The following is a 288,358-nucleotide window of genomic DNA, read 5'->3' as shown; positions in this document are numbered from 1 at the left end:
CTCACACTCGGGTCAACCCAAGACAAAGAACAGACACAAGTCTTTTGAAAACACAAAATTAGGCCCACTGCACTAATCTGTTTATACTCGGTCCTCCTCTTCCTTTACTGTTTAAACTATCTGAAAATGAATAATACTCAGCAGCTCAAGGATAGGAGAGAGACGGCTCTGTAAAGTGGTAACTGTCTTTTTACAGAAAGTTGAAACACTTAAAGGTCACCGGTCTGATGCCAAGTGTTGAGTCCAAACCAGCTGGATTCTGAAGTGTTCTTGAAGGACACCTATTTCAGTTCCATACCTCTGAAGATAAATAAAGCAAGGCACTATTTTGTCAACATTGGAGCAATTAGCAGCTTAAGAGTAAGATATTTTCGGGGCATGTTTTAATTTAAGATGGTTCTCACCTCAACAAACACAACACAGAAATGTCTGCATATCATAGTAGGCTAATGTGTGATGCATAGGTCCTATAGTTAATGCCCCTTTCTTTGACAAAACATTGATTTATTTCACGGACATGCTTAATTTCAGAGCCGCTACTTCTGCATCCTTTTCCCCGATTTATAGCAGATCAAACGAACGTGTTAAGGCGCATATCGCCGCCTACTGTACCGTAGTGTAATCAGAGCTTTCTTATCGCCTGTCCATCTTCAGGTCAATGCGTACACTTAAGGACCATAAAATAAAATCCTAAAATGCAGTCTGGATTAAAATGTCTCCAGATGTCTATCATAAAAGGTCGTCCTAACAAAAACGGATATGCTTTCATAACAATAGCAAGGGTAGTTTTTTTTTTCTTTTTTGTTTTTTTTTAGCTCTACACAACTTATCGTTTTCTTAATATGACTATTGGATAAGAAATATATGACTATAACTGCAGCCTGGTAAAATCATTGAAATAAACAAATCCTTGCATCTTTAGTTACCTGTGGTGACATATTTATTTGATGCAAATTCAACAAAAATTTCACATGTATTGTACAGCCTGTACTCCAAAAGCTCTGTTTCTTTAGTCGGAACACTGTCTACGGGTACCTGCTGAGTTTTGGCTGTTAGCTGCCGGTTCGTCTAGGCTGTTTGTCTGCCCCGCGACTCCCACCAGTAGATCCCGCGGAAACGTCCCGTCGAGAGCAGGAGCTCAGCGACGGCGCAGCCGAACTAGCATCAACATCAACGCTCTAGCTTCATTGAATTTGTCAGATCTGTTAGCTTCACTTGAAATCGGCACTTACTGCTGCTGTGGCTGGGTTGATGACGACAAGGCCCACCCATGTTACCCACGGCTGTATACAGTAGTGTGCAAATTGCATAATTTGTCATTTTTACCATCAAAAGCAATGTTTGTCTTATACAGTGCTGGTTTTCCGGTAAAATAAAAGTGAGAGTAGATAAGAGATTGAATAATAAATTTGCTAGTCTCTGAGTTCAGTGAATCTAAATATTCTGCTTACTTTGAACTTGATACTTGGAACCAAACCAAAATTATCCAGCTGCTAAACCTGACTTAAAAGCAGTGTCTTCATTTCTCAGTTAAAGGGGCTGTACTCAAAATACTGAAAAAAGTGGGCTGTGACTGCCATGGCCCCTCATTATCTTTCTATCCTAAAGACTGTAATTATAGTCACCTCACTGAGATGAACAACTAATGTCTAGCAGCAAACAAGCCCCCAATGACTGGAAATGGATGCCTCTGTTGTCCTTCCACCAGAAGTACTGCATGTACTGCACGCTAAGATATTGAAATACAGATACACACATGCTAAGTTTTCCATTCTGTCTGATAAGGGTAGGGAGGTTAGAGGTGGGGAGTGTGTTATTGGAATATCATGTATCCTCATTTTAACTCTCCCAATTTCTCTAATCTCTTGTTCCATTCAAGCTAAACTCTCGCTCACGTAACCTCGCTTTCACATGGCCACTGTCAGCATGAGGCAGATCCAGACAGCGATGGCAAACACATTTTTTGGGCATGGACCCTGGCTCTGTAGTAAAGGCTCAAGGCTAATCTAACACAAACTGGTTTGCATGCTTTGATGAGAGTTAAGATACATCTAAGACGACAAAGAAACAAATATCTCACACAGGTTTATAGGTAAAAGAGAAAAATGCTTTTAAGTCGGTCTGAATCTGGCTGTGTGTGATATCACTGATCACCCTTCACTAAAGATGGTGAGGGTTGTGTTTGTGTTTCAGATGGAAATAGTTGGGTTTTTTTGCCCAAGCCTAACCTTAAAAAAACCCTCTCTATTAAAAGATTCTCCAACTGAAGACACAAGGTAAAGAGTAGTAATCAAAATTAAATGATAGCAGTATGCTATCATGTTTAAAATAGATAATGAAGAAAGGTAAAGTTAAGTTAAGTTATAAGTTAAGTATTTTTCAAAAAAGAAAAAAATACTTCATTTAAATATTAGACATTACATCTATTATATGAATATCATTTTTTTAGAGATATTATATTGAATAGACATACATAGTATAGAGCAGTAACCCCTCCAACCTTCATTCAAATACATCATAAAAATAAAACTCTCTAACATCTAGGAGTTCTAACTTTGTTCCTGATACTGATTCTTGGGTGAAAGTCAGAAAGTAAACTGATTGATTAATCTGTTGTCCAAGGCAGACATTACACTTCAGCTCATATTAAACTGATACAGAAGCAGTGGTGGTTGCTATAAGTTTCATAAATAAGCGGGTCATCTGCTGAGAATACCATTCTGTCAATTTCTGTATATCAATAATTTAAACTGTGCAAATCAGTTTCTGAATTAATTTGTGTATGTGAAACAATCATCATTCTTTCATTCATTTTACATCTCATATCACTTAAAGTCCCACTCCAAAGTATTTAAAAACTACTCTGCTATGATTAATATTATGACACGGTTTTCCCGCATAGAAAGTAAAAAGCTATCTCAGAGCTGGAGCTGGAAGCACATCTACTGTTTTTACCTCATTGAGAAATTTTGCACCTGGCTTCGTTTACCCACTGCTGCTCATGGTTTTACTCCTTTATATATTCGCGGTAGGTAGAGAATATTCGGTAACTATGTTCTAGCTTCTGTCCGAGGTTGACGAGCAGGCCTGAGGGGAGGAGCGCACAAATGGCTCATCAAGATGACTAAACGCATTGGAGACGATCAGCCATATGTTTGAGCCGGCCTCTGACAGGAGGTGGCGGGGCAGCGGAGCCCCTTGGGAAGATCAATGACTCATGTTATGGCCTAAGAAGCTTAGCTTGGCGATCTGCAACTAAGTTATAGTTTCAGAATCCTGAACCCGGCATCAGTCAGACCCAGACTGAGATGAGGAATATGATGTTAGCTTGTAACTGTCTGAAGGCTATGATGGCAGTGTGTTTTCTCTCAGAACTCACAGTGAATATGCAGCTAGAGATGAACCGATCTGATACCCAGATTGGATATCAGCTCCGATATTGACTAATTAGCTGGATGATGAGGCGGATCCATCATTCCGATCCAGTCATTTCTTTTTTATTAATATCATACACAGCAAGTTAATTAAGCCATTGTTTGTTGGGTTTCAGGAAGCTGCTATTTTTTTTTTTTTATTACATGTTAAAATACCTGTTTGCAGTGCACTTTACATGGAAGTGTTATTTATTTATTCTTGCTGCTAATGTACACAAAAACAATATTAAGTACATTTATATCTGTGTTAATTTGTTACGTTTTTTAACAAGGCTAAATGTTTATGTCAAGCCTGATGCCTTCACTCATCAGGCACTTCACTTGGCAAGGGATATGGTTCATTCATTCAACAGTAGTATCGGATCCGTATCGATATGCTAAGCCCAGGTATCGGCATCAGATTGGATCGGAAAAAGCTGGATTGGAACATCTCTACATGCAGCTGCATTTAAAGAACAGCCAATAAGAAAGCTCTCTTACCGAAATGACATGTGATGAGCCAAAGTCTCCCGTAACAGGCTACATTTTCAAAAAACCTAAAAACAGAGCCAAGAGGTGCAAAAGTCTAGTTTTCTCTCAGAACACTTGAATTACAATATAATAAAAGATTATTGTGGATTCTTGGCCCCAAAATGGTAAAAATAAACCTACCATAGCTTAAAGCAAAGGTATTTCTTATTTGATTACTCGATAAATTGATGGAATAATCAAGTAGAATACTGGATATCTAAAATATGTTTTCTCTGTAATGGATCATTTTGAATTAAGTTTAGGAGTCACATTCTCCCAGTTAAACTTTAATTCATATCAATAGTATAACCGTATAAGCATTATAGTTTTGTACCAGGACCTTCACTATTTGGATAATTTGTAAAATATATGGTGTATCAGACAAGTATCGGCAAATTCCCAATATTAAATTACTGTGATTGAGACAGTGGCCAAAAAACAATCAATTGGGAAATCTCTACTTAACATACTCAAGGAGAGAATGATGACTCGATAAAATATTCTTTTAAACTGAACAGTTTGGTCATATCAGAGGATTTTCTTTGAACTCAATATTCAACTTCATAAAATGCAGCATCAGAATAAAATCTCTTTAGCATGATGAGTATGTTTTTACCTCCTCCGTCAATTTGTTCAAAGAAGACTGTAGTTAACATTATACAGTGGCTGAGAAATTAGTGAGGCTTAGTTCTGTTACAGTGGCTCTCTTCCCATCCACACGCAGATGTTTGCAAAACAAGAACAAAAAAAGGCTTTTCAAAGACCAAATGCTGGAGACGGCTGAACAAAGATTCAAAATGCAGTTCACGACTGCCGTTAAAATGAGTCCTAAACAATGTCATTGGCTGGTGGCCTGAAGAGCACACAGATGGTCCATTTTTCCTGCTGAAAGGGAGTGTGCGGTTGCACGTCTGATGCAGTAAGTGTTCCGAGAACTAAAATCCCTGCGTAGGTGTGTGCTGTTTCACTTAGAGTAGTTAATTGCGTGAGTGTATGCATGTATGCCTGTTTATATGTGTGTGTGTGTGTGAGAGAGAGAGAGAGAGAGAGAGAGAGAGAGAGAGAGAGAGAGAGAGAGAGAGAGAGAGAGAGAGAGAGAGAGAGAGAGAGAGAGAGAGAGAGAGAGAGAGAGAGAGAGAGAGAGAGAGAGAGAGAGAGAGAGAGAGAGAATAATTGTGTGTTTCAGGTTCAGGGGCAGCTCCTGTCTCTGCTCAGTATTCAGCAGCCGTAGTCACTGTGACGAGGATTGAGAGAAGCTCTGTTTAGGTGCTGTAGGGGGGTTGATGCTGGCTGGCTGATGCATCCTTTCAAAACCATTTTCCTTCAAAGGCACAGCACATGGATGACAAGCTTTTCTACACTTCAACAACAACAAAGGTGGTGAAAAAATATCAGAAATATATTCTTTTTGTAACAATATGAGAGGAAGAGCTGTTATACTAAGATAATAAGAAACTATATTAGGATACAAAGGAGAAGCCATCCAAATATACAACAGGAGCACCTTTCAAAGCAACTGAAGGTTGTCTAAAATCAAATTCATTGTTGCTAAAAATGTAATTAATATATTTTAATTTTGTTTTGCTTAATTGATCAGATTTTCAATTGCCAATTACAATTACCAAAAGAAACAATACATATTTCATTTATTTTTCCGAAGTGACGGCATCCCCTACAGTTTGTTTTAGTTTACTCATGAAAATATTGGTAATGCAATTTGATCAATGCAATACAGTACCTATGTGCGTGAGGAGTAAAAACGGTTCATCACTTCACTTCCAGCAGTCTAATAGACTGCAATATGCAATAGACATATGACAAATGACATCACAATGATGCAAGGTTAAGAGTTTATTTCCCCATTACATTCAATGAGCCAATGAGTTGATTTAGAGGAACATACCAAACTCTGTTTTATATATAACTGTTTTATAAATCCATGCAATTCATATTAGTACCTAATGATGTGGACACTTTCATTTATTTGCAGCAGAATTAAGTAGAATCCATTTGTCATTATGGTTGCAAACAAGAAACAGGAATCAGTAATTGGAATGGGGAGTGAAGCCTCTAAATCACCATGGGGAATCAGCATTTCACTGCGTTGTACTTCTCCTCAAAATATGCAGATCTTGGCAAATGAACCAATTACCTCCAGAATAAAATTAGGGTAGAGTGCTTATTGACAGCCTAAGTGCTTATTATGGGTACAATGGGATGTGGACATCTGTGTGTGATGTGAGATTACAGCCTGAGCTGAGCCAAAATCAGCACCTATGTTGTGTGAGGTGAAGTGTTTACACATTGTTGTATGGGAGAGGTACATGTTCCTGAAATCCATGCCCCATAATGCGCTTGGTCATAAAACAAGCCACAATATTGGTGTGACTGTGGACACAGTCAATTACAAGAATCATTATTTCATACTTATACAATATCCAGACCTGCTAAGCATGGAGCTGCCGGACTGAGGAGGAACATTAAATACGACATAGTAAATTAATTCCTCTCTCTGTACCTCATAACAGACCACATTAAAGGGAGAAGATTAATTGATCAAGGGAAACAATGAATCAACCAGAGCCCTAAAAACTGATCAGCTGTACTGTACAAACACAATCATATACTCACAGTGGACTTAATAAACTCCTTTTGAGTTGTATGGTGTTGTAAGCTTGTAATGTTTATCATTTGTGTTGAAAATGAGAACAAAATTGGACACAATCTTGGCTGTGGACTTGTTTATAAAAATACTTGTGCAATATTTATGCAACAGCTACGGGAAACGCAAGGATTCTGGTACCGCTCAAACCATGATTTCAGACCGAATTACCCCATACTTGTGAAGAGTGAAGCTTTTCTGTTCTTGGTGCTAGCGAAGAACGATTTGAGTGGATAGATAGATAGATAGATAGATAGATAGATAGAAAGATAACTTTATTTATCCCCGAGTGGAAATTAGTTCATCGTAGCAGCAGTACAGAGCAATCAGAAGTACTAAAAATAAGATAAAATATAAAATACAAAATATGAACAACAATAAAATAGAATACAATAGAAGTACAGCATTGCAGATAAAACACTATATTAAAATGTGCAATGTGGATTTTAATGTGCAAGTGAGATAAGGTGCATGTCAGTGATCACTTTGAGTAGTGAGAGTTTATTCCCTGAGCGTCGCTCAGCGTTGTTGTGCAAGATTAAAGCAGGTATATGTACATCCTTTGTTTTTGCCAGCTCCGTCTAACTAGGTTACTTAAGTAAATTCAAATCAGAAAGTAATTCCTCCTGTCTATGCAGAGCCAGATAAAAGATCATCCATGTTTGACCCCCAGCTGACAGAGCATCACATAGCTCAAACTCATCCATCCTCTACAGCTGGGTTTGGAAAGCAAATGAAGGTAGTGGAAGATAAGCTCAAAAGTGTGATAAAAGGGAGACTAATCTGAGTTTTGCCAAAGGGGAGATGAAGCATCCGTGTTGGAGGATGCCTTGAAGCTGTTACCAGTCCAGTCTGGAATTTTGCATGGTTGGGATTAGTTTGCTAGCTGTGTATCCAAATATGATTTCTTAACTCAGTAAGCACAGTGAGCCCCCCTTGTGAAGTCAATTATATGGGAAAAGTGGAGTCTTGAAGAAGTGAAATAAGTAGAAGAGCAAGATAAGGTAAGTATGATCATGTCAGTCATTCAACTCACCTGCTGCGTGTATGTGTGTGTTGGTGTCTGCTTGTATCATTCCTTCAACGTCACAAGTGAGAAAAAAATGAGAAAAAAGCAGATGACTTTTGGTGAAATCAGAAAACTGCAGCATCTGAGGGTCATGTCATGGACATTAATCTGAGGTGATATTTCATTGAATTATTTTTGCTTACCCTTTCATTTCCAGGGCTTCTGTGTCTGACTTAATGACACTTCATTTCAGAGGTTCCTCTACTCTCCCTGCTGACTAAACCACCCTCCAGACCAAATTCATAACTAGTAAAAATTGCTTTAAATGTAATTTGTGATTAAAGTCAAGCCTTCACCACCTGGCATATACCACCAGAGTTATAACCAATTATTACACAGGTAAATGAAAAGCAATCAAAAATTGATTAATTATAGAGTGTTTCCCCCACGTCCCCGTCATGGACAAGCGGTTGCAGTTGACGGATGGATGTTTCCCACAGGATTTTGTGAGACTGTTGACTCCTTCAGACCTTCTATGAGAGGTTGGAGAGAAAACCTACATTTTAAAAGTTAAATGCATCAATCTGGTGCATGTTGAGAGCAAAATTAAGAGAATAAATCTATTAAGTATTTATCTATATATACATTGTTAGCATGATATGAATGGTTACATTGGGAGTCTGCAGGAAAGACATCATGGAAAGCACACATCTTAATGAGACATACAGAGACATACATAATTAATATTAATTACTTAAGAGTAACAGAAGAGAGAGCATTTTGTTTGTTTTCCTGCCAATCTACTGCTCCACACCCCAATTACACTAAACACAAAGAAAATATGAATGGTGATATAATGTGTAATATGCATTTAAATTATGCATTTCAAATAATATATTTCCTTAGCTCATCTTTAAATGAAAGTGTAATGCTTTTGTTAAAATGGGATATCAGTTTTAAAAAAGGTTTTTACGTCTCGCCTCAACACCTCCTCAATTGCAGATTTACTCTGAAACAACGTTGTCATTGTGCATAATTCCCATAATTCACCTTAATTTATATCAGTGGGACACGACTCACAGGTGGACCTCAAAGGCACACCAGTGATTAGTCTGGATGAGAGGTCTGGAGGAGGAAGAATTAACATGATTTATGGCCCTTCTCACGATTATTTACTACTTGTGTCAAAAGCAGCCAGATAGAAGGTAACTCGTGAGAGCATCCTGATGAGGGCATGGGTAGCTAAAGTGTAATTATCTGAGGGAGAGAGAGGACAAAGAAGAGGCAGAGGGAGAGGAGGAAAATGGACAGTCATGAAATCCTATCTTTATGTCAATATGAGTTTGTCCACAGACAAACACAAAGGTTCAATGAATAAATAAGTGAGGCAGTACATGTTAGAGAAACACGGTGAAACACACATATTTCAAAAAGTGTCCTCCTTCTAAATTTTGACAGCTAAAAAAGAAACCTGAATAAGACACCAATTGTGTGTATAACACATTTCAGTATTTCCAATAAGGCGGAGGAAAAGATTGGACTCTTCAGGGCTCAGTCGAGTAAATGATCAATATTCAGCGACACTCTTCTGTGATGAGTCACTCAACTAATGACACAGCCTGGATCAATGGTGTGCTGCTGAAAAAATCAAGCTATTATATTTCTAAACTTAATGCACAATCCTCGGCAAACAGAATGAATATTTCATGACAGTGAGACACATTATGACCTCAGAGCTGTGTGTCGTTGCCTTCCTTTTCCATCATTTTTTTTTTTAGGAAAATTGTCAGCATCATTTATAGTGCTGAGGCAGAATCTCATAGTTCAAGATGAATGATAAGGAAAAGGTAAAATTAATAAATAATGTCATGTCAAGAGTATAACTGTCAGTGAGGACAATTCCAGAGCTCCATTGTCAGTATTGATCCTAATATTTGTACTTGTACTGTGTCAAATCACGTCATCCGTCAATCCGATGGGTTTCTACATGTTTTGTTTTGCTGTCTGAGAAATCTTAGCATACTTTGTTGAAAAGTTCAGGCAGGAAATTGATCTGGTTGGGATTAAATTGCATTTGTTGTGTCATGAAAAGCAGTGAGGGTAAATCAATGTTTTGTAATTTAAAGCATAGATCACCTAACAATCTAGAAAAACAGTTACAACTATATAAAACAAAGCCGTGTGTGACGCAGCGAAGACAGCCAGGTTCTTCCATAATTACGCTGCAATTTACAGCATACACTGTGATCAGCTGACCTCTTTCATACAGAGCCACAGCATTGTAAACAAAAATTTGGCAGGAGCTCAGTCTGATAATGAAGCTATTAGACCTTTCCATCAAAATGAATATGAATCAACATCAATCAAAAATGACTGCATTCTTTCACTCTCCTGGATGTAGCTGGTTAATCGACCCTAGCAGCACCGCGCATTGATCATGCTTATTCTACTAGGGTCATCTCCATTTCCTCAAGTTAATTATTACACAAAACATATTAAATTCATCTTGCAGTATTAACTGAAAAATGTCAATCATTTTCCTGCACAAATCACCAGCTCGTCTGACTAGTTTCTCATATAGTATCTGGAATTGAAATAAAGTAAATTACCTCAAGCTTTGAATATCCATATGTAAACCACAGGAGACTGCTAGCTCACCCTTATTTGATAATGAATGGCAATGTCTCACACTGTAACTAAATGTCTGAGGACAGATTTTAAAGTGCTGTCTGTGCAACATTATCCAATCCTCTCCAAGTGAACAACCAACCCCAGTCGATTGTATCATGATTACAAATTACACTAGACATGTCAAGTCTAGAAATAAGGATAACATAAGCAATATGTTAATAGTCATATTTATTTTCAAATCTATACATGTCAGGCGTAGAGACTTTGGAGTTTAATTTGCAACTGCATGCAGATGTGCCAACAAGAATGCCCTCTCCAGAAAAATGACAGCATTGGTCATTCTTCCAAACAGCTTATAACAACCATAGACTGTATATAAAAAGTGAATGTAGCAAATGTCACATCATCCATTGGTTTGTGGATGACTACTTTGAAGCCTTGAGTCTGGCAAGACCATTAAAAAGAGGCTGAGTCACAAAAAAAAAAAAATGTCTGAGCTTTGGGGTATGACAGATGCCAAATGGGACTGGAGCTGTGCTGGTGAAGGGTCATAGCATATGGCGCTAGTAATAAAGGGATGGTTTCCGCTCAGGTGCTCTTTGGTTGCACGTTTTACTCGGTCTGACAGACCTTTTTGGGAACGCTGGATGGCAGATATATACATATCTTCATTTTTCGAATACAATATATTCCGACCCAAGGCTGACTATGGACACCTCAGTGAAAGAAATCCTTCACCTCCATGTTCTGGGATAGTGCGACAGCTATTAAGCCTCTCGGAAAGTGCACACTAGATTCTACTGTGCATGTGTTGTACCCCAAGGATATAATGCAATGTGGCGCTGTGACTTCTCCTCTTTTCACCCTCCTTGGAGACATGTTGGCCATCACCATCTTGTTTTTTTTAAGCCAGAAGTGAGAATATTTGGACCGGAGGGTAGAGCGAAGTTATCTAATATGGTCAATAGTGCTTTCAAGCTAGCTTGGTTAGCAAGGTGCAAAAACCAACAGCCGACTCCGTAAAGTGTTTTTTGGCACAACCTAGCGCTGATCAAGACATTTTTAACTTTGATTAACTCAGGGCTGTAAACTAGCAGTCGCCACTTGCCAATGCGAATAAAATGCTCTTTTAAAGTTTGGAGCAGTGACTTTGATCCGAACGCAGCTATGATAATGTGGCAAGAGAGCTCAGTTAGAAACAAGCAGCCTGAAATGAGTGAGCGGCATACTTCAATCGGTAGGGGAGCGCCTTGCTCCAGTTTTCTGCTCTTTTCACCTGCAGTGGCACACACCCTGTAACGCTAGTGCTAACTACTGTAGCTGCGTTAGTAAAGTGCAACTGAAAGCTGTATTTCCAGCGGCCAAAATGTTCAAGTGAAGTGTGATGAAGTGAAAACACACTGTGAGAGGGTTAAAGTCCTGAGACTTTAACACAGACAACACCCAAAAACAAGTCCACGGTTATTTTAATGTCCACAGTGCTGTGGATACACATACAACATATCTATTTTTACTCTAAATGGGATCATATGTTACTAAATGGATGGCATTCTGTATTGAAGAAGACTTCAATATAGAGATTGAGACCATAAAGTGCAAGAATTGAGGTTTACAGCACACACAGAGACCCAGAAGCACGTCCGTCCACTTATTTTTTAGACCGTCTATGGTTATAACACAGAACATGTCCACTATAAAAATAAGCCTCTGTAATGTGTAAGTCTACTGTAAAAGTCCGACAGACCCTGCTACGGCATTCACGCAGAGCTCAGGTGAAATGCAAGGGGAAACATTGTTATATATATGGTTGGTGCAAAGAGGTTGTCTGCTTAAGATAGTGACGAGGAGTTCTGATTAGAGATGCATACTGGATCAGACCAATCTGTAGTTCTGATGAGTAATTAAGCTAATTAAGTGTTTCCTTTGGCAAAGTTTTGCACTGTTAAAGTTTTCAATTTGCAATATTTTGAAATTCAATTAATATTATTAAAATGTATTTCTAAATAAAACTTTGGCCTCTTTTCTACGCATGTATTGCTATATAATACTGTTATCTCAATGAAAAGTACTGAAATATCCAAGAAAAAGAGGCAATTTATTATTTGGCCATTAAAAATTTTACTTGGCAGGTGAGACAAAAAGTTTGTTTACAGCCCTGGATGAACTGAAAACATACTGCAAAAGCGTCAAACTGCTAAGACGAAAACACAGAGAAGACTCCTACTAACAGTCAACACTGGTTTCCATTAATCCTCCTCTAACAGACACATGGATGTTTTAATCCCAAAAGCCCACAGTACCATTTCTTTTCCTTTTAGTGTGCATGGATGGCCCTAGCATAAAATCAAATACTAGATCAAAGCAAGTGTTTCTATAGTGGAAACCTTACATCACTCATCTTCCGATGGCTTGCTTAAGCAAGACCATGAGTTAAAAGAATTGTACTTTCCCTCCACAGTGAAGGGGAAATATATCTTCTGTCACAGACATTCATATCAGTGAGCGCCATGTGTCTTTCTGTGCCTTTTTTTCTTAGCTATAATTCCACAAACACAATGTGTAAGCATTAGCATGACAGCCATATCCACCGATACTGTCCTCAGCCAAAGAGGCTTTTATGACAGTACATTTACACAAAGAGAGTTACATACTGTACATACACACATATACATACATACATATATATATGTGTATATATATATACACATCTCCATATATATATATATACATATACATATATATATATATGTATATATATATATATATACATACACATATACATACATATATGTATATATATATGAGGAGCTCTTTTCCAAAACGCTATAAATCCATTTTAATCGTTTTCAGGAAAATTACATTTTTTACCCAGACCCACACATTTGGTTAATATTCAATGTATCTTGTCAAAATGGTTTATGGCTCAGTCTGAACATGTTGCACAGACGGATGACACAAAAAACTCTCCCACTTCAGAGCGCCGCCATGTTTGATCGCATATAACGCTCACTGAATTCTGATTGGTCGAGAGGACGTATCGCGTTTAGGTTAAAAATAGGTTTGGCGCTGGTCGTGGTTTGGAAAGGAACTGCATCTTAAGGACCATTTTAAACAAGGAAATATAGCGATTTGGCATGAAACATTGATGAAGCAGTGAAAAGGTTCTGTAAACAGCAAAGTGGCATGACAAACTCATTTTTTTAAAATTTGGCTTTTATCTCGTTTTGGAAAAGAGCTCCTCATATATATATATATATATATGTATGTATATGGAGATCAAAATAAGAGCACAAAGTATTAATGCTTGGTTTATTCTAAAACACTTTTATTTTGTTACTGTTCATAGTTTAATAGAATATCCACTGTGGCTACACCACTGATGTACTGGAATGTTTTTTTTAAACAACCAAGGCACTTCAACAAAAACCTTTATTTTGTGAAAAAAGCAGTGAGCAACAGTAACCATTGTGTCAGACGAGAAAATTTAAATAATGTTTTCTTAGGCCTATAGGATTCAAACATTAATAGTAAGTTTATTGACCCTTGCTTTGAATGACTTCAGCACATCTGTGCCCACATGACATCCAGGATCTGGATCTAAACCCCATTTCGAATCTCTGGAAAACCCTTGGCAACAAAGCAATGGCTATATACAGTACTGTATACAATATGTGTATATACATATATACACAAGTTGGGGTCTATTCACACTGCACATTATTGAACACTGGTACTGTATGTGCACTTATTGAGTATATAAACACAACACATACACTCACATGCATGCTGTACAGTGATTGTAATACAGCCGTAAAGACAGTATCATAATAAACAATAAGATAGAAAGCTGGTTTGATAAGAATTCAGGAAAAGAAATAAATAGGCCAGCATTGTGCCTGATAAATAGATAGGCCAGCAGACCGATAGGCATATCAACATTATAAAGATTGATTTAACAACAGTGATAGACAAAATTGCATACTTGCTTCAGGATATTGCTCTCACTGCTCCGCCCTGATGTTTTGCTGTTACACAGATAGATGCGAGCCATCTGCAGTAGCTTTGAGCATGGCAGCACGTCCCTATCACACAAACCATCTATTAACTGGTGCCAGATAGTCAGATGCTGCACATATTACCTTCATCCAAAAGTGCTCCCCCGGGAGCGACACCCAATCAAACTCACTTGTCTTTTGCCTTCCAAATCATGTTATACTAATAATGTTACACACTCAAACAGGCTTACAGGATTATAACGTTCTCTGGAACCTAGAATCTGCTAAAAACAAACATGAAAAGGATTTGCAAGACGATTATTTCAGTATGTGTATGAGACACTTATCATGTAGTAGTTAACGCATTCCAGCAAACCGCATCTAGCTTTAATTTTAACAGCCAAACTTAAATCCTATCCTCCACATTATTGAGGAATATACATAGATGCAGATTCAGTGAAAGAAATGTGGTGCTTTAGCATTTTGTGAATGTGAATATGCACAGCTGATCTGAATAATATATAGTTATCCAGGGGAGGCAGCTGGATGGTTAATATCAATAACGCAAAGGGAGTTCATTGCTTTGTTTTTGTTTTTTTCATTAATTACGGATGGCGGCAGTGCTTGTTTTGGTGATGCTAAAGCCTCAGGGGAAGAGGACATGATTGTCTGATGAGAAAGTGAGAGTAATTTGTTCTAATTTAGTATTTATCTATTGGAGGAGGCTGAGTTATCAGCAGGAGCTAAATTGAAAGACTCCCAAGCATGCCCAAACTGAGTCAGCAAAAAATACAGAAAACTGCCAGCTCTGATGACCCTCAAAGCTATCATTGGCAATTTTCTGTAAAAAAAATACTTTTTTTTCATATTTGCTGAAACTGTCACTATATCCCAACAGCACACTGAGACAGACGATCTGTGAAAAAGCAATGTTGTTCCACAGCTGTCTGTCTGCTCTGAATGTCATCTGCTAGAGTCCACTGGACCCGAACGATAACCAATCAGAGAAGAGGAGTCTCTGATGCAGTGTCAACGACTGCTCATGAACTACGATTAAACTTTGACACTGGACAGTGCTGATAAAATATGAATCAAGAATATGTTACTGTATAGCATATTCATTGCATAAAGTGTTTTTAAAAAAATCATATTGTAATATGTTTAGCAGTAAAATGAGAATGTTTCTCAGGTGACTCGTTTGGAGGCAGGGCTTGGTTTCAGCTCAACTTGGTCCCTAAACTTTCTCATTAACAGTACATAAAATATGTTTCTGAAAACAGTATGAAAAAAATAAGTACAGTAATAGAATATTTATTCGTATTTGATTAGTGCTGCATAGTTTCACAGTTTGATCAAAGTCAGTCATTAACACAGTCAGAGACTCCTCGACTCGGATTAGTAGTTTTTCTTTGGATGCGGTGGAAACTAGCAGATGCCATTAAGAGCAGACAGAGAGGACATGAAAGCAGTGTTTAGTTTGATTCTCGATGCATCTCAGTGTATCACATCCTCAACTGTCTATATTACTGCACATGGATACTTTTTCATCAAATAATACATGTAGTCAGACAATTCTGAACTCCATTGAAATTTAGAAAATGCAGTCTATAATATAAAGCTGGTTGTACCTGTCCCTCATTACCCAGCATGGGTTTTTAATCTCTAGGTGCATCCATGTTTCCCTCACTTGCATCTTGTCCTTGCATCTTAGTCCCTTCTACCAGGGATGCATGAGTAGATGCAGGAAACCTTTTGAGGAGAGAAACAACAAAGAAATGTTTTTTTTAGAGACAGGAGACATCCTCTCCTCTGAAGGGTCCCGTGAAGCGAAGTCCATTTCTGATGACAGCTGATCACAGCTGGATCGGCTGTCAGAGGGCTTTAACGGCTGTAGAAATTTTGATGGCGTTTGTGTCGTTTGTGCTCTACTAATATTAATAGAGGCTCACAGTTATCACTGTAGAGCAGCAGTGTTTTCTCCTCTGAACCTGTTTAACAAACATCTGCACCTGAATAACTAGATTGCCAAAAGTCCCATAAGGTAATTGTTTTATTTAATCTTGTGCACACAAGATAAATACCTTGTTCCCACAGGATGAACGAATATCACCTTTCAAGACTTTAGGGGCAGAAAGAATTTGCTCTCAGTCTTTTGACTAGTTGGACTAGTTTGGACTAGGTGTAGGATGATGGTTTAGAGAATCATATTATTCCATAATATTTTATCCAATTTGAATCTGTTTGATCGTTCTTTCACGGCTTGTGTATGTGACAATAGCTGATTTGATTAGATTAGATTTCCATACTCCCTATTATGTTCTGTCACTGCAACGATGCAGAACCAGCCACGTCCACATCATGATGCATCTTACAATTGAGAAATTTTCCCCCTCAAATACCATAGCAATAAACACTCCTATATGGATGTTGGATGTTTTTGGCACACATAAACTGAAGCCAGAGCCTGCTTAAACTAGTAAATTCTTCAACTCCACAAAATCCAAGCCAAGTCCCTGTGTCCTTGCATGCTACCTACAGATTAAAGTGAAGGGAGTTAGTCCTGAAGCTTACAACTACTTCAGCTGAGGCTCCCTGGACCGACCTTTATAGTAAACCAGCTATCCTCTGAGTTTTGCTTAGCATCACATTAGTATTTTTCATTGTTTTTTTTTAGAAAACGAACCTCTATGAGTCCTTCGAGTTCTTAAGGTGGACCGTGGGACCAGGCACTCACATTGTAATCTAGCTGCTCCTCCAAGTATATCCTACTAAGGTCTTAGGTTACACTCAAAGCTCACTGAACTGAACTGTATGGTCAGGCATGTGGTAACATCAGAAGCACTTGGCAACAGCCTTCACTAAACTCTTTCAATACAATATGTGAACTCATTGTTCTGCCAAGGGGTTTAGAAATCAATTTAAGCAATGGTGAGTAAGTGTACCTTAATCCAGTCTACTGTCCATATAAGACCTTTTAAAATGCCTCAAAGACATTAAAATGAATTAGATGTGTAAATACAGTGGCACTATGAGCAAAGGAAATGTGCTGTTATCTATTACTCAGGCAGCGCAGTGCTCATCCTGAGTGTGTCAGCTTTGTAGGAAGGCTCAGTAGGCCTCATGGGAAACCGAAACCTAATCCCATTTACTCTGGTATTTAACCACGAGGAGATCTATCCTGTCTACTTTTCTGTAATCATTGCCCAAGATCAAAGATAAGACGGATATCACTCCACGTTAGGTATAATACTGACAAAAAAAGGCAAAAAAGTTCAGAAGAGCTCAGGCCACTTGTTTATTCGGCAACCACTGACCTATTTGAAATGGGCAATTTCTTTCTTCAGCATTTTGCTGTTGCCTTGAGTCTTATTTGTGTGTCATATTTGGGAGGGGAAGGCTTAACAGACTATCATGCCCAAGGGAGAAGCACTCGAACTAGGCTAAATGTTTCTGAGAGTCTGACTATAACTTTGCAAATGTGTTATGGCAAAACAGTTAAGATGAGATATCATAAGCATCTTTTAAGCATTAACCTTAATGTTCTAAGAATGTAACATGTTTCAGAGGTATTTTTTATTTGGTTCCCAAATGGTCTTAAAAGGTAGGATAACATTCTCAGGTCAAGAATGTTTCATAAAAAATATTCAGTCATCTAAGGCCTCAATAACATTAAACTCAAATACACATAAACACTAATAGATTTCAACTTTTTCTTTAAAACATTAGAACTCAAAAGTAACGTTAGCCAATGTTTTGGGAATGTTTCTTGCTAGAAGACTAAACTACAGTGTGTTCCACAAGCTAGAGCTTCATTTTCTTTTTAGGATCAATGGCTGATTTGCCATGAGGATAATACCACCATTCAGTGTACCACCCTTGATCTTGGAGTCTCGCAACTGAGAAGAATGTGCATTAGACATGAGCCGTACAGCGTCTTAGATCTATGTGTGACTGGTTGAGCAGAGTAAGTAGCACATTTAGATTTTCAATAAAGATATACTATGTTTTTGTGTGGGTGCTTGTAATGTGAGGAATGGAGTTCAAATTAAGTACTCCCAATGACAGGATTTTTATTTTTATTTCTTTATGGTTGATATAAGTTAAGATGTTAAGTTACATTTCAAAGTACTCTTCAAAACAACGACATTCACCCAATAATAGGGCTGCCCCAGACCAAGGATTTTCTTGGTGGACCAGTGGACCAGTCTGCCGCCTGTTAATGACACCAGCAAATTATTTCAGATTCTAATTCTGAATGTGTCAGAAAAAAATCAGTAAGGAGACTGTCGGAACATCGGCAGGTAGCTACGTTAGGCTAACATTTCTTTAATGTTTAAGGTGGTCGATCATGTGTCATGGACGAGTGATGGGCAAAGTTTTTCTTGCAAAGTTCGCATGTGACGTAATCTTTGTTCTTTTCAAAGTAATCCCATATTTTAAACGTCTTTCCCAACATGATTGGCTATTAATTATTAACTGTCTAACCGCGATGTAGCAGGAACCTGTACCTGTGTGTTAAAAAAAAAACACTGATAGTGAGTGTCACGACTTCCTGTATCTGGCACTACAAATTAAAAGCCCTCCAGCCTTGTAGGTCCAATACTAGCCGCCAGTCACGTAGATGTTCACTTAATTTTGACAAGAAACAATGAAATTTTGGTCTGCTAATGATTTTTTGATCGACCAGTGCTTGGTGGACCTACCCAATAATAGGGAAAAAAGAATCGTAATTAATTCAAGCCAATTATTCTTTAGTATTCTTATCTCAAGGCTTCCACAAGATCCAATTTTTTTCTCACTTTTTCCACAGCTGCACTACACAGATAAATTGTCAAAAAACTGTTGAAATAGAGAAGGCTGGCATCAATTCATGCTTTAGCACAACATGTTAATGATTCCAAAGATAATACAACCGTTAATTATTTTTTCATTATGATCCACAGAAAAAGTGATTAGCCCAAAACTAAAGGCTGCTGAGCCGTGCATTGTTGTGTTCTATCCCTTTTTATTGATTCCTTTAAACCTTATTCAAGAGAGAATAATACAAAGTGATGAGAGGGCTTTCATGACAGCATCAGTGTTTTTCAAATCATGGATTAGGCCACTATCTATTGTTCTTTTTGTCATCTCCTGCCGACTCTGTTTACTAAAGTGAGAAGTGATATGCGTCCGCAACAACAACAGTCCCCTCCTCACCTTCACCACATATTTCAAAAAGGTTTTATCCTCTTTCAGCATAGTCCATATTTTTTCCCCATCAAGACCGAAATTAAATGAGCAGCTTCAGGCAAAACATAACTTTCTATTGTGTTTAAAATAAAGTGCAGAAACATCTGTTATGACGGTAAAACTACTTGTCCATGAATCCAACATTACATGGGCAACCACAGTAGCAAGTTTGGCAGAAGGAAGAAAAGCACAGTTCATCATAAGCTTATGGATTCTTCTCTGTCTGAGCTGAAATGTGATCTCACACTTTTTCAGCAGCCTCTAGCTGTGAGTGTAAACTATAAATGTTGTGTCTGTCTGTGTTTGTTAGCCTGACAGACTGGTGACCTGTCACCAGTAGGTATTTCTATTTGCACTTGTGGCTGCGCCGATCCAAACCGTCCTGCACTGATTTGCATTTCCAATAACAGTATACTGTATAGTAAGCGTGCAGAGTTCCACTGAGCCATGCCATCGAAAACACACCTTTAGTCAGGTAGCCCTGTTGTAATGAAAATGCAAATCCCTGCCATTATGGCCTGACGTGCAGAGTCAAACCGAGTCGAGCCGAGCCAGCCCATGTTCATGGAAAAACAGCACAGAATTAGGGGTGTAACAATATAGGGTAAGGGGCACATGCGTGCGCAGTAGCAGCCAGAAAGTCAGAGTCGGTGAGAATAGCAGAGCAGCTGAGCAACCAGCAGCAGGAAGGCATAGCCATCGCACAGGACGCCCTGCACCCCTGCAAGCGCGGCTGTGTGGATCGATGGCTAGCGAACAGAGAATGGACTGCGTGCCAAACGACAACATGCAACCGGAGCTTGCAGATGTCCCCCTGTCATTCAAATCCCAAGTGTGGGATAACTTCGGATTTAACTTCGTTAATTATGAACATGCACACACATTTAAAGAGGCACCATTCAGGTGTCACTATCAACGTAGCTGTGAAAAAAGATGTGTAAACCCAGCTCCCAACACTAGTTCAACATCCCCCTACCTGGGAATTCAGAATGGGCAAAGTTAATGCTGCATATTTTTTTTTAGATTTGGTATATTTTATTTACCTTGTCATAATGACAACTAAATCTGTTAAACTGTAGTGTACCATCCTGTACCGTACCGTGACTTTAAAACCGGGGTACGTATCGAACTGTGACTTTAGTGTACTGTTACACCCCTACACAGAATGTATCCTGCCTCTTGCCCAATGGATGTTGGGATAGGTTTCAGGCCCACTGAAGTTTTACCAACTCTTACTTAAAGAAAGCAATAGACAGAGAGTTGTGTATGAGACAAGGACAATGTTTCGCAGTTGCTCCACCACAAACATTCAACAGCGTCACACAATTCCTTGATAAATCAATTATTTTGTTTGTTACATTAAATGCTCTGTTTGTTTACTTGCCAACGGGGCTGGTAAATTACACTCTTAACTTTTGCTACCATTATAATTGTATTTAACGTTCAACAAATGCATTGAAGTGTAAAGTTTGAAGTGCCTATCCTCATTAAAACACTAAAAAATGTGAACATAGCGGTTGCCAGGATTGCTTGCAATCCACTGCAATTGGCTTGTTAAAACAGGGTATTGCAACCCTACAAGACATGTCATATCAGTATATATGTTGGTGTAAAGACATCCATCAAAGTGATTAAAAGTCACCAATAGGCTTCTACATTTGTCACTATAGGTGCTCTAAAAAAATCAATCACTAATTATGTTTTAAAAGCTAGAATAGCTACAAAGTCAATAAGTTGGTAATGCTGGTGACCCTGAAGAAGAAACTAACGATCCAGTCAGTGTCAAGCTAAGAAATTGTATTGATTTTATTTTTATTTACTTTGTTTTGGTTGTTGGGGTTTTTTCCACATCAATGTAACAGAGGTTTTTCAAACTGTGAATTGCAGGAGGGAGAGACATGAGGCAAAGATACTGCATGAGGTGAAAGGGACAGGTGCATTAACCTCATCAGATGGTTTGTTTCACACAACTATTTTAGAAGCCGTCATTGGAAACTGAGTGGAGAAAGGTCAGGCACTTTCAAATCATACCTGGCAGGTGATTGGATGAACCATCGGTCTATCAAACTTTCTCCTACATCAGGAAAAAAGAGAGAACATATTTTCCATCCAAAAAAACCTCCAGTGCTATTATGTTCTTTCAATGAACAAATATTCCTCAGTTCTGATAAATCTGATGCTATTGCAGCATCTAAGGTAACCTCTTTAGGATGTGGCATTATTGTTTAGAACCAAGAGTCAACTGTTGTGGGCCGAAATGTGTAGTTTGTGCCACATTTGTCTCGCTTATCAACACAGTCAGCAGGAGGTGCCGAAGCAGAGATTGACAAACAGTATATGGAGGCAATGAAAATTGCTGCAGGGTGCATCCAAATTCACACTGCTTCTTATAGTCATTACTCAGTCAAATCTTAATGTCAGACATGTACATATTTTTAGATTCAATGTGACTATTCAACTGACACTTCCTGAGGATATCATTATCTGTAATGTACTGGTAAATGTACTTATATAACGCCTTTCTAGTCTTCTGACTACTAAAGGCGCTTTCACACTACTTGTCACATTCACCCATTCACACAGACATTCCCACTGATGACATCTACATACCATCTAATCTAATCTAACAATTCACATACCCATGTGCGGCACAAGAAGTACTGGTCTATCATTATGCTTTTAAGTTCTCTTCAGTTTCAAAGTAATGAGTGATATGGACTACTAATAGATCATTTGGCACTCTTAATGGTGCCAATTTGCAAAGATGTAAATATAGGCCAAAAGAGTCTCAAGTTGTAGCCCAACAGCTAACTGACTGAGTACAAAGACAAGGTAAATGTCCTTACAGTCATCTGTGGAACAGTTTACTTGTTACAGGCTACAGCAATGGAGACAGTGTTGACTTCACATGCATGTTCGCACACAAACATGTGACCAATGCTTAAGCATTTTCACCTAGTTATACCAGGGTCATGACTTTGAATGAATACAGCACACAAACTCTGAAACCCAATTCAAAATTGAGGCCAAAGCCTTTGTTCTAGGGAGACAAGTTGGTTCTGCAAGATAATATTAAGAATACAACACAATGAGGGAAAACACTGAGCAAAAGGGACTAACAAATAAACAAGCTTTGGCTATTACCCCTTCACCTACACAACAAATAATCTTCTGATGGCTTGTTTCCATAGCAACATACTGCCTCATGTGCACACACAAACACACACCTGAGGCAGCAGTCCCATGAACTGTGGTTTCCACTTAGACTGCATCAATAGATGAGCAAGGTAGATAAGGGGAGTGTTGTATCTGATGTGGGCTGGCTTTGCTTAGACAGAAACTATTCTTCACATGAAAAAGGAGAGCACTGAGCCATTGTGACCAACAGGCTACTAACTGAATCATCCTGAAGTTGCCAGCTTCTCTGCGTTTGTGATCTGAGTTTAACCATGACATACTCTAAGTGGGCAGGCAGGCTGGTACATTGCAAAAAACCTTCAAAAACATAAATAAAATCAATATTTAGTGCCAGGACATGTGTGTGCACTCTCACACACACACAAACACACACACACAAAGGATAAAGGTTTCTTTCTACCATGAAAAGTCGGGGAAAACAATGCTGATGGAAAAGAAATTACCAAAACACAGCTTTAACCATGAGCATGGCTGTCTGAGACAGTGCCTGACAGACAAGCCACGTTGCCTACAAACCTAGGTATGTTTGACCAGTTATCCAAATATTTGTATTCAATACCTAAATGTATAAGTTATTCAGTTGACTGAAATTCCTGTCTGTTCTGTATTATGGGTCATTATACACTACAACAAAGGGGTGGACAGTATAAATGATCTAGTGCACGATATTAATGTGCTGACCAGTAGAGCCCTCATGAGTTGGGAACGACTCCAGCCTGTGTTGCCAAAGAGTTGGTATTAAACGTGGCTGTGCATCTTTATTAAATCGCCTAAGAATGACACCAGTCTGCTACAATATAACCACACAGACCTTAATACACATTAGACTGCTTGGGCATGCAGTCTCAGTGTTTACACCATAGACTGTATATAAAGATGGACAATGCTGCTCCGCTTCCTCCCACTGTACAAAAGTAAAGCCAAAATATCCTGGACATGTTGTAAGATTGCCTGCTGAAAAAATGGTGAGTTAATCACAGCTGTCAATCACGACATTTCACCCTGTGTTTATGGCATCAAATTACTCACACTGAGCTGAAATGTAAACACTGCTGCAACATGTGGCTTTCAGTTTAATCAAATTAATCAATTTATAAGAAACCTGTTATTCTGAAGTTTTAAAAAAGCCCTACTCTATATGAAAATACAGACATTCCTGCCATGCAGTTGCCATACCAGTGTTACCTCTTCAGAAGCATTTGTATTGGAATTTTAGGAAAAAAATGATACCGTGAGATAATAATTGCACTTGACAAATTTGTGTGACACTGTGCCCGACTGATCTGAACTTCATTCAGAAAACAAGCATTTTAAAAGTTGTTTGCTTGTGGTCTTACGGACTCACCTGAGAAAGCATGAATTCAGACTTTTTACAAAATGTCAATGTGATGTACTACTTAGATTAGTTAGTTAGCTTTTGATCAGTTTATTGAAATTAAATCATAACAAAATCCGTACCTCTAGTAGCACTGTAAGCGGCAGTCATCAATACGAACTTCCTGAAGACGGCGATGAAATTCAACGAACAGTGTGCACCAATGATGAATCCAGACATGACAGCATTTGGTTTACAAAGCAGCAAAAGAGGTTATTTCTGCCATTGTTGATGACGGAAAGAAAAGTTGTTGGCATACTCTTGTTTTTCTCCCAGTTTCCTCTCAGGGTCACAATTCTCCCGTATTCCTCCCGCTGTATGACAAACATAACTATTTTCCTCCTTTTCATTATCAGAGTCTGTTTCTGGCCCTACTACTAAAAGTCCAGTAGAGAATGTACTAATAGAGTACTAATAGAAAGAAATAGAAATACTCTGTATACTAATACTCTTTTTTTCATCCTTTATAAGTCACCAGAATGTAGGAAACAAAGTCTCTGAAACTCACATTCTCTGGCGAAGGACCCACAAGCCCCCAACTTTGGTTTCAAAATACCTCCTGTTTTTGGGGTCTCAAGGTTGACAAGCATAGTGTTAACAGTTTTACACTGCTTCTGATTAACCTTTATCAAAAGGCAAAGGTTTTCTATGGTATTTTGCCGGTAAATAAGGTCATCTAGAGGGGTTTCCGACACATATGTTGTACGTGACTGTGCGCCCGTAGCGAAACTCAGAGGTTTATGTATCCCCTTTTCAAAAACAAAGCGACGCCTTGTGATGCCATCAATCATGCACGTCGTATTACAACTTGATGACATATAAGCAAGAAGCAATCGTGCCGTGGCCTGGATCTTTTAAGTGGGGTCAGGTCGGGCCATGCCATGGGAGGAGAGAGGGGGGACAATCATGCTTAAAGCGTAATACTGGCATAAAAATGCTTTGTTTTATGTGTAGGGAATCTTACCATGCTACTGCAGAGGTTTTGTGTTATACTGAGCAGTATTAGCACTTAAAAAAGCTGTTTTAATGCGTTCACCATGCTGCCCCGAGCTAATCAATGTTAGCCCCGGCCGGCTGTTAGCAACTCTCAGGAATATCTCCGTTAATCGTTCATACACAAAAATAATTGTCTCGATGGCTTATTTAATGACCGAATTTGCTGAAAAAAGACTATGGGATGATTTTACGCTGGAAATTATCAAATGTGAAACTGGTACACAATATTCATAACCATTTGATGCAGCCAGATCAAGCTGAAGCAGCCTGCTTACTAAATACAAAAATCAAACACAAATGATTTGGGGAACCAATAAAGCCATTTCCCTTGGGGACAAGTGCAGCATTCCAAGCCCAATCTATAATCTGAAAACATTTAGTTCTGGGTTAAATGTCTTTACTTAGCCATTTGCTTAAATCTGACCTCAAGCTATAGTTTCACCTTGAATGATGCACATTCATCTTTCCCTATCCCAGGAGACCAGAAAGGACAGTTCGTCATTGCTCCAGCTGTGTTCAGAGACCGGCTCAGAGGGCAGCTAGTCACAGAATCTTAGGCATTGTATTCTGGATCAATGCAGGCTATTAACCAGGTTGTGGTGCTATTCCCTTAGCTTGTACATGTCTTTGTTAGAGCCAGACCTTGACCTCTGAAAGGGTTAAAGCTTGTTAAGAGTAGGGCTTGGGAAACGTGCAGTGTGGTAAAGGCTTGCACAATCATCAGCTCTCTCCCTTACTCCATTAAGAGCACCTCCAAAATCAATAGACAGTCATTTTCCATTTTCCTTGCAGAGAGCTCACTTGAAACTACCAAATGTTATTATTTATTCCATGTAACAGGACTTTAGATGTAAGTGGAAAGAGTGGAAGATTCCCTGCATGCCAACAGACTTCTGCTGTGGAAAAGTATTCACTGATGTAGGCTTTTCAGGGATGTGCAAACACACTAACAAATACCGAAAACACTACTATACACAGTTAGATGAACAAAGAAAATGTTGTTATCATTCAGAATACTGAATAGCTCTTTTTGAACTTAAGAAAACGCATGAAAGACAAAAGTTGCAATATATTTAACAAATGTCCGCCAGATGGTCATCCAGCAGACTTGGTGACGGGTGAACGAGAAGCTCTGAGCACTGCAACAAGTAATCAAGTTATTAATTACTCACTCGACAAAAAAGTAATCTGCAACTAGTTTGAATTATTATTCATGCAAAATGGAAGAAAATGCAATATTTTTATATCATGTTTAACTGAATATCTTGGGGTTTGGACTGACAAAAGAAGACTTTTAAAGACATCAACTTGGACTTTGAGAAACTGGATTGAGCATTTTACACTTTTTTTCTGACATTTTATAGACCAACCAATTAACTGAGAAAATAATCTGCAGATTAATCGTATTAATTAATCATCTGGTGTGCACCACGTCCAACTGTTCTCTAAATGATGCAGTTATAGCAGCTCAGTCACCCAACATTGGTTCTGAGACTTTTCGAAAGTTTGGTTGTTGTGTCTTTGACTCTTATGAGAGTCTCACTCTAATGTAGGACAGCTGAACTAATTATCATACATGGCAGGTGACAGAAAATAGTGAGGCAGACTAGTAGGATAATTAGTCTTTTATACAAGCCAAGAGCATGTTTTTACTCTCTGCTGTGTGTGAATTATTTTCACTCTGGTGATAGTGTAACATATAAGTGAGGGCTTTCCATCATGCAATATGCTTTTAGAAGTTCATAGTTTCATGCATTGTGTGTCAGGTGTCAGATCAGCAAAACATAAAGGTGTTTGTTGTTTATATTTTCCAAAGTGCAGAACTTGAACCTGGATCAACTTTTGCTACAAAATGAATGTCAAAAATAAATCCCACATTTCTACTCTTTGCCTGGCCATCATTGTGACAGGATAAAATTATTGCTGTGGTAAGTTGTAAAAACCTTCCTCTTTATTATAAACCACTGTGTAGTATTTTGAAATCTGATTATCTAAATTCATGGATCTTACTCATATCAGCTCTCTTAGATTGAAGATTATAAAATTGTATTTCATTGATGCTGTTCTGTGTTCTTAACACATTGTTGTTTGTGGTCTGAACAGCTGGTAACATGAGAAAGCAGATTATGTCTTTGTAATACAGTTTCATATGTTTCCTGCTGTGTAAACTTCAATATTCTATAAATGTCTAATCAACCAACTGCATAACAAAGTATAAAGGTATATTTTTATTTGTTTGTTACACATTAATTGATAATGTGTGACTTCACACATGGATTATCAGAGTTCAAGTAGAAGTAAAGCTACAGTTTCTGACATTATATGATTTCCTACTGACTCATGACAGTTCCCATACCATTACTGTTTCACTATGACAGAGAGCTCTTTTCTCTGCAGGCAACATTCAAAACTGTATTTCCATAATGAAATGGTTTTCAATTTACTCCTTACAAGATAAGCCGTCATTTTCAGTCTGCTCAACAGACAAGTTCACCAGCTAGAATAGTAATATCATCCATCTTGCACTAGGGTTGTCAAAATTGGCCGAAAAGGATGATCTCAAAAACACATACTCAAGGTTTGAATATATTTTAATGTTTTATGCATTATGTCCATAAGAGTGCAAACTAATACAATGGAGACATAACTACTTGTATAGGTATATGTATTTCAACATAAACATGTCTTTTAAAATACCTACATTACAAAATAAACAAATAAATGAATGTCCTTTATGGTAAAATTGAATTTGTCTCTGTCTTTCTCTTTCTCCAGCCAGCCGCTATATTAGAAAAATGCAACAACACTCACAGTGTAGGAAAGCGCATAGCTATCACCAAATGAGTGACAACCGGCCAGCCTGTTTCTGTAAGTGAGTGTTCTGTTCAGTGTAGCATTAAAGCATGATGAAATTAGCATGCTAGTTAACTACCGCTCGTCTGTTGGACTGTGGTCAGGCCGTCTGGTGTCCATGCTCAGGTCAGTTGACGCCGTTAATTAATTTAGCATGAATGTTAGTATGTGGGTTTCCACTCTTTTCTTTAGATCATTTCCCAGGACATGACCTAGTTGATCTTGCTGATGATCAACACACCTGTATGTCTATATGCATGACATTAATGCACATATTTGGGACTATATCTCTGTACATTGCATATTCTATTTATACTTTGTACTGCATCATACAGTAAAAAAGTATCATGAGCTGGTATCTAGCCAGTGCCGGACTCACATACAGTTGGCCTCCCAATCATTGTGTTGACCCCAGGGCACACATGAGAAACTCCTAGCCAGAGTTGAATCACAAACCCAATTGACTGCATAGATGTGGGTGTCAGTGGTTTAACCACTGTGCTGTACGTTGGCTGGTTATAGTGGACTGGTGGCGGATGGTCCCTCTGCATAATTCCCTTCCCCTATAGAGAATTTTAATTTTTAGTCCGCTGATGAAATAAGTTAGCGTTTCTTTGTTTTTGTTTTTTTAAATTGAATATTGATTTTCATATTGGAATGTCTGGATTTCCAAATATATTTCTGAATTTAGAAGATTTGTTATCAGCCCTATTTGCACCAACAAGTACATTTATGTGTGGCCAAAAAAAGATTACAAGTAGCAGATAAAGTGTTAAAGACGTAATCATATGTATTCCTACTGGATACTATGCCCTCAGGGAAAACCCTGAGCGATTCATTAAGTGCAAAACTCTTGACCACAGCAGCGTTAACAATGACAGGGGGTTTACCCTGTCTAACATATACAGAGATCAGGCAATTATAACTTTAAGGAAAGAGAGACAGAAACAGGAATGAACTAATCAAAAATGTAATACACTTCTAAACAAATGACCTTAGGGTGAAGCTTCCTGCCTCTGATATGAATAATAATCATTTTCAACACCACACAATGAAGCAGTGAACCCGGTAGAGATAATTCTTGTATTTTGAAAATACTGCTGGATATTTTGACAGCAGACTGAAACCTGGCTATTTCCAATAGATGATGAAAACAAAACTCTCTTTGAACCAAATTACCCAATTTCACTTCTCATTTGTCACACCCTGGGATTGAGCTGGGCCACAATAAGCCATCACAATAGTAGCACATGGCAGCATATTTGGCTTTCCCTCATTGGAGCAGGGCCTATTAGACAGGCCTGGTGGAGTCAGAGGAAGGGTGGAGAGGGCAGATGGGACTAAGGTGATGTATTATGCATGGGGAAGAACTGTGCTCGGGAGGCCTATCTGAGGCCCCTAGTCAGAGAGGAACAGACTGACCCAGCCAGACTCATCACACACTCGCTCCCTCTACAGCACCTCCCCCTAGTCCTCTGAGACTGTAGGCAGCCTGCGCTCTTCCGTGACCCTGGGCACAGGTTCAGCACTATTGGCTAATATATATGGAAGTCAGTCCTTTGCGTTGAAATATTAATTTGGACACAATTCAATACAACTGACTAAGGTATCCGGTCTACACTTATTGTAGATAGGGGGATTATTACCTTATCATATGATGTAATTTAAGCAATAATAATTGTCTTTTGGTAGCATGGGGGCAGCAGTAAACAAAACATCGACATCTTATCCATTTTAAAGGTTGATATGTGTGATTTACATGTATGGTGTGAATATGTTTGAAAACAATTGCTTATTTACACATCCAGCGCACATGGAGCAACATTAGCTTTGGAAATAACATTGATGAGAGCACTGAGACACTAAAATGCTTCATGGAGTTGGGTACCTACAGAGTTGGGTGACAATCTGAATATGAGTAATATATATATATATATATATATGAAAATGTTGATTAGTGCAGCTCTATGTCAACATTATAATATTACAATACTTATATTGAAATGATGATAATTATTTAAATAATACAGTATCCATGTCACTGAGTTTAAAAAAATACTTTTTAAATCCACAACACTTACTGGCATGGTGTTTGTACACTTTACAGCCATACAACATTGATCTGCTCAGAATAGCAAGCAATGCCAGCAATATTGATTTGCTCTGTGTTCAATGTGCATTACAAAAGGCTCACAATTACTGCCTTTTTGGGAAAATTTCATTCCATGAAATATTGATCCAATATGTTTCTAGCTCTGAAATTCTGTGAAACTTTGCACTAAAACACTCATAAATCTGCTTTGCTTTTTCTGTAAGTGACAGGACGTGTCTGCAGCTCTCCACTGATGATTGGAGCAAAGTGGAGGTCAGAGGAGGTCAGATAGATCGTATTTATCAGTGTCTCCACTCAGTCACTGTCAAAGTCACCTTTAATGGCCTCCAATCTGCTTCCATGTCCCCCATGTGCAAAAACTCTCCATTTCTCTCCCCCTGTTCCCCTCCACTGATGACTGACAGCACAGCTAATTTAGTCACAGCACGGGAAGTGGAGTTAGAGAGAGGGTCGGAGGCAAAAGCTCAGCAGCCAATCTCCTCCCAGCTTGACTGCAGGATACACACCAGATGGGCCCTCGGAGGAAAAAAAAGATCTGCACAGAGCCACCCTGCACTGGGCTGTCTGTTGTAGGACAATAGCAGTGGTTTGGAAAAACTGCCATGTTCTAATAATATGTCATGATAAAGTTGAGAAAGGTGAAACTAGATTTGAGAACCTAAAGTTTGTCAGAGATTTGTGGTCAACTACCTCATTTAGTCAGTGTGTTTCTTGGCTAGTGGGGTGTGCCCCCCAGATCCACTGCAGAAGTGCAAGGGATCTGTCATGGAGGAAGTAAGAAAAAATATAATGGCAACTAGGGAATCTAATTTGGACTCTTTTTCTGACTGATATGCCAACAAGTTCGACTGCAACTTGCAATATCTGCAACCAGAAAGTTGCGAGGGGTAGTGATAAACTTGGTACATTGTTTGGATCTGTTGGACCTATTTTAGTTTTGTATAAATGATAATATTTTCAGAATAGCCAAGCGCGTAAAGCATTGTGGATTAGAGTTCAGGTCTATTTTATTCAGCATCTAGTCAAGGACATTTTCCAACAGGTAAATAATCCTGTGACGACACTGGTGTAACAGTACAGATTACATCGTTCATGCACCACGGCTTTGTCTGGCCTTTCCGCTTGAGCTTCTGTAGGGCTGCATTGCTCATACTGAGAGCCACTGTGTTGAGCCAGGAGGTGGAAGCGCTGCAGAGTACTGCCCGCTTCTCATAGAGTGCATTTATGAAGTTAACCAATTGACCCTTCCCTAAGACCCTCCCTAGGAGGCCACTGTTCAATCCTACATTAGCAACTGTAACTAGGCCAGGAGGCCTGCCAAGTTTTCAGAGCAAATTAAGAGCTGAACTAGTGAAATCACAGCTGCCTCGAGTGACAGTCTGACGGATGATATATACTGTATAAACTGTATAAACAGGTGAGCTTCATTGCTGCTCCCAAATTGGATGAAGTCCTGGTGATTGGCACATGAGGTGATGCTGTCGAATGTGCATTAGCTTGTTGGATGTTTCCATTCACATCTCATACAATAGTGGAATCTTTTATTTGTGCTCGCCATAGTGTGACTCTCTCCCATGCTAGCTTGTTGTGCTATAGCTAACCTTAACACATGTTGCTAATGGTGTACGGAAGAAGTTTCTGACATATATTCAGAATTAAATGTTGGTTTAAAATAAAACAATATACTGACTTACCCTGCTGTACAAGAACATTGTTGTTCTCGTCCTAGGCGTGAATTGTCAAGACGTGGGGTGCCTGACGCTTGCATTGGGACAATAGACTGTATTGGACCGGGATTTTCACTTCCATTTCATTCACAATACTCCGCCAACAAATTAACGTTTTGAATGTAGCTCTCAAATGCATATTGTAGTCCTTTGGGTCAACCTCTCTCTGAGATTTGACAACCATTACTCGAGAAAATTGCTATTTTCTTTGGAATATCTGTCACTGATGTAACTGAAAACGCCATATTGACTTAAGAGCTTGACAGGCCTAGCAACAGTAACCAAGGGAGGTGTTACTTAGATATGGGAAAATAGGGCTGTACAGACCATGGCTCATGCACAGTAGAGCTCTGCGGCAGGCTCACAATCTAGTTTCTGCTTTATTTTCTCTACTTGCAATTATTTCATTAATGATTAATCTGTCAATTAATCGTTTGGTCTATAAAATGTCAGAAAATGGTAAAAATCGATCAGTGTTTTCCCAAAGCCTCTTTTTCTTAAAAGACTCAAAATAATGGATTATAAAAATAGTTTGTATCAATACATCAATAGTTAATGAATTTAATGGTTGACAACTAATCAATTGACTGACTAATCATTTAATAAATATATTATGATATAAACGATCGTATTCTTGACATTTGCTTTTTACTTTGACATCAAATCCTCTGTCACCCTCTTGTTGGTTTTGTCAGGTGTTAGTGAAATCTGAATTCTGCTGATTTGTACAATAATGCTGCTGCAGCTGCCCGGAGAGGAGCTGAGACTTTCAGTGAGCACTCGTACACAAAAAAAACTAAATGTTTTTTTTTTTTGTTTTTTTAATTTAAAGGCAAAATGATGTTGGCCAAGAAATCTGTGTATGCCTCTGTGTACTGCCGGTAACACTGACTACCGCTGCAACCCTGTTAGCAATATCTGTTACATTATAATATACAATATAGTGCATTTTTCAGCATTAATTAATATGCATTTGTGTGAGGGAATACAAATGACACAGTAACAAATTAAGACAACAAGCTTATGCGCATTAAATCGCAAACAGCTCAATCACACACTTGACACTGTCACTTCAGCTAGCTGCATCCTCCCTCCCCTAATTGGAGCTCATAGGAATCCAGCCTCTCATCTCCTCCTCTTCCCTCACAAAGGTTATGTGAAATTATCGGCAAGGACATTAGCAAAACAAGAGGAGAAAAGAGATGTAGGAGAGAGGCTGCCAATAATGTCATGTCCCCATCGTTTCATTTTGACGCAACAATAGCGGTTCAGCAAATTCCTGTATCAACAAAAAAGTGCCACGCAAACATCAATCCTCAAACATTCTCACAGTTGTTTACTTGGGTGATTGAAGCCCCTGAAAATTAATTTTAGGTACACTAGGGTCACCTCTGAATAAGAGAACTCAGAGGAAGATTCAGTCAAGGAGAGGGAGGAGCAAGAGTAATCACATTAACACTTTGTTCTGTTCATTGGATCTGTCATCACACTGAGGGAATTTAAGTGGCTATTGACTCTGATGGAGGAAATGTAACCTTGTTGTTGCACCCCTATTACACAAAGTCAATATTTTCATTTCATCTGAGGCCCTTTCCCAGAGCAGCTCAGAAATACCATTCTACGTCTTCAGAAACAATTTGCACTGGTGCAAAATGAAGCATGAAGTGTACTCCGACACTAAAAGTCTGCAAGGTACTGAGGTGTTCTCAGTTCTGGTTTCACAAATTCAATCGTCTCTTTTGACCTTTGTTCACATTATCTAGCAATTTATAAGGCGGATTACATGTGCCTTGCTTTACAGTTTATCAGTCTGAGATAATATCACAGCATTGCACATTGGTGTGCAAGGGGGTTGGGTGACTGTAAATAACAGCAAAATGCAGTAAAGACTCTCTCACACTGAGCTCAAATGGACTACTGCAACACCTCTTTCAGTTTAGGCTTTTTTTTTTAAGGATTCTGTTATATGGTAACAAAAACAGTAATTAAAATAAAATAAAAATGATTATCTAAATCTCAAATTTCAAAACCAAATACATACCCAACAAACGAATATCCGAATAGAGAAATATTTTGGTACAGCCCTACAATGAATGTTCTGTTTCTAGTACCTGTGCATCCACGAGGAGGTGCCTCATCAGGGTCATGGACTTCTGCAGTGGTTCCTTCTCAGGAGGAGGAAAGACAGGCTGCTCCTGCTCCAGGGGCTTGGGTCCAGTCACCATGAAGCTTGCAATCTGGTCATTCAGGCTATTTAGAGACTGCACAGCTAGAGAGAGACGCAAAAATAAAAGTCAGTTATCATACAGAGCATTTGTTCGATTTGGATTTTGGCAATTCAGATATCAGTTGTTAGTTGTTGTGTTGAATTTACCTGGCATTACAAAAGACAGAAGTACAAAATCAGAGCATTTTATATGTCCTCCCTATCAGAGTGCAGGCGGGCTCAATCGCAAGATAAGATGCTTTCAATACCAGGGCAACATTAAATGGACACAAAAACATATTTTTTCTTCCTTTGTGGATGTACTGTATTGACAGCCTTTTTCTACTGTATGCAGTAACAGAGATAACAGTGGAAGGACACGGTTTCCTACTGTCACACTGTCACTGAGTTTCTCTCTCAACGCCCTTTCTGGTCCAGAATGTTCCATGTCGGCCCTAGAGTCATCCTGTTTTTGTTTCCATGTTCTTGCCCTTGTGTGTCACTGGCAAACCTCTCCTTTCAGGTTTCCTCTCCAGCTAGGCTTCCACATTAATAGCCATACTTCCTCCTTCTCTCTCTTTTTCACACACACACACACACACACACACACACACACACACACACACACACACACACACACACACACACACACACACACACACACACACACACACACACACACACACACACACACACACACACACACACACACACACACACACACACACACACACACACTCACACTCACACTCACACTCACACTCACACTCACACAAACTTCCTCAGCCCTGTTCCATTTACCATTAATCCCCCTTAGTCTTTGAAAGGTCATCACAACTATTTCCGCGGCCACCCACATGGTGGAAATGTTGAATAAATGAAAGGAGGAGGATAAAAAGCCATTTCCATATTTTTGTGCCTTTTTAGCATAAGTGTCTTTTGTATTTTTCATGAGCTGCTACACTAACCCCTAATGTCTCATTATCTATCTTTCCAGCACTTAAACTTTGCTAAAACCTCAATCTCACAGCTCTGTCAGTTGTAAAGGGAGAGGTGCTGTGATCAAGGACTGACCTTCTGTCCAGAGTTCATCTGATACAGACTTTGAACTGGTTAATCTTGTGTTGCTGATATCATGCATTGGCACATTTCTACCAAATTTAGAAATCCAACCTGCTAAATCCATATAGAGTAGGATGATTTTAGGCCAAGAATCTGGATAGGGTCTTTTCAGGATGCAAATATAAAGCCTCTTTTACACACAAAAGCCCACGCAAAAAGAAAAAAGAGTGCGAGCATAGATTAATGTGTTACATAACCAAAAAATTCTTTCACCGTGGCTGACATTTCCAAGCAAACAAGCTTTGAGTAGGAAATTTGACGAATCGGCACTGAAGGCGGCAGAGATAAGAAGTGAAAGAGGGGGCCGCAGAGGAAGACTGTGTCCCCTCAAGGTGAGAGTTGAGCAGACATGTCAATACGTGAGTGGGCTGCTTGTAGCCTGATTCATAGACACTCCAGCCAGTTCACACATAATAGACTACAGTAAGCTGGTGAGTGTTCATCATTTAAAGGCAAAAGGCGACATTTTCTCTTCCTGCTACTTTTGGCATACTGAAGTGGAAACCACACAGACACATTAGCAATTATGTATGAAGCCTCTTCTCTCCTTCAGTGGAGCTGTGATTTCAGCTGCTTACTCATAGTGCCCTCTACTGGCCATTTATTGAACATGCAGGCACCCGTGACACAAAAACAGTGTAAACAAATCATTGTCCTGTTCATATCCTGAGAAAATAAACACTGAATACATTTTGGTTTTGCGAGCCACACGAAGAACACAGAGAATGCAGAAGCAATGTCAGGATGTCAATTTGGCTCTGCCTGTGCAAATATAGGGCACTTTGACAGTAAATAGACAGATTTCCATCCAAGTTAGGCTTGGATGCTTGAAGAAAAAAACAAACTATTAGGTACACCTGTAAAATAATGCAATAGTATACCATAGCTCAGCTATGAATTCGACCTTAAAAAGATAATGTCAACTTTTCATTAACTGTCAGAAGGGTATTCATTTAAATATATGTTAATATCAAGGTTTCACTGCATACGTTTTAGCTAGGTGCACCTAATAAACTGGCTACTGAGTGTAGTTTGTAGTGGTGTTGCACTGGAGTGCATTAAATTGAAATGTGTTTCGAATAAACCCAATAGGTATATTTTTTAACTGTGTTTTGACCATTTCATAGACCAAACAAGTAAATCAATAAATCAAGAAGTGTATAAAAGGATAATGAAAATAATTTAATTGCAGCCACAAGCTCAATAATATTCAGTCCACACCACTGCAAACAAACTCAATAATTAAATATCTCTGACAGTGTCAACAAGAATAACTATTATCTTTGTAAAGTAAAGTTTGTATTGCATTACAGGTATACTAACAGAGTGGCCAATCAGTATATGTCATAAATTGAAATATAACTTATAATGTGATCTGTTATCTATTAATTTACTGCATGGGATATCAGAAAGCATCATTGTAGTATGAATGATGAAAATATTTTAAAAATAACAACAAATTGCCACTGTAGTGTAAACATCATTGATAAAATTAAAATTCATAGTCATTGATCATGAAGGCAACACAATGCACTAAAATCAATATAGATATTTTTGCCACGGCCCACTCACACACAGTAACCTTTACCCTGCATAATTACCATCAAATATTGATTGTCCAGTCGCCAATACTGTGATCATTAAGCCTTTAAAGCAACAAAGTACAACAAAATGGTGTGGAAGCATCACACATCATTTCACAGACAAACTACTAACCAGCACACAATCAATACTTTTCTAAAAAGATGCTTCCTCCATCATGTGTCTCAACAATCTTCATCTGCAATCTGAAACCGATAGAGTACAGAGTCTGGTGTTGTTATATAACTATGTTGTTAGCCTTAATAAAGAAATGAGAAATCCTGTATTTTAGGTTTACTGCAGAATACATTCAGCTGATTTAGCTTGATGCTTTATTGTTACGTTGCATTTTGCACAATACTGTTCGGACAGAGATTTCAGATATAAGGCTTTAAGTTACTATTTAATTTCTTATTTTGTATTTGATTCTTGTGAGACATTATTACACTACATTTAAGTTTTGTTTAATGTGATTCAACCTCTAAAAGGATATTGTCACGCTGTATACCTGCAAGGCATGTAACAACCTGCTGAAATATACATTTATACAGGTACATAGGTATTGTACTCTTTATTTATATTATCTCTGTTCCAAAACCCCACACATCCTCATTTAACTGCAATAAATAATCAAAAGGAAAATCATGTCTGGAGTGCATCCTGACCGATGACCCCTGGTGGCCACAACATTTATGAACCAGTCAAGCTATACAGTCCTGTACCAGTCGACGAAACAGCCTGCCTTCAGCAAATCAGAAAGCCGATGAAAGCGAGGCAGTGGTTATGGGGGTGGTAAAGAAAAATAAGGCTAAAATTGCCGTAGTTATGTCGTTATAGATGCAAAGAAAATAAAACTGTAATTGCAGCTCAGCCCTTGCGCTTTTCCTGTCTCCTGTCTTCTTTCTGTCATCTCTCTTTTTTTTTCTACCATTTTCTCGCAAGCATAGGCAAACCTCAAAGTGCCTTACATGTCCTCCTATAGAGCAGGAACAGCTCAACAAGTGCTGAGGAGAGAGAAGAGTGACACCCCGTCAGGCCTTTATTTGTTCAAGAGGAAGAAATGGGTGCCAGGGGAAATAAGATCACTACAGATGAAAAATGTTTTTGAAAAAGTATGCAGCAAACCTAATAGGATAAGGTACGGCAGTCAGGCTAAAGTCGAGATAAAAGGGACTTATTTCATGGGGATTGTTGGCAGCTCACATGAAATATTGGAGCAATGTTGAGAAATATGAAGAGTGATGAGTGAAAATCAATTTCTGGGGTTTCTGATGTCAGAATTTCCTTTTTTACTTTGCTGTACAAGGTCCTACTCGCCAAAGTGCTTCATTTTGGTGCGGCAATATAACATAATATGTATGTGAAGTAGTGTACAGTTTTATATCTAAATTTAAATTATTATTCATGTCCATTAACTAAATGCCTATTGGAGGAGGCGAAAGAAAGTAGTGTATGTTTCAGTTCAGATTGTTAATAACATTATACATTTCTTTTTCTAATGTATTCTATAGAGCAGAGTTCTGGCACTACTTTAGCTACTTGCAAGGTGCATGGAGAATAACAGTCCTGACGTGTCAAAGCTCCACCGGGCAATAACTTAATGAAGAAACTAATATTTTCATGATAAAGTCAGAGTCAATACTACAGGTGTTGCTGGAGCTTAAATAGTTTTTGTATTCTCTGAAAGTCTAAAGGCAGTGGCGGTGATTCACAGGTGGCTAGGTGATAAATATATGGTTGGGCTCAGCATTGAACCGCAATGCCAACCAAAATGTGTCTGCATAACTGACAATCATCACTGTTAGTCCCAAAAACTTTCCTTGAATGCTTAGTCAGATTCTTACTGTTGTTATGTGATCAAATATTTCCCCATTATAATCATAACTCTGCTTTTTTTAGACTGTTTTTTTAGGTAAAGATTGTTGCCTTAAACAACACCATACACTTGTATTCTGGCTTCTTTGATAAATAGTCAAAAGGATTTTAAAGAAAAGCCCATTTATATTCCTAGTATTGGGACAATACATTGATATGGCAATATATCGTATTACTTCCTCTTGAAACACATTATTGATACACTGGCGCCAAATATTGATATTATATCTCTAAGGTGTTAATTTGTCCTGTGATTGATTGATTAGTGAGTTAGAACAAAGAATGCATTTTCTCTTTCTCTCCTGGGATTTTCTGGTGAAAATTCACTTTAAGTACATTCCCTCAGCAGTCATCAGTGACAGAGTGCATGGATCCCTTTTTGATGTTTCATACGATGTTTCAATTTTAAGTGAACATACTCACTGTTTTCTGCCATTGACACATCTAATTAAAAAAAAGCAGAGTTGTTCAAAAGCCAGTTGATTTTCTAAAATCATACATTCAAGATGGGTTTGCATTGAAGTATACAGTAGTCCCATAATGCGGGAATACTCCTTTTGTGTTCATATTGGTGAAACTTATTCTCCTGGTGCTTAACTATAAGCCTGGCATGTGGTTCAGTGTATGCATAATTAAGCACAGTTAAAAATGATTCACTTCATAAACATCTGGCAAATAGGCTATAAAGATAAAACTAATAGAATTCTATAATTATGTACGTGTGAGCTCATAAATGGCATCATTAACATAAGAAGTAGAAGTATATTTTAGGAAATGGCAAACGTGTTAGGCTCTGAAGCTCTGTAACAGCAGCAGTTGAAAATATTCTTGTAATATGTAGAGGTTGTTTTGATTTCCCATTTTCATGCCACATCTCAAAGGACAAATAAAGAGAGGAAATGAGTGAATGATAATCAAGACCATGACTCTGAAGCTGCTTCTAATGAGTGACTAAAGCAATTGAAGCAAGAAACAACCGCTAGGCAAGGAGTGAAATGGTCAGAGGTAAAAAATGACATCAGGGACATCAGTCCTGATCTAAGTGAAGGGGATTGTAAACATCAGAAGGTGTTTGATTGTTTTTTTAGGGCTTTTAATGAATTTTTATTTGAGCAGCTCAAGAATGTCAGGAAAGGGCTGAGAGAGAGGGGATGACATGCGGCAAAGGGCAACAGATGATTCAAACCCAGACTGCTGCCAAGAACTGAGCCTATATGGGGGGCGCACTCTACACATTGAGGAAGAGGCCGCCCTAGAAGATGTGAGATTTAAAGGAGGGAATGGAGCATGAATAAATGTTCTGGCTTGGTAGGAGAGCTATACGACACTGCCCCCTAATGATAACAATAAAACACCACATAATGGCCTAACGCTTATCTTAATATCTGTAAACTGAAGTAGTCGAATGTTGTTTACAGACCTCCTATTTAATTTAACCACACTATGAAATGAAGGCAAATCAATCAAATCACTGTGGTGAAAAACATTTTCAGGCCTGATTATAAAAAGAGAAAGAGAAAAATGAGCACAACAATCTTTACATTAATGTCAGTTAGAGCGAAAAGTATATGACCTGATAGGAATTTGAAGCTTTCATGCTCAGCTGTGTCTCTTGAGGATACTTTCAGCATATCATACAGTTTACGTAACATTATAACTGTTTGACATCTGACGTGTGATAAGATGTTTGAAGTGTTTTCGGAGGATCTCTTGGGGTTTCGAGTGCCGATGCAGGTGGGAGATATGAAGGGCTTTCAAAAGGATCCAAATACCTTCACTGGAAATGAGGCACAATAAGCATTGACATACAATATGTATGAATGCTTTTGTCCTTTGAAATATTTGAAATATCTCCTGGTTCCAATTTCTCAAGTGTGAGCATTTGCTGCTTTACGGTTTTATATCATCATTGTAAATGTTGTCTAAGGACGTCCCTTTGGGCTTGTGATGGCCATTTTTCACAAACTTCTGAGATTTGTTTGATTAATTGCTTCATCTGAATAATAAAAATGATAATTTGTCAAGTATTTAATTCAAACCGGAGTACAATACAAAAATAGGCTTGGTTATTTCATGTAGACCATTTATGAAGTTACCAGAAAACATGCTATATCATGATATACACTTTTTAGAGAATGTTGTTATTCTTTATTGTTCAGAATGTGATAGAATATCAACTGTGGATATACCACTGCTGCACTAGCATGTTTTTTAAATAACCAGGGCACTTCAACAAAAAATATTATTTTGTGAAACAAAAACAGTGAGCAAAATTAGAGAACACTTTAGATACCTCCCAGTTCTTAGTGTTAATCCGGCACTTGGTGACAATTTACTTAATTGTTGGACAGCCTATTTATCTTGCAGCTCTCCTGGTTACTTTGCTGCTCTAAGGTAACCAGATGTAGGCCAAAGGGATGACCCTCTCAGCTATTGCAAGAGAGGTTGGGTGTTCAAAGTCTGTGATTTCAAGATTATTGAAACTGTAGAAGGAGACAGACTAATTTAAGTCCCTCAAACACTGCAGCTGGAGTTGCTCACCAGTTCAGTGCTGAACAGGGCAGGAATCTTTCTCGGCACACAGTGTCTCATTTAAGACAATTTGGACTGAAAGCACACTCTGCAGTGACCAAACCTCTCATCAGCAGAAAGAATAAAAGGTTAGACTTGCCTTTGCTGAGGAGCATGTTGTGTGGACAGAGGAGAACTGGTCCAGAGTGACTTCAGTGATGAGAGTACGTTCAATTGTTTGGAGGTCTGATGGGAAACATTATGTTAGGCATAGGACTGGGGAAAGACTGAACCCAAACTGTGTAAAGAAGTCAGTTTAATTTGTAGGAGGAAGTGTCATGGTTTGGGGGATGTTTTCTGCAGCAGGAATTGGGCCTCTTGTACAGCTACATGGTAGGGTGCATGTAAATGTTTATGTGAACCTCCATCAGCAACATGCAATACCTCCACTGCAATTGTCTCCCCATCAGCCTGCAATTTTCATGCAAGACAATGCCCCCCGTCACACTGCAAAACAGGTTAAGCAGTTCCTTAAAGCTCAGAATATTGAAACAATGAAATGGCCAGCCCAGAGTCCAGATCTAAACCCCATAGAGAATCTCTGGAAAATACTCAGCGACACAATAATGGCTAAGAAACCCACTACAGTTACTGAATTTTGGAAGAGACTGCAAGATCAATGAACCAAGATCAAACCAGAGCAGTGTGAGAAAATAGTGATGTCCTGTGGGCGCAGATGAGCTGAAGTCATTCAAAGCAAGGGCCTCAACACTTCTCATTTTTTTAATTCCAAACCCCTAAGAAAACAGTGTTTAATATCTTCTCTTCTGACACAATGGTTACTGTTCTCTAATTTTGCGTGTTTTTTTTTTTGACAAAATAAAGGGTTTTTGTAAGTCACTTGGTTATTTAAAAAAACATGCTAGGACAGCGGTGGTATTGCCACAGCAGATATTCTATCAAATTCTGAACAATAAAGAATAACAATATTTCAGAATAAATCCATTATGAATAACTTGTTCTATAATTTTGATCTCCAGTGTATATTTTTAGAGATATGAAATGACAGAAGATTATGTAGAAGATTTTGGGCTCATCGCCCAGGCCTAATTCGTATGCAGAGATATGTTTATAGAGACGTCTCTCAAATCCAACTCCATTCTCACTGTTGCTAATCGGACCCGGCACACGAAAGAGAAAGTCTTGGCCTAGATATCTGATAGCTACACCAGAAATCCTGAAATATTGCCAATTGCCTCCAGAGGCTAAATTGTCCTCTGGCCGATACCCAATGGTTTCTGACATTGTAACATCATAAACAGTTGCACATGTTTACAGGCATGTATACAAATGCACAAAAAGGCAACAGAATTCCCACCTACAGCACAAGATTTACATGTTGACGATAAAGAGGCAGAGATGGCGCATGAGGAACACACATAACTCGTTTGGTGGCGCTGAACCCTGGGGGTTCTGTAGCTGTGAAGCAGAGAGCAGCAAACAGAACTCTCATCTCTGCAGAGCTCATTAAACTCCACTAATCGTATCTGTTACCGCTGTAATGGGCAGAATAAAGGGAGAGAAGCAGAAATGGGATGTGGTTTTCTGGAGGTGGCTAGCTGTGCACTTAAAATGGTTTGTGTATGTGTGTACGTGGGTGTATTTATGTGTGTTTGCCAGTGATAGAAAAATCCGGCGCTGGCTCACCATATCTGTCTATTTCCCCCTCCAGCAGAGAATGTATCCTCCTCAATTTTTCCCCCGTCTTTCCGCTGAGCTTTACACGACTGAAGCTCTCTTCTTCTCTCTGCCCTCATTCTCGTGTTTTTCTGCTGCAGTTGTAACAACACCCTCAATTGTTGAATGGATTACAGAGGAGCTTGAGCTTGTACTTTATTTCAGAGAGAGAGAGAGAATAATGAAAAAAAAACCATATCTGATGTCTGTGCACAGTGGCTGCAACATAATTAGACTAATGTTGTTCGAACATTAACTTCATCTTCTAATTATGTAGCCTCATCAAAACTGTCACTCAGGGCTCTTGAGTTAAAAGAAACCTCATGTTTAATGCTTTGTTGTCTCTGGTCAATTTTGATTTTGGTCACAGCCAACACAAAGCTCTGCACTAACAGGAAGGATTCAACACTGAGACCAGACCGCCAAAGTGTAGATGAGTTTAAAGTGTTATGTCAACTCGAACTGTCTGGCTTTTATGCCATGAAAACATTTGTGGAGTCTTTTCATAGATACTGGGAGGTCTGAGAGTGTGTTGTGTACAGCGCTTCTTTGTAGATACTGTCAAAGTTTGGATCTAGGCCAAGTATCGAGAGGATGAATCTTTGACTGTTTGCTGTGAAAACAGATTTTCATTTGTTTATTGTATCTGCCTGACAATGATGACTAAAATATGGATCCCAGGATAAACACCTCAAGTGATGTTCAAAGTCGAACTTCTGTGCTCTTCACAAACGTCTCACAACCACGAGGCAGGTTTTTTGAATGCAGCAATCTTATTTTCTCTGCAGCTCCGTGTGAATTTTAAAGTCAGAAATGCTGTTGCTGTGAAATGATTTCAAATAGTCTTTAAGGATTTAAGGATTATGCACTTTCTCTGAACTCATGGATGAACAGTTAGTGCATTAGCAAAAACATTACAGTAAATGAAAGCAAAGGCAATTTAGAGTGCGACTAGAAAATGTGGCGTTAACATCCTTATAGTTTTAGATAAAAACAACCTACTCACACACCCGCCACACATCCCCTCCTCTCTTCTCCTCTTGATGTTCACAATTTTAATAGTAATTCAGTGGCAAGGGTTTTGGTCAGTAAAAATGATAATGTAGGAGGTCTGTCTGTAATATGAGTAGACGTATCTGCTGCACCACTGCTTCTCTGACTACACTTGAGAAGTGTGTATACTGGCACCAGGAGAGAGAGACGGGAGGGGGGGGGGGGGGGTATGAATCACACTTGACAAGAGTATTTCCTTTCACTGTCATCCCTGTTGATTTGGCTTTGGGGGCTGGAAGCTGCTGCCAAAACATAAACAAGAGGGATTACATGTATAATGACAGTCCGTTGTCAGGGTTTAATGTTTAAGTTCAAACTGATATGTTGCATTTCATCAGAGAACTTTTACTTAATGAAATGGCTAATTAAATGAGATTGAAACGGTTGCAGAGCACTGCCAACTCAAAGAAATGCTCATTAAATTGCTTTGTTATTATTGCAGTTACCTACAAACACATGATCAAGAAGGCCAAGTGTGTAGATGAGTTAAAGCATTTTCCAACATTAAAGGGTTGGTTCACCCAAATGGCTAAAAGCCTATTTTGGCTTACTTTGTCAAATTTGAAAACAGTAAAGTTTCTAGATTTGGACTACGGAGCCTCAGAGTTGTTGTTTTATAATCCTCATGATTCATGCCTTTATTTGCAGAACCACAGAAAAATTCACATTCTGAAAAGAAATGAATACATAAATGTTGCTTTATCACTGCGTAATGTTTGTGTTCTGTTTGAAAGTTCCCATGACAAAAACAACAGACATGTGAATTAATCACACACAAAAAAAATATGCACCCCCGTGAATAGAGGTCTTAATTCTCGGCAAAAACAAAACAAATAAACTTGTGTCCTAAAATGTTGAATTTATACTTTCAGGACCTTTTAAATTCATTATAATATTGTAAGTATTATAATGAATTTAAAATGATACCTACAAGTACTATCCTGCTGTCCACATGTTGAAGTGCCCTTGGGTAAAAAACAATAAACCCCAAGTTGCCCCTGTGTTGGGCAGCACCCTGCATGGCTTCTTGCTGCCAGTGTGTGTGAGAGAATCGGTGAATGAGAGGCTAAATTCTAAAAGAGACCTATATAAAAATGCAATTCACATTTCATGTTATAATATTTCCTTTTACACATTTAAAGGAACACAGAGGAATAATTTAACAAGTGCAGTTGAGTCAACACTGACTACCTAGCTGTTCAGACCTGATCTTCTTTTGGGGACAGCTCAGTCTAACAGCTCTGTGTGGTTATGTGTCATCCTAACACCTCAGCCAGAGTGAGATTGCTCCCTTAGGCAGCGGAGCCTCCGCTAATTATAGTGGAAGGTGAGATTTTAAACGTCTTCACACATCCTGACAATGAAACATACTCCTCTGACCTTGGTTAGATTACATACTACATGATTTTCTATAACCTGCAACTGGCACATGATTAAATATATACACTTAGCCCAGATTGAGTATTCTGATTTGAATAGGCTAAATGTTCAACATTTGATGAGCATTATTTTTCCATCCACAGCGCTGTTTTCATTGATTAATGAGAACTGGACTACTAGATTCTCTGTCCCTCTCTCTCATTGTTTAAATCAAGCTAAAGTAGGTATGGGGAGTTTCTAGGAGATTGTGTGTGACATTGAGGATCAAAAAAGAGAACATTCTGCACTCCCGAAGTATTGCACGTTATGCTTACTCAATGCACAGCAGGAGGCAAAATCATTCCAGCCACTTTCCTTCATCTGGGTTTCATCATTCTTTCCCCACACACTGAAACAGTAAAAGCCAAGGGTTGCATTACGCTTTGTCTGTCTACCGTGGTGAATAAAATATTTTAACATTTTTGAGTGCTGCATTTCAATTGTTGTGCCTGAAGCTTAGTTATTATGCTCTGGAGATCTCTTAGAATTGTTTGACTGACTGAAATGAACTGGCAAATATTTTTCATACCAAAAGCATGAGAGAAGGAAAGTTACAGTACAGCATGTGCCCAGGAAAAAAAGCTAATTATGGCTATAGACTGTTTTGTTTATGATTATTGTCCAAATGTATTTGACTGTTATTATAGTATATTATATATTATATATTGATAATTATTACCACAAGTGAAGTAAAAAAGTTCCCCCTTGTGTTCTCAAAGTCACAGCAGGCGCTATTGCTTTACTTCAAATGTGAAACACTTATAATCCTGTATGTGTTTGGGATTAAAGTCTAAGCTTTTATCACTCATCAATGATCTCTCGTCTCACGGAGGAAAGCTTGGCGGAGATGGATTGTCTAGATGGGAGAGCACAGATGCCTGAAGTGAGGATTTAGAAGCAGGAAAGTGAAGGATTATGGACTGGGATTGACATGATTGGCAGAAGAATCACATGCTGCTGCTGCTGCTGCTGCTGACGCATCATCCACCTGCCGCTGCAGATAAATGCAGCCGACAGAGAAAAAAAAAACAGGAAAGGAAAGGAGGCACGTGTAATTTGAACACAAAAGACTGCTGCAACAATCACAACTGCAAACATGTTCAAATTTTAGTGATTAGAGAGGATTACAGTTGCCTTGCAGATGAGTCAGGAAAAAAAAAAGTTGTTTTCCCCTAAAACACTGCAAGAATCCCCATGATCACTCAATAAAGTTAAACTGACAGTGTCAGGTTTTAGTCTGAATCCCATAATTTTATTGTCAGCGGGATGGGGAAATCTGATGTAACACTCCCCAGTGTAATCTGTGCCTTCAGGCTTCACCCTTGTACATTCTGGAAAAAACTGCACCAGTCTATTTCAAATGTGTAACCACCTGAGAGCAGAAATAACATTTTTACTTTAGCAGAACTAGAGTCTATTTCCTTATTTATAGTACATCTGCCAAGACGGGAAGGTGAGTCAAAAGATCTACTGTGAAAAAGACTTATAGCTATTTTTTGGTGGTTTGTAACGGTCAGCAAAACATGCATGTACGGGATGGCCGGTGGCTGAGTGGTTAGTGCAGCCGCCGAATGTAAAGAGGCTGAAGGTCATGGAGGAAGTCTGTCCTTGGAAAACTGCCAAAAAGATAATCTTCATGTACCATATTAGCACCTCATTTGTGGAAATTTAAAATAGTCAAACAAAAAAAAGTCAATAGCTGAGGTACATTTATCAACCCGTTATCGCCTTGTCACTCACAGCTGCTTTGTCAGGACCCCTTGGCGTCACTTGTCAATGCACTGGGTAAACCTGCATGTACACATTATTACGGTCAACGTTTTAATCATGGCAACACATGGTTTATGTGAATTGAAACAAAACTACTTGTTTAGGGTTAGGATAAGATCATGGATGGGGTTAAAATTAGTGATGCACAGGATACAAAGGGGACACAAACCTTGGTCTCCTCGTTTTAAGTCCTTTGTTTGATTCATCCACCATCCCCACCTCCTTCCTGCTTTGTCGCTTTGCACTTGCTCTGAGCGTCCAATTTTGCCTTTGATAGGTTTACAGTTCAAGGCCCGGTACAGACAATTCAAGGGTGCCTTGTTCATCAGTATGAATCCCTGAAAATTAGAACGGGCTGATCATATACTGTGTGTTAAATTCAAAAATTATACTGAATGGAGAGCGGTAGTGGTTGGCTGCTGCTGCCTGAACATTGGCTAACATCCAGCCCTGCCAGTTTGTGGCCGTGCTGTGGTGCTGCTGTGCATCACTGCTGGCTGATATGATAATCAACCACAGAGAGCTAAAACAGTTGGCCAACAAAAATGTAGTCACTAAACTGCAGTGAGTTTCAGTTAACGGTTTAGGTCGGATTCTGTTGCACATGTGCCGTTTGATACGATACATTGCAATATATAGCGAAAAAGAGTGTCACTTGTATCAGGAGCAAAATGTAACAGGGTGTGCTGCAGAAATAACACATTCATTCAGTCATTCATTCATTTTTATACTCAAAAGTCACAATATTTAATGATCCTAAAAACCAGACAAAAACACTTCAGAGAACACACTGGGTGTCACTCAGCTCCTTTGAACAGATATCAGTGTATTTCATCAGTCTTATTTAAAGTAGCCTCCGGGGTTCATAAATATCAGTTAATACAATTATTATTTCCTAACTAGATGTAGACCTGCTTAATTTCTTAACTCATTCAGTTATAGCCAGAGGTGCTTCAGCATACAGTAGTAGGAAATGGGAATCACTTCTTTTTCCAGTACTTTAAACTGGAAAAGTCTGTTTTCACACACATACCTATAGACGGTACTGAACACACACATTTAGAGCAATACACAAACTCCACCTTTTTATTTTTATCTCTGCCTTATACAAAGCAAAGTTTCCATCGACCACAGACGAATACACACAGTGGGAACCTACTAACCCATGGCTGTATGAACACCATGCTGTTTGCCAACAAAAACATACATTTGATTTTACATCTGATGTCTAGTGCAAAAACTCATAAAGCACATGTACGCATCAATAGAACATTTCATCTGTGCAATAATCAGCTTGACAAGGCTCTGTTTACAGCCGTCAATCATCCACCATGCACCTGTAGGTGACTCTTATAGATAACCATGTAATCTCCATCTAAAGTCATCACTCTGCCACATCTGTCGGGACCGAATGACACTTACTCTTACCAATTAACATTATTGAGCTCCACCAACTTATGCACTGACAGGTAAACCAACAATAAACATTAGCTAGCATAACTCCGTGTAGCAGTGAACAATGTCCTACCTTAGCGTAGTAACATTATCAACCTGGAAGATGGGCGCTCGGTTTTATAGTCAAAGGTAGCATTTTTCCAGGGCTAGTTAGCATCAAAGTTGCAGTCATTCTCTCGCTGCTTCGCTGTTTTCGTCCTCAAAATATCTGCTTTCACCCTCCTCCCGTGTTATTGTTAGTGTTACTTATTTCTTCACATGTTCCTTTTTGTTTTTTTGTTTCATGTGTCAACCTGTGTCCGCAAACTCAGTATCCGTCTGAAATGTGAGCCACGGAAACTAAAACACGGTCTGCGCTAGCGTCTCCAAGCGCATTAACCCCAACAGTGCCACCCAACAGTGGCGGCGGTAGGCTATGGACTCAAATATTTAAGGTAAAATGAAACAAAAGAAACAATCTGGTGAATTTACAAGTATTTGAAGAGTTTACAGCGCTAGAAAATTAATTTCACAACTACATATTTTCACAAAGACATCTAGGTGAAGATACACAGGAAACGCTGCCCACATTTTTGTAGGGACTATTTCTTAGGTAGAAAGTAGTTCCAATAACAACTGTTCACAGTGATAACTTATGGAATATAACACATACTATTTACTCTTTTTGCTCTATGCAAATATTATTTTTGTCAATAACTTTGAACCCTAACAAAAAGTGGACATTGCACAGTTGTTCTGTAGACTCATGCTATTAGAATTGTATTTATTCGTTTTCCACATTTGGTCTTTATTTGATATAGTAGCCTGATAGCACCATGGTCCTTCACACATTCATCAATTCAATTCAATTCAATTTTATTTTTTTTTTAAACTTTTTTTTTTCATGAATTGTGACTTTTAATGCCAATATCATTCTAAGGTCATCTAAGTTCTCCGCAGTCCCACGTCTTTACAGTGTCAAACATGTTGTCTTTTTTATGGGTTTTATTGCACTGTAGATAAAATGAGTAGGCTGAAGTGTATTTTTATTACCCTGCTATCTGGTCCTATATCTCTTGTAAATGCTCCAGAGAAGACGACAATGTTAAACACGCAATCTGTATTGAGAATGACCCCCGTGTGTGACAGGGTGAGCCAACACATAAAGTTTGTAGAGAGAGGGAGAGAGGGATGAGGCGGTGGAGTTGCAGAGACAGTGCCTGCTGACCCTCACTCTGTTTTCAATCAGGCTCCTCTGGCAGCCTTCTCATTCGTCTGAAGGTTAATGGAAGTTGGAGATGTCCAATTCTAAGCACAGGAACGGGCAGGGAGTGGGGGTGTGCATTGTAAATTTTTGAGTGTGCCAGGTGTCCCATGGTCTGCCGCTTAAACTCCTAAGACTGCCTTGACAGCAGTTTTCCTGTGAGGAGTGTTGAATAATACACACAAAAAATGATTCCCGGAACAACTTGACACAAAGTGTTTTGCTGCCACTGAGGAAACATTTGAGGAGTTTCATCACCTACATTTCCAAAAAGTAATTTCATGCATAGTATATGTTGGCTGGGTGATCACAGTGGCAAGCATGTGATTCTGATGCGAGTTAGCTTCACGGATGGCAATACCATGGTTTCTAACTTGTGAGTCAAAGTAGGTCCACTGGTGCAGACGAATGGCCAGCATTCATCTGTGATTGACCGGTCAATAACAACTCTAGACATACAGTACAATACAGCAGGGCATGTTACATAATAATAACCTCTTTCTTTTCCTCTGGTTTTGATTTTAAGTTATGTTTGGGGTCATACATTTAATATTGCTTTTATGTAATGTTGTCTATTTATTTTTTTATTTATTTTATTATTTTATTTATTGTACTTGCTTGTTTAGTTTTTATTGTATGGTCTTTTTAATGTCCTCTTAACTTGTCATCTATAAATGTCATGTTTTTATTTATCTGTTGTTTTTACTGTTAGTTGAAGCGTCCTACTGTTTAACTCGCCCTGTTGATGTGAATATACTATGGATTGCTATGTGCTTTTGTCTTCGCTCTGATCGTCCAAGCACTTTGTAAACGTCTGTTTTTAAAGGTACAATTTTAAAAAAGCTATTATTATTATTATTATTGTTATTTTCTAGTATGGTGAAACATTTTCTCCCTTACTGAGATTGTGTGGGATCATTTTAAATATGGCTGGTGAGTGATGTGAATGTGAATGTATCTCCCGAGGCTTCATTTCGTCAATTAAGTAACATGAATTGATTTTAAGCCGCATCCAAATTACAGCAGATGTAGTGTGAATGAGAGTATCAATGCACAGGTCTTGTAGTAACACAGTTAGTGTGGCATTTCATTCAACAGTTTCCCTTAGGAGTAGACTAAGTAAATAAACGAGGATTTCGAAAAACATTCCAAATTCGTGACTCACCACGTGAGTGCACACACTGACTGTACCGACAAACCTCTTGCAACGTGACTCCCTTCTACATGATTAGCAACACCAGGAGCATGAAGCTAATCTCTTGCTGCAGGAAAAGTCCACCGGGTAAGGAGGTGTGAGGAATCTGTGAGCGTGCAGTAACCATAATGCAAGTGGAAGCAGGAGAGGAATTAATCACTTCAAAGAAGACCAAAATATGTTTTACACCTGCAGTGGTCACATATTAAAACTTCAAATCACGTTCACCTCTCCTGAGCAGGGATTTACCAATGGTTTATTGAGGTATTAAGAGGATATTCAAGGGTAAAGTGATAGGTAAGAAAGGAAACAGTACCCCTATTTTACTGCTAAACGGAAAATTTATACTCTTTTCGTTCAATTCATTCATCATAGTTTCAAGAAGGTCAGACAATTATTTTCACACATTTGTCAGATGCTCTATTCTTCGCATGAGTTCAAATAATAAGCAATGTTATTAAGTAAATCTTAAGACATTATAGCTATAGGAAGCAATTTATTTAAAGGGGAAATACTATGCTCATTTTCAGGTTCTTGTATTTTTGGTTTAGTACTAGAACATGTTGACATGGTTTGATGTTGTAATGTTGAAAACATAATTTTTTTATTGTAGTGTCTCATTAAATATTCCTGTATCCACCCTCTATCTAAAATGCCTTGAAACCTTGTTCTGCAATACGGAAATGTCACTTCTTATAATACGGAACTTTAAGCGTAATTGCAGCTAAACACAACAACATGCAAAACAGGGAAAAAAAGCATTAAAAGTCATAATTAGTGTTGGACGTTAATCATTTTTACACACTGATTTATTTTCAGACTGACAGGGCCGGATATTTGGAATGTGGGCCAAGAAACAATAGCAGACAAGAGAAAACAGGAAGCTTTTGTTTGAATTGAGTAACAGCCAGGAGGGGAGATTTAAGTGCCAGAAATATCCGGTGGAGAGATCAAGTGATACTATTGATCCACAATCCTATCAACACCCTTTGGATATGTTTCAAATAGTTGTGTGCTATTAAGCAGTAAGCTATTGCTCCTTGACTTTTTAAACAGACATTTACTGCGTTGAGAATACTCTTTGACCCTCCAGAGGAACAAGATCGTATCATTTCAATTACAGGAACATTGTATATGATAGCACAATCATACCCAAGAGATGAATGATAAAATGATGCTCCATCTAGAATGGACTAACTTTGAAAATTCATGGACATAAGACATTCATTAACTTTTTCAAAGCCAGGGAACTAAGTTGTCACACTCTTCCGACAAACGGGAGCATTGGCTGCCTGGGGATTTTTGACAACGCATCACAACACTGAACACAGAACAAATCACACCACCGGTGGGGAGTAAGAGACTTGTAGCAGGATAATGCACCTGGCACTGCCACGTGAATGTGATCCATGAGAAAGAAAAAAGATCTGTCAGGTGTATATTCTGCTAGGGTACCACCAGAAGGTTGTTAATATTCAAGTCTTTGGGCATGTGCAACACTCAAGTAATGGGTTTCTTTCTGTGCAATCCATGCAGGCCTTTGCATATAGCTGAGGGACTTGTGATCCAATGATGGGTGACAGCCAAAGATAACAAAAAATCCCCCCTATAATTACTGTTCAGATATTGCGAGCCAGCGCTACTGTGGATTAGTCTTCCAGCAGCTGTGTAACAGTATGTAAGGTTGTTGCTAAAAATAGAAGAAAAAAACACCCATCTCTTATTCACACAACTTTCAGCTTGCTCACTTTCTTGCCCCCTTCCCCTGCCTCTTCTCTCCTTCCATCTCCCCTTTCCCTTTTCCCTCTCTCTCGCACATCCAAAGCAGCAGACATGCAGCACAAGCTTCAAAGAGCATAGATAACTCAGGGAGCGCGAAACTGACTCTAATTCAACACAACACATGCAACGATAATGTCATTTTCCCAACCACAGAGTGACGTTTAATTCAGCGCTCTCACCTATACTGTGACTGATCAGTAGGCATTGGAGTCGAGTCACTGGGAATGAGCACCACTGTTTGACTTCAAGTTAAGTTTAGTTCGAACAGTGGAAAGTGACAGAGAAGGAACACAATGATTCCCTTGGGCGTATGTAAAAGTTAATGAGCAACAAAGACTGAATATTCCATGTGAGTGTAGTTTCAGTCGTCCGAAAACAAATTAAGCAAATAAAGCTTGATGAGCCCCCAAACATTTATGTATTTTCTGTTGATTACACCGCCTGCTGCGTTCTTCGCTCTCCCTGGATATGAGGTGAGTCATTATTTCAATTGTTCAAGTCAGGAAAAATATCTAATGCATTCTGATTACAGCTAAAAACTCCAGCAAACAGCAACCGTTAACGTCAAGCAGAGCACCTAACAGAGGAGCCGTTCTATGAAAGAAGCCATTCAAAAATGTTCCTGTTGTACAATATGTCATTAAAAGAAAAATTACTTTTCCATTCTGTAGCTTTCCTATTGCAAAACAGCAGCCCAAAATCAAACCATTTGTAATTGATGTATGAGAAAATAAAATCAGAGGATAAGCTCAACTCTGCATAAAGTTCCTGCCTCATATGGCAATTGAACTGAAGAAATAATAATAATAATAATAATAATAATAATAATTCATCACATTTGAATAACGCTGTTTAAAGACCCAAAGAGGGTAACAACGATAGCGGTGTAAAATCAAGAAAGGGGTAGTGAGAGTCAGGGAGGGACAAGCAAAAGACAGCAAAACAGTGAACGAAAGCCATGGTGGAGTGTAAAGATAATAATACGGACAAAACAAGAAGAAAAAACCCACAGGTACAGCGACAGTTACATGTAAGAGCATGGTGGCAAGGATAAATATAAATATATAAAAATCGATTTCTGCACCACAGTGGATGAACATGCCCAACAGATATAAGTTTGTATATACACACATCTAAACCTGCAGCAAACCTGTTAAGAATCACAACTCACAAACTACGCTTTGCACCAGGTCAGCCATGGCCAAGGGGTGCCATTTTATGTTTTAGGAATTACGTGACACCTTGGAACAGAACACCTGCGGGAGATTGTGTCATGCTGTGAGATTTGATTCTGAAAAGAAAAAAAAGCCACAGGGCCTCAAAGCTCCAGCATACAATTCACACTGACTCAAGTCAATTGTGCAAATAATGCATATACGCACCTACATAAGCAGAGTTTGAACAGGGACTGTGCAGACTGCAGAGAAGCCCTTCAAATATTGATGAAAAATTCTATTCAAGTACATAAGCATAATCATGAGCAAACATCAATTATTTGTTGCTTATTCGCATATTTGAACAGATTTAATCAGCAAAACTGAATGTGTAGTGTTGCAGTGCTGCAGCATTGAATGCAGAAGGATTTCTTTAACTTAATGTTAAATTGTGAATAAAATATGCTTCATATTCTCACTATACTTAGAATCAACACTGCATTGTGATATTTTGTTGACGAGGTGAACAGACAAAGGCACTTCTGTATAAAGATTCTCAACAAAAAGCAGACATTATAAACTTTACAAAGGCATATATTGCATTATGTTTGTATTGGATTATGTTATTTGTCATAGTTGCTCATGCTGTTTAGTGAAATTATTGAATGTTAACAGTTATATTAGTCTGCAGATGGCTTTTTGTTGTTTTCTTTTTAGACCTGTGGCATATTTGGTCAGACAGAGATCAAAGGCTCGTACCCATACGCATGACAAGGTGTGCACCTACACGTACACACCCACAGCACATACAGTAGCAGTGGGTTGTGCGTGAAAGGAGCATCACAGTCTATCAGCATTAACACATCACTGTGTCAAACTGCATTACACTCAAAATGGTTCAATATTGATGTAAACATCCCAGTGTATTGTGTAAAACCATGTGTAAAACCCATACATTTTGAAAGCCATGCTGCATATGAAATATGAATTGCATCTTTTTCACAACAGAAAAGACAGACTAAACATATAAACACTCCTTATAAAGGATACAAGGGTAACATGATTCAAAATATTGGGAGAACTGAATGATGAATTGCACCATAAGCTGCTTTAAAAGAAAAGTAATATTTTTTATTTCCCTCTGGTTTTTAGGGAAACTGGGACACGCATCTACAACTGTAGCCTCTTTAAACGTCTTAATTTCACATACTAATATTGCTGGAATTAAATTTCTGTGTCATTATCAGAACTGGTTTTTAAACACACTGTGTTTAACATGAAATACAAAACAGTGGGTGCACCCATTATCAAAATACCACATGCAATCAAGTGAAACTTAAATCAGGACCAAGAGGGGTAAATCAAACTTTAATACTTTGCAGACTTTTGTTAATACTCACTGGCTTGCATGAGCTGACCCTGACGCCCAAACACCTGGGAGAAAGGGCTGCGGCTGCAGGTGAGCATCTCCTCCATGGTTGAACTCCTCCAGAAGGGGAAACGGTCCTTCGTCTTCAGAAAGAGAAAGATCACTGTGGGTCAGCCTCCGAGTGCGGAGAAGGTTTGCTGTTGCGCTGGAGAAATCCTCCTCTCTCACTCTCTCAACTACTGATTTGCCTTTGAGGCCACCTCACGACCTCTGCGACGCCTTTCCCTGGTGCCTCCCTCACTGACTGCAGATCAGCCCTGTCTCGTTGCCTCAGATGCCGTCAGATTTGCTGCTGCTCCTGAGCTGATGGGAGATCTGTGTTGGTGCTGCTCTCAGCCTGCTCATTAGTGCTCCAGTGTGGCGTTGCTTCAGACAGAGAGCACAGCAAACACAGCATGAACAAAGCAAGAGAGAGGGAGAGGGAGGGAGAGAGAGCGATGAGACGGAGAAGCATGCTGCAGAGAGAAGACAGACTCTCCCCTGACGAAAGTGAGAATAGAGACGACTGTCTGTGCATGTGTGTGCATGTGTGTATAGCCAGTTTTAACACTGTACTGTAGCGGCTGCTGGTGCTTGTAGTTTCTGGTTATGGTTTCCTCTTTCTCTTTTATCTCCTCGCTTTTTATCCAGTCCTCTATGGTGAGTTGACAGGCATATGCATATGTTGGGAAACGGACAAGATACACAAAAGATAAGCACAACAACATGTGACAAATTTGATTCTGCTGGTTAGTGCACGCTGCAAGTGAACACCAGCATACTCTCAATGTGGGGGTATGAGGTCTACTCATTCAAAAGCATCTGTATTAGATGAGAGGGAAAACAAGACTTGCGATTTCTCAAAAAGTAAAGCTAAACATAGGTCAACTGAAATTTAACTGGTACATTCAGACATGACTTTGCTGTCTGGCTTGCAACCCTCTCACACTATGAGAGGAAAATGCATGTCCTATAACTGTCTCTGGGTTTTGATTTGTTGTGCACCTCCATCCTTACTTTTTCTTCTCTGTGATCTACTGGCTACACACAAAAATGTCTTCAGGATATTAAAGTTATCCCTCTTTTTCAGCCCCTTACTTCCATACTTCAAGTATTATCTTACAAATATAGACTCATCCTGCATCTCTCTATCTCACACACACACACACACACACACACACACACACACACACACACACACACACACACAAACCCACACACATGCAGTCAGGTGTATGCAGGTCTTATGCAGCACTTTGCTTGTGCAGGCAAAAAAAAAACACATTCCCAAATCCTGCTCAAAGCACAACAAGGATTCTGAACAGAAAACTCAACCGCGGACAGGAAAATCAGTTTCAAACTAAAGGGGCCAGTGAATCATTAAAAATAGATCCCCATCCTTTATTAATGTCCTCATTACCATGTCTGTTCTGCTCCCGAACAGCATGCAGAAAGGAAAGAAGAGACGTGTACTAAAGTACTTTATCCAGTATTCTGTTTGCATTATTGCTTCCACCAAGTAACGCTTGGAGGGTGGTGGTTACCTTTATAATGCCAGACAGGTTTGGCTTTCCTTTGAACTCAGTCTTATATAAGTTCTCAGAGGCCGCAAATCTGTAGGAAATCTGCAAGACTGCTCAAATATTTCAATTCTATTTAACAAGATAACTTTGAACTTTTCAAGGTAGATCTTGCCAAATCTGTTGTGACTGCATAAAAAGAAACATAAACAAGACTAGCTTGAGTACATGGCTGGACAGTGTATGATCAATGTGCTTTTTTGTGGCCAAATTGTTAAACGGATAGTCAGCAGTGGTGTCTATGATGTGAATTCCTGGATATTAATTTTCCATCTGTAGCGGGTCCAGTAATATTTGTTTGTTGTGTACACAAGTAGCATATCACACTGCATGATTAAGCTACGTGAGGACAAATAAATAAGGACTGCTTTTCTTTGATGAATTCAACAATGTAATGTTGTTCTGGATAAGTCATCTTAAGTGTTATTGTGTAATTAATGCTACTTTTGTTAAACAAACCAGACCCGGGTTTCACTGCATGACAATTACGAACATGCACACAACCTCAAACAAAAATCAACTGTGTATGATGGAAATTCCATATCCATAACTGTAAATTCCCAGGTAAGAAACCATGTATCATTTCCTTTAATGAGTTCAAACAATAGCCCCAAAGAAATTGCTCTGGGGATAACGATGACCTGGACAATTGACCTGGTCCAACACTCTCTAAATCAAAACCCAATTAAAACTGTAAAAACGTGTACTATATTAAGGATTTTTCTATATCTTTAACCCCTTAGAGTTACTAACATGTATGTCTATAGAGAGAGAAATCAAGTGAGTGGTACTATATTATTGTAATCTATTATAATCTATAACCTTAGCTGTGCTTGTTTCTACTATTCTGCTGTATTAACTGCCATAACATATAAGTCATATTCACATTACTATAGATATTGCGATAGACTGGCGTCCTGTCCAGGGTGTACCCCGCCTCACGCCCGATGTCAACTGGGATCGGCTCCAGCCCCCCACGACCCCGACAGGGACAAGCGGTTGAAGATGAATGAATGAATGAATGACTGTAAGTGTGTCTGTCTCTGTCTTTGTGTCTGTCTTTGTCTTTCTCTGTCCATCTGTCCGTCTTTTCTCTCTTTCTCTCTCCCTTTCTTCCTCCCCAACCGGTCAAGACAGATGGCCGTCCTCCACAGAGCTGGTTCTGTCTGACGTTCCTGCCTGTTATAGGGAAGGTTTTCGTTGTCACCGTACTCTACGGGGGAATTGTTGGGTCTATGTTTATCATAGAGTGTGGTCTTTACCTAGTTTGTAAAGTGTCCTGAGATAACATCTTTTATGATTTGGCACTATAAATAAAATTGAATTGAATTGAATTGAATTGAATTGGTAAAAGCCCTTGAAAATGTAAGATGTCTTTGTTATAAGAAATAAAGGACAAAAAAGTGTGCTCTGGGTCAAGATGGTGTGAAGTGTAGTGAGCTGGCTCTGTGTTTATCAACATAGATCATACACACAACAGTGCAAACAATTCACAAAAGCTTGATTAAGCATAATCTTGTACAGGATCTCGCTCACGCACACGCATGCACGTGCGTCAGAAAAAGTCATGGAAACAGAAAGGTGACGTTATGCCGAGGTTCTATAAAAGCCGCGGGCCTCTTCAAACTTTCTTTCGCATTTGGACTTGAACACAAGTTGACCTGTGAAACCTGGACAGTTGAAATCTTGGTGACCGCCTGGAAAACAACTTCTGGAGAACAAACTTTTGTGAAACTGAGCTGAGGGGAAACCCATAGAGGAAAACGACAGCAAAACACAAAATACCTGCTGAAAAAATCGCTTGGAGTACCTGCTGACTGGAGTCAGACATTGGATCATGTGCTTTGCAGGTAAGACAAATTTTAATGCCATGCCAAATGTATTTATTAATGTTTCAATTCAGTACAAAACGGGCATTTTAATATCGGTGAATTGTATATAAAGATAAATGATTCAGAGATTTGTAGTTGACCTGTTTGAAAACACACATTTTGGCGACACTCGACGTTTTCTCAGTGTAAAATACTAATTTTATGCGTGAATGAGGTGGCGGGACGTGTGGAATATGAAAACAATTGTGCAGAGATTTGAAAACACTGTTATTTTTGTTTGAGGGTATAAAATATTCCAAATATGTTGTCGAAAATGTAGGAAAAAAGATGGCGACTGGGCCATATTTCGAATGATGCCAAAAATAAGTTTTTCTAGTGCGCCATGGAGACGATGACAAGCGTCACGGCATCAGAACGCGCAGGTGCTAGGGCGCGTTTCCGTTGTGTGGAATGCTATTTAACGTTGTTTAAAATGTATCCGGAGATTCTGCCGTGTCCTTTTAAGTTCGCATTTACCATATTTATGAACCAATATCATGTATTCCTCAAACCCAACCGATGAATATTACTCTGAGCCTGAATGAAGAAGGTGGGGTGATCTAACGTGTCTGACAGATACTGGACTGGACCAAAGCTGTTCAGTCATCACTCAGAACTTACTTTACATGTTAGTATTGCCCTGACATTAAATATAGCTAGTTCATGTGGTACTTTATTATGAAGGGAACCGATGGGAGGGTCTTTTTTTTCCTGCAGTGACTGTGCGTGTCCTGCGTCCACTTTCTCTTCCAACTCACATGATCTGCAATTCATGCATTTGGAGCTTAATTAAAGCAATTAGTTTGCCGTGCCAAGACGCACATATTTTGGCCGAGTAATTTTGGAGAAGCTCTGTTGTTAATTGCGCGTGGTCTAGTGAATTTTAAGCATGCGTAATTGCGCACGCATGTCTATGTGCGCAAATGTTTTGGCTACATCTGTGTTTTTCGAAGCTTATTGCAAACTATAGGGAGATAAATCCTCTAGGAAACACTCTGTTGCCACAGTGTCATGTAAAATCATTTCTCTCTCTTTATATATATACATATATTACTGTAAGTTAAGAGCTGCTGGAGGTTGGTTTACTCCACCAAAATCCTAAATAATCAATTCTACGTGCAGTAATGTGCAGAGAACTGTAAGAAAGACATTCACTCTCAAATCATGTAACACAACAAAACAATATACGTAAAAGCTCAAAGAATATCACTTAAAAAGAAACTCTGATTAATAAGTATCATATAGGCTATTATTTAGTATGTAAGGGTTTTCATGTGCGTTCTATGTGAGATCATGATATTTATCTGGTAGATCAGATTTAGTTGGAGTCAGTGTATTTCCTTTTTGTTTGTGTTATCGAAATGATGTAAACTGTTACCGTTTTACTTACAATATATTGTGCATGTATGTTGAGCAGAGTAGTGTCAATTTCTGTATTGTCACTATGTAAATTGTGTGGAACTTAGGAAGAATAGCTGCTGCGATGCAAAAGCTAATGGGGATCTTGAAAGTAACACAAACAGACAAATTGAATAGAAGAGGACAGAGCCACCTGTTCAACCATTTCTAAATTTACTATGATTGAAATCTGATTCAAAATTACCACAATATTTGCCTATTGTTATATTATACTTGTCTGACCTTTATTGTGGTATTAAGAAACATGATGTTTCGTTTAAACACATTGTCATATAACTAAATCTCAATGAATATTTATCACTTTTGAACATTTGTGTGTGTGTGTGTGTGTGTGTGTGTGTGTGTGTGTGTGTGTGTGTGTGTGTGTGTGTGTGTGTGTGTGTGTGTGTGTGTGTGTGTGTGGATTTAAGACGGTAACATATAGTGGATGGACTGAAAGTAGAGAGGTGAATGTGTTTCAATAAAATGTACAAAACAGCAAAAAAAAAGTCAACACACAAATTACATCTAACTGCCAAAGAGGTCGCTAAAAACAAGGTATCTCAATTCAAGGTATCTCTGAGAGGCCTCCCGACGACCAAGTCCTGCCTGATGACCAGGACAGGGATTTGGATCGACTTCAGGAGGCTGAGCCTCAGGGAGGTAATGCAGAAGGTGAGCAGCAGTTCCCACGACCACAAAATGGGGTGGAGGGGCAACGACAAGGTCCTGCTGTCCCTTTTCCTATTTTCTGCCCTGTTCCCTATGCTGTTCCTTTTGCTGTTCCGCATCATGTTCCTTACGCTTATCCTTACGCTTATCCTTACGCTTATCCTTATACTTATCCTTACGCTTATCCTTACGCTTATCCTTATGCTCCTTATCATTACATGCCTTATCCTTATGCTCCTTATCATCACATGCCTTATCCTTATGCTCCTTATTCTTACGCTCCTTACGCTCCTTATCCTTCTGCTTTCTCACCTGCTGACCCTCATGCTACTCGTGCGTTCCCTCAACCTGACCCTCATGCTGACCCTCATGCTGCTCCTGCCTTCCCTAATGCAGACCCCCATGCATACCCTCACGCTGACCCTGATGTTGACCCTTATTCTGACCCTGATGTTGAGGATGATGCCTTAAATGCTACTTTAGATGCTGCTATTGAGCATTTCATTGCAAGGTACAGGTATGAGCAACCTGAAGAGTAGGACTCTGTTGAGGAGCTCCAAGGCGCAGAGGTTCCTGGCTCCTACACAATAATACGCACAGAAGAGAGCGACAGGGAGGAGGCTGCTGTGAAGAGGCCAAGGTGGTCTGATGAGAGAGACTCTGATTGACTTTGCGATGAATGGGCTGACAATCCTGCTGGAAACATTGCATTAATCATTGAGTCCACACCTGGCCTTCATCACTTCCACATCACAGCAGAACCAATGATTCCCATAGTACCCTTTGCGAATGACAGGGCTGGTGATACCCCAAGTAGCTTCTTGCTCTGGGTGCTGGTGGATTGATCCTTCAACCCTGAGGGCTGGCCTTTACATCTTGCTGGGCATACAAATCCCCAGGTAGCCTTTGAGTCTGGCAAAGCTGTCAACACCCCAAGTAACATCTTGCACTGGGGCTGTTTTGTAGTACCCAGATTTATGCAAGGTGCATTGCTCAACATTTCTTTAATTCTGAGGGCCAGCCTTTGCGTATGGTAAGGCCGGCAATGCCCTAGGAAGCCTTTGTATGTAGTAGGCAGGGATGGCAGGTATGATGAAGACAAACATAGCCTTTGCATCTGGCAGGACCAATGAAGACAAAGGTAGCCTTTGCATCTGGCATGGCAAGGAACCTTCAGCTTGGTTGTGTTTTCAAATGAACACAATGTTCCAACTCTCAGCACCCATGGCTCCTACTGGTTGATTTAGTCTGCACAGCGGGGGCTAGCTTGAATCACCTATGTTTATTGCCCCTCGCAATGACGCTGATAGCAAAGTGTGTCATGAAGGGATCAACACAAAAATTTCATGGAAGCCGGACAAAAGCTGCAAAACCACAGAGAAGAAAAAGCCCTTCTCTTATACCACCTTCACTTGCCAATTATCTGGCAATACTCTGGACACCAACAAAAGCAGAACATCTAGTATCACATAACCAAGAAGGTCTTAAGGTCTGCCTAACTTTGGGGTTCTGATAGGATGCGTCCGTAACACCTTCCTCCACAGGTGAAAAATGCAGTAGTGGCGAGAATGAGAAGTCGCTGATGTTATGCCACTAGTCATATGCTGATCCCTGGAGTGGTATGCCATTTGTGTTACCTAACGTCTGGTCCCACTTTAAATTGGTAGGCTACTGACAGTAAAGTAATTTCATATCCTTTCTGATGTATCCAGAGATAGCCTTAGCTAACATGGCTATTGTTAGCCTAGCCACTGTAGTCAATATATATATATATATATATATATATATATATATATATATATATATATATATATACAGTATATATATATATGATTATGTTAGAAGTCAGGGTGCTTCCTCATTATGATCTATCTTTGGATAGTCTAAAAAGACAGTATGTATTGATTACATCTGATATAGTTTTACTATAAATATTGGGGTATTTATAGTTAAACTATATCAAATCACACCAATGCCAGCTGAAAATGGTTTATGCCATAATGACCGCAACCTGTTACTCATTCAAAGTAGCCCATTTATGGTGAACAATAATATGCCGTTTGCCTGGTGAATGTTCTATAACTTGGAGTTTAAAACAATGTAATGTGTGATCTCGTTCTACCATTAAACATGCCAAAAATAAGACAAGTAGCCTGGCTATGGTCGCTAGTCATGTTAGCTAGAGCCATGTAAGCTAAAGCAATGTTAGCTAAGGTTATTTCTGGGTACATTGGCAAGGGTCGGTGAAATAACTTTACTATCACTGCTATTGGCCCACCACTTTCAACACAAGGGGCACACCACTCTGGGAACCAGTATAAGCTGCTGGACACTAGTGGCGTACCATCAGCCACTTTCTGATCACAGAGTCACTCTAAAAATGCCAAAAAGGCCAAAAAGGTATAGTAAAATATATTACATTCATAACATCCAATAGTTAAAAAATGATTTGTCTTACTAACCAAGTGTGTTACAAAATGCTATACTATAAATACAACTGCATACAAACTGTATACTACATCTAATTGTTCATATAATATCACTTATATAGTAAATCAAAGATAATTTGTCTGTCTTCCTAACCATTATTTATTGTTCTCTCTCCTTTATCCACCACCTGAGCTGCTGCTGTTCACAATGAACAACAAAAAGGAAGGCCAGAGATATATTATTTATTATATATATTATCACACATTCAAGTTTATATTTAGGGCGGACTCACACTGTCCTCCCGGACCGAGACCCGGACTTTAGGGTACTTGTCCCCCCTCCCTCTCCCCCCCGCGCCCCAGCCCCGTTTGTACTCACACTACCTGGGCCTCGATTCAGTCTGTATCAAACCGCATATCAAATCACAGACCAAATTATTACTGGATCAGATTGTGAGTTTACAGTCATTTCTCTATATCTTTAATCTCTATATATTTGAACTTCAACTATATCTCTAATCTTCAATTGCTGGCCCCTGTGTTTTATCCCTGTCAGATTAAAGATGTTAGCTACAGCCAACACAGTACACAATAAGCCATACACAGTCAGATTCACAACTTTATCATCTATTAAGAAATGTAAGTCTGTAAATGTAAGTCTAAATGATGTATTAATGGACACCACTGAATAAAACTTCATTGTGTTAACTTATTGACACCTTTCCCTGCTCTGACTGAGGTTTCTTTTAAAGATAAATGCACACAGTTCGCATATTTAAATGGCGGCGCTGCCTTTTATTTACCCGTTGCGGTGAAACGTAGTATCGGCGCTCCAGCTTATTTGGAACCCGAAAACTCAGATTTTCTATCGCAGGGTTCAAGTCAGAGTTCAGGGTTAGGCTGAGTTTGTTAAACCAGCTTTCTGGAATAGACCCCTGGACGTTTGTTTTCTGTGTGTGTGTTTTAAATAATACATATCATCTTTAGATGTCAACTAGCTAGCTAGTTCACGGCTAACTTCTAACTCACCTCAACCTGGTAAACTTTTTTTTTCATGGATGGCTGGACGCTACCCTTGATTATTCCACCTGGCAAAACAGCTACACTGACGACTCTATTGGAGTTAAAAGAATTTAGACCCTTTTGTACTCTCAATGGTGCCTCGCTAAAAAAGGAAGTTATTGTAAAGAGATTGACTGGTTCCGTCATAGTCGCTTGTTTTTTCCGATCTGAAAGAGCGCTGGACCCGGAAATGGATGTTACGTCACGCGTGACGTCAGACTTAACAAGCGGATGCTTCTTGCTGTCCATACGTCATCACGCCGTAACACGTCACACGCATTGATCGCGTGTGTGTGGCTTTGTTTACAAATCTTTCCAAAGACCTCGGAGTTTTTGTGCGTCTTGTCGACTGTTTTTGAATATTTTCATCCGACCAAATCTGCAGTAAACACTCCACCTCCGCACCACACCAACGTGAACCTTTCACCGCCATTGTTGTTGTTGTTAAATGTCCGCGCATGGTCCGTCCTTCTATTTACATGTCCGAACAGGCGGACATAACGCTACTGCCGTAGGGCTCGTGCTCGTGCTCGTACACGTGCGCACGCTCGTGCTCGTACATGTGCAAACGGCTCCGCTAAAGCCCACCTATTTCAAGCGGGCCGTGGAGGGCCAGCTGGCCCCAGTTGAGCGCGGAGCGGGTGCGCTCACACTACTTAAAGGTACTAGACTTTAGCTGAAAAAACGGTTTTGGCCGCGGCCAAAAGCACAGTGTGATCACGCTCTTATTTATATATATATATAAACTTCTGACTTAAAAAAAGGAAATCGCCTCGCATATGATAAAATATGAAGACTGAGAAAGTAATGTTATTTTGTAAACCTATTTCTCAATGTAGTATCACTGATTTAATAAAGAAAATGTTTTTTTCTTACTCACCATTATTTATATTTGTCTTACTCCACCTCCTGAGTTGCTGCCATACCCTGTGGATGAAAAAAGTAGAGTAGGACAGAACATGTAACATGTTATTGAGTAAAGTAGCTGCATGCTGTGCGCTTCACCCATTCATACATATAACATTACTATTCAATAAGTTCTCAAATGTACTCCATTACCTGAGCTGCTGCCGTTCAATGTGGACTACAAGGAAAGTCTGAGCTTCTGACTTATATAAAGATAAGTTAAGTAATTCCAGTATGTAAACTAGAAACATGTGCACTTGTTTTATATTATTTAACAAATCAAAGATTATCTGTTTTACTCAATCTGTTGTTCTTTCCTCTTACAGGTGTAGAAATCTGCACCAGATGGAAGAATGGCATAATTAATGACATTTGCATGAATTTCGATATGTACTGTACTTCTCAGCCTGCAGGATTATGTGCTCTGCTCCAACGTCCACACAGGAAGCAACAAAGGAACAAGACCCAGACTCAGTCTCCCTGCAGTACATCCAAGGTTACGTTGACGAGAAATAAGAAATACTTACATGCGAGCCATGGGACAAGCTGGAAAGAGGTAACAGTTAATGACAACATTAACAGATGCTCCCTGCAAATCTTAGTATTACTTGTTTAATAATTTAAAGATTATTTTATTGATTTATTTTAGAAAGACTCAACGCTCCTGCAGTACATCCAGGGTTACTGTACCTTGACAAGAGAGCAGGAGAGAAATTGTTGTCCGTGTTTCGGTCAACTATGTAGGTAAGTATTCTAAGCAATAGCGACATAAAGAGTTAACAAATGATGATATGTCTGTTTTGAAATCATTTTATTGCTCCAAATGTTAATGTAATGTAATGTTTTCCAGGCTAAAATAATTCATACTTGTGACAGATTAATGTTGGGTAAATGAGAAATTATTAAATCTGCAGGTCAGTGAGTATAACAGAATTTTGGACACAAACAGAATATTTATTTCTTGTTTTAGTGCAGGACTCCTCTTGTGTCTGCGGAAATCCTGGAGCTCTTGAGAGTAGATGCGAATGAATCCGCACACAGCCATCATCACAGCAACCCACTGAGCACACTCATTTCTCAACTGAGCTGGTTTGTTGTTGTATTCAATAAAACACGACCTCTAAAGTGAACAGCTACACTTTGTATTGTGAGATGTATTTTAACTTTGCCGATGTTGAGTTGATGTGGAGCTTTACAAATAGTAAATCGCTCGCAGGTGACATAAAATGTATAGCAGTTTATAAAGTCCTAAAACACTTCTCTCGACAAGCCGGTACACTGAATAATCTGGATTACGCACAACTCAGAAGAGATCTATTTTAAGTCAGTCCAAATACAGCTAAACCATCAAAGATCATGGAGGTTATAAATACTTTAGAAAAGGAAGAAGGAGCCTACTGAACCCTTCAGTGACTAAAAAATATCAAGAAGTCGGAACACACATCAACACAAATCTATGAAGGAGGGTTAACAGGAAATGTATAAATGTCATTTACACATACTGATATGTTTTTTGATGCATTTAACAGGCTAATTCTGCTACCATGTACTTTATGTACATCCGTGAATCAGTCTTTTGTAATTTAACTATTTCAGCATTACTTTGGGTATTCAAGACAAACAAAAATGATGTTTCCTTCGCACATACAATAACAGTAAAAATCTATAGCTATGCTGGTGGTAAGGATGTGAGGATGTATCGATTACACACAAAACATATTGGAAGGAAGAAAAATGGAGCAATAGTTTTTCATTGTGGGCATCTGAAGTGACAGACTTTTGCTTTTAAAGGGTTGGCGCCCACTTTACTGCAGTCAAGCCAAAAAAAGAAAACATAGAGGAGAAAACATGCAAGAAAAACTTTAATCTTCAGTCAAAAACACATCACTGTCACTTCATCGGGAACTAGCCAGAGGGGGTGTGACTCAGCGCTTTTATCTGCCTCCATCTGTCACACTGTGATCCTGACACTGTGGTCTCTGTCATCACTTCATGCACTATTCACTTCTATATCCAAACTTGATCATCACTTTCATTCAAACTTCACTCGTCCTTTCGCCTTTCCACAAATCAGGTACAGGACAGACCTCCAACTGCAGGAGGGGAAGAACATACAAATCGTCTCACACTATATTGCTTTACAGATTTAAATGTATTTATAAAATTGTTTGTCAAACTTTCAATAAAGCTGATGAAATTAATGAGAAGAAGATCAAAGGTTTCCCCTCAGACTTCTGGGATGGATGTTTTTGTTTTCAATCATCTCTGATCATGTGTCCTCACTCCTCATCAGAACTTCCTGTGAGAATTCAACATGGCCCTGGGCTAAGAGCTGGAGCTGCGTTGAGCATACAAATGCAGCAGCGCAGTTTGAAGTTATTGCTGAGCTTGTGAGCGCTGGGAGATCCAGTACCTCAGGGTTGTGGTTTGTCGCTATAGGTACACTGGAACGACTTCTAACTAAAAATCATCTGGCATGCACTGCTACTCAAAACACCTGAAGGCTGGTCCCTTATTCCCAAAAACTGTGGTTGGACTCTTTTGAAATTTGAATCACCAAAAAGGATGAGGTGTTTGGTTTTACTCAGTTTAACCTTACGTGATCAATTTTAGAAAATATCAAGAGGATCCAAACCACTGATGTTGATTCGTCACCAAAGTAGTAAAAGCTTATGAAGAGTGAAAATATAAGCTTCACCAGGGGAAAAACAAACCCACAAGCCTTTACATAACAACACACGGCAGATTGAAACTCGCATCACCTTCTGCTGCAGAGTCGTGTGAATCTGCATTTTATTACAGTGTTGGCTATAACTATGTCACAAGGGGATGGGGGAGAATTACAGCGATATATCAATGTCACAGGCTGACGTACGGCACAGTTACCATTTCCAACACATTATCATAATACTGAAGAATCCTAATAACAACCTTTCCCCTGGACTCTGATATTATCTGCCTGTAGCAAATAAAGATTCTGCATAACTGCCAAAATTACACTTATGTTCATGCCCACTGCGCTGCATTTTAATGAACAATTAAATGTAGGCAGAAATTACTTTTCATCTGTTAATGTTTGATTGTGAGAGCGTGCCAGGCCAGCACTTGGGTCTGGTCTCTACAGTCAACATTGGTCATTTCTTAGTTTTACTAAATGAAAGTCAGTGTCCATGTTAGATTTAAAGATGTGAAGTGATGTCTTAGAAAAAATACCATACCTTGTATATGAGAATATATGAATGAAACAAACACAGAAGTGCCTTAAACCGCAGTCCCTTGAACGACCACTTGAGGCTGGAACTTCAGCGAAAATGGACCACATGGACTTTTTCAGCATGCATCAAATAAGCCATGGAGACAGTTTCTCTCGTTGATCACCTATTAACAGAGAAATCGCTAGCAGCCAGACATGGCTAACACTGAGTAGCTCAGTGTGAACGCCAAAATAGCACCAAACCTCTGCAGTAGCATGATAAGAGACCTTACACATAAAACGAAGCACCAACAACGTAGTTAGCGAAACTGGACTTCTAGCCTGCTCTGTTCATATAAACAGGCAGACCAAAAAGGTTGATCACCGAATGCACTGGAGTTCAGTTCAAGGAGGAAAGCTCCGTCGAAGCTACTCGGTATTAGCAATGTCTGACTGCTAGCGATTGCTCAGGATTTCTCTGTTAATAGGTGATCAACGAAAAAAACTGTCGATGGCTTATTTGATGTATATAATAATGCCAAAATAGGCGGTGGGGTCCATTTTCGCCAGAGTTACATTTAAAGGCCTCGAGTTATGCATAATTAAGGCATGGTCACTTTGAATGGTAGGGAGGTTAACGTCACAGGTGGCTAGTTCAGCAACCAGGCTTCATTCAGCTCACCTTTACTCACCCATGCTCCACCTTTTTTTAGCCATTTTTGGAACAGGCAGAGTCAGGCGTTGCCAAGATGGAGAGTCAAAGCCACTCACACGGAGCTTCACAGTGGCTCTTCAGAAACCTGATGTCATGAGACTATGTTCATGTTTTAGTCTGTTTCCAGGAAAAGTCCACAATACTTTATGGTTAGGTTAGGTAAGTTAGGTAGGTTAAACGAACAAGAAACATTGTGTAATGTGTAAATATGTGTGCTTTAGAATTGGTTTTTGTGTTTGTTTTTTTCATCTACTTTGGAAATATTAAGCTACTAGGAGTGTTTTTTTCCCCTTAATGCTAAGCTAGGCTCATCACGGATCTAATTCCCTCATCTCTCTCTTTCAAATGGATATACTGAATATTTTTTGGGGAAAAATGCTTGCTAACTTTTTTTCCCAAGAGTAACACCCTACGCATATGGACTTTACAATAAGCCTACATTTTCAGATACCAGAGTGTTAGAGTCCATATTTTGTTAAGATGTTAGCTAACCATTTTTAATATTTGATATAAGTGTGTTGACCTATGTAACATTTTATTTAGTATCACTATTAGCCATGTTATCATTATTATTCAGTAAGAACTGCACAGCCCACTCTTAAAAAAAACAGAAGTGTGGGTTGTTAACCACACTGACTATATGGGCGATTACAGCCAGTGGAAACAGGTGTTTTCGGTTTGGCTGATTGGACAGAATATGGACATCACAGCAGCTCTCAGAGCAGATTGTTGGCACTTTAATTGACAACTTCTCAAGAAGACTTAATTCCTCTATCTTTATTTTTTACCAACAAACTCTGCTTTCACTCAGTTCACTTACATCACTACTCTTTCATCAGCTCTCAGCTACTCCTCCACCCACAGCTAACTTTGCTAATTAAGCTTTTCCTCACAAAATTGGGCGTGCACCAATTCGTTTTATTTCTTTCCTCCTCACAGTGAGTGTTCTTGGTATAATCTCCAGTTAAAACAAGCACACATACATTTTGTTGCATATATTTTGCCATGTCAAGTAATGCCGTATATTTTAACCACTCACATTCATCACGTGTAAATGTCTTGATTTAGCCCCAAAGTGTGATTAACAAACAATACAGCAAACAATTTGACATGTCCCTGTAGCAAAAGCATAGGTGTATTTAATAACAATAATGATGGTTGCGTTCCAACTAGAGGAGATGCTTATTGTGCATGTTGGCTCCGATCATAGGTGCAAATGGCTGACTCACTCAGCCACCTTATTAGTTTCACCTGTGCTTTTCCCAACATGACGGTATAGTGTCTGCTTTGAACAAGGTCTATGGTATATGTTACGTGAAAGGCAAAAACACGATAAAACAAATTGTTACTTACAGATGAGGGTTCTGAGTTGCAAAGGTCAGGGAATTCAATGCAAAAATAAAAAGCTGAAGAGCAATGAAATATCACATTTAAACACAATTAAAATGTTATCTATGGCTCGAAGAGTAAGGAACTGTTATGATTTAAGATACTGTTTATTAGATATAGTACAACACAATATAAAAGTGTCACAAATAATTGTTGCATCTTCTGACTTTTGGTTTGTCTCTTTGATCCCTATTAAATATGAAGGGGAAAATGGGACAATCTAACTTGAACAGTTAATCGCCATGTGCTTAAATGATTCACGGCTTTTTTACAGATTCCAAATGTGGATATTAAAGTGGTGGTGGAGAAATGCTTTTAAAATAGGACAAACACTAGAGTTACAAACCCCCTTCTCTATTGAATCCAGCACTCCAGTAAAGTGTGAAAGTGTGCCACCACCTGGACATTTTAATACTTTCAAGTATGGCATATACTGCAGAAGGCTACATGCAAGTCTGGAGTCTAAATCTGTTAACACTGTAAAATAAATAAATAAATAACTGAGTTCATCGTATTTTGCAACATGAAATTCAAAAAATAATGCGATTAATTTGCGTACGAAATAAGGTTTCACACAAGCTTCACATAACAAGCTCCATTTATTTTTGAACACTCGCTTGAAAAAACTTTAGTGCAAATCATACAGAGGAACTGTTCAGATATTGATAACAGGATTTTAAATTACTAATAAATATACATGACTCAATTTACACTTTGAAATGCTACAAGCACTTTTCACAGTTAAATAACAGTCTTCTAAACCGCCCTGTACATCCAACATATTGCAGTCTGTCTGAATGAAGGAGATATTATCAGCGAGGGTTGAAAAATTTAAAAAAAAAACCTTTACTCTGTCTCGCAGATACAGGCCACTGTCAAGGTTTAGCTTGCCCAAATTATGATAACTCAATTCAATCAGAATGACATAATTACCCTGTATAGCACTGGATGTTCAAACTAGTAGCTTATAACATATTTAAATCAAACAGATACAATTCATTAATTACACTCACTCTTTAGTGACAACTTGCCACAATCATTTCCGTATACAACCCTGTCATTTACTGTTCACGGTTACAGCAAAAATTACCCCATAACTGAGCCTACATTTCCATTTTGTGATTTATACATGTTAGAATTCATTATACACACACGTCACACAAACTGTAGACAACAGATTATAAGCAATGATACAAAGCCTGTACGCTATAGATGACAACGACCTAAACAGACTGTGTTTCTTTTGTGAATCGGAAAAACACACACACACACAAAAATCATATTTCTGACAAGCATTTTGTGAATTGGGCACAAAATACAGCCCACAAGTAAACTGTACTACTGTAACTATTCAGGAATTCAAAATTAATGCAGTGAGGCCAAGCACTGGAGTTAGCTCTGCCAATAATAGAATTGAAAGTGGCAATCATGCATCCAAGCTGTACAGATTATATAGTACTTCTGTTTGGCATTGCAGTGCCAATACATCAAACTGTTCCCTCAAAGTTGGGAATTTATTTGTGGTGACCTATAAACTCCTAAATCCAATATTAGGCTACATTAGCCCTTTGAGAAAATGTGATTGCACATCTACGCATTGTTTAAAGTAATCTGCAGTTTGCACATCTATGCATTGTTTAAAGTAATCTGCAGTTTGCACATCTATGCATTGTTTAAAGTAATCTGCAGTTCCACGCAAACTTCTGAAGAGATGAATTAATCTATTCGGGTGGGCCACCAAAATAAATTCCATGTGGCAAAGAATAAACATAGTTTAATCTTTCCCAAATGGAATATGGGGCCACATTTAGTAATATAACACATTTGATGGCACTTAAGAGCGTTATTCTGAAAACTTTTAAACAAATACATAGCAACTTGGGCAACCAGATTATATACAATTGATTTGATTTGCAAAAACTGTAGCAGTAAATCTACTCTGAATGTTACATTCACTGAAATAATGAAAAGCTTGATTTTCCTAATTACAGCACAGATATCCTCAAAAAGAATTTTGATAGGTAGCTTGAGGCCAGTGTTACATTATACTATAAAGAGTGTGTTACTCTTCTATGATTCTGTAATCTTGCATTCAGAAGTCATCTTGATGGGTCTTCTCCATATAATTAAAGGTTATTTCCAGATTCAGCATTTAAGACCTATTTGCATCAACATAATCCATCCTAAATTAATGTAGCTGTTTGAAATGTGCATCTCCCCCTTATCAGACGATCTGATACTCATCTAGATACATGGCCTAGGATACGATTCAGGGAACAATACTTTTTTAATATATAATGATTCGATTCAATCTGATAGTTCTCAACATTTGTTTAATGAAGACATTCATTTTCAGTAATAAATTAAAATTAGCTAATTTTACAAAAGTGACACTGCTGCTTACCATCAAATAGATTTTTCTTATTTTACATTATGGTATGGGAAGAAAAAGGAAGACAAATGGTCCTGAGCAATAAAACGCTACAGATGCCGTAATTACCTTAGGCCTTGCCAAATTGAGGCTATGTTGTGGCTGGAAAAATCCCCATCTTTGTCTTGGGTGTTAGCAGTAATGTTACTAGCATACACATAATCCTCATCAACCACGTAGCTTTCTTTATGTCGTCTCACAAGGTGAGTTTTAGGATTCGTTGTGCTGCTATACTTCATACAGTAGCAATTCTACAGACCTTATAAATGACCAGACTTTGTCAACTTTTCCTTCTTGTAGAATCCAAATTTCTTCTAAACATTAGATTTTAGATTTGATGGTGCACTGTAAACTGTCAGCCATGTTGTTCTTCCTCACAAGCAACCATAGGAACGCTACCATCTACTACCTTATACTCTCAATGCAAATCTTGACAGTCTGGTGTTTTACCTTTTATGGAAGCGGACTCCACTCAGCAAAGCAAAGTCAACCGGTTCTTAACTTCATAATCCTTTTCATGGTACATTTTGACCGTGTGTCGATGTAGTTACATCTTTAACGTTAAAATCTGTTTCAGATTTGCATCGGCGAATCTTCACAACCCTAGTAGCTGTAGTACAAGCTCACAGCATGCAGTAAGAATTTAAACAAAAAGGCCACAGATAACAGATAAGGAAAAGTGCAAATGCATGCCAAGAATGATTGCCACCTGCCATCCTCTCTAAATAACAAACCAAGTAGGAAATGAGAGCAGCCTTCCAGCTCCAATTTCCGATCCAATTTGTGACATGTAGCAGTTAGATTAACTTCAAAGTGCAAATCCAAGCTGTTGACAGAAAGTTTAGGAAATGAAGGAGAAATATACAAAATTCCAAGCTACTACAAAAGCATTCAGATTATCAGTTTAATGTGTCCACTCACTGCAGCATCCTTAGTTGTATGTATTATCTGTCCTCGATTTCTGTCATTTACTATACAGTAGGATGCAATCTTGGTTTGTGTGGTTTACAGTGTGATTAGGAGTTGTCTCCCTTTAGTATCACTATGACACAAGTATTCACGAGGAGCTCCACTCAGCAGGGTCCTGAAAAGAACAAAACGAGACAGATTGAGAATGATACAGCTGTGAGGTTGCTTACAATCATCTGAATATACCTGTATTCACACTGCGTTTAAGCGCCTGTCTCTTTAAGACCCCCTGCTGAAAAAGCCCAATCTGCTCTGATTGGTTAGTATTTTCAGGGCTTCCATATCTGCACTATTGTTGTCTCCGCACAGTCATTGCAGCCGGGGAGTGATACAGACCATGAACATGCAGTGCACCCTTAATTGGACATTTATACTGTATAATCTCAAGGGGCTTTATTATATAAGCTACTGGTGTATTAATTACACTGTAGTATCTATATCACCTGAACAAATGAGGGGTTACTGTATATATATATTTTCTAAGTTTGGCAATATTTTTTGTAAACATATCACCTGATCATCATAATTTTGCGAATAAACTTAAATGTAATTTAACTACCTGGCGATCCCTGGTAGGTAGTTTAGTAATCTTCAGGCTGTAGGACCCTTTCAGAGCTGCCAATGACAGCTCCGGTTGTTTCCTCTCGGCTCTGTGTGGGAGGCGGCTCATCCTTCTGTGGTGCATCCTGTTGTGGTTTAACTATAGTGATTTTAATGGGGATCCCTTTAACGCTATGCTGCATTCTGCTATACTGTCGCATAGAGGGGTTGAAAGTGCGAACAATGGGAAGTTCATTCGGAACGGGTGTCTCTTGTTTTGGCTGTGTGCTCTCTTTTATAATTATCTTACTTCTTTTGTTTGAAAAGACAGTTTGCACTGGTAGGATGGCGGGCCTTTTAGCAGGACCAGAAGTCTGGAGTCTTGTTTTATGCGGAGGTGAGGCTTGTTGTTTCTCTTTGACCCCTCTAAGCAGGTGTCCATTATTTTCTTTTGTCACATAGATACATCCTTCTTTCCTTTTCTTTACCTCTTTAGGTTTCTTGGGGCAGACTGCCATATGTTTGGTCCTGCTGCGACGCATTGTGAACTCTCTGCTACAGTGTGGGCAGACAAAGATCTCCTGCTGCTCATCTACCTGTGCATGTGACATTTTATTTGATGAAGGGACTGACTTGTTTCTCTGTGGCATGACCCTTTGAACCAACTTTTTCTTCCTTTTGTTCAGCACCTTGAACTTCACATTTACTGGCGATTCTTGGTTAGCTTTGGACCTGTTTGACTGGCTGGGTCTGTTCGAAGCATTAAGTCCGTTCGTAGAATTAGTGGTAGACAGAACTCCATTTTGGGTTTTTGCAAAATGGCGCAGTGGGATGGGATTCCGCTTGGGCGTGTATCGCCTTTTATCACTGGCATTTGCACAAGCCAGGATATGCTTGTGTAACTCGGGCATGTTATCAAAGCTCTTCCCACACTTGGTGCACCGAATAGCTGTACTAAAGGTTTGTGGGATGTTGTGGGTGGTAAAGTTTGTGGCTGAAGCCACCGAGCCAGCGGGTGATCTGTTATGGTAAGGAAATGGAGGGGGCTTGAAGCTGGGATAATGTTGGTTAATACCAAGACGAACATCAGGCCCTTTGATTTTGTCTCCATCTGAAGCCATGATTTTGATTGTTGTAAACAGTTCGGCAGCAGCCACATTGACTTCACCTTCTTCCTTTTTCACCAGATCCTTGGTTTCCTCTGCAGCATCAGGCATTGGGGGCTCCGTTTTGACTTTTGTTGAGTTGTTGTAGTTCTGAGGTCTTAGTTTTCCCTTTTCTTCTTCTGTGTATGTACACTGCTGAGTGGGATGTAATTCTTCCTGATGCTGCTTCAGATTACAAAGGTAGACAAATTCTTTTGTACATGCACTGCAAACATAAGTCTTGCCAACACCGTGGAGGCTTGATCGATGATCAAGCAAAGCTGAGGGTTTGCTAAAAAGCAGCACGCAGAACTCACATTTGTAAGGCCATTCATCAGCATGGTCACCAACATGATGTCCCAGTTCTTTCATGGAATGGAAAAGCTTATCACACACATTGCAGATGAAATTCTTGGTGAAAGTCTGCAGCTGTGTATCGCTTGGTGTGTTGTGTGAGGATTCGTCCTCTTCAGCTTTCTCAGAAGGAGAGGTTTTAGATGAGATTTTGGGTATGGAAACAGTACTGTCAGCAGCATCCTCTTCTTTTACAGTTGGTGGGTCTGCATTAATAACCGGCTCTGGGTCAGGACTTGATTGACCCAGAGGAGGACAACCAGATATCACTGGGGTGGTGCTGGATAGAGTTACTGATTCTGCGATCGAGGAGGACATAAGAATAGTGGGGTCCACAGTTTGATGGTTGGGCACTGATACAATATGTTGCTGTTCTATGTGATTAACAACCATCTGTGTAGGTGCTGGAGGCTCAGCAGTGTTTTCTTGTAGAGTAACTGTAGCAGGGACTATACTCCCTGGGGCCTCAAGAGCTATTGTGCACTCTATCAATACTGTGTTGCTGGTGATGTTGTAAGAGTTGATGAGGGAATCATTTAAAGTAACAGTGGATGTGAATGGAACTTCTGACATAGGAGCAGATTCAACTAAAGGCGGATTGAGAGCTATTTGATCAGAGAGAAACACATGGCCAGGTAAATTTAGAGTCGGGTCAAGAGATTGGGAGAGTGTGACAGGGTTTGCAGAATTTGTAGTGCCAAATGCAGTAGTTAAATCGCACTCTGAAAAATTCAATGCATTTTCTGTGCAGATTACCAGGGGCTCAGGAGATATATTTGGGGCTAACACCTGGATTGGTTGGCTTGAAGGGTTTGACATATGTGGTGGGGCCAAAACTGTGATTAATGAAGGAGCAGTAGTGAGCACTGTGTGTGAGGCTTGGGAAGCAAACGCTATAGTGCACGGTGAAGCTGGCTGCAAAGCAACAGGGGTAAGGGAGGTAGGTGACGATGTCAGAGAACTGGAGGGAAGTGCAAGTCCATAAACAAGTCCTTCTGCCATAGGCTCCAATGGGGTCATCATATCTGGACCTGTAAGTATGGTGAAGTCTGTGACTAAAGGGGTCTCAGGATTCCCTAAGCTTACATTTTGGTCTCCAATATTCATTAAGGCCGTCCCCACCATGCATGTATTTGATTTTCCTTCTTTCAAAACTGCCTGTGAAAATAAATTTAATGTCAGTTCAGATTCACCTAGGGTCTTTTTTTGCAAACTCAAATCCAGTGCGGCATCAGCTAAAGCTAAATCTTCATTGCTTTTGACTGTATTAGAGAGATCCAGTGGTTGCTGGTTACAGGAATTACCACCGGTAGTGGGGGGCCAGCTCTCTGTCAAGACTGGATTCTGTGTTGGCTCCTCCACAGGTGAAGTTGTGTCATCCTTCAAATTGGCCGTTTGGTGTGCAGGTGAACTATGTTGGGTCTCCATCTGCTCTGTACTTAAAGCATCACAATCTCCAGTATCTGATGTTTCTTCTTTTGATGTTGGGTTTTGCGGTGGAGAGTTCGGTGGGGACCCAGTCCTTCTTTTGAACCTCCCTGATCCAGCAGGCAGGACGGAGAGAGAGACAGGTGAACAAGGCTTCTGGCCATCAGCGATGAGGGCAAGTGTGGGTTTAAGGCCATCCTGCTTCTCCAGGAGCTGCTTCAGCTTTGGAGACAGAAACACAGTTCTCTCCTTCTGCACAACTGTAGACTCTGTATTCTGAGGAAGTAGATTCTCTATTAAAGAAGATACAAGTGAAGATGAGGAAGAAGACACAACCACCTCAGATTCCAGTTCAGTTTTAATTTGCGGTAAAAGAGGTGGTGTTGCAGTTCTTCTCTTGGTCAGTGGTTGACCGAGTATCTCTTTGCCTGGAACTGAATCTGTATTCAAAACCTGGCTGATTTGGGCAGGGTCCAGAATGAGGGCTTCAAGCCCAACTAAAGTCGAAGCTCCAGGATGAACCTCAGCTGCTTCACAACTACTGACTGTACTTGTTGACACTATCTTTCCATCAATATAAAAGCTGAGATTCTCTGAAATATTGCTAGAGACATCCAGCATGTATTGTTCTGCTTGTTCCATTTGATTCTCCAGAACAGCTGCAGGTGCTGTATTGTCACTAAGCTCTGTTTCCTGTGTTCGTGTTTCACTGAATATCCTCTGAAGATTTTCCTCTTGGGGCAGCTGGGTTTTTTCCGCATGCATGACTTCAAGGTGCTGCTCGTGGATCCTGTGCTCATGCCGCCGCTTGTTAGTATGTGTAGGAAATATCTTTTCACAGTACTTGCAAGCATAATGCCCCTCTAATACCCCCGGTTTGTCTGGCTGAGCAGTGTGGTCACCAGCTGACAAAATGGAAGTATTAGAACTAGCGGGTGATGAAGTATGACGCTGCATGACTGGGCCTACCACATTCAGAGACTTCATCTTCTCATGCTGTGACTGCCCCAGATTTAAACTAAAAGACATGTTGCTCTTGTTACTTTTGTAGGTGGGTGCCTCTTTGTTCGCCAAAGCATGAATGTGCATGTGTCGTTCTAGGCCTTGTTTGCCGGAAAAATGTCTCTCGCAGTGCTGGCAGGGAAAAGAGTTCTGGTCTCTCTCTGTATCCTGGTTAGGATGTTTGTGAAGATCTGGGTGCAGTGGCTTAATCATGTCCAGTTCAATGTTAGTTTCCTCTTGATAAATGTCCACCTCCTCTATATCCTCATTGTCTCTACATTCAGGGATGTACAAGTGAGCAGAGTCCTCCATCTTTTATGGAGGTTATATCCAGCTCATTGAAGGAAGTCTGCCACAAGGGACTTCTCACAGTTGTCACACCTGTTGAATAGATTAATAAATTATTATCATTTAGCAGACCCACACATAATTAGTGCTGGCATGATTTTCTGAGAGTTGCGAGTTGCAAAACGATGACATCAAATTCATGCATCTACACTACGGGAAACTCGCAACAAGGAGTAGTCACAGTGGAGAGGAAGAAACGGACCAAAGCGTGGCTTTAAAGATGGCAACATTGCAGCTCATAATGTCTATAAAATTAGATTTTCAAGTAAGGGGGAAAACACCAGCATTATGGTAAAATGATTGTAGAGTATACAGTATAATGTTACTATCTACATAATTCAACTACAAAGACCTTCCAATACAAGTGTATATAGAATAAACGAGTAAGTCAACATTATATTAAAGTTGTATGTAGAACTGTTATCACACCATCAGAATCAGAAATACTTTAATAATCCCCGGGGGGAAATTATTTTTGTTACCAAACTCCAGATATACAAACAACAGACTAAACATATAATTAGGAAAAAAAAAAACATCTTACCATTTTAATGGCCAGTGCAGAGTGGATTTTTTTGCTTAACAGCTGAACACACAGGGTTTTCTTTCTGTTGGAAAAAGAAAGAAAAGAGAGCACACATTACTAAAAACTATAAAACCCATAATATAGTGTGACACTTAAACTACTGACTGAAAAGAAGCACAAAAAGAGTGAACAGAGGTGGTGTTGACTTTCTCTTCTTCACTCATTTGGCTGCTGACTATGCCTTGGGTCCCGTCTTGTTAATTTATGCTAATGCCCCTCAAGCATATCAATCTTAAATCCTCTACTAACACAACATGAGCTAATGGGCCCACATTATGTAACACTGTTATATAATTCAACTTCAGTTCAATTTTATACACATAAATAGTTTTCTCAGGACACTTTTCTTATAGAGTAGACCACACAATGATTTATTTATGATTTACAGAGACCCAAAAATTCCCCCATGAGCAACAACAAGTGGCATTGCAGCAATTTTCCACACAGTGGCTACAAAAACCATCCCAACAGCGGGAATGTTGGGAACCACCAGCTCGATGGTTGGTGGTTATCTGACTTGACCGGTTTGGGGGGATTGAAGGAGACCGAGCGATGCACAGCACCATCGAAATTAACATTAACAACTACAGGGATGTTAATAATATTAATAGAAATATGACTAATAATTATGGAAGTGGGTATACAAGAATAATAGTATGTAGTATTAGTAATTAGTAATAGTAGAAATAATAGCAGTAATAATAATACAACTATACATAAGGATTATGGCAGTGGATATGATAGAATGATATATATATATATATATATACACACACTATTATATTTTGTTTTTTATCTAGTAGTTGCCTACAGTGAGTGCCATCCCAAAACACAGCTTTAATCTGTGCCCAGATTGCCCTGGTGGTGGCTTTACAACACCTGCCTTCCACACACACACACACACAAAATGAAATTAACCTTTTACTTCTGCAACATCTGCAAAAACACGAAGCTAGTGCATTTGGATGTTCGTCTAAAGGGACAAAATGGCAGGCCCATCATGTGTGCCAGATCTATCTTGCTCTTCATGCTGCTCCTCACGACCGAACGAGCTCTCATGGCATCAAAATCTGAATTTATATTTTACTCAATTGTTTCTTCAATTAGTCCGTTTATTTGACGGGTTGCTCGTTTTGCGAAGTTATTATTAGTATTACTTAGCCTGAATTCTTCCATCAACAGTATTGAGGCATTGTAGTGCACGGTAGAAAATGTAAACAAATACCTTGTAGCTCATGTTTACACATCGCATTTTTCAATGATTGTATTGTAGTCCTTTGGTTGAGTTCGTGTTGCACATGTATGAAACTGAAATAGTCACGATATCACCACCATTCAAGGGCCTACATACTGAACTATTTGAGCCAATTCCGTAATATTAAACTAATATGTCAAGCCACCTGCGCCGCAACAAGATTATTTGACACGTATAGCACATAAAATAGCCACAAGACAACAGCACAAACAAATATTTAACGTTGACTTTCGGTTGCGTTCACACGCGCATCTGCTTCACCTGGGTTGATGACGCGCCCCCGTCCTTGCACCATTGCTAACTGATCACACAACACGTCGTCACATACTGTTTTGCTACAGAGCTACAGCTAGCTCGTCCACCGAAAGGTCAACTGGCTTCTCTAAAATAGCCGTACCACTGTCCTCCCGATACAAGAGAGCCGCTTACCACACTAAACCCTATAACCGTCAAGGTCCCGAGACAAGGCTTCACTTACCAAGTGAAATAAATCAGCTGTTATCGCCATTAAAGTCTTGATAATACAGTTAGCTCCAATGCTAGCTCTAGAGGCATGGCTACATTTAGAATAGAATGTTAAACGCGACCGTTAAGACGAATCAACCGTTATCACAAACCTGCACGTTACAGCTTCCGAACCAACAAACAAACTGCCGTAGAACGGTTTAAATACTCCTCTCGAGCCAGGTTGTGTACTGTTGTTTTTTTTTCTTCCTCAATGCACCTACAAGATTCTGACGTTCTGATTGGTCAGCGAATATGGAAGTCAAATTTGAGCCAATCGGGAATAGGTTTGTTAAGGCAACTGGGGGAAAAAACATTGCCACTTTAGACGACTACGATGAGAACACGAGCGCATCATTGCCAGCCTTTAACAAGTTGTTTAATTAAAATGTACACATGTCATGCTGTATAGGTTATGCTAAAATACACCGTTACAGAAGTCACTAAGATATTACATATAGTCATGCTGCCTAAAAATAGTTTTTATGGCATGTTGAACTAATCTACAATTGTGAGGGGAAAAACTAACTCCAAATAGTAAAATTAGGCTATATAAATAAAACGCAGGATACCCATGCGGATAGGCTACATGTTGAAACATTTGGGAGTTTTTTTATTTGGATTATTTACAATTGACTTAAAAACAGACCTACACTTCAATTTTCAAAAAAAACAAAATCAAAAACAAATACGCCTACATTTGAAATATTTGTTTTTAACAGTTAAATGCTTTTAAAAAATACGTGTTAAAAATATAGTCCTATATCATTTTATTTTTGAACAAACTCTATCCATGCAGTGTTTGGAAATGGCCAGTAGAGGGCGCAAGATAACAAAGACTCAACCTAGAAGAAGTTGGTCATATCAGTGCGCCTCTATTGATTGGGGATTCGGTATAGTTGAATATGATACAACTTTGTCATTTACATCAAATATGTATTTCATTGTTGTTTGCATGACATGAGCATTTCAAAATGTGTAAAGTAGACTAATGGCTTTATTGTTATCAATTAGCCTGTGAATATTTTCATTTGTCCCGTTATCCCCAAAGAAATTTAAGTCAAAAGCAACTGGACATAGGCCATCAGGCTTCATCAGCCTCTTGGATGAGAGGTGAAACGTCTTGGTAGACAAACAACCAAGTCCTGTTGCTTTTGACTTAAATTTCTTTGGGGATTGTTATTAATTATAATAATTACAGAAGTAGTAGGCCATTGATTTAAAAAAATATATATAAGACAGCAACATGAACACTATAATTTTAGCTTGTAAAAGACAATACTGTTTATTTTAATCTACAAGAAATGCGTGAACCCTCACTTGATGTCATTTCATCTTGCAGAAATACGTACTGATTGGTATTGTCATTTCTGTTGTGCGAACAGAAGCCCAACTGAGCTGGCAAGTTTAAGGTTTATAGTGTGCAGAATTTGTTCTCGTCCCCTGACCAGCTCTCTGTTATCCCCAAACCATTATCAATTGAATCACAAGGCACTAGTTCATATAAAGCTCACACCCTCTGCTTTTACATGGCATTATTTCAACCTCCAGAATCAACATAAATGAACTTCTTTGAGAGGATCTGTAGGAGTTCACCAGGCCCCACATGTACATTTGTTACATTGTGCAGCACATGGGTGGTGTTCTCATGACACATTCATGTATGTGGGCTGAGTGGTGTTTTGCTATCAAACTACATGCCAGACTCCTGCGAGCCATAACAAAAGATCAAAAAACAACAGGCCTGTCTCTACTCAGGCTGCTTTCCTTCTCTGTATTTTCAATTTAACCTCCCAAACTTTGCTGTGATGTCACAGTGTGGTGTGTTGAGCTTGTATTTAACAGTACAGGGTCCTTACACATAGCTAATTTAGTTTCAAGTTGACTATGATCATGTTTATTTATAGCATGTCATAGCACATTACTCTGGGAATGCCCAAGGCACCAGCATGTCTTTCCCAGTTGATGGCAATTGCAGCTGTGGAATTATGATGAGCAGCTCACAGTTGGATCTCCTGGTCAGACACATAGATGCCAAATCATGGTATAAGCACGTGTTGACCACCTGGAAGCCATGTCACACACATGGCTAAGCAGTCAAAGTATGTCATAAAGTAGCTAGAAGTGAAGGCAGTACATTACAGCTTTATCAGAGAACAAATTGTACTTTGTTAAATCATGTCTTTCACAGTTGATGGCAATTGCATCTGTGGAATTATGATGAGCAGCTCACAATTGGATCTACTGGTCAGACACGTAGACGTCAAATCATAAAATGGATACATAGCCAAAGATAAAGGAAGCAAATCTTTGCAAAGGCTGTGCACCACAGACTCCCTATGCTGAGCCGCGGTACAGTGATAATATGTGTGTAAAGTTGCTACCACATGTAAAGGATATGCATCCTTTTCTATGTGACACAAATAGGCAACTCACTGCCGAACTTAAGGTCAACATGTGACGCCTCACCTGGTTTGACTGTAAATAACATTGGTACTGTATGTTTGAACTTTGAAACCAAATGTTATACAGATTGTGAGGACATTTATAAAGGCAGCCATTTTGGGATAAAGTGAGGTCTGGTATATACGTTTTTTAAATTATTTATTTAATTTGGGTAATGCTAAGATTAAAGCCTGCAATGTACAGAGTGAGTACTCCAGAGCACCTCGTCCCCCCCCCCCCCAAGGATTGTGTATATACTTCCATTATTTAATATGTTTTGATATACATTACACTATACTGTATATGTAAGGGATAATGCCCTAATGAAATGGACATTATCGAGAGTTAATCGATAAGATGAAGCACGTTGGAAACTCGGCCACATGATTCATTCATTCCTGATTATGGACACTTCGAGGTCATTATCCTGTATATAACATAGTCACTCACCAAAGACAAGAATAAGTAACACAGTATGCATATTTTTTGGGCTCTTCAAACAATAACTCACTTTCCCTGATTGCACCTGAGGGTTCTGACCTCCTCGCTGTCCATTAGTTCCTGATAATGGACCCCTCATTGGGCATTATCCCTTACTTAATTAAGATTGCTGAAAAACAAATAGGCATGTATGTATATGTTTATGGATGCTTTTTGTTTAAACACATCTAAAAGTCTAAAGTCATTAATATTCTTGAGAACAACTTTGAAAGGAAACAGGAAACTGATTGATTGTGAGAGAAACTGAAACCAAGTGTGTCCCAGATTACATGCATGCACGGTTGCGTATCCTGTGGCAGTGGGCGCCGGTTCGTGACAATGACTTTGTGCACAATGAAACATTCACCATCCAAATGAACATATAGGACAAGAAAGACAAAGAGGGAAAGAGGGAGAGGTGGTCCACAGCGTGTCTGTGTATCAGGCAGATCAGCGAGCAGAGCTTAGGCATGAAACAATAAGGCTCCCTTATAGAAGATGTGTGCCACACAAGGCAGACAAAGCCTTGCCTGTAATCAGACATGTTATGTCACTGGGACAACATAAAATTTTACAGCTTCATGTCGTGGGACGCCAGATGTACAGGGAAGAAAATGTTAATGTGAACATGTCGGAACACAAATACAAATTGTACAGTGCACACGAACACATGATACTGTACATATATGCATACAACTGTAGCCCACTGTACTGTATATTTATGGACTGACATCAAGCACACGCACACACAAACACACACATACACACACACACACACACACACACACACACACACGGACACACACACACACACACACACACACACACACACACACACACAGGGGCACATGCCCATAATCCCCCAAAGTCCAATAAACACACATGTGCCCTCCAGAATCACTGCCCCTTGTCACTTCTGAGCACACACACACACACACACACACACACACACGCACACATACACACACACACACACACACACACACACATACACACGTGCACACACACACACACACCAACACACATTAAGAGATGCACCCTGACCCCAACAGCACACCACATGTACAGGGATATTATACACACACACTTGCATACCACACACACCCCATTAATCCTTCTCTCGTTTCACTGTCTCCAACTGCCACACAGTCACACATAGTAACAAATTCAGCTATTCCTTGCATCATCCATACTGCATCTGACCACAAACACACTATGCCTGTCATCCAATTTTATTCCCCTCCCGCGGCCCTCCACCTCCAGCCCCACCCTCTCAACCCAGCTGTCTGTGGGACTCAAAGCCCACGGGCCTATGGGCTGACATTTATCTCATGACATCACAAACCTCCTGCACTCCACAGGCTTGACATGTGGCGCTCGTCGCACGCACGCAGACCTACACTCATATCCATACTCATTCACATACTGCAGTGAACTAATGATACGTGGTGAAAACTGCTGCTTGTTTACACAAATGTCTTGTTTAGTATTAAATACTCAATATAGGCTTACCTCTTTTGTGTCTGTAATAATAATCAAAACATTAAATCATTTCTTGTAGATTTAACCAAAGCATCAAAGCGCTGAAAACCACAAATACATCCATACACTTCTGAAACATCATGCCCCAGATTGTGGTTTTATAAAGGCACCAATGAATGCATTTGATGCTCTCAAACTATTTCCTGTACGGCCAGCTGCATGCTGCATGACTAACACTGACATGATAGAAGGGCCCATTTGTAGGAATCCACAGTTGTTTTGTCCCTTAGTTTGTGTGTACTTGGTCTTAAGTCACTCAGTCTGCTGATGCCAGGTCATCAATTTGTGGAAAATGTTTGAATTGTTTGAAATTGCTAGTTTATCATAAGTGACAATTATAATCAATTACCCCTCGAAATGGATGGAGATAATGCATTTTGCAAGAATTAGTGGTTAGCACTGTCGCCTTACAGCGAGAAGGTTCCAGGTTCGCATCCCGGCCTGGGCCTTTCTGTGTGGAGTTTGCATGTTCTCCCCGTGTCTGTGTGGGTTTTCTCCAGGTTTTCTCCGGTTTCCTCCCACAATCCAAAGACATGCTGTGTTAAGTTAATTGATGACTCCAAAATTGCCCATAGGTGTGAATGGTTGTCTGTCTCTGTTCGTCTCCATGTGCCCTGTGATAGACTGGCGTCCTGTCCAGGGTGTACCCCGCCTCACGCCCGATGTCAGCTGGGATCGGCTCCAGCACCCCCCGCGACCCCCCGGGATAAGCGGTTGAAGATGAATGAATAAACTTGAAAACCAATCCTGGATATTTAATGTAGAGATGAATTAATTTTTTTATATACAAATTGTTGTGTTTATTTCTGTCTGGATGGGGTGAGGTGCAGTATTTATATTTTCTATGTCTGTATCTGTATTAAGAATGTTTCAGGTACAGTACGACTTGAAGCCTATACGTGTACAGTATACACATTTTATAGTATGTCCTTTCTTTGCTGGTTCCTTACGCTAAAAAAGTAACCCTAAAAATAAAAAGCGACTATGCAAACATCCAATGTGATAAACAGGAAAGATGTAAGATTATATTGGCTTAATAGCTTGTAGGACAGTCAGCCTCACCTGCCAAAAACAAATGTAAGAGAATTAGTCAGATGCCTGGTGTTTATTTTAAGTCCTGCATTTAGGAAAACCTCATTCCTCTTTTGTTATACAATCTGTGCTTTCTTTACACTGTTAGGATTATAATTTGCTGAGTGGGCACCAACAGTTTTCCTGCAAATAAAAAGGATGACCAGTTGAGACCACAGGTTTCTTCTGTGTGGAATATATCACAAACAGGCTGTTCCAGTCTGCTATACGTAAGTGACCTGGTATTTCTGGTTGCCACTGTACAGAGAAAAGTACAAGTAAACACACATTCTTAAATACACCGCTGTGGTTTTATTTAGAGGGAAAGATATTTCCTCATTCATTCGTCTGCTAGAGCTGAGCAGTTTCTTCCTTCCTCTGAGACACTTTTTCAGTCATCTCTGGACAAGAACAGGAAACTTGTGTCTAAATTCTGATGGACCCATTACTCTTTATTTCAGGTATATAGTACAAAACATGTATAACCCAGACAAGCACAAGGTGGCCCGCACAAACATATGAATACGCAGAGCCTCCACACAGTCAGCTCATATGCATGCCTGCAAACCACATAAGCTTTGAGTTTGATAATTAAATATGAGACATAGACCTGAGTGTGTATGTCATGAATCTGAGTGAGACTCTCTCAGTGAATCACACACTTTTATGGTGTGTCCTATAGCTGCCTCTGCTGTTTTGCTGGAACATGGCTGTTATGATAGGTTTAACATGTGTTCATCTGCACAGAGGGCACATAGTTAGTGATTTAGATTGCTATTAGAGTATTTCAAAGTGCCTATGTGTGTGTAAATGCACATGATCGATGCCGGGCCCACCCAGGAAGTGACTCCACCCTGTAGCGATGCACAGAATTCCCCCCTTGCTGAAGGGGCGAGAGGGTGCTGCTGGCGAGCAGCTTCACAGCCACGGCCCATAGCCTCTCCATCTGCCCCTCTAAAAAGACTCCATTGTTCCCAGCAGTCTGAGGCAAGAGAGTGAGCTAAAGAGAGTTATGAAGCTCGCCGGTGGGGCACAGGCCGGGGTGGTGGGCGTTGGGCCGCTGCCTAAAACCACACGGAGGAGAGGGAGCCAGACACAGAGCATCTCTGTGCGACTCACAGTCTACTGTTGGAGCCTTGCCTCAGCTTAACAGCACTGTATGAAAAAGTCCACAACATGACATAAAAAACACACCTAACTGTCAGAGGGTTCAACCGACTCAACGGTCCAGGGCCATATGTTCCTCCATATTTGGTGCTGTTTGTCTGCCTGCTGGAAAAGGTTTTTTTTTTCTTTTTAATTTGAACTTGAACGGACCAATCAGAGTGGGCTGGATGATGCCCCTGTGAAAGCTTCTTACAGAAGAAACAGAAAATAAGTGTCATGAGACTTTAACCGTCACAAGTATTTTGGCCCCACTCAAGACTGGGCAAGAATGCGTTGACTGTTAGGCATTGCCACGGTACCTAAGTAATCTGCTTGATAGGGAATGGCTTGGACAATAAACGGATATTTGAAACATTTTCATGCACACAAAAAAACAAATGAGAGCTTTCAGAGTGTTTTCAGGTTTTTTATTGAAACAGTATGAACAAAAACACTGCAATTAAATAAAAGGGTTCAAACACATCAGATCGCACAAATTAAAGACCTAGAACTGATAATATAAGGCAAAGCAGAGGAGAGGAAACAAAGACATGTCGTTGCAAACATTTGCAGTGTCTAAAGCCTATTCATTAAACAATACATCACTCATTCAGTGCACATATTAAACGAGTTTGTAAAGCAAGCGGAGCTAAGCTGAGACTTCAATATTTGTACACCCATTTAGCACACTTACAATTGCAAAAATAACAAAATAGGGCATTACAGCCTAACACTGTGCACTAAAACTAAGTGCAACTATAAAACGTCATCCTGTGCACGCAATCTTGGGTTAGCTCAATTTAAAGACCGGATGGCTGTTCTGGTAATCTAACTATTAACAGAAGTACTATGAATACAATGCTATCGCTATGTCTAATAACCACTGGAGCCTTTATAAGGAACAAGCCAGAAGTCACTGAAACTGTTCGTTTTTTGGAATGGGTGGCAGTTAAAAAGTACAGTCAATTCACATTAATAATGCACTTCAAAAGTTAAAATCCTCCTAACTACCAAGAGAATACCAGAGACAGTGGCACAAACCCTTCTGCTAAATTTCACAGATATGTATTAGGTTTTTATATGTCAGTGTTAAAAGTGGGCAGAATGTCACGTTACTCTTGCAAATGAGGGTGCCTTTTCTTTTCTGTTAGCCCCATGCTAGCCTTCTGAGCACATGAGCGAGTTATGTCAAAACAACTTCTGCACAGGGTGCTTCATACAGTTGGCCAACATATCAGGGATTCTACATGAGAAAATGTTTGAACTGGTGCTCAGGGGTGCTTTTAAGATCTGTTAGCCACAACAATAGCCTAAGGCTGCCTGTATGTACTGTGTATTCCATAATACCTAACACTAGCCTATGCAACTGCAACATATGAGAAAGTCATTAGCTGTATACTATGTAGTCCCCTTGCATTGTATATACATCCTGTGGAATTTGAAATAGTCTCTCCTGCTTTTTCTCCTGCTCCCACCATCCATGTGTATTTCATTTCCTTTGTTTTGTCAGTATTTTTATGTCCTCTCAAACTTCCATGCAAATCTTTATCATCCTCTCCTTAAAGGAGAGAGATTTTATCCCTAGACGTCAGATAATCCCCTACCCTCTTTCTCTTTTTTTAACAAAATGTATTTGAAAAGGCTTGAAATTCTTTGTGACATCCTGCCAAAACCTTGTTTTGTTCTCTTTCTGAGGGAGTAGAGAAGGACAGAGCCTTTTATATCAGCGGCTCCCGGGGGGGTCAGGGAGGTAGTGGGGCGGAGGTGAGGTGTTAGCTCATGTACCCCTCTTGTCTCACATACATACAGTACATACATAAACACACACAATCCTCGCTCCCCCTCTTTTTTGGCAACAGTCCAGAGTCCTGGTTAGATTAGTTTAGTTCTGGTATGGTTCTTGTTTTAATGATTGCAAATGACGTCACAGTTCAGTAGTTCAGAATTTCCAGAACTTTGGGCGCTCCTGCTGCTTGGCAGACTTTTTCCTCAAGGGCTGTGGGATAAAAGAAAGGAAGAGAGAAAGAAAGTCAGTCAGTCAGTGGTTAAAAAAGGAGGATTATTGTCTCTACATAGTTAGAGTATCTAAGGTTCAATTTATTTTAAAGGTCCCATATGCTCAATTTTAGATTTATACTTGTATACTACATGTTTACATGCTTTAATGTTCAAAAAACCCATTACTTTTATCATATTGTCTCTCTGAATATACATATTCACTCTCTGTCTGAAACGCTCCATTTTAGCACTAGTCTCTTTAAGACCCCTTACCAAAAAAAAGCCCAGTCTGCTTTGATTGGTCAGCATTTCCGGGTCTTCCATATCTGCAATGGCAGCCAGGGAAATGACTGTAGAAGCACTGTAGCAGCACTCTCTACCTATATACAGTATAGTTCTGACATCACAACCGTACAATGTCCTGACAGCTCATATAAAGTTTCTAAATACAGGCAGTGGGCATTTCTCTGTGCATTTTGTGTTTTGATACTTTAACAGAATTTATATAGCACCTCGACCTGCTTTATAATAAAAAGACATGTAAATCGAATTTTTTTTACAACATGGGACCTTTAAAGTTTATTCATCTGTACACTTGTTTCATTTAGTGTTATTTCATGGTCAACAATTAATCTGACATTGAGAACAACATGGGTTGTGAAAACAACTGATTTGTAAATAAAGGATTAAAAGACTTAGGTCATTATATAAAAAAGAAACAATATAAGATTTACATAAAAGGAGTGCTTATCAAGTCGTTAAAAAGGGAGACATTTTGTTTTAAAGCGAGGTTGTTTGGGAGTTGACAAGATTAGTCTTCGGTCTACATGTAGCGTAAGTCAGCAAATATCTGAGGATGATATAGTGGAATAATCATTTTAAAATAGACCGACCATTACAGAAAGACTAATAATTAGTTCCTGAGAAGAAAACCAAACTACAGTTGACAACTTTGTGTTGCTGCCCTACATCTGACAAACACAAGCCCTCTTTTTCTACGGATCAAATTAGGCTGTTGATAGAAAACCAGCCTGCTTGATGACCGCTACAGCCACAGCCACTTAATTTTAAGTCCAAAAAGAGCCAACGTGAATTTTCCTCCTAAACCCGTGGGCCTGTGTGTCAGCAAAAGCAGCAACAAGCATCAAACTTTGTCGGTGGATTTTGAGGAAAATACATCTGTTACACATCAGTGAATTAGTGAATAGTTATGGGTTTGAACGTGTTAAAGTGATTAGCTTAAAGACTCAAAAAGAGAAATTTACAGAAACCATAACACTGTCTTTTTTCGCAGGTTTTTTGTTCTTGGCAGACCTGTGACACAAGAAACATTCATCATTAGCAAGACATGCAGCTCATGACAGTATTCTTCGAGGGGAGGGTATGGTTCGTGGGAACACTGTCAGTTGGATGGGACCTCTATTACTCTCATGAAAGTTGAATATGTTTGACAGCGGAGACTAATTATAGTTGAAATGCTACGCAGTTTGTGTTGGACATGCCAGGTCATCTTATCACACAGAACAACTCTCTCTGCAAGACCCATTACATCACTGCCTGTGTTATTTCATCATGGGATGTGTCAGTGATGACTAAAAGCTCATTCTGTTTCTTTCGCTCCATATTTAGAGGGAAAAAAAGTGATGACTCACTGCACAGCATCAATATCAACTGCCTGCCTTCACATGGATTCAGGTTCTGCGTATGTGGATGGGTGTATCCACCAGTAGAGGCGAGGTACTCACGAGTATTTTCCCATCCTCCTCACTGCAGCGATCACCACGGCGATGAGGATGACCACTGCCAACAGAGCGCCAATCACAATGCCGACTACCTGGCCAGAACTCAGGCCCTCTGTGGGACAGAAAGACAGACTTCAGTTGGATCTTGACGGTACTAGTTTTCATGTGATATGAAGAAGACTTAAAATGAATCAAATAGCATCTTTCTATGAGAAGATCAATAACCTCTGAATAAGAATGAGCAAAAGATGGAAGAGTGTCCAATTTGGAAGAGATTAAGGCCTTTATGTGACTTTTAAACCCATTATGACCCCGCCGGACACACTCCCCTCCATATTAGTCTCACATAGTGTCTGTAGTATCATTTCAGTCAATAATAACAGCTGACTTGGAACTGAGCACCTTAACACTACCCCAACCTCTGTCCCACACATTTCTCACCCTCTGTGCCGTCTTCAACGACCACCTCTTCACCCGTCTCTTCCTTGGCGGCTCCTGTCGCCTCGGGTTGGACGTCGACCTCTGCTGACTCAGTGGGGGCTTCGGTCCCCAGTACAGGAGGGTCAGTGGCAAGGGGTTCTGGCGCTGCAGTAGCAACAGCAGGGGCTTCGCTCTCAACAACGACGGCTGTTTCAGTATTGACAGTAATGGCAGGAGGTGCCGCCTCGGTGAATGCTTCTGTTGCGACCTCTTCGGGGGCCGCTGCAGGTTCAGTTGCAGGAGCACCAGTGATAACAGTAAGGTCCTCTTTTGGAGCCTCAGTGGCATCAGGGATGATGTCTGCTACAGTTCCGGTGATCCCAACATCAAACTCTGTAGGGATCGCTGTGGGGCCTGGGTAGAGAGGTCACAGATGCGTTCATATGCGGGTAATAATACAATCTGTTGCTGTGGAGCTATTTTGTGGATCATTTTTGATATATTGAATATTGTTTGATACTAGAAAAATGAAAAGCCTGTTTTAATAAAGTCAAATTAATGTTTATCCCATTAAGTCAAACTGTTTTTAGTGTTTTCCAAGAAAAACAAATAATATCAAAAATGCATTATGTATTTAACATTTGACACTTTGACAGATTCATTAAAAAAATGTCTTGTTACAGTTCATTCGGACAAGAAGATGGTGATTCTTTATTACTATATCTTGATAATATTTACAACAGTGCAATTAAATAAAGGGTAAATGGATTAATTTATTGAAGCCATTGTTGAATACTTAATCCTGATTGGTAAAATACAGCATTCTGATGTCTATGATTTCTCAATAGCCGTGACTAGCAGACCATTAATGATTATAAACTTTGGAGGGCCATTTTTGAAATCAAGAAAATGATTTCAAAGCTGTGAAATAAGTGTAATAATTTAGAGCGAGTGGGTCTCTATTGCAAATTAAACCTCTTCGGGGTGATTGAAGACCCTGAATTATCTTGGAAAAATTGCTGTTCTGTAAACTCAAACGAAGATCAAACAAGTATTGGGTGCTCTTAAAAATGGGGAATAATGTCAGATAAATAGAGAGACAATGAAATGAGGAAGGGAATTATTTAAAAGCCATTATTATAGTGGCTAAATACTTTTTTAAAAAGACATGTTTGGACTGCTGTAGGTCTCTCTCAGAGTTTCAAACAAACAAGACAACAAGGGTGTGGTCTCTCACCTATATAATAACAGCAGCCAATAGGAGGCAATCACATGACCCAAGCAATAGCAATGGCATATTGCAAATAATGATAAAAATATGAAATGAAAAAGTAAAAACATGAAATGAGATTACACTGCCAAAACATTTGAAACATCATATCTTCTTTGAACATAATACAAAGAATACAGGTACCAAAATTTAGTTTTTGGGATCTGGGATCGAAACAATGTTAAAAAAAACCAAAAAAAAAAACCGTGAAAACTATATCCTCATTGAGACCAGGATACTTTAATGCATCCAGTCGATGAATCCGGAAAGGTCTCCTTTGGTTAACCTTCTGAAATATTTCTCCACCTCTGACCAAAGGATGTGTTCAGTGTCCTCCATGGTCAACGAAGAATCATTACGGTATTCACTAAAATGTTAGGTTATCGTGATAACTTATTCTGATCACATATTCGTGCTCAGCCAGGCAATCCCTCAGGCGTCTTTCAGTCCTGCCTGTAGAAAAAAACTTCCTCAGGTAGTGTTGCAGTTATTGAAACCACTTTATTTATAGCCTAAGTTTTGTTTGTGTTGATCTGAATCACCCTATCGTGGTGTAATTCGCAATGACAACCCACTCGCTCTATATGATCCCTTACATATAGACTAAAGCCCTTTGTCATAGTGACCCAGGACAGTGTGCTTATATTATTGTGCCTCACGGCCATTTATATATCAGTCTGGCAACTGACAAAAAAGGGCTCCTTTCTGTGAGGATGGGTACAAAAAAAAGGTCAGACAGGTCCAAATAAATGTTTGTGGATTCCTCTCTGACATAATGATGCGATGGCATGACCTTTCCTCTTTCTCACACCCTTTCGTAACCCTTCTCCCTTCACCGGAACATGGCAACCGTGACAGCATGACCACCGCACCCCATGACTTCATAAAATGCCACCCCCCCCCCCCCTCCCCCTCCATCCTGTCTTTAAGGCTCTGTGTTTGCTGGCATGCAACATCCTCTGCCTCATTTCCTGTGAAGTGAGCAGTCTGCGAGGAGAGCGCGGGAAGGCTTGTTAACCCTCAGCATTAACACATGAAGGGTGCGGTTGCAGGGACAACGCCTGATCGTGCGAGAGACACACTGGGTGATTCGCAGTTTCAGGAAGACTCAGGCGGTTTGGTGAACTGGTGGGCTGAACACCTTGAGGAAATGTCAGCCGTGGATTTTGCAAACATCTTTTGTTTCTTTTCTCTATCAATAAAGATTGTGGAATCACGGTTCAAATCCAATCTTTAGTGACATTTGTTTAATAATTAATACGTAAAATAAAGTTTTGTCAGAGCTCAAAAGGACTTCTGTGCTTGCAGTAAAATGGAGGCTCCCATTTTGTATTTACCAGCGTCTAAAAGACCTGTATTAAACCTTGTGTCTTTCATCAAGGTCTGAACTACAAAATGGCCTGGTGTTCAACCTAATCATTTCATTCCAATAACCACGTTCACCATCTCCCCACGTTCAGCATCTTCCCAGCCACAACTGAAAGCTTAAGCCTGGACAGCTCTGCTTCAAAATTAAGGAGGTGGATTTCAGTGTGGCACCAAAATTACTTAATAACTTTCCACTGAAAAGATGTTGGCCTGAAATCGCTTCTTCTCTTGACAAAAAAAAGAAAAAAACATTTAAAACTACTTCTCTCTGAAAACATTCTTACTGTAGAGACCGGAGTGGAGCGTTGATGCAAGTCTTCCAAATATAACATCTGATCTCATGCTCCCTCCGTCTCGGTTTTCTCCAATTGTTCTAAATACTTGAAATAATAGAGAATACTTTACAAGGGTAAAAATAACTCTGAATGAACAACCGCTGCAGTTATTCCTAGTCCTGTGTTGGCTAGCCTGAAAAACATTTGTTCCCACTGCGGCAGACTACTAAAGGGGGGGGGGGGGGGGGGGGGGGGGGGGGTTAAAAGACGACTCAGACTGTTTGTTTGGAAAGCCTGTAAGCGATGATAAAATGGTCTGTGAGTATGGCCGTACGCTATGTGTTATCGCCCCCCCCCCCCCCACCCCCCCCCCCCCCCCCCCCCCCCCCCCCCCCCACCCCCCCCCCCCCCCAACCCCCTCTAACAATTGTTTCATTATGTGTACAGTTCCCACAATTAGCTCTGAGTAGTATTTCCTCTCCACTGCAGACTATCCTCGGTTAATACAGCTGCATTAGTGAGTAACACAGTAAGACTGTTGCGGTCGACATCCCCTCTCCTCTTTATTTTCTCTTTTCTAGTCCGCTTTCCTCTCCATGACCCTGCCACTCCCTTAGAATAGGTTTGTTGCTGCTGAAACCTTTGAGAAGGCTGAATCCCTGGAGAGAAATTAAGGGTGGGCAGAAGGGAAAGCAAAAAAGGATGAAGGGGAGCTCTGATGGAGATGCCCCAAGTCCCTTCTGCTGCTTGATTTCATAGTTAACATGACTTTGCTCACAGCAAGATGTGTGCCTGTGCTTGGTGGTTAGCATGTATGTAAGTGACCCACTCTGTTAATCCTAAGCACAGGATCAGATACAGAACAGGGACTCCTGGAGCTGGTGAGGACTTCAACCAATACAGGGAGGTTTAAGTCTGGGTCAACCAGTCAAGGATCTCTTTAGATACGTGAGTAAACTCATTAATAAAACCTCAGAACTCAATGGGCATCCCATGCATTCTCAGCAAATAAAACTACAGAATAACTGGAAGCAGTTAAGGCGTCTTTTTTATTCTTTCAGTCCTAGACTGAGATGTATTTATGTAACCGTGGCGTTGTCCTTATTATTCCAAACGTTTGGTGGTGCACCCAGGTCATCTTACCCACAATTACATCATTTTGACCACACACACTTTGCTTTCATCGCATCCATTTCCATGTGAAGCAGGAAACAGCCTGAAATCATCCTACCAGTTAACAAGCGTTAGATAGTGTTAGTGAGGTTATACTGGCTGTGTGTGTGTGTGTGTGTGTGTGTGTGTGTGTGTGTGTGTGTGTGTGTGTGTGTGTGTGTGTGTGTATGGGAACCTATGGCTGCTTCAAACTCTTACTGGGCATTAAAGGGTTGATTCAACAAAATTACAAACATTTTCTCACTCATGTAAAGTTAAGATGAGGTAAGCACAAGTGGAAAACAACTGGTGATCACCAGGTATTAAAAAATAGGTTTCAGAAATTAATTCAAATGTAGATACACAGGGAGGGTCAGAGAAGTGGGGTGTAAAAGGCAGACGGGCAAAAAAACAAACAGTTTATAAGTGAGAGAGCAGCAAAAAGCTGTGAGAAAGAGATGGAGGCACCCATTTGGGGCTTCACTCCTGCCTGGCATAAATAAAACCCCAAGAGAGAGTGAAAGAGTGAGGGAGGGATACAACGATATACAGTGTGAGACAGGAAAAGAGGGAGTAGCAGCTTCCATCCATCATGATCACAATCAAGTGTCACTGAGGCCTCCCACATGTGTGTACATGTGTGTGCCTGTGTGTGTGTGTGTGTGTGTGTGTGTGTGTGCGAGACAGAGCTACTAATTCACAGTCCTGTGTAGGAGGGATGAAGGTCCGTGCAGATGGTGTGAGGGAGTGTGTCCACCTTTGGAGCCCAGGAATGTTTTTGCAGCGCTGGAGGAGGGAACTGTGAGTGAGATAGGCGCCCTGCCCATCTCAACGCACTTTGACGAGATGCTGCACAGCGTAACCTCCCCCGCTCAACCAGAAGGAGTCAGCTGATACTTGGGGTGTGCCATTCACTGCACACTGGGGACTTTAAGCAGTAGAAAGGCTGGAGTGGAATATTCTCAGACAGTCTTATCACAGATGGAACACAATGAGCGTCCACACTCGGACAGGAGGTGATTTTTTTTTTCTCCCCCTTCTGGTCTAACTTAGATAGTAGACATGCAGTAGGTCCCATCTGTACTCTATCACCAGGGGCAGAAACTGGTTCAGAGCAAGTGTCAAGTGGGCCTTTAATCTTAGGCCTAATAGGTCTGATTAAATTCCTAACATGTAATGATTCAGGATGACATTAAATGCAACCTCTGTAGAAATGACAAACTAAACAGATCATGCTGTGGCATCGCTCTAAGCCTTAAAGCTCTCTTCGTTTCTTTCAAAGAAAACCAAACACCCCAGACTTACCATTTAATCAAGCAAGTCTCCCAACGTATTTTTAATCTAGCTAACCTTCAAATCCAACTCCCACATCATAAAACACCCACCCAGTTGTGTAAGTGTTCCTTAGTCAGCAGCCCTATTTTTTTTTCTTACTTTCCCTTGCACCATGTCTCACCCTGCAGCACACATAGGTGCTAGAGATATGAGACATTTGTGTCAGTACTAACAGAGGCCACACACAAAAAAAAACACTCCACAGGGAGGTTTCGTGCCATACAATGAAGCCCTGCTACAGTCTCGAGTCACCAGAGCTTGGGCTTGGTCCTGGCTAAAACAACCTCAGACTCTTTTCCATAAACAGATGTGTCTTTCTCCTTGCGGAAAATTTTGGAAGTATGACTGAGCTTGTTTTTTCTTCTCAGACTCATTTTACGTGAGAAGCGCTCCTTTCCTCATGGTTGCTTTCTACCAGCATGTGTCTCATATTTGGAGTATGAGCGCAACATTTGAGTCATTTCTAGAAGTGGGCATGGACAAAGGGCATTGACCTCTCCCTTCAGCAGCCAGATGTGATGGGGATGTTATAGGCCCAGAGAGGCAGACAAAACTCATTAAGAAGGAGACCGAAGGGGGTGGGGGTAGGGGGGCAGCAGTGCAAGGGTTTTTACAGGATGCATGGGGTTTGCTAGTTAAGTGAGCAGGCGCAAGGGAGTTAAAAGCCCCCATTTGTGAAGCATAGATGTGGAATGAGATATTTCTTTCTTTCCCCTTGGATGGCTGAGCTAAGAGTCTTTCTCGAAGTTTAAGGACCCCCCCCCCAAAGTAAACCTACATGGAAATGGGGCAGGCACGTCGCCTCCGACCGGTAAAGGTTGTTGTTTAAAAATAGACCCAGCCCCTCTCTGCTCCCCCCTGTGACTACACCAACCCTTCCCCCTGGGGTCCAGACTCATCAAGCTGGAATAGGGGAAGGGGGCAGAGAGTTTAAGGACTGTTAAGAGACGGGGCGAAAAGTGCGAAAGGGTTGGGGGTGGGGGGTTAAGTGGTAAAGCTTGATACCCCAACCAAAGATGGGTAAATGCCAAGGGGTGGCGTGCCGCATGGTCTAACAACATGTGGGCAAACGAGGGTGGGGCGCCTCTTAAAGCTCATCACATACCGGGTGTTCTCTCTTCTCGTCTCTTGCTCCTCTCTCATCCATATGACCCTCTTAAATATAGAGCCTCTCTCTATTAATACATGCACGCAAACCAGCCCTGCCCTGCCCTACAGTTCCCTCAGGCCTGAGCCACACCCCCCGTGTGCCTGCTGCTTTCCCCCCTGGGCAAAGACTGCTGGTCAAGGCTAAGGAAGGAAGCTGAAAGAAAGGAAGACTTAAAAACAGGGAGAGAGACAGGCAGGAGACTAGCAGGAGGAGAAGGACAAAAGTAGTTGCAGCGACAGAGAAATGAGAGAAGTGAGGAGATGGTGGATAAGCTTTCAGATACATGTGTATGGTGTGTGTTACAGTTTACAGCCCCCATCCCTCCGCTGTGTATGAGCACTGTTTTGGGAGCCTTTCCAAAGGATATTCCTTTCTCCTGCCAGTGCCAAGAATTTACAGACACGAGGCAGCAAAGCTCCCACTATTACATCATATTTCCCTTTTTTGCTTCCGCAAACTTTGTGTGAAAATTTGAAAAAAAGGAAAATAGAGAGAGGGAGTTTGAATGTTAAAATCAATACAGACTATCCATTTCAGTTTTCCCCTTTGTTAAATAAACATTCTCAACCATAGGGGTGACCCGGCTAGGTGGAACATTCGAGCCAAACTACTGTACAGCCGGCAGTTGTTGGAAACAGTTTTCAGTGATGATTTAACTGTGAAAAACATGAAGAATATTAAAAGTCGTTAAAATCATGTGTCTATGAGAACTCAGTTAATGTATACACAAATTAAAATTCAGCTTATTTTATATTCTGAAACCGACATCCAGGGTGCTATTGTTCAATCAACAGGGATTAAAACAGACAAAGAGTGGTGTGTGGTGGGCACATGGAGGCAGAGGTAGCGAGGGGACACAGTGTGCTAAAAGCAGAGAGGTTTACTTACTTGCATGCGTGAAGGCACAGAAAGGGCCAACCAGAGCCAACAGGAGCAGCAGCTGAACATTCATCTTGGTGAAAACTTTTCTCCTCCAGTCACAACGTTTAGGGACTCCCTCAGGGGGGAAAGAGCGCGACACCAAAGCTCTTGCACACGCTGATGCACACACGCCAGGCACACACCAACCAGCCTCTCCGGAGGACCCACAAAAAAAAAAGGTCAAGAATGAAAATAAAGTCTTCAGGGGGAAGTATGGGAAAAGTAGAAGCTTGAGATCCGTTTAACTTGCAGAGGTGAAGACAGATGAGAAGAGCCGGGTTGCTCTCACAGCTGGAGGAAGAAAGAGAATGGTGGAAGGATGTAAAGAGGACAAGAGCAAAGAGAGGAGCTGTGGCCACTGAGGAAGTGGAGGGAGAGAGAGAGGGAGAGAAAGAGAGAGAGAGAGAGAGAGAGAGAGAAAAAGAGAGAGAGAGAGAGAGACTGGCACACAGCAGGAGAGAGAAAAGAGAGTGTGTGTGAGTGTCTGAGAGTGGAGGAGGGGTGCTGGGCGGGTAGAGGAGCAAGGGGCAGGTTGGGTTGGGAGGAAGGAGTCCAGATTGGGGCAGTAAGGTGGTTTCAGCCCTCGTGGTCCAGCCCCACGTAGGACGCACTCTCCTCTTAGTGCACAACCAGCCCTTCTGTTTGCAAACCCTGCAATATCAGCAGCACACAGACTCACAAACGCAAACACACACTTGGAAATACCAATAAATAGACCGTGGACTTATTTATCAAGACAAGACAGACACTTTAAACTAGAACGGGCTAGCTTACACAGTTAGAAAGCTAAAGCAACAGGGTTTTTAAGTGCTTTCTGAATGAATGGAGCAAGATGTAAACAGAGCTTTGAGCGGTCTCAAATAATCCTTAATCACAGAGTTAAGAGCCAAGAAAGTGTCTGCAACAGAACAAAGCTTCACTAAATGGTACCTATCAGAATCTTTAACAGTTTCTAAAAGCAAACAGTGAATGAAAGAAGCATCCGTAATGCATCAGTATCGATCTTTTAAAATCATCAATTGTGTTCTCACAAAGATAAGTGGCAGCGAACATCAGTTGCTGACAGACAGTAGCTGCATTTTAAACAGGTTTTCCCAGTGAAAAGGAGCCGTAAATACAGTTAGAACATTGTGTGACTTTTACACAAGCATGGGTGGTCTGCTGAGTTTACATGCAGATGGAGGGCAAACAAACTGTTGCTTGGCACTAGGCTGACACCTGTTGGACAACAAACTACAAGGGACAAAGCAGAACACAGCCAAGGATGAAAAAGTTACCTCAATGACTAAATAGTCAAAGCCTCTTTTTAGATCTGTTTTACCTGAAAAATAAGATATTAATTTTTACACAGTAAAGTGTATTAGCAGAAACTAGTCCAGCATCATTTAAAGGTCCCATATTATGCCCCTTTTCAGGTTTATACTTGTATTTTGGGTCTTTGGAAAACCGACACAGACACAGGGAGAACATGCAAACTCCACACAGAAGGGCCCAGCCGGGATTCGAACCAGGAAACTTCATGCTGTGAGGCGACACCACCATTCTACCATGCCACCCTGTTACTACACTTACAGTGGCAAAATGTCTGAAAGGAAATGTGAAAGTGGAGCACCGAAAAGAAAAACATGACTGAAAGAAGAGCGGAACTAAGATCTACTAAAAAAATTGACAGGTTTTTCAAGTTTGCAGACACTTCTTCTGTTCTGATAAAGTGTGATTAATAATGTGGGGGGCCCAAACAAACAGTAGCCTAGGGGCCCACGACCACCCTAAGGCAGTTTGTTAATACAGGCAATACTGGCATTTCTCTGTGGATTTTGATCCTTTCACGGTATTTATATAGCACCTTGACCTGCTTTAAAATAAAAGAGACATTAAATTCTCACTTTTTACAATATGGGACCTTTAAAGTTTTTTGTAAGACTGTTAATTCAAACATGCCGACAGCTGATGAAATAACGACAGCAGATGTAAGGTTAGCGCAGTAAAAATGGTCAATGACATTTTAATAAACACTGAAACAGATTTTAACTGTTGAACTGCCATACACAGATTATTTATAACACACAAAACGCCAATGCCAATTTTTTTTCATCAGTTATTTACAATATACTGAAGATATGTACATACTGTGTCTCCTGAAAGACAAATAACAAAATACTTTCTCTCCATTTGCTGCTTTCTCTTTTCACGCTGTGTTTTTCAAGGGCAAACATAGGAGTAACATACTGTTATTTACATGGATAACAACACACAAACATACAAGATATATATGCTGGTCACTGTAATACAGCATTTAATGGCAATAATAAAGAGTAATTTTCTATTTTTTTTTCTTTTTTTTTTTTTTTTTACAATGAGACCTTGTTTAGACCATTCGAACAATCACTGAGATCTCCCAAACAAAAGAGCACTTTAAGGTCCCATATTTCACTTTGTACCCACTTAATACAAACAAATGCCTTGTTTCTTATGCTTTTTTTTTTTAGCTGTATGCTAAAGGAAATCAAAGAGGACTATACACACTTCTACACACAGACAAAATTAAACATCACAGTTAGAAAAGCTGAGCATTTGAAACTTTTGTTTAGTTTTTACTTCTTTGCTGATCTATTTTTTTTAAAATGTCTTTTGAAACAAAGAATAAAATGTTCACGGTTTTCTTTTAATTCTCTCATTCACTAGACACTATCAAGTTTGGTGTTGTGCAAAAACTGCCCGCCGTCTCCTCAATGAGGCATCTTGACACCTTCTCTTTCCTGCTCGTAATTGATATGCACTTTCCCAAAAATAATAAAACCTTGAAAAACTGAAACTGAAAATAATACCTCAGAAAACTATGTATTATCGATGACAAAAGTCCAAGTCTAGCCAGCGTCTCATTTTAATTTGAATTAGTGTATGTTGTTTGAGCTACTGAAAAGCTTATTCCACAGTATCAGTTAGCTTATAAGCTGACAAATGAAGATTTTAAACCTTATAACCGTCATGAGGCTCGCTGATCGCCGACAGGAAGTGAACCCCAACAACACGCAGTAACCTCACATACAGAGATGTATATGGCTTTATGTTGGTCTGACATGGTATATGAATATAACACCCTGAGAACATGGCACCATGGACTGTTCCAAACACGCTAAAAATGATGACAAAAAAGTTTACAAATTGGCGTCCAATGTGAAAGATAAAGAAAGAACAGATTGTGGTGCATAGAACGTCTCTAGACAAAGGAAGCTACAATGGTGTCTGTTTTAAACAGCAGGTGGTGCTTCACTCAACCACCGCTGAATCAAGTTAAACAGGTACATCATCATTACTTTCCTCTTCATAAATCCTCCTTCTAACTTTAGTTGTAAAGAGTCAAAGCCACACAGATGCCCAGCATTAGAGTGAACAAAGACATGTTACGAGGGTGAAGAGGTTTGTTGAATGTGTGTGAAAGATGATTTTCTGCAGGGAGTTTGGCGCTGAAACTTTGAAGACATGAGATACAAGGTGTACCAAGAAACACAAAAGATTAAAGAAAACAATTCACAGGAAATTTGACAACAATTTGGCAAGTTGTAACCCTCTTGGCACTGGGGAGACACAACATGAGACAATTCAGAGAGCTTCAGATGTCATTTTGCGAAGGACCATGTGTGTTTACATTTGGGCTTGGTCCAAATCCTGTGCAAGTGTCTTTTTTTTTTTTTTTTAAATGATTGTCTTTAGACTCAAAATCCATTTGTATAGTGGGGGAAAAAAAGGCCTGCAAACTCTTTCCGTTTGTTTTCTGTTGGATTGTCTTCCTTTTTTACACACAGGTGAAAGGAGGTCGGCCAGTACCATACCTCACCTGTCGTCACATGTCTCTCTCTCATCTCCAGTCTCTGTCTCTATCCCTTTGTTCCACCAACGGCTCAGTTTAGACGATCGAGTCCCAGTCAAAGTCGTCCTGGATGTCATCTGCAGCGAGCATGCGTCTCACCTGGAAGTGTCCCAGAGGCAGCCTGTGTTGCTGCTGCTGGCTCAGCTGGCTGAGATGGCCTGAACATGGAAGGAAAGCAGAAGCATTAAAGTTCATGTTCATTTTCACAGCAGTACGCAGGTCCTGACAGCCTTTTTAAACGCAAAGTTTCTGAATACTGGCTTCTCTGAATATTGGTACTTTCGGGGTATTTATATAGCAACTCGACTTGCTTCATAACATAAAGACATGGAAATCTCCCTTTTACTTACTTTTTTTTACGAGACTATTACGACTAAAAGATACTGTCGCACACACACAATGACATTTAAATGCTACTTCTGTGTTCATGTATCCGTATTATGTATTTGTGAGTCGGATGAAGAATAGGAAACAGAGGTTTTAAATAGAAAATTGATCACGTCACGGGCATCAGCAGTTAGTGGAGAAAAATTGTAAAAGTCCAAAACCAATCAAGTCCTGGTAACAGCATCACACAGTTAACCACACCTTAAATTCCCGACGGCCTGGCAAATTTTTTGTGGTGCCACATGTAATTCAGCATAGCATCTTAGTGATTTTAAAAACACACTGTTGTAATTAAACTTTCAAAATACATATCGAGGGTACTCAAAATAGCAAGAACATCTTGTCATAAAATCCAATCCAATCCAATACATCTATTTGAATTTCAGGAAAGTCATGTTTAGACTGTCAGAAAGATGGTGATTCAACTATATGACAAAATGTGTGTGATGTAGTGTAATAAATACACAATTAACTTTAGAAATGTTTGCCTTTTAATTGTAATACTTTCTTTTTTTTAAGCTAACATGTCGTCATCCAATGTGTCATACGTTTTAAGATGTTGTCCTGTTGTTTTTATCATAATTTTTATGTGAAGCAACAGACTGTGCCCAACACAAATTTCCCCTCGGGACAATAAAGTTCACTCTACTCTGTCTCAGCCTCTGTAGCATCATATCTATATCTTGTGAGTCCCTCAGCTTCATGGAAGGGCAATACTAAATCTTGAATTGTACCCTGTTACTTTGTTCATTCTCCAGGTGAGTCTGTGACATGATTTTACTTTTGTGATATCATAACACGACCGCATTATTACTATCATACACTGATATTATACCATCTGCTGGCAAACACACACACTTTCAGACTGGAGATAAACCTGCATACACATGTAAGCTCTGCTGCTCCTCCTGACCTGTTAAGAGAGCGATGGAGGAGTCACCTGTCATGCTGGGAGCCGTGTTGCTCATGGGAGGCATGTGGGGATATCCTGGAGGGCCCATCAGAGAGGAGATGCTCTGTCTTGAGTCTATGTACATGTTTCCTGTGGGAGGAAAGACAAAAGGGTTAATGACTAGCTGTCAGATACGTATCCAGTATTTCACACACGACGATGTGTATTTGCAGAACACAGGCTGCAAAAGCCTTGTATGTGCACACAGTTCTACTGCCATATTATGCTAAGCTTGAGAAATCCGACAGAATATGCTGAATTTCACACTGGTGAAATATCCCCATGTCTTCATATCTTTGCTCCGGTTGCCATGAAACTGACAACGTCCATAATTCCCTTGTAAATCTATAACGGGCAAACAAAAGCACGATGAGGAGAGAGACTGTAGTTCAGGTCCCGTTACAGCAGGCAAGTTGCAGAACAAGACTGAATAGCTAAATACTGTTATAATAATAGTTAAGTATTTGAATGTTCACCTTGTAATCACTTATATTTTTATTATCATTTGTTTTCTCTTCTGTCTTACTGTTAATGTTGTCCTTGCTGCCTTTTAATTGTTTGTGTTGTGTCTTCAATCCCCATAATTATCCTAGACTGTCTTTGTTTTTCATAACTTTTATTTCATGCGATTTGTCCATGCCATGTCATGTTATTTGCTTAATTTTGTTTTCTCTTGAAAAAGAAAAAAAAAATAGGAGATGTTCTACTTTTCTTCCACTCAATTTTTTTTTTACTCTATTACATTTATATGACAGCTGGAGTAACAATGGAACTAAATGCATAAATTATTAAAAATAAATCTTGTATCTTTTACTGTACCTTGCAGTGAAATATGTGGAAAACCCTGCTCTGCATACGGACCTGTGCTGATGTGTTGGTTATGTTGGTTGTGTTGCCCATGCTGATTGTGCTGGCTGGCCTTTGGGTGCATCGCTCCGTGTGGCTGAGCCGGGTGCTGCGGTGCTCCTGATGGCGTCGGGTGTTGGACCTGAGGTTGTGGGTGGGTGGAGCCCTGTGGGGGGATGACCCCCGTGGCCGTGAAGAACTGGTTAATGGAGGAACACAGGTCAGCCATCTGGGCGGCATCCAGCGACCAGTTATTGAGCTCAGCCTGCCGCATGCTCTCCTTCAGACCTGGCAGACAGGCAAAAGAGGCAAAGATGGACTAGAATGTTCCACATATGTAATTTTCACCTTAAATGTCCTCTTTTTTTTTAATTATAAAGCAGGTTGAGGTGCTATATAAATACTGTAAAAGTATCATAACTCTCAATCCACAGAAACTATTAAGAAACTTTGCCTTCAAACGAGCCGTCAGGACTTCTGTACAATTGTGATGTCACAACAATACTAAATACAGTATAGGTAGAAAGGGCTGATACAGTGTCTTTACAGTCATTCCCCGGCTGCAATAAATGAGTGCAGACCAGGACATGCTGACCAATCAGGGCAGACTGAGCTTTTTTGGGAGGGGGGCTTAAAGATAAAGGTGCGACAACGAGTGTTTCAGACCTAGGGTGAATACAGGTATATTAGACAGACAGTATAAGAAAAACAATGTGTTTTTGAACATTAAAGCATGTAAACATGTTCTAGTAGAAACCCAAAATACAATTATGAACCTGAAAATGAGCCTAATATCTTTTCTGTTTCCCCAACACAGGCATTTTATAGCCTATATACAGATATTCAATAGGGCACCTTAGCTGCAGTGACACAGCTAGTGCAATCTTTGAAAGCAGGTAGCAGTTGCCATAACAACAGCAACTGAAAGTATCTAGCACTCCTTAAAAGTATAGCATGTTACTGAAAAAATGGACGGATGGAAAAAAAGAAGAAAAGGCTTTGCTGGCTGGTGCTAAGTGTGCTAAGATACTGGTACTTTAAGCAGCCTGCAGGTGATGATGAGGACACTGGCAAAGTGCTTTGTGTGAATAGTGTCCTGCACATACTCTGTAAAACATTACTGCCCCCTTTAGTCATGTCCACTTACTTCTCCTCTTTAACTCAAATAGCTTTGACAAGTTTTGGATTCTTAACTCAACTGTGCATGTTTTCAAAAGTTAAACTTACAGTCATTCATTGTGTTAATCTGTACGTGTTGATTGGACTTGGATTTGTAAGTTATCAATTGAAAAAAAAAAAAAAAAAGAACAAGGCAGTGGGGGGATGGGAACTAAAGGAAAAAATTGTTCCGGCGACTTTTGAGTTTGAGAGAAATTCCACATTTTGCCTATTAACAGTCCTATCTCAAGGTGATACTTTCCTAGTTTTAAAGCAGCTTTGTGTCATGGCAGAGCTCTGTGCGCTGCGGCCACAGAGGGAAGCCAGGCACCGTTCATCTGCACACACTGCCATGACACAAAGCTGCTTTAAAATCAGTAAAATATCCATTTTTGATGTGTTCGATGTTTACAATGAACACTGAACGTTTCCTATTAATGCTGAGATTGTATAAACCTGCTGTTATGACACACACTTGTCAAGGTGTGTCGGAGATGTGGAGGAAATTGTCTTATTTGAGATTTTGAGTTTGTTTTATTGCTGTTGCAAGTCTGCATGCTTCACAAGCTGTAGTGATAAGAGTTGTCCTGTACGTTTCCACCAAACTGTCATTGACATCAGGAGAAGTGGATAAGCCTGGGCAAGGGTCCCTTATCTTTGCTTGCAGAAGCGCCTTTCGTATGAAACTTATGTATAATGACTCCGATTAGATCTTTGTCAGACTTCTGAATCAGCTTTGGTCGAGAACTCTGCTTTCGGTACACACAGACTTAAGGAGGAGAACCTTAGAAAATTAGTTTCAAAGTTTTACATGTTGCCCTAACAGACAATATAAATTAATAGATTTTTTTAAATTTATGATTCAGTGATTGACAAACATGTGTCAAGGTTGAACGCTTGAATTTGGCGTGAAATTGTGTCAAATTGTGGCGTCTTGAGAGCGAATTCCCGGGCTGATTTTGGTTGCCAGTGCGCCCCTGCATCACACTCATTAAATGTGAAACATTACAGTAATGTAATTTTCCAGATGCCAGTTTCTACGGTTGCATGTTTAAACAAAGTCTTAAATTAAAGATGTCTTGTGCAACATTTGCTCCACATGACATATTTGGTTTGTTACTAAATGATTTTTACTTAACTATGTTCTGTGAGTGTGAACAAGGCTAACCTGATCAAGTTGTGAGTAGAAAATAAAATTCACACTGATGCATGAAGTTCAATCTTGAATCATATCTTGCATTGGCAGTTACATTTCCTTTATGATGCAATAACTCAAGCACCTTAGAGAAAAACTTCATATCAAACTCAGAAAATCCCATGTAATCAACATCCAACAACTGCTAAATAAATTGTATGAACCATATAACATTGTCAAATCACATCCGATATAAAACCCCACTGTAAATTTACAGTCACTGTTGTTCTACCTTAATTGCAAGCTACAGACCATCACTCTCCTGACAACATGCTTGCTCACATTCTCCAATTTAGAACGAGACCCTGAACCTACTGTATAACGTCTCCTTTTCTTTGAACAAAGAAGCGTCTAAGCTTATATTCACAGCCAGCCGTCTGATATTTTCTGAGATCAAGTTCACACGGCTCGAGTTTGGAGACGAAAGGCTCTGTCCCTGCTCCAAGGAGGTGAGACAGAAACGGTGGAGGATGGCATTATTACGGTGTGACGGAGGTCAAGCGCTGCAGGAGGAGAAAGGGAGAGAGCCAGCGGGGCCTGTGTGTTAGAAGACCAGCCGTCGTCATCCATCGTGTGTGGATGTTGCCGTCTTTGTGCACTGACCGTGATAAGAGGCTGTTACTGAGCCGGGGACTAATTGGATTATTCACATCGTACAATTGGAAGGGAGGGAGACAGTGTGTGAGAGAGAGAAACAGCGAGGGCAACCTCTCAGATGCAGGATAATGACTTTTATTAGGCCAGTACTATTACGACACTGGATGTTATAATATTGTGCCTCAAGGGCGAGTGTATATGAAAGCGCAGAGAGGAATAATAATGGTTTAATCAAAGCAACTGATCAGTATAATGAGCATTTCATCAATTCTTACTGTGTCGAAACAGGCAGCAGCAGACAGCTTTATCAATGCTCATTTCAGATGCTGTTCACACAGATGGCATCACGACTCTTAGTGGTGTGTGTGTGTGTGTGTGTGTGTGTGTGTGTGTGTGTGTGTGTGTGTGTACAGTATGTGTGTTACCTTGAAATGGGGAGAGATCAACGTCAGCCCAGTTGTAACTGGTAGCAATGCGGCAGCTCTCCTTCAGCCAGTCCAGATTGGGATACCAATCTGATGACATGCCTGCGAGAGAGCACATGTACATTTAAAAATGATTTTCAAATGGCCAGATAAAAAAAAAACAATTAAGGCTGAAACTAATAATTATCAGTACTATTATTATAATGATGCTCTAGATTTTTTTTGGATCTATCGTTTGAAACCTGTGGATATCACACTTTCCCAAAATTGTGATATCCAGACAATGAAGTGATCAAATTGTTTGTTTTGTCTTAACTCAAAGATATTCAATTGACAATTATATAATTCAGAGAAAAGCAAACGCATTTGGGAAACTGAAAATGGGAATATAATTTGTCAGGTTTCTTGATAAATTAATGAAATGATCAATTAGTTATCACAGTTGTCGATGATTTTTTCTATTAACTAATTGTTTTGACACTAAAATAAACACTAGAATTACAGGTTGATGATCTGTGTGACTGTGTCAAGGGAACAGGTGGAAAGATCCAGATTAAAGCAGGACATTTGTCTCAGTAAAGTTCTACAGTCAACCACCAGGTGGTGTAACTTCACATATTAAAAATACAGCCAAAGATCTGCTTTTTCGAAGAAAAAAAAAGGAAGATGCTTTTCACCGCCACAAACTAAACAACAATACATTCTGAGGCCGCGGATCAAAGACAGAGGTATTACTTCCATTCATCCTCTGCTTGGTTGAGGGGAATACTAACCTAGATAAATAATGTCTGGAGAGTCCTTTTTTTGGCCTGAGAGCTGTGTTGCAAATACACAAAGTGAAAAAATGAAAATAAAAAGGCTGGGAATATGAGCAGGAAAAGCCTTGGTGAAGCTTTGGATATCCAATGCTCTGGGACTCTACAGAGGAAAGACTATAATATAAATGCAATGAGTCTGTGCAGAGACAGGCCTATTCCGGATGTATTAGGTGAATTGTATTTATGTCAATGTGTCTTTGAGAGTCAGGAGACATACAATCACTGTAGGTTCCTTTCACATAGTACGAGTTAGTAAAAGGGGTTTGCAGCAGAGTAGCAATATAGCTACACTGATGGTACATATGTTGATGTTGGATTTTATTTTCCTTAAACTGCCATTGGCTGTAACTTTAGAGCCATTTTGGCACCAGTTTGTGGACACTTCTAAAGTTCTTTCCCTAACAGGGAGATTTTATAGCCATCAGATGTTCCCCATAACTCCTACTTATGATTACACCAACGAGACTGACGTTAACTGCTCTCCCACTCAGCTGCTTGTGTTAATACTTTGTAAAGTATGATATGAATAACAATAGCGATTAAGACCCATGGGTGGTGTAATATAGTCATTTGCCATTCCAAACTCATGGTAACCATGTGATTTCTCAATAACAACGCTTAATATTTCAAATTGATGGCCTAACTATAGCCTAGAGTATTGTTAACTTGGGGGACTCCCTTGTTGCTACAGAAAACTTTAAAAAGCTAATTTAAATTCTTGCATGTAGAATGTTATGTGATTATAGTGTCTTTCAAATGATTGTGACGGCCCAAGTTTTTCTTGACTGTATTTTTTAGATGGTGAACTACCACCTCATAAGAGGCGACCGCAGCTCTGCTCCCACCTGTTGTGGCACAGGTCTGTCCAGTGTGACTCTGGTGGGAAAGAGACGGGTGCTGCTGGGAATGAGCAGGGTGCTGTTGGTGCTGGCCATGCTGACCATGTGCCTGGTGCTGGCTGTGGTGGAGGTGGTGGTGGTGCGACGTCTGACCGTGGTTGTGTTGGTGGTGGTGGCCGACGCCGTTTCCGGCACCAGGAGACTGCTGGTAGGAGCAGGCGGTCCGCGCCTGCTGGCTGGCATCGCCGGGCATACCCATCAAACCTGCTGGGGAGAAAAAGAACACATACACACACAAAAAACAAAATATCACGGGTTAGGACAGTAAACAAGACAACAAAATATACTGTTTTGTATGTACATTCAACCTTAAACTGCTGTCCATCTCACTAAGATTATGGTTTTTCCCCAGCTTTTTTATTCATATATATTTACACACACTCATGTTTCAGTGTCACCAGCCACAGACTCCTCTCCTACTCTCCTGCAACACGTTTAGTTTTGGCAAATGTAGGAATTTAATCAGCTAAATGAGACATTAAAAACACTGTATGACCTGTGTTGCAGCACAGAGAAGCTTTAAGATTGATTTGTTTTATTGTTCAATTGTTGGTGCTTCTGAATCATAACAGCATATTCCTCAAGCCCACCGCCACCCCCCTGCTTGCCATTATGTCTTCTGAGCGCTGAAAAGTAGAGATGCACCGGTTCAGTTTTTTCCGACTCAATCCAATACCTTGGCTGAGCGTATTGATAAATGTACTTAATATTATTTATTAATAAATGACAAAGTGTACATTAGCACTTAAAATAAAGAAATAACATTTCCATGTAAAGTGAACTGCAAACAGATATTTTAAAATGTGATATAAAACCCTAACCGGTGTTGTAAACATAGAACTGAAGTGACTAGATCGCTGTAACTGTAACTGGAATGCTGGATCGGCCCCAGGCTGTACACCTTCGTCCAAAACTTAATTCCTTTCCTCAAGAACATTTGTTATATTTTTTTGAGACTTTTGACCTCTTCTTTTACCTTCTGATTCATTACTTATGAATCAGAAGGCAGACTGCCTGAGACCGTTAAGATCTCTTGAAAGATCGGTGGAGTGAAACAGAGAGACTTACGTTTTTCTTTTCCTTATGAACGAATTATACCAAGTCTATCTGAGCACATCCTGGGAAGTGGATTTTTATTCCTGCTATCTGGGATTCGTTACGCTTTTCCCTTCTTGTAAAAGTATCTTTTATTACAATTGTGTCATTCCCACTGCCATGTGTAGGCTCAACACTTTGAAAAATGTTTCATAGCCATTGTTTTATTTGTTTATTTATTTACGATTCAATTAAGTATATGGACATTTATTAAACGGTCTTGTTTGTGTATTGTATTGCCATTGTCACAGTCTTTTGCATGTTGCTCTAACCGATGATTTCAATCCCTATGTTGTCATTATTTTGTTAATGTTCATTCTTTATTGTTTGCCATGTAATTTATGAGGGGGAAGATCTGTCAGGAAATTATTCTGACTACACCTGAGTCACTTGCAGTTTGGTGTGTGGTCTTGGACTCATTGTGGTTTTTCAAAGGTGATGATGAGCTCCGCTCTCTCTGTGACTCAAATTCTCAAATACAATGGCTGCTGTCACTGATTCCTGCTTAGACTCAACCTTAAGGGGCCCTTTAAAGTATCTACTAAATCTACTTTCTTCTTCACTTTCTTTCCAAAGGTGTCTGTATTACTTCTAACTAGTATTCACATTGTCTAATCTTTCCTGTGAGTTCACCCCTGACCACAAATTGAAGAGGACCTTGTCAGAAGGTGAATGCCGGCAGCAGTTGCAGAGCTCAACGGAGCGCATCAATCTCCTCGGTTACAGAACGTACACTCATGTGTGCGGGGAGGAGAAACAGGAGAGGGAAGTTGATAGGAGGATGGCGGAGGGGGGGTCGAGGTGGAAGGAGGCCTGGTGACCTGAAAGCTTCAGGACGCAATTAGCAAGATGCTTCACAAACTTTATAACCAATCTAATTAGCTGTTATCAAAGCTGCAGAACCCTTTGCTCTGCTCGACTGCAGATGTGTTTGAGTTTTTTTTTTCTCCTTCTGTTGAATTCTTCCTCTTAATTGCCTTTACTCATTTGACTGAGCAAGCCGTAAAATGCAGATATGTGGAACAACAGATTGTTTGTTTATTAAAATACAATAGCGAAGGAGTAGCGTGTCTGGAGGTTAATACTGGAATGCTTTAGCTGCCATGAAAGCAGCGTTAAATTCCTTCCATTTCATTAGGAGCTTAAACTTGACAGTTAATTATGTCCATGAAACCTGACAAAGGTTTACATGTTTTTTTGTGTCAATTAAGATGTTGGACAGTCAAACACACATGAACAAATACGCACAATTTCACAATCAAAATACTGATGTTGACACCCACCTTGCTGTGAGAAGGACTGCTCAAAGACGCACTTGTAAAGACTCCGGAAAGAAGCGCTGAGGTCCTCAAAGTCCGAGAAACAGAGCTGCTTGTCCCGCGACTCCGGGACAGACAAACCATACTGGGGCTGTGGTGGAGGAGGGGGAGGCGGCGGCGGCTGAGGCTGGCTGGGCTGCTGGAGGCTCAGGGACTGGGATGAAGGCTCCGAGTGGCTACTCACCTTCAAGACACAAAGAGAGGAGAGAGAACAGACATTAAGGGCTGTGAGGGGAACAAAAAAACAAACTTGGGAAATCAATGACGATACTGGTTTTAGAAAAAAATAGCTAAATGGCTAAATTCACTCTCCAACTGAAAGGGTAAAGGCCGCGATCACGCTAACAACAGCATGGCATCAAAAAACTCTCCCCTTTCATTTTAATGTGACCTATAACGCCACTGCGGAGTGCCGGAAAAAAAAACATACAGACTCGTCAAGTGTTGATCCTGGTTCAAGTTTTAACAAAACAAAATGCAACATTATCCAATTAAGCCCCACAAATAAAATAAATGACAAATAAAGTAAAATTGTATAGTGTATGGAACATCTGCGGATGCATAAATATACACACACACACACACACACACACGCACACGCACACACACATGCACACACACACGCACAATTTACAATAACTTATTAGTCCGCAATCACCAATGAGTTGTAAAAATGTTTTGATATCTGAAAAGACTGGCCACTGAGAGGCCACTGATGCCAAAATTGGAGTGGGATGCTACCCGTCAGTCACCACGCAGATAAAAACAGTGTTTCTAGTAGCTGAATCTAAATTGAGAAACCTGAATTTCAATTGGTAGAGCTATAGTGTAGAATAGATTTTGAAGTAACCTTCAATAATTATCACATTTAGTTTCAAGTTTTCATGCATTTTCCAGCTGTGCCATTCTATTTCAACTTTCACATTAATTCTACAAATGATTTTCTTTATGCACTACGATGATCATAGCAAATTCAATTTCACACAGTTAAAATAAAATCTTTGCTGGCACTCATCTCTTTTCATACGGACACTCGCAAACAGAATCCACTGCTTCAATTTTCTATCTCATATTGTGAATGCAGCCTGTCTTCCTGGACCCTCAATCATCTCATCCCAGCTGTCATCGTCCTCATCCACCCAGCAAACACAAGCAATTTGCTGTGATCAGTGTGCCTCCGCAAATATAAGCCAACTTAGTATGACCCCCCCCCCCCCCCATATCTACCTCCACCCAGTAATGGCTGCCTCTCCATCAACTTTCTTGGTGTCTTTGAGATTTCTGCCAGTGATGCCACCAGTAATCACCGTCAGTTAGGGGGGGTATCACCTGCTCCAGGTAATGAGGCAGAACTAATCCTGATCCCCCTGGACCAGACTGCAGATGAGGACTGAAGCAATGGAGAAGGGAGGGCGATGGTTGGAGGAGACGTGCAGGGAGGAGGAAAACAAAAGATGGCCTCTAGAAATGAGAGGTTAACGAGATGAGATTGCACTGACCTTTGCTAATGCAGGTGGGAGGTGAGCGGGGGAAAGTGATTGATGGTAAAAAGGTGAGCAGCTGTTACAAAAGAAAAATAATGAAGAGTTTTCAGTGTTCCTGTAATTTTGGACCAAATGTATTTGGGCTGAGACTGGCCTTTTAAATTATATTATTTTTGGTTTAAAGGGACAGATGCAAACACTTTGACTTACATGTCAAATGCATTAAAAGTCTATCAAAAGTCAAAAGAAAAGCAGCTTTGAGTAATATAATAATAAAGAATAAATAGATGAAATAAAGGGATATACAAATGAAAATAACAGCATTCCAAGCACCTTTAAGTTCCTTAAACAAATGTTATGAAAAAGCATAAATAAGGAAATAACCATTTCCAATTTAATAGAAATCTGGTCTTCTTCAGGCAATAAAAAACAAACGTCATACAGCTTTAACAAATACCAGGATGTTACAAACATTGAACCCACATTAAATGTAAATGATGGACAAATATTTGCGTTTACACAATAATATTTGTAAGACGCACACGCGCACGCGCACGCGCACGCGCACACACACACACACACACACACACACACACACACACACACACACACACACACACACACACACACACACACACACACACACACACACACACACACACACACACACACACACACACACACACACACACACACACACACACACACACACACACACACAGGTTGAGACTAATCAATTCAACTAGCCAAAAGAGCTTGTTCTACACAGGATGAGGAGTCATTTAAACAGAAAGTGTAAAATTGGGTCGATTATGTCTGAGTGTATTTGTGGCCTGCCAAGTCTGGGGTGTACTTTACACCGGCCAAGACCGTAGGCACCATAACAGTAGACGACATGGGGTGGCCTTGATTTAAATAAACCTCAATGTATGTGCGTGTGTGTGTGTGTGTGTGTGTGTGTGTGTGTGTGTGTGTGTGTGTGTGTGTGTGTGTGTGTGTGAGTGCGCATGTGTGAGCGTGTGTCTGCTGTAAATGGCACAGAGAGAGACAGGACAATCTAAGTGTTTAATTGCTGGCTAACAGAATTAATCTGCTTTTAACCGTATACATTTTTCCTCTTTGTCTGAAATCTGTTACTACTGGAGTGGTCGGGCATCATTTATATGCATCAGTGAGGATTAAGGCCAAGTTTCATGGAGCACGGACGCTCCACATAGGCGAGGCGCAGCGTGTTTTTTTTACCTGCTACACAGGCTACTCCGTCTTTGTGGCGTGTGGTTGCTGCCAGTTTCACTGTGTGCATATGGAGTTTCGCCAAATGGTTTTGCACGGTTTTGAAGTGTAGGCTATATTAATTGGTACTGAATTAATTAACTGGATTGTATTAACTCCAGGATCATAGGTACACAGTGATTTATTTTAATGTGAAATGTAAAAACACCCAAACGCTTGCTCTAGTGCCTCACATTGCCTTCCTGTGCATTAAGATATTAATCTTAATAATTTTTAAACAGATTGTACTCATTTTTTTTCTGTTAAATGGCCACGTAGCTGCGCATAGAAAGAAAAAAATAGACGAGCCACGTAAAAGTTCAGTTTGGCCGTTCAGTGTCTGCGTGGTCTGTGTAGCAGCTTTCGTTGGCTATAATGGACACAGCTATATGGAGGGTTCATACACCTTTTACAAGGTCATATTTAAGCACTTTTCAAACACTTTCAAGGTTTTCCAGCAGCTTACAGCTGTGGTAAACTACATTTTTCTACGAATACATACATAAAAAAAAAAATCATGTCAAAAGGAAGGATAAAAAATGAAGCTTCAATTCCATAGCTATTTGTTGTGAAAGAAATGCGGATACAATTTCAAGAATTTTTAAGCACTTTATCCAAATTTAAGCACTTTTCAAACCTTGAAAACACAACTTTAAAATTCAAGCATTTTCACCTGTACGAACCCTGTATATGTATTTTTTCTGTTAACTACCGACATAGAGGGAGGACTCTTTCCCTCTGCCTGATTGAGGCACAAAAGCATACAGGCACTTCATTCACACAGGTTTAGATTTTTTTTGTGCTGGTCAACCCTGACGAGCATGAGAGGCTGCAAACAACTTTACTGACAGCTGTCTGCAAAGACAAAAAATATATTTACAAACTAAATAACCAGCGTGTATGAATGCAAAATTCAACAGCAAGCAATAGAGGTCAATCAGTCTGCACATTCTATTGCATCTCCACACTGTTTGTTTGACCCTATATGTCTACGAAAAGCCATAAAATGGGCTATTTGGCTAAAATGTTAAATTATTCAGTAAAAGACAGCAACTGAAATGTATGTTTTCTGCCTGTTAAAGAGTCATAACGATGCGTCTGTTCATACCATCTGCTAAACTGTACTGATGTTATACAGAATAATGGATGTCATCTGAATACGATCCGCAAAAGCCAACTGTAAATATATGTACTTGCAAAGTATGACCATGAAGCAGAGTTTCAGCAGTGTGCTGCAGATCCAGCATACATGCCATTAGCTGGTTACCACCTCCTCAGTTTGCTAAGGGTGCAGCCGACACCTTCTGTACCGACTGAGAATGTCTGGACCCGTAACTGAATCATCCTGATTATGTGTGAATCAAGTGAACACAGAAGCATAAAATGAAAATGATTTTGAGTCCCTCTGCTTGTGGTTTCAAATTTGCCAGTTTTAGATTTAAAAATGAACAGAACAAAAGTGGAAGCACTGACCCTGCTGAAGTGTCCTTGAACTAGTCTGCAGCAGCATCAGGTCAGCTTTTGTCCTTGTGCAGACAGACAGAAGAAATTTTCCTGCAGCAATCATGAGACTGTAACCCAAAATAAAGAAAAGATCTTACTGGTGTGTAGCTGTGTACGTTGCTGCCGCTGCTGACGGCGGTGTTCAGGTTGTTGAGGTTGACAGATGCCAAACTCTGCTCTGAGAGACTGTTGCTCAGGCTGCCCAGACTCCCAGGACTCTCACTGCCTTCTGCCTCTGGGTTGTATAGTGCTACCTACACACACACACACGCGCAACACACACGCGCAACACACACACACACACGTCGGATCCGTGTTAAAACGACATTAAAGGCAATTATACAGGGCCAAAATGTTGGCAATCCACCTTTAAAGGCACTGGTTCATGGTTTTATTGCTCCTCATTGCCTATGTTTTGTCCATTTGCCGACTTATATCCAGCCTAGAGTGAACATTGTCCACCTCAAGAAGTTACACATGCACCATTACCTTAGGAGGCAACTCATGAGGAAATATTGAAATTAAAGTGCTGGTATATGCAGATTGGTTCTGCTGCATAACAGCACAAAACCTAAACTAATGATGATTTTTTTTTTTCCCCTCCTCAAACATGGTGACTTTGATTAAATGTCCAGACCCAGAAACCACTGGGTAACTTCAAAAGCAACGTCTGAGAGTTTGGCACTGCCGTAAACACAAATCCAGAGGAAGTGCACTGTATGTTGTCTTGCGGTGACAGATCCCAAAGCTTTCAAAAGAAATGCCTCAGGATTACGTTGAATCATGTTTCTCTTGTTTTGTCTTACTGTCTGTACTAAAAGTCAGTATGTGAAGCAGAGCACCAGCTTTACCTCCGGGCTACATTTAATTGTATAGACAAATGTGAAATTACAGCCTTCGGGTGAGACAACAGTAAAGGCTCTCTGGGGCGGTGCTCAGCGTCTTGTAGCTGTAAAAAAAACAAGTGTTTTTTCGAAAGTCAGTTTCTTTAAGTGTTAATCCTGAACGTTTTCTGTTTTGGTGTGACATCAGAGTGAAGCTGTAATTCTCCTTGCTGTGTTACTGTAGTAACACGGAAATAATTATGTGGTTTACGGGAACATTTAAAGTCCAATAGATGCATTACAAAAGGATATAACCTCATTATGTCTCTAGAAAGGTTTCAACTTTCTGTTTTTTAACACAGCTTCAATTACTATTGAGGAATTCAAGTAAAAACATTACAATATGTGTATGTAATGATGGCTGTATCGATCTCTCTCAAGGAAACTATTTTCAGTTCTCCGAAACCCCTAGTATCATAAATTAGGAATATCTTTCCGAAGCAAATGTACTCTCCAATGCAAACAGAATATTAGTGAGCAAATGTGTGACTGAAGAGGCTCTGATGCACTGCTGTGCCTGCAGGACACCACCTGTCTGGATGTGGGTGGATATTATTGACGCTTGCATCAGCAACATTACCGTCAAAGTCTTCCTACCACTGCTCTTTTTTAAATGTATAGTGATGACTAAGACGAGTCAAGTTTAAGTCTTCTCATGAGTAAATACAGTGCCTGTTGCCTGTGTGACACACCAAACTGTCTAGGGAAACAATAAAAGCTTGATGCTGATTGTTTTTGGCTGTTAATGATGCTCACCTCTTGCTTTCTGTTGTCACATTTGCGAGACTATATCTGTCACCTCTACTGACCATGGTAATTAGTCGAGGTTAGTTTGGCTAAATTAGCAACTATTTGGCTTAGTTTCCTCTTGTATCAATAATCTATCATACAAATCAATGTAGGACTTTCTAGGTTAATGTTAAGTCTAAAAAATGTCTAATACCTACTTTATAACAAGTACCCAAAACCCAGAAGATATACAGCATTTTGTCTGATAAACCAAAAAGAACAAAGGGCACTTAAAAAACAGGAACTAGGAGGTGCCCCCTTTTGGATAAATGGTAATTAATTGGTTATAAAAAAAATGCAATGGTGATAGAATCATTATAAAAACAAACAAACATGTTTTTCAAATGACAAATTGAATTCCCAAAGTGTTAATAATCTGTGGCAAAAAGTGTTTCATATTGACAAATACTGTGAAGTTAAGATGTGTGAAAAGAGAAGAAGGGAAAGCTGGAATAAGTCGTCAAGTCCAAACCTTCACCGTCACGTCCAGATCAAACACTCAAGAGTTATGTGAGCTGCTGCTGTGGGACAGATTTTCTCTTTGTTTAGGGTCAGACAGAGGGGTCACGTACCACACATCATCATATTGTGTGTGTGTGTGTGTGTGTGTGTGTGTCTGTGTGTGTGTGTGTGTTTATGTGTGTGTCTGTCTTTCTGTGTGTGTGTCTATGTGTGTGTGTCTGTGTGGCAGATCAGACAGGCGTCAGAGGGCCCAGTTGCCACTTGATCTCTGATCATCATACAGATGGTCACACCCAGTTAAGCTTTTCAGTCAGGGTGTGTGTGTGTGCGTGTCATTGTGTACAGTTGTGTGTGAAAGTGAGGGCCTGTAAAACAGCCACTGACGGTGAAAGAGAAAAACAGAGATGGCTCCTGATGCAGCTTTCAGTCAAGTATGTCTTATACCCGCTAAGTATTTATTATAGCCTCAATTAAGGTCAAGAAGAAGAAGAAGAATTACTTTATTAATCACGCAACGGGGAAATGCGATTTTTTCACTCTATTATTTTTAATCATGTTACACACACAGGTCCGAAATACACACACATGCACCTATATACATGCAATTAATGGAGAGATGTTAGAGCGAGGGGGCTGCCAGTGACCAGCGCCCCAAGCAGGGGAGTTCGGTGCCTTGCTCAACAGCACCTCGGCAGTGCCCAGGAGATGAACTGGCACCTCTCCAGCCACCAGTCCACGCTCCATTCATGGTCCACACAGGGACTCGAACTGGCAACCCTCCGGTTCCCAACCAAGTCACCTATGGGTGTGGTAGCTTATATCAGCATACGTGCTGATGAATTGGTACTACTTCCCTGAAAATATGATCAACAATAACTAATAACTATTGTGATTTATCTATGCTACACTGACACTGGTGAACAGGAAATCCCTGAAAATGGGGGAAAATGTTTCTCAACTACTAAATGACAAGATCTACTTTTGAGAGGCTGGAAACAGTAGATGTTTGGCATTATTGCTTGAAAAACGATGAATTAAAAACCATATGCTGATTAACCTTCTGTCAATCAGATCAATTAATAAACTAGTCAATGTAGCTCCACAGTCAACAGTAAATACATACTACTTTTGTAATACTTTAAAGAAAGACGTTTTGAGTTTTTAAAATCAATCTCACTTAAAAGCAATGTGTGTTTTTCCCAACTCAAATGCAAGCAGGTTGGGAATTTCTTACTTCTGCCCACAACTGAATGGATTATTAGATAAAAGGAAACAACATACATTGCACTCTGAGATACGCGTCTGGTAAAATAAATATTTTATACCTGCTCTGTTGCTGTATTCTGTTTTTACTATCAACTGGTGAACAAGACACTGATGAAACCAAACTGCCGTTACTGAGAAGCTGAGATCGTACCTTGTTGGTTACAGCGTTGATGGCCAGAGTGGGGGACGTCCCTCCTGACATAATGCAGTCCATCCTCAGAGACTCTGACTCCAGACTGTAAGGAGTTGATGCCTGAAAGTAGAGGACAGAGGACTGAGATCTACAGTATGCTTGCAGTAGATAAGATGACATTTTGACACGTTAAAGCACAGGTCATTTTAAGGTCCATACTTGTTTCTTGGATTTCTATGAGAACTTTCTGAATATACCTGTATTCACCCTCTATCTGAAACACTTTTAGCGTCTCTCTCAGTCTGCTCTGATCGATTTCTGGTCTTCCACATCTGTACTCTTGGCGTCTTGCCCTCTGCACATCATTGCCAGCGGAGAATCACTGTAACAGCACTGTAGTGGCACTTGCTACCTTCCTTTTCTCTGTGGATTGAGTGCTTTGATACTTTCACAGTATTTATATCGCGTCAACCTGCTTCATAATCAAAAAAGAACTGGTATCTAACTTTTTACAATATGGGACCTTTAAGCAATGTAAAGCAGAGTAGCCAGTCAATTTGAATAGGTGTACAAATATTTAAAATAATTGTAAATATAGAGAGTTGAGTGACAGTAAAAATGAGGAAGGAAATGAAATGTGACAAAGGTTATGGGAAATTTGCAAGTTCATGATTCAGTACTCAGCCTCCTGAATCACCGCCATGCCCCGGGCTCGGACTATGTGAACTAGTCGAGGCGCGCTTCATTTAAATTGCCGGACACTTAAACAGCCTGAAAAGTGGACACATCACTTGCACTTGATAAGATAAATCAACCTATCCTCATGCATTATTCACGTATCTAAAATGTATTCAGCAGCAGTTAATTTTCTGCTGTACTCACAAAGAGCTAAAGTAGGGTTAACTGAGTGTGGGGATATGAGGAACTATTCAAAGATCGATGAGGGACTAAATTGACGCCTGCAAAGCGGAGGAAAAAAAGATATAAATAAGGACAATATTTTTTCTCCCCTTGTTTGACTCCTTTCAGGGTTCAAGACAGCTTGCCTGCCTTCCCAAACTGCTTACAGTAAGAGGATTGGTTGGTAACAATGCAATCTTTAATTTATGATAAACTCCCAGTGAAACGGGTTGTCAGTTCCCCGGTGGAGGCACTTATAAAGAAGACAACAGAGAGGTGAAGAGAGGAGTGAGGAAGGCTTGTGGAATAAGGGGGAGAGAAAAGCAAGAATAGGTAGAGAGATAATTGAGCGGTGACGGACGGATAGACAGGCAGACAGAGAGGCATACAGGAAATGAAAGAGAGTGATTATGCTGAGGGCACCAGAGACGCAGTGACTAAACTAAGTGTACACTGCCTGTCTACACATTTATACAATGCATTTATGCAGCTGATGTTTAGCCTCGCTGCCAACTTCAAATCTTTTCATTTGCACATCCACTGTCGTCAGGAGACTTTAAAGACTTTGACTGTGTAGCCTAGGTGCAACAAAACCCCAATGAAAACAGTACAGACATATTTAGCCCGCCTTTTTTTCTGACGCTAACACTGCTATAAATCTTAGCACTTAAAACCTCCCTGTCTCTCCTTAGCCCATGTGACAGCCCACAGTGAGTCTGCCAGCAGTGCAAGTGAGGCGTAAGAAAAGGGGTCGAAGGGCCCATCCATGTAAGACGAGATGACAAGGCTCTGAATTAATTAATGTTTGTAATAAAAAAAAAAAAACGTTGAAGAAAATATGTCTAACGGCAGCCCTGGGGCCTTCTGTGGTAATTAACTGGAACACAAGCCTAGAATACTCTCCCTCCTCCCTCCTCTCCATCTTACTCCTCTTACTCTTTTCCCTGCTTCCCCTTGAAGCTTAATTTTTCTCTCTCTCTCTGCTCTCTCCTCCTTTTTTCTGTCCTTTCTTTTACACTTCTTTCTATTGCCCCCCCCAACAATCACATCCTTCTTTCTTTCTCTTTTATTTCAATTCTTTCTCCGATAAGCAACTGTGATTGTGCACTTTGCCGCTCAACGCCTGCCCAAGTTCCCTGGAGAGGAGAAGGCTAAAGCAGCGGAGAGGGAGAGACAGAGGAAAGAGTGGCAGACAAACAGATGCAAAGAAAGATAATGATCAAGATACAGAGACGCATGATGAGAAAACAAGGGGGGTGACCAGCTGTGCTGCACCATGATGAAGGACTCTGCAGGTTTTTAATCCTACAACAAACATAGGCAGGTGTACATTAAGAAGAACCCCAGTGGGGCCGCGGCTGGATACAAATATCTACAGTATGTAATGAAAAATTGAACGGAAGTCTAGCGTTGAAACTTAATGCTAATAAGGTATCAATACTAATCATAAAATCACTGAATTACAGCTGTCAACTCTGCAGATGTAATAATATAATGCCTGGAGCTTCTTTAACCTTTTCAGAGAAACATGATTCCGTCAAAGTCTTGATGTGCTGATAAACGCTGTGGCAGCATCTTGAAGGCAGGGACACAACAAGCCTACTGCTGGTTGTCAGACCGGGCCGACTGTTTTTGCGGTGTGCCACTAGTTGGCGCTAGTCGGCACTCATCGGCTGTTTTTTGGCCGATTCAGCATGTTGAAACAGCGTCAGTGACAGAAATCAGTATGATTGGCAGTTCAGTCAGTGCACGAGAAAAGAAAGGGCAGTGAGTGGGAAAATAAATGGATAGAGTCAAGAGGGCATGAGATTGAAAACAAATGTGTTATATTAGGCTCAGATTATTTTTTTTAGCCACTGAGCAGAAACGGTTCGTAATGTTTGTGGTTTTATTCGCTAACGAATAGTAAACATCTTTTTATCTTTCAACATCTTTTGATCTTTCAACATCAGGCTGTGTTGTAAATGTTGCTAACTAGCATCCTGAGCTGTCCTGTCTGATTTCCAAATTATTATGTGTCACACAACCGCAGAACAAATGCTATGAACGAAATTTGAACCTGAAAATGTGCATAACATGGAACCTTTAATATTGCTTGTTTCAATCAAGATACATATGCATATGTACTCAAAGTTATTGGTTCATTGAAGATCAGCCTAGGTGATGGTCAAAAGAGAATTTCATCTGTTGAATGTTTCTAAAATGATGAAATCAATCTGATAGCTTGGTTCGGAGGTAGCGCTAAAGTCTGAGTATGCTAATTAGCTGTAGCACACTACTGTATCACACAGAGATAGTCAGAGCCAAAACAACAGTGGTAGAGCAGCAGACAGACAGCAGAAACAGGACCTGCAATACATCATGTAGCTCACTGCTTTAATATTCAGATCCTCAGGTTGCTGATTGAAGCCACATTCTGCCGGGTTGACGCAGGGTTACATATATTTATAGCCTCGGCTGCTGTCAATCAATTTCCCAAAACCAATTTTCATTTCTACTTCTCACATCCATTCTGTAGCTTGTTTCTGTGGCATTGTGAAAACTGCAAATCCAAGAACCATGTGTTTAACATGTATGTACAAAATTTGATCATGACCATTGATAATTGAGCCTACAGGCTCTGGTTCTCTTATAGCACGTGGTACACAGAAAATGGCACATGTGCTGGAGATAGGGTATTTCTATCAGACACAGGCTCGTTTTCTAGCTTTCTCCAGTCGGAGAGGTCCAATAATATGCAGTTCAGTACCAACCAAATGGCACAAAGCAAAACCAGTGTCAAGGATAGCCCTGCCTGTTCAACCCATCCAAGGAAAAGGCTGCACGATGTAATTGAGGTTGTTGCTGTTATTGTGGCTTTACAGAGTAATAATTACACAACCCTATTCAAAGTAAGACCAAATCTTTTTTCTGGTAAAATGGACAATTTGACTGATAGAGATCCTTCAAACAAGCACAACAGGCAGCAAGAGAGCTGAATTTGTACCACAGTCAGGCAGGTAGCCAACCAAGCAGATGTAAATTGAATGTTCTATATAAAACTGCACAGCATCAATATGCGGTATGAGGTTTTGAGTGGTTGTATCTTCTCTAAAGATGATAAATCACTAGTCACCAATACTTTCCCCTTCCTTTTGTTTTTTTGCTTGGCATCATTGATCTAGCCAGTAATCTCAAAACATTTTCAACCATAATGCAGAAGTAGGTGAGCCTGTCCTCTGGTCAAAAAATTGCAACGTACATGAGACTATGCCACACAGGCAGTAGACTGATAGTTTTTTGCTTTAAAGGCGCCTTGTTTGCCCGCTGGTCCTTCCTGGCATCATTATAGCACTGAGAAGGGAAAAAGATTGGAAGTCTGTTCTCACACAAACATTTCTGTAGCATCTGACCGGAGCAGCTTTTTCTCAGTCTCTTGTTTTTTTTGCTTGTGTGCCTTCTCACAATGCTACATCATTTGCCACTTTAACAACAGTGAACTTGAACTGATGTAAAGAAATCATTTAGGGAAAAAAATGGAAAGTAACAAAAGGTGAGGTTATTGTTTTGTGGCAGCAAAAACCTCATAAGAGTTTTAAGTCTGTATTTATTTTAAAGATGTCCGTAGAACTGAGCGGTAATAAGGATTTTAAAACAACATGTCATGTTAAGAGGAGGATTTTATAAAAGGCATTGTTAAGTACTTACCCTTTCTCCAGAGCGCGGTCGTTTCTTTGGCCTGCTCGGTACAGTGTCTTCTTTAGGATTTGTGTCTATGGCCCAGTACGAACCCTGGAGAGTGACCCCAATGAAACAAAGAGTTAAGCTTTGTTTGAGGGAAGCTGATGATTGCGTTTGATGTAGGTACACATTCAAATTCTTTTCTTTTTTAAAGCTTTCTTTGAAAAGGAGACAGTGGTGGAAAAGTCCTCAAAGAATCAAATAAAATTTTCTACTAGCATTACTAATGTTAATAATACAAAAATATTCATTGTGTATCAAGCATAAATGTACTCATCATAAGGATTTTATTATTTATGTGGGTTAAAAGGTGTTAAAAAATACTGGATTTTATTGTTAGTGGTCAAGTTGGTGCAAAATCTAACAATTTTATTTTAATGTTGGTTTTAAGTATTACTGATTTGTTTTGTTGGTTAACTATGATCAGAGACAAAAGTAGATGTTCTGAATGTGAAATCCAGACCTTGGTTCTGAGAGTTTAAAAAACTGATGTTGAAACATGTTATGTCAAAGGACACAAGAAAAATAGTATTGTGAATTGTAAACCAAGATAATGTGTGATGATGATTTATCTAACTGACATGCCCGAAATAAACAAATAAATAAGCTAAAATAAGGTTCTGGACATTATAAAAAAAAAAATTCTATAGAAACTGCCTTTCATTATGGTGACAGAGTAAATCTAATTAGTTGCTTCACACCTTTAACAGTATTAATCTTCAGAAGATATACTAATGTGGTTGCCCAGTGACGAATAACAAGACAAACACAGGTCTGGCAGATGGGTCACAGCAGCACAACATATGATAGACAACTAACACATATTCCAAGAGGAAATTAACCACTTATCAAAACTATGTATTTAGTTGATCAATTAAACAATGGAAATGAAAGCTTTACACACAAGTCTACACAAACACAAGCACAGTTTCAAGACAGACACCCCAAAAACACAATGCCTCCAGCCACGGCTGTCACAGAGGCGTAAAAAAAACCTAACAATTTATGTTATCATTCAAAGGTTTCACAGCTGCAGGCAAACAAAGACCTTCTACAATTATCTGGGCATCCTTACCGGGTCACTCACCCAACACACTTTTTAGACTAAAACCACCAAACAGTGTGACCTTTATACTGAAGGATGGTTTGAACTCTTCTGTAGCTGAGCTCTTTCAAAAGGTGTATTTTTACAACTCTACTCCCACACATCACCTGTTTTGTATTAGCAACCAAGACATTATGGTTCAATCACTCAGCCTATGTTTTGGTAGCCTTGTGAGACCATCCTAATCTCTCAAGCTCCATTGTATTGTACGTGCAGATCAGTCTGATGACGCGCGTCAGAGAATTCAGCGTTGGTTTTGAGGTGGGTTTAGATGTGACGCAACGCATACAAATCCAACCTGATCTAGACACATTTTCAGACAGCGGTAAAACCTAAATTCTGTTAGCCGCTCGCTAACCCTGTTTTCTCTTGGATCCTTCTGTCGGAATATGGACCGGGCACCTGAAATTTTGCCTTTCATCTCTAAATTTGCGTTACACAAACAGAAAATATCCTTTACCGACATGCTGTTTACTTTCTGAGCTTTGCCTCGACACTCTTTGATGTGATTGGTGGATTTGGCCCGACAAATGGTTTATCCAATCAGCAACCAGTACTTTCCTTCCCAAAAGATCTCCAAACGAGCATATCTCGATCTCCAAACGAGATATGCTGAGCAAATGGGAATCATGTGAATCAATCCATCTGGCGGAGTCAGGTTAATGTTTTGGAGGCATTTACTGACCGTCAACAGCTAGCTTAATGTTAGCCCTGCGACTGTGTGTACAGTAGCAGCACTCCAGTAGTCCCGTCCTCACAATAAGGCTGTGGGCTTCACACACCCTTGAACTGTGATCAAACAAAACCCATTCCTCACTGCAGGTTTACCAATGGCTAACATTATAAAGCTAGCTGACAATACATTTTTTCCTCACATCTCCCTAAGCCTCCAGTCCCTGTGTAACGCTAGCATGTCACGGACCAGCCTGTCCACTGAACTCCTGGTAAGACAGCAACAGGCTGACCCTCAAAATGTTAAAGTAATGGAGCATTACTGTTATGTAACTGTATATACAGTATAACTGTAATTTGGTCACTAAATGTAAAATTGTAATCCCTTACACTACTGTAAAAGAGTTATCCCATCACTGTAGCATTGTCCAACACCGATGGGCCAAGAGTTAGATTTGAACCCAGGCCGCTGCCAAAGACTACATCGGGCACACGCTTTACCGGGTGAGCGAGATGTCGCACTAAAACAAGGCCCCATTAAAATATTTGGAAGACATTGTGTCCAATTGTTCAATTTCATTAGAGTGACCAGACGACCCCGGTTTCTGGGGAAAGTCCACGTTTTCAGTGACCTGTCTCCGGCTACTGCTGTCTCTGGTTTTCACTGCGACTGAAAGATCCCAAAATGGATTATAGGAAGAAAAGAAAAAAAACGGCATACAGTTGTTTTATTATTATGACATTTCAGTGTCACTATAGCTCCTTAGAGATGTTGGGAAATTGTCATTAAACAATTATTATAAACTATTAATCACAACCTTGTGCCAGCCTGTCAGTGTCAGTTTTGACCAGTGACGCAACTAACACGTTAGCCTACTTAGTAACGCTACTCTAATCTGATTACTTTTTTTCAGTAACGAGAAGGCTAGTCTAACGTCTTCATTATGTATATGTTTGAGCGGAGTTGTATTTGCTCTGACAGGAAGTCTTTCTCCAGTCACGTTACCATGGCTCAAATGCTTAAAGCTAAACCATCTTTAGAAAAATATTCCAATAGCAGCAAAAAGTCTTCCTTTCAAAATGGGTAGGCTTCATATTATATCCAGTTTGGTTAGGCTCTTGCAAAGACAGATTAACTATTTTTTTTAATTTCATAATTCCATTATGGCCTTTTTATAATGTTATTCTTCACAGCCTACGGCAAGCCAGTAAAGCCACATATGCCTTTATTTAAGGCATTTTAAAAAATTAAAATTACGACTAGAAACAGATATTAATACAATGAATATATATTTTACATTGTGTTAGGTAAATCAGGTGTAAGGTATTTTGGCTTTCATTTGTCATTTTTTATTTAAAATTGATTTATTTAAAGATAGGGACCATTGTTTTCATTACAATACATTAATATTGTACAACAAGAGGAGATATACTGTATCTTGCCCGGCAGTAGCTGTTTGTCATTTCCCACTCACATTAATGGAAAACTGATTCAACCACCTTAAAACCCTATCTTTTCTGAAACCAAATACCCCAGGTTGTCATTCAACGTGAACTGTGGCATTTTCCATTTAAAACTGTACCCCAAATCTTGTGGAAAATCTTACCACCTTAAATTTCATGTCAATATTTGTATGAGAAAACAATTTTATCCCTTAAATTGCTATTGTAAATAATGATTTAGCTGTGCTGTCATTAGACAAAGTTTGATTTTACTATTTTACTTATTTGTAGAGAATTGTTAAGGGTGGTAGATCTAAACACATTCTTCATAAAAGCTTAAGTAATACCTGTCTTTTTTTGTCAATTATTGTATGTGCTAGAGTAAAATTTGCTAGAGTAATATTTCTCTGAAGTATAAGATCCTATTGCAGATACGATCAAGTCTGTTTTTCCCCACCTATTCTCAGTGAAGCTGTTTCAGTCCCTCTAATGGGGAGAAAAGTGTCACTAAACACAAAAAAAACAGTGCAGGAGATGGATCTTCCTTGCATTTGATAAAACCAATCTAACTGTTGTTATTCCAGCTCTGTAGCCAGTCAGTTTTCTCTGGGTTTAGTTTTCCTGTGGTGCATGCTCTTGCTTTGTTTACCCATAAAATCCACTGCAATCCTTTTGCTACACAATGTTAAAACACAACAGACTCCAAAATATCAATGAGAGAGGAGGAAATCAGTCGCTTTTAGGTCCTTGATTTCCTCCTGGTCTGTTTTCCCCCCTTTCATTTTTCTTCCTTCCTCCCAGGGAGGTCCAAAGGTGCAGACAGAATTGAGGAGGTTCATATCACACACACACACACACACACACACACACACACACACACACACACACACACACACACACACACACACACACACACACACACACACACACACACACACACACACACACACACACACACACACACACACACACACACACACACACACACACACACACACACACACACACACACACACACACACACACACACACACACACACACCATCCTTGCCTCTTCTCCTCCCCCTGTCTCTCAGTCCCACATCAGTGAACAGTACAAAGCCAATTAACGTTAGCACATGCATGATTTAGCTTCTCCCCTCTCTATATGGCTTCAAACAGAGCTTGTACATCCAACTTCTCTAAACACAGATGACCCCCTCCCCCTCCCCCCACCCTCCCTCCCTCCATGCAGGGTATCGACCACTTCGATCCAAGATGTGAATTAAGGTGCTGGTCAGGTCCAAGTCCAGCTAATCAGGGGGGAGCTGCTCTCTTTGTGTCTTTGCAGACTATAGGCCTCTTCTCAAGCCCAAGGATTTTGTTTGAATTATTTAAACCTCCTTCCCACTAATTTATTTTTCAATGGCTCCAAAATCCCCTCAGTCTGGAGAAACTACCCCCAAACTAAATTTGTTTTGAGCGCTCAATGAAAAGTTTTGGCTTGTCAGTTTTTGTAAAAGTGGTGGATTTTTTTCTCATGTTAACTCTGTGATGAGCTGGAATGCAGACATTTGAGCTTTTATTAAAAAATCTTGTAAGAGCAAGCTTCACTGATCAACTGTAATTATATACTTTCCCCATCTGAGCAATTCCTTCAAATCAGCACAAACAAGGAGTTGACAAATTGTTGTTTTCAAACCGGCCCTACTGAAGTGGGAATGGCAACTCAGCTTCCTCATCACAGTTGTAGCAGTGGTGAAACATATCAGGGCTTCCTCTGATTGTGTGTGTGTGTGTGTGTGTGTGTGTGTGTGTGTGTGTGTGTGTGTGTGTGAGAGAAAGAAAGAGAAAAAGACAGAAAAAGAGAGAGAGAGGCAGAGTGTGTGGAACGGGGCCTAATAAAGCATAACAGATGCGTGAACAGCCTCGCATCTGAAGGAGTGTACCTACATATACTTATTATTCATTACTCTCTGTACCACATTATTACTTGGCAGAATCAATATCGGAAGAGCCGCAGAAAACAGAGAACACGGCATTATGTATTCAGATGGTTATGGAGCTACAAATTGCTTTTAAGTTCAGACACACTGTGTGTGTGACACAGAATCAGAGTGTGGTCTTTGGGTGCGCTTATGCACAAGTGTGTGCATACATGCGGCACAAGGGCGACTAAACATGTGAAAAGTAATCGCCGTGGCCATATTTGTAAGCTCGCTAAAATAGGCTTGCATTTTCATTGTGTGCCGCGCAGTAATTCAAGCTGAGCTTTTCAGTCGCATTTATATTGTTCAGGAAATACTTACTTTTCCAGGGTCGTCTTTGGAGCGAGGCACTTTGAGAAAGCACTTGTTCAAGGACAGGTTGTGTCGTATAGAATTCTGCAGGGAGAGACGGGGAGAGAAAGAGAAAGGGGAAGGGAAAGAGAAAGGGAAGATAAAATAAGCAAAAAACTGTTAATACGAACACAATATATTTAATTACATTTCCAGTCACTTTCTAACACTATCAACTGATTCTTGTCCCAGTCAATAGTGTTTATTGCAACAGCACTTCCCTGCCTTTTTCCAGACAGAGATATTGGATATTCTTTCTTCTAGACCAATGGTTCACAACCTGTGGGTGGGGACCCCCCAGACAGGTCAAAAGATAAATCTGAGGTGTCACAAGATAATTAATGGGGTAGGAGAGAATCAACAAAGCGCAAATTTGCAATAGCTGCAACCATGTACATGCATGCACCCACGTGTTTATGCATTCACACAAACACACCCTAACTTGGCCCCAATGCCAAATTTTTTGCCTCCTAGGGCGAAAACTGTGGCCGCCAAAGGGTGGGGAATTTTTTGTAGACAGACAGTGAGTTTTAAATATTTCTTCTACAAGAAAATGTATGGTTAGTTTTTTCTGACTTTTAGTAGTAGTAGTAGTATAGTGTTCCTTAGGGGCAAATCAACGTCATCCCAGCTACTCAGAACCATTATCTTGTATCTGCTGAAGCCCATGTTATCTACAGTTTCTAACATGTCTGGCTCTGGATCTCTGTCTTGGCCATTAGTGACAGTAGAGCCGTCTTACACTGTTCACCGTGTCCAGTGAGATGCAAGCTGTTATGCGGCAGATGTAGACAGATGTATTGATCCAAGCTCAACCGTATCGTCAGACACACCTGAAACTGACGATAAAGGTTGTAGTGGCACATTCAATGTCGACAGGCGAACAGGACAAAGGAAGGCTGGGGCAACAATGTACCAGACATGCGAGGAGAGGGTGCGAGTGTCATTGGTCCCAAGCTGGGGTACCCTGGGAATCAGACGACTCTGCCGAGCTCATGTTTCATTTGCTCTGGCCTCCTTTACATTAAGACAGATTTTCAGCAGCTTGAGATCTGATGGACCAATCACAACGTTTATTTCACGTGATTTAAGACGATGAAAGACAGAGGAGCATCCCCATCTGATCCATCTAGGTCGGTCGACTCCGATTCACAAAGCTCAGACCAAACTGTCAAATTAGGCAGAGCAGAATGACAAATCTTTTACTGTGTAGCCTATTTCTCACAAAAAATTTTCAGAAAAACATTTTAGTGTACGGTTAAGCTATAATTTGAGAAAGTTTGTGAGCCGGCCGCCATTGTTTTCCTGCTTTTAAACAGACCAAGCACCGCCTCAATTTGCATGTGTTGCTCATCGCTACGCTGTTTTGTTGTTGTGATTGATTGTAGTTCACTCTGCTCTGATTGGTTGTTAGTCTATCCAATTGCATCCATAGGCAGTTTGGTCTTCTTTTCTGGGTGGCTGTGGCTCAGGAGTGACCACTAATCAGAAGGTTTTCCAGGCCACATATCGTAGAGACATCCCAAACTGTACCATCGGTGTATGGTGTACGTATTGGTGGCATGTGGTGTAAAGCGTTTTGAGTGGTCGCCAGCTTCCTAATCACAGTTGTAGCAGTGGTGAAACATATCAGAGCTTCCTCTGATTGTGTGTGTGTGTGTGTGTGTGTGTGTGTGTGTGTGTGTGTGTGTGTGTGTGTGTGTGTGTGTGTGTGTGTAAATAGGGAGAGAGAGAGGGCTCACAACAGTGTTGGCTAACCTGACATGAACCTGTTCTCCCTTCAGGCTCCCGTTCTCCACTCATCTGCTGCTGCTAATTAATACCACTGGGGAGGAGGAGGGAAGAAGACAGAGGGATGGGAGGTATTTCTCTGCTTTTTCTGAGCTCTCACTGCTCAACACTGGCTTTGTTTCTCCTACAATAACTACCTTTTCTCTGTCTCTAGCATACCATAACAGCCTGGTCCACCTCTGCCTCTCCCTTCTCCTCCTGGAGAAAAGCTCCAGCAGTTTTTTGCTGCTCTACTTAGTGGGTCACTGGCTGCATGCGGCTGTTTATCACAGAAACGCGCGATAGTCGGATGATAAAAAAAAGGCAAGGACAGCCACCAGTTCGGCACACAAACGCAACCATCTGTTCCAAAAACTTTCCTGTGGGAGGTGGCGTTGGATCATTACATCGAGTCTGATCGTCACTTTGGCAGCCAGCCGTCTAACTTTGCTAACCTTTATCTACTGTTTATTTATTTACACAATTTTTATTGTATTACCTAAGCAGTTTTTGCACACCTGTGCACTACTTGCGGTGTCTGCACAATCCTGTGTATTTCAGACTTTGCACATTCGGGCACTTTTCACCTCCAGGCGTGTGTGTTCTCTTTAGGGGCCGGGCGGTGTACCAAAGGGTTACCAATGCTAATGTAAAAATGTCATATTCGCTGTCAGTCAGGATGGCAGGAAAAGGATATTTTGAGACCATGGTTAAATAACGATGGTTGAAGTATTTTTTTCCGTCATATTGCTTAGCTCTAACAATCCATGTGATGTCTTAAATACTACTAATCTGCTTTGCAGTCATAAATCTTCCCATAGTGGGCCACTGTTTAATGGCACAAAATTGCTGCAAAAATCCACTTGCTCTGATATTTTTTTAAATTAAAACAAACTAAATGGCACTATAAATGATATTTGCTGAGTGCTGCATGTGAAGGAGTGTTGAGAGACAGGTTCGGTGTGCTTTATGTGGCTTGCAACCTTACTTCCGCTCTATATTTCTGAATGAATTAAAGTCCTGCTGTCCCATATGTGTTTATACATAGTTGATTTATATTACGGCAGTGTACCTGACAATTAGAGCTGTGCAAAACATCATTATACTAAACATGTAGTCGAAATATTAAGACAGTCTACAGCCCCTCGCAGCTCTGTGAGGCTGTACTCTGAATGTATCTGTACTCTAAATGCTTACATTAGCATGCTAAAATTAGCTCAGAATGATTACGTGTTGATATTCAGCAGGTATAATGTTTAACTTTCATGTAGCTACAGAGATATATCAGTCCAAACCAAAGTGGTGGACCAGCCAACAGAGCAATTATAATGTTGTGTTTTCCAGCTTTCTCTGAAAGTGGAAGTTTCACTGAGATTAATAAACAATGAAGCCTCTGCTTGATGTGCATTCTCAAACCGTTCTTATCAATTATCTTCTTGAAGCTCCAATTGTCGCCTACAAACTATTGTCAGCATGACATCAATACACGCTGATTTCAGTTGAGTCCGAAAATATAGTGAAATTTGATTTTCTCAAGTTCACCAAGCCTTTATAGTAGCACAAACAACTGCAATTATATCGGTTCAATTCCATTTAGATTTAATATAGGTTACTTTACATTCACAGTATGATCATAATTATCATTTAATTTCTTATATGTTCTGCAGGGATCGTTGTAGTAAGTCCATACACAACATATGCACACACATACATATGCGCCCACAAAAACATTCCCAAAAAAGGTTAATAACACATAACCCCCACCCCACCCCCAAAGAAAAACCTGCTACCACAACTTCACCACACATATAGCTGCAAGAACGTGTGTGTGTGTGTGTCTACCTGCGTGTGCGTGTTTGTGTGAGTGCACGTGTGCGTGTGTTTGTGTGAGTGCACTAGTGTGCATGTGCTTAATGTTTGTGTAGTGAGAAGGGAGACCTTGCATCCGGAAACCATCAGTCCAAGCCTGCTTGTGTGCACATACTGGATATATGTGTGAATGCCTTCTTTCCTACATGTTATGGTAACGGTAATATCCCCTCCCTGAAGGAGAGTAGTCATCATCAATAAATGTACTGATTAGCAGTGCTGTGAAGTAAGATAATGAGATTCACTGCTGTGTCCTTCCACCCACTCTTCACCCCGCCTGATTAATGAGCTTATTGGGCCGGGCTTGGGCCGTGCCATTCCTGCCCAGTAGCTGATGGATCACACAGTCAAAGGCATCGTGTGTGAGTGTGGGAAAGAAGGACGGTGAATCAGACTAGTGCCCTTAGTAATATTAATTCTGGACCCCCCTCTGGGCCCCGTTACAGTGGCAAATATTTTCGATCACAGCAGACATTACTGTCCTTAAGAGCCTGTAGTGGGATCTGTTTTAAAGCCTGAGTGAAGCTATTGGTCATGATCATATGAAACTAGATGAGTTAAGGAATATATTGGTACCAACCATAGATTGTATAAAAAAAATGGACACAGAATATCCGTTGAGGTCCGTTCTCTGAACTTGATCCAATCGTACTCACCTATGGGAGTTGCCATCGTGTCAGACTTTGACTCATTTCCTCTTACCAAAAAAGGGCCCTGATGTGACGTTGGGGGGAGGGAGATTCATCCATGTGGCTGACGTATGCCCCCGAGGCAAGGTGAGGGCCAGCGGCTAGCTGTCACTCAAGAGGCTGGCCTGGTACAAAAGAATTCACCCCCTCAGTGTTGCCATGGAGATATGATCTAAACATACAGACTAGAATGTTTTTTGTACCAGGCCTTAAATAGGTTTAATTATGCTGTGAAAACAGCATAATTAACATTGGGGTCAATGAGAAACTGCTCTATTATTAAAACTGCTCCTACTGGCTACTTAGAGTACTGCAATTTTTGGAACTTCCCTTTCGGATCAACCAGGAAGTCGCTGTGGTGGGGGCTTGGTAACACTCTTGTCATGCTAGCTTGTCAGGGCCAGTGAAATATTACAGTATGCAAACACTGGACACTACGCCAGCAAAAAATATCCCACAATGCAATGCAGTAGTGACAACAATGTTCGTTACTGCCAATGGGCAGGGACCAAAATGCATCAGTGTGCATTTGTTTTACAATCTACTATACATGTTCAGTTCCCACAGTGCCTGGAGAGACTGGAGATTAAGAGCTATGTCGCAGAAAAATAAGGTCAAACAACCGTTTTTACACAGTTATTAATAGGTATGAGGATTTGTGCATGCATGTGTGGTATGAACATTTACTGTTCATGTGTATACTGTTTGTGCTTAACATAGGGCAAAGCATCCTTGACTTGAAGATGTTAGCTATATAAGGCGGGTGTGATAAGCACGGATGAAATTTTGACAAAATGCAATGTGATATAATGTGACGTGTGATAAAAAAGTCAGGTTTTTGGAAATATGCTTTCGGGCGGAGCAGAACGAGGAAAAAAGTGTAAGACTGCGTGTGTGTCTATGAGTGTGGATCAGTCAGAGAAAGAGATCAAAGAAAGACCGACACATTTGAAGGTTGACAGAAATGGTTGAAGAGGCTACAGTAACGTTTGTGTGTGTGCAGATGAAGTAGGGTTAAGGTTAAGGAGTTAGGGAGCTAGAAGAATTTTCTGTCTGTCTGTCTGTCTGTCTGTCTGTGAGAGAGTGTGTGTGTGTGTGTGTGTGTGTGTGTGTGTGTGTGTGTGTGTGTGTGTGTGTGTGTGTGTGTGTGTGTGTGTGTGTGTGTGTGTGTGTGTGTGTGTGTGTGTGTGTGTGTAGATATGCCAAGGGAACACGGAGAAGACTGAAGTTACATAAGTGGGTAGGTTTGGAAGATTTGGGTCATGGCGGCTGAGTTAAATACAAAGGGGCACATGAGATGGCATTTCCTCTCAACTGAAGTACATTTTTCAAAAGTGAGGCAACAACACTTGTCACATTTTAACTAAATAATGCTAATTGCACTGAAATGGTTGGTTGGAGAAGTTGGGTGCACTGGAAACATACATTGCAGCCCAACTGGTATAGAATTGCAAAGTGGGAGGAAGTCGGGTGCCTAGGTTTCCAGAAGTAACAGTCCCATTCAATTTCTGCTTCGACATTGTAAGGTGACTCACAGTTGGAACACTCTAGCTCTCCTGGTTGAATCATCAGGTGAGCAGCTGTGTTAGAAAAATAACAATTTACAAGCCTGCGTGAATAAAACTTTAAGAAAGGTCAACTACGACTCCCAAACAACATATCTGTGATAAACAAAACCTCAAAATATATTTTTCTCTTAATTTGGGTTAGTGGCGTGGCTCAGCATCTAACAGAGCTTTGAAATAATCAAACTTTTAAGTTGTCTGCAAGTACTACAGTTAGAGTAACATGAATAAACAAGAGAAGAGTGTGTATTTCAAATATTTAAACCTAGCAAAATGGCAATGTCTCCTCTAGTCAAATGATGGCTCCCTTTCAGAAATCTGTGTGTGCTTGGAGCGACAATATCACAGCATCATGTTAAGTGTGACATCATTATCTTGTCTTTAATATCACAATCCAAATCATACTCATAACGGTAACTACTATTATGGAGCGCAAAGGAAGGTTTTGGTGAGCAGGCATATGGAGAATGAAGTTGCGGGTGTCAGATCCATGGAAGAAGAGACAAATTCCCGTCACTCGTGCTGATTAACAGGGACAGAAATGGCACACCACCAGAAATATCTTTAAATGCACAGTAGGGCGCAGATTCTAAATATGTATGTATATATATATATATATATATATATATATATATTCACACAAACACACACACACACCTTAGTTCCCATTGTAAAGGGAAACTTTTTCAACCGGCTCTGTGTCACTGCAGCACGGGCAGTGCATGCAGATGAATGGCACCCGGCCTCCCTCCATTCCAACAGTACCCGGAGCTTCCGCCCACCTGCCAGCAGAAGTCAGCCGATGTCCGTGGGTGAGTTGGGAGCTCTTTACAATTGACCTATTCTCATTCACCTTTTTAACGAGTGATTGGATCCTACATGAACACACTATTTTACTAAAAAAAGCTCTTAAACCAGTTTAAGTTGACATCATGTAATATGATAAACAGAAACAAGTTGTTATTAACTAATTAATATCAAGTTCCCATCCATATTTTGAACTTTGAATCAAATTGAATCAAATATCCATCCACGGTTTCTATCCTCTGATGTTAGCAAATGGACGCACTGAGATAAACACGTGGTGGCGCTAATTCTCCATGTGGTGCCAGTAAACCAAACGAAGAGGGCACGAGAAGGTGACCTAATTAAAACACCACCTGTCAAACCTCAAAACGTACAAAACAATGTAGAAACCTTGATGGAAATATGACATTTACATTCGTTTTGTGAATTAATTGGAGAAACAGTTCCTCATCACTCCACACAGATTTTGTCTTCTGCAAATTTATTTGCTATATTCATCATCGTTTGTTTTTAATCGACAAATCAACTTTTCCTACAACTGTAAAGATATTTTCTGTCTCCATTAAATTAATAATTGGCCCAGATTATTCAAACTGCAACCATTCTGTATTTCCCACTTGGAGAAGAGGTGCTGCAGAGCCGCTCCGGTCTATCAATGATTACCCAACGATCGAAATCCATTCAGAGTGATAAGTCACCTCCGGAGTCTGGTAAATCCCTCTGGGGTCCTTTTTTGGAATGGAGACGCGCCGAGCGGGAGGATATTTGAGAGGGCGTGCTATGCAACTTCCCCAGCTGCCACATTTTACCTAAATGGAAACGCTCCTAATTATCCACAAACATGGAACCAGCCGACCACAAAAAGGGTGCATCTACTACTTATCCAGGACATCACATAAGAACCCAGAACAAAATCTAAAGCACTGCGGACCTCACTTGCTTCAGTTAAGGTCAGTGTTGATGATTCAACAATAAGAAAGAGACAGGGCAAAAATGGCATCCATGGGAGAGTTCCACGGCAAAAACCTTAATGATCCTTGATGATCCCAAAGACTTTCGGAAAATATTCTGTGGACTAAAGAGTCAAAAGTGGAACTTTTTGGAAGGCGTGGGTCACAAACAGTCAAACATTGTGGTAGTGTGATGGTCCAGGGCTACTTTGCTGCTTCAGGACATGGACGACTTGTCGTAATTAATGGAACCATGAATTCTACTTCCCGAAAATCTTGAAGGAGAATGTCGGGCCGTCAGTTTGTGACCTTGAGCTCAAGCGCACTTGGGATATTGGAGGGACTTTGTCAAAGTCCGGACATAAATCTTCTTGAGATGCCGTGGCATGACTTTAAACAGGCCGTTCATGCTTGAAATCCCTTCACTGTGGCTGAATTAAAACAATTTGCCACAAAATTTCTCCACAGCAATGTGAAAGATTCATTGCCAGTTATCGCAAACGCATGATTGCAGTTGTTGCCGCCAAGGGTGGCACAGCCAATTATTAGGTTTAGGGGGCAATTACTTTTTCACATAGGGTCAGGTTGGTTCCCTTAATAAATTAAATCATCATTTAAAACTGCATTTTGTATTTACTCAGGTTATCTTTGTCAGATATTAAAATTTGTTTTATGGGGCGGCCGGTGACTGAGTGGTTAGAGCAGTCGCCCCATGAAGGAGGCTGAAGGTCCTTGAGGCAGCGGCAGTGGGTCAGACTCTTACCTGCGGCCCTTTGCTGCATGTCTCCCCCTCTCTCTCACCCCATTTCCTGTCTGTCCTATATGATAAAAGGCGTGGAGAAAAAAAAAACCAAAAAATAATCTTTAAAAAATAATAATAATAAAAATTGTTTAATGATATGAAGCAAGAAACTACGTGTGACAAAAAAGCAAGAACAGAAGAAATCTGAAAGGAGGCAAATACTTTTTTGCGGCCCTTTATGATTATGCTATTGTACTGATGGAATGACTGTAGAAGTTGAAATTATGCTAAATTTGACATGCTTAAGCCAAACTCAAATACAGATAAATAAAACGCGCAACCTGAGGTATCAAATTCAGGACTGCTGACAATGTAAAAATTAATTGTACTTGCACTTAAACGATGGTGTTAATTTTTAAATTACCACACACAGTCAGCTGACAACCAATGCAAAAATTAAGAAACTAATGTAAACAAATGTCAATGAACTGTTAAATTAAATGGACAATTGTGGTTTTGAAGATGGCTGAGCCTCGGAGACTGGAATAAAGTAGATCTTTTGTTTGAAAATAAATCCACTGTGGCTTGGTAAGATGTAAAAGAAAGGCTGGGAGTCTCCACTTAGCAAGGAACCTTCATGTAGGCCTTTGTGGTTTCGTAAATCCCCGCTCGACTGTGTCTGCGGGGAGACTGACGTCAAAGGGCGAGAGGTTTGCTGGCCATGATATTAACCATATGGAGTGACACACAAATGCACACCTACACAACAGTATTCAGGAGTTTTTCTCTCATGCACTTCAGGATGAATGTACTGTGGTGTAATAAAGATAGTCCTTGTGTGCCCAGAGACAGAACAAAACATATAGATATAGAAACAGAGAGAAAGAGAGAGTAAAGGAAGGAAGATATAGCAAGAGGGAATATTTGGAGAGAAGAGGAGATTTTATTAACTTTCAGCTGAACCCATACAGTGCATAAACAGAGGGTAAAATGTGGTAAAGTTTGAAGGTAAGGCAGAGGAGAAGGAGCTGGGAGGTGCAAGAGCCACAAAGAAATAAAGAGCTGGAGTTGGCTAGAAGTGGGAGTGTGGGGGTACGCGCACATACGGACAGGTGTCTTAGATGTTAAAGTCTCCTGGGTTCTGAGCATCATTGAGATGCCTTATTATATCCTGATGGTGACGGAGTGACAGACGCTCCGTTAGAATGCGGGGTTGAATACAAGTCACTACTTCAAACCCCATCTAATACATATTCATTTCATTTGATGGACCCTTCCCCCGCCCTCTCCACTCTCACAGTGAACTACTTCACACAAGTCATCTATAAGATGAGGTGTGTGTGCGTGTGCGTGTGTGTGAGAGATGGTGCAGTGTGTGTATGTACTCTGGTGTATGTGCCTGCATGCATGTGTGCGCAGCTGTATTTCAGTGTTGCTTGCGCATGCACCCGTGCATAAGTGTGTAAGAAGGCAGGTGTCTGTGCACCTGTGCATGCATCTGTGACTGTGCGCAGTTATGCTCCTGTTTATCTGTGTGTGAATTTGTGTATGCATACACATGCTTTAAAGCAATAGTGTGTGTGTGTGTGTGTGTGTGTGTGTGTGTGTGTGTGTGTGTGTGTGTGTGTGTGTGTGTGTGTGTGTGTGTGTGTGTGTGTGTGTGTGTGTGTGTGTGTGTGTGTGTTTGTGTGTGTGTGTCAAAGACATCTCAGACAAGGTGGAAGTGGGGTTGCCATGTCTCTAGAGATCTAGTAAGGAGCTCCAAAATAATATAAGAGTATAGTAAAATTCTGTATTACCATTCAAACCAGGTCTTGCTACAGCATGTGTCCTAAATCAGCCAAATTATTGCAGAGAAGGACACGTTTCTCTAGTGTTGCATTTCAACGAGCTTGTGTCGGTCTGCTTTAATTATTGTGCCATGCCACCACGTAGGGCTTGGTTTAAAAAAATAATAATTCAGAATTACATTAAAAGTTTTTCTTCAACAAACCAGCAGGAGGCTTTTATTGTGAAGCAGCTAAAGGAAATGTAAAGTGATTATCACCATGTTAACATATCTTTGTTTGCAGTGCTGCTCTCTGATAAAAAGTGCAATCAGAAACAGACAAAGAGCGCTGTTAAACCAGCACCCCTCCAATACGTAAAACGCTCATGCTGTGCCATAGCTTGAGTTGTTGTAGTTGGTCACAGCTCAGCTATCAGACTATTCCCATCGCTATCAAAAAATGGCGCATCATGAGCAGTTCAACCAAGTGCTGTTCTCCGACTGTTTCATTTAAATAGTTCCCAGAAACCCAACAAAGTCCAGATTCAAGAAGAGATAGAGATAGATATTGCGACCATTTGCTGTGTCCCGACCTCTAAGTTGGTAACCAATGTCCTTAACTGCCACACATTAGACATACTCTACTAGCTACCATTCTCCCATCAGTAGGATTTCTCCTCTCACAACTGATTTAGAAAGACAAATGCTTTCAGTTGTTATTTTCATGTAGTGTTTCAAAAATAACAGAGACCAAACTAGGTTGGTGAGCAGTATGAGGTCACGGTGGCACGCTTCCTGTTGCTGGTTGTGTCGAGCAAAGCGATGTGGTGAAGTGACAGCTTCTGTCAGCGGCTTTCCGGGAGAAGAGGTAAGGGAAGGAGGAAGGAGGACAAGCAGGAAGGAGGGCCCTGCTTCTACTCTGCATCCCAATAATGTTTGACAGCCTCCTTTTCCTATTCTCGTTCTTTCTCGATGAAATGATGACCATTCTACAGTGAGTTGTGAATTCATTAAACGGTGTAATAGTTAGCATTTACGAGCCACAATCTTATTTTATTTATTTTTTTGTAATCTTATTCACTGAATCAAAAACAAAATATGAAAATAAGAAGTAATTATGAGTTCAGGGGTGGCCGGTGGCACAGTGGTTAGAGCAGTCGCCCCATGAAAAAGAGGCTCACCCAATTTCCAGTTTGTCCTATATAATAAAATGCTTGAAAACTGCCAAAAAAACAAATAATCTTAAATTATGAGTTCAAAGGTTTAAGCATTTCAGTATCAGCAAAGTAAACAGACTGTTTGTGTCACACTTTGTAGCAGATGTTGCCAGTGATTCTTGATTTTGTTGTTGGCAACCCAAAGAGGATGAAGAAGGGACATTTTTTTTGTTTCAGCGTGGACGGTAATCTCTACCAAAACAAACCTGAATGTCCTGGTGTGTAGAGGTTTTGTTTTTTTTGTTTTTTACATGCAAACTATGTGTTCAATACTCAATACAATTACTCTGTTTTAGTGTGGACCAAGCAGCAACCTCCGGTGCTGAAAAATTAAGCAAAAACAAAAAGTGCAAAAAACTGCAGTTCCTTAAATGTCCACTTGAGGCTGGCTCCGAAAGCAAGTCAATCCCTATAGACCACAGTCTTAAAATGCCCAACTTTACAACAGAAATAAACATGTTTAAGGTTCAGTCTGTAGAGCTACTTTCCCCATTCATGAAAACTGTACAGGGGGGCAAATTTGTATATGACTCACCCGTTTAAATTATATTAAGGCTTAAAGTTATAAAAAATTACAGTTATTGCAGCTTTGAGTAGCAGGGTAGCATAGCATAGACTGGGGGCGTCATTCAGCCTCTGCTTTTTGACTGTTATTATATAACAGTATTCGAAAAATTAAAAGGGATACTTTGTTCAAAATGGTTAGGTGTGCTCACCGTTATGACAGTATTGCAAAATCCATGTTGTGGCAGAAGGTGACACCGGTGACAGTAACATAACTGGTATACCGCCGACCCCTACCGCCAAAAACACCCAGATTGCGCTTCACAACGGCTCTTCAGAAACGTACGGGGGATGTCACAAAGACTACACCCATATTGTATACAGTCTATGGTGTGGATGTCTTTGAGACAGACGTGAAATAACTAGGTGTTGTCATGGAAAAGTACATCCAATAATAATTTGAATGCTTGATTGCAGTGATGGTGTTCTGAGCACAAACAGGCTGAATTGCCAAGAGATGAAAGCAGTTACTTTACTACTTTTGTACTACTTCAAAGTTAGCTTTTACATTAAGCCAATACTTCCAGTGTCTTCCACTGATTTTTTTAAATCACAACTCACCTCATACACACATGCACTTATACTGAGCTTCACAGTTCCTCTTTTGTTCTATGAAATACTCTGAATTTATTTAGGATCTGACAAGAGACAGGCCCACGTCTCTTTGCGGGGTACAAACCCAGGGACTAGCGGATAAGCTCATTCTGTGGTATAATTGTTGCATTCCAGAGTGCTACGGAAACAAGCCTTAAGCCTATTATTAGCCATATGGAGAGTGCTACGGGCCTGGCTGGTTAGAGAGGGAAACGCTGTGCTGGATCGGCGCCAAATCCTCGAGGAGATAGCAAGAGAAATTCCTCGCTTTTAATTAAGAATTTAATACAGAGACTGCTATTAGTGATTAGTGTGTAATTAAAAGCTCTAGCAGTGTTATGTATCCAAGTTAAATTGGTAGCTGCATGTATGTGTGCTGTGTGTGTGTGTGTATACATATAGTATGTGCGTGCATGTATGCATGTCTGCTGATAATCTGGATTTGTTCTTCAAACCATAGCAACAGTTAATATCAAAAATACAAAAGCGGTGGAGGCTGAGGAAAAGTGCCCATGGTATATTCAGCCTCATACAGAAATGTAACCACATTGTTTTACAGTTCAACTTTAACTTCTAGTAGGTCGGAGAATTAAACAATATGTGTTAAATGACGGATTACCACCATAGTAAATCTCAATATTAGTTTTGTATTGAAGAAAACATACTTTTATTTTAGTTGTTGTTCATGATAATTTATTACTTAATAGGATTCTGGATCACCTATATCAAGATGTTTTGAGTATAACTTACGGCAACTTGTTTCTTGTTCATCTCTGCATAACAAAATTGCAATATTTAATTGTTTAAGTGTCAAATCAGTGTATTTTCTCACTTCAGTAATAAGGCTCCACACTTTATTACTTAGGTTTCCAATGTGATCCTGGCAGTGTTTTTTATTTGTTTAAAATGTCCTTTTCCTTTTATCACACCAATACACCTTTATTCTTTATTTGGATCCCCATTAGCTTCCACAAAGTGGTCGCTAGTCTTCGTGGGGTCCACTATAAATGTACTGAGAAGCTAAGGTAAAGCTGGATACTGGCAATTATTATTATTATTACATGTTGCTGTTTTTATCACTGAAATTGGATTTAGTTTTCTAAAGGTTAATTAAATGTGCTAACTGATAACAAGCTTTGATAGAAAATTATAAAAAAAACAAAAAACCTTTCAGAGTCAAGGTTTAATTTGAATGACATGGATTCTATATTGTATCATTTCAAACACGGTGTCATGTGGGAGACTATGACCTTGAGAGGCACACACACAAACATCTGGACAGCAGATTTGTCTAACACGACATGTAAACTAGGAATGCTGGGGTACATGGAACAGTTTTGTATGTGTTATCAAGTGACGATGGGGTCAACACAGAGTCAGAGGTGAGGCACAATAAAACCACAAAACAAATGGCTGATGCATTCTCCACCACAGGCACACACAAGTAAGCAGCTGCACACATACATCACCCCATTGGCCGTTTGAACTACACAAAGCTTATTATGACCCATGTTTATGTTTACAGTGGTGTTGACCTCTAGTGGCTGTAGTCATTATGATGGGAGCAAAAAAGGGAAGTTAGCTGACAAACTCTACATAGGGAGGAGGTCGAGGTCAATGGATGGGTCAAACAGAAACACGACTTTCACCAGGGAGACTGCTGTTTGTGTCCCGTGTGAAACAAGTCACATAACAAATGTACTTCTTTTAAACAAAACCACGATCTTTACCTGAACCTAACCTAGCAGTCTTTTTGCCTAAATCTAACCAAAGTGACTGTGACGTTAACTACAGTTGTTAACTGTTACGTTTAGGCAAAAGAACATGTTGATCAGCGACCAAGGGCTGAAGCCTTCCATCTTTATATACAACAGTCTATGTTTTATTTGTTGGAGGATTTGTTCACACACACATCATCTTGAACACAGAGCCACAAATAAACACTATGTATTGTACAGACACACACTTTGCACACTGTTTTCCACAGATTGTCTCAAAGATTAATCACAACAAGCACAATACGGTGGTGAAATTTATGTTGTGCTCATAAGAAGCAAGCTCATTACCAGCAGCCAATGGCAAGCGCCTTTCTCCACATACGTGAGCACAGTTGACACTGCGCACCGACCTCCACTGAGCTCAGTCTCAGATCTCCCACAGAGCAGGCAGAGGAGAGGATGGGAGCCAGAATAATGGCCCAGTGCAGTTTCATATCAGGTGATTGTCTGTGACATGTGGTGTTCAGCCAAAGGCCAAAGGCCAATGTGGTAGCACTGCCCTTTACAACGTCACATTAGGCCTTGCTAATTCGCAGGCAATTAGCCTGGCTGCATGGGAGGTAGCCTGAGGCGACGAGGGTCACAAGAGAGCAGGTTCATCAGCACAGGCCGCAACAAGCCATTTGGTGAAGGTACAGATCTACACTGCATTTCACAAGCGGTAAATAATGGAAAGACCTTCACATTTTAATAAAATATAATGGTGAAGTGAGCTTTGAATAACCAACATTTCCAATCATTATACAATATTCAGACTAAATAGAAGAGAGCAGCAGAGAATATACAGACTAATCTTACCCTTTTTATTGAATTAATTTCTCCTAGTATTAAAAAAATGTAAAAAAAAAGTTTCCAGAATGAAATGTGACTTCTTTGTGATCATTTTGTCAGACCAGCAGTTAAAAATAAAAGATATTCTATTCACACCGATATAAAACAGCAAATCAATAGGCTGAGACTATTGAATGTTTTCATCTTTTCTGATTAATCTGATTCATTTAGACAGGGGAAAATATTAGTACTTAATGTCACAATTTTCCTGGTCAAAATAATTGCAAACCATAATACTATCCGAATAATTAATTATTATATATATATATATATATATAATTATTAATTTTTTCTCGACATCAATTGATCATTTAAAATCTTTGTAGAATAAAGCAAAATAGAAAACAATTGCATTATTAGGGAGAACATTATTTCACCAAGATATAAAATGAACACATAAACTACATATATCAAAATAATTAAAGACAGTGCACTAAAGAATACTAAAACAGCATAAAAGGAAAGCTAATTAAGAAACAAACATAAAAACACTGAAGAAAAATAGCTACTGTAGGAGAGTTTTAAATTCTGCTCAAAAAAAAAAAAACTGATTTAATTACAGACAAACTGGGGAAACAGAGACAAAGCCAGAAAAAAGCTGTGTGGCTACGGTCTCCCGCTGCTTATACACCATGAGTTGTGGTAAAGGTGAACCCTAGAGTGGAGGGATCCGTGGGAGGGAAAAGGCTGCAAAGGGGCTGCAGGGGGCATGGGAAAGTAGACCGGTGCATAGTGTAGGACAGAGAGAGAGAGAGGTTGGTAAAGATAACAGAAGTTAGATAATGCTGTTCCAGTGAGAAACTAGAATTGTTATTACAGTTGCATGCCTCTGCCAACCAGTCAAGCTGCAGTTCATTTCTATGGCTGCCCAGACTCATAACATGTGTAGTGAAGACCCTAAAGGAATTTAATAAAGGGTATTAAGATTATTGTTTTACCTATATTTACATGTGTAATTCCATTGAGAAACATGCTGCCTAGTTTTACAGAGTAGTACAGAAGTCTGATGGATGGCTTCGTCAAATGGTGAAACGACAATCACCTGAAACTCTACATCAGAAAAACCAATGAGCGTGTGGTGGACTACCAGAGGATCAGGAGAGAACACAAAGTTGTAGCCATGACAGTAGACATTAGGCAATGCTTCAAATATGGATGTTGCTGTAAAGAACATTGATGCTTCGCAAGAAATGCATTTTGGAAAACATTAGGATGTAACAGTCCAACTGATCTTTGACCTTTTGGATATAAAATGCCATCCCCTTATCATTTTATCCTTTTAGACCTTTGTGTGAGCATTTGTCGTATTCAACAGAGGAATTCCTGCGTTATAGACAAAAATGCCTTTCGTGAGGTCACAGTGACCTTGAGCTTTGACAACCCAAATCGAATAAGTTCATCCTCGAATCCAAGTGGACGTCTTTAACAAATTGGAAGAAATTCCCTCACAGCGCTCCTGAGATATACAATTCATGAGAATGGGAGGGAAGGACAACCCAAAAAACATAGTGCCTCCGGCCACAGCTGTCGCCAACGCAGAGGCAAAAGAGATAAAGCGGGGATGATGCAGCCCTGTTTGCATTCCACTCCAGTATACTGTATCACCATTCCTTTTCTTTAAAAACATACAAGCTAGGCATGCATGTTACACAAGATGAATTCAAGAGCATAAACAAGCTCCATAAACAAATGGCTTATGCATTTGTGTGCTATTTAATTTCATGTTTTCGGGGGGGGGATTCTAAACCTCCTCCACATCTTCTGGAAGGAGGTTCTCATCGTCTCTCCTCAGATGAAAAGAGCTCTCCATATTCATTTCCAGCTAAGATACAAGAATCTCACGACCTTGGAAATCTTGATTAAACCAGCTAACTAGATTGGCTGTTTAATGCATCTAAAAGTGTGTGTGCATACATGTGTGCCCAAGTAGATGCAACATGTGCAGTAAGCCTGTGGTGTTCAACCAGTCCACGTATTTGTGTGATTTCTAAGGATGGAGAGTGTGTGTGTGTGTGTGTGTGTGTGTGTGTGTGTGTGTGTGTGTGTGTGTGTGTGTGTGTGTGTGTGTGTGTGTGTGTGTGTGTGTGTGTGTGTGTGTCCTGGTTTCAACTCTGCCGTTCCTGCACTCTCACATTATCATACAGAGCAGACGGAGTGCGTGTGCTGGGTAGTAAAACTCTCCTCTGCTCTCCGACAGTCTCCTCTCTTTTCTCCACCCTCCCCACCCTCATCTCCTCTCCTGCTGAGCTTCCCGTGTGCAATCTGCAGACTGCACACGTACACTGCCTACCTGAGTGGGAGTCTCTCTTTGTGTGTACGTACAAGCTTGTGTGCACGCATGTGTGGCAGAGGGTGAAGGAGACGGAAAACACAACGGACCATGTATGAGGCGTTTTTCTGAAAGCTCACATGTTTGCTTTGAGTCAGTGCATTCAGAAAAACACAAATTTCAAAAGTGTACTTGCAACGTTTGAGTCGACCGTGTCTGCCGAATGTGGCAGTCAGACAATCTGTGTGTCTGCGTCCCACTGTGTGCAGCTGACAGCAATCACCTGAACTGGAATGAACCAGACTTATGTAACTTTCCCTGTGACGGCCATGGCAGGTATAAAACAAGCCCCACTGTTTTGAGTCGGGTCATCCAGGAAGCAAAAGTTTACATCCTTTTCTTGAAGACTAACACAGAAATATGACTTGTGCTTAACCATGACGTGCTGCTTAATTTGTTGCTTCACATGCTTCTAAAATGTCAGTTCATGCAGTTTTCTGCAACTCTCTCTCTCTCTCTAATGTCCTGTGCTTAGAAAAACATTACACTGTAAAATGTCTGAAAATGTCTGTGCATTGTTTAAAGGTCTCATACCATGCTCATACATACTACATGCTTTTTATTTTAGATTTCTACTTCAACATGTTTACAAATAAGGGGTAGACGATATATCGAAGTGTTTGTGATGAATGAGTCGTGTGTTTGTAACGTTATCTGGAGAGCAGGAGGAAACAGGGAAAAATCCCAGTGAGCAAAAAAAACGTCAATGTAAGGTTTATACGTGACTACTAGTGCCTACAAGTGGTTGTAGAGGTGCCTTTACACCAAGCCTTGTTTATGTAAAATGCATAGTCCCTACTCCTGGTCTTACCAGAGTCATTAGCAGTTCTGTCCACACGGAGGATGCAGCGTCCCATTAGCTCAATGATGCTATAAGAAACGCCGCCGCTGAGCCATGTTTTTGTGAAAATAATGATGTTGCAGACCAGAATATTTTTTTGAGTGGTGATCTGCAGTTGTAGTTCATCCATTTTGTTCGCTAGAGATCGTACATTGGCGGAGAGGAAGATTGGTGGCTGTGGGTCAGTGAAAGAGTGGGTCGTCCTCCATTCAAGAGATCGGCGGTTCGATCCCCAGCTCCCCCGGTCCACATGTCGAAGTGTCCCTGGGCAAGACGCTGATACCATGCAGATGTCCACTGCCATCTATGTGAATGTCTGTGTGAATAGGTGAATGGGACAAGTAGTGTGTCTCTGTCTGAAACACTCACTATCACTTTAAGTCCATCCCTCCTGAAAAAGCCCAGTCTGCTCTGATTAGTCAGTGTTTCCATAGTCTCACATTGCCAGACTTATCGACAGCGCTGTGGTATGGCTACGCTGGCTTATTATTCAGGGATAGGGGGAAAAATGCTCTGGCTTGTCTGTAAATCCGGTGAGCCAGACTAGAGTTTCCGGGTCGTCAGCATCTGCCCTCTCAGCATATCAGCATCGTCATTGCAGCTGGGAAATCACTTTACATATATATATATAAATATATTATATTATATTATTATTACTATACTTATATAGTATAGATAAAAGGGTTTCCGCTTTGTGCAGTGCCTTCAGAATTTTATGAAATGTCATCAAGTTGCAATTACGGGACTCTGCGAAGGCTTTTAAATTGACACGATAGTGAAAACACATCAAAAGACCTCTCTAAATTCTGAGCAATACGCACCTAAGGAGAGCCAGGGAGAGAGACGAGTAAGGCCTGCCCCGCTGCTGAAACAAATCCTGGAGGAAACACTTGATAATAAAGTTGTGTAAAAGGCACAGTTTCTGAATACGGGCTGAGTACATTTCTCTGCCGTCTGACCATTTTGATACTTTTACAGTATTTGTACAGTACCTCAACCTGCTGTATAATAAAAAAAGACACAGAAATCCCTCTTTTTTCAATACGGGACCTTTAAATGGACCTGGCCTTAGTGGAAAGCAACCCATCTTTGGGTATGTATCTCACAACAAACCGTCTGCTCTGATATTATGGATAAATGCCAGAATGTGAAAATATAGCCACAACACCATCAGTACAGTGCAGTAATGATGCTACTTGAATGCAGCCACACACACAAATCAATGAATCTAGAGGTGTAATTATGGGATACTAAAACATCCTGGCACCTAAATACAACCAGCAGGAGAAGGCAGTTATGAGCTGCAGCAAGAGAAACCCTGAATGGCCTCAATAACCCCTATCCTCTCTCTCCGAACAGAAAACGAATTGATTGAATCCTACATGCAGGTAAGAAGCTCTGCCAACACAACCTGGCTTGTATCATAACCTTTTTGTCTCTGTTTCTGGCATCCATTTCTGCTCAGGGAACGGTGTGTTGAAGATTATAGACGGGGAACAAACACAGGTTCGTGAAAGGGAAAGAAGAAGAGAGGAGAGGAGTGACGAGGAGAGAGAAGGGGCGGTTGGTGGAGTGCAAGTGCTTGGGAGATGAAGACAGAGAGTGAAAGAGAGAGAAATAATGAGAGAAGAAGAAAAATGTCCCCGCTCTCAGAGAGATGAATTGGTTGATAGTTTGCAGACAGCCTTTTCAATGTGTCAGTAGAAGGACTATATCCGTCCCCTTCTTCACTAATAAGGTAGAGAATCCCCAAGACACAACCATAGGGATCTGTTCATTTGTCTCCAATAACACAGCCACCTTTCTGCTCATATTAGACAGGATTTGCATAGCTGCATTTACATAAGGATTTAATAATGTCGTCTGAATGAGACGAAACACATCTGTCAATCATTCCTGGTTCACTAAAAGGTTTCTGTGCTTTTCGAGGTAGAGCTGGGCGATAGGCCAAAAACTTCTATCCCAATTTATAGTAGGTAATTCAATAAAGAAATAATCTATTTGAAATAACCACACGGTAAAGCCTATTTTTCTATACTCCTGTGTGAAATAAATACTTGACAAATGCATTGAGTATTTTCTCATTTAATTAAGGACTTCCGCGCAAAATGTGAAATTAGAGAAAAAACAAATAAATATTTCCAGCTATACACTCACTGTGCTTACACGCATGCACACAAATACAGTTTCAAAATCAGATTAAGACGATGGTTTAATGAACTACACTGGGATATTCCCATGAGCAGAATTCTTGGGTGTATGCGTGCAGAAGTTGAACTATAAATAATAGATAACGAATGAAGAAAATCCTGCACACTGTTGTTAGAAAACACACATTCGGTTTCAAAGTGGACCTTTAAACATTATTCTTCCACCATTAGTATTCAGAGAAACACAGTCGTGAACTGTATGCACTATTGTATTCTCTATTGAAGTTTGTTAATGGAGTGGTAATGTAAAAAATGAGGTAAAAATACAACCGCAATCTTCAAATGTTATTTCCGCAAAATATTTTGCATCAGATTTTCTGAAACATTTGAGTTAGTATGTGACTGTTATTATTAACCAAAACAACGCAATTGTGTATCACAATACCTCAATATATTATTTCATCGCGATGCGATCCATTAAAAGATGATAAATGAATATATTGAATTATCAACCAGCCCTACTTCGAGGCAACAGCTGGAGTTTTGTGCTGTTTGAGCACTAGCAAAAGGGTTTAGGTCCGATAGTATTTGATCAGTACAGTATCAAATCAGCTTGTTAAACCCGAATCTATATTTAGCTTTCAATGTTTGCAGGTTAAAAAATAACTTGAAATTGAGATCTGTAATAACCTTTTGTTGGATGGGAAGGTGTAAGCATTAAGAGTAGCTATGACCTGAAAATAAGATGAGTACAATCAAACATTAAATGTCGCCTACTTATTTGTTATATTTAATGAGCTACTTAGTCCAAAACTGAAGTCCCTCATTCAGAGCTTCTATGTTGAAAGGTTTGAATGATCAATATGATAGATTTGTGAAAGCATAACTGGCATATTGGACGTGATCTGAAACAGACCCACAGAAAACCTACCCAACATTCAGAATTTGTTCTTTTTCAAAAAGATCCCACACTAACCCAGGCAGAGGCATGATGCAAAAACAGAAGCAACATATAAAAAAGGTCCTAAGAGTTTCATGGAAACTAATTAAAAATAAGTCATTTATAGGCGTCAAAGACTAATTTAATATCTGTGAATAAAATTCCAAGAAGTAATTGTCATTTAATAGCATAAACCTTGTACATAAGCTACTGACTTCTTCAAATATTTTCTCCCACCATGAGATCCGAGCTAGAGTGCATTCAGATCCACCAGGGTATTACACATGTTGACACAGACCTGGGACCAGCTATAGAAGCTTAACCCAGAAAGCCAGACAGACATATTGCATAGTTTATCTCTCTTGTCTTGTCTTACCTTCCAGCCGCTGCCTGCCTCTCGGTAGTAGGGGAAGTTATCGCAGATCCACTGGTAGATCTCACTGAGGGTCATCTGTTTGCGTGGTGAGCCGTTGATTGCAAAGGTGATCAGGCTGGCATAGCTGTAGGGCGGTTTACCGTCTCTGTGCTGTGCGGCTTCCTCCTGGTCGAGCGTTGTTCCTGGTTCCAGATGGGTGATTTTCTTGCCAGGCCCATGCCCGTGATGGTGGCCGTGGTGGTGGTGGTGTCCATGGTGGTGGCTGTGGTGGTGTCCCGCATCTGCCTTCTGGATGGCTGCCCTCATGCTGAGCTGGGGTAGCCAGTCCATTGAAGTCAGGCTACTCTCCAGCTCAGAGGTCATGGTGCTTGTAAGTTGAGGGGGCAAAAGGGTAGGTTGAGAGACTCAGCGACGTGGCGAGTGGAGGATCTCCTGTTGGCTCACTGAATGGGTGCTGTGCAGCAGCCTTGGCTCATGTCTGGAAGAGCAGGAGGTTTGTTTACTACGCCTATTCATCTCCTTTGGCTGGAGCAGAAAGCACACTTGGCAGAGACACACAGATGTTAACTTGCACATTATTTTCCACGTACGGTGTAGCTTTGTATAACGGAAAACTAAATATTTTGGCATGTTCATCACTTGGTCTTTAACACTGCACATAAATATGATCTGCAATGTGAGCTATGGATAATAAAAAAACAGTTGTATTCCATTAATTACACAGTGAAAAGCAAATTATTATGGGGGGACTAGGTATGAGTCAAGTGTCTTACTCTTCCCATTTCTTTCCATCTTTCTTTGGGCCAAAGCATCTGGGGAAGTCACGGAAGTGAGAGGTAGAGTCCTTCCCTCGTGCATGTTCACAAGTTCTTCATTTAGCCACTGCAATGGCCACTGCTGCAACACACAAACACAAAACCACACAAGACGGTGAGCTTGCACTGCCAGACAGCCTTCATAAGATATTAATATCGCACAACCGCTCAACTGGCCTCGGTATCTGTCCAACCCGATTAAAACTCTTCTCTCTTTCTCTCTCTGTGTTCTGTCTATCTGGATTGCCTCTCACTCTCGTTCTCGTTCTCTCCAAAGTGGAAATGGCAATTGGATCTGCAGAGTGACTAAAAGCTGGGGAATTGTTTTCACAAGTGCCTGCCAAATGGGGGGAACAGCTCGAGAGGAATTCCAACCCTCTAGAGGAGCCGAAAGGCTCGTCCCCTTTCCCTCTCTATGTAACCCCCCCCCACACCGTGTTCCCATTCTCTGACTCTCGACGTGCCTCACTCTCTTGTCAAGTCCATGCCCCCCTACCCCCCCGCTATCAGTCTACTCCCCCAGCGTCTCAGATCCTGTGCAGACAGACACAAACAATGAAACTCAATGAGACTCAAGAAGCCCCATCATTTTAATTTGCAAGCTATTTTTAGAGCAGCGCTGAACTTAAAAATGTGGTCTTTGTAAGGATAGTAGGAACGTTCTTTTTGTTTTGGGGGCTTTTATAAATACTTTTAGCATGATCCAGGAAGAAAAAAAAGAAAGACAATCATTTGGTACGTGAGAGAGAAATTACTCACCAAGTGTTCTGTACTTCAATCAGTCACAGAACATTCTTAGATTTGTCATTATTGGACTGAGAATGACATGTAACTGTTACTCATCACTGGAAGATGATGTTGCATTGAGACCACACTGATTCAACAAAGAAATTTGCCTTGTTTAGTGTTTGGTGCTTTCAGAAGATTAACGTCCTTCATTCTGGGAAATGCATGTAAACCTAGGAATTTTACGAAAGAGATGAATACATTGTTAACAATGGCTGGATGAATTCAGCCTCCTAGGGATACAGAAACCTACATCTAAACCTTCATCACCATCCCATGCAGTAACCTTCGCATGTCCTTGAACAACAAAGAACCTATTGGCCCACGCATTTTGCGTTCTCGCTCAGTGTATATAATCAAGGTGGGAGAACTTCAATGAGCCTGCCTACCAGGAGCAACACAAGCCCCTGTCTCTCCACAAATCCCCCTGGAGAGCCCAGTACACCAGGATGAAGAAGAGGAAGGAAAGCACTCGGCTCCTGCAAAAAAAACCTTGCTTAATTACAAGTAGAAAAAAACAAATGTTTAGCAGCAGACTCATCAAGCCAAACAAGCCGGGCAGTGGGACTACGGGAAGGAAAGAGTAACCGAGAGAAAAGATATGCCCGTTGAGGCCTCTTGCACAACACCACCCCCATCTCCTCCTCAAGGCCCTGCCACTGTGGGAGAGCCATAGCCAACCCCCCTCTTCCAAATCCCAGGAAGCCATCTTAATTAGTGCACCTTTTTTTCTTTCTCGCTGAAGGGAAGGTAGCATTACTAGTTGCGGTGGTGGTGGGTAGGTGGGGATGGGGGTGGTGACACACAAGACACAGAACAACAAGTATTTATTTTCCCCTCATTAAAAGGAGGCTCAAGCTGCAAATCAGCCTGCCACAAGCCCTGACCTGCTGTGCTGCCGTCGCTGTTGTTACTGAGAAGTTTGGGAGCGTGGGCTGGCTGCACGGCGGCACGGTGTAGCTTCGCACCGCTAGCCTGGTGAGGCGCTGGGATGATGAGTATTAGACGAGAGCGGAGAGAAAAGAGGAGGGGCATGACTTGGCTTCTGGGTAGAGAGGCCCTGCGGGGTGGGTAGACGCACCCAATTACCTAGTCAACTCAGTCAACTGGTCCCACAGTGACTGGGCTAACCTCAGCAGTGGCCCTTTTGTTTCTGGTATCTGCTGTGTTTCACATCAGCCTCATAGGCACACGTGGTATCAGGGGAGAATATATCACTGCAGAGAAGACAGCTTACAGTATTATATGTTCTTATCTTAGGGCTACCAGTTTTCTATAGAAATGCAATGTATTGTGTTGTATGCATTGATGCTGAGTGCTAAACTCTCATCTCAGGTAACTGTTCATGATTATGGAGTGCACTGAAACAGCAACATGTGACAGGGAGAGGAAAATAACCCTGTTTTGATCTTTGTTGGTCATTTTTTTTGCATTTCAGGGATAAAGATTTGGACAGGGAGCATCCATACAGTCTACTGGTATACTGCACTTCTGCTACATTCCAGTCAAAGTCGGATGTTGACATTTTAAGCTTCCGACTTCCAAGTATTGCAGGTGCATGAGGCTAAAAGTAAATGAAATATATGGCTGGACGTGACAAACTGATCTTTCTTTGGAAAGCATACACACAATTGAACACTCAGCAGTGCAGCCTCTTTGCATATAAACAGAGGAGGGAAAATGACAAATAAGGTAACATGCCATTATACATTTTATTTGACAGCACTTTTATACTTGGAAATGTATCTAAATATTGTATAAATAAACAACTTTATGTTGCCATTTAGTAAATGGTTTACCATTAACAATGTGCGCTACCATGGGTTCCATCTTGTGTGACGTCAGTAGGGCTGCAACTATTGATTATTTACACTGTCAATTAATCCGTGCATTTTTTTCTTGATTAGTTGCTTTTTCATCTATAAAACGTCAGGAAGACGGTTAGACGTCTAATAACTGCTTCTTCGTAAAGTAGGGGTAAAATATGGATTTGCGGTAGGTTTATAAGTTGAAGATAAAATACTAAGTATTTTTAGACCTTGAATAATAATATCCCCAAAGAAATTTCAGTCAAGAGCAACTGAACTTATTTGTCTAGGAAGATGTTTCACCTCTCATCCAAGAGGCTTCATCAGTTCATGCCTCTCAGGTGCTTGTGTTCTTCCCCTTGGGCCTGTAAGCTGGTGGGTAGCTGTGATGATGCTTCCCCTGAGGTTACCAGCGGTGTCAGTGGGTGCATTCGGTTTCCCCTGTGACCTGCCTGTGACCTGTGTGACGTCATTTCAACACTTTTTCTACTCGTACCCACAAACTGAATTCGTGTTCACAGGGGAGACTTTGTAGTCGTAGAAATTAGAGTTGTACTCAAAGCTTTTAGATTCATACTCCCATAAAAACAATCCTAACCCGAACAATTTCTCAGACTTGTGTATGACAGCAGAATTTTGTGTACAACTTTTTTATTTATGAACACGAATGGTTAGAATCACGGACAAATCTTTTAATCATGGACACATCTTTTGACAGCTGTCTTGCTCCATATATACCCCGGTGAAATGTCAGGATGGTATGAAAAAACAGATACTGCCTAAGCCTACCTGCACGTACTAGTCAAAACCCATAAGATTGAACTCTGCATGATTGATCAAGAAATATCAAAAACTTCCCTAAGCAGAAAGATTTCAAAGAGCTGTAGTTGAATAGAAAATAAAGGTAGCACAGAGGGGATATTCTGGCAGCTGATCATACAGAAGTAGGAGTGTTTGATTAAATAGTTTGAACGCCTGTAGTATTAATGTGCATGGAAGCGTAAATGTTCAGAGACAGACATTTGGCTAACATGAGTAGTTATCAAAAGCGGTTCAGAATCTGGCAAAAAGGAGAACGTGCAGCATCTCAGACTTTCTTTTTTTTACCCGCCAAAAAGACCAAAAAAAAAAACCACGTAGAAAGTTAACTTTGGTAACTTGAAAGTTGTAAGCTATTACTGGCTCTTCCAGAAAAGATTACAAGCATTAATACAAAAAGAAGAGACAAGATTTGGACGTTTATGAACAAAATCTTTCTCCTCCAAAGAATTTAAATACATCACTCTCCGCACTGTAGATAGAGCTTTCATGACTGGGAACATTGTCCCTTTAAAAGAGTTGAGGGTCTGTGTGTGATTGAATGTATTCACCCATTAGACTTTGTAGCTGTGATGCACTCACTCAGCTGTATGCATCACTAACAGCTAACAGTCCCCTGCTGCTAGCAGGCTTTTAGACTGAGAGAGGCTTTACAGTTCTGCATTTTAATAGAGAACTTTGAATGGAGTGACGGGGGATGGGTGAGAGAAGGGAGAGGAGGGAGCCAAAAGAAAGAGGCATCAAAATATTTTCAGAGGAAAATGAAGTAATGACAAAATACCCACCCGGAGTGTGCAGAGCAGAGGGGGTTTCTGGGAAGGACTGCCTTGGCAACCGTAAGGCTAATGTGTCAAAAGAAAGTCTGTAAGCATACTGAGGGCTGTCATGTCTAGGAGTGTGGGCCATTCAAAGGAAGGAGGAAAAGGTCCAAAAAGCAGTATTGAACGTCTTAATTGCTTTCTGCTACAGCGCCAGAAAACATACCAGTGAAAAGGTTCAATTATAAGATATCAAGGCAAATCAGCTGCCCTTATGGTGGCTGCTTGCTCATCTCTCAATAGAGCCGGGTTAAGCAATTATCGCTTGATACCGTCTACTTATTCAGAAAGTAGACCTGGAGAGGCATCGATGTAATGCACCGTTTTAAACTGAGATACATTTTGTGGCCTTACTCCTTAAAGCGAGTGGTCAGGCAAACTAATGCTTGAAAGGAGAAAAAAAAGTACAGAGAGGATAATAGTTAATCCGTAACAAAACAACTCTTTCATCAGTAGTTCCTGAAAACTGATCGCTGGCCCATGATGGCCAAGTCAATCAAGTGTCCGCAAAAGAAACAGAATACACTGATTTACACAATGTTTCTTAGGTCTGAAAGAACATCTGATTGAAAAAAGGCCAGAAAATCAGTAGGTTCTACTGAATCCCCAAAGGCCTAGAATAAAATATTAAACTCACTAAGCCCACACAGAGAATAACACCTGAAAACATCTGCCAAGGTAGAGGGAGTTAGCGACCCAGAAGACTTACCACTACTGACTAGGAAAAAGCTATCACAATTCTAGAGTCTGACAACGGCAAAGTTAAAAAGGCATATTTTTGTCATAAATAAAACATAGGAGTGCAGCTTTTCGGCAAACTCCCCCAACGAAAGGTCCCAAGAGAGAGATGGGATGCTGTTTGTGAACTCATGCTTTGCACAGTAAAGGGGGCTATAGCACTGCGTCACCACAACTCAAACTACATTCACACATCCAGCCCTATTCAGCAAGGACTAGTCCTCTTTAAAAATTCATTAATTTACAGCAAAAATAGATTAAAGAGCCCAACTGCACCAACCTAAAAAGTTTGGCTTGTGAATAGCATTAATAATGGAAGCGAGCATCCAAAACCTAGAGGGCCTGGCTCAGAGGCATGGCTTAGGTTTTGTTGCGCTTTATAATGGAGAGTAATTTACATTTTTTAGAAGTATTACAGCTTTTTGATGCTTGTTTATAATTACATTGTTTTACATGCAAATTGGCTAACAATTGTTACTCATTAAAACATAACCAGGAGAGTGCAACACTCTCAGCTTGTGTAAGACACAGGCTTTACATCAGGTTCACAATGGAAGCTTTGCACTGAGCTCCTGTCGCTGGCAGCACCGCTGCTGAGTTCAATCCAAATGACAGCCCTTTAAAAGTGATCGTCCCCCATCTTATCTTTTACATCTTTCTCTTTCAAACCACAGCAACGCTTTCCTAACAGAATCAAAGAGGATTTTGACAAGATAAAAGGATTTGCTGCATTTGAATCCAAATTATGTGTACTTTCCTGGGGACAGGGCAAAAATCACACTGATTGGGAGCACTCAGGGGACTTAAAAGGAGAGTCAGTCAGCTCTAATGCGTTGTCAAATTTTTTGCCTTCTCAGATAGAAGAGTGATACACAGTACAGGTAGATCAATACCTCAGGAACAGCTGTTTGGGGATGAAGGGTTTCCCATCCACTAACTTGCAGTGATCCAGTAATTACTTCAAACATCAGGTCATTTCAATAATTACTATGTCTAAATGACGATTTAAGCAGCCGTTTATTGATATGACCCGAGGTAAAATGACCTGATGACCCAGTAGTGTTGCAGTGGCCTGAAGATTACAGAGGCAGATTAGAGGGCTTCTCGCTGAAATGAATGAGACCTCTTCCTCACCTCTTTTCATAGCTATGGCAGAGCTTTCTCCGAACATGGCAGTTTACCAACAGCCTCTCTGGCGGACGTGTTCATGACAAATAGCAGGAGAAAAAGATGATCGAAGGCATAAATCCATGCAACTGAAGAGAGTGGGTGTTGGTGTTTGCTAAAAGCATAATCTTACTTAGTCAGTAAACAGATCTTCTTTCCAAGGTTAAACACAGATCCTGTACAATGGCAGAGGTGTGAAAAAGGTGAGCCTATAGTCTGTCTGTTTACGGGAATAAACACTGTGGCCAAGACGGGCAAACATTTTCAGCACAGCACGTCAAAGCGATTGCTTTTTACTTACGAGCTGCAAAAAAAGAGTTTTGAATGATACGTGCCAACGTTAAATCATGCTGGGTGGGAATTAAACTACACAGACACCAGGATTCTGGGATCCTATTTCAAATATGTACTTAAATTATTACATTTTAACATATATCATTACATATAAAACAACTGTACAAGTTCAGTGTTATAACTGGGTGGCAAATCATTCTTGGCAGACACTGAGAAGAGCCATGACTGATTCATATGCTGGCGTAACAAAGTTAAAATGTACTTAACGGAGTTCCTAATTTTATTTTGTACTTGTGAAATGTATTTATTGTTTAATAAATCTGTCTAGAATTTTATCTCAATATGCAGCTAAAGAATTTTTTGATTTTTGTTCTAATTAAGTTACATTGCCCTTAATGTACATGCTGAGTTCCCATAATTGATGTAGTCAGTTGTGTGGTGCTATTTTACCATTTTCTTTGACATACTTATCATTTAAGTTGTAACCTTTAATGAATAGCCTATTGTCTATTGATAGTATTATCATGTTACTCTGAGGGGTGTAACGATGCATTGATTTGGATTGAGATATCGATTCAATGATCAACAATCCAATATCATCGATGCAAAGTGAAAATATTGATACATCTTTAAGATTCACCTTTATTTTGTAATTCCTACTTAATAGCTGTTCTCTTTATTTAAAAAGAATAGTTTTGGGGTGCCCACTGACTCAATGGTTAAAGCAGGCGCTCCATATACAGAGGCTAAATGTCCTCGACGCGGCAGCCTGGGTTCAACTCCAACCTGCAGCCCTTTGCTGCAAGTCGCAACCAACTTATATTAGTTTTGTAGATGCTTCCATTTTACCGTTGAAGCTGGTGTAGCATTATTTGTAGCATGCCAGGCAGCCTTTTATTTTATGTGAGTCACGCATCCCTGTTGAGATTTTGGCCGCTATTTTGTAAATATAGGTGCAGATGTGCATAGACTAACCTGGAGAAATATATGTGCTGTATTTTCTCTGTAGGAACTGTAATTATGTTGATGCAAACATTCAGTGGACTAACTCCACACATCTTATTACACTGGCTTTACTCTTTTTGAGAGAGACAGTGAATGTTTTGCTCTGTTGATTTAAGAAAAGAAAAAAAAGCTTTTCCAGTCAATTTTAAAAGCTCTCAGCTAATAATGTTCTGACATAGGGAACACATTGGCTCTGCCATATGTCAAAATGATGTTGCATTATGGTATTGCTTAAGGCATTATAAATAAAAATCTTAAGAGTGCTGCATTGCATTAATAATCCAGATGTGCAGTGACCAACCTGGAGACAATATACTGTATGTGTGTGATGTTGTCTTCCTGCAGAGAGTGGAACAAATGATGGAAAATGGTCTTCTGAGTCTCTCATTTATACCTACCTAACATCCGTCACATCAGCATATGGAGTTCATCTTTAAAGTGAGTCGAATGCATGCAGTGTATCCACAACTAGCCCTCGATTCAACTTTCCAAAAGTCATTACTACACTCGTTTCTTAGTATTGCATTTGCTGACATTGACGATAATTACAACGACCTTTTCCGATGATAAAACAGAAATCAGTAAAACATTATGAGGGTTCCTTCTCTTCACGTTTCATGCTATTCTGCATAACGTTTTAATGAGGCATTTAGGTATATGAGTGATCTACTGAGAAAGTCTACAATGGCAATCAGCAGTGAGTGTGGCAGCTGTTCTGCAATTAAAAAGCCAAATTACCCTCAATCAACACCATTTACAAGCGCAAGTAAATCTCAGAGCAAATAATGATGAGAGAAATCTGTTCAGACAGCTCTCATCTTGATAGGAATTAGAGGCGCATCCAAATCAGGATCAGGGTACTCTCTCAAACGTCCTCTCAGTCTGTCGCCCACAAACACACACACACAACTCCCCTTGTCTGTGTGTTTTTGGAGAGAAGAACTTGTATAGTATTGGCTGGTTCTCCACACTGCAGCATGATGAAATATAATGACTCCTTTACTGTATAAGATGGTCACCATTCATGATAAGACAGGTTATAGTCTCTTCATGGAAAGAGACTACACCGATCCATTTGAGGCCGCCTATGGAAGAAATCCATAATGGGTGAGCATAGCTGCACCAGCAACAAGCTCCACTTACCGGAAAACAGCAAATAAAAGCGACCTGCTGCATGCACTGTTGAAAGGACTCAAGGGCAGTCATGGGTGTGCATCAAGTAAACTAAGACGTTGTCACCCAAAGATGTGTCACTTAGTGCTATCTGTATCTAATATGATGCACATGTTAATGTCAAATTCTGTAAATGGTGTTACCTAAATGCTAACACCAGTTTATATGGTGTAAATCTGACTTGGTACATTTAAAGTCCTAATACTTTATATGCAAGGACTGCTCCTCTTAGTTGATGACTCAACTAATCGATTAATAATTTTTGCGTGCTTTTTTTCATGCTGATGACTTATTATTACCTAAAAACTTATTAACACTTAACATTTAAAGTGGTGCATTCGCATAATTCTTTGTGGAGGAACTGAATTTTACAGCTCTGTCAATTCAATCAACTCATTTCTTAGACTTCAAAACCGTACCAGCGATAGTTGTTAATTAGAAATTGAACTAAACTAAACATTGGGGTGCAATGAAAATGCCATTCTTTATAAAAGGTGTGCAGATAACCATGAAACATGGCATGATGCATACAAAATAATGTACATCTATACAGTAGGTAGGGTTACATTTGATGGGAATACTGCAATATACTGCATATATATAGTCAACACATAGGGTGTAGGCTACATATAAACCTATATGAAACAGTTTTATACTGTGAAGCAAAGTTGGTTAGATTTCAAGTGAACTGACTTGTTTTGCCCAATGTTACTTTTCCTTACAAGCACCGAGTTATTGTGTTTTAAACTTGACTACCCGAAAGCTAATTTTGCCTCTCCATGCAATTACGTTGCTACCAATAGGGACTGAGTCTTCTTTGAGCTTGGTTAGTCGCTCGGTCAGACTATAACCTTCCACTGTTATCACTTCAAAAGTGTTTTCGGCTGTGCAGGGCACTGTCCTCGTCCAATACAATTCACCACTTGGATAATTGTTCTATTAAACGCCGCTTTTCCTTCACAGCATGTTACCCGACCGCCCACCGTCCGAATTGTAGACTATTATTGGAAACTTGAAATAAGTTGACTTTATCTGACAGACGTTTGGGATAAAGACAAACGCTACATTGTCTGCATGCGTGCATACTGTGACAGGCGGCGAACTTGCCACAGCCTGCCATTACTGCTTTTTAGTAACACTTCTTTCCCGGTAAATCACTATATTGTCACAAACCTCCATGAATGACATTCACACATTCTTCTGCACAGAATACTCACCGTCGTAGGGTGAATATGAACCGGCTCAATTTTCTCTACTCTGGTTCAGAAGCTCCAGTCGCCTTTTTCTGCACTTGGAAAAAATCCCCTCGAAGAACAAAAGCTCCAGCGGTGCCTTGACGCTGTCACCGGGGCTGCATGCACGGTGCTCTGCAGGCGTCAAACTGACCGCTGCTGTGGTCATTCGACAGTCATGACTGGCGGACTCGACCCGCAATTTTGCTTTTGCGCTCAACAACGCGAAGATCCCGGGTCTCTGTGCTCTGCTCGGCTGCTGAATCACCGGAACTACTTCCAACGGCAGCCGGAGCACGTTGAAGATAAATTCATGCACCACAATGGGGAAAAATGAAATCACATCCATTTAACTAGTTCCCAGTTTCAATATTAATGAGATTCTACCAGGACGCACATACACCCACCATAATTATGTCTAACAGATATGACAGACATATATTCTAATAATAATAACAGTAATTATAATATCATTCATTATCACACTATTATGCTCATCTAATTGATGTATTCATTAGTCATATATTAGGCTACTAGAGGAATTATGACAAATTATTAAAACATGGCATTGGTTTTGACTGTTTTGCTTAAAGGTTAAAACTATAGAAAACCTACTAACTAACAAACTAACTAGCCTCCTGGCTAATTCTGGCATATTCACAGTAATGTTTATTAATATGCACTGTGCCTGATCTGTGTGATATCCAGACCAAAAACACAGCATTAGTGTAGGTAATGAAAGCATTTAGTGGCACAGTATACTGTCCTGTTACACTTACAAATTTGGGGGCTTGGTGGTGTATCATCTGTTACATTTTAGGTATTCCTCAGTTAGGCTGCATGCCTGTAATTTGTTGATTAAATGCAGGGAGAAGCTTGATGTGAAGCACAGCGCACCCACCTGCACAGGACATCAGTCAGAGCACCTTGTTGAAGCTGATTTCTGTCCAGAGAGAGAGAGAGATTTGTTTGGTATTCTCAAGGTTGTGTATACGCTCAGATTTGCTAGTGTTGCTGCAGTACTGACTTTGTTGGTGTTTCAATTATTTGGGTTAATAGGGATTACAAACCCTGAAGACATATAATGCTTAAAGATGAGCATGAGCTGTGTTCATGCAACCACAAAACACAACAACTCTTCCCTATACAACCAGCGTAAAGTAAGTAATTCTATGTAACTATTTGCTCTTAATACAAATTTGATTGACATATGTGTACAACTCAATTTTGAGAATGAAACTACAGCCAACTAAGGCATCTTTTGTAAACAGGAGCTGCTGCAGTGTCACTGTCAACAACAACTTCACTGTATCTGTTACAGCACGTCATGGTACTGTCCATACAGACAGCTTTTACTTCTGTGTTAGACTATTAATTGTTAACTGTGTGAGTTGACTGGACGTAGCAGAGTTCATACACAATGTAAGAAAGAGGAAAGACATGACAGAGGCACAAGCCAGGTTTTCAATCTATGACACAGGCTTCTACAGTTTGCTTGGGAAAGTGTACAAATCCCCCTAACACTTAGCTCCATAGCTGTTAGCATGCAGCTAACTCCATAATCCCATCATAAAGCCAGTAATTTGCATGTATCAAGAGACTAAGAATGAAACGATTCACTCAATAAAACAAGTCAAAATAATAAAAAGAAGAAGTTCCTCTTACGCATGTATGTACAGTGCTTTGAATCGCCTAGTTGTTGAAACATACAAATAAACTGCCTTGCAGAAATGCTTAAGATTGTTCTGATGGTGGCAAAAGTAGCAAATAAAAATAAGTAGATTTTCGGCTTGACTTGCAAATGGCAGCAGTTTTGCATATTGTTAATTCACTTAGATGTTTGACCTTTAATGTGGAGAATGACGTATGTTCGGGGTTCAACACCAGAATGCTGTTCACACATTTGTTCACCTTTAATTTCACCTCATAACAAGCACGATTTTGTGACATCACTAGTTTGGAAAAGCACAAATTGTAGCCCAGTGTAATTTAGGCTTACACAAGTGCGGTGTGCAAACGTTTAGTACACATGCAGGGTTTGGAGTGAAGCAGGAGATATATTCTCTAGATACACAAATACAAGTATGAAGCTGAAAATGAACATAATATGGAACCTTTCAACCTTTGAAATGGAAAATAGCACATTTAGCTATTGTGAAATTTTCAGTGAGGGAGAAAGAGCAGATTTAAATATTTTTAACAAGATTTGTTTTAACAAGAAATAATGATTTCGACACAAAAGTATTATTATCTTTTATTTTTTAATGTCTGAATGGGATCTCTAAGCTTCCTTGTTCAGCTTTAAAAACAACTAATGCATTTCTGATCAGCTTTCCGGTGATCCAACTCCACATTTACTCACACAGTAGGTTTTGTCTGGCCACATGGATCCAGTACCACTTTATCGCTGTTAGGCTTGGAACGGCTCAGTGCTGCACTCTTCTGGATGGTGGAGGTTCTTGCAATTGTCAATATTTGTCATAGAATTTGAGCATGTTCAAAGAAGAAATGAGCGGTTCTGGGATTTTTATTTCTTTATGAATTACATACTTAGGCTGAAAGAGATTGGAAACTGTACAGATGAAAACCGCCCGAAACAACAACACTGGATTATGCTGAACATTTCTAAAATGACAAATATCAAGATTAAGAAATAAAAATGTGTATTAATGGAATTTCTTCTGGGCCTACTGTTGTAATATGTGCATCCACCACTAGAGGACTCTCTAGACTAAGATAATGCCATAGTTTAAACAGACCTATGCAAGTTTTTTCTTTTTGTAATATGCACTTTTCTGTGTTTTGCATTTTTCATGAAAGCTGAAAAGCCACTGTTTAAGAAGTTAAGACTTTATGATGTCACTCCTATGTTTCTCTCACATCATCTCATAAAGAATATAGGCTACTTCAACAGTCATATTTGTGTCAAGTAGAGGCTATGTTAAATTGTCATGATAAAACATAGGCTGTTTTAGGATAACCACATTAAAGGGTTGTGTTTATGTTGTGAACATGAGAAATACGATGGGAGGTTGCTCTTGCTGCAGAAAACTTCTGTCTAATGTTGAATGCTAGGCGTTTATCAAGAGGAATGTGTCTACTTCGGTCCCTTCCCCTTACTTTGTGATGATTGGGCAGGGCGACTGGCTCTGCCCGGTTTTATCCTGTTGGCTCTCCAGTGTTGTAATGCGTTGAGCTGGGGCATGCCAAAGGAGGCAGACAAAAACATCACAACCAGCTATTAGGGTGGAACCTAAAAGGTGCAGTTTTAATCACTAGGTTTGGGAACATCCTTGTCTTCTATCTATGAATAGCCTAATATTCTGTGGTGCAGTCATAGGCTTATTTATGACAAAGAGATGACTTGTTATGATATTTAATGGAATTTCATTTTTTTTTTGTTCCAATGACGTGAACAATCATCTGGGTTGACAATATATTTGTATAAAAAATGTGTTGTTGAGTCATGACTTCATAGTTTTGTCTCACTGAGGTTTGATTAGAGCAGAGCATGATCCAGCCTCGCGAGAATACGCCCAGCTCGCCGAGAGCAAGAGATGAGCATGCGCACAGTTGCGCCATACCTGAAGAGAGACGCAGAACGTCCTAAACAGTGCAGAAATAATCCTGTTTAGTACATTTGCGTTGAATATGGGCTTCTCTGTTGACTTGTATGTCCTGTAACCTTCTGTTTATTTAAAGCTGAGTAATTAGAGCAAACGTTTTCTTGACAACAGAGTCACAACGAGGATCAGGACTTTCAGGAAGCGTCTCAATGGAAACTTGAGCAAAGCGGATCAGATGGTATTAATTACAACGGTTTCAGCTTGTTAGATCACACGCAGCTGTACTTTTGATTAGGATCTCTCTCCCCCCCCCCCCCCTGTTTTCTTTATTCTAATAAAACGTGCATGTCAATATCGACTATGGGTTCTGTAGAATGATTAAACATGATTATACTAATATAGTGTAACATATTCTTCTGTGTTTACTATGGTAATTGAACCATTATTGGGACTTCCCGAGCCTTAGTAAAGTAACATTTAAAAAATAAAAAATCGTGTTCCACTATGTTTTTGTCAGTCACATTATTAATGGCCTTGATACATATTTGGATTTTGGAACTACAATTCACATAATTATTTGTGGGGTGTAAACAAAATGTCGCGATAAGTTGCATTTAGCCTATATTTATTTACGTCTTAACAAATTAGCAGCATTAAAAGTTCGCCGAATTAGGATTTCCTGTTTGCAATGTAGGCTGTCCCTTGATGTACAGACAGACATCACTGTACAGACATCAGACGGGATTAAGTCATAAGAAGCGTCCGTTTTTCTAAGCGGATTTATGGACGTTACTCACGACGGACATCAGACATGATACCAAGTGGAAGACTAAACATGACTTAAACCTAAATAAATAAATAAATACAGAAGTAAATGAATAAATAAATGCATGAACAAATGTAAAAATAAATAAAATGATAAATAAATAAAATAATAAATAAATGCATAAATAAAATAATAAATAAATAAATAAATAAAATAATAAATAAATAAATAAAATAATAAATAAATGCATAAATAAATAAATAAAATAATAAATAAATGCTCTACATTTAATTATACATTTTTGTTCAACTATTTATTTCTGCATTTCTATGCCCATATATTAATGAGGTAGGAGGTCCCATTTATTCGTGCATTTATTTAGTTAATCAAGCATTTATTTCTGTATTCATATATAACATAAGATATTCTTTTATTAGTCCCACAAATGGGACCTTTCCTTAGTACAGCAGCAAAGTGGACAGCAAACACAGAAGAAGCATCAATAGGAAACAATACATTGTAGAAGAATATGAACAATATAAACACAGGTAAATATAAAATAGAGGAATAACAGGAACAGTATTCTTTTAAAATGTTTTAAATCTCCACCAACAAGGCACAAAGGGAAATATTAGTATTGTAAATTGAGATTGAAATTCACCTGAGCTGTTTTTCACACTGTGGTGGACATTATAGTGCAGTTATTGTCATTGTTTAGTATTAGCCATAGTTTTTGATGCTGTTCCATCTGGTGTACTCATGTTATTCAAAAGTAATATGTCTGTTTCTGTGCTTGATGCTCCCCTTACTGATGTAACTGACTCTCCAGTTGGTTAAGTATGCTTTCAGCCCATCTGGTAGTAAGAACAATAGTACAATCTGTGCTCTTTTCCAGTGTGATATTATCTGTGTTTCTCCTTTAATATTTTACTGGAATAGACATGTAAATAACTTTTTTTTTTTTTGGGGGGGGGGGGGGGGGTGGGGGGACCTGGTCTCTTACTCATTTTTTTCTGTGGTTAATAAGGTGAAAGCAGTGTCATTTAAAATGATTCACCGATGTTACCCGGCCACTGTAAATCCTTCTCTATCAAATTCAAATATGTGGATCTAGATCTGAAGTGTGCCTTTTGTGACTCCCATACTGAGGCTCTTATTGATCTGTTTTGGAAATGTGAATATACCCGTAAACTGTGGCAAAATATTTGTAGATTCATTTTTAGATATTATCTGCTGTGATTTTCAGCTCCTCTTGCAAAATGTCCTTTTTGGCTTTCTAAAGAGTGACGCTCCAGCTGAAAAAGAATATTTTTTAATGAATCCCATTTCAATTCTTGCAAAGTTTTACATCCACAAGTGTAAATTTGCCAAAGTAAACCCCATTTTTTGTGTTTTCATGGAAGAACTGGAGGTGTATTTCAAGTGAATATATCAAGCTAATAACAAGAAAGCTATCAAAACTATAAATCTGTGCTCCAACTTTAATATCTTTAATTCGATTTAATTTTCATTGCTCATGTCCCCTGGTGTATCTTACTTTTTCCTTCATCATTATAATTTTTATCTTGATATATGTATGTATTTATTTGTTGTTACATCTATTTGTTATCCAATTGTTATTACTGTGATGCTCATCATATGGTTTTATGCACTGTAAGCAGTGGTGGGGTGGTAGTTGAGGAGGTGGAGCTACTGCTAGGTAGATTTGTAACCATGGCGGGACTGGGTACATTCTTTTATTATTGTGTCATCCAAAAATAATAAGTCCAGCACACCTATTGACAGTTATTTTGATAAGAAAAGATACTATAGTCCTTTATATTCCAATGTATTTTTGGCTGATAGGTGGGTATACTGTAAACTGCCAAAATAAGAGCCGGGTATACTCCGCATACCTGCGTATAACCTTTTTGTAAATCAATAATAAAGTTGATGAAAAAAAAGAAAAAAAATCCTTCCCCTCAGCCGACACGGTTGTCCCCGGATGGCTCTGCTAAAACGTGCAAACGCAGAACGGAAGAAAAGAAAACGGAAGATGGGTAGTGTCTTAGATTTGCGTTGACCTTGTTTCATTTCCTGCCACTTTGGCATGGAGACAACGCTGTCGGTATTCGCCCAAACCTCCTCCTCGCACCGTCTGGTCTGAACCGGTTCGGGGGATGTGCGCAGTGTCGTGCGCACTGCAGACTCCTCCATGCACGATTCACGCAGCTCTCCGCGCCCTCATCGAGCTCCATTTATCCCACTCTCATTGGTCAGGACGGTCTTGGCCCGCCCACTCCCACCGCCTGCTGTTGCGATTGGTTAAAGGTCCCTCCAAAAGTTTTTATTATGGGGGCAGGCCCCGTTTAACCGTGCACGCGGAGAAGTGGAGTTGTAAACGAAGCGCGTGCACGTTTCAGCACCAAAAACTCGTGGACAGCAGCCAAACGGAGGAGAGAGAGGGTTGGTGGTTGTTGTGAGCTAGCTTATTGTAATAAACCGACGACTTTGCGGTTTGCGACGCCACACAACCGCTGCGACCGCGGGAAAACTTCATTGGTAGTTTTGAGTCGACAAAGCGGACGGTATAAGCGGCACAGGGCCCGTGCTTTGTTCGCTTCGGCGGGCAAAGAGCTGGACATCGGTTGAAAGAGACACGTTTCAGCGGGTAAACACCGCTATTTTCTGGCTCGCTTGTATCAAATTCGCGCCGTCCTGGTTCAACTATCTAACGGACGAAGACTAAATGGAAGCAGATGAAGGGAAACAAAGGTGATAAAGAAGAATATTCATCTTTAGCCGGTTCGGTCCAGACACAACGGTGTAGCCGTGGTCCTGTTTTTAGCCACATCACAACCTGCTCGTGCTAGCTGCCCCGAGGTCTCCATTGTGTGTGAGCATCAGTGTGCCACAGCACTGCCGCCCGACCCCCGGATCACACACGCCTACCTACCGCCTGTGTGTTTTCAAACGGATTTTTTTTTACTTTTTGAATCCACTCATCCAAAAAAAATGTGTTCTCGGGTTTGGTTCGTGACCGACCGGCGTATCAGCCAGGAGTACCCCCAGGTCCAGATCCTCCGGGCACTGAAGGAGCGCTGCGCCGACGAGGATGTTGAATTCCGCTCTCTCCTCATGGATCAAATCGTGTTGACGATCAGCGAGGGACAATTAGGCAAGTATCACTTATCAAAGCAGTCGATGCTTTTGTCCGTACATTGTGTGAATGAATATTGCAGTGTGCCTGGGTGTTTCAGATCAGCAGTGCTCTACGTGCTCCACAAAGTTAATGGCAGGCGGGTATTGTTTGGGCACCACATTGCTGTAAAGCAAAGGAGAGGGGCTAGCCCCGGTCTGTGCCTGCTAGCAAGGAAGCGAAGTGTAACCACAGACGTGACCGCCTAACCCACTTTCCAGCTAGACTGCCTCCAGAGGGGAGCGATGATGCTTTATTTAATTTCGCTGAATACGTTAAAATCACAACAATGCAGTCGATTATACGATTTACTTAAGCACCAAAGCAACAGGGGTTTATAATATTACAGAACTCAAACTAGCATATAAGCTATTTATTATTGGAAATAAGTGTATGATATCCTCTCATGTGTTGGGTGTACCTGGGTTTTCGTACGGTAACCTGGCACTAGGCAGATTTCCTTTACGAAATAGCCCAGAGAAGAAGTCACACGTGAACGTCCAGTTATTGAGTGATCAATTAAGATGATAATGATTTAATGTACAACAGATGTAACCAGCAAGCTTAAAAATGTATTGCATTGTCTAACCACAAGCTCACCCAGAAGTATTAATGTAAAACAAAGGTAAACAATTAAACAAATCTTACATATGTGGAGCCATTACAGGACCTGCATGCTGTTTTTACTTGATAAATGACTTAAATAGCGCATTCATTATCAAAACTGAAATCAATTAACCATGTATCAGCATAATCTAGGCCTACTGTTTTGAATTTTTATTCACCTAATCTATGCTTCCTACATTATGTCATGATAACAGATCTTTTGTTGTAATTTAGGTACTGCTTTGTCCAGAACACACTGTTTGTGTTCTGCTCGTTATCAGATGACAGCATTTCACAGTACTGACTCAGGAGGGCTTGATAAAGTGATGGTAACAGTAGGAACAAACCAACACACGTGGAATTTATAGGGGCAGTGTGAAGTAGGACCGGTGTCACTAGATGAGAGGTGTGCAGGTCTCAATTAACACACAAGCGGTGCAGGCTGGCACTGGCAGAGGCTGAATAGTTGGGAGAACATATGGGATGAATAGGGGTGAGATGGGGCAGCATGTTCCTCGCAGACTACATACTGTTAAATCAGGCCTACTGTAGTGGCTCAGTCAGTGCAAAGCTTCAAACTTAAGATGGGGTTTCAAATGCCAACAACAGAGTATTAAGCAGTTGCATGTCTTTCACATACCACTGTACAGCCAAAGGAATATTTGTGAGCATAAAGAAATTCAAGGAAGTGTGGCATACAGGATATTTACCACATGAACATTACATTACAGTTTATGTTACCATCACCAGATACTTTGATATATAGAAAAGGCTAATCTGCAAATTAGATCATATTAGCTAACACAGATAGGTAGGTAGGAGGCTGTCTAGACCTCTAGTTTAGCACAATACAACTGGAGTAGGGCAGTTAGTATGATCTGTAATCCATCCTGGCCCCAAATCTGCATTCGTCTTCTGAGCCTTGGTTTGACATCACAGATTAACAGCCACTGGACAGATAAGCCACAGTGTAGGCTTTCTACACAAGAAGCCTCTGTGGCTGGCTGGTCTTTAGGCGCATACACCTAGCATTTAGCTTTTATCTTCATTTGAATTACCCACACTACATTTATACGTAGACGACAGAAACTCTGGAGCTGTAAGGCACTTAATGCAAAAATACAAATAAAAACTGGCAGCTTGCCCACATTGTTTTTAGAAGATAGATAAGCCATTCTCTTGTAATATGCATGCTTATCCTTTCAGACTATTTGAATCTTCATGTACATTAGCATATACAGTAAAGTACAGTTCAAAATCAGTGAGTGTTTTCAATTCCAAATCCATAAGTGGTATTTCACCATCATGAATAATGCCGTTGTGGTCACTGACCAACTCTTTAATTGGTTCAAGTTATTCGCCCCTATTGAGCTGCGTTTACATTTGAATAACATGTATACATTTGATGTTTACTTGGCAATTTGACAAACTATTTCAGAAGTTAATTAACAAAACAACAATGTTTAGAGGATGTAAAAATAAATGCTTCGTCCCGAAATTCATACATGGCTTTTCAAAGTAGAAATGATATGGGAAACAAACTCTGATACCAGAAATGGTTCAAAGATAAGCCTTCTACTAGTAGTAGATGCTACAAAACCTAAACCAAAAAAGATAAAGCCTTGTACACATAGTAGGTCTTTTTGGTTTAGGGTAGGTCAGAATGCAGTCCTAAAACTGATAACACCTTTACGGCTTGCTATTTCAAAGGTTTCTCATTCTCTTGGCTCAGTCTTGTGTTCTCAAGTCAGGTTGAGGTCCACATTTCACACTGAAGTTAATGGGTTCAATGTGTCCCTAGGAGGCGCACACACACACACACACACACACACACACACACGTACCATTGTGTATTATTGACCAATGATGGCCCCTCACATAAGACAACACCCAGTATTCGGCTAAGTAGAGGCATTTCACATCCCATGATTTGCACTGTGTGATGTTTAAACAGACACCGGATATGAACTGATGTCACAATCCTTTGTGATCCTTGCACATGCCAGTGGCCACATGCCACACTTTTAGATGATAAATGCAACACTCTTATGTCAGTGAACGGGAAGATGGAACATTAAGGCAGACTCAGTATCTTAATTTACCACCGGACATGTGAGTGTGTATCAGCATCAACATACATGAGGTTCACTCACTCCATTTAATGAGAAATTAGACTATACTGTGTAACGATCAGCAGCAGTACGGCATCCTAATTTACATTTACACACTGTTAGAAGCAATTTTTTTACAGTGCTAAAGAAGCTAGTTCATGCCATAAACTAGGGAAATTTTATGGGTTTTGATCACAGTAATAACTTACAACCCCGGCTGCTGTCGTTTACCCCACTCTTAAAGTTCTTAATTGCAAAAAAACATTTTATAAATGTTTAGAAAATATATGCTACTTTTGGTAACACGACTTGATTGCACATGTCCCAAAAGAAAAAAACTTGTACATTAAACAACCAGCAGTATCTCATTTGCAGGTTCCCACATGCTGCGGGGAACATTTGCATTTTATTGATATTGCCAAAGAGGCTCACAGTACTTGTTCTGTCTTCTTGAAAGGGAAGAAGAGAACATATATAAATGGAGCCAATATTTCAAAGGACAGCAACACTGACTGACACAAATATTCTTTACTTAGTGTTTTTTTCTGAAAACAATATTCCTAGAATACCAGATCCTTATTAGGGCGTGAGTGACTGACACATCTTTCCATATCAAATCTGACAATCTTGTGAATGTTCAGCCTCTTTTTATATACATGGTCATTGGTCATACCGCAAATAAGCACTTGTGTTTGTGATTTGCATAGTTGCAGTAGCCAAAAGGAACAGTGTCTGCGCTGTTGCATGATTACTGGACTCTAAACCCTCTAACTTCATACTTTCTGATGCTGAATGATCAATCACTGTAAAGCCACAGCGGGAATATGCTGCAGGTTACTACAACTCCACACATCTTGTGTGATAATATTAAAGTGTTAATATTAAAGTAAATGAATCAGAACAAGGACACAGTGTGCAATACATAATTGGAGTTTCATCCTCATCCTCTAACCTTACCCAAATTCTACTGTTTCTAGGATAATTGAAACGCTCGCTTGCACTTTAGTTTATAAACTTAGTCTTTTACCCAGTGCCATTTTCTGTCACCATCAGTACTGTGCATGTGCAACTCTCAACAAAAATGCAGAATCATCATCTCCGAAACAGAAATTGTTTAATTCTCTATATCACAGCTAGATTTACTAACCTGCCCGGGCAATCCATATTTTTGTGCCCTGCATACCACATTAATTACACTTCCCCTGAGTTGACTGCAGCCACCGTATAAAGTTGATCTACTCGTTTTTCATGCTGACAGGTAATGATGACATATTAGTACACTCTTAAACTCGAAAAAAAAGTGCTAACCAGAACCAGAAAAGGCTCTTCGACTTGTCCCTAGGTGTGCCTAATTTCAGGGAGAAACCCAAAAACATGCAGGACAGTGGTCCTCCAGGCCCGGAATTGGGCACCCCTGCCATAGGAGAACCTTTTTGGTTCCTGATAGTTACACCTGGAACACTTGGAGATGTTTATTTTCAGTAAGAACCAGTTCAACCATGACAACATCAGTGGGTGTGTCATTCAAAAGATGGAGCAACACAGCCCTCTTCTCCTCAAGTAAGGTTGGGGTGGGAAACCGGGGCGTGACGTAAAAAATGACATGAAAATGCGGAAGGAGGTGTGTTCTGAGTAGATGAGAGAGAGCAATCAGAGCAGAGGAGAAATAACGTTTATCAAGATATGTGTGAAGATATCAAGTGAATGTACAGCAGCTACAGTTTTCAGTTTAAGGAGGAGTCCCGTACCTTGTTTCTGTTGCTGAGTGAAGTGGCGAAGGTTGGCTCCAGAGACTCCAGCCAGGAGACAAAATAAAAGTGTCTCCTCCTGTTATCCATAAAAAAGGAAAAGCTAATACTGAACTACTACTACTATGAGCTATTTTATTGAATTTCCTTTTAGTGGAATGCTCTGAATAAATAAGAGTTCCCTCTGGTAAACAGTAAACTACGTTGCCTGTGTCTAGAGCTTTTATTGTGAAAAGTAAGGACAGAAGAAGTGGCATTACTTGCGCTGCTTTTGTCGAGGTTGAAGTAGTGAGATTGTTTTCCATCTGCCCACTGCAGACTTCTTTGTTGTTGTGTTATAATCCTGCAAAGTAAACAACAAAATGTGATTGGTTGATGAGAGGAACTCACCCAACATTCAAATAAGAACTTTTTTTTTTCTTAGATAATTTTTGGCAGTTTTCAAGCCTTTTATTATATAAGACAGACAGGAAATGGGGTGAGAGAGAGGGAGGCATGCAACAAAGGGCCACAGGTTGGAGTTGAACCTGGGGCCGCTGCCTCGAGGACCTTTACAGCAGCACCCGCTGCTCGTTAAGGACACTAACTAGTCTCTGGTGTTTGTATTATGATTATACACAACAGCAGCTCTTCCTCTCTTCTTCTCCTTTCTGGTGTATTTCTGTGTCAGTTCCAGTGCCAAATCCAGGCCTGGCATGTGTATTACAGCATTTTTATCCGGTTTCACTGGTTTCGTGTGGACACAGATATTTCTTGAGTCGAGGGCGGGTGGACGGAAAACTTTTCAAGATCAACGGATAAAAAATAAGGTTGTTTTCGTGGTGGGGTTATAGTTTCAAATCCTATATGTCCTAAGTGGCTCTGATCCCTCTGATGAAATTAAGTTTGTAGTTTTTTTTTCCCCATAACAGGATTTACGGATGTAATGCCAGCCAATCTAAGGTACTCACACAACAAACAATGATCTTGTTTCATTTACTGTGTTCCAATATAATTGTGAAGGGGGGGGGGGTATCCATGATCTGAAACCATGAGTGTTGTGGGTTGCGCTGAATCATTCCTGGCTCTTTAGAAGCCTTTCCAAAGCCCAGGGCTGTTGGATGAAGATCAGTTAATCACATTTGTTAAAGTCAAATCAGGGTTTGAGTGGAGAAATATCTTTCACTGAGAGATTACGTCCTGTAGCAGTAGCGTCGCTGTAAGAAACGGTGGCCTAATCATCCAGCTAACTGTGTGTTGGTTTATATTGCTTAAATCATTACAAAATACCACTCTTGCTTGATCTACATTCTACACAATAAAATACAATTGACTTTCCTGGCAAATGTAATTTTTACACACAACTAAATGTAGTTATAGAAATACTAGTCTTGCTATGAAGTGTGATGTCAAAAAAGAGTAGTATCTTCAAAAAATCTTCATGTTTTTATTCTGTACAGAGCTTAATCAGTTCAGATTGGAGAATTGATTGTCATATTGAAGCATCATCATATGACCATGTTAAATCTCTCATCTGAGCAAGACTCATAAAAGATGAAAAATTAAATTATAGTTAATTTGGTGCGTGTCCTATTTAATGGGAAAATTCCTCAGTGACAGTTTAATGTGTTTGTTCAGTTCTGTTTGCTATTCAGCCAAATATATTGTCTCATGATATGTCTTGTCTGCCTCGGTTAGCTCAAGTACTGTAAATGCCAAATTAGTAAAGTGTCGATTAGATATATGATACAGAGGTTAACTCACAGAGGATATGCAGGTTTACATGGTACATGTTTTTGTCTGATGTTTGTTGCTGATGACAGATATGCAAATAAACTTTTGAAGTCACTGCTAGCAAAAGCCGAACCAGGAGAAACTGTGGGTGAACCTGCTGCCCCATCACGCTAATTTACACATGATACATTGACTCGTTCAGGGCTGGCAGGGCCCACCAGCCAAGCATTGGCACAGCGTTTGTCGGCATCGACTGCTTTGTGACGTTGCAGCGGTATGCTTAGAATGCTTGTAATGCTTGTTCGCTTTGTCAGGCAGATTGAAAATGGGACGCACGTATACAGTCCATTGAACCGTAAAAACATAACCGTCTGTCGTAAGAGGAAGAAAACAATCCCATCACTTCTAACAATAAACGAGTCACACCCATTCTAAATATAGACTATGTCATACACACAAAAACATGGTGTCTTTGTTATAGACCAAAATGGCCAGGAGGGTTTCTGAATGTTTTTGCAATGGTCACATGACATACAGGGCCGTGCAAATGAACACTTGCACAGATGAATAGGGCTGATTCATCTGGCTGCCTCATTGGTCTCTGTTTGGTTCCCCTGGAGATGGAGACGAGCACCATGAACAGTGAATATTGTCTGTCAAAAACCATGAGACCACATCCCCCGACACTTCCCACTGTAATACCACTCTCAGTGCTCTCAATGGCCGCACAATCAGAGTAGTGTGGCTGGAGAGACAGTAAATCCTCCTTCTATACTGAGATTGTGAGGAGGAGGTGGAGAAAAGGGGAGGGATGGCAGTCTTTTCATGGCTTTTTTTTCACGCGCCTGTATTTGCCCCTCCCTTCCCTCCTCTCCTCTATGTTAATGCTACAAGAACATCCCTCACACTTTTTGCCTGCTGCCTTTCTCTTGTTCCCTCCTCTACCTGTCTCTGCACAGAATTACCCTAAAAATAAGTGTTGGCCCCACCCATAGTGTATGCAAGAGGATACACACGATGTAGGCTTGATGCACAGTGCATCTGCCAGCGCCCCAGTGGCTGTCTGTTCTTATTACATGTGCAAAAACTGTCAAGCTTCTGGTGACCTCTGGTGATCTCAGCCAGTGGCACCGTCACTATTGTGAGCCTGCAGATTCTAAGATGGCTGAAATTCAGGTCATGGTAGAGGTGAAGTGCTGTGGCAGTCACAAATAAGTCTCCTCCCTTTCCTGTATGTATATATGTGCATACCCACACGAACACACAGGTTTTTGTTGTCACCCAATCTGTTCTTCCTGATGAGCTGTTTGGTCGCATCGCCTGCTAAAAAAATCTTACAGTCTGTCTCTGTTTCCTCTTCTCATCCAGGGTGACAAAGTAACACCAGTCACCGGTGAAATGCTGCCAAATTTCTGGCTATGGCTGGTGAATTTGCCATCTGTGTTTGGCAAATAGCAAGCCAATATTCTATTAGAATCTTATTCTGTTCTGCAAATCCAGATAGCTGTCGATAGAGACTGGCTAGCGAAATTTGCCAGATTATTAGCCTTGTTGAAAAGTTAGTGATACAACTTTATTCCTGCCATCATACTATACAAGCTTCTCTTTGTCAAGTCTCCCCTGATTTCCATGGCTTATACATGCTGTGCTGATCAGTGACTTATTCAGATGTCTTCAGTTAGCCTGTTGTATTTACTTAGCTTACATTTGCATAAGAAAAGTGTCAGACTGGGGCATTGAAAACCAGCGTCAGCTTGACTTTCAATGAAACAAAACACCATACATTTCAGAAAATAGTCAGTACATGACAATGGTTTTACATTGTGACAGGATAAAAATGATAACCATATACAATATATATAGAAACCATCCTTTTCTCTCTGATATGTGTTCATGTGTAATTAAATTCAAGACCCTTGGGGTTTCAGACATCTCTCCCTACTCCAATGCCCTACATTGAGACAAAGTAGTGTAGTGTCAGTAAATCAGCAAGGATATCTCTTTCTCAGTCACAGGAGAAGGCAGTATTGGCCCAAAAGGCAGAGGAGCTGGCAGCAGTGTTGGGGAGTAATGTATATGGATATGAGCAGCATGTAAATACTCGTATCAGCTGGCAAGGCAGGTTCCAAATTCATGACTTAACACCACCAGCCTTGAAGCTGGCTGCCTCTGCTGGGTCCTGTAACCCAGCCAACTCTTAGTCAGAGCGTTGTGATGACGACTGGAGCAATTTCCGCAAATAGTCTCCATAAGACAAGTTAACCTTTCCACCAGGAGATGGTGGATTTCCAATCTCATCAACCACTTTCGCATGTATCTAGCTCGTGTAAACTTAAGGATGTAATGGTAGCAATAGAAAATAACACGTTGCCTTCTAACGTGGCAAGTAGTAAAGACATGCCAGATGTTGGCTGCTGGCTCTGGTTCCACGAGCGTGAGAAAAAGAGTGGCTATGAATGGTATACTATTGAGTGCTTTGAAGAACTTATTTTATGTATAACGTTCAGCTCCCATGTTTTCTTTTTCTAATTTGTATACCCACAGGCTGACAAACAAATACATTGCTAGCAAATATGGATTTTTGTTGATTGATGGTCATCTTGTTTCCTCCCTCTGTTCCTTCCTCCTCTCTAACACCACCCCAGGTCTGCGAGTGGAGCAGGAATTGGTGACATCTTACCCTCAAGTGGTGGTAGTACGGGTGCCCACGCCCTGGGTACAGTCAGATAGTGACATCACTGTGCTACGCCACCTGGAGAAGATGGGCTGTCGGCTGATCAACCGTCCCCAGGCCATACTCAACTGTGTCAACAAGTTCTGGACCTTTCAGGAGCTGGCCGGCCATGGGGTACCTCTTCCTGACACCTTCTCCTACGGTAAATCAATGCTTGCAATTGGTGTGTTGTTGTAGCACTGTGATGTTGTAACAAAGATGTCTGAAGCAGTGTGCTTTTTGTGACTATAATCAGCAAGTAAGTTGATGAATGTGTGATGCAACTGGCTTCTATAATAAAAAAATTCAAATTAAGGGAAAGTGAGAGAATACAAGTTATAGATTATGGGATTGTATGTAAATATTCTCTATAAGCATGTATAAACACATTATGAGGGAATATTACTGCATCATCTACAGTTAAAATAATATTAGCATAAAACACCAGCAATGCTGTGTCACTATAATGTTTTTCTGACCTTTCAATCACATTAGTTGCATCACAAGCTTTAGTCCACATCTGTCTGTATAACAGATTAATACACCATCAGTCGGACAATCACTACTCCACTGCGATTACTCAAACAACTAAGAGAAAATCCTTATAGTCTTCCACTGAGCCACATACTGTATATTTATAATGTTTACACAGGGTGTAACCTATTATTGATAAAACTAAGCTATATGGGGACGCAGCCCTCACAACACAAGCTAGACGGCTGTTTTTATTTGTTGTATTTTGATTATATAAGACAAAGCAAAGGCTGACAACCGACACCACACATTTTTTTCTGGTTTTCAAAAATCAACAGTGCTGTGGTGTTTGTGAGAGCAGACAGAAGGATACAGACAGAAAGAGAAAGAAAGAAAGAGGAGGGCGTGTTTGGCCTACATTCCATCCGCCTCTCTGCACAGTAGGCCATGCGATGCATGCAGAGCGGCTGGAGAGCTTATGTAACACCCCATGTCCCCTCATGATTTTTCAAAATAAAACATGATATTGCCTCCCTCCTGCTATTCACCTCAGCAGCTTATGACATGGTTGGATACACATTTACTGTCCACTTCTCTGCTACCCTCTGTTCTTTCTCCCTCTTTCTGAAAACACATGTGAATCAGTGCATCTGGAAAAAGCTGTGTGACAGGGTAGTTCACATCTGCTCCCTTGACCGAATGCCAGAGAAGCTCAGACAGAGAAACGAGGGATAGAGAGAAAAAGAGAGACAGGATAGTGGAGATGGAATGAGAAAGAAGTTATTAACACCTCCATTTTTCAATATTTTTTCACACATTTTTCAATCACTTCTCAAGCCAAAACAGGGAAAGCTGAAGCACATCTGTTGCTACAAGCTGCCATTGTGAGTCTACGTCATATACGGTCAGCTGCTTCACATTAATGCATCCTTCAGTGCTTCTCTGTACCAATCTCATGAATCAAACAGGAAAATAAGTATAAGCTCAGGACAACACTCCGACAGCCTTGCTGTTTTGAGTCACTTCTGTTGCCATAGCGACAGGCTACATACCCTCCCCCCACATTGTTCAGTCGGTTGTAATGTGTGAACCATGCTTCCAAAACGAGGAAAATTTTTTAATTATATTGTACACTTCTGTGTGGGTGCATGTTTCTGTGTGTGTGCCTGCTTTGTGCTTGTGTGCATGGGCATTTCCCAGGAGGGCATGACAACTTCCGTAAGATGATTGACGAGGCAGAGCCACTGGGCTACCCTGTGGTGGTGAAGAATGCACGTGGCCACAGAGGTAAGACCATCAGTCTATTTGTTCAAAGTCATTAGCTCTGTTCACTACAATCACACCTCAAAAATCTATACACTGCAGGCCCCGACTGGCAGCTCAGTCCACCCTTACATGAAATTCTTTGTCAGAGTGTTAAATGATTAGGACTGTTGTGCTGCAACAACCACAAAAAAACAGAAGCTTTTCACATATGAACCCCGGACAATGTCAGGAGAATTAGGTCCGGAGATAGTTTCTCTTTCACACATGCAGCACAGCACTGTGCAGAGCGTGCAGGAGGGAGGATATGACACGGATTACACTGCGCCTAGATGGTTAGTGATTTGGTCACAAACAACCAAGTTGCTTGTCATTCCTTGAATTTGACTGATGATTTCAGCGTTGGCTTGTACCGACAGAAGTTCCTGTCTTTGTGTAAATCACCCTTCTTCTTCACCGTCGGAGGTTCGTTTTCTTCCTGTGTGAGCATACACGTCATGGAAACATCATCAACATGCATTCACTCTTAGTGAATACACTGTACAGCGGCTCGATACACATATGAGCTCACTCGGATATCAAACAGTCTTTGTACTAGGGAGCTGACAGGGTAAAAACAATTGATGCCAGGTCCGACTGAGTTTGACATTTGCATTCTCACATACAGCCCTGCCGGGTAATGTCTAGGCAATTTCAGGATTGCAGTGCAGGTGTGAAAGGGGCCTACCTGAATAATTTTATTTCTAATAAATTGACCCTAGTTTTTTCGTTTTGCATGAAATCACAGGGGGCTTGTGTGGAAGTTTGAGCCTTGCCAATATTGTTGGAGAGAAGCCCCAGTGTCTGCTGACCCACTAGCCTTTTCCTATTCAAAGTTACTGACACTTGACTGGCTCACCAAGTAATAACAATGCACCTTTGACCAGGCAGCCATCACAGTGCATTGTTAGGAAAAGCAGCCGTTGGTCAACCACTAACTTGACCCTTTTTATGGAGTTTTGCATGTCAAGGGTTGCTTTACTTCCCTCTGTGGTTGATCATTGTCATTGGCTTAAGGTCAGCACGCCTTCCTTTTCTTGAGCATAAAGGCCTGTAAACAAATATATAGTGCTGCCTCAAACCTTAAGAATTTTTGGTATTAATAGGTCAACACTACACTGTCCTTACCCTGATCAGTTGTTGGGATGTGAAATATTGTAATTCACAACATACTGTATGCTTCTGTGTGTCTCCAAATCAATGTTGTTTAGTATCATTTATACAAAGTAGTCTGTGTCTTACTGAGTCACAGGACTATGATTCCTTGCTTGTCTTGTTTTTGTAAAGTGTGCCTGCCACTGTCCATCTTCACATCTTCATGATGTTACCAAGGGATTGCCTCGTTGTCTTGTTTGGATTGTCACGTACACACAATGTACAAACACAGACACACACACACACACACACACACACACACACACACACACACACACACACACACACACACACACACACACACACACAGCAATCACAAGATTTTGTGGTGCTGGATCAGGGCTTGACAACTAGGAGAAAGAGCCAAGTGGTGCTAATTAAAACAGGCATTTTCTATCCTCTGTGAGAAGCAATTCTCTGTCTGCTGAGAGGAGTGTTTCATCCATTATATAATAAATGGGAACTGGCATGATCCTTTGCCAGCAGAAGCAGCTACTTGTCAGCAAAACTTTGAGGAAGTTATCAAACCTTACCTTAACTAATATTATGCAAATGCAGGTATACATTATCCTGACAGCCTGCAAACTAGCTCATCTTTCCTTCCTTCCTTCATCGTATATCTTCTTTCCTCTCCCAGGAAAAGCTGTATTCCTGGCACGGGACAAACACCACCTGACAGACCTGTGCCACTTGATCCGCCACGATACCCCCTACCTGTTTCAGGAGTATGTCAAGGAGTCGCATGGCCGTGATGTCCGGGTGGTCCTGGTTGGCGGCCGCGTCATTGGTTCAATGCTGCGCTGCTCCACTGATGGTCGCATGCAAAGCAACTGCTCCCTGGGTAGGCAGATGTCCAAAAGTGTACTAATGACACACTGAATAACTAAACTGTTGAGCACTGTCACACACACATATATTACATTACTGAACTTTTTGACCCTTCCCTTCATTACAGTTACCAACAAGGCCGGCAATGCTACACTGGAACAGTTTTTAAATTTGCAAGACTACTCTATTTTTAACGTTTTTTTGAACACGCTGATTTATGCTGGAACACCACCCAATGTATGCCTTAGGAAAGTTAAATCAATACTAGTGAACATGAAGTACATAGTAAGTAAGTCTGGAGCTGCTCTATCTACAATGAATTGGAGTCTGATATTGTTTGTTTTCATTTTTATAATCAAATAAGCTTTATGTAGTATTGTCAGTTCTGAAACAGAAAATGTTCCCATATACTCAGAACATTCCCCTGGGTGCTCTCAGTGTCAGCCACAACATCTTTCCTAGTTCATTGTCTGTGGACCAGCTCCACACTTTATACTTGATGATGTCACAAATTTGAATGTTAGTACTGTAGTTTCTGGATTTGAGAGAGAGTAATTCATGTTTACTTATTATTTTAGACTTTTTTAGACCGTAAAAATAACATGTATGAATTTAACATGTATGAAATGGCCGTAGTTCCCCTTTAGTTATTAACAAAGACCTGTGTGCCACTGGGTTGCTCTAATCATTCCTGTATATGAGGACAAAATGTAACAGTCATAGCAGCTTTCAAAATTTTGGATCAATTTTAATGCTCCATCTGCTATATAAACCACTTTTGGAGAACAGTGCCAAATCAACAAGCTTGTCCTCAATCAGCCCCTGGAGACATCAAGAGACACAACATTTCAGCTGATGAGTATGATTTTCAGTGTCAGCGCATGAGCAGTTTTGGTCGAGTTGAGGCTATAATGTGCTTTGACATATTTAGGACACCAGTCATCAGATTACTCTGCATTTATGAAACAGATCATGTTCACATTTGCACTGACTGTAGGTGGCTCTGATGAGACCATTGATATATTTAAAAATATTTGAACAATTTCTTAAATAATCCACATATATTTTTATAGGATTCATGAAATATTAATTTTTTTTACAGTCTGAATGGTTAAGTAAATGAAGGACATATTGTTGTGGGGATTAACCACTTTGATGTCTCTGTCTGGTTGTTAGGTGGTGTAGGTATGATGTGCCCACTGAGCGAGCAGGGAAAGCAGCTGGCCATAGAGGTGTCGAACATCCTCGGCATGGATGTGTGTGGCATTGACCTTCTGCAGCTCAATGACGGCTCATTTGTGGTCTGTGAAGCCAATGCCAATGTGGGTTTCATCGCCTTCGACCAGGCCTGCGGCATGGATGTGGCGGGCATTGTTGCCGACTACGCCCTGTCGATGCTCCCCAGCCGCCTCACTCGTAAGATGTCTCTGCTCTCAGTCGTATCGAGCACCAGTGAGACCAGCAGTGAGCCCGAGGTGTGCCCCGTGCCCACTGGTGGTGGCTCGCTGCCGGAAGCCGTCTGCAATATGAGTGTGGGTTCTACTTCCAGCGAGAGCGACCCGGAGCTGGCTGAGCCCTCCCAGTCCTCGCCCTGTCAGTCCACAGCCCCCACCTTGCCCGATCTCCCTGACCTCCCAGATCCAGCCTACAACTTCAACACCCTTCTCGCCAATGAGATCAAATTATTGACTGAGTAAGATTCAAGCAGCGTCATGCACACACACCACAAATACATATGAAACACACACACACGCATGGCAACAGACATTCCTTTTAAAAACACATATCAATCCAAAAACTTTTAAAACATAGGATGTTAATGCAAAACAAGAGCAGAGAAAAAGAACACACACACACACACACACACACACACACACACACACACACACACACACACACACACACACACACAGAAACAACCACAGAAATACAAACACCAAAACATGAGCCTTCTACTAACTCACTTCAATAATAACACAGATCTGAGGCTGCTCCCCTGACTCTCCTCACTTTGCACCAATACTCCCAACTTGCAAACACCACTATCCAAACTTAGCTTACATTTCATGGTGGTGGGAGTGCGATATACTACATAAGATACTGTAACTCTCCTAGTTTCTATGTTGCAAAATAGTGAGGGTGAAGGTGACTATGGTATTTGGGGTGGAAGTGGGATTTCAATAAAGGCATATGTCTGCCATATTTGTATCCCTACTATACCATACTATTTAAGGGAGAATAAAAGGGGTTTCCTGCTGAGGCTGTTTTAAGGTTTAGTGGACTGGAGGCGGAATTAAGTGTTTTTCAAGTGATTAGCTGCTTGAGAGAGGAATACATCCTTATGCTAGGCACATTATACTGGCAGTTCCAATGTAGCAATGTAGAGCTCCTGTCAAGGACACAGAACTGGGTGGGGACCAACCTGAAGCAACTTGAGATGGAGGAATTCTATGTCCAATTTACTGCTATTCATGATAATTGAAATTAAAGATGAATTTACTACATAACAATATGTCATATGTTGTAACTCCAACTACAACATATATATACACAATGTTTTTAACTCCCAATTAAATCCCAATTTTAATTCACCAATGTTAAAGTGTAGCTGGAGCTGCTACAATGACATTGAAGCTGACGTTACCTTTCATTCGTAAATAAGACAATTATAAAACCCAGACGACAAAGGCACAGCACCAGAAAATCATCCTGGGTGCTAACACCGTGTCAATAAATTAATAATTTGTTCCCACTGTGAATGAAGCAGGCTGATGTGAAAGTAAGCAAAACTGCCCTATCCTGTGCAACAGAGTAGAAATATCAAATAGCGCTGTTCGACAGTCACAACCTGGTAGATAAAAATGAATTGAGTGTCATGACTCGATTTTTAACTTTATATTCCTAGATAGCTTTTTCGATGAGCCTTACCAGCAGAAGCAGTCTGCTGCCTTTTTAAAATCCATTCAATGTCTAGCACTTTATGATAAACAGGTGCATTCTTTTTTCTCGCTCAGATGACATATTTAGAAAACACGTGACAGAGTGTGAAAGCTGCGTCTACACCTGCGAACAAATATACCTCAAAACAGTGACTTCTCACTGCCATAGGATGACTAGATATTCAAACATACACTACATATCAGCCAGGATTCTTGTGGTTTTCAAATGGCCCCTGATAACCAGGTGTTCCTTTCCTTTACGTCTAAGAGCTAAAAGGGTAGTTGTGTATTATTTGTTTTATTACTTCTTAGATTTTTTTGTAAATATTTAGTAGTGAATTAGCTTTAGTGCATACTAGTATCCAGCTGAAGAAACTGGAATGGCTGACCAACATTGAATTTTTTCATAAGCTACTGTGGACAAACTTGTTTGTACAAACCTGCAATATTCAAAGGTTGAAACTGAAATTTGGTGCTAACATTCATGGATTTGGTTAGATGTGTTTTGCTCAATCATATGATTTGTAAATGTTACATTTGTCGTTTTCACCTTGTTTACTGATAACAATGAAGTGTCCTAACCCAAAAAATAAGTTGGCATGATACAAATAAAAAATGAGAACTACATTTTTGCAGTTTCTTTGAATAGAATGTTACTTTAAAAAAATCCAGGGATTTCAGTGGCCAAGAGCTTATTGCTTACGGTGTTTGTTCCTGTTGATTTACCTCCTGTACACCTTCTGAAATAACTATCAACATAGAGAAATGCTGGGGTAAATGCCATTCATTTAGAATAATTTACAGCTCTGATCAAAAGCACAATTGTAGTGACGTCCATTTTCTTAGACTCATATATCTTCTGTTGAACACAACTCAGGGAAGCAGCCTGGATCTCACCCCTGACCCCCAAAGGCACGACATATCCATCCGAGCTAGAGACATGTCAAAAACATTACACATCCCTACAGGCAGACAAAAAATACACAAACAACAATGGAATAAAAGGTTGTAAACTACAGTATAAGACAATGTGGTATATACCATGGTTCACATGCACTTTTCTTCCTTGCTTGTCTTCTATTGTTCCTTGTTTTCTTCCTAATTTATGGTATTTTTTAAGAAAAAAGTGGTTTGTGCACTAATGTCTCAATAAAGTGAAACCGCTGTGAAGCTTGATTTTATTTTTCCTTTATTGTGGGCCCAAACTGCCTGAAATCTAACAGGGGCCTGCTTGAGGGTGCCAAATCTAAACCCCGCAAGACAACAGGAAAAGCAGCCTTTTATTTTACATTTGCTGCCAAGTGATCACAGTGGCTCCACTGAGAAAATAACACCATTTACACTACTGTGATGTTGTCCGGTATCGATATAATGAAAGTATCCGACAAACAAACTGTGAAATCAGCTGATGTCCACTCTCCTGACATGCAAAAAGTGGCTTGATCATCAACAAGTCACATCCCAATATAAAAGCTTATTTGAGTGAACTATCTCCAGTTGTGGTTGTCCCCTATTTTTTTTAAGTCTTCGTATTTTTATTGAAGCCTGTTTCATTCTACATTGTGTACGTAAGTGTAAATCAGAGATTACATATCCTTTTGAGACATTCACAAGCCAGCCATAGGAAAGACTGAAATGTTCATCCCTCTCTTACAGCCCTGTTATTACAATCTGTAGTTTACACATCATCCATATGCACACTAGCCATTTCAGGTTAATTTTACTGTGCCCCAAAAATTTTCAGGATGCCTTTTCATTGTCTGGTTTCCTCTGGGAGCAATGCTTTGAGGATCATAGTTGAGTCAAGATCCCAGTTCAGTTGGGTTTCTTTCTGCTTGGTATTTATAAATCAATGGCCATGATAAAGTGGACACAAGTCTTGGAAGCTACTGAAAGAAACGGGTACCACATGCTATCGACACAGGGAAGGAAGAAAACGTGCATAAATCCTGAACTGATCGAAAGTGCACTGGCCTGTGTGGTGCTTGGCCAGCTTGGAACAAACGTGTAGGGACCTCTGGACTAGTCACTGTGTACAACAACATAACAGAGCACAAGGTTACTATTTAACTCCAAACTGCTGCTTATGTATATTTGGCTCAGAAATTAAAAAGGGAATATGCGGAAACCCAAGTGCGTTTCCATGTTTTACTGCCTCTCGACACATAAAAATGAATCTGAATGCCAAAAAGCAAACATTTTGTTGTATAATTCAGTACTAGTAACACTAGTAGTGAGATGATTTTAAAAGTGATTCTTTCTTTTGATATAATGAATTCATGTTTCAGAATTGTATATAATATGTAGGATTTCACTGCAAACATTGGGTTCATTTTATGTCAATGTGTTTTAAAACGGACCTGAGGTTTGATTAAAGGTTAACAATTTGCATTGCAGAAGGAAAATGCAATGTTTATGCTCTGTTGGTGATATATATATAGACATTAGATGTCTCTAATTATATCTGCATATGGTGAATTGCTGATGAGGTTCTGGACTGCAAGGTACACCGTAAGCAAAAACATTGCATAAAAAATGGTTTTAACAAATGCCCTCACCATTTTTCTGTTCTGTATCCTTCTGACAGTGTTACAAAATGGATCCCAATATTATGTAATTCACAAATGTGCAAAATTCTGTAAATATATATTCCTCTTTTTTTTAGATTCAAATAAAGATGAGTCATTATTCAAAACCAATGAAAAAGTATCTTTTTTTTTATTTGATTAGAGATATGTAACTGAGTACAAATGCCATTTACTGTCTTCCAGTATTGTTTTCATTAGCGGCTTACCAATTCACCACATCTGGATAAACCCTATATGACATCATAAGCCCTGTGCTCATAAACTTTTTATTTGTTACCGGTAGAGTTGTTTTCTTCATTTACATGGGTAACTCAGTGTAGTACTGAACAGATGTCCCGGTGGAGCAGATCTCCAAGCAGAGGGATAGGCAGAACAGGTACGGTGACTAGTCAGAACCAGGATGTGATTCTGTCTGCAGACTCTTCACCAGCTGCAGCAGGCCCTGGATGGGCTCTGTCAGGTCATGGTTTGGTATCAGCTGGCTGGCCTGCAGGGCAGTGCTGCCAAATCCCACTGCCTGGCACACACACACAAACGGAAAACAAACACAGCTGCAGCTGTTAGACTCCCAGGGGAGAGTAAAGCTGAATTATATAATGATATCACTGAAAATTAGATCGGAACCCGTTTGGCTCAACTTATCCCACTTCACCCCCACTGACAACCTGATGTGGTAGGTTGTGACACTGTCCTTTACACTTTAGAACTGAGAGAACATGAGGATACAAAAGCATTGTTTGATACTGTTGACAAATCAATGCATACTTTGATGGAATGGACATTGCAAGCACTGACATTTTTTGAGGTTTGCAGCGGCATCCATGGAATTCCTGCAGTTTTTTAGGATTTATAAACAGCTGGGAATATGCATTGTGTATCCCCAAGTAGCACTACTTATGTGTTTAATGTTACATCCACCCACAGCTCTCTCAGTAATGAATACCCAGGCTTCTGTGCGGACTAGTTTTGGGTTTTATTTTACTTTGTAGTTCAATAAATATAAGGAAAAAGAGCCAGTTGGGCTGAACAGTAGACTTGTGGCTTGGTGGCTGATCTGAAAAACAGAAATTCACAATGGAGATCAAAGATACTCTTCAATCAGGCTAGTTAACATCCTGGTATGGTGAGCTCTGGTCCTTATTCCTATAGCTAGGGTATTTTAGGGGGTAAATGTGCTGGTAACTCTTGTTATTTTGACTCAGCTTCACACCAGGGCCTATGTGGCTTAACAGAGAAAAGACACCACTAAAAAAGAAAAGCTTTAATATGTGGATCATTTTTTCCATTAGTTTTGGAACTTTGGTGCAGCTTTTGGTGAAGTAAAACAAAACTCCTATTGTATTCCATCCAGCCATAACAACCCACCCAAACCATCAGATAAAAACATGACTGACGAAACAGTCGAACACATAATCTGTTTGTTTCGTGACTGTCTGGTGTCATTTCTATTTCTGTTTTGCTAGTGAGGCTACTTGTACTTAGCCATACGATCTTATCCAATCTTCAATCTCCACCTGCCTATTATCCAGTGAACTTTGACACCAACAAGGTTTTAAGTCTGTGGCAGTCACCTCAGCGCTACAGACCATCCTGTTGCGGCCTAATTCTCTGACACACGAGATCTACTAATTTATTGCACATCTTAAGGTGCAGTTTACGCCCCCAAAAATAGAAGCCAATGGCTTTACAGAGTGACGGGAAATCAAGGTAGAAGTCAGAATGCAGAGACAGTTGAATCATCCTCCGCTAACACCCACCTCGTCTTCACAGCTTTACCAATTAGTGATAATCCCATTTTGAGACTGACCTTCAAAGTAGGACACTGAACGGGGAAATGGGAAACTGTGTCATTGTGTCAAACTTAACCTATAATACCTGGACACCCTGTCAGGTGACTCACCTGTATGAAGTCTCCTTCCAGGAACCACAGCATGGCCAGGCAGTGGGCCACCAGTGTAATCTGAGCGCAGTCTTTTGTGGAGTGATTCTGCTCAAACTCCAATATGGTTTTTAACATCACGTCCACTTCAACTCGCTGGGCTTTGTCTGATTGAAAGTCATCGATAGAGACAAAGAAGCAATTGTCCTTTAGCTTTTACAGTATATCCCCATGAGTATCACCACACTCTACAAATTGAAACAACTAATTCACTTAATGCGTTTAATATAGATCAACATACAAGTCAGATCTGTCTGCATCTTCTGTAAAGTTTGCGTAATCTTCCCTCCAAAATCCAGTTTTTCCTTTTAAACATTCCAGGAAGCCTGGGAAATTGCATTGGAGCTAACAGGCTTAGCATCATATGTAGGGCAGCAGCTGCGATAAAGGGTAGTGGTGCGGATACTACACAGCCAGTGTGTCAGCACTGGTCTCTAGTCAGCCCTAGGCATGCTAGCGTAAATCTGGGGTTTAGCTTGTAGACTGCACAGCAAGACAGCTAAGCTAAATATAGGCACTATTAACCTTATTTGTTGTCAATGGAGCTCGCTGCTGTTTAGCAAGTGGAGATAATGATGGATTGATGATGTAAATTTCTGATTCTCAGTTTGAATAGTGTGGTAGAATTTAGATGAAAAAAACTAAATGTGAGTTTTTTTCTATGGTTTTATATTACATTTACATTGTGCATATTTAACAGGATGAAGACGCACCATAAGTGGGCTCCAGCAACACGTCAGGCTTTTGGACATTCTGGGTGTGGATCTTAAAGAGTTTGGTCAGATGGTGGTGCCAAGTACCTGCCACCTACAATATCATCGACAGCAGATAAACCATGAAACACATGAACAAAAACAGATTTGACCAAACTGTATCATCATAATCAGGTCTGCTTTATTTTACCTGAGAGTACAAGGAACGAGCAACGGGCATCTTCCCCTGTTTGGCAAACACATCGGCCATGAGAAAGTAGCCACCACAGGTGACTGTGCTATCAAGACCGTACTCCTCACTGGCATGGTATATCTGAAAAAACATCAGAGCAATAGGCTTTTTTCTAGGTATATTCATGCACTTATATATACAAACGTATGTAATTATTATTATAAGTGTATCCCTTTTTAATCAATTTAAATCCCTTTTGACTGTCGAAAATCAGTGTGAATGCATGTGTTTTTCCTTGAATTAATGCCGTCCCTTATGCTGATGTCCTTAGTCTGTTAGTTGTATAGTTTGTTGATGTATGCTGTAACCTGTGTGTGCTTTCATTGGTTTATATGTACTTTTATTGGTTTATATGTACTGTAATCAGAGTGTCCTTGTAAAAGAGTTTGCTTGCTGTACTGGCCTTCCTTGTCTAAATAAGGGTTTCAATCATTCAATATATAGTGGATCATTTTCAGTGTTGGTGGGGGATCATGCTACAAAAGGAACACAATAGTATACATCCTGAGAGATGATGTACGCCATATACTGTAGGTTTAAAAATATTCCCAAGCAGTGACAAGTTCATATGGTGAGTAATTTGCAGAAACCGAGTTGTGGCTTGCTGTTTTCATCTCACAATATGAAGCTATTGGACAGTTGAAAATACTTCATGTCATGGTTCTCAAGCCATTTCTAGTTAGTGTGTTACTTATGACACAGACATCATTTGCAAAGTTAAGCAGAGCTGCTTCCAGGTTTCCAGTCACTGTGTGGAGGCGGCCCTGGCTCCTGTGCAGCTGGTGGTGAACTGCGTGATCACATTCTGGGCTCTTCAACACCACCCACTCTGCCTGGGACAAGAGCTCTGCCACCCGTGCTAGATTACCCAAACCTGGAAAGTGCAAATACACACTCAAATACACACATAGACATTAACCATGATATATGAAGGAGAAAGGCGATTTGAGCTGAGAAACGGTTTTGTGCTCCTTCCTCACCCATGTTAGCCTCAGCCAGCAGGAGATAAGCAGGGACCATTTGGAGAGTACTGGGGCCATGGATGTCTATGGAACAGCTCAGGCAGAACTGTGCGGCAGGCAGAGCCTCCTGGTGTTTCCCCTCAGACAGCTTGCTCTGAGCCACTGACCTGCAAATATCAATCAGCTCCTCCTGAGTAAGGAACCGAAACCAAGGTACACGCCAGGTTAATTTTACCATGCATTAATTTATCAGACTCTGCTTCCAGGAATATTACATGATAATTCCCCAGGAGTAAACCACTTTTATGTTCTGATGTTAACCACAGGAACATTAAATGTTATAAATAAATAAATAAAAACATGAATCACTGAAGATGGAACTGGCTCTGGAAACAGTGACAACCGCACTAGGAACCAAAAAGGAACCTTGATATACATTTCAGAAGAAAATCTTTATGTAAAACAACTTTAAAAAAAACAACTTTCGCAGCTTCCTGCCCTTTTTTCAGTCACTGCACATGAAGAACACAAATCACTCAAATAAAGTGCTCAAGGGGTGGAACTGAGACTGTTAAAGTGTATAGCAAATTATCGCTTCTTCTTTCCTTGCCAACTAAAACATTAGCTTTGTTGTCCCATCATGTTGTCATTTTTGCTATGACTTTACCATTGCTTGTTCCTGAAAGATAACAGTTTTGTGAGAATTTGGCAGAACCTACGCTGGTTTTTTGTTGTTGTTGTTTTTGTTAGACAATTTATTCTACCATTTGATCGCGTGCTCCAGGTTTGGATTTGACAACTTAAGTTTTATGGACTGAAACTTAAAGCAAGATGTCTGTGTGTGCATGTCGTCCCAATGCATCACACAAATCCATTCCTTACCTTTTTATACTGTGTTTCCATGCGGCCAGCTTTCTGGAGACTATAGAGTGTCGGGGTGCGAATAGGAACAAGCAACTGACAGATTCTCTCGTGGATCCCCACCCAGTCAGCCTGCTGGTGCGATGCATCACTGAGGAATAAAATAAAACTGCAGGTAATTTTCATATTCCCAAACTCCCACCCTCAAGACAAGTCAATTTCATTTATAAGGCCCAATATCACAAATTTGCTCAAGGGGCTCAGTTGCCGCAGTTTATCTCGTATCCTAATCGCTTTGTGTCATACTTTTTTTATGCAAATCTCCCCTCTGGCTACAATGTAATTGATGATGGTTTTCCTTGCTATATGAACTACTGAGCTGATACAATTATGTGTACCATTAACAGTGAAATGTTTCTATACCAGTGGGTTTGAATTTAAGTACTAACATTTCCAAAGCAGAGCCTCTATCCCATTTCAAAAATGTCATCTGAGTGCACAGACTAGAGGGTATACTAAATTGTATGCCATTACATAACTGGTCTATAATTTTGCTCATCTGGCTCTCCTCTTCTGCACACTTCAGTGGAAACTCTCTTGGTTTTTCTTGCTTTTTTTTCTGCTGAGGAGCATGTGTATTCACGCCAGCGCATTTGTGTCTCTGGACTTAGATAGAAGCAGGGAGCTGGCAGAGATCTGGCCACGTCACATCAAAAGCAGCTGTGACAGTGTTCTCAGGCTGCAGGGCCACTATACTTTTGCAACTATGTCTTCTTTGGCTAATATACAGTATATTGCCTCATAATAAACAGTCACCAAAAACATTAGTGTGGATACTAGTGAGCCAGCAGCTTAATGAAATGGCTCTTTATGCCTACCATTTCACCCCTAACAATGTGATAGCTTTACTGATTTTGGGCCAGAGTAACATGTTGCAAACGTTATGTTTCTCTCACAAAGAACAAAAGCTAACTCATCTCTTAACTGGCAACGTGTATAAGCTACTCTATTTGCTTCAGTTCTAATGAAAAGCTCCTGTTATATCCCCAATTGTTTTGAGGTATAGCTGAATGACGTGTAGACCATAATATTTCATCTAATTCAAGAAATGTGTTTGACTTGTAGTTCAATTTAAATACTGAGGGAAGAAAGCACACTGAGTGGCTGTAAGCTCCCTTTAAGAGACTGGGTTTAGTGGCTCATCCGTTCACATAAATCCCTGCAGGCCAAGGAGGGGTGTCACCACGTGCTCCTATTCATTCCCCATACTGTGCCAATGAGGGTTTTTTTCGAGCACCATCTTATGATCTGTTATGGACTCCACTCCAAGATCTCCACTTGTTGGCTTACTTTAAGAAATAAAAATAAAAAACTAAGCAAATTCTCTAAACAGACGCAGCTCCCATTCACGTGAAAAAAAAAAACAACGTTTTGGTAATTTATTTTCCAGCTGTTCTTTCCCTCCTGACGACACGGTCACGTGAACGCTCTTCGTGTCGACGTGTTCTGGACATGGTGCTGTAAGATTTGTGCTGTGGAACAACATGGCGGACAGTGCCACCTAACGTCCAAACCAAACCCTTGACACAACCCCACCATAGACATTAGAGTCGACAGTGTATCAAGCCCACACACAAAATGAACACAAGACCTGTGAGAAAAGTACGACAGTATGAGGTATATCCTGACAGCCCTCGTGAAAAACAGCTAACATTTAGCTAGGATAACTCGAGCTTACCAGTAAAAGGTGACCCGACACTGGGCGCACTGCAGCTCTGCTCTTCTTTGACAAAGTTCACACAACTTCTCTGTTCCTTTGGGTAAGGCGAGTGAGATTATCTTGGACGGTGTTGGTGTCCCCAAAACACAAGGTTCACTGGTTTCCATTGTTACAAGACAGCCCGCTAGAAACGGGTAAACAGACGTTATGCTAGTGTTTCCAACAAAAAATTTGCCGATGAAGCTAACGCCAGTTTACGGTCGCTATGGCAACGGCCCCAGTAGTTTCCCTTTCTGCTGGAAAAGCTGATTACTTTATGCTGTGGCTTAAAACATACAAACATACATACATTCATAGGATACATATATAAAATACTAGGCTAGGGTACATGTTCTATGATCCACCAATGTCTAAAAGGTAATTTACAGACTTATTTGGTATGAATTGTGCAGTTTATTTTCATCAAAACTGAAAACAAATTAGGATGTCTTCATCATGTGTCGTATCAACAACTGACTTGCACCCTTTCTGTTTCTTTGTTAATAAGGATAAAGCAGCTACTAAATAGATTCTAGCTTTAGGTACAAAAATATAGTCTACATAATTCCAGTTCAGGGGAAAAGCAATTTAAATGCCTTATAAGGCCTACAGCACTAATTAAAACAAATAATAATCATAACAACGCTTAAGTATTAACCTTTCTTGGTCAGCACAACACAACAAAACAGTGACCACAAAAACTTTAAGGGAACATGTCTTTAAAAGGTTGGTGTTATAGCTGTATTTGTTTGATATTCAGTGTTTTCTAAAGACAAAACCAATATACTTATATGTAGACCTATCTACAATTCTCATACAGTATCACATTAACCAAAGCCTGAGAAAAATAAGCACAACAGAAAAATTTGGTACTCTGTGACTTCTGCAAAATTAGCAAAGTCTTTTTTTTCTCTCCAAAAAAAAAACAAACAAAAACAAACATTGTTGTTGTTATTTTACTTTTGCTGGTCACTCTTTCTTACGTAAGTGGATGTATATGACACCACTAAACAGCAACAATGGGACACACACCCAGGCCAGGATGAAGCAGTAGCCAAAGTGTCCTGATGTCAGTTCTCTGGAGTCCTGAAGGATTTCCTTATTGTGTAATGTGTAGATGAGAGCTGCAGAAAATGCGGTCAACCCTAAAAAACAAACAAAAAAAGTAATCAAATTGTCATATACAATAGAATGATAGCGACAACCCCCCTCTGCCCACCTGACCATGTTGGGCAAAGCAACATGAATACATCCAAATACAGTATATTAACTTAATTAACTTTATTCACAATATATTATGTACTAAAAAATAGAGTCATTTTTGATTGCAGTTTTGGCATAACATTTGTGATCATAACAAGCCTCAAATGTATACCGTATCCACCATATTATACAAGGTTGTACCAATTCTGCAATTACTAAGAGTAAAATAGCCACTGTAGTCATAAATTATGATTGGTTTAAGGGCCCTATATTGTAAGATTTCCATGTCTTTTTTTTTTTTTTATAAATGCAGGCCTAGGTGCAATATATGCACACAGCATCTTTAAACATATACTTCAATGAGCCATCATTAACGGTTGAGATGTCACAAATATACTATAGAGACCTTTTCAAAGATGTAAACATAAACATTCTAAATGTGTCCCAGTTTATTTCCTGTTGAAGTGAATGTGAATGAACTCAGCTGACAGGAAGTTAACAAGGACCAAGGCTGTCACCTAGCAATGGAATCCCAAAAAGGTCTATAGGTAGAAAGTTCCGTAACAGTCATTCCCCTGCTACATTGATGGTGCAGACACGCAGAGAGTGCAGACACAGAAGACCCAGAAAGGCTGACCAATCAAAGCAGACTGGGCTAAAAATATAAAATATAGAGGGTCTGAGCATTTAGCGTATTTGTCAACCATGTATTTGTAAGAGCAAGTGTCACCCTTTCCAAATGGTCTCACCATACAGAGACATGTCGGTGGGGCGGGACATTGTTTCACTCCACTGTTACCTGAAAAGACTTGACACAGCCCAGTGAAGTAGAAGAGTCCACCCTTAGACATGGTGAAGAGTTGACCCAGGAACACCAAGAAAGAGACCGAGGAGAAGACCACTGAGAGAACCATCAGGACCTGCACTGTCCGAAGCCACTCTGAGAAAGGAAAAAATTCCCACATAAAACCAGTCTTAGTTTTCGGATTTGACTTATGGGAAAGACATGTTCATGTGTGGAGGTATACAAAATTATACTGTTGCTCACCTGTTTCTTTGGAAGATGCACACAACCAGGTTCCAGTGAAGTTGTCAAACCTACAGTTGTACCATAGGTCTGAGTTCTCCAAGCCATCCCACACCCACCAGGACTTTAGAAAGAACAGACATGATACACACAGCTGGATATGTTGCACTTATAAAATAAAACAGTAAAAACAAACAAGTACAATATCCTAAATATGACTACTACCTTCTCCATGGTTGCAATGAGCAGCATTGCCAGTGTGATGAGATGCAGCAGGGTCACAAACAAAAGCAGGTATGCCATTTTCAACTCTGCCAAAAATAAACAACCATTTAAATATAACGGTCAGCGAGGAAATAGTGTTTGACCAATTTAACATGTTTGCAGTTTCCACAGTGACATTTCCTGTTTCGCCTTGAAACATAAAATGGAAAGTCTGGGTAGCTAAACAAAGTATACTCTGTATTGCATCAGACCACGCTTCAAAACAGAGTGAGTTATTTCTAAAACTTCTCTTTGACTGGCTTGTGTGTTGCCATCGTACAACAAACCTACAGAGAACATGGGCGGGCCTATTGAGATCTAAACGACTCCTAAATATTTACCCAATTAACCTTTCTACCCTACTGAATGTTTTTTTTTTAATAGGTATGGTAAACATTTAGTTATTTGGATTTAATTAAAGTTGCCTTACTTGTAAACTTAGAGTATATTAAAGGGAAACTACGGCCATTTTCAAAATTCATACATGTTATTCCTATGGTCTAAGACCAAAAATATTGGAATTCTCAATTAAGGTGATGTTCCCCTTTAAAACCTGTGACATTGTATACTGTACAGTAGTAGTGCACAAGCAAACAATAAAGGGGCTATCACAGCTAAAGTGACATTCATTTTTAGATGACAGAATGGAGACATGAAGAGGGAGAAATAAAGACATAGAGGGAAATAAGGGACAGAAATTGCCAGTGTAGATCTCTATCTGTAGGAGAGGTCCGCTTGGATGGGCGGTGGAGTCTCAATTACGGTCAAATTATGTCATTACACTAGATTTCATCCATCACATGAACATCAGTGAAAGGTAAACATTCTGTGAAAATGGTTTTAAAAAATTACATTTGATGTAAGAGTCGAATAAAAGACAAACATTTCCAAGATAGAATGAATGGCACTTTTTTTTTCTGTTGCAGGATTGTTGAAATAAATTGTTAGGAGATGTAATGCAAAAATCAATGACATATTTGTTTTAAAATGAACTGGAACCATGATTTAACTAGACAATCATTGAAATCATATGAAAAGTAAAGGATTTATTTACTCACCCTTAGTTTTGCCTTTCCCTCTGAATCAGATGTCGGGAAGAGAAGCAGCTTCACCACTCTACAACATTGTGCCCCTCTTGGTGGTCCTCTCCTTTCCAGCCTTACCACACCCCCCTTATTTTTACAGTCACTCCATCCAAACTTTCCAAGGAGACGCCCATTTCCTCTGTACAGAACAGAGCTCCCTTTTGCTGTGCCTCGTAGTCCCTCAACAACATCACCATCCAAAAAAGACTCAAGTGAGACCCACCCATGCATGGGCAGTGGAGGCACACAAAACCACATGAAAAGAGCTCCTCTGTAAACAGTCCACTTGGAAAGCTTTTTGGCATAATGACCATTCTACCCTATCACATCCATTCATGATCTCAGTCTTGTTAGGGCATATATATATATATAAAACAAATAAACACACAGTTGCAACATAACTCACATTTATACGCAAGAACATAATGAGTATTCAGAGTGCACTAGTCACATAAAAAACATCTGGGCGGGACACAGTGTAAATACGTCTTAGTAGCCTACCATAGACTGCTAAGTACATGTAGGGTCAGTGGAGGTCACAGCAATACAATAATTTATGAGGTTTCAAAACACAAATTATACATTTATGTAGGTAAGAAAAAGAGGATAATTCAATAACAAGAAATAAAGTGTATAATAATGCATTTGCCTAGTTCTCCATTGATTTTTTAAAAAGCAAAATATTTCAAAATGTTATTGGGTGATTGAGCTAAATGCTAAAAAGCAAACAATAATTCTGATATTTCACCTCCAAAGAGGAAAATACCAATGTTTGTCGCCCCCTGGTGTTCACATTCATGGATTAATGAGACATGCTTCATTGTAAGAAATTTCTATCAACTCGATTCGGTAAACTCGTTAGGTTTATCATTTATACCAACCTGCAAGGCTGTTACTTACAACAGTAGTCCGTGGAACGGTTTCCTAAACTAAAACGAACACAAGTTGGCTGTAACTCTTTCACATCGACTGTCCCCTGCATTCTTTAGAATGGTACGGTCCGTTGCCTAGGAGCTCATAGAAGCCAATTCTCTCCGCCACGCCTGTCCTAAGCACTTAACGTTAGCTTTCTTGTCGCTTTTACCTTCTAGAAAGGTGAGTAAAACTTTAAAGAACCGCTGAATTAACAGCCCCACCATTGCAAATTAAGTTAGCATCTATAAGCATGAGCTCTCGGTTCACAGCGTAACCCTTAACGGCGTTCATCAGTTGCTGCCGAGCGGTCACTGAAGAAAGCTAACCGTTAGCGAGCTACCGTTAGTTAGCTGGATGTTACTACGGTAACTTTAGAACTAACTTTGCTAATTAGTTCGGGCTGCGGGCAGCCACAGCTGTCGATGCTGGCTGTTTAGTATCTTATTATAACGGGACGAGCTTAAAAATGTGAGTATTAGTCAATTGCATCTTTCTGACTAGTGAGCTTGCGTGGTTAAAAGGAATGCAAGGGGTTGCTGTCCTATAAAACCCCTCGTTCGCTCCTCCTCGTCAGACATTTTGGGAAGAATGGTTCACATGAACTGTAAAACAAAGGTCTTTAAACACGTTGCCCGTTAAACCTAAACATTTTAGTTGCTAAATACAACGTTCCCACATGCAGGATAGGGAAGCTCCTGCTTCCACGATAGATGTGCTACCCTTATTGCTGTCTGTGTTAAGTTCCACATGATTACATAGCAGCAGGTTAAACATAGCTGGCGTTAATCCTGTTGAAGTTTTGCATAGAGATGCAATATAACTCAGCTGTTAAACTCCAGTGTGCCTGTCTAAACGGAGGTGGCTGCTATTATCTCTAATCTTGTGACTACAGCTTCCAACATGACTTGACAGCATTCTTCTAAAAAGTATCTCATCTTTTGCAGGGGAACTCGAGGACAAGATACCTTGACATGGATTAATTTGCAACAACAATGGGAGGGATGACATGTGAGGATATGCTGATCTTTGCCAAATCATTGCAAACTGTGTTGTGTTCTACGGGACACCCTGTAGGCTAAATTGTCGTTTGGGATCAGCCCTTTCACCACTGAGGAAAAAAGTTCATCATTCACAGATGCAGCTTCATCAGACTTAATGCATGACCATGGATCATGAAGAGGTGAGTAACATTCATAGCTGTTCATTTGTCTGCAGATAACAGTGCCAGTCACTTAGATGCATTGCCCCAGTGTTTAACAGCATGTATGATGGAACTTGTGTAATTTTTTCAATCTTCACAAATTGAAAAATTATTGTATTATTCTCAGTGGTGCTTTTAGTCCACTGGCCACATTGTCTGCTGGTAAATCTTACTTGTCATCAGCTTTACAAGTATATGTTTCTTTAAAACATTCACCAGTCGTTAGATGGTGGTTGTTGATGTCCGATCTTTTAGCCATTTGCTCCACAAAGGCAAGAACATAGACCAGCTGATGTGATGTTGATGCCAAGTACAATAGGCACATGAGACCGGATACCTAGCAATATGTCGCATGTTGTTGGAGCAGTGACCGTGCCTGAAGTAGTTTAAATGCTTCATAGGGGGCCTGCTCAGGTTACAAGCCCCACAAGTACAGTATTGAATTCAGCAACAGGTGTTTAGTGCTGGCATGCCACTCTGATGTTGTGTCCCTTTCCGATGTGTCACACAAAGGGATCAGTTTTCAGCGAGAATGGGTTCTCCCTGGGTTCTCAGGTGTGGACAGAGTTGGACCAGATTTCCATGCGGCTTCAGGAGGATGGTTTGCCTCCAGGGGCCAGTGTGGAGGAGCGGCAGCAGCACCTGTGGCAGCAGCTCCTCGCCAGGGAGGCAAAGCTTCAGTCAGCCACCCAGGAACTGCAGACCTTACGTACCCAGCAGGCCAGTGAGATGAAGGAGGTGAACAATTTGGAGTCTTTGAAGTATTAGTCCACCAACAGGAATAGTGCCATAGTCCTCTTGACCTGATTGTGCATGATGGCAGGCTTCCATGCAAACCTAGTGTGTTCCTTATTTTCATTGAGATAATAGACAAATTAATGTGATGTTGCCCATGACTACACTAAATTAAATAATACTCGCATACATTTCTGAAATGGGTGCAGTACCATAGTTATTGCTCAAAATGGTATTGGTCAGTCACAGCTGAATTACTTTTGGATTTTTTTCTTTCTATCGGTCAGGTGGAGAGCTATGTTGCACATATTCGTGGGCTGCTAGAAGACCGTGAGAGTCTGACTTCAGACTATGAGAAAGACAATGAACACTTGCGACAAGAGCTTCACCATATCAGACAACAACAAGGTGAATTCAGTGAAAATGTAGTGCAATGTTGGAATTCTTTCCTTTGGGTTGTACTGAAACAAACAAACATTTTATTTGCCATTAATGTTTTAAATTCTTGTCTGTACTCTATGTAAATTTGTCTTCTCTACTTAATTGAAAAATATAGAAGATCCACAGTGGATCTGAGATCTAGTTACAAAGAAACTGTGAAGAGGAATGGGAAGTGGATTATTGAAAAAAATGATTTATGAAAGCACCTACCTGACGTTTATTGATGTTGATTTTAATAATTCCAGGGTTTGAAATAATGGGCCAGTATGAGCATTCCAGCTAGAGTTAGTTACCATTCTAACACATTGCTGGATTGGTTGAACACGTTGGGTATTTACTTGTGTTTATGCTAAGTCTGCTGCCATATGGCAACATTTGTGCACTATTTTGTTGCTATTCTCTCCAGTCCAGTGAAAACATCCCTTTTTCCAGAGAGTCAGAGCAAGGAGCTGGCAGAAATGTTGGCTCAGGAGGACCTCGGGGAGATGGGCTTGAGCAGTCCCAGTGAGCAGGTGGCTTACTTGCTGGTGGAGAGGGCCACACTACTGGAAAGGCTGGAGGCTGCTGAGAGGAGACTGGAAAGTCAGAGCCTTAATGAGAACTTGAGAGAAGTCCACCACCAGGTAAAGGAGTGACCTACATACATTCTTTCCAATGAGCAGCAGCAAGTAGCACTGTCTTTAATAACAACAACAACAACAATAATAATAATATTTATATACAGTATTTATCAAGCAATTTTGTGCACATAGTAGCGACGAAAACCTGGCTTATAATATATATCTTGTCCAGGTCTCCTTTAGAAAAAAGATCTTTTTTTTTTTTTTTTTTTTTTACCTCATTGGGAATCCTCCGGTTAAATAAAGTTGAAATAAATACAACAAATAAACAGAGGACTGTTCAACTTACTCAGAAAATCAGGTCTTCACAGAAAAGGAACCACACAGGTCAATTGTTAAATATTTCAAAGGCTAATATGGTATTTACAGTTGTGTAGTTCATTTTCATCATGTGAACTGTAAATGTAAGTTTTCCAATGAAAGTGCACAGCCTCTACCATCTTGAACAATGAATACACAGCATTCAGTCATATTGAATTTTCAAATAAACCTGTCTAAAGGCTTCATAGTTTTAGTGGAATGTAACGGTTAACCATCCAAGTCAAACACAGAGGCCATATAAATGTGTTTAAGTGAGTGTCTGTCTATTGGTGACTCTACAGGAGCATATACGCCTAGCGATGGGGGAGGAGCTCAGGCAGCAGAGGGAGGATATGCAGAAAGCCATAGATAACACGACTAAGGTGAGTTGACTGTTATTGTGCCTTGACTGAGTTACAGATCTGTATAACTTCAGGTTGAATAAAGATTATGAAGAAAAGAAGAACACCAGATCTTTCCAGCTAAATGACAAAAGTTATGTAGTGTCTGTTGTGATTCTACACACACAAGTCTTTCCTCTCAGCAGTGTTCATCCCAGAGTCCATGGAAGAAGCTGTTTGGGCTGCGCAGATCTGGGCAGAGCAAACACAATATTACCCCTGTAGGTTTCCACTTCACAGCATAAACTAAGTAACTAACATTGATGTTGTGATGCAGAAGGCATCGTCGGCTTGTTTCACAGTGGTGCTGCTTTGTGAAATACATCCCACTCTGACAAAATGCCTTGATATGTGCATGACCACAATGATGCAGATGACATTGTTTGTCTCAGTAACATCTGTGAATGTAATTTTCTAACAACCGAGTGCTCGAAACGGGTGGAACAGTAATGGCATGTCACAGGTAACAGCATGTGTCCTTTTTGTCCCACTGGTCTTTCTATGCAGGTGAATGTTGACATTGTAACTTGTTGCTGTCACTCCTTTCCAGGCCTGCGGTGTTGATAAATCTCCACCAATGCATGTCTCTTACAACATCATGTTGGGCCACTTACATCTTCAGTCTAACTACCAATCATCTTTCCTGCTGCTGTCCTCCTACTCTTACCATCCACGCTTCATTCTTTTACATCAGGCCCACAGTGAGCAGATTTCACAGGAGCAAAATGAGCGCCAGCGGCTGGAGCGGGACCTTGAAGAGGCGTCTAGGAGGCTGGCAATGGCTCATCAGGATATCCGCAGACTCACCAATGAGCTGGATGTTGCCAAAAACAACAACCTAGACCCAAGTGGTATGTGGCAAAGATTTACAGTATGTATCCCTCAAAGAATTGTGAGTTTATGTTAGACTTTGATGTTTCTAAGAACTTTATTCCTACACTTACAGTTTTGTATATTGTTTCTGGAGACTATTTCTGAAGTAAGTTGTTGATAAGAAACATCAGATGATGACATTGAGTACCCATGTTGGCCCAGATGAACCCATGCAGCCCCAGTCTACCATAACCTGATTCTCCAGATGGTTTGTTACACAGAACCATCTGAGAAGGCATCATTGCAAAGTGATTTAGAAAGGGCAGGCACTTTCAAAACATACCTAGTAGGTGATTGGGTAAACCATCTGTCTATCAAACTTTTTCCAAAGTCAATCATGAGAAAAGAGAAAACATCTTTTCCATCGAGAAAAGCCTTCAGTGGCGTTCTCTTGTCTCAATGAAGGAAAACTCAGCTCTTGCAGCATCTAAGCTAACCTCTTTCGGAGCCACCATTGTTGTTCTTAACGATCGGTTGACTCTCGTGTTGTCGTCACCCCCTGCTCCCCCCTCAGCTGCCAGTAGCTCCTTACAGGACACCAACTGGCCTGTTCACTAACAATCTGAACACAAACGCATTACTTGGAGCCTGACAAGATGGATTTTTTTCGTGTGACGTGAACCCGCGAAGTCTACCTAGCTGGTTACCTTGAATGTCTTCCCCTACTGAAATGTCAATATTACTTGTTTTCAGGCCACATACTGTATTTGTCAATATAACAACTTTATTTTCTAATCATGTGGAACCTGTGTGTAGAGCCAGCTGCAGGAAGGCATTAAAGAGATACTTTGCAGATTTAAAATTCAGCTCTGTGGCAGTGTGGGCAGTGTGTGCAGATGAACGGTGTTCACTGAAACCCAGAAATTTTCTGAATGACACAAAACGATGCAGATTTCGACAGACCTCTGATGCTCCACAGGGAGTTCAGCCATGGAGGGAAGCCAAACGCTGTTCATCTGCACACAAAGCTGGGTTAATATTGGTATCCTTTTCACAGAATATCAAAATCGTTTTTTAAAAAGCAGAAAAAATATTTTCTTCTTTAAAGTATTAAAAATATGCTTATGATCTCAGGATGTGAGCTTCAGGGAACGGCCCAAGAAGTAGAGAACCTGAGGAAGGAAGTGGACAATCTGAAACACCATGGTGAGACAGTGTGAACTGCCATTTAGTGTCGGACTTTAACACCAACCACATTGTTTGGAGATTTTATTATGTTATTCTAAAATTCTGGTTTGCTGGTGACATTGGTGGGTTAATAGTAGGACTGTCTAATAGGGTTGGATATTGTTTGGATATATAACTGATTGACTAATTGATTTAGATATCAGTGACTGCTACAAACACTACCTGATAAGGAAGTTGAATTACTAACTTTACATATCCCTCTCCATTGCCTCTCACAATTGAGCAGGGCATTCTATGATTCTTCTTAAAATCATATTAGGCTGGACCTTAATGGTGGTGTTCAAAATATTTCCCCTTCACCCAATCCTGGCAGTGTTTTGTCTGAATCTTTACTTTTTCTGACAAATTGACCACCCCACCATATGTGTGCTATAGGTATTAACAATATAATTACTTAATACACTGTGTATAATATTGTTAAAGGCCAAAACAAGACAATCAAAAATGAAATGTTATGTCTAATATAATTTCAGATATTCATGGTTGTGGTTTTGTCTCTTCACAGATATGCTGAAGCTGCAGCGAGCCAAAGAGCAAAATGACAGATTAGATGTTGAGAACAGAGCTCTGAGGGAGAGAGTCCGTGCTATAGAATCTGAGAAGAAAATTCTACTCGATCAGGTTACTATTTTACTCTTTTTCTTTATTTAAATGAAAACATACCATGTTGTTGCATCAACTTGGCATTGTTTGGTGTATTTTTTGTCCAGCTGACCATAAATAGTGCAGACCAAGATGTTTTAAGAGAGGATCGAAAGGACGAGAGCATTAGCAATGAACCACAAAACAATCTATCTGGCTCGTCAACCCAAGAAAAGGATCACATTCATAAACGGTAGATACATTAACTGCATCCTGGTTAATAGTGTGATTAATGCTCTGACTACCCCTCCTGCTCTTTCTAACTTTAGTCATCATCATTCTCTCAGGTGTCATGAGGCGATGGAAGACGGGCTTGTACAAATGAGAGCGCTGCAACGGCAACTCCAGAGGCTACGTAAGGAACAGGAAGAGCTGGAAGAGAGGAACGAGGAGCTGGAAGCACTGCTAGGGGAGGCACAGAATGCCAGCAAAGGGGAGAGGCATCGCCATGAGGGTGAACTGGAGGGACTGCATAGGAGGGTAATGAGTAGCACTAACTTCATTAAACTACATTTGTTTTTTTTTTCAGGAGTATTTGGGCAAAAAAATATTCTTAAATGGACTAAAGGATTGATGGATTATTAACTAAACATACTAAATGTTAGTTTAAAATATTTAGCCTGAGACGTTGAAGAAAGCTAGTTTCTTAGACATTCACTAATGCTGGTCCTTGACTAGAAGAACTTAGACAGTATGATTGTTGATCACACAGATCAAAAGCCTTGAGGCAGAACTGAAGAAGCAGGATGTCCAAGAAAAAATGTTGAAGAATGGAGGAGAAGTCAAAGCCAGTGAGTCCTACTTACGGCTGGTAAGACATTACTCACTTTTGAATTTCATTAATATTTCCTCTGTGCTTATATTATAGTAGTATGTTAACACAGCTTGTGATTACCTCGGCTACCTTTTTTGTATTATATTATAAGCAGCAACAGAACAATAAATGTGACTGAGACAGGTATGGCCATCCAGGAAAAATGTTTCAGTATCTCAAGTTTGACCAAAAACCTCTAATTTGGACTGAAATATAAATGGGCTTGACTCTAGGCAAATTGTTACTATACTCAGATTGACATACATACAGGTTAAATGTGAAAAAGGAAAATAAACTTGACTCAACCTGTTGAAATAAATGACTGACATTGCTATACTTCAAATTCCGTGACTCTAAAAAACAGTTTTTGTTCCCCTGTCACCATGTATGAAGCACTTAAGGGACAGCAGCCAGGAGAGGTTGGCTCTGCTAGAGGCTCGTCTGACTGAGGAGAAGGACTGGAGGAAACAGCTTGAGGTAGACCTCAGTGCTGCACAGGCCGTCCTCAAAAAAGACAAGGAGGTAAAAACCACAGATATCCAAAGCTTCAACTGACTGAAATAAGTAACATCACAACTGCGCAAATGTGTGAAATTTGATTTACAGTTCAAGATGTTAAGTCCTGAAACAAAGACTTATTGTTGAATTGTTTGTTAAAAGTACAGTATGTACAACAGGGCTGCCCAACACTGCTCCTGGAGGGCCACTGTCCTGCATGTTCATGTTCTCTGCTCTAACACACCTGATTGTAATGATGTGCTCGTTATCAAGCAGCTGAAGCTTGTCACAGTTTTTGAAAATCTTTAGACTCAAGTGTGTTAGAGCAGGGAGAAACCTAAAACATGCAGGACAGTGGCTCTCCAGGAGCACTCACACTTACCATTCGTACTGTGCCCAAGCATGTTTTATGGCTAAAGTCTAGTTTGTTTGACACGTTTGAGAGAGGTGGGCTTCAGCGCGGCACCACTGCACATGTACGAGTATGAGCATTGACGGGGGAGGAGGGAGGGGGTACAGTCATGCTAAAGCACGGCACGGATCAACTTCCAGCAAAAACGTTAAGTGTGAGTGCGACCTTAGAGTTACAAGCATCACATAAATTGTATTTAATTCTATCATTCTCTACACCAAAGGCTTTGCAGATAGGTGAGCGAGAGATGAAGAAGCTGAGACTTGAAGTCAACAGCCTTCAGACAGAATGCCAACAAGGGAAAACGCTTATCAAGAGCCTCACCCAAGTCAAGGGGGAAAAAGCAGTTTTGGAGGAAAAGGTTTGCTCATGTTATCAGTCTGCTTGCTATCAGTGAGACCTTGTCAGTCCTTTTAAATTTAAATGAAGATATATAAATACATGAAAATATAAAAGTACACATTACAGCTTGAATGTGTATTGTGCAAAGTAGACTGGTAAAGAATAATGTTAATAGGCCAACATATGTCCATTGCAATTGTTGCCAAAAAAAAAAGGGGGAGCCTGAAAACAGGTGAACACAAAATGAAAATACTGTATTTTCAGTGTCAACAAATCATTTAGATATGTCAACATGAATTTACAGCATGTAAAGCAGCAGCATGACATTTACACTAAAATTAGTTCCCCTGCATCTTCCTTTCTTTGCCTCTCTGCGTCTGACAGGTGGCCCAGTTGGAGCGGGCCCAGAGCCGGCAGCAGAGTGAGCTGGAATGTTACAAGGACACTAACCGGACCCAGGAGAACAAGAGGGAAAACAGGCTTCAGGTTGACCAGTTGCAGGAGCAGGCTGACCGGCTAACTGCTGATCTCCGCAGCCTCCAAACAGCACACAACGCTTTGAGGTCAAGAGTTCACAGTAGAAAAAGCATTGGCTCGTGCAGTAGTATATTTAAAATAGATCAGTGTGGGGAGATAAGTGATAGCACTGCTGCAATGGGTACTTTTATCATATACTTATAATGTCCAGTCATAAGATAGCACCAGAACTCCGAAGCTTACTCATTTTGCATAAATGTGCGTTTGTTCCAGGGAGGAGATGGTTTCTGAGCAGCTTCAGTCTGCAGAGCTCCAGGCCAAGCTGAGCTCCAGCGTCCAGGACAAGCTGACAGATGACGGGGAAAGAGAAAGACTGCAGCTCGAGATACAGTGCCTCAAAGAGCAGCTCAAGTGGCATCAAGAGCAGCTCTCATCAAAGGAAGCACTTATTAGCAGCCAGAAGACTGAATTACACACAGCTCATATAGAGTCAGGGCTTAGCCCAGTGGAGAGGACCAAGGATGAGTGTTTGGATCAGGTAAATGGATTGCATGTCCACTGATAGGGTAGTTTGGTTTGTAAAAAGGTTCATCTATGAAATAATCTTGTATGAGTGTTGAGGTATTGAGATGTAGAGTAGAGAGAATGTCCATCAACATTACAGCCCTGGTTCAAAGTGCTGCTGTCCAGTTTTTGTGTCCTTTAGTAAAGCACTAGGACCATATCAGCTTGAAGACTGAAGATGCTCGTAGAAGGTTAGCAGAGGGGACTTTCCTCTACCAGGAACATATATAATTAATAAATGTGTCGCTTTTGTCTTTGTAGCTTTCCTGTGTGAAGCAGGAGCTGAATCATGTGCGGACCAAGCTGGGGGAGGAGCGGCAGCTGGCCTCGCAGCACCAACTGGCCCTGCGGGCTCAGGTCGATGAAGCCCAGGCACGCATCAAGGTATAACACACCCTTAACATGTCCAGTGTCCATGCTGCAGTTCAGTTTACAATCTCTAATTATATATAATAAATAAATAGTCACTATATCTTTGAGTTTCAGTTATTACATAATTGTCTTTCCATTGCTTTACTTTGGCATACGTAGCATCTGCATTATGCCTTCAAACTTTAGGCAATAACAGGGTTCGGACAAAGTCTTGAAAGCTTGGTAAATGCTTAATTTGAACTGTTACGTATTCAACGCTAGAAACATGCCTGAATTTGAATATGCTCCTTTAAAAAAGATGAAGACTCATGTAAACCAACATTTTTTTATATTTGAAATTAATCAATCCCATCATTATGTTTGTTTGTTCTTTGCCTGGCGTCTCACACCAGACACGGGGTGGACCTTAACCCTAACCCCAAATGAGAAAGTAAAATAACCGAATGACCTTTTCTAATGTAAATATTCTTCCGGAATAATAAAGGAATTTTTTTTAAAGTTTTTTTGTTTTTAATGATGAAAAGACAGCCTGTTGTGTTCACTCCTCATTCATGGCAGCTAGTAAAATAAACAAAGTGACAAAATACCTTGATTGCTGTAGGTATAAAAAAAAAAAGAATTAAGTGACAATACAACAAAGGCACATTTTTCTTTTTAGTATTTCTAAATCTTGGCCTGAAGCATTTCTGGCAATCTTCCACCCTTATATATTCATATTACATGCTGATGATTAACACAAAAGCTTCAGGTCTCCCAACTCCAGTGGTCCATCTGCTACGGCATTTGGCTATTCATTAAAATTGAGGGCATGTGGGATTGGATTGATAATTCACAACAGCCACAGAAAAATATAGCTTGGCTACCTGTTTTTATCTGCCCTTCAGCGTAAACACATCCCAATCTTGTCTCTCATTCTCCCCCCTCAGTCCCAGGACTCAGTGCTTAGCCAGAAGGCAGAGGAGGCTAAACAGATGAAGCAGGACCTGCAGAGAGCCCAGAGCCTGTTCACCTCAGCAGAAAGAGAGCTGCGTTATGAGAAGGAGAAAAACATTGACCTGAAGAGACACAACACCCTGTTGGATCAGGAAAAACTCAAGGTGGGTATTTAATTACAGCACAGTTGGAATTTCCTGAATGCTTCTGACACTGATCACTTCATCAGCATGTCACACCACACTCACTTCACCTCACTGTGAATGCTAATTACCGTGATCAAATGTGAAAGTGTAAACCTCAACGGGGAAGAAATAGGGTTCCATACAAAAAAATGTTATTGTGAGAATAGTTGTTAAGTTGTGTGTTGAGCATCTGGTTTTGTTCTCATGCTCTGTGGTTTCACGTGCTTTTTTCAGCTTTGTGCAGAGCTGAAGCAGGTCCAGACCAAGCTGGTCCAGGTGGAGCAGAGCATCCACACTCAGGTGGCAGAGTGTGAATGTCAGCAGCAGAAAATAAGGGAACTGGAGTTGGAACTGGCACGCAACTCCACAAACCGCAGTGCCAACACCAGCCTACAGGAAGACCTACAGGCCGAGAGGGCAAGGCTTATTGCTGCTGACAAGAAGGTAATTGTTGGAGCAATTTCTTTGCAGCAATTAGCACTTTCATCTCATCTGATTTTAGTCTAGTGCTTGATTTTGCACTGGCTTGTAATTACACATTCCACAATGTCTAATTGAATGCTCTCATAGTTAGGTTTATTAACCCGAGTTAACTTTGCTATTTGTTAACCAGCTCTGTCATACTGGTTATCCCTGGTTGCCAATATCAGGCTTTATGACAAAGACCTCAGGTGATTTACTCTTAAGTTTGTCCTCTTTTTTTGAGGTCCTGCTTATCTTGGGTTATTCAACAACATTACAGACTATTCCTCTCACATCTTCAAGAAATCCTTGGATACTCAGAAAATGGTGGGAGGTTGGGAGTTCATGTTATCTGTTTGTCTCACTGGGTGAAGCCTGTGGCTCTGTTGTCACGGCAGGTGTTGGAGCTGCAGCAGCAACTAAAGAGTGCCCAGCACCAGCTGCGTGTGGAGGAAGCCCGGGCTGGTGAGAGCAGCCGTCTGGAGAGGGATAGCAGGGATCTGTCTGACACCTTGTCAGCCCTGAGAGCCCAGCAGCAGGAGGAGCACATCACCAGGTCACACAAATTGAAATGCTGCTGATGCCACCCAGTTTGACATGGTCCCAGTAGCAGTAATAGTGCCATAACCAACATGTTTTAGGGGCACGATTCTGATACACTCTTTTTTTTGACAGTCCTTCTATCCATCTTTTTCTCCATTTTTTTTCAGAAAGCTGTTAGAGCAGCGTGAGGAGGAGCTGCAGCAGCAAATGCGCTCCCTGAGGCTAAAGGAGGCCTCCATGACCAGGACAAATGCAGAGCTCAGTCACCGTGTCCAGCAGCTGGAGACGCGTCTGGTCATCCTGGAGACTGAGCTTAGCAAGGCCAGAGAGGAGGTATGCAACCGTTTTACAGCTCATCAGATGTTATTGGTACTGCAGGGTTTTGTACACCCGAGGCACCTTTCATATTTTTTATGTCTATTTCACATGATTTCAAAATTTTGATCTAATGAGTCACACAACTTATATCCATTGTTGTTGTTGTTGGTCTTGGCCTGTACCTAGCTTTTCAATGTAATTTCAGTTAAAGAGTTTTTCTCATTCTTATGGACACCTTCTGTGACCACGGCCGTAAAGTACTGTATACCACCGTACTGTATAAAAATGGCTTGCCGTCCAAAAAGGCCTTCTTACCCCCTCTTACCCCTTTTTGACAAAGACATATTGTGATCTGCCTGGCCTGACTTAAAGTGGGGCCCATTCAGTTGTTTTCTTTTTCTTGTGGGGGCACGTTCGTATTACGATGCTGAAAGTGACACATTTCTTTCAGAGATGTGCAGACACCCATATCCAAAACTTGGTTTGTACAGTCTGTGAGCCCTGTCACTTTATTTGTATTTCTAATCTTCAGTGGTCTCAAGATTTCAATCAGTAGCTGCAACCCTTTAAATCCCCACAAACAGGGTGACAGAACTGTTTTTACTGTAGTCATACAGTTATCAGAATTTTTTTATTCAGTGCAGCTTGACTTTTGGCTGGCATTTTGCATTTTTGCACCCTTATCACATTACTGTTTCTATCATTTACTTTAGCTCAGTTACTGAATGACTGTTAAAACTGTTGCAAAAAATGCAATCCAGAAAAACTGTAAACTGCTGGCCATATTTATATATTTAGAATTTACAATACCTCAAAATGCGTTGTGAATTAACATTAAAATGTACGTGTTATATGTGTCCTTTAGGCGAGAGGTAGCCAGAATTCAAGCCACAGACTGCAGGAGGACTTGATGGCCAGTCAGCAGGAGTGTGATAGACTGCAGGGGGAACTGCAGCAAGTTCTCCTCCAACTAGACACACAAGTCAGGTGAGTCATACAAACGTCTGAATATAGATATTTACATTTGAATAAAATTTACTCTGGTACTTTGGCTAACAAATGACCATGTATATTCTGATTAGTTGAATCAGGTTATAGCATAATCAGTAATCAAGACCTGTGGAGAAGTAGTTAATTTCCTCTGCTCCATCAATCAGGAAGTACAACGAAAAACAGAGTCAGCACAAGACCAAGCTCCGTCAGGCCAAGCTGGTCTTTCTCAAAGAGACTGCGCAGAGGGACCGCGTCATCCAGAAATTGGAGAATGACCTGGTGCTGGCCTCCAGCCTCTCATACAAGGTCATACACATGTGACGCAGAAATTCCTTTACATCTAAATATCCCACAAGTGATGTTTATGCCAGAAAAGTATTTTCTAAAGTATCTCTGTTTTTGTTTATTTTTCCCTGGTGGCTTTTAGGAGAAGGAACGGATCACCACAGTGATGGAGGAAAATGAGAAGCTTTTGGAGGAGAAGAGGGAACTGTTACGGAAGATGAGTGAGGCAGAGGAAATGGGCAGCAAAGGCATGAGGACCGCCTCCACTGTCCAACATAGGTATCTTAATGAAGTGCACGAGTTAATTTTTACACTCATACACTCATTGTTTTAAGTGAATCAAATTGCTAAATGTATGTTAAGTTGACTGAAGTGTCTCAAAGGGGCTCTCATTGATTGACCTCTCCCAAGCAAAAATTTAAAGATTACTATCAGGAAAACAACTACCACAAAAACAGCAACACATTTGTGTTTCAAACTTCCATTAACCTACATATCTTGGTGAGGACATAAAGGACACACTGGGTAAATAGTCTTTGTGAGTGAGTGTGAACATTAATCTGTGTTCTAGGGTCAACGTCTTAGAAATGGAAAACCGACAACTTCAGGACAGAACCCTGAAGCTTTCCAACCAAGTCAGTTCCTTAGAGCGTGCCTTGAGGAACGTGCAGCCATTCTACAGCCTGGAGGTAACACATAACACGGACATTTCTGACCACAGAAACTTTCCCCAGGGATTAGGAACCTTTTGAGGAACTCGTTGCGTTTCGACATCAGGGACCAGGGCCTTAATTAGGTTGAGGGAACACTTTCCGGGGACATTTTATCCAAAAAAAAACCCAGATCAGAGGGTAATACTTTCAGAACATAATGGGGCTCTAGGGGTAGGGTTTACAGGGATGACTGTAACTGATTGGTGAAACACACAGCACAGCTAGTTCAACTCTGTACTGCTTCACTCATAAAACAAGGAAGTAGTCTACTTTCGATATAAGACCATTTTTAGGTTTAAGAGAGAACATTTTTTGTTTGTTTAATTACATTCTAGGTAGAGATAAACTTTGCTGTCAGCTCCCTGGCTCATTTTAAAAAAGACAAGGAAAAGGACAAATAGATGTGTGAGCGGGCGGGCACACTGAACAGCAGGCTGCAGAGACTGGTGTGTGGAGCGCGTGAGGAGAGAGACAGTGCTGCTGTGCTTTGAGTGAGAATTAAAATGTTATTCGATTTTTTTTTTCATTGGCAACCATCAAACACTGAACAGATGATTAACTGTGGAGACAGACTCTTAGTTTAATTTCCTCCTCCTTTCCATTTAATTTTATATATTTAATGAACAGCGGTAAATACTGAAGTTAGGACATGCAGACTGCACCGCCGCATCTCGTCCTTTCATGTTGCTTTTTCATACATTAGTTATTTTAATTAGCCTAATCTTAGACAAAAATGGGCTGAAGTCAACAGCTATCTTTTAAAAAAAAGTTCATCCAGCATTAATTATGTGACATGGTGCAAGATGGATGCCATCATGGTTGCGATAGCTTGACTTATTAAACACTAGGACCTGGTGACTAGGTCATGGTGCTTGAGCTAGTGTTAAATGGGTTACGTTCCACTTCTTTAAAATCGTAATAAAAAAACAGTGATTTGTTCATTAATTGCTCAAATGCTCAACAGAATGCGAAGAAAGTGCTCCCTTCTGAAAGTCTACACGATGGCTTCCTGCACACATCTACGCTAAGGTAAGGCAGCTTTGAGAGAACTAATAATGTTGGTAATTTGTGGTGTATTTTAATTTCTGTTGTTGAAGGGGAAAAAAAGTACTTTATTCTCTTGTCATATCACATTGATATGTTTTATATATAGGTGGCTGCTCGTATGTGCATTTTATGCCATTTCTAACTAAGTCTGTGTCACCAGTCTGACGTCAGGTTCGTGTGACCCTCTGGAGATCCTGGACGCAATCTGCCGCGTGAAGGTGAGCAACACTCAAGCATCTGCCTCCACAAACCAACCATCAGAGCAGGGATACCTGAATCTCACCTCCCCGTTGGTTCCTCCAGACACCAAAGGCACAGACGGGAGCTCTCATAACGGTGGCCATGTATGAGAGGTGGTAGGTTTTGGCGGGGTTGTTGCCTGTGTTTGCAACAGCGAGCTACCAGCAAGGATATGTTCTATAAGTCACTGTATTTGGTAATACTACAGCATCCACTACTTCCAAAAGTCAGAACAATGGAGTGAAAAAACATGGAGAATAATAAAGAATCCTTGTTAAAAGCCAGTAATAATGAAAGGGAGCTTCCACTGAAGTTCTGCTCAGGGCGATAACTATTTTGTATTTGAAAGCAGATTCTTGTTCTGCCTGAAAGTGCTGTGTTTTGTTCCAGGTTCAGAGGGAAAATTTGGTGGAATCTAAAAAAAAATCAAGATGTAATAGGAGATTTGATTTGAAAGCTCAACAGGTGGCACTTGTTTTTATGCACATATGTGTGCATATGCCTGGGGGGTCGGCCAGTTGTTTGCATCATCAAATCATAACAAACCTGGATGTTTGAAAGCCTTGTGTTGGCTTAGAGGAAATGTTATGATTATTATCACATTTTTTTATATAATGGTAAAAGATAAGACAATGCACTTCACATTAGCATAGTGAATGTCAAGACATTTGAGTGAGACTAGTTCAAACTGAGCACTTTACAAGTTTTATTTGTTTACATTTTGGGAAAAGTGGAATATATCCGTATATAAACAGTACGTATTTTCCTTTAGTTAAATCTAATTCTGGCAGTGTTTTAAATGAAAAAAAATGCCTATAGTGTTGTATATTTATGGTTTGTCAAAACAATCTTACACACATCAGTCTTCTTACAAGATCACAAAAATTGTACTTGTATCATATGTAACCTTGATAATATTGTGGATCCACTTTATGTTGGGGTCCTTTCTGAGATCTAAAAAACAGCCAAAATGTTTAAAAAGCCCCAGAATTCCAGGAGCTTTTTTGCGTCTATCTTTTTATGACATCAGTCGTCCTCAAATGGATTCCTCCAGGGACGCTCAATCAGAAAGTATTGTACAGAGGGGTGTTTGTGACATAGGAATAAAATATACATGCTCTATTTTATGACACTATTATTGTGTCAATAACTAAAGTGAACACTGTGGAATGGATTGTCTGTTTTGTCTTCAATGTGCCTGAAATGATGAGGTGGTCCACTTTATCTTGCTGCTGTGGTAACATGCCAAATAACAAAAGCCTGTTTGCTGTCAAGAAACTTTGACTTTTGTTGTATCCGTGTAAATACATTTTTAAACAAACATATTTTCATAAATAAAAGTGAATAAAAAATTAAAAAATATTGTTGGGGGTTTTTTTTGTTGGCAGGTACGTTTTTTTTAGTACGAACCAAGCAGTCAATGATGGATTTATAACAGTCTGTTTATTAAACAAGGTAAAGATACAAAGCTTTTTTTCCTTTTTTTTTTTAAACATTGATAACCTTAGTTTAACTTCTCAGTCTTGGCTGTGCATATTTAGTTGTCTAGAAACTGTATATGAAACCACAATGCAAGACAGGAAAAAGTGTAATAAATCTACGCAATATCTTTTCTTAGAGAACATGGGTTAAACAGTTATCATACAGATTACAGCTCAGGAAACTCCATGCGGAAGGAAAAAAATGAAAATGTTTACACGACTGAATACTGCAGAACACAATACAGAGTAATGGAAATGGGATGATAAAACAGTTAAGGCTTACATGTAAATAACTGATATAAAAAATGGATATTAATAACATATGGGTAGACTAAAATAATTACAGTAAATTCATACATAAACCTTTACAAAACCCAAACAGAGCATGTTTATGAAAATTAAAAAATAGGTACTATAAATGAGTAACATGTTTTACAGTACAGCAACATGTACATTTTCCCATTATCTCACAAGAGAGAGTAAGTTGAAGAGGCAGGGTCTGTTGTTGGCGTAAATGTCTGTTTTCAGGCCAGTGGCTTGAGTAATAAGTTTTGAATCTTTTGAAAACATACTATATACTGTATATGTATTTTACATTATTCTCAGTTCCATCTCAAACGTAACGTCTAGCCGTAGCACCTTTTCTGAAGTGCCCTGAAGAATACAGGGTACTCTATTAGTACCATCCAGAGGTTAAAGTTACAGTAAAAATACAACAAACAATACTGTGTACAAGAAAAGAATACTAAGAAGAAAACAAAACAAAAGGAGAAACATCACCTCCACATTAACTTATAACATAGGCCTATGGAATATGACTTATACTGCAGTTTATTCCAAATGTGTAAAGCTTATTAAAGTCTTTTAAAAAAAATTAAAACACTTAACTGGGTCAGAGTAGCTGTACAATAACTTCACATTTTGGTCCAATGTTTGGGTTTAAAATTGACCACTCGAGTAAAATTTCATTTCAGCTGAAGTGTGTTTAAAAGTAGGGCTGAGTAGAGCTGGCACTGATACATGTGCAATGTATTAAACCTCTTAATACTTAGCAAATAATATTCAAAGCTTAACAGGGTCAAGAAAGCAGGCTCACTATAACAAGATTTGCTTTCTCTTCAAACCTCAACAAGGTTAATATATGGCACTAGTTAGTGGGACGTGAGAAAAACAAACCGTAAACTCTCAAATAAAAGCTGGGTCTCTAATAACAGCCGGGGGTGTGGTCGCCACAAATTAAAAAATATACAGGCCATGAAAAAAAAGGGTGGAAATACTCCTGAAGCCACATGTATAAATGATGTGTAACCACAGAAACCGTGCATAAGCCATTTCCCACACATTGCGAGCATGCTTCAGACCATACGAACAGCTTTCTAGAGATGGCTGCAGGTGATATGATAAGGGGGAGCTCAAATATAAGGTGTTAGATGTAACCTTATAATAAAACCGTATAATTATAATTCATAACCGTATAATTCTACGGTTGTTTGCCAGTTTTAATGATTGTATTCTTATTTTTGCAGCAGACATCGATCTGTAAAATGTCCAATCAGGGGCGTATTCATAAGCTTAACATCCCCTTCCAGATGAGTTTATTATTATTATTATTATTATTATTATTGTAATGTGAAAATACTCTGCTATGATTACCAGCTGTGACAGCAATGCTGGTATTGTTCTAATCTAGTGTGTCATGGTAAAAATGTGGTCCTGTCAGTATAGTCAAGGTCAGACATTTTAGGGGACATGAAAAAAAGAAAAACACATTTTTGAGTCGAGGGGGACTTTAATTTTGAATTATTTATGATTTCCATGATTGTTTACAGTAACTTTATGCTGAATTGTCAAGTACTTTGTAAAGTCTGTTTCAAAAAGAGCTCTATAAATGAATAATTGATCATCCTTATGATGTGTAATAATGGTGACTGAGATGTTACAGAGGCAATGGTACATGTGAAGAATTAGTGATATGGCTGAAATGAAAACAGGAAGTGTGAGCTTGTGTTAACAACATAATTCAGTAAGTAAAACTGAATTTCCCCTTGGGGATTAATAGAGTATGTCTTCTTCTAAAACAACTAAAACATGGTACCCTCTGCAGCTGAGGTAACTAAAAGGCCGCATCCACTATTTGAGAATTTACGGTAATGTAAAAAAGCAGTGTTTCTTTGATCATACGCCATGATCGTAAAGGTGCCATAAAAAGGTGAATATCTAATAAGGAGTGAAAGATTTTGGAAACAAAACCAACATTCATCCTTCTTCCCTTCCTTGTTGCTCTACTTTTTTTGTCTCGCCAAGTCAATAACGCAACTTCTTAATACAATCATTTGTTTGAATTGTCATCTACCGATTGCCTTTCTTCAAATTTAGATGACCCTGTAAATGAGTACTTTCACAAAAAATGTGAGTAAAAATAAAGTAACAGAAAAAGACTGTTATTTATACACAGTCAGTACTCTTAGCTGCCACAAGTAATGCCCTTTGGCATTTTCCATCCAACAAGATTGAAACAATTTGAGCCAAAACCACAAAGGCCTAAAAGTGCTTTAAGATTATCTTTGGATGTCTCCACAATACACCCAGCAAACATTTTTTTCTACTCTCTCAATTCTTTATAAAGGGCAAATATCATCTGGCACATTTTGGAAACCCATTAAATGGAAGAGGGACGAATAAAAAACGAACCTAACTAAAACATTTCTGATGGCCAATGCATCCGGCAGTTTACATGACGCTTACGAAAGTGCTTATCAAATCTGACGCAAGACATTCTTTGCCACTCGATCCTCCGGACAACATCTAGCTGTATTTTTACATTCACAAAATAACGCTGTGCTCATTTTTGACAGACGGCCAGTGTCAAGATGGATGGAGGCAGCCTGTTTACTGTATCTAGCACTGAATGCTCATGTCAGCTATCATAATGCTAATGTAAGCCTTATGTAGGTGGCTGTGGGTGCAGGGCCTCATAAGCTCCAGCCTAACATAGACTCTGAATCCGACCTGTTGCTGAGTGGCCGAGGGGCTCAGATGAGGGAGATGCGTATTGGGATGCTGGGGGAGTCGGTCCTCTGAGGCGACTGGTGGCTCACTAGGTGCTCCACCACCGTGTGTTTGGACATGTGCTTCATAAGGTAGGTCTCCTACAGAAAAACATGAAAACACACCAAATGCTCAAAAACTGCCATTAGGACAACAGATTTGATAACAGCCAAGAAACAATGTCTTTATCAGCATGAACAGCTGAATTTATGACATTACTGCTAACTGACTTTTTATTTTAAAGGACATTTGACCCTTTTATTTGCTCATATAATCTCAAATATACCTGTACCCGTAAAAAATACGACATTCTAGATAAATGTAACAACCGCAGCAAACCTTTTACTTTAGTTTAGTTCCTAGACAAATAACCAAGTCCAGTTGCTTTTGACTGAAATTGCTTTGGGGATAAAGACAGCCTGGACAAATGAGAACATTCACAGGCTTACTTTAGTTTACGTTTCACTTTAGTTTGATCTTAATATTCACACTTTAGAAGTTGTGACCTTCAAATATTTGGCATTTCTGTTTAAAAATGCCATTAAATGACGCAAGGATCAAAACAGTTGATTGAGTGCATCCATTTTCTGTCTGTTTTTCAGCTCTAGACAAATCTGTTGGGTTTAAAGAGATATTTATAGGTGGTAGCAAACATTTTCCGTTTTACAAGTAACAATGATCACATTAACTGGTACTTGCTAGATGCGCGCTACATGTTGAACTGTTAAATATCACAAACAGGAAACACAGCTAGTTTCAGGCCAAGTCAGGCAGAGTATCATCAAAGGCCATCATCTTATCAGCCGTAGAAACAGTCCGTCTGAATGCACACTGGGAAAACCTGACATACATGAAGGAAACAAACAAATGAGTGTGGTTTACTTACTGAGGTGTAAGCCCGGCCACACATGCTACAGCAGTAGGCCTTAGCGTTTTTGATGGCGTGCGCTGACAAGTGGATCTGCAACGATGCAGAGTCTGAGTAGGCACGGTAGCAGTTAGGACATTTATAGGGCTTGTCTTTATTGTGCTGCCTCTGGTGAGACTGTTGGGGAAGAAACACAGACACCAGCTGTTAATTTGGACATATTTTTTGTGATTACAGTCAGTTGAAGCAATCAACCTGTTATTTTTTTCACTGTATAATTGTGTACCTCAGTGTAAAGTAACAGTTATTGCTGTAATAGCTACTGTGGCAGAATTAAGTTGCTTGACCATGTACTGACCTGGAGGTTAGACAGCTGGGTAAAAGCCTTTTCACATCCGGGGTGAGCACATTTATAAGGCCTATCGCCAGTGTGGATTCTGTGGCAAAAGAAGTGGATCAAAAAAGTTAGAAATTACTCCCAGGTAAGGCACGATGAGTTAGCGGAAGCTCCTCAATTACTTTTTATTACCCCCCACATTAAAGCAATTCTTACCTTTCTGGCATTTTTACACTTTTCTTTTGTAATCTTAAAATGCTCCTAATAAGCGTATGACACACTAAAATATAAAATAAATCCACCAGGTGTTGACACTCAAAAAAATTCAATTCTCATTTATTTCTATTAAAAGTCTGACCAATCATTTTATTCGGTCCTAATAAAGGCTTCCTGCCTTTCATTTGTTTCTCTGTTTCACTTGCGCTGCGTATGCTGCGCTTGTGTGCAATGGGAAGTCTGAAGTTTCGGACCTCCAACTAGGCAAAGTGCACTGGAATGCCTGTAAACGTTGAACCTCTTACTTGCAAATTTGGGGTAGGTTGATCTCCCTCGAATTGGAGAGCAGGAGGTTCCACTTTGACAGGCATTCCAGTGCACTTTTCCTAGTTGGAGGTCCGAAACTTCGGACATCCCATTGCACTTGAACGCAGCATTTCTCTCAGCTCACTTGTCACGGGAGTAATAGGTCAGGCAGGGGGAATAGGGTGGGACTTTGAAGGGAATCACTGTGAGACATGCAAGAAAGGTGAGAATTGCTTTAACGTCACTTCCCCTGCTCTGTTCACAGCTGGACTGACCTGGTGTGCTGCTGCAGGTGTGACAGCTGACGAAACGAGTTCTCACAGTAGGAGCAGTGGTAGGGTTTGATCCCCAGGTGGATGCGCAGGTGCTGGGACAGGTAGGACGCGTTGGCGAACGTCTTGGAGCAGTGGGGACACTTGTGTGGTTTGGCCTCTGTGTGGGACTTGGAGTGAATCTGCATCTCTGACTTGGTTAAGAAGGTGAGCGGGCACACTTTGCATCTTGATGACATAAAAAAAAAAAAGGACACATCTATGCTTAAATGTGATCAGATCAGGGTGTTTCAGTCACGTTTGTGTAGAAACAGAGCCTTAAAGAGAGAATACTGTGTAACACCATTAATGTTTTTAGAAGTATTAAACCATTACTTAGAATTTTCTTTATTGATCCATTTGGGATGACTCCCGCAAAGAAATTGAATTGCTGTCCCAATACCAAGACCACTTCAGTAATTTTCAAGACAAATAAAGCGAAACATGACCAAACTAGCAGTAGCACTGAGTTCCAACCAAAGTGAGAGTAGAGTTTAAAGGTCCCATATTATTCTCATTTTCAGGTTCATACTTGTATTTTAGTTTTCTACTAGAACATGTTTACATGCTTTAATGTTTTAAAAAACACATTTTTTTCTAATAAACCTGTATTCACATTCACACTATGTCTGAAACACTGCCTGTCTCTTTAAGAACCCCTCCTGAAAAAGCCCAGTCTGCTCTGATTGATGTTTTCCATATCTTCGCTCTTAGTGTATTTGCACTGTCATTACATCCAGAGAATGACTGCATCAGCACTATAGCTGCACTACCTATGTATATTTATCTATATAGTACATAAAAAAAGATATAGTTGTGACATCATAATGGTACTGAGGTCCTTACGGCTCGTTTAAAGTCAGTTTCTGAATATAGGCTGTGTGCATTTCTCTGTGGATTGAGCATTTTGATCCTTTCACAGTATTCACGTAGCACCTTGACCTGCTTTATAATCGAAAATACATGGAAATCGCGCTCCTTTCAAAAATAAGTAGGCGATGATTGATGATGATTTGGTATACAATTAGTATCTAAAATTCCAACAGACCTGCATTATGCTGACCTAACAAATCAAGTCTAATAAACTAGGTGATAAAAGGAGGCAAAGGTCAATTGACAGTCCACGGACTTTAACATTCATCCAATCAGGTGAAAGATGGATCGTATTGATGTCTCAGTGAGGACCACATCTCAATCATCTTAAAACTAAAGTTGTCTTGAAGCAAATGCCTATTGATCTTTTGTAGACCGCAATTAAATTTGTGAACTGGCAGCGCTGAAAGGAAATATCCTTCACCCCGTGGTGCAGTAAAAAAATGAAGACAACAGTAGCAGCTTCCTGTGCCCAACCTGTAGGTTTTGCCCTCTTTGGGTGCCACGGTGACACAGCCTTGGTCAGCTAGGATGGGGTAGGGCACCACCAGCAGTGGGCCGGTCGGGTTTTCAGCTTTGATCTTCTTCCGTCCCCGGGGTGCCTTGGGTGGGGGGCCCAACAGCCCAGCCAGGCCTCCAACTTTCATGTGGTCCATGCCAGGGCCGCTAGCCAGCCCAGAGATGATGTTCACAGAGGGGGCACCGCCCAGGCGGTTTTGGCTGCTGGAGGTTGGAGTCGTGGGGGTCAGGGCCTCTGAGGTGCTGTGGCTGTCGGGTCGAGTCAGACCTGTGGAGGTGAAAAACCACAACCGCTTTAACATAAACACCAACAACAACACTGCACGTGAGTTGAGAGGCTTCTGGTTAGTACAAGTTCTACAAATTTACATTTTTGGTGACAAAAGTTTGAATACACGCTACACAGTTTTAGATCTTTAAATGCTTATTTAATTGTAGAATTTGTCACAGTGAACATTGTCTGTATTTTTTTTTCAGTGTTCCATGTGAGTACGCAAAGTTTCAAAAGTCTTCTCTCTGATTTTTACATTGACCACTAATGAATGAAAACCAATGACTGCCTGGAACAGTATTAAAATATACATGATTTATAGTAAGCGCGTTAGAACTTGCAAAACTGCTGGCATGGCCGTTTTTTTATTCAACAAGCCCAGAGTATCTTAAGCATGCTTATTACTTGTTGGACCAATATGTTGGTTTTATAGCTTATTGGTTTACCACAAGTCAGGGTTTCGCTTAAGTTTCACAGTTTTAGTTTGCAGCCTACACAGTCTCTCTGTTTATTTACCCACACTGAGCCTTAGGAACTGTGTAATCAAATGATTTATTTGATGATTTGCACACCTTTCAACTAACTAAAAATAGATACACATAAGTATCTCAGCAGGTTCCTATGCTGACAGCCTGAATGCACACTGAATGTTTAATACAGTAAATGTCTTATTCACCAGCTATGGTTTGTCCAGTGTACCTTCACTGTGTTTCTACTTGTATATTTATCCCAATCTACTGGGACAATACAACAGAATGACTGATCACACCGCTGTCGTTTTAGACACCGGAGGCAGATTTTTTTGCTGTTATGTCCCCCCCTATGTCACAGACCACAGAGACTGCAGTACCTGAGCGATGGTTAATCCGTCCCTGTTGCTCGCTGAGCTGCCTCATGTGCCAGTCTTCCCACAATCCTTTGGCCTTCACTGCTGACTTGTCGTCCATATTCCCATCTGGAAGTTGTTGTCAGGTGATGGCATTTTAAATCAGTGAACAGTTAATTGTGTCTTGATAGAGACAGACACCGTGCTATGCTCATGTCTGAGAATACCACACAATGTGAAGTCAACCACTGTGGTCGATAGAGACCGCCACCACTGCAAAATCTGAGATCCTCGTCCAAAATTACTAGATGAAAATAAAAAATCAACCAAAGACCTTTACAACAGATAAACTCATGCACTACAGCTTCAACAAGGGCTTGGTATGGTTTCACATTTTTTGATACCTGTGCCAATACGATAGCTGCGTCTTCATATCAATACCCACATTGTGTATAATATGTCTCGACACAATCACCTTTACAAGGACTTTTCCTTGATAAAACAAGTTCCTGATTCAAACTATAGACAGTAAACGAGATTGAAATGTGACAAAGCACTCAATGCCCACAAGTAAAAAAGTGAGGAATATACCTTGTCCAGAACTAGAGGCAGGGCGAGCGTGCAGAGCGATGTCTGGTTGTCCAGAGCCCTGTGGCTGCGGGTGGTGGCCAGGCACCTGTTGTGGTTGGAGCTTTGGCACTGACATGACGTGCTGAGCGCTACCATCCGGGGACGAGGTGGGCACCAGCAAAGACTGCTGGGAAGTGGAGGTAGGCGGCAGGTGCAGGGGTCGAATCTTCTCAGCCATCAGCTGCTCCTTGATCTTGTTAATGAGCACCAGGTTATCCAGCTGAAAGGGTTAACGGGTCATGCTCAACAGAAAACAGTCACCGTGTGTGAATGTCATTCATGCCCCCAAAAAACCACATCCCACCATAGAAAAACACTGACCAGCACACAGTACAAGTTCAATATTTTTCTTAACTACGAGAACAAACTGTGAGTTTGTTTCACTGACAGACTGGTCTGAACGGCTGCAAAGTCATTCACACATGGAAACAAATGCCAATGAAAGGTGGGAAAATGTCACAGTAATTACATGTAATAAGTGGACTTACCTGGCCCGGCATGGATGGAGGTGGCGGCCAGAAATACGCATTGTTAAATCGAGGCTCTGCCATCCTGAAATCAATAAAATGTATTTTATATAGTCACATTCAAGTCATACTTAAGTTACCTCACATTAGGGTTGTCAAAGTCTGTTTTATCAGTTTTCATCATATTCAGTTTCATCTAGATTTTGCATGCACTTCATTGCTTACTTACATTATTTTTTAAGTATTAAGAAACATTTCTGCTGCTCAAACTGCTTCGATAATCCACTGGAGACCGAATCCATTAAAGAAACGTTTGAAACCTTTTTGAAAATTTACATCATAAAAATTATACAATGATGATAACAAATGTTACGAGATTATTGAACTTAAAAAAAGGCATCTGCAGCAACACAGAGCTGCCTGTGGACGCCTGTCAATAATGCTGGGGAAAAAACTAACAACTAACGAACGCAGCAGCCCGCATCGGCCGATACCAACACACCTAGAAAACGCAAATATCAGCCTATAATATCGGCTGGCCTATGTATCGGTCTTTCCCTTGACCAAATACATGTACATTTTAAAGGCAAGTTTCCCTGCACAGGTGGCACAGTTCAGGGCTGCAGGAGGATATTAAAAAGGCAACACTACAGTATATATGTTATAAATATTTTTAAAGGGCTTGCATTGATAAACATTTGTTCCAATTTCCTCTAGGACTAATAGGTTAAGGTTACCAAAATGACAAGCAGAAAATCCTGTCCTTTGAGTCCCAAAAATGTAAAGTTTTTATTAGTTTTAGCCTAACAGAACATTAAATACAGGTCATTGTACAGCCTTGTTTGTATAGTTGCCCACAGATAGGCTCTGTTATGTCCGTAGCCTACATGAATGATAGCTGTTGTTGTGTAAAGTAGTGCCACGAATTGATAAACAAGTACACATAACAGCAACGCATAGCTTTGATGTAGATGAATTAAAACACAGATTGAGAGATAAAAACCATCCATCGTTGACATGGATCTCCAGTAGAGTGGAAGGGAAATACCCATGGATCATTGAGATGCAAACAAAACATTTTGCAAAGTCTGCAGGAAATCATTTGGCATTTGGCACCGAGGGGAGGCGGACGTCACACTAATACAGCACAGTCATCACGTTTACTTCATGTTCATGAATAAAAATAATACATTTTGGGCGGCTTTGTCCCGGTTATAGTGCATTTTTTTATGACGGGTAAATAAATTGGAAGTCCGGTTAACCTAAAAAGACCCTTTTAGCCACAGTTGGGTATGTGAACGTTCGTAGGTTGCACTCAGACGCAAATGTTATGTTGGCTTTGGGTTTTTACGGGTTTTTAGAACTTAAATCATTTTTGACAAAATATTAAAATTAAGACTTTATAAATACAAATATAAGACAATTTAGCATATTATAGACTGGTAAAATTGGATTAAAGTCGATCTTGAAAACAGTATAGTTTGAAGACAAAAGGAAGAAATCTTATTTCAAGTTCACTTATTTGTTTTCTAGCTTTCATCCACATCTCACGGTCTTCCTCAGAAGGTGTTTGTTTCACTTGTCATGGAAATGAGATGCAGTTGAAAGCAGGAACAAACTAGCAAGTGGAGCTGGACGTTAATAAATGGATTATCTGCTCTGAATGAATGATAGCTATGTTAAATAATAACAAAGGGGAGTTTTACCAGGTCTGGATCATATAAAAATGGACATAGGGGGCCATAATAGGTGACAAGAAGACTATTTATTTATTTAGTGTATTTAATTTAAATGTATGTCCTTCATAGCAGAGGGTATAGAAGTCAGGCAGATAGTAGTGGTGTTAGATTAAGGGATGTAGTGTTTATGTGTAATTGTATTTTAACATGGTTGCATTATTTAAATTCAAATGTCTGTATTTCTGTTATAATGTTCTATAATTTCAAAAAAGTTAATAAAAAGTTGAATAAGAAAAAATAATTGGATTTAAGATATTTTAAGTTTGAAAATAACATGAATAAAAACAAATGTAAAAATCATAAACATTGGATACAAAATGTCAAGATTTAACAGTGTAGCATAAGTTGCTATGTTACATTAATGTTACTAATTCCGTGTGAAATAGGCCCACAGTGTGACTATGAGCCAAACCCAGAGCAAACATATAAATGTCACCTACAAATATGTAGTCACATGTAAATAGCTCACATTAGCCTTTTAGCTTGGACATTTAGCCCCTTCTGCTCCCTTTTGTCTGAGAGTGAAATCCTGAAAAATAAGTGGACGTCGCTTTAAATGTTCAGATAGAAAAAAAAACACCCAAACTTTCCAATCTTTGACTTTTTCGGACATGTCGTCTTGTCCGGGAGCATCTGCGGACTCACACTGGCGGAGGGGTTTTTCACGGACCGACCCTCCCGGTGAGACTCAGACATTCTCAGACAGTTTTCTTTAAACATTTCCAGACAAAAGAGAAACAAAAATGGCAGCCTTATTTTTATAAGGCGGGACGCCATATTCTGCAGACCCCAAAAAATTTTTTAGGAGCGTGAACATGTTCCCGTGAGGAGGAGGTGGTGAGGGTTGTCGGGGATATGAAGCGAGCCTCCGCGGACACAAAGGTGTGTTTATCATGTCAAAGGCATGAATGATTGTTTACGGCGAATAGCAGGTTTGAATAGCCCGGCCTCCCCACCTCTTAAAAAAACTGACACTTCCTACAACAACCGTGTCCTGCAAGAAAAAAAAAAAAAAAAAAAAAAAAAAAAAACACAGCACGGAAACGAACAAGATGCAGGCTCGACCCAAAACACCACACCGATTAAAAAACAACCGTGCCAACGCGCTGAGGTCAAAATGTACCCGGCGCACAATGCCCTCTCTCCCCGAAAGACGCTGTGCCATCTTAGCAGAATTTCACTTTTAGGGCTGCCTTTTTTTCACATTCTGCAACTTTTGGACGAATCAAAGGACAGCAGTTGCATTTTTGTGCACAATGCACGCGTTTAGGAGGCGATCGCCCATCTGAGAAATGCACAAGACACGAAAAGACATGCACAAATACCTTGTGTCCTGATCGCAGATATTGTCTTGCGAGTACAGCTATAATATAAAAGGTTGATGTTCTTTCTGCCTGCCTTTCAGTCGGACCACCGCTTCCGGGTCGCTTTGTTCACTTCTGGGTGCTGCTGCAGGCTCAGTAACAGCGCACTCACAGAGGGGAATATTCTGCTTAATGTTGCTTTGGGGTTTTTTTTTTTTTTTACACGATGATGACCTACTTTATGCACGGCCAGCGCGTGAATTATGATTATAATAACGTTATTTCGGATTTCCTTTCCGCTGGGGTGGAGGTAGCCTAGTACTCAAATCCTGAAATAGCAACGCCACAATGTAAAAAAAATAAAATAAATAAATAAATACTCCCGTTAGAAATAAAAGTACTGCCATCAAGATGTCACTTAAGTCGAGTACTGACTGCTAAATGTACCAAAATATCCAAAGAACAAAAAACATTTTTTTAAATCCTCTTTTATAGTGTTTGCTGAGGCTCTAAAGAGATGGTTTTAGGGGTTTTAATCCGCAGCAATGTATCACATTTAATGAGCCAACTTTATCATGTTTTATATATGAAATCAACTCAGTCACATGAATGCAGCAAGGATACAATTGATAAAATGTAGCAAAGAAGATAAAGTACTCGGGATGCACCTATATCACAATCTGATGAGTCATAAGCCATATGTAACCTCCCCAGTAAATATTGGTTTGATTATTTATAATAAAAAAACGTTTGTCCTTTATTGAAAAGTCTCAGATAAGTCCTTTTTTAAAGAGACCTTGCGTTATATCTGAATCTAAATCACGATTTTATTCAATTACTTTCCAGTTGATGACATAATTTCCGTGCAGCTTCAGAGTCCGAAACACGAAACAAACTGGATTTGTGTATAAATTAGATTAAGATTAAATTAGATTTCGATATTTTAGTTTCCTTGAAACTTGGTTACTGTCAACTTTTGCAGGAAACGGGTGAAAAAAGTAGCTCCAATGGCAGGTTATTTCTTGTTTTACGAGTAAGTTCTTACTACTGTTGTCGTACATTAGTATTTATATATAAGTTATTGTTTATATTGCTTATATATAAGTTACATATACAATAATAGAACTGACATTTTTACATTAAACACACACACACAGCTGTTTGTGTGTGCAGAAGTTTGCCCCACCTTATATATTTGATATACAGTATACAGTGGAGATCAAAATCACAGAACAAATATAAAAACTTGATTTATTCTGAAATATTATTATTTTTTAATGTTCAGATTTTGATAGAATATCCACGGGGGCTTTACCACTGCTGAACTTAAACAAAAAACTTTATTTTTTGAAAAAAGGAGGGACTAGAAAAATTAGAAAACAGTAACCATTGTGTCAGAAGAGAAAATTTAAACAATGTTTTCTTAGGGGTTTCCAGCTGCTAAGTCGTGACGTAACATCCTTTCAAAATATATTAATATGCGGGTCCAAGCCGGTCCAAGCCTTGTATTTCTCCAACGCCGCAGTGCTGTGTTCCCCTTTGTTGGAACAGACCTGAGTTTAAAAAAACAACGTAATTGTCGTTTTACCTCTTTCTTATTGATAAAAAAGTCGCCTAATTGACAAAAGAGGTAATCGTATTTGCTCACAAGTTCAGCTGTTGTGTCTGTTTTGTTTCAAGAGTGTTTGGACCCAGGCAACTGATTTTGAGATGTGTTACGTCAGACTGAACAACCGGATAGGATTCATAAATGAATAGGAAGTGTAGAGGCCCTTACTTTGAATGACTTCAGCACATTTGCGCCCACAGGAAATCACTAGTTTCTCACACTGCTCGGGTTTGATCTTGATCTATTCTCATTGCAGTCTCTTCCGCAGATTTTCCAGAGATTCTCTATGAGGTTTAGATCTGGACTCTGGGTTAGCCATTTCATTTTTTCAATATTCTTAGCTTCAAGGAACTGCGTAACCTGTTTTGCAGACTCCAGCTGCAGTGTTGAACCGATTCCCACTTGAGAATCTTTGCATAATCCTGTCCTCTCGTGCACTTGTTTTACATGGACAACCGGACTGTTTGAGGGACTTAAAGGGACCCAACCTCTCTCTGATGGCTGAGAGGGTCATCCCTTTGGCCTTCATCTGGACAACCTGCTGTCCCCATGTGCCAGATTAACACCAATAACTGGGAGCTATCTGAAAGTGTTTTCTAAATTTGTTCACTATTTTTTTCACAAAATAAAGTTTTTTTGTAAAAGTGCTAGTACAACAGCGGGATAGCCTCAGTGGATATTCTATCAAATTTTGAACAATAAAGAATAACAGTATTTCAGAATACATCAAGTATTTATAATATATATAAATATAAATATATATATTCTCTTATGTTGATCTCCAGTGTATATATTGCTATTGCAACTCATAATGTGACTCAGTAATGTGTATGTACAGGCAGGCGTCCTGCATGTACTCCCGACAATATCCGGGCGTGCTCCTGATAAGTCGATCATGCTGGATGATGTTACAGCCAGCGTAGTATTCACCACGGCATCTCCTGTCACATGTGGCCTCCACACCAGCCTCATGAAGTCTGTTTCTGACTATCTTGCTGGAGGTCATTTGGTAGAGCTCTGGCAGTGCTCCTCCTCTTCTTCCTCTAACCAAAGAAGCAGATACCGGTCCCGCTGCCAGGTTGATGACCTTCTACAGCCCTGTCCAGCTCTTCCCTTGTAACGGTCGGTCTCCTGGTATCTCCTCCCATCTCTCGAGACTGTGCTGTGGGAGACACAACAAACCTTCTCGCGACCGCACGTATGGATGTGCCATCCTGGAGGAGCTGGACTACCTGTGCAACCTGATTAGGCTGCCTGATCGGTACTACCTCATGCTAACAGTTCTGAGAAGAACACTAGCAGAAGACAAAACTAAGTATAAAGAGAGAGCAATTGTCTGGGGTGGCCACCACAGGCAAAACCATTCACTTTTTGGCAGTTTGCCATTCCATTGCACCTGCCGTCACTTTCATTTGCACCAGATCTGGTGAAATTGATTCACAATCACTTGTGCTTATATCTTTGATTTCAGTCTTGATTATGAAGAGGAAAAGTTGCATTTCTAGAGTTCCTAATATAGTCAGTGTTGTCCTTACACACACAACCATCACCACCACCTACATCCTTGCGTCTGAACCACATTATTAGAACACGAGTGCAGTGGAATTATAGGAAATCATCACACAGAGGAAGTCAATGACGTTGCCACCATTAGTCGTGTCACTGTATGTATGTATTTGTGTGTGTGTGTGTGGGGCGGGGGGGGGGGGGGGGTTCAGTGATCTCTGTATTTCCTGTTTCTTGTACAACTTCTCTGTTTAAAAATCCAACAGCTCTGACTCGCACACACAAAACACACAGGCTTCAACACTTTGCTGAACTTAATAGGAAATCGACAGAGAGCCATGAGTCAGAACGCCTCATCCTTCTAGTGAATTTAGTTGTGTCCATGCCTGGTGATGACAATATTTAGATTTTTTCATGGGGTGAAACTAACACTCATCTAATGTAATTCGGCTGTATAACTTCCTCACGGTTGACTTTTCCAACATGGACTTTGTTTTGGTAAGTAATCCAAATCAGAAGTTTTACTTGGATCAGCGTCTATGAGTGGATTTTATATCACCATCACTCATCAATGCTGTAACTGTTGATAGCGAGCAAACAAGCGCACATTATGTCTCCATATGTGCTAGATAAGGTTGGTTAGAGGGATTGTTTACATTTTAAATGCTTTTTCAAGAACTTCTCACTTGTATATTCTTGGGTGACTCTGAGATGTTGAGCCATTGTTAGAGAGATGTACAGTACATATGCACACCGAGGTTGTAGTGTTGATGAGAGGAGTCATGAATATGCTGATGATTGATGTGCTCTTTTGATTAATGGGGTTCTTTGGAACACTAATAAAGTTGCTTGGATTGTCATTATCAATTATTTACGTTATTGTTATATCTACCAATCATTTTCTTGATTAATCGTTCGGTAGAATCAGCAAATATAATTAAATGTCCAAGGTGACGTGTTCAGAACTCTCGCTTTGTTCAACCAACAGTCCAAAACCCAAATATATTCTGTTTAATATCATAAAATTGGCAAAACAGTTTTTTAGGAGTGTGTGAGAATTGTATAAAGCAGGGGTGTCAAACATACGGTACCAGGGCAAAAAAGGTAAAAAGCCAGTGTGCTTGGTGTGTCAAAAGCACCTTTCGGAGCTCCAGTAGTTTGACCTATCGGATGTACAGTGCTGGGATAAAGCTTGTCGTCCGGCGCGTAGAAGAGGTATGTCAGGCCCTCTGCAATCTATTTTGCAAGGGTATCGACTGCTTAGCACTGCCCAGGGTAACTGGGAATGGTTTAAAGAAAAACAAACAAGCCAGAGCCATTTTTAAATTTACTTTATTGGCATGAAGGTTTAAAAAGAAAAACAATTTTGCCAAAGCATCAAAGTACAGAAAATAGCCAAAGCACAATATACCAGGGTGATAAGCTGTTGTAGCCAGACGTACTCTAATGCTGGAGTATAGCAATGCATGATAGTGCTTAAGGAATATCATTTGCCATCAGACAATTTTCCTACCTTTTTTCCCACCCTGACCAGAATACAGTTTAAAACTGATACATTTTGAAATTGCGCTTGTTTTCTTATAGATATCTCAGGCTGTTCCTCATCTGTTTTGTATTGTTCATTAATTGTTGGTGTTTTCAGAATGCACTTGTCAAATTTGGAGGTGCTGTTATTATAGGTTATTATACAGTGGTTTTACTGGGTTGGCCCATTTGTGATCAAATTGGGCTGTATGTGGCCGGGCCGATGAACTAAAATGAGTTTGACACCCCTCTTTCCCTGTCTAAAGTTTCTTTCACACAAAGTTCCTGGTAAATTACTGCATAACCTTTCAGGCACCGCTAGTGATTGTCACTATTTACACATGACAGCCATATTCAGGAGCATTTCTGCATTGCGCCTGTGAAAAATTACCATGGCAATGGGGGGATGGATGGGGAAGGGACAGTCCAATGGTGCTTATCCCTGTAATGTCCCTGGAGTACAGCCACACCAGCATTTTCCCTGGTCCTTTAATTGGAAATTGGTGGTACAGATTACCCTGAATATTGATCCCTTCTCTCATTCACACATGTCAGGAAATGTCCCTGCACATTTCGGGGATAGACTGCATTTGTGAAAGGAGCTTAAGATGAATGTTAGATCCAGGAACCCACTACAATATTAGACAGAAGGTTTTTTGATACGTTTTTTGAATAATCAAGGTAGTGGTGGGTGAAGTTAAAGTTCACTAACCAACTGCAACACCATCTCACCCCATCTAGCTAAAGCAAACCACTCAAAGCTCAATCAGAAAGTTTAATAAGATCTGGCAAACAAATCCCCATTAATGTGTATGATATTACAATGTAGATTTTTTTTCTCTCTTTTGTGTTTTTTCTTTCATTATCCCTTGATCATTTGTATGGAAATGTTAAAAAAAAAAAACATGCCTGTGCAATGACTTGTATGGATCCATGTTTCCACTATATGTTTCCACTGTATGGCAGCTGTAGTGATTAGTCCCCACACAAACCTGAAAGTTCATCTTTTGTTTCAGGTTTTCCCACTGATATTTGCCTTCCTTTCCACCGGACAAAGTTCCCCTGAGGATACAGAGCAAATGTGTTATAACATGTGCCCACCTGGTAAGTTGTTACGCTGTATGCAGGCTTATGATAGATTTATCACATTTTAACTCTATTAACTATTTTTCCTTTTCTCTACTGTTTCCCAGGATATCATAAAGTTGGTAACTGTGGTAATGCAAAGTACAGATGTGCAAAATGCGGTTATGGCACATTCACAGAGATAGAAAACTCTTACGGGAAATGCCTGAGGTGTGGCCTCTGTATAAGTAAGTATCTTGTTCAAATTTACTACTTTACTACTATTTTAGGGTGATAGTAACACATGATGTCAGCTTGTGGGGTATTGTGTGAGCTCTTTAAATTTGACAAGATAAGAAAGTATATTGGCATTTTCTCTAGTTATTTAGATGAAAATATTAAACTGTTTGTTGCGGTTAACATTCGCCTCTTTTCATGATGAGATTCATTATCATTTAGTTAAGAAAATTAAACAACAAGAAATATGATAATGATAACATGCATGCTGTTTTATGGTAGTAGATTGAGGCTGTATATCTGAAACGAGGGCAACATGTGAATTCATACACTGAGTGGCCCATTTTGACTCCAGGTTTACCGTCTGTGTATTAGAATAATGTGTGAATCATGCTCTCCTGATTTTATTGTACAGCATGAAGTCCTGTGGCCCCCTTGTCTGTAATATGTGTTAATGCTGTGGACTGAAACAGAAACACGGTATTTTGATTTCTCCCCAGATTATGAGGTGGAAATAAAGCCCTGCCACGTTAATAGTAATGTGAAATGTGACTGCAAAATTGGATACTACAGGAAAAACTCCAAGTCAAAGCAATGCCAAAAGTGCGAAAGGTGGGAGATCTTACAATGTGACAGATGTCTAAACAAAATTTTTTTTTTTTTAAATGTTGTGGAGAGCACACACACAAACTCAACCTCAACTGAAGGCAGGAATTGTTTCAATAATTTAATCATGCAAAAACATCTAAAGACATTTTCATATACATAACTATACAAAAACAAACTTTTCATCTTTTAACCTGCATTTTAGTCTTGGTCTAAAATGTATCACCGTGGTCAAATCAGGCATGGCATCATTTCAGGTCAAGGAGCATATTGTCTTCTTGTTAGAGAGGAGAACACAAATTATCAGATTTTCTTTTCCTCACATCTTTTTTAGATACTCACTTCCTGTGGTTTTACCATAGCACTGCATTACCCATGCTGAACGGTGTGACTGTGGATGTTTAACGTCTCAAGCGGTGTGTTGGGGTATAGCCTTAAAGTGTAATTCCGGCGCAAAATCATCCCATGGTCTTTTTTGGCACTTACATACATTAACATTAATTAACATCGAGACAGTTTTTTTTGTGTATAAACTATTAACAGAGAAATCCGGGAGAATTGCTTACAACTAGGGCATTAAAACGGCTCGAGGGCATTAAAACGGCTTTTTTAACCACTAATACTGCTCAAAATAACACCAAACCTCTGCAGCAGCATGATAAGAGTCCTTACACATAAAACGAAGCACCAACGACGTAGTTAGCGAACCAAGAGTTTATTAAAAGAGTGTTTTGAAAGACTTACCAACTGGCCCAGGTAGCAGCTCCTCTTGTAGTAAAGTCCATTCAAGTCGATCACCAAATGCAATCCAGAAGGAAGGAGCCCATTGGTGCTTTGTTTTATGTGAAGGGATACTTATGCTACTGCAGAGGTTTGGTGTTAATTTGAGCAATATAAGTGGTTAAAAAAGCCGTTTTAATGCCTTCCCCGCAATGCCCCAAGCTAATCAGTGTTAGCCACTTACTTACATTAACCCAAACTGCGATCTTTTCCTAAATCTAACCATGTAGTAATGATGCCTAATTCTAACCAAGTACTTTTGATGTCGAAGCCTAAGTACTATTTTTTGTTTGAATTCACAATTTTGACCACATTTTTAAAACTGCGACCGCAGAGCGTCAAAAAGTGCCGGTATGTGAGGATTGGGGAATACAAAAGTGCAGAACTATTCTGAAAAGTAAAGATTTAACGTGGGGTTTGCAGAAACATACCATGCCAACGTTTCTATTCTGGGCACTGGGTTGGTCCAGGCGAACACAAAGAAGGAATTTGATATTAAAGACAACTTCTTCACATGATTGTGACGTGACTGACTCAAACTGTTGAAGCCACATGTTAACTTCCGATAAATTTGGATGTACTGTACTGCTGGTCTGTGGATTTTGTCTCCCATCAGTTACACTGAAATCACACTAGGAAGGAATATTTTAATGTCCAGTGACTTTTGTTTTAAGACCTGCATTGTTTTTTTGGTGTTATCAGATTCCACTGTCTATACCAGTCTCTCCTTTTTTTTTATTTAGGACGACATGTTCAGAAATCCCAGAATGCAAAAGGACATGCTTTACAACTACACTTCCACCTTCTCCAAATATATCAACAGCTGCAACTACATCTGCATCTACCTCTACAAGAAACACAGCTTTAAATGAAGAATCAATTCCTGTCGTGAATCCAGTTCCACTTAACTGTTAGTGCAAAACCTGTGCTGTACCTGAACAACTGAAAAGACAGAATAAGACACTGTTTTTGTAGTTTACGACTCATATGACCGAACCTTATTTATACTCACATTTGTCATTAATTCTCCTTTAGCGGCACCATGCATGGTCAGCGTTGAATATCCTTCAAATTAATCCTGGAGATCAGACAGAATTACTGCGTGTTAGAATTGATGGGTGGTGGAATGATGCCAGTGTTTCTTTGTGTCCACACCAGTGAACGAATTACCCTGGCTGTTTCTCATGGTGTTTCTGGTGATACTTCTGGTGTTGCTTTTACTCCTGCTGTTCTTCGCCAGGAAAACATTGAAATACCCAGACAGTTGTCTCTGCTGGAGTGTGAACAAAGACCTGGAGCTGCCCGTCGAGCACCGCAACTTCAACGGTAACCACTGGTGGAATGTATCTAGGCACATTTACGAAGAACTACCTAAGTAGTTTTGAGTTACTTGTACTTGAGTACTTTCATTTTATGACACTTCACAGGCACATAATGTACTTTTTTCACAACATTTACTCTACAGCTCTAGTTACAATTTAATTTTAGAGATTTCTATTTTGCATACAAAACACATGACAGTGCTTTATATAAATATACTAAATACAACATTAAAATGCTTCTTACAAATCATTTAATCTGTATTTATAATCCACTATTATAATATAATATATAATAATTTAGCTTCGCCAGGAGGCATTCTGTCTACAAACAAGTATTTTTACTTTTGATACTTTAAATACATTTCATTTAGCTGTTAATACTTCTGTACTTGTAATTTTGAATACAACTGCTTGTACTGGAGTGTTTTTACATTGTGGTATTGTTACTTTTTCTGAAGTAAAATATCTAAGTAGAGTATTACAAGTAACTACACACGTACAAATATATCTAAACATGTACATTTTTGTGTTTGTAGATGCTGTAACACAACCCACATTAAGATAAACTTTCATGTAGGATTTCTTTCACAATTACAATATAATGCAGGTTTAAGAGACATGTATTGCCACAGAAAGTATTTCATTCATTAAAAAAATGTTTTTGTCAGAAATTAACTGAGTTTCTTTCTTTTTAATGTGCTTTTTAAACTGAATATGTTCAAGCAGGAAGCATACTGATGATATCTGCTTTTCTCCAAACAGAACAAAGCGGACATCAAAGCAGCAGCCCCAACACGCTGGTTTGTGCTCAGTTTCATGCATTCTGTGTTCTGTCGAGATTGATAGATATCAAAGTACCGTAGGTGGATCATCAGAGGGCCTTGAGAAAAAAACAAACAAAAAAAAAACTCTTTAAGGTCGATGAGAGCAATAGTGATATGTCCATCTCACTTTCTAATCAAATTTACCCAAAGGTGTGAGAAATGTATCACTGTTTTAGAAATGCTGAAGAATTCCACTCATCTAACATTTAAGAGGGGCGGCTGCCACAAAGATGGTTACTTTCTCTTTCTGGTTTGTCCTTCCAAGACATTTAACATATCTGAAGAAACTCCCATGATGACTCTGAGTCAGAGTCCAGCCACGCCTGAACATCCAGCCCACATCAGCCCTCTTGACACCAAACACAAAGGTAAGATTCAGTATTTTTTTTTGAAGATTATTTTTTGGCAGTTTTCAAGCCTTTTATTAGATAGGACAGACAGAAAATGGGGTGAAAGAGAGAGAGGGAAACATGCAGCAAAGGGCCAAAGGTCGGAGTCAAACCCGCGGCCGCTGCCTCGAGGGCCTTCAACCTCTTTGCTCTAACAACTGTGCCACCAGCCGCCCCTTATACACCTCAAAATGACACCAAACCTCTGCAGTAGCATGATAAGAGTCCCTATACATAAAATTAAGCACCAACAACGTAGTTAGTGAACCCAGAGTTTATTAAAAGAGTGTTTTCAAAGACGTACCTACTGGCCCTGGTACCATTTCCTCTTGTAGTAAAGTCCATTCAAGTCAATTTTCAGATGCATTCTAAAAGGAAGGAGCCCATTGGTGCAACTCTTAAAAGAGAATAATCAGTTTTTAATGAATGAACAATTACAGGCCCATAGAAAACCTCAAATTTTTCGTATTGCAAATCGCTTAAAAGGCAGTTTTTCAACATTTTAACACCCAGTCCCGTCCCTAAACAATTATTCTAATGTTTTCCAGTCATGATTTCGACCGCACCACAAAGATTGATCTTGTTAATGTCTTGAATGACATCCACTTAAACACGAACAGTGGATGTTTCACATCTGAGTGTAAAAGGGAAGTGGTCATTTGACCTCCCACTTTACGCCCCCTGACCCGATTTGGCATCACGGCTGGTGTGATCTCAATCGAAAGATGTTCTCTAGTTTATCATAAAAACAACTCTGTTCACCAAGCTTTGCACTCTCTCTGCATCCAAATCAGGCTCTGAAATTAAAAAAAAAGAAGAAAAATGCGAAGGTGACACTTTCCCCCATCTGATTACTGTGATGCAGTATCTTCAGCTTCAGTGTTGTCACAATCAGAGCGCCAGCCTTTTCATCTCTGCTTGCTCTGCACACTATCATTGATCAGCCATGAGGCCGACAGTGTGGAGGTGGAAACCTGGAAACAGAACAGGACACCCTCGCTTTTTTCGCATCACTCAACAGTTCAACGTTAAAGGAAATGGTAAATCAGATAGTGAGCGCATGTCACTAAACCGTGAATTATTGCATCCTTGTACATCACCTTTAACTCCCTTTGAAATGGTAAAAAACCACACATGTTCAGATGTTATTTACAGTAATATGGAGTGTGAAGGTTGATGACACCATGTGGATTTTCCACTGCTATTTTTTAACCTTCATTTGCTTATTGCCAAAATCGGAGACTTGATTAGTTCCCCATTTTTTAAAGGAAACTACAGTACTCTAGAACGATGCTTTACTCTTGATAATGCAGTTTGTTACCATGCAAACTTCACTTCAGTTAAAAAGAAATAGCTAAAATACAACTAAATTTCCTTTCATTAATGATGTCATGTTGCTGTGTCTGACATTTGTGGCTGAGCTGAAAACCCCCTTTGTGTTCATAATAACAAGTTAATTTAAGGTAGCACCTTTTACAGACAAATTCACAAAGTGTGTCACATGATAAAATGGTTATAAGACCCAAACAGTAAATTGTAATGCGGTTGGCATTGTGCTGAGAATTATGTTCTGTTATAGCTCGAATCTGGGTTTGCAGTTGGTCAAAAACGATCAACACACTCAGGTGACCTTTTTCTTCAGCAAGAGTTTCTACTGTTCTTTGACTGTCTGATTCTTTCCTTATAGCTGCTAGACAAGATGAGCAATTGGAGCAATGGCCGGCCATCCTACTCTACGCAATTATCAAGGAGGTGCCCTTGCGTAGGTGGAAGGAGTTCTTGCGTCTGCTCTCTGTCGCTGATCAGCAGCTGGAGCGGGTGGAGTTGGAAGCCAGTTTGGGTCTGGGCTCCATGGAGAGGCAGTACCAGATGCTGAGGCTGTGGAGCCAGCGCCCCTCTGCGAGCCTGAATGATGTCTTCTCTGCCTTGCACTACATGGATTTATCCGGCTGTGCCCAGCTGCTGCAGGAAAGCCTGGAGAAGCTACAATGAGGCCTGAACTAAAGCAAGGTTTACACAGACCATGGCTTCAATGGGGCATTGCAGGACACATGAGGCTGCACTTTGGGTCACAAGCAACATGCTATCATACAATGAAGACATCAGTGCTTCAACTGTAGACTCCAGATCCTGGAAAGGATGTAACTTACTCTAGATTATACTTGGTACAGCCAAACTGAAATAATGACACAAATGACTAATACTGAGTATTGCATATGTATATTATAATCTAGCTAAGAGTTAAGTGACATTACGGAGCACTGTGGAGGTCCTGATAGGTCCAACTACAAAATTCCCTACTTCTTTTAATGGGTAATACCATCAAATGCACTCCAGATAGGTGTACTTCCTCTCTTGAGTCTTTATCAGACTGAGCTTTATTTTACCCTCCAAATTGACACTTAAAGTGGCTTCCTTAAATGCATGTAACAACAACATTTGCATATTTAACGACATCATGATCTGTCAACGCTCATGCAGAATTCTGGTAATCAAGGTGGAGATTTTAAAAGGATATCAAAAGAAGGGGAATCCCCTTCCATTAGCTACTGCCATGTGCTGCCTCTTAAAGGTCAACATTTGAGGGATGTGGTTTGACAGAAAAATGCTGAAATATAAATGTGTGTTACTCTATGATTGTGTATGTGCGTAAACTGGGATTGGTGTAAAGAAAGAAAAACTTTCTTCTTGGAATTCTGAAAAATAATTTTTCCAGAAATTGGTGCTTATTTTTTTTAGCATTTAACTAGTGGAAGTAAAGACTCATTGCACATCTTAGTGTACATCTATGATGTTTGAGCAGCACTTCTGACACCTCTTTCATCTCTTTTGAGAATGAAAGTCTAGTGTAACAACTCGGCCACTCATTATCGTCACGCACCTTCATAAGGGAAGAATGCTGAAACCCCCACAGGACGTCTGATTTTCAGTTTCCTGCAAAAAAAATGGTGTCAAGGTGCAGTAGGCCGGGTTTTTCTGATGGTTTCCTGTTGTGGGGTTAGGGTATCTCACTTTGAGAATTTCTGTCTGACAGTTAAGGACTCAGACTTTCCAGTAAACTTTTTTTTTCTCATGAATGTTTTAGGAATCTAGGTCTGCGGTTTGTGGGTTTTGGTCTTGAGACGTGTGTGTGTGTGTGTGTGTGTGTGTATATATATATATTATAATTATTATTTTTCATTTTGTTACATTCCTACTTCAAATCAAAGCTCAATGAGTGTATTATTGTACTGAAACTGTCAGGGTTAGGGCTGTTGTCGCCTATGGTACATGTGTGGTAATACGCATGGCAGTGTAATAGCCTACATTCTGTATATGTGTCATTAATAGTCTACGTGTCAACATAGATGTCATGAATAAAATTCTTGGCCACAAGGTGGGAGTATTGACTGAGTATCTGAATAGCAGCAGCTGGTGTGCAGTGTTGAGCTCAGGAACCCAAACAAAGACAATGTAAGCAGGGTGTTTGAAGAGCTTTCATTCCTGAGGGGGATAAGACCAACCTCGTGAAGTTAAATTCTCCTTCAACCCAAAGAACAGCTGTTCTACATTGTCCATATTCCCTGCATAGAAAAGGCATAGATGCCATAGTGAGAGACATTTTTTTCATATCGCTTATCGTTTAATCGCTGAGGGAAGTAATTTCACAACTTTCACAAAATTTTGATCAACTTTTTAATTGCTTTTAAATGCTGATGTTTGATAGGAGATATAAATACAAAAATCTAAAAATATTTTCATATTTAGGGTATCCATTCTGCCAAGCTACATTTTATTTAGCCCATATGGTAGACACTAACATGAAAAAAGGTCTAAAATGTCTTTCAAGCATTGGTCATGCTATCAGCTGAAATGAGCATAGGTTTACACACAAGTGTGTAGATTAGGAGGGAACAGTTACATTTAATTGGGGCATTTTCACATGTGCTGCCTTTTGGGAACGACTTTCTGGAGATTTTATAATTACATTTTCATACCTTGACAACTGTTTTTGCTCTCAGTATTCCTAAAGGTCTAACAGCACAGAAGTGTAACGGAATCTAAACATGGCTTAAAGGTTGAATATGTAGAATGAGCTGAACACCGCCATCTAGTGTCTCAAGATCGTAGTCGCAACAACAAAACATAATTAGAGCATTCAGGTTTCCATGTTGGTCATACCCGGCCCAGTAGCCTACAAGAGACCGGAGTCTGTTTTAGCCTGTTTGAATCCTTTCCCTCTGCACCATAAAAACAAGTATTAGAGGAGTTTGACTGACAGTTACCGTTAGCCGTTACAGCTAAGTAAACATGAAAGTTAGCTTACCAATCAAGAAGAAACAAAGTGTGCGTTTTAATGCCGTTGAACTCCTTTATCTCAGTCCATCGAGTGAATACTAGGCCTATATTGACTCTTGTTTTTACCCGTCTGTGGTCACTCAGCTGCTGGGACCAATAAGCAGCTGCAGGATTGGCAACTCCATTTCACCAGTGCCAGCCGACAGTAGCTGCGCCTCAAACAACAGACAACCCCGGCAGCCCGCAATGCCCAACGCTATTGGCTGGTACAATGTAAACAGAACGCGATAGAGAGGCATTGTCAAACTCGTAAAAAATTTTTTTTTGAATATTAATTCAGATAAAAAAAATTGTTTTATGGAAAAGCAATACTTTCATTCTGTACCCCTCAAAAAACACCCTGTGGATGTGTCATATAAAAAAATATAAAGCTTTTAATGACGATTCTACATATTCAACCTTTAAATTATTATATAATTATGACTACTTGTATATATATATATATATATATAAATGATTAAAATGAATGCATAAATAAATTAATACATACATAAGGGCATTAATAAATGAATTAATAAATAAATCATAGATAAAATTAATAAATGCTTTACATTTATTTCTACATTTTTGTTCTCCTATGCCTACAATTATTTATTTATGTATTTCTGTGTCCACGCGTTAATGAGGCAGTAGGTCCCATTTGTTAATGCATTAATTTATTTATTTCAGCATTTAGACATTTATTTATTCATTTCTCTATTTATTTATTTATTTATTGAGCCTTAAGTCCTGTTTAGTCCTCCATACACAGTAACTCTGAGGACCCGCTGTTGAAGATCTCTGGTCTAGCGGGCGTTAGTGGTTTCCATTAGCAACCGGACCCGTGCTCCCTAGAAGAGGACCGTCCCCACCGACAACAGAAGAGAGGCAGGAGGAGTTCACCGTGATGTGAAGCAGGTTTCGGTTGGTTTGTTTGATCTGGTTGCTATCTCGTTATCTCTTTACTCCCAGTTGCAGACTTTAAAAGACTTCGCTGCAGCTTTTGTTGTGTCAGCGGACACACCGTGTTGCCCTGGCAACACCGAGCCTACAGCTATTGAGTTACAGCAATGGGGCCCAGGTTTTCTGTCCTCGGGACCTTCTCGGTGAGTTGTTTCTTTATTTAAAAAGTCACGGATTTAGTTCGGTTTTGTTCAGGTTTTGGTTTGTGAACTGTTGGTGACAAAGGCCAATGGAGCAGGTGGCTGAAGCAGGGGTCAGAGAAGGCATGCAACCCCCTTCACACAATAATAGGGAAACTAGGTTTTCACTGTGCAAATCAAACAAAAAACATCAAGAAGCAAAGATTAGGCATTTCTTCTTCTTCTTCTTCTTCTTCTTCTTCCTATTCTTCTTCTTCTTCTTCTTCTTCTTCTTCTTCTTCTTCTCCTTCTTCTTCTTCTTCTTCTTATTATTATTATTATTATTATTATTATTATTATTGCTCTTAAGCCTATATTATTTGTTGTCAATGACATAGTTAATGTGTATAATGTTTGTACTTATACTTGACACAGTATTCTCAATTTTTTCAGTGTTGGTGCAAATATGCCTGGCTGAAAGTAATAAAGTTGCATCAGTATCATGCATGCATCCCTGTTCCACAATGGGCCAAATATCAGGCTTAAAATAATTTTACATAATTTAGATAAAATAATAATAATAATCTTTTGTTATTATTATTATTATTATTTTATTATGGCTGGATTTCTATTTAGCTGCTTCAGCTCAGGGTCCTGGTATAGTTTGTAGCCTACTGTGGCACTGTCATGTTTATCGGGACACTTGAATAGAGTAGAGCCATTGTTAATGTCATTAGTAACACGTGTGCTTTTCCTGCTACGACAAGTCAAAATGTCTCTTGTGAGACATTTCAATAGGGTATGCAGAGTGTCGATAATTCTGCTATAAATCATAACAATGTGAAATAAAAAAATGACCTTTCACTGTTTTTTAACCACCAGGTGTTGTCGTCACTGTGAAGACAGAAAAATCGGGTACAGAGTACCTGCTGCCTGATCATGACTGCTCTGGTTCGACCTGGTGTCAGTGTTTCAAAGCTATGTGAGGATGGAGACAAGCTTCTTGAGTCTGGAGAGCTGGGGAGGGCTACCTCTCTCTACATGTCTGCCTTCAGGACTCACGCCGCCTCCACCGTGTCCCACATGCGGAAATTGAAGTCAGGCCTGGGTGGGGTGATCTCTACTCTAGAAGGTTGGCTTGGCGGTCATGGGGAGAACCACCCCGCTGAGGGTCTTAATAAAGGTCTTGCAGCTGTGTTTCTGTCCACCCTCTGCCCCAACAATCTCTCAGCTACCATTTTTAAGATGGAGTCTCTCCTTCAGAGTAGCGGACATGGCTGCGAGGAGATTTTTGCTCGCTGCACTGCTCTTCTTGAAGGGATGCAAAACCCTCATCCTAAAGATGTGACTTGCATGGTGTTGGAGATAACTCGTGCCCTGTCCTGCTTGTTCTCAGAGCCTCACAGTATCAAGGGGCTGAAGCTTTACCTCAGTGCTTACCAGAGTAACAAATCTGAAACTATCACACTGGTGAAGAGCAGACAAGCTCAGCACCTACCCAAAATAGTGAAGGCCTTTACAGACCAAGTTCTGCACCTACATCCCTCTCTGATATTTGACAGAGAGTGTGCAGTGGCAACAAAGGAGCACGACAAGCTAAATGTAGAGGCATCTTCTAGAATTATTGAGTTTTTATTGGCTATTTCACCTGGTAATAGAGAAGTGCAGGAACTTCAAGCGGCATATTTGTTTTTGAGGGGCAGTTTTTGGGACAGTGCAGAGGTGTACTCTGCTCTCTTGCATTGTGGTAATTGTCAGACAACAACAGAGAGCAGTAAGTCATTCCAAGACACTCCTGAGAAGAGATCGAGACTCTCAACCTGTCGAGCAGCTGCCCTCTTGTCAGCAGGTGGACGGACTGCAGAGGCGTGCGTGGATCTGGGGCAAGCATTTGAGATCCACCCTGCCACTGCTCGAATTTATTTTCAAAAGCTATTCACAGATCATGGTACAGGGGTGGCTGCTCGCAACCATCTCCGTCAGCAGGCAGAGAGAGGCCTGTCTGGTTACAGAGAAAGGGTCCTCATCCGTCCCGATCTGCGGTCCACTGAAGGAGTTGAGCTCCTGGACCCTGTGATCACTCAGTTACGGACTCTGTGCCATTTAGAGCCTGACGGGGGAGGCAGAGAGCTGCGGGTACGACTGGCTGACTGTCTTCTCCTCAGAGGGGAACACAAAGAGGCCCTCTCTATCTGTAGCCAGCTAGCTGCTGCCAAAGGTCAGCAGAGTTATCAAAACACGGTGCAGGTTCTCCGTGGATATGCACGGCTTCTCTCAGATGACCAAAAGGGGGCTTTAGAAGACTTTCAGGCTGTCATTGAACACAATGCCCCCCACCCATCCAGCTGTGTGCGGGCGCTCTGTGGCAGGGGGCTCTTGCGCATGATGGGCAGCTTAAACTATCTCACAGCTCTAGACTATGTGACTGCCAGCAGGCTGCACCCTCAGGAAACAGCACTGACTGTTCGCTGCTTGGTGCCCTGGAACTACCGGGGGCTGCTGTTTACTGTTTTACTAGAGCAGGGACGAGTCATGCTGGAGGGAACTCGAGAATCCAAGTCCAGTGAAGACTCCCAACAGCCCCAGGAGGCAGATCGGCTGCAGACCCCATCAAAGAGACACAGCCATAGAGCAGGGTATGATGGTTATCTCGCATACACTTTCCTTGTTTTGGAAGATAATTTGACATGTCGAGTAGGAAAAGCACAGGTATAAATAATAAAATGAATGATGGCTGAAATCCATTTAGCTGCATTAGCTTCAGGGTCCTGGTATCGTGCATGTTGGCTGTCGAACTGTCATGTTTACCGGGACACTTATATAACAGAGCCATCGTTAATGTTATTAGTAACACCTGTGATTTTCCTGCTATGACAAATCAAAATTTCTGCTGTGAAAAAGACATATGTTGTGTTAACTATCCAAAATCAGGTTAGCTATACAATTTTTTGGAAATGTATTTAGTTCTGTGTTTAAAGAAATCAGTTCACGATAAAAATCCTCCTTCATGTTTTCTCAACAAAATGCATTTTCTGGTGTTTCTTGGTGTTTTTCCTGCTCTGTGCATTAGGACTCCTGCTGGTGTCCAGTCTCTGGCGGTGCTGCTGATGGAGCTCCAGCCTGGTGCTGATGGGTCTCAGATCCTGGCAGCAGATGCCTTGTACCAGCTTGGACGAGTGGAAGAAGCATACCGGCTACTACTTTCCATCGGGCCTACCAGTCCTCGGGCACCCATCCTGGCTCGCCTCGCCCTGCTACAGCTGCACAGGGGCTTTCTTTATGACACCAATCAGGTATGTAGGTTCTGGGGAAGGGGGTCCCAAAGTGGGGTGGCGAGGCATTTTTTTCTTAAAGTAGAGTCAGGGTTTCTTCCCGCCTAATTTTATTACTTACTATTGTGAAAATTAACATTTTCATGCTTCATGCCATGTGAAGATTTGCCAGATTTTTCTGCACACATAGCAGACACAGTCATCTATTTAAGATTTCTGTGTGACACAATATTGACAATTCTGTTCTTTTTCTAGTGTATATGTCTATGTTTTACACAGGGCACATCTGCATGAAAATAGAAAGCCTGCGTTATTCTCATTCAGTCAAATTGCTCTCTTGACAGAGCTTCAAAGTGTCTACATTCAAGAAATAAGGAACTACAAGGACTAACTTTGACCCCTTCTTCTTTGAGCTCTTAATTTGTATATGAGTTGATGCTGGTGTTTAGTATAGTATAGTAAGCATAAATACAGGGAACCAGTGCAACAGCAAATCTATACCTGCCTCACCACACCAACTGCAGAACACAAAGTATACAGTATACTACAGCAGAGCTGCAACATGATGAACTCCAGGGCTGACCAGCAGACAAGAGTCACCTGTAGAGTCACCAGCATGTCCGGCATTAATGGCAAATCTTTTGATTCATTTAATTTATCAATTTCCTTTGATTTTTAATGTTTTTTGGTGGGAAGTACAGCAAAACAGAGTCAACACTGACTCTTGTCTAACTCCTATTCTGTGTTAATGTAAGTCACATATAGCCTACAGTGCCATGACTGTGCATTCCCTTTTATTTAGATATTAAACACATCCCTCCCAGATTAACATATTTCTTAAATTTGGTGGTTTAAGGTAAATAGGATATGCCTGGTTTGCGACAAGGTCATTTTTTTAGTTTTTCAACAGGTAAGTAATGTTGCGACACAATAGAAGTACATAATAAAAAGCAATATAGTTACTGAACTGTTTCAAAAGAATAAAATATAGTTAGGGTTATACGTTAATATTCAATAAGTTTAGTCTTAGTTGATTATTTAAGATCAACTGAGACTATACTTATTGAACTAAGTATATATTTTTTTGTTGTGTTCATTATTCTGAATTGATAGTAACAAGTAACAACCCAGTGGTAAGGTAGCTTAATATATTAATGCCTTTATTTTACAGCTTTTAGGGTGAAAGATTTCATATCTGTCCATTTTCTGTGCAGCTGCTGAAAAAGCTCATTCAGTGTGGTGATACAAGCTGCTTGCGCCCCCTGCTGTCGGTGGCGCAACAGAAGGACCGGGTTCTGCTGCAGGTGCACTGCCATTCTGCTGCAAAACGCATCCTGGAGGGCACGCGAGAGGAGAGCGCCGTCAGGGAAGCTGTGGCATATCTGTCCATCGCTATCATGGCCTCTGGTGATTAGAATCCGAATCGTTTGTTATTGGTCTGATTCTGATGTGGAATTAATAAATAGTGGGTGATACCTAAATCTAGACAGGGTTAGAGGCATGACGGCTTGTACAAAACAGAGGCTTCATTTCTGTGTTTGGCTTCAGTTCAACAAAGGTTTCAAAACACTAAACACAAAGCAGGCAGATTGGCTCTTTATTATTTAACTATACTGTAAGACAGCCAACCTGAGCAGAAGCTTATCCTACACACTCTGTGCTTCTTTATGTATGAATATGCAAGTACTGTCGTCAATTCAAGTTTGAACTGATGATGAATATTGAATATTGTGAAACCAATAAAGTAATTTTATTTTTTAAGGTGGCTTGGCCGCAGAGTCTTTGCTGGAGAGAGCAAGGTGTTATGCCCTGCTGGGCCAACGAAAGACGGCCATCTTTGATTTCAGTGCCATTCTGAAGGAGAACCTGAAACATGTTCAGGCTCTCTGTGGAAGAGGCTTCACCTATCTCACGCTGAACCAACAAAAGGTATTCTTGAGTTTAAATTGCTGCTTCATTAGTGGCTGCAACTGGCAGTGAAAATGTTTGAAAAACTAGAATTTTAGGAGGCACTATATATAGGGGCATCTGTAAACTGCCAGTATCATGCTTATGTTGACTAGCGTAGGTGGAGAAAAAAGTGGCAAAAGATGACTAGTATTATTTTAATGTCGGCAGAGAAGTCAACACATATTTACGATGTACTAAATCTCAGGGGATGCCTTTTACTTTAACAAACATAGTTACATTTTGGCTGATAAGACTTACTGTATTTTTGACATAAAAGTTTCTGCAACTGTAGGCAATGTTTACTTTAAATATAAAATTCAAACTGCCTCTTCCCCTCAGGAATGCACTCATGATATCCTGGCAGCACTTCAGATAAATAGTGACATAGTCACCAAAGACATCCTGTCACTCAAAGACAAGGCACGGAAGCTGGTCTGTGATTGGCTGCATCAATTCTGTCGGACCAACCTGTCAGACATCCTGCTCGCTCATAACGTCCCCTGCCATGAAGAGCAGCTCAGAGAGGCTTTTATAATTGGTGGAGCTCTGATGAGGACTGACTGCAGAGAACCCAGATGGCATCTCCTCTATGTGGACATACTCTTAGCCAAAGGTGAGATGGGATCTTTGCTGCTGAAATTCCCAGTGGGATCCTTGATGTCAGTGGAAATGGTCTGGTCAGGAGGTTATGGTGTAGACTGTGTGGTGTTTCCGCTTTGATGAAAGAACCATTGAACCGGGTGCTCCTTGTTTACAGTAATCCTTACTCCTGCTGTTATGGTCCATCTGCTCTAGGTGAAGTCAAGGCAGCAGGGGCTCATCTGTGCCAGGTGTTCGGCCAGGAGCCAAGAGATGCAGCGGCCCAGGCCAGGGTGGGTGTGGTGGAGGCCTGGCAGAAGAACTACCGCAGCGCAGCTCGCAGGCTCAGCAAACTGACCGAGAAAGATTCACCAAGTCTGGTCTTCTTACTGGACCTGATCCCACTGAATCAGCGGAAATGCATGGCACAGGTGAGTTGTTTGTTCTGGCTAGAGAGAGAGAGAGAGAGAGAGAGAGAGAGAGAGAGAGAGAGAGAGAGAGAGAGAGAGAACAATATAGTTTTGTAAAAAAAAAAAAAAAAAACATTAATTAAAATGTAAAAAATAAAATAATGTTGAGCTGTATGTTCTATGCATGTACTGGATAGAGAATGAATTAATTCTCTCTTCTGTCCTTCTGCCTGATGTTTTTGAATGTTATCATTCTTATTTAGTTTACTTTTTATGGTTTAACACAGTGACAATTAGCGGCGATGGAAAAGTATGCATAATGTATAATGATGGCGAACATCAATAAACAATTTTACAAGACTTACAAGACAGGCGGCAGCATCTTTCCTTAATTTGGAAAGTGTTTAGTCAATTAGAAGTACTTATTTATTCATAAATTGCATATCAAATACTTGGCATCTTTATTGTAACAGGCAGCAGCACAGGAGGCCAGCAGTGTGTCATCCAGCGGCCAGTGGGATCAGGCCCTCACACTCCTGACTGTGGCAGTTCAAGCAGTGGGCAATCACAGACTCCAGTATCTTAGACAGCGAGCTGCCTGTCTCGCTCAGCTAGGTCTACACGAGCGGGCTATTGCTGACCTGGACAGAGTTATCCAGAAACACAATGCATCTGACTCCAGCTGCACAGATGATCCCCAAGTCTGGGCGGAGGACCTGTGTCGGCGAGGCCGCAGCCTGGTGCTTTGTACCAAAGAAGGAGCAGCTCTTGAGGACTTCTCTCAGGCCTTGGAGCTCCACAGGAACCAGACCATTCAGTGTGTGGAAGCTGGTCTGGGGAGGCTACGACTGGCTGAGTGCTTCCTGCGAGGGGCGCTGCAGCACTATGGGGAGCAGCAGCTCAGTAAAGCTTGGACAATGATTGAATGTGGTCTCCTTGTGGACAGTGAGAACACGGAGCTCCGCAGACTGAGGGCAAGGGTCAAACGAGAAGTGGCCAGCCCCTGCAATGTCAACTAATGTTGAAACGTACAGGAGCTCCAGCCAAGCTCACATGTATGTCAGTGCCTCTACCTTAAGATGTCGTCTGGAAGAACGATCTAACAAATGAGAAGTCTTCCACAATTTTATAGAACATTTCATGGTTCAGTTTATATTATGTCTTCCATATTCAATATAAGTTTGTAGAATCAACAACAGTGCGGTGGTGGAATGTAAGTACATTTACTCAAGAACTGGACTTAAAATGTAACTCCGGCGAAATTGGACTTCATGGCCTTTTTTCGGCATGAATATACATCAAATAAGTAATTGAGAAAAAAATAATTGTGATCACCTATTTACAGAGAAATCCCGGACAGTCTGTAACAGTCAGTCATGGCTAACACCGAGTAGCTCGGGGGCGGAGTGCTAAACCATCCAAAACGTTTTTTTATATTGCTCAAAGAGTCCGTACACATTTGGATGGTTAAGTACTCCAGCCTGAGCTACTTAATGTACGAATCTCCGGGATTTCTCTGTAAATAGGTGATCACCCAAAAAAACTTGTCTCAAAGGCTTATTTGATGTATTTTCATGCCGAAAAAAGGCAGTGGGGTCCAATTTCGCCATAATTACACTTTAAGCACAATTTGAGGTACTTCCACTTTTACTTGAGTATTTCTGTTTTATGCTACATCATACTTCTTTATTTGACAGCCCTAGTTATTTTTCAGATTTAGATTATTAATACAAAATACAAATTAACTAATTAATCATGGTTTATTATTATAGATTAAGGTACCCAGCAGTATGAAAAGTAATCAAAGATAGCTCTGCCTTCACCAGATAGAACATTCAAGTAATGAACACATTAATGCGTCAATAATTACAATAACAAATCGGAAATTAAGCCATTCTGCAGAATGAGTACTTTCTTTTTATTTTCAGTACTGTAAATATTTTTTGATGCAAATACGTTTGTATTTTTACTTTAGTACGATGTTTGAATGCAGGAATTTTACTTGTAACAGTATTTTTACAATGTGGTATTGTTACTTATCGTTAAGTAAAATATACAAATGCTTCTTTCACCACTGCAAGGTGTTTGTTATAGTATTCAATATCTGTATAGCAACAGCAAAGCAGTCAATTGCACATAAGAGTATGGTAGAGATTTTCAACACCACAAATTTATTGAATGTTTTATATTCATGTATTTTAAGAATAGCACTTCATACATTTTATGATAGAAACATTAGTAATTGAATTATTGTGGTGACAGAAACAACACAATAGTCATGATCATTATACGGTATGAGGGAAATCATGCAAAATCCAATTAACTATAGTTTAATTCAAACCATCACACCTACATAAGAGATTTAAGAAAGTGCCTGATGTGCAGGTTTTATGATTTTGAAATGGAGAAGGCACAATTTTCTTTAATCATATCCATGACATAAAACATAGTGTAGTAAGCAAAAATACAAGGGAACTGACCTAAATACTGGAGTTTAGTCTATAGCACTAACATTAAAGCATGTTTAAAAACACAAGTACAGAAACAATACTTTACTACTCTTCTCAGTGCACCTGAAGAAGGACTTTATCATTTTAAGGATGTTGAATATAGCATTTCATTTATACATATACTCTGTAACTTGCGTTGAGATGCTGCATGTCCTTTGGTATTATGCCATCACAGTAATGTATTGTGGTTCCATGTTGCCAAAGTAGGATTTCTCCCACTCACTCATGAGGTCAAAATGCAGCGGGCGGGCACAAAAGGTGCAGGACGCTGTGGCCGGGGTGTTGACCAGGAGCCCTGCCTCCTGCCACACCTCCACCTTATTTGGTGTATTTTCATGCCGAAAAAAGGCAGTGGGGTCCAATTTCGCCATAATTACACTTTAAGCACAATTTGAGGTACTTCCACTTTTACTTGAGTATTTCTGTTTTATGCTACATCATACTTCTTTATTTGACAGCCCTAGTTATTTTTCAGATTTAGATTATTAATACAAAATACAAATTAACTAATTAATCATGGTTTATTATTATAGATTAAGGTACCCAGCAGTATGAAAAGTAATCAAAGATAGCTCTGCCTTCACCAGATAGAACATTCAAGTAATGAACACATTAATGCGTCAATAATTACAATAACAAATCGGAAATTAAGCCATTCTGCAGAATGAGTACTTTCTTTTTATTTTCAGTACTGTAAATATTTTTTGATGCAAATACGTTTGTATTTTTACTTTAGTACGATGTTTGAATGCAGGAATTTTACTTGTAACAGTATTTTTACAATGTGGTATTGTTACTTATCGTTAAGTAAAATATACAAATGCTTCTTTCACCACTGCAAGGTGTTTGTTATAGTATTCAATATCTGTATAGCAACAGCAAAGCAGTCAATTGCACATAAGAGTATGGTAGAGATTTTCAACACCACAAATTTATTGAATGTTTTATATTCATGTATTTTAAGAATAGCACTTCATACATTTTATGATAGAAACATTAGTAATTGAATTATTGTGGTGACAGAAACAACACAATAGTCATGATCATTATACGGTATGAGGGAAATCATGCAAAATCCAATTAACTATAGTTTAATTCAAACCATCACACCTACATAAGAGATTTAAGAAAGTGCCTGATGTGCAGGTTTTATGATTTTGAAATGGAGAAGGCACAATTTTCTTTAATCATATCCATGACATAAAACATAGTGTAGTAAGCAAAAATACAAGGGAACTGACCTAAATACTGGAGTTTAGTCTATAGCACTAACATTAAAGCATGTTTAAAAACACAAGTACAGAAACAATACTTTACTACTCTTCTCAGTGCACCTGAAGAAGGACTTTATCATTTTAAGGATGTTGAATATAGCATTTCATTTATACATATACTCTGTAACTTGCGTTGAGATGCTGCATGTCCTTTGGTATTATGCCATCACAGTAATGTATTGTGGTTCCATGTTGCCAAAGTAGGATTTCTCCCACTCACTCATGAGGTCAAAATGCAGCGGGCGGGCACAAAAGGTGCAGGACGCTGTGGCCGGGGTGTTGACCAGGAGCCCTGCCTCCTGCCACACCTCCACCAATTTCTCTGTGAATGAAACGCAGACACAGAATCAACCATTAAATGCCACTATTCCTTTCTTTTTTATTAACCTCTGCTCATTTTGCACCAAGGTAACATTGACGTTAGTTTTGCTGATAAGGGACAACATTTTAAAGATATGTATTGTCATTTTTACTGCATTGCAGTGTGTGGTGACAGGTGGATGCCAAGAGACTCATACTAACCTACAAAGCAAAGAGACTCACTAAGGACAAACATAAATCATTTGTATCGGCTGTCTCCACTTAACTTGATTGGACATTTACGAGAATAACTCTGACCTTATTTCGGTAAGGTTCCCCACACTCACCCACAAAGTAGTCCATCATGGCGGGGTTGTGATGGGGAGACGGAGCCAGGCGAAGCAGCTCCTCACCACGAGGCACTGTGGGATAGTTGATGGCCTGGACGTAGATGTTATGTCTCTCCAGAAGGGTGTCACACACCTTGGTGTTCAGCTCAGCGTTGCCCACCTACAACAAAGACCATTAAAGATTATGTGAGCTGCTTTGATTCAGCATATCTGGGTCACACATGTAGGAATCAAAGACATTATTGCACTGTGGGTAACAACCACATGGAAACTATTCTAGATTATTTTGTGTCTCGTTATAACAAAATGATTCAAAAAAGGAATTACAGATTGATTAATTCAATTTGCATTTTAAATGGTTTCTTAAAATTGATGATATAAGCATAACTGAAGTTGAAAAAGGAATCACAAAATAAATGGTATCACATAAAGATTTAAGTTTGCATAATTTAAATGCAAATTGAATTAACGCAATGGCTTATAATTGCATTTTAAAGATTATAAATTGAATTTTAATTAAACACTGAACCCATCTAATTATTCTGGTGTTCCACTCAAGACTCCATATGTTCTTTGTGTTCTTACTGTATCTTTCACAGCAGACATTTTGACCTATCACAGTATGTAAAGCACAGATGTTACTAACAACATTAACAATGGCTCTATTATATTCAAGTGTCCCAGTAAACATGACAGTGCAACAGCGACCCAATCATTTATCATAACGTGATAATTATACAGTGATGCTCATATAAAGACTGCAACTAACTGGCATGTTGGGTTTTTCATACATTAAACATTAGGTATTTTTATGCTTACAATCTTAAGGATGGGTGCAGAGGAATGCTCTTGTAAGTGCCAGAGTTGTTTCCTAATGATTTAACAGTTTGTCATCCAGTTCCTATAATGACATAATTCTCTGTGATCCAAAGGTTACTGTAACTAAAGAACTTGAATAGTCAGAGGAGGAGTTGGTGAGGTGAGACATTTTAGGAGAGGCAGCATCACTGCTAAACCTTCGTACCCGTATGGGGATGATGTGGCTGGGACAGTTGACCACAGGTAGGCCCTTATCCATGAGCAGCTGCCTCATGTGTTTGACGTTCCTCTGGTGGGCTCTGCGGAGCAGCTGCCCCTCAGGGCTCTTCAGGACGCGGACAGACTCCAGGGCTCCAGCCAGGACCATCGGGGGCAGGGCAGTGGTGAAGATGAAGCCGGCTGCGAAGGAGCGCACCGTGTCCACCAGGGCGGCGCTGCTGGCAATGTAGCCTCCAACACAGCCGAAGGCTTTGCCTGGAACAGCAACAGATGACAAAGGTTATGTGAGGTGAGGAGACAGGAACTACTTGGTAAAGGGAGATTTATTTTATTTTTTATTTAAGTAACATACTTAACTTGAGTATTTCCAGTTTATAGTACTACTTCTTTGAAACTATTTTATTTCAAAGAGAAGAAATTTCACTCCCTGCATTTTTAGCATAACAGCAAGTTATATTTTATATAAATATTTTCCATACACTTACATATGAAATATGTATTATTACGGACAAAAAAGAGTATATAAAGTATATATAGTTATAATAATACGAATAATAATAATACAGTTATACAACCTATTTAATAACATAAGAGTTGGAAAACGTCCATTTGGTATAATTTGCACTTTTATTTTTATTACATATTAATGATACTCCTGTAATTTTGCATTTCTACATTGCTACTTTTTATAAAAAAAATTAATCCAATGGATGCTTTCTACCACAATAATAATGCATGCCATATTCTGTCAACATATTCTGTTAATAGTGAGACTAATCTCTCACTGTTTTATTTTAAAGTCCCAAATACTATTCTTTAATAGTATTCAATTATATGATACACTGATTAATTGTTGACTGATTGTTGTTTCAGTGTCAAATTACGACATCAGGTATCAAATAGTACTGTGTGTTTCGTGAAATGATAGTCCACTATGTGCAACCAGGCCTTATAAAGTCAAGTGTTGTAATCCAGGATTAGTATAAACTTGCTATGTTCTTGGCAGGGATTTTTACCTAAAACCCTACAGTTGTCATAAAGCTACACATAGCACCAACTCCCTGATGATGGTTTTATCAGTACGACCAGAGAGGGAGTAGAGCCGGCACCCAGCTGATAAATGTTCCTCCTCCTCTGATGAGAGCTCACTCCTCTCTTGCCCTCATTTAACCAACACCGGAGCAGCATCATGCTTCTTGGTAGCTTTCGCTGCTGTGTTGGCAAAATGACAGTGTCAGTTAGTGCGAGAGGCTGGAGTAAATGGGAGTGTAGCCAAGAAAAGGGGCTATTAATCTAAGACAGTTTGAAGCCGTTTGCCTTGCCCTCTCAGTTTAATAGTAGCCTATATTTCATTACACCTTTCTAATAACAGAGATGAACCAAAACACCTGGCTAACTTGTGTTAAAAGTAAGGAGTGGATTTCTTTAAAAGAAACTTACCTAAGGTCCCAGAAACAATGTCAATCTTGTGCGTTATGTTGTCCCTCTCTCCCACTCCGGCTCCATGGGCTCCGTACAGGCCCACCGCATGAACTTCATCAACAAATGTCAGCGCTCCGTGCCGATGGGCGACATCGCACAGCTCTTCCAGAGGACATATGGCACCTGAAAGCCCCAGAGAATGAGGTGTTATTATTAGAATTGTGCAGTATAGGTGAACAGCAGGAAATTAATGCTGCAAATGTCATCATTGTGTAAGATCTTGATTCTATATGCTTATTTTGCCATTTCAGAATTTGCAAACGTCTCTCCTGCCTGTAAAAAATCATAGAACATTTGTATCGAAACAGCCTTTTTGTGTTTTAAAAAGTCCTCCTGGATATGACCCCAGTCATCTGTTCAGTTTGTGCTTTATGGAGCTGTCAGCGGTGTAATATCACACAGAGAAATAGAGCTGGGGGGGGCTATTTCCACAGAGACAGTGATGAATGACAAATAATACAGGTTAAATAGTTGTAGATTATAGAAATATAAATACTCCAAACATGGCTCTCTCTTTATTAGCTATGAATTATGAACTTTGCTGGTGAGGTCTGTTATTAATATATAATATACAGTACATTTAAAATTAACAAATGTTAAGGGTCTAATAGTACTTAAAACACATTTTTTTTGTCCAACTTTTATATGGTTCATGTTCTAAATTTATATTCCCTTTTCTTTTCTTTTTTTTAAATCTTGGAAGCATTTAATTATAAAATCTACAAGTGTATTATGGCTTAGCTGTGAGCTGGATTTCCATAACCACAGAGTCAGCAATGTAGCTGCAGTAAACTAAGATAATTCCACCCTTGAAAAGACATACATGTGTATTTTCTCTTTAAACCTATTGTAAGCATCACATACTTGACTCGTCTTTAAAATGATTTATATCCAAACTCTCTCTGGATATAAAGGGTATATTAAGCAGGTTTAACTTCCACCTTCTATATGAATAAATAAATGAAATCTAAATTATCTCCTCCGTCATAGCAAGTTTACATTTCGTAGTACTCACCGTCCATCGAGTGCACAGTCTCGAATGCCACTATTTTTGGTGTCTTGGGGTCTGAGCATTGTAGCAGCTCCTCCAGGTGTTGACTGTCATTGTGGCGGAAGATGAAGCGCTTGGCTCCGCTGTTCCTGATGCCCTGAATCATTGATGCGTGGTTCCCTGCATCAGAGTAGATCTCGCACCCTGCACAGTGAGCAAAACCATAAAACCAGTGGAGATGACTTCCCTTTTCACCTTTTTATATGTGAAATGTGAAACAAAGGTCAGTATTTATACCTGGCAGCATCTTAGCCAGAGTGAAGAGGGTGGAGTCATTTGCCACAAAGCAGGAGGAGAAGGCCAGAGCGGCGTCTTTCTGGTGTAGCTGGGCCAGCTCGTTCTCCAGAGACACATGGAAGTTACTGGTGCCTGAGATATTCCTGGTCCCGCCTGCTCCTGCACCGTGCCTGTCCACAGCATCTCTGAGATCATACAGGACAAAAATGATTTTCAAGAAGAAGTCTTTCAAATTCAGTCTCAAACAGCAGAATAACCCACTAATTAGCAAATGTATAAAAGTGTCTTTATTCAGAAAGAAAGTGCAAATAGATTGATCCTCTGATGCACATCCAGTCAAAAAACAAATTGTGACTTCTGGTAAGTTACAAAAACCATAAGACTATTAAATTAAAATGACTCCTTGATTTGAGTTGACTATAGAGACCTGACCACACAAACATTCAGGTCTCAAATGCGTTGACCTGGTGTAATCTTGGAAGAGTCAGAGTCAGGCTGACCCTTGAACACAACACATATTCAATTATTAGGCCAATCCATTAAACGGACTACATCCACAATGTCACTTTTACCTGATGGCGCTGATGACCCGTGGGTGTCGACTCATTCCCAGATAGTCGTTGCTGCACCAGACAGACACCTGGGAGCCCTCCCGCCCTAAGATGGAGTAATCTTCAGCAAAAGGGAAGACCTCGGCGTTCCTGTTCACAGTCTTGAAGACTCTGTATGTGTGGTCCATCTTTTTCTCAGAAATCTTCTCACTGAAGAAATGGTCATAGTCGTAGCTGGGGCCAACTGCAAGAGTGATAGTCAGTCACAGTGTTCGATAAAAAGCTAAGACACATACTAGACTGCATCATATTGAATAGGTAATATTCAAATCTTTCAGCTCATTTTAAAGGGGACGTATTGTGGTCATGTTCAGATACATAGTTGGACGTATTTTGGGTTTCTACTAGAACATGTTTACATGCTTTAATGTTCAAAAAGCACATTATTTTCTCAACTGTCCGTCTGAATATACCTGTATTCACCCTCTGTCTGAAAGGATTCGTTTTAGTGTCTGTCTTTAAAAAAAAAAGTCTACTCTGACTCTTCGCATCTCAACGCCATTGCACCCTGGCAGTGACTTGAACGGCACTGTAGCACCACTTTCTACCTTTATATTGTATTGTTGTGACATTCCAACTGTATGCAAGTCCTGACTGATAGTTTAGAGGAACCATTTAATAAAAACACATGGAAGTCCTTGTAAGGTTTTCAGCTCATTTTAAGTGTAACAACATACCCATGTTGTCTTTGAGAAGGTGGGTGACAGTGTTGGTTTGAGGTGATGTTGGGAAGATAGAATCCTTTAAACCCTTCAACAGGGAAGTCATCAAACCTGTGAAAGAGGAGTAAAGGTCTGTCAGTGTGAGATGTGTGTTCAATTCACACTCATTACAGCCGGTTAGCTCTTTCTACCTCCTTGGACGTCCTCCTGTACTTCAGGGCTGGCTTGGACCATCCCAATCTGAGAGGTGACAAAGGGGCATTCCTTCGACACAGACACAGCCACCTGAGCAGCCGTCTGAGCAAAAAGCCTCCTTTGGTCCAATGTGGGAAGTTGGTGACTCTTCGGTTTGGTCGGTGAGACGCTCACCTTGGCCTCTGGAGAGCTCACACTGATCTGGCGAACGATGATGGGGCATTGATCGGCCATAGACAGCAACGCGGCTCCAGTTCTCCTCAAAGCTGGCTTAGGCACAGACTTCAGGAAGGGGCAGTGATGGAGAAAGGCAGCCATTTTCCTGCTGCTGTTCTAACTCTGAGTTAGGATAAAATATTTAATTTTATTCGACAAAATCTCCAAGGCATATACATTATATGTGTAAATATGTGTTACAAAGTTTAACATGTTCAGAGGGTGTGTAGTGGTTCACTTTAGCTACAGAGAGCAGTCGGTGCCTCCTCCAGGGTGCGGCAGGTTGCTGCTGCTTATCTTAACTCTGCAGGCGCTCAAGTGCTGCCCTGACCGACGTCATCAGCTGAGGCTGATTGCCTATCAAATAATACTCTAATACTCTAATAAAACTCTGGCTGATGCAAATAAGCCATCAAATGATGACAAAAAAGAAAGAAAAAAAGACAAAAGATCCAACTTTTGATTTTGGAGATGAGCACCTCCGTATATAGTTTAGTTTACAAACAAAAGCTGGCTGTATCACAACCCAACAATCTCCTGTGGTCAGCAGATAGGGCAATTCTTGGAATCTGTGGCTTTCTCTTGTGATTAAATGCTATCTTTATGTTGATCTGGCAAAGACCTGCATCTTTTAAAGACCACAAATAGGTCGAGAATATTATCTTGGTATTGTCTTTGTTGTTGTTGAATACATATTACCATTAAATCACATGCAAAATAGCTACATATCATTTAGTTAGCTACAGGCTGTACTAACCTCCTCCGATATTTCTTCCTACTTACTGTCCAGAGAAGTAATTTAGGGATACACTATGTCTGCATAAATGAATATACATCCATGCAGTGTTCTTCACTACACAGATGAATAAATAAAGCATAAATTAATTTTAAAATGTATGTTATATTTATTACAGTATGTATAGCGTGCAGCGATATTGTTATATGGCAATGTGCATACAATAATAAACAACAACTACTGTTACTACTACTACTACTAATACAGACAATAACAGCAACAGTAATAATGAAACGGATAAGTCAATATGCTCACCTGTTGACCTGCACTGAGGACGAACTTCAGAACAGCAAATAGACAGAAGGTCAGAAAGTGTCAACAGTTATTAGTCAGATGTTGAAGAGTATTATGCAATCAGCCCTGCTCCCACCCCTTGGAGGGTCAAACAAGTCTCAGCTTTGGGGGCCACCCAGGGAGGGGTGTGTTTGTGTTTGTGTGTGTGTGTGTGTGTGTGTGTGTGTAGTATGGGAGGTGCAAAGATGCTGATAGGGTTCCAATCAAGTGTCACTTTCTGTCTTTGAAATGACTTCATGGTTTGATGTATGCTTGAGACTTGAGACCATTTTCTACTTATGTTAAAGTGGTGCGGTAGCTAATAAGTCATACAGTAACACTTTATTTTGAAGGTCTTATATCGTAAAAAGTGAGATTTCCATGTCTATGGCTATATGAATACTGTGAAAGTATCAAAAGGCTCAATCCACAGAGAAACACACACACAGCTCGTATTCAGATACTTTGCCTTTAAACGAGCGTTAGGACTTCTGTAGGGTTGTGATGTCACAAGAGTACCACAAATAGGTGCAGTTACAGTAATTCCCCGTCTGCAATGACAGTGAAGATGCAGAAGACCAAGAAAGACTGACCAATCAGAGTAGACTGGGCTTTTTTCAGGAAGGGAGCTTAAAAAGATCATATGGTCTGTTTGTGTGTTATTGGGAGAATCTGGCTGCTGTGTAAGGTAACTAAAGAGACAGAGAGAGGGGGAATACGCCTGGTTGGCATCTTCAGATAGACAGTATAAAAATAAGGTTTTTTTTAACATTGAAGCATATAAACCTAGTGTAAACCAAAAATATAAGTAGCCTACAGTAGTCTTTGAACCTGGAAATGAATAGACCCATAATATCATGTGACCTTAGCAGTTAGGCTATTGCTTAAATTCTAAATCGTTTAGCATTTAGGCTTTAAATCAGCATACAGGAAAGCTAAATAACTTGGATTTCATTGTAATCTTGGTACAGATTACAGTGCAAGTCTGTCAGCTATAGCACCACAGGTCAACTGTTCTCTCTCTGGTTAGTTGTTCTCTGTAAAACCTCACTGCCTGTAATTAACTGTTTATCTGACAGTCTGTGTGTGTGTGTGTTTGTGAGTGTGTGTGTGCGTGTGTTTTCACCTCACCAGCAGATGGTGCATTTTATGAATCGCTGCCGCTCCTCGTCGTGTGGAGGAGGAGTTGTCTCTGCTGATGTCGATGTGCAGGCGGCGGGCAGCAGGCAGAAGACAGTAGGCTGTTAGGTCCATCGACATCCTGACTGGATCACAGGAGCAGCATCATCATCATCATCATCACCCACCATCCACCCTGACAAGGACAACCCTACCCCCTCCCAAAACAATATTTTTTATTTCAAAAAAGAGATCGCATCGAAAGCGGCAAGATGCTGGCGTGCACAGAGATGATCACCATGTGTCTTCAGTCTGCAAAGCACGAACACTTGAGAAAACAGCAGGAGATCGGCCACAACCAGAACCAGAACCAGAACCAAAGCATCGCTCTGTTTCACGACGTAAGTACTTTGGTTAATTGTATGCATGGCTGTGTCCATATTTGAGACATGTTTTGCTCACGTCCACCTCTTGGGAGGTCGTCTTTAATATAAGTCGTGCACTGTCCTTCATTCTGCTCTTTATGAATGGTTCATATTAAAGCATCCCAGTGTCATCCCGTTCACTCGGGTTTATGTGCAACCCTATTATGTAAGAAAGGTGAGCGGGTGCATGCTCAGGCCATCAGTGCACGAATGACTAAAGAGATGCCACAACTCAGTCGGTTGGTCATCCTGACATACAAATGTTTTTTTTTTTTTTAATTGACCTGCAAAGCATTACGATGTCGTTGTTTTTCATTTGGCTGTTTCTCTTCCTTCTTTCATCTGATAATGAGGCTCATGACATTGGTTGTACCCTAGATGAAACATGCACAGAGTGTATATAAAACATGATGTGGTAGCCTATGCATTTTTAATGAGCAGCTTTCCCTTCACACAGCTCCAAACAGAACCATAAAAATAGAAAGACGTTAAATTCTGAATCATTTAACGAGATATATTGAACATAAATATTATCTAACTCAGCTGGTTATTCCTATATGTGCTACAGTATGAAAAATATGAGGTGAGTCCTCTATATAAAAAAAATGCACTTCTAGTAAATGCAATATTACAGTATCTATATTTTAAGACATTTCTTTATGTTGGAGCCTTTATGGCTATTTTCACTGAGGACACAAATACAAGACAGTCTATTAGCAGCATCATTTCCCAGCCTTAGACCTCCTGACAGCTGGCTGTAAATATAATTCTCCAGTTTCCTCGAGGCAGATCATTGGCCAGTGAAGAGGGACATTAGACTGCAGCAAGTACGCATTTGGTTCAAATGCAGTTAGCATCCATTCTCTCAAGCACACTGCTGCATAATCTTTCTTCTCCGAGCCTCTTAAAGTGGCTAATGGATGGCCATTTATTCTTTAGCAGCTGCAAGAGTTTCTTCTGTTTTTTCTTAACAAAAGGGTGCAAAAAGAACTCTTTGCGCCGACTTTATCAGTAGTGTTCTAGTAGAAGAAGGTTTTTTTTTTACCAAGTTGCTGGTGCAAGATTTATTCTAACCAGCCATGACAGTGACAGTGTGTCATCATGGCAAAATGTGGTCCTGAACGACCACAGAGGTGGGTTTTTAGTACTTTGCCAGGTGTTTATATGTCTTTCTGTCTGTGTGTGGACCGATTTAGTCTAACTGCTCACGATGCAGTCATGAAACTTGACAGGTGTGTTGAGATCGAAAATGAAGGCAGAGTTTAAAGATGGGTGTGATCTGAAGAGGAGGCCGAAAGTAGGGGGGGTGGAAAGTTGGGAAGGGGCACACGATAGTTTCTAGTTTTCATAATAACTAACAAGTCAGTAAATTTGGAAGTATTCATCTTTTTTACATTTTATTTTTATAAAATGAAGAAAGCAATGTTTAAAGCGTAATTCCAGTGTCATCCCAGGGTCTTTTTTCAGCAAATTTGGTCATCAAATAAGCCATCGAGACAATTTTTTCCGTGTATGAACGATTAACGGGGAAATCCGGTAGAGTCGCTACAACACCGCCAGTGGCCGGCTGTTTGCAAACACTGATAAGCTCGGGGCAGCACAGTCAAGGCACTATAACGGCATTTTTAACCACTAATACTAATCAAAATAAACCAAAACCTCTGCAGTAGCATGATAAGAGTCCTTACACATTAACCCAAGCACCAAGAAACGTAGTTAGAGAGCCTGGAGTTTATTAAAAGAGTGTTTTGAAAGACTTACCTGCTGGCCAGTATCAGCTCCTCTCGTAGTAAAGTCTGTTCAGATCGATTACCAAATGCAATCCAAAAGGAGGGGGCCCACTGATGCTTCGGTTAATGTGTAAGTTAGCTGTTAGCCACCGTACTGAATTTCTCTGTTAATAGTTGTTACATGAAAAAATTGTCTCGATGGCTTATTTGATGAGCGTATTTGCCGAAAAAGACCCTGGGATGATTTTACAATGGAATGACGCCTTAAGTCAAGCCTGCTGTTGCCTTACACATAAAGGAACAATACCAGTCACGTCCCCACACTGTGGTTTAGACATTTTTAATGGAATCCCATTGCTAGGCAACAACCTTGGTCCTTGTTAACTTCCTGTCAGCTGATGTCATTCACATTCACTGAAACAGGAATCAAACTTGGACACATTTAGAATGTTTATGTTTACATCTTTAAAAAGGTCTATACAGCTTATTAATAAAACACCTGTATCGGATCGGTACTCGTTATTGGCCAATATCCAAAGCCCAAGTATCGAGACATTTCTACAATAAATATAACCCCATTTGTATTCCCTCTACGCAGACTTAGTATAGCTCTTTAAGACTTGAGGAGGCTTTTTGTGCTGGTGTTTTTTGTTTTTTTTGTCTAACCGAGCAGCATCAATGTAGCTAATACTGCTTTTAGAAGATCTTCATTGCCTCTGTGGGATGAGCTTCATCGATTCCACCAACCTCCCTCTTAAAAGCATAAAGGAGGAAGAAAAAAAAAGGCCAGTAAATCTCCTCCTCAAGTTTCTCAAGAGCTAATGTTTATGGCTCTCAATTTGTTTCCCACATTTTATGGAGCAGCTCCCTGTTGGCTTCCTCGGAGGTGTCTGACAGGATTCTTGCATCAGCACTTCTACAGATTGGGGAGAGTTGACAGCGATAGCGCAGCCTCCAAGCAGTGGCGGATTAAGGTGGTCATGGGCCCCTAGGCTACTGTTTGTTTGGGCCCCCCACATTATTAATCCTGCTTTATCAGAAAAAAAACCCAGCTAGAACAGAAGAAGAGTCCGCAACCTTGAAAAATCCTGTCAATTTAGGAATTTTCTTTAGCAGATCTTGGTCCCGCTGTTCTTTTAGTAGTTGTTCACATTTCCTTTCCTTTTTTTGCCACTGTACTGTGTAGTAACAGTGAGTGACATATCATTTGACAACAAAACTGACCTTATGAACGTGGCCAAATGATGGCAGCTGAATGGGTTAATGTGTCCCATATCTATCCAATCTGTGACATAATTTTTTTGAAGGTTTCTAAGGGCCCCAATAGGAGGCAATTTTTTCCCCCAGTGTAGTAAATAAAAATAAATTATCTGGCCAATCTGGGGCCCCTAGGCTGCAGCTTGGCCAGCCTATGCATTAATCCGCCTCCGGGTCTCGTTCCATCACCTGCATCTGAAAGTCATCATGGCTGCTTGTTGGTCCAGAGATGTTAAAGGGCCATACAGGTTGTTTCCATGGTTTAGTGCATTCATTGCAAATCCCTATAATTGAGATAATAGTGGACATTAATCAAGACCTGAAAAGCTTTCCTGTAGCTTACTCCACACAACAGAAGAGTACACTAAAATCCCTCTTTTATGGAGCCCCAGAAGAACGCATTAAAGATTATCAGACACATTTAAAATATAACAGAATAATTATACTTTAATATATATACTTTAATATAAAGTTTTATGATTTTCTATATATTTCCTGTAGCTGGTATTGTTTTCACTGTACTACTAACTTTGGTGTTTATTGATTTGATTAACTCTATTTTGACTTTTCTTGTAACCTTTTACCGATTTTGGTCAGTTGGGGTTTTCCCTGTTTTTGTTTTATACCATACAAGAATGAATGGAAAACAACGGTTGCCTGCTATTGTAGAGAAATGCCTTAATCTGCACAGCATGTGTTCCAAAATGGTCTGCTGGCCAATTTGTTTAATGTTAAATGTACACACTGTTGCAGGCTGGTGCAGGTTCCTGAGATGTTGCAATCTTTATAATTCTTGTCATTCTTTCCTGTATACGTAGATTTCTGTGAGACAGAATTTTATAAGCAGTATTAGCAGAGGAAAATTTAAGAATTTCCCCCTCGAGGATGAATGAAGTATAATTGATTGATTGATTGATTGAAACGAAAGAGGCGCCATTCTGATCCAACACAAACTGCACCTAAACCTCCATCAACAGATCTGACTTCTCACAGGTTCGCTGTTACAGCACACGCAGAAGACATCAGTGACAATTGTATTACCGTGTTCGCAGCATAAATCAGTGAACACAAAAGAGTGTTGCTTCCTGCTTGCAGGTTTTGCATAAATCCTGGGAAACGTCTTAAAGCAGCATGATCGTTCTCGATGCCATGAGGGGGAAAAAAACAACATAAAAGCTTTTATTTCAAAGGTCTTCACGGGTGTCCATAAATGTCAGCGTTTCATTTCCTGAGATGTCTCTTTTGTTATTGAAATACTGAAATTACAGCTCCTCTGAAATGTTCTCCAGTGCATAAAGAAAAAGCAGTAGGCCCCCCCAAAGGTTCTTTATACAGATGGGTTGCCTCGCTGAACTGTTCTTCCTCATAAATGCCCAAAACGTCACAAATTGTTTGATATATTGTTTAATTTGTTCCACTGTCTTTTGTGCCTGTACCCAAACCTAAATAACTTCTCCTCTTCTTATTGCAGATATTCCGCCGGGCAGACAAAAATGGTGAGTAAGCAAAATATGCAGCTAATTAGATTACACAACTTTGACGGCTCTGTTCAGGCAGGCGCCCTGTTTTGTGTCAATTGGATTTATGCAGCTCTGGTGGATCTCTGTGATTTATTGGCTTACTTGAGAGATCCAAGTTGAAAGTTATAAATAACCAAGGTCACGTGCTGCTGCATCTTTTCGTTTTTTTGGATGTGATTGAATTTGACAGGATGAACTCCTTTGATGCAGCCGCAAGCCATGCAATATTTATCTCAGTGGTATCCGATGATATATCCTCAGTGAGACTGCAACATATGTATACTCAAACCTGTAGAAAATACATTTTTAAAGGTTTCTACTAGAACATTTGGAATGTACCAGAACATGTTTACATGCTTTAATGTTTCTGAATACAGGCTGTGTGCATTTCTCTGTGGATTGAGCCTTTTGATACTTTCGACCTGCTTTACATTAAAAACATACACGGAAATCTCATCGGTTACAACATGGGACCTTCAAATCCAAATGCTACAAATTCACTGCAGGCTTGCAGCGATTATTGTTTACATATTTTCCCCTCGCTAACATGTCACTGTTACAGTACATTTGATTCATGTTTTACAGTGTTACATTTAAATAAACTCTTTACTTCAAAGAAAACCCCCTCCTCTCCCCAAATATCTCCTGGGAACATGCAGAACGTTCAGCTCTGCATGAAAAAACAGTGCTGACAAACAGGAAACATTTTTTTGCTCTTAATTTTTTATTCATGCACTGCATCTCCATTTAATGGAATGTAAAATGCAAAAGGGGGCATTTGATTAATGCATGTAGAGTTTCGATTAAGTCTGATCGGCTTCCTCAGGAGGACAGTGAATGTGTTGCATAAGAGCAGGATTAATGATGCAACATGTGTCGCCATGAGCATGGGCTATCTGGGGTGCTTTGCTGCACTTGAGGAGTTAAACTGAAAAATAGGAACAGATGCTTTTTCTTTGTGGCTGTTGTGAAGAAACTGTGGAAGAAACAAGTAAAAGGGTGGGTGGATTTTTATTTCCTTAAGTCGTGTCTCTTCTCAGGCGATTGCATTTGTAGAAGAACACAGTGGCTGTAAACACAGCAGAGTTGTGACATTTTAATAGAAATAGATACCACTTCAGTAAGTATTTCTATTACACACACTTTTATGAAGCCTGGAGTCTGCTCCTTGTATTCTCCCTTTCCACCCAACACTCATAGCACTCACACAAAGCTTTTGTTTTCCACTTTGTAGAAAGAAGGAAGCTAAAGCGAAAGAACAGAACTCTGGCATACGTTTGCGTTAGCCATCTTCAATTTGCAGCCGAGCTCTGCTTGGTTCTCGTCTTCGTGAACTCACTGAGTCGTGCGCCCGAGAGGGAAGCGCCTCCCACCAATCAGCACTGAGTGGGCTGCCATGATACACCTCGAGCACTGCAGATTTATCACCTAATGAGGGCTGGTGGCAAACAACCCACTCTTATTCCTCCACACTATTGTGATGAGGAATTAAATACTTTTTTTAAAGCAATAAAACAGTTGTATGAATACAAGAACATGAAGTAGATGCGGAAAGCGTTCACTCAGCAGCCTCGTTCTGAGATTAGTTTCTAATACAGTTATGTTGGTGCACACTGAGCTCAGAAAGATACACAAGGCTTTGAACAACGATATAAGAATCCAATTTTTCAGTGAAAAAACGGGGAAAATAAACAATAACAGGCGGGAAAGACACTGATTGGTAAGCAATTCAATTCGAGTCTCAAAAGATATCGACTCTTATGGAAGATTAATGCATTCTGTCAAGTGCGATTAGTCACACATGCCCCCAGTAGAGATGCACCGATCCAATACCTGGATCCGGTATTGACTAATTAATAATAATTAGCAGTGTTGCAGACATACAATTGACGTGACTAGATCGCTGTAACTGTATTGCTGTGTATGATATTAATAAAAAAGAAATGACTGGGTCGGAATGCTGTATTGGCCTCGTTCATCCAATATCCAACATTTCATTTTTATCAATATCATAAACAGCAATACAGTTACAGCAATCTAGTCACTTAAATTCTATGTTTGCAACAACGGTTAGGGTTTTGTATCACATTTTAAAATATCTGTTTGCAGTGCACTTTACATGGAAGTGTTATTTTTTTAAGTTATTTTATACCTGTGTTAATTTGTACATTTTTTTTTAACAAGGCTAATTGTTTATTTCAAGCCTGATGCCTTCACTCACATGGCAGTAGTATCAGATCGGTATCGGGTATCGGCCAATATGCTCAGCCCCGGTATCGGTATCTGATTGGATCGGAAAAAACTGGATCATTGCATCTCTAGCCCCCAGGAGACTTTCATAATAAACAGGTCGACGTATCATCATCTGAGCTGAATCGTTATATATAGAGTAGGCGCATATAGAGTAGTTTTGCTTTCTCTCTCTTGACTCTCAGATAAAAGGATTCGGGTTTCTGCCTCACATCCTTGCAGTTTTTTAATTAATGCTGTATGCAGCGCAGTAGCAGAGAGGATTGTATAGACTGCTGCAGAATCCTTAAAGGATGCAGTGATGTGGAGAAGTGCTGCAGCTCTGGATGGAAGAAAGGAACATTATCAGTAGTTCATGAGAAGCAGATATTCGGCAGTCATTTGACTATTGTTAGCAACATAATTACTCTGTTACCTGGTCCAAACATTTTTTGACACCTGGAATTTGATTAACTGGTATGAACAGAAAGTGCTTTCATCAGGTCTTATCGTGTAAAGTGGAATTTTCATGTATTTTTTTATTATAAAGCAGCATACTGTGAAAGTAGAAAAATGCTCAATCCACAGAGAAATGCACACACCTCCTATTCAGAAACTGCCTTCAAATGGGTCGTCAGGACTTCTGTACAATTGTGATGTCACAACTATAATATATAGAGGTAGAAAGTGCTGCTGCAGTGGCATTACAGTTATTCCCCAGCTGAAATGTCAAGAGTCCATATGTGTCATCCATCACAGAGCATACTGTATTTTTCCGGAGGGGGGCTTAGAGAGACAGGCACTCAAACGGAGTATTTCAGAAAGAGTATAAATACAGGTTTAGTCAGACAGACAGTATATGAAAAATCATTTTCTTCTTTCTTCTGAGTTGCACCTGTTCCGCAATATTGAGGCTGAAGCATAGTAGAAAGATAGAAGCTTCATTAGAGAGAGAGAAAGACATTCATTGGGGTTGCAGCTAGAGCTGTAGTTTTATTTAGTGTGAAATGTGTTAATTAAAGCTTATGAACTGCCTTGCTTCATCATCCGTCTGAATGACACTTGAATGACATGAATTTACCTGCAGAGGTGTCGTATTGTTAGTCAGGAAGCCTGGGGATCAATTGCTGCAAATTCTGCATATTCTTTAACTGAATCTTACTGACGTGGGAGCTGGATGTTGATGATGTCTCGTCAGACAGAACTACATGAGATTTTGTCGAATATCATCGAAATATATTGCATTGTAAAATATTATAAAATAAAAGACACTAAATTACTTCACAAACTGGTAAACGTTTGCAAAAATTCAACATTGAGAAGAGGACAGTTGTTCGATGTGTGTTCTGCTCTTATTTATAATAGCATTTTATATGCTATAAGGTTAATACAAATGTTAAAAAGACAGGTACATTACATCTACAACCTATGATTACTTTTTTTATATATCAGATTATTTATCAAATTGATATAAAACAGAAAAAGGCAGAACATCCCCACATCAAATGTTTGACATATTTGCTTGACAAATTACGAAAATGGTTAACCGATTATCACAATTATTGTCCAAAAAATCCTCCAACATAAACAACAAAACTGGCTGTTTGTCATAGGACCATTTCCTGATCTGGTTGATGAAGCAAACAACAAATCTTCCAGGCAAAGCACATGCTGCACAGATTACTGTAGCTTGTGCGAAGAACACTGTCTATACCTAGAAGCTCAACTGCTGCTCTGCTCTCTGAGAAGCGCTTGTATAACGTGCCATCTGAGCCGCACTGTAACTTTTATTTGGGTGGCTAATTGGGTGTGAATCTACACCAAAGCATCTCTGATGGAGAATGAGACGGAGGTGTAACAGATTGTGTTCACTCCTACATCGTGTGGAAAGAAGATTTTTTACAGGGAAGTTTGAGGGGGAATTGTAATTCTAATAGCCTCATCTTCCATCTGAGGTTCATCATAACCAGACCCCAGCAAATGTTCAGTAAACAAACAGGTGTTTCAGTGTAACGGTATGGTCAGTATGTAATTATTAACAATAAAACAATGTAAAAAACTTTCCACTTTGATGTTACTTTATGCAATAGCAAGCAAATCTCTTCTGAAAATATGTAATTTTGCTATAACGCCTTTGCTGCGTCGTGTCCAGAGTCATCCCCTGTGTGAGCTGGCACCAAGTCAAAATAGTTCTTGCAAACATAACAGATGATATGATTTACTGTTGGCTCGGGCCTCTCAGTCTGAGCTCCGTTGCCTGGCGGGGATCTCAGAGCCAGTTCTCAAAAGGGTTCAGAGTGAAGCAGGCGAGATGGAGGCGAGATCTCATTACTGTCAGAAGTTAGTCTCTGCTCTGACTACTCAAACTAGCCCTGAGTCCTTACTCCCAATTTCCACCAGATCCTGAAGGTTCTGCAGCACACAGCCCCAGACGCTGCTAATCAGAAGTACCCTGTGCCTATCTTCGGCACACACTTGCCTTTGTGTTTATACGCTGATGATACGCTGATGATACACTGATATGGCTCTCGTCAACCTCCTATGTGAAGGGGACAGTGCAGGGGAAAGTTTGTATTTTGATCATGCATCGTCCCTACAGAACTGCTGTCAGTTGATTGCTCTTAAAACCTTAGAATTGGTCATATCTAGTAAATACACATTATGAATACCTTTAACAATCATAGGGCATCCACCTTAATTTTGCAGATGATACAGATTATGTTTTTTTTTATCACGTTGGGGTGAGCCAGAATATTCCTAAAATGGTGTCTAGGGGGCTGCCATGCTGAATTTGCCTTTTGTTTGCATATTGTATTTGTAATGTGCTTATCAAATTGTATTTGATCCCATGTGGCTGAGCTCCAAACTTGTAATTCATGTTGATTGTAGTGAAGCCAAAGACAATTTACAAGTTACTTCCTAACTAACTCACTCACTCACTCGCTCGCTCACTCAAGCACTCACTCACTTAAACTAACTAACTAAACACTGCAAACTGTTTATGATTGTTACACAATTGTAGAAGGAGAAATAATTATTAATAAATTATTTTTGCAGTAACAGTTTTTAGCAGTGAAGAGTTAAATGCAACAGTGGGGTGTCGTTTAAAAAGAAAATGTGGCTCCCGATTAGGTCATTATTATTCCTAAGAGCAGAAATTGGATTTCCAGCTGTATCGCATCACTAACAAATAATCATTGGCATCAGTAATTAAGTAACATAAGGGGAAATAACTGTCAAAGTTGAATTTAGTTTCTAAGTGTAGTTTGACAGAGGTTTTAAAGCTAAATAAAGATTTGGGGACTATCGCTGGAATGCATGTAGTGTTGTGAAGCTAAAGGATCCCTGTAACATTATATTGAATAATGGAATTCATTAAGGCGATAAAACCTTTCAGGTTTCAGTGAGGTGTAGTTTTCAAGGCTTTGCGTCCTTTCAGATGACGGGAAGCTGTCCTTGGAGGAGTTCCAGTCGTATTTCACTGATGGTATCCTCACTGACGGCCAGATGCAGGAGCTGTACGGCTCCATCGACAGGCAGAAGACAGAGTAAGCTTATCTTCCTTTTGGACCTCCGACTGCTACCATCTGCATCCCCTCCTGCCCTCCTGCTGCCTGGCAGTGAGATATCAACACCTCACTTCTGTGAAGATTATGTCAATATCCCATAGAGAGCTTTAATGCTGACGTGAAAGAGTTTGCAGCACTCTGTTTGCACACTGATGAGTATGAATACGATTGTATTTACATTTATTGGCATAAAAATAGCTGGTATTATAGCAGACACAGTTATTGCTGTGTCTGTGGGCACAACACTGATGAAATAGAAATAGAAATCACTCCTTAGCTGTTGGCATCACTGAAGTACAAACTAATCACAGTGAAGAATGACCTCTCAGGTTTTACAGCTTTAGCTACACCTTTTTTCTGTACTGTCAACTTAAGACAGAGCGCTTACAACACATAATAAACAACAAACACTCCAGCTGTGCATTAATTCAATTGTTAAAGGCGACATACAGTGATAACATTATAATGTACTGTAAATGCAGTACATTTAAATGTACGGATGTAAATGTAAGGATGTAAATGCACTTTCTGACAAAAATATTTCAAGCTCTCCAGTGGCATCTCTTTAATGAACATGTCTCTTTTTGTCTTTGTCCCATTGCCTCACAGCAACCTGGATATAGACAAACTCTCAGGTAATTGTGTGTTCTTGCTTTTTTTTCTGACTTGACTAATAAAATCACTCTCAATCTGTCTCATTGTATTAGCCGTTGCTTTTAGTTAAAGATGATGGCCATAACTTCAACACAAGCATACCCCAGTCTCAGTAAGAGAAAATAAGATGTCATTATGACATTATGGCCTAACTACTTTAATATTAATTTATGCCATCAGTTTCATATTGATTTGTTTACATCCTGTGGGAAAACGCCAATAATCAGACAAAAATTATGCTCAAGAAATCTTCTCCTCTTCCAGAGTACTTCTCTCCACATCTGGGGGAGTACGTCAACGTCCTGTCTGCTCTGGAAAAGTTGAATGTGGCTATTTTGAAGGCTATGGATAAAACTAAAGAGGTAGGTGATGATGACTTTCACCTCTGCACTGTTTTAAAAGCATCATTTAAATGTAGCACGACATCAGTGGACTATTATCCATTTCAACAGCTTTCAGAACATTTGTAAGCATTTGCCGTCCCTACAGAGCATTAGGGCTTTCAGGCTGATTTTTCTTTGTGCCTCAGCTGTCAATATGAAAGCCTCTCAGAAGGCCACTCCGCTGTGGCCGTGATACAGAAGAAACTGCCCAGCATGACTGACTCTGCCTGCTGTCCTCACTAACAAGACATTTTCAAGCATGAGTTCACACAACCTTACAACACAAGCTGTGCTTTTAAAAATGGCCTTCTCTAACAAGATCAGCTTGTTAATGTGAAACAAGTTCACACAATTACATATGCAAGTTAAATTACTGAACGATCGTACTTATTTTAACCCAAACCATGATATTTTCCTAAACCAAGTAGTTTTGCTGCTTCAACCTAACCAGACCGTGACAGCTTCACAATGTTAACTCCGTGTTTAAAACAGTGACTGTTACATTTGAGGATGTATTGATCTGCTGCCATTGTTAGGGGAGCTAATTAAGGAAACACTCCTGTAGGTTGTATTAGACAGTATTAACAAATGACCTATGTGGTCATATGAGTTGGAGGAGTTGTTGGAAAATATATATTGATTGCTATGGAGCTGTACCATTCGTTATTGAATAAGCTGATGGTTATTTTCTTCTCAACATGTTAATTGTAGAGTCAATAAAATATGAGAAAATCATGAAAATGCATCACTTTCCAAAGTCTTCATTCAGTGTCTACATGCGAGCCGTCCTGTGAGGCTGTACTACTTGTTATCAAGCTTCTGCTGCTTGATAACGAGCAGAGCATTAGACTCAGGTGTGTTGGAGCCGGGAGAAACCTAAAACCTGCAGGACAGTAGCTCTCCAGGAGCAGGATTGGGCACCTCTGGTCTAACATGTACTACTACAGACTTTTTTACTACTACTGCCACTAGCCAACTGCTGCTTTTACTACTTAACATTGGGATGTGCACCAAGTATCACAACGGGTAAAAGTCAAGCAGACAGTTCAAATTTCTTATTTCATTATACTGTATATTTAAAATGTGACCTGATGAGGGGGTCCCGAACATCTGGAACAAATTTAATTCCAATAGTTGTCGAGACATTGCATTTAAAACCTCAATGTGAACAAAGCTTAGAGGATCACAAAGGTCAGTGCGATTTATCATCTAAGCACCTTAAATATCTATATTAAGTTTCATGTCAATCCATGCAATAGTCATTGAGATATTTCAGTGTGAACCTGGGGCTCTCAATGTTTAGGCTCAGTGAGAGTGGTGAGGGAATCAACTCACTGCAATCAGGTGTATGTGGTTTCACTGTTTGGCTTTGAGTAAGCTCAGGTGTGGGGAGTCTTCATATACAATACTCTGACTCTCCAGTGCTCTGTGCTCACTCATTATCTCACCATCAGAGGTAGTGAGAGGGTCTCGTTGTCAGCGTGTCTACAAACACTGACTCATTGCTTTGTGTGTATTTGTTGTCGATTGTTTCCTAGTGTATATCTAGAGGTGCTGGAGGGTTTGTTGTGACTCCAGCCTTATGGGTTAACAAAGGTCTCCCAGGCAGCCTTTGCCTTTAGTTTTGTGTTTTCTGGGTCTCCTGGGCAATTTAGTTTTTTTTGTCAGTTGTCGTTTTTTCTCCCCATTCTTATCTATCACTATTGCGATTTTGGGGTTAACCCTTGGGATAACTTTGAGAAACCCCTGGGTCTGCACCTGCGTCTCTCCTGTCCCTTTCCTGACAGAACCAAAGTGTTTCACTGACCGAGAAAAGCAGCAAATGCTCACATTTGAGGGTTAAAACTTGTGTGCCTTTCATCATCACATAACACAAACCACATTGCGTTGTTCATTTGAAGTTATAGATTGTTTTTTTTTCACTTTTTATTTAAAGCCAGTGTCCAGTAACCAGTATCATAACATATTTTCATACCTTTGGTTTCATAATTCTTATTTTCCGTGCTAATTGTAAATGAATGGTTTTAGAGCTGAAATGGAGATCAATGCTTTTCAGTTCAAAAGAAAGAAACTTTTACACCACCACTCCTTTCATATGTATGTCCAGATAATGAGACACAGAATCTCATGAAATCACCAGCCTTGAATTGTGAAACCTGTTAATTAGGACATTATCGAGTCTGGTGGAGTAGAATTATTTCTATTTGGCAAGGGGTAGAGAATCCTGTGTGCACTGTGAAAAGATATAGATGCTTGGGCGTGGATGCAGACTTATTATGAGGTTGTTTTCTGTGATATTTTCACTGCAGTGCAAGAAGCGATTGTTACTGATGAAGAGAGAGAACATAGGGCAATAGTAGAGCGTAGATGACAATAATTAAGGCTGACAAACCCCCCCAGCTGACAGACTGATCTGACATCAGATGTTCTCCACAGAACTGCATCACAAACGCATGGCTATTTTTCAGCTGCTCTAATCTCCTTCTCTTTCACTTTCTTTCACCTCTTTTTTTTAAATCAGTCTATATTCGCTCAGACGCACACTTTCTCTTTCCTCATTTTTATCTCTTTACTCTGTCATCCATCTTCTCTGACATTTTCTTTTCCTCTTGCTCTCGTTCTTTCCTTTACTCTGTATCACCCGTGTCTTCCTACAGCTCATGCATTTTTCATGTTGCTATTAGTCAGTCAAAAAGCTTTCTTTGCCCTGAAGGAGCAGCTGGCTTTTTTAGCCATCCTGAGATCAGCCTTATTAAATTTCTATTACTAAACAAAGGATAAAATTAATGCTATAGCGATGCTCAAGTGCCATTAGGACTCCCATGTAGCTTCAGGCAAAACTATAGGTAAAATGTTACCATGAACTTAAGTTTATTATAAATTCATAATGCCTGGAAAGAAACACAGTAAGGCTAAAGTAATGAGCTCAACAGACTAAAATCTGTACTCTGTGTTGGTGTGGTGCTCAGAGGAAACAGGAAAACATCTGCTGTAATTCTGAAGCTCTCCTGTCTTGAAAATAATTGGAGAAAAGGACTGAGTGCAGTGCTTCTACTGCAGAGAAAACAGAGCACATAGAAACAAGGATGACAACGAGCTTAGTGGTCATTTTTCAAGTGTCTCCTTGTCATTTTTACTGAACTCTATTTCGTTGTACCGCATGGTGCTGGTGATGGTCATAGGGTTTCATTATCCACAAAATCTGAGCCAGCAAAAAATGGAAAAAAAAACAGCAGCCACTGCACTGAAACAAACGAGGGTCTGGAGGTTGTCAGCATGGTGTGCAATAGTCATAATCCGCCCCTTCTCTCAGTCAAACACACACACGCACAAGCACACACACACACCTTGGAGAGCACATGACATAAATGCCAAAAGGCATCATTATAACAACTGCCATCTTTCATGATAGGCAATAGTTTTTAATTCATAGGTGGGAGGAGTTTTCTTGAGCGAATCTGTTAGCGGCAGCTTGTGTGTATGTGTGCACGTCCTATGTGCGACTTTTATCCTTGGTGCAGAGTAGCAGTTAAAACGTGGTATAAAGTTTTATTTCTCTAGCATTCGCTCAAAAAGCAAGCGGAGAGGATTTGATAGAGACTGATGTGCTGATTTCTGCCATTTAAAAAAATGGCAAAAGTGTTACAGTGAAATTATTCTCTAACACTACTGGGTAATCTACACAGTGACATGTTCACACCATGTTTCTGTGTTTACTCCTCTTTGTTTTTAGCAAGTGGGAATAATTCTATTTTAATTTGGTTCCTTCGACCAAATAACAGCAATAAAATACCTGATGAACGACAATTTTATTCCTTTAATGCGGGATTGAGAGCATAATTCTTACAAACCACAAACAACTTCAGGGTATTGGGAAATTATCTGAGAATCAGCAATTTTCATGCTCAAAATCCTGAGCATAACACAAACCAAGAATCTGGAGACGCAGCTTCTTACTTAACAGTTCATATAATCACACAAGCTTGAGATGAACAGGCCAACAGGTCCAAAACACAAGACGCACTTCTTAAGACAAGATAGAAAATTATTAAATGATGATAAAAGAAATAGTTTCTTTCCCCCACATCATGACTGATTCTTCTCCTTGATTTTTACTCTTTACTTTACTCTTTCATTCAGGAGTATCAGGGTTCATCAGTGCTGGGTCAGTTTGTGACACGCTTCTTGCTGAGGGAGACCACCACCCAGCTGCAGTCCCTTCAGTCATCACTGGACTGCGCTATGGAGGCGGTTCATGACCAGGGCTGCACTGGGAGGAGGACACTGAAGAAACCTGAGGACCTGCCTATCCAGAGGGTGGCCAAACGCCCCGGCCGTCGCATCCAGAAGAACATGTGTCTCTCCCCTACTGACCCCTACTCTGGCATGCTAACCACAGGTATGTTTCAGGAGCACTGCTAGATGCTGAAGGTTAATGAAAATACTGGAAATTTAAATGGGCATATTGCAGCCACTTAGCTCAGGAGGATACTAACAGTAGGTCATCTAAAACAAAAATTGTGTTACTTTGGTATACAGTCATCTTTCAGACTTCCTGTTTTATGCTGATGTTGTGTTTCTGGGGTCAGGGGTCAGCGTGGAGCCAGACAACCACTGGGGCTCCCAGATCAACCAACTGGAGCAGCTCATAGACAAACTGGAGTGTGAGGTTTGTATAAAATATAACTTTGTGCTTTCAGTCTTCATGCTTAGCTAAGCTAACTCTCTGCTGGCTCTAGCTTTATATTTAGTGCAGCGGACAGAGACTAGAGTGGTGTAACAAAGAAAGAGAGTGAATGGGCGTATTTCCCAAAAGGTCAACCTATTCATACTTGTGCCTTGTGTTGTAGTTTCAATATACGTGTCAGGAAGACAAAAAATGGTCAGCCAAAAAGGGTTTGTCTCGCGGGGGAGACTTTTTCTTTACGAGGATCAGGTTTAACTACAGAGGCTCAGCTGTTACAAACAGAAATGTCAAGCAGACCGTATGAGGTCTACAATGTGTTCACAGATACACAGCGTTTGCCCTGCGGTACATGCTGTCAGAGAGGATGATTTATACAAAGTGTGTGTGGTTGTTGAGGCCAACAATACAAACTGTATTTGGACTACACAGACTGCATGTCATGCATAAGTATCAGCCATGCTGTGCTTCACTCGAATGCCCAATGCTTAACACAGATGTTCAGATATTAATGCATCGGTGAAGCTCGGTTATTGATGCTCTGGGATAACAGATGTTTACAGAGTTGAAATGTAGCATAAAAAGCCGCCAGTATTTTGCCTGTGGGTCTGAAGAAGAGCACATCATCTGAAATTACAGATGAGGCATTTCTATTATCTAGGTGAGATATACATGCAGCATGCCTGCCATCACACTAATAATTATATTTTCTTATCTTGGCCTTGAAGACAAGAATATAGTGTAACCACAGTTCTCAGGGCTGTCGGAGGGGTTAATATGAATACGGCCATCTCTTCCTTGCCAAAGCCGGTGGTTTGTGAAGGACTGTAACTAGAGGCTGTTTGTTTGCTGAATTCAGCTGAGCCGGTTCTGCTGCTAATTCTTGTTCTTTTCATGACTGACTGAAATATGCCCCATTTGCAGAGTCCACATCTTGAACCTCTCAAAGAGGACACATTGGCAGGGACGTATAATTCGGTGAGTTCGACCTGTGCTGAGTTTGTATGTGATTATTTTTAAATTGGCAGGAAATCACTTGTACAAATGCAAATGCTCCAAAATCTAAAAAGAGCCTAATGTGTTGATGTTATGTGAAGATGGGATTATTGTTTCCTTTTCTCTCTCCAGAACATACTTCTGGTCCAGAGACAAATGTCTGTGAAGGAGAAGGATGTGGAGCAGTTTCAGCAAGCTCTTAAAATCTACGAAGATACCACCAGCAGCCAGCTAAACAACCTGCAGTATGTCCCCTTTGTTTGCCCATACAGTCTATGTGTTTGCCTCAGGATCTCTGTGTAATTAGATGCAGCCACTTGAAATGGCTTCAGTTTCCTTTTTTTTTAATTGTTTCCTTTTTAAAGCAACGACAAATCAAATGATAATTACCAGCACTGTGTACATCTGATATCAGGAGTTACATTAAAATACTATGAAAAGGATATTGAAGACATGGACGTAAAAAAGCATAAGCAGGTAAATCGAGGACAGAAAGCAATAACATTTAAGATTAAAAAAACAAATAATAAATAAAAAATGAAAAACAAAAAATTAACATAGAAAATATATAACAATGTATTTCAGAAGATAAAATATAGCAATATATATATAAATACATTGATTTATAAATAAATAAATTGCCCAACTACACATAAATACATACACACACACACATGTACATGTATAGAATAATATAGAGAATAAAAATAAAATTATAAAATAAATTAGATAAAATAAAGATCAACAAATGGATAGAGAAAAAATATATACATATAATAAGAAAATAAAAACTCAAAAGGTCCATATGGACAATATGCTCAGTGCAATTGCTTCAGTGTCCTCAAACCTATGAGATACTTTAACCCCAGCGGCCCTCTTTGTTCCGTTTTTTACTTTTAGCGTTTCAGTCCAGAACCTGCCGGACAGATCATGCTTCATCATGTACGAGTTTTGGCAGGACCGCCTCTCCTGGATGAGGTAGGATCAGAAGAGCTTTACGACATATTAGACTAGAAAACAATCCACTGCTGAATGAAAATGTCTCGTCCTTTTCTCTCAGCTACCTGCAGTCATCCGTCAGCAAGACCTTCCAGCGCTGCATTATCGACTCACTGGAAGATCCGGAGATAGTCTCCACCATGCTGCTCCCAGGTAGAGACCAGACCCTTAAACAATTATCTCTCGTGTACTGAAGGCTGCTATTCAAATCTCACACCGCTCCAGTGGGTTAGGGTTAGTTAATAGTTTTATGAATTAATGATAATCATTTTTTAGGATAACTTAGAATAGAATAAAGAAATAGCATGGCCTTGTGGAAAAACACTACTGTATATGTTTCACACAATCAACCAAGGTTTTCAGTGGTTCAAGATACAAAGGATTATCTGGGAGTCTTTAGAGGTGAAGAGTAAAGGTGTGGTTTGTTTATAGCCTATCGTTGCCTTTTTGTCGAGGCAACCAGGACGATGCTAGCGTCGGGAATGGCCTACAAATATATCTTATCCTTGCAGAACTCAGACAAAGTTGGCATTAACCATCTAAAGAGCCAACTATTTCCCTCAGGTGTTGGTGGAGACCAAAACAGAGCTAAAAGCAGAGTCATTATTGGACATACTGGACATATGAGGAGCTCAGTAACATGAACAGAATTTGATGCCAATGTTGTATGTCATATAAATCATGTCAGTGTTGTGTTTACAGCTTGTTTCCCCTGCCCTAGAGTGGCCAAAAATAAATACCTGGAATTAAATCAGTTGATGTGTTAGAAATGCTTCATTATATAATGGAGTGTAATAAGGTTAATCTTAGGTCATTGCTTTCTTATGGAGAAATAGAAATACATGTTGATATTTAGCTTCTCTTCCTCTTGTCATTGCTCTTTTGTTTGGCTTAAGCAAAGTGCATTAAACATTGATGCTTAATTATTGTTTCATTTAACAGCCTCGTGGTGGATTATGAACAACAACTGACAGAGCAAAGCTGCTGCTATTCAACACAATAAAAACCGGAGGAAGAGCTGATTGTGTAATCGTTTTTGTATTTTTTGTTCTTTGATATCCACTTTTTTCTTGATAGCATGACCAGGATTATTTTTTTGCAAAGTTATGTCCCAAGGCTAAAAAAAAAATTAAGATTGCTCAGAAAAATAATTCAGGAAAGAAACTAATTAAAACCTTGGTGGAGAAGAATAATGCAATATTTTATTGTGTGATGAGGATCTGTGCCAACATTGATTTAACAGGTGCACTTCTTGCCTATGATTTAATAGGAAAAAAAGATTTGCATGTTTTCTTATTTCTCAGTGCTAGTTTATTTCATTCAAAACTACATATAAGAATAGATATGATGTCACTGATGCCGCAAAAATAGAAAAAAACATGACTGACAACTGATCTGTCCATCCATCACTACCCACTCATTCTTCAGTAATGACAAAAGCAGAAATAGTATTAGGGTTACGCTGTATATCCCCTTGTTCTCTCTGTGATATTGTACTTTGTTGTCTCCTTCAAAGCTTTGCTACCAAGCGTCTTTTTGCAGATGGGTTAGACAGCCATTAGATGGAATATAGTTATTGAACAATTATGGTCCGCTAAACTTTTATCATCTGTGTGTCACTCCTGCACTTTAGAAAAATATTAAACGTGGACCTAATTGTGAAGAATTGATATTTATTGTAGATTATCTATTGAAAATGTAGAGTTAACTACTGTTATAACAAGCCAAGAGCTGCACTGGTGTGTGAGACATTAGCAGACAATACCGACTAAACAAATAAGTCTGCAGTTTGCCCGTACTGTTATTCTAGAAAGAAAACTCAAAAGCCATTGTTTTACATTTGCGGTGGAAACTGTACAGTACACACACACATAGACGTTTATATTTTGAGTACATGAAGCAGTGTGATAAAATTAAGTCTATTAAGATTATGTACAGTAGTTAATGAAAGATGTAAGCTGTTTGTAATTGTTGTAGAACATTGGTAAATGTACAGTATGATAGCTGTGGGTGCTTTGATAAGTTTAGGAATGAATGTGCTCACTCTTTTTTGAAGTGTTTGATCATTTCTTTTATGAAGAGTATACCGTTGTTATGTGTATGATATATTTGTTTTCTGGCATGAAATAAAGTTCATGACTTGTTGATGACATTAAATGATGCAGTCCCATTGCTTAATATGAGTACAATGTTTACGAATTGTGATCTAATAGAAAAATCAGAGATATGTATCAGTAAATTTGTAGTACAGTTGTAATTGTCCACTGTATCGAGCAGCCACCTCATATTGTGTTTATGTTTGTTACCATCACTAATTGGATTCTCCAGGATGTTGTATTAGAATACAATTGACAACAGCTGTCAAAGAAACTGGAAAAAGAAGAAATAATTTTATCCTCCCTCGCTGGAAAGACTGACAGACTAAAGTATTTTGAAAATATATGCTTGTGATATCAGCAGCTGGAATATTTATAAAGAAAAAAAACACAATGGAACCATTTCAAGCGCAGCTTGTGTCTTCAAAGACATTTTGTTCTTTTAGTCGATTCCTTCTCTTCAAACACAACCTGAAGCAGATCTAACTCAGAAAGTTTAACTCATGTCAAGTAAAGAAAATAATTATAATCCCACTAGGGAAAATTTGGTTGCAGCCAGGTATAAAACATAAGCACAAATTGCAACTATCTACACAGATCACAACGACAAACCATAAAAAAAACATACAAAAGCCCGAAGTTTCCACAGTTTTCTGTCTTAATAATATATAAAAATTATACATTATTACATTATGTAAAGATTATTCAGTCAGGGTAGAATTACTCATATATTTTACTTCAGGTAAGGTAGCAATACTGCTCTGTAAGAATACTCAAGGTGGAGGTGGAGCAGACTTAAACTAGAGTCCATCTTGTAATGGGATCACACCAGCTGTGGCACTATTGCCACAATGACACGAAGGCTCACAAGGTGAAAACAATACCAGCTTCACTGTCATGGCTGGTTTACAGCTGGATAGTTTAATCTGTAGCATTAGTATCACATTTTATAAACTGATATTTCTTTTGTAATTCTGTGCTACTGAATACAGCTGTCAGATAAATGTATTGGAATATAAAGTAGAATATTTGCTTCCAAAATTTAGTGGAGCCGAAGTACAAAGTTGCTGGAAATGGAAATACTATAAAGTAAACGCACCGTACTTGAGTAAACGTACTTTCCATCACTGGTTATATTTGACTCCACAAAATCTTTATCCAAATAAGCAGTTGTTGAATTTTTAAACTTAAAATCCTCATAATTCAATTTAACTCACATATGAGGATTTCCTTTAAGTTACGGTGTATTATTGTGTCCAAAAAAACGCTTTAAAGACACACAAAAGGTCAGTGTAATGTCCTACCTCTCATAGCAGCTGAAAGTAATGCTCTGGGAAGTCGGAGTAAAGGTTCATCCTATTTTTCAAATCTCATTATTATAATAAAACCTTAATAACTACATCTGTTGTTGTTCCAGCAGGCAGGGAGATATCCCGACAAAGGTTAAACAGAAAGTTGCAAACTGATGGGAGTGAAGCTGGTGAAGGCAAACAACTACCAGTTATTTAGACCAAAAAAACGTGTGTATATGTATAAGCAGAAAGTCAGGTCTCCCAGAATCTGGCATATTTTCAGTCCTTGTAGAATCACATCTCTATATGCAACTTCCCACTTCACATTGTGCAGAGAACAGTCTATTTCCACAGCAGACTGGGCAGACACTAACACGTGTAATGTGGATTAATTGTCTGTAAACGGTTGCCATTTGTGTTGTTTGGCATCCATTAGCAGACAAGGCTTTTTTGTCCACAATGTTAATGCACCTGGCTGTCACTACACAGCTATTAGATCAATTAGGAGCTTATGTGCATGTGTTTGTGCTTGTGTATAACAAAGAATAAGTTCCTAGAATAGTTGCAGACGTGAGAGGGAACGATGAATGGGCTAAAGGGAAGAAGAAGTGGTGTGTGACAAGACAGGGAGACATTGACGAAGGAAAATCAGGGTCAGCTGTCAGAGCACATTGATGCCAAAGGGAAGCAAACTGGAGCAGAAAGCCTGAGCTATGTTATCCTCAACAACACACTCACACACACCAGTGGCCATGTTTGTGATAAGCTATACTGTAACAGGAGGATGGATGGGGGAATGAGGAGGAGGAGGAAGTGGGAGTTTGGTGTAGAGGATTCACAGAATACAGTGATGGATTCTGTTGCGTGTCTTGTTGCATTTTTATAAGCCAGCTTAGTGATAGTTGATCAAGGAAGGATTACTAACGGCCCAAGGCACAAAATACATTTCTGGAATTAGAAGACGTTTGATCTTTCTTATCAGATGGGCTCCGACGCTTACTTTCATTGCCACACATTCTCTGTGCCATCAGTGGCAGATGACACAGACACAAGCGAAGGGATGCATCCGCTCATGAGAAGAACTGAGATTTTCTTTTTCTCTGTTTATATATCTGAATGTAACACAAGTGATGACATTCAGAGTAATGGGTGTATATTTTTCCTTGCATACTGTACGTGAACATCAGTGCAGCAGTGAATAGGTACAAAGACACTGCAGTAAGCACATCATTTCATTTCACTTGCTATTTCAAGTCTTATTAACACACTAAATGGCCATTGTAACCATAGCAATGTCAAAAAATGAAGACCGAACATGAAGCACACGATTGTGTCCCTGCTTTTCCAGCTCACTTAAAAACAACATCATAATTGTGTTCACTTACTGAAAATGAGAATAGTTCACAGTTTGGTTATTATATACTGAGTCTATACTGAATAGTCTGGCCAGACTAAAGCACTTGACCAAGGACTTAGTGGAGAGGTTCGAGAGGATGTGGATGCAAAAACACTACAAGGACCATGGGAGATATAGAGAGAAGGAAAATACATGAAAAACTGAAGTAAAATACAATAAAGAAGAGAAGTACCTCGCCTCATGTACACGCAGGAGGTTTGGGTGAAGGAGACCTGATGAAAAGAGTGATGAAAAGAAATATTAAACCCAGAGGGACGTCGGTTTGATAGACACGGGGGGTGGATGTTCTTTGAAGAGAGAGATGGTAAATTGGCACTTTGAAATACAGGAAAAATACAAAAAAACTGGGAGTGAGGAAAAAATGAAGGAGGAAAAAAGAGCAGATGGAAACCTACAGAATAAAAAGATATATAGGACAATGTGGGGCAAGATGGCAACAAATATATGTACACAATCTAACATCTGTAGGTACAAGTAATGAGATTAATGAGGTGAATAAAAACATTCAACGTGACGTTATAGCTGTCTCCTGATTTAGAAACAGACTAAAAGAGATATCTACAGTGGAAAGCATTGGATGGAAGAGAGGAGAGGAAAATGAGAGAAACATGGGTATGAATGGAAAATAGAGGGAGAGAATAATTTGCTGTAAAACGATTTAGAAAAAAACACGATAGGATTAAAAGGTGAAAACTGTGAAACGAGATTACAGATACGCTGGAAGGAAAAAGACAATGAAGAGTAGCAAAAAATAGAAAGACCAAAAATAAATGAAAGTAATCCAAGAAAAAAAGGTCTTCAAGAACAGAGACAGGAATTATGTCAGAGGGAGTAAAAGACCCATCATGAGACACGATTCAGATTCAAGGCCTCTGACATATTTTATTATAAGGAAAATTGTCCATACTATTATTAATTTATGTCAATGAAACCTTGTACAATGTTGGCCATGTTTTTGCGGATATTTTTGTCACATCTGCCAGATGTTACTAACTTGTTTTTCTGTCCATGAACTGTAACCTACCTAATAGTAAGTACAACTTTGAGGCGCTGGTACTTATTCCTTATACTACATTCATCTGGCACCTGCAGTGATGTTGACATGCTTCTTGACATAAGCTTCTTAAAAATATTGCTGTCAAAATCTCAAACTTGTAGCACAGAGTATTAAATACAGTGTTGTGGACGCTTGGAAGATTAGCCAGTTAGCTAGAAGAGATTCCATAAAAATACAAAATATAAATGCAGTGTTGCCTGTGGAAAAAAAAACAACCATTCCACACAGTTACACTTGTGTGTGGGCTGTCTTTCCATTGGCATCTGTCATCACTGTTGGCATAATCAGTAATTACTGCACCATCATACTGGTGCAAAAATTGGGCATAATTATCATATCAGTCCAATCATACAAGCAATATACTTCTAGGAAATTATTGCCTATTTCCCTCAGCACGGCAGTCACCACTCATTCATACCAAACACAATATTGCTGTAGTGATCTTTTCTGTTTCTCGTACCATAACCTGTAATAGTTGATGTATTTTACAACGTAACCTGGTTGAGATGGAGCTAATTGTATCATTGTCATTCTGCGTTTCTGCGATATGTTCTGTATTAAAATAATCATTAGATTGATAATTAATCAATCTGTTAAGTAATATAGGCCTAATGGAGTGAAAAGTGCAATAACTACCTCTGAAATGTAGAATCAAAGTAAAAAGCAGAAGAACATGGACATAGTAATGCTCATAGCCCACCTCAAAACTGTACTAAAAAGAAGTAGTTAAGTAAATACTTGTATTCTGCCATTATCATGTCACCTCACAGAGGTGCATGAAGGATTAAGAAAAGCTACTCTTAGGGTTATGGAGCATAACAATCGACAAGAAAATGTATTATTATTATTACTATTATTAAAATCAACCAGCATGATGATATGGGCTTAGACATGCAAGTATAAATTTACTGGCAGTGAAGACAAGGTTTACTTAATTCAATTCAATTCAATTCAATTTTATTTATAGTGCCAAATCATAACAAAAGTTATCTCAGGACACTTTACAGACTAGGTAAAGACCACGCCCTATGACTTAATTATGATAAACATAGACCCTACAATTCCCCGTAGAGTACGGTGGCAACGAAAACCTTCCCTATTACAGACAGGAACATGGGACAGAACCAGCTCTGTGGAGGACGCCCATCTGTCTTGACCGGTTGGGGAGGAAGAAAAGGAGAGAGAAAGAGAGAAAAGACGGACAGATGGACAGAGAAAGACAAAGACAGACACAAAGACAGAGACATAAACACTTCCAGTAACTATAATAATATAACTATAATGTGAATATGACTTATGTTATGGCGGTTAATACAGCACAAGTATTGAGGTACCTGCTTTTTATTCCAGATATTTTAATTTTATCGTATTTACTACTCAACACAATTCTAAAGGAGGATATTACAATATTGGGCTTATTTCTGTCGTTTTGATTTTATTCTCTTTTTTTTTGATGATATACTTTCAAATAGCCTACTTGAATACCCATATCACCAATGATTATTAGTAAATTCAAATAAGCTGTAAATTGGTAGTTCTATTAGCAATAACAGGTCTTGATCTTCTTTGACAGTGTTGTTGATTTTATTCTTTATTTATTATGAGTGAATTAACATTTTTACTGTTTTATATTTTATAATTTATTTAAATGATTATGTCCCAGTGAAAAATACAGACAAAAGTGGTAGGGGAGCGGTCTAAATTGAATTTTGGAGAAGAGAAATTGCGCCACCTGGTTT

General features: G+C 40.0%; 11 protein-coding genes across 14 annotated transcripts; 4 read left to right on the top strand and 7 right to left on the bottom strand.

The window, feature by feature from the left end:
* Nucleotides 1-71,044: 71,044 nt before the first annotated feature.
* On the bottom strand, nucleotides 71,045-81,224 carry prdm2a (PR domain containing 2, with ZNF domain a). Of its 2 annotated transcripts, XR_014593344.1 has the most exons (5): nucleotides 81,134-81,224; nucleotides 79,220-79,283; nucleotides 74,418-78,708; nucleotides 73,811-73,973; nucleotides 71,045-73,715 (listed from the first exon to the last, which is right to left on the bottom strand). XR_014593344.1 is itself a non-coding variant. In XM_083920075.1 (4 exons), exon 3 carries the CDS (start codon nucleotides 78,637-78,639, stop codon nucleotides 74,440-74,442), a length of 4,200 nt encoding a protein of 1,399 aa, XP_083776201.1. In that variant the 5' UTR covers nucleotides 78,640-78,708; nucleotides 79,220-79,283; nucleotides 81,134-81,224; the 3' UTR covers nucleotides 71,045-73,973; nucleotides 74,418-74,439. The 2 variants fall into 2 exon arrangements, 1 of the variants encoding a protein (XP_083776201.1); XM_083920075.1 differs by having other exon boundaries at nucleotides 71,045-73,973.
* A 6,898-nt stretch (nucleotides 81,225-88,122) lies between these two features.
* pdpn (podoplanin) lies at nucleotides 88,123-99,764 on the bottom strand (the record flags this gene model as incomplete). Of its 2 annotated transcripts, XM_083920082.1 has the most annotated exons (4): nucleotides 99,303-99,759; nucleotides 91,886-92,278; nucleotides 91,448-91,556; nucleotides 88,123-89,700 (listed from the first exon to the last, which is right to left on the bottom strand). In XM_083920082.1, the coding sequence occupies exons 1-4, from the start codon at nucleotides 99,364-99,366 to the stop codon at nucleotides 89,694-89,696; spliced, it is 573 nt and encodes a 190-aa protein (XP_083776208.1). In that variant the 5' UTR covers nucleotides 99,367-99,759. The 2 variants fall into 2 exon arrangements, with proteins under 2 accessions (XP_083776208.1, XP_083776209.1); XM_083920083.1 differs by lacking the exon at nucleotides 88,123-89,700 and having other exon boundaries at nucleotides 91,444-91,556; nucleotides 99,303-99,764.
* Nucleotides 99,765-101,547: 1,783 nt separating this feature from the next.
* On the bottom strand, nucleotides 101,548-163,332 carry LOC310951706 (forkhead box protein J3-like). Its single transcript, XM_083920078.1, has 13 exons — nucleotides 163,269-163,332; nucleotides 153,402-153,525; nucleotides 152,629-153,106; nucleotides 130,819-130,893; nucleotides 125,278-125,361; nucleotides 120,709-120,810; nucleotides 117,255-117,410; nucleotides 112,862-113,081; nucleotides 110,430-110,687; nucleotides 108,767-108,868; nucleotides 105,407-105,679; nucleotides 104,534-104,635; nucleotides 101,548-103,364 (listed from the first exon to the last, which is right to left on the bottom strand). Exons 3-13 carry the CDS (start codon nucleotides 152,989-152,991, stop codon nucleotides 103,243-103,245), a joined length of 1,857 nt encoding a protein of 618 aa, XP_083776204.1. The 5' UTR covers nucleotides 152,992-153,106; nucleotides 153,402-153,525; nucleotides 163,269-163,332; the 3' UTR covers nucleotides 101,548-103,242.
* Nucleotides 163,333-170,069: 6,737 nt separating this feature from the next.
* On the top strand, nucleotides 170,070-189,041 carry rimkla (ribosomal modification protein rimK-like family member A). Its single transcript, XM_083920081.1, has 5 exons — nucleotides 170,070-170,772; nucleotides 179,617-179,847; nucleotides 181,359-181,445; nucleotides 183,253-183,456; nucleotides 184,620-189,041. The coding sequence occupies exons 1-5, from the start codon at nucleotides 170,610-170,612 to the stop codon at nucleotides 185,138-185,140; spliced, it is 1,206 nt and encodes a 401-aa protein (XP_083776207.1). The 5' UTR covers nucleotides 170,070-170,609; the 3' UTR covers nucleotides 185,141-189,041.
* A 176-nt stretch (nucleotides 189,042-189,217) lies between these two features.
* Nucleotides 189,218-195,564, bottom strand: zmynd12 (zinc finger, MYND-type containing 12; the record flags this gene model as incomplete). Its single annotated transcript, XM_083920547.1, has 8 exons — nucleotides 189,218-189,487; nucleotides 190,871-191,016; nucleotides 191,623-191,716; nucleotides 191,813-191,935; nucleotides 192,559-192,728; nucleotides 192,835-193,006; nucleotides 193,699-193,828; nucleotides 195,416-195,564. 8 exons carry the CDS (start codon nucleotides 195,562-195,564, stop codon nucleotides 189,356-189,358), a joined length of 1,116 nt encoding a protein of 371 aa, XP_083776673.1. The 3' UTR covers nucleotides 189,218-189,355.
* Nucleotides 195,565-195,833: 269 nt separating this feature from the next.
* LOC310951711 (epithelial membrane protein 3-like) lies at nucleotides 195,834-199,318 on the bottom strand. The gene is made up of 5 exons (XM_083920084.1): nucleotides 198,989-199,318; nucleotides 197,892-197,977; nucleotides 197,688-197,790; nucleotides 197,439-197,579; nucleotides 195,834-196,581 (listed from the first exon to the last, which is right to left on the bottom strand). Exons 2-5 carry the CDS (start codon nucleotides 197,967-197,969, stop codon nucleotides 196,406-196,408), a joined length of 498 nt encoding a protein of 165 aa, XP_083776210.1. The 5' UTR covers nucleotides 197,970-197,977; nucleotides 198,989-199,318; the 3' UTR covers nucleotides 195,834-196,405.
* A 731-nt stretch (nucleotides 199,319-200,049) lies between these two features.
* Nucleotides 200,050-216,758, top strand: ccdc30 (coiled-coil domain containing 30). 2 transcript variants are annotated; one of them, XM_083920077.1, is made up of 28 exons: nucleotides 200,050-200,110; nucleotides 200,875-201,110; nucleotides 201,687-201,869; nucleotides 202,154-202,274; nucleotides 202,740-202,930; nucleotides 203,530-203,610; nucleotides 203,775-203,849; nucleotides 204,323-204,479; nucleotides 205,576-205,647; nucleotides 206,195-206,310; nucleotides 206,400-206,524; nucleotides 206,619-206,811; nucleotides 207,044-207,142; nucleotides 207,539-207,667; nucleotides 208,279-208,416; nucleotides 208,782-208,960; nucleotides 209,148-209,412; nucleotides 209,700-209,822; nucleotides 210,737-210,907; nucleotides 211,163-211,372; nucleotides 211,789-211,946; nucleotides 212,101-212,266; nucleotides 213,117-213,238; nucleotides 213,409-213,550; nucleotides 213,672-213,808; nucleotides 214,101-214,218; nucleotides 215,207-215,271; nucleotides 215,450-216,758. In XM_083920077.1, exons 2-28 carry the CDS (start codon nucleotides 201,090-201,092, stop codon nucleotides 215,637-215,639), a joined length of 3,747 nt encoding a protein of 1,248 aa, XP_083776203.1. In that variant the 5' UTR covers nucleotides 200,050-200,110; nucleotides 200,875-201,089; the 3' UTR covers nucleotides 215,640-216,758. The 2 variants fall into 2 exon arrangements, with proteins under 2 accessions (XP_083776203.1, XP_083776202.1); XM_083920076.1 differs by having other exon boundaries at nucleotides 203,772-203,849.
* Nucleotides 216,759-216,978: 220 nt separating this feature from the next.
* Nucleotides 216,979-228,884, bottom strand: znf362b (zinc finger protein 362b). The gene is made up of 9 exons (XM_083920079.1): nucleotides 228,747-228,884; nucleotides 225,704-225,767; nucleotides 225,177-225,435; nucleotides 224,610-224,714; nucleotides 223,447-223,756; nucleotides 222,061-222,285; nucleotides 221,285-221,363; nucleotides 220,945-221,103; nucleotides 216,979-220,159 (listed from the first exon to the last, which is right to left on the bottom strand). Exons 2-9 carry the CDS (start codon nucleotides 225,764-225,766, stop codon nucleotides 220,043-220,045), a joined length of 1,317 nt encoding a protein of 438 aa, XP_083776205.1. The 5' UTR covers nucleotide 225,767; nucleotides 228,747-228,884; the 3' UTR covers nucleotides 216,979-220,042.
* Nucleotides 228,885-237,094: 8,210 nt separating this feature from the next.
* Nucleotides 237,095-241,516, top strand: LOC310952059 (tumor necrosis factor receptor superfamily member 25; the record flags this gene model as incomplete). The annotated part of the gene is made up of 4 exons (XM_083920546.1): nucleotides 237,095-237,101; nucleotides 237,211-237,395; nucleotides 238,464-238,566; nucleotides 240,275-241,516. The coding sequence occupies 4 exons, from the start codon at nucleotides 237,095-237,097 to the stop codon at nucleotides 240,577-240,579; spliced, it is 600 nt and encodes a 199-aa protein (XP_083776672.1). The 3' UTR covers nucleotides 240,580-241,516.
* Nucleotides 241,517-253,463: 11,947 nt separating this feature from the next.
* Nucleotides 253,464-261,283, bottom strand: alas2 (aminolevulinate, delta-, synthase 2). Its single transcript, XM_083919260.1, has 10 exons — nucleotides 261,175-261,283; nucleotides 259,904-260,246; nucleotides 259,728-259,823; nucleotides 259,012-259,234; nucleotides 258,440-258,624; nucleotides 258,167-258,346; nucleotides 257,110-257,274; nucleotides 255,656-255,924; nucleotides 254,629-254,791; nucleotides 253,464-254,303 (listed from the first exon to the last, which is right to left on the bottom strand). Exons 2-10 carry the CDS (start codon nucleotides 260,223-260,225, stop codon nucleotides 254,140-254,142), a joined length of 1,767 nt encoding a protein of 588 aa, XP_083775386.1. The 5' UTR covers nucleotides 260,226-260,246; nucleotides 261,175-261,283; the 3' UTR covers nucleotides 253,464-254,139.
* Nucleotides 261,284-262,583: 1,300 nt separating this feature from the next.
* On the top strand, nucleotides 262,584-281,774 carry LOC310951294 (N-terminal EF-hand calcium-binding protein 1-like; the record flags this gene model as incomplete). Its single annotated transcript, XM_083919445.1, has 12 exons — nucleotides 262,584-262,712; nucleotides 267,195-267,219; nucleotides 272,912-273,020; nucleotides 273,651-273,676; nucleotides 273,960-274,057; nucleotides 278,219-278,477; nucleotides 278,668-278,747; nucleotides 279,687-279,740; nucleotides 279,891-280,003; nucleotides 280,659-280,736; nucleotides 280,819-280,910; nucleotides 281,700-281,774. The coding sequence occupies 12 exons, from the start codon at nucleotides 262,584-262,586 to the stop codon at nucleotides 281,726-281,728; spliced, it is 1,092 nt and encodes a 363-aa protein (XP_083775571.1). The 3' UTR covers nucleotides 281,729-281,774.
* Between the last annotated feature and the right edge of the window lie 6,584 nt (nucleotides 281,775-288,358).

The sequence above is a fragment of the Echiichthys vipera genome (genome assembly GCF_963691815.1).
Source record: "Echiichthys vipera genome assembly, chromosome: 9".
Classification (NCBI taxonomy): Eukaryota; Metazoa; Chordata; class Actinopteri; order Perciformes; family Trachinidae; genus Echiichthys; species Echiichthys vipera.
The sequence above is the reverse complement of the archived record's forward strand: the minus strand, read 5'-3'. Positions and strand labels throughout refer to the sequence as shown.

Coding starts and splice junctions, on each gene's coding strand:
- prdm2a (XM_083920075.1), bottom strand. CDS start 78,639: ATGGAGGACTCTGCTCACTTGTACATCCCTGAATGTAGAGACAATGAG.
- LOC310951706 (XM_083920078.1), bottom strand. CDS start 152,991: ATGACCTCTGAGCTGGAGAGTAGCCTGACTTCAATGGACTGGCTACCC. Junction 125,362..130,818: donor CCAAAGACGACCCTGGAAAA/GTAAGTATTTCC, acceptor GTCACTCTCCAG/GGTTCGTACTGGGCCATAGA. Junction 108,869..110,429: donor ACAGACCTGTGCCACAACAG/GTGGGAGCAGAG, acceptor GCTCTCTCGCAG/GCATGTCATCAGATTGGTAT.
- rimkla (XM_083920081.1), top strand. CDS start 170,610: ATGTGTTCTCGGGTTTGGTTCGTGACCGACCGGCGTATCAGCCAGGAG. Junction 181,446..183,252: donor GAATGCACGTGGCCACAGAG/GTAAGACCATCA, acceptor TTCCTCTCCCAG/GAAAAGCTGTATTCCTGGCA. Junction 183,457..184,619: donor GCAAAGCAACTGCTCCCTGG/GTAGGCAGATGT, acceptor TCTGGTTGTTAG/GTGGTGTAGGTATGATGTGC.
- LOC310951711 (XM_083920084.1), bottom strand. CDS start 197,969: ATGGCATACCTGCTTTTGTTTGTGACCCTGCTGCATCTCATCACACTG. Junction 197,791..197,891: donor TCATTGCAACCATGGAGAAG/GTAGTAGTCATA, acceptor TTCTTTCTAAAG/TCCTGGTGGGTGTGGGATGG. Junction 196,582..197,438: donor GCTGTGTCAAGTCTTTTCAG/GTAACAGTGGAG, acceptor TTTGTTTTTTAG/GGTTGACCGCATTTTCTGCA.
- ccdc30 (XM_083920076.1), top strand. CDS start 201,090: ATGACCATGGATCATGAAGAG. Junction 208,961..209,147: donor ACAGCACACAACGCTTTGAG/GTCAAGAGTTCA, acceptor CGTTTGTTCCAG/GGAGGAGATGGTTTCTGAGC. Junction 209,413..209,699: donor AGGATGAGTGTTTGGATCAG/GTAAATGGATTG, acceptor TTGTCTTTGTAG/CTTTCCTGTGTGAAGCAGGA.
- znf362b (XM_083920079.1), bottom strand. CDS start 225,766: ATGGCAGAGCCTCGATTTAACAATGCGTATTTCTGGCCGCCACCTCCA. Junction 222,286..223,446: donor AAAGAGGGCAAAACCTACAG/GTTGGGCACAGG, acceptor TATGTCATCAAG/ATGCAAAGTGTGCCCGCTCA. Junction 221,364..222,060: donor CACCTGCAGCAGCACACCAG/GTCAGTCCAGCT, acceptor CTTTTGCCACAG/AATCCACACTGGCGATAGGC.
- alas2 (XM_083919260.1), bottom strand. CDS start 260,225: ATGGCTGCCTTTCTCCATCACTGCCCCTTCCTGAAGTCTGTGCCTAAG. Junction 258,347..258,439: donor TCTGGCTAAGATGCTGCCAG/GTATAAATACTG, acceptor CTCACTGTGCAG/GGTGCGAGATCTACTCTGAT. Junction 254,304..254,628: donor CATGATGGACTACTTTGTGG/GTGAGTGTGGGG, acceptor TTTCATTCACAG/AGAAATTGGTGGAGGTGTGG.